The 288358-nt window shown below is 40.6% G+C and overlaps 3 protein-coding genes, 2 non-coding genes and 2 pseudogenes across 5 annotated transcripts in view; 2 read left to right on the forward strand and 5 right to left on the reverse strand.

Moving 5' to 3' along the window:
• Positions 1-40425: 40425 nt before the first annotated feature.
• DCHS2 (dachsous cadherin-related 2) lies at positions 40426-230388 on the reverse strand. Its single transcript, XM_070415351.1, is given in 20 exon segments — positions 40426-43043; positions 43981-44113; positions 45084-45370; positions 47567-47697; positions 55684-55835; positions 56413-56624; positions 62073-62186; positions 75297-76154; positions 81812-82021; positions 82235-82369; positions 92507-92746; positions 95397-96240; positions 97514-97671; positions 98252-98351; positions 99679-99866; positions 103535-104551; positions 105619-105855; positions 118229-118460; positions 131904-132095; positions 228312-230388. Coding segments are annotated over 20 exon segments (10071 nt in total). The 5' UTR covers positions 230325-230388.
• Positions 123733-124456, forward strand: LOC139010055 (kelch domain-containing protein 4 pseudogene; annotated as a pseudogene).
• On the reverse strand, positions 158682-159237 carry LOC139011741 (dual specificity protein phosphatase 18-like; annotated as a pseudogene).
• Positions 230389-260300: 29912 nt separating the features above from the next.
• Positions 260301-277910, reverse strand: PLRG1 (pleiotropic regulator 1). The gene is made up of 15 exons (XM_070415352.1): positions 277806-277910; positions 275751-275857; positions 274189-274331; positions 273439-273492; positions 272391-272481; positions 271795-271861; positions 268904-269005; positions 267859-267951; positions 265079-265228; positions 264501-264602; positions 263871-263973; positions 262831-262939; positions 261754-261893; positions 261071-261264; positions 260301-260513 (listed from the first exon to the last, which is right to left on the reverse strand). Exons 1-15 carry the CDS (start codon positions 277812-277814, stop codon positions 260454-260456), a joined length of 1524 nt encoding a protein of 507 aa, XP_070271453.1. The 5' UTR covers positions 277815-277910; the 3' UTR covers positions 260301-260453.
• Positions 264699-264768, reverse strand: LOC139011927 (small nucleolar RNA U2-30). The gene has a single exon (XR_011471737.1). It is a non-coding gene; the product is annotated as a small nucleolar RNA U2-30 (small nucleolar RNA).
• LOC139011928 (small nucleolar RNA U2-19) lies at positions 264939-265018 on the reverse strand. Its single transcript, XR_011471738.1, has one exon. It is a non-coding gene; the product is annotated as a small nucleolar RNA U2-19 (small nucleolar RNA).
• A 9650-nt stretch (positions 277911-287560) lies between the features above and the next one.
• The window catches only part of FGB (fibrinogen beta chain), a 7758-nt gene continuing 6960 nt past the window's right edge, over positions 287561-288358 (forward strand). Inside the window, exons 1-2 of the mRNA XM_070415353.1 lie at positions 287561-287656; positions 287886-287909. Coding sequence (XP_070271454.1) covers positions 287594-287656; positions 287886-287909 — 87 coding nt within the window. The 5' untranslated portion in view covers positions 287561-287593. The remainder of the gene's footprint in view (positions 287657-287885; positions 287910-288358) is intronic.

Consider the following 288358-nt stretch of genomic DNA (forward strand, 5'->3'; position numbering starts at 1 on the left):
GCAGCCAACATACTGATGATGGTATTATGCATGGGTAAACCACATATTTCAGACACTCATGAAGCCAATGTTTCCAGGATAAATCCTAATGACTTTCCCAGGAATTGGGTTATTCAGGGTGGAATTTGTCATTGTTAATTCACTGAAATGTTTGTAAGAAGAAAACAGATCAGAGCTAATTCATTCATTCATTTCCATAAATATTTATGGACCACATGTTAAGTGACAGGTGGTAGGAAGCAGCTGCCCTGCCTCCCACCATTCGTGCATCAGCTTCTCAGCTTCATTCTAGCCCAGTCTTCTCTTTAGCAAAATCTCTCTCCCTCTCTCTCTCTCCCTTCCTCTCTCCTTAGTCCTTCTCTTGGTGAAGATAAACTAAGAAATGAAGGTTAGGTGAATGGTAAAATGCAGAAAGTGACCCAGCATCACTTGATGATAAAAATTTGGGGTAAAAAGCAATAAATAAACCCAAAAGAGCATCCTGACAATGAAAGACAATGATATAAAGGCAAAGGAGATACAGCTACTAAGCAAAACATTGAAAGTCGTCTTTAATTTTCCTTGTCTCCTATATCAATGCCAAATCCAAGGTGAGTCCATAGGAATACGACTGATCATGGAGAAGCTACTCTGGACCAGGCACTGTACCAGGCACTTCATATTCATTACTTCGCTTGGTCTTGACAACAATCCCAGGGCGTAGCTAGGTATCATTATCCCACTTTGTAAATTAGCACACTGACTCCCTGAGAGGATAAGTTGCTTACGTAATCACACAGCCAGTAAATAGCAGAGCTAGGAGTCAAACCCAGCTTTACTGGACTCAGCTGAGCTCTCAACCACTGCTCCACACAGTGTTCACTTAGAAAGTGAAAAGGAATGTTTACTGGACCTACAAGTCTGGGAGATCTTTCTTGGACTTGAAAAAGACATCCCTGCAAGAGGCCCTCAATTCTGGTGTGGTAGGGGGTGAGGGCTGGGCATTTCATGGTGAAGCAGGTGAAAATTAAGTGTTTTATCGTGTTAAGCCCTGACAGCTATCTTAGACATCCTAATGCAACTCCCTGAGCTTGTGAAGACACAGCCTGGAGATGTTGGTGACTGCCTGCTGCTGGCTACAGAATGGACAAGGGGAACTGTAAGCAAGCAGGCCCTTGAATCTTTCTTTTAAGACTGCTTTTGCTATAGGTGCACAAGTACCAGTCTTTTGTCATAGAAATATTACTGTTTTATGTGCACAAATCTTCTAAAAATGAAAGAAAGGCCGAGTCTTGAACTTGACGTTATAGAACACTGCACATGCCAAAGCCATTCCAAGTCTTACCTCATTGCAACATGCCTTTGTGGCTACCTTCATTTTTCATTTCTTTCCATTATTTTAGGTCATTACAACACATTTTATAGGTGAGTGTCAAGCAGCAAGACTAGACCAGTGTGGGGACTATTGCTGGAAGTCATGCCAGAACGCACAACTGGAATCCACTAAGTTCATGGAAATGCAACATTATGGCTGGGGTTTCACGTATGTGGCAATTATGAAAACTCACAACCTCAAATCCCTCCTGCAACCCACAGAGAAAAGACAACTGCCCTCTCTGCTCTAAGCGGACGGCCCACACACTGTTAACGACTACATTTGTGGGGTAGGAGACCCCTGCTAGTTCCCATTTCAATAAACCATAAACTTTTACATGCACACTAAACACCAGAGGGCTTGCAATCATTTCACTATTATCTAAATCCATTGAATATGCATTCATGCCATCGGAGACCAAAGTGCAAGACAAAATGCTGCTCCTTTAAAAGCCTTACATTTTGATCCAATCAAGGCCCGCTATGTCCCCCAGGAGTGTAGCAACGTGGAAAATAAAGTTTTCTAGTCCCATTTGGGCTCACTGCATATTCTATTTTACAGCTACACTTTTCACTTGCATACAATCCTCACCTCTTTTTCGCTAAATACAGCCAGCAGGGGCAAAACTGTAAAACAGTGGTTTTCAACTTTGGCTGCACGTTAGAATCATCTGGAAAGTTTTTAAGAATCCTGATGCTTAAAAACTGATTACATCAGAATCTCTGGAGGTGGGACACAAGCATTCATATTTTTTAGGTCTTCCCAGGTGGCTGTGCAGATGGGTTGTGGACCCTGCTGACATGTCTGCGCTTGGTCTTTCTCTCCCCCTTTCTGTGCTTCTCCTCTTTGCTTTTCATCAACCAGCCCATCACCACCTTCCTAAATTCCCCAAACTCCAAATGATTTTTTTTCCCTATCCATAAACTATTTAAAGATAACATGAAAACTTAATGTTTTCCCTAAAGGAAAATGGCCTCCTAGGGGGAAAAAAAGTTTCAAACGGTATATCTGATATCCTGCACCATGGCAGTCTCCTATCACAAAGGTTGTGGGATGAATTTTATATTCCTACTTCCCACTTCATGAAAGAAATAGCCTAACAATGTCAAGAAAACTGATTTGCTATGGATATCCAGGGGCTGTGGACAAGGACAGCATCTGTTTACATGAGGGTGTTGGGCTATTCGCCCGAGTCACCTGGACCCCTGCTCCAGACCACCTGGATGGCTGCAGCAGGGCCTGGTAACCTGCCTTCTCTCAAACTCCACCATGATTTGCATTTGGGAAAACACTGAAGTAACATGTTGATGCTGTGATGGGTGATGGTAGTGCCTTTCTCTGTACATCAGCTTATTTAAAAGACTTGAACATTGAATTTGAAGAAATGTCAAGTCCTTTGCCAATAAAATGAATAAATGAGTTTCTATAAAGAGTTAAAGTGCAATAGAAATACCAAGTTGTTCCTGAAGCTCTTGGGTCTTATGGACTTTAAATGTATTTGACTGTGTCCTTTTCAAATGGATAAACAAAGGGCTCTCAGAGGCAATTTTCTTTATCAAGTTCCAAGCCCTAAAATTTCCTGCTTGTGTATCACACATTCTGTGTTTCTGATACAGCCTTGGACACTTTCTAACTATGTGACCTTGGACCAATTATTTGATTCCTCTGATTATCATCATCTATCAGGTGTGGACCTGGAGCCCTCAGAAACTAAGTAAAAATTGAATGACATGGTAACTGTGAAAAGCACTTTGGAATCCGTGATGTGTGACACAAGTGCTGGCTACCATTAGCGTTCCTGACAGTTAGGCCAACATCTTCATGCTGCTCAAAGATCACAAAAGCTCTAGGTTTGCCAGGTACACATCAATCTGTTTCCTGGCTGGGCTGGTATATAGAGCAGACTTCTTGGACACTCTTGGACAATCCATATGGAGTTGACGTCAATCATGACAGTTATGTCAAGTGGCATGATACCCAGAACTGAGGTCATGAGGTGTAATGGGAATGCCATTGGGATGGGCCCGGAAGACCTAAAACCCCAAGTCTGGGCACTTGGATAAGGACTCCATCTGGAAACCCATATGAGTGGGACTACCACCCATTGAGGACTCTAAGAACTCAACTTCGACCATTTGACACTTGATGCTGGCCTTTCTTTTGGCCTTGCTGAAGATACATTTGGACATTTTCCTTGGCGGAAAATGGGACATTGGAAATTCAGGGGCAGCTTTCCCTAATAAATCTTACCACCCCACAATCTCTTGTATGTGGGTCCTTAGAATGCTTTTTTTGTGATTCCCTGGAAGAGCCTGATTTCTACGGGCAACATTACCAATTTCTCAAACGTGATTCCTGTTAAGAGCAAGGGAGCGTCCCTGAAAGGAGTCATTCACACACATTTGCATCTTTCCACAATGCCAGGGTTATCGGGGGAGGCCTCCCCAGTAAGCCAATAGAGTCACATGCAGATTACACACAGAGAGGGGGAGCTTATTTGATAAAATGGAGCAGAGCAAGCATCTGCCCTGAAGTCTGGGCCACTGGCAGCATGTGCAGAGGCAGGCGTGGGTCTCACCAGGTGGCTGCAGTGGTGGGCGTGCATCTGATGGAGTGGAAGTCCTGTTGGGCTCAGAACCTGACCCAGTATAGCCACCATTGGGTGGTTGGAGCTCTGAGTTCTTATAGTCCGCAGTGGACGGCAGTCCCACGCATATCAGTGTCCAGATTGAGTCCTTATCCAAGTGTCCAGACTTCTGGTTTTGGGCGTTCAGGGCCCTTCCTGAGGCATTTCCAGTCTTGATGTAGCACTTGGCGTAACTGTTATGTGCCGGGAGCCGGTCCATCCTTGCTGCTTGACACAGTCGCTGCAGGAAAGAAACATTTGCACAGCATATGTTTCAAGGGACCTGGCATATATAGCATATTGTTCTTAATATGTTTGCTCTCTTTAGCGCCATGTCTTTTAACCAAGGTCACCTCTCCGAGAAAGGTTGTTTCCCCAGATGGGGATCTTTCCCTGAGGTTAGGGAGGGGATACAACCCCTTAATTAAGTGCCAGGCGGGTAGTTAAGCTACATAATCTTTACTCCCTGGAATGGAGATAAGAAACGCCCTAACCTTTGTAATAGAAATTGACAGGATTAAAATCGGCTGGTATAAATATGGATGTAACAAGACAATAAACATCAGAACCTCATCAGTTCCTAACCAGAGCTCCGACCAGAACTTTGGCTGGAAATCCTGGCTATAGGTCCTGACTAGGCTGCTGATCAACTGAAGGCTGTCTTCGTGTCATTCCTTCTTCGCCGACTCCGTCCACACCTTTGGGGACCCCTGGACCCGCTGGGATTGGACCCCAGCAGTTATGGCCCAACAGTGACTCCATATTGGATTGTCAAAGGTGTCCCAAAACTCTGCTCTGGTCTTGCTCTACGTAATTCTTCACTCTCATCCCAAGGACTGGCGTCTGGATCTCCTCCTTGTCTATGATTCCCCTCTGTCCCGTGGACTCCCTTGCTCTCAGCCATCTCAGGAAATAACTCCCTCCATTCGGCCTCTCCCGTAAGACCAAGACCCAGAGACTAGGTAACAGACTCTGTTAAGCTCATCCCTGAAAGCACCCTGGAGAAGACCAACGTCCCTTTGAAAACAAGGCCATTGAATTCCCTATCCCTTCTTTACAAGCCTGAGGACCTGGCTTGGATTTTGAATGTAGGCATCTACACACAGGAGGGCCATGCCATTATCTGCTGTAAATGGGTCCATTAACACAGGGACCCTCTCCACAGAATGCCTGTGTGTGTTCCTGCCAGTGCACGAATGTATCTAGACCTCTACATTTGGTGTTTATTAATTTTTTAGTCTTTAATTAGGAAACAACACGTGTTCTATGTTCTTTCCATTTGTTAATAAATTCTTTTCTTAACCAATTCTATTCAAGTTTAGCAAAGAAAACCGAGGATGCATTTCCTATTTTTAAACCCCATCTGTTTTCTCGTCAATTTAAATGCTGAGAGAGAAAAAGAGAGAGAGAAGAAAACCCACTTGTACTATGCTATACTGTTTTGCCCAGGAGGTTATATCATTTCACCTTTATTTCCAAATTGCCTTCTGAGGGCACAGACATCACATGAATTAGCCCCAAAGCAAATTGGAGCAAAACTATTTAGGGTCTGAATAAAATATTTTTATAGGCTTAAATAGCATAAAATCAGCAGTAAACAGCTGCATTTTTGTGAGAAGTAAGAAGTGAGTCCACAAAACCCTATCACTGATGCTCTTTACTACCTTTTAAAGTCAGCACATTTTCACCCTGGGAGTTGCTAAGTTCTTTCCCCGGACACCCTGCCCCACCTTTCAGCTCTGCTCCTGCGCTGGGAACCCAAGGGGGAGGGATGCAAAAGGAAGATAATTGCAAAAACGTGGGGCTTTACCAGCTGCCAGCTTTCCCACTCCAAATAATACACTGGAATCTCAAGTTATGTATAATGCTTTGTGAATAAAGCATAGGCTCATTTTGGAGGAAAATGCACAGAGAAAAAATCATTTGTTTGAAGGGGGGGCGGAGCTACTTTTCCTCTCTTGTCAGAATTATTATCAACCTTTTTTGTTGTTGTTGTTTTTCAACATTTGTTACCCCCAGTATGAAATAAAAAGAATTTGAAGTGAATTCATTTAACTTATGTGAGGGTTTTTTTTGGTGTTTTTTTTGGTGTGTGGGGGGGGGGGGGGTGTTAACATTTCATTTTGGGGTCTCCCATCGTTAACCCCAGCAGACTGTGGCTAGGCAGGACTGTCATCTGTCACATGAAAACCCATTCCATCTGTTCTCTAAACAACCTTGGCACGGGCTAAGCTTTCTAGAGTTCATTTATAGAAATTATAAATATATGCAAACAAATGATCACCAGCCAGTGAATGAAAGAAGAGAAATAATTTAGAAACAGAGTTGCAGAGGACAAACGCCATGAGGACCAGCCTGGATCCTTATAGAGATTTGAAGTGTGCTTCCAAAAGTTGGCTTCTGGAAGGGGAATGAGTTATGTTCATAGCAGTTCCAAACCAGGTGGAGAGGTCATCTGTGTTGAGGGAGGGGCAGGTCAATGTGTTTTGTGACAGGTTGTTACCTCTGCTTGTAACAGAAGTCTAATATGTTTGTGTTTTAAAAAATGATGTGCCTTTGGGGACAATGGCAGCAGACAGGCAGACAGAATGGAGAAATGGAGAAAGGCTTAGACTCAGGGCAAAGGAGAGAGTATCAGAGTGGTGTGATGGAAACAGCTGGAGTGGGGAATCCTTTGAGTCTAAGCTCTACCCAATAGTGACTTTGGGCAATTTGCTTCCAGTGTGTGGTCTTGACTTAGTCATATATAAAATGGTTCTATTAGCCTAGTGAGTCTCCAACTTTTTGATCTAAGGATCCTGCCACCCTCTTAGAAACTGAAGACTCTCAACGGGCTTTTGTTTACATAAGTTATGTCAGCAATGACCATACTAGAAATTAAATGAGCAAATATTTTAAATATGTACTAATTCATTTAAAAATAACGGTAACAAGCCCACTTCATGCTAACATACTATATGTTTATGAAAGTTAACTATATTTTCCAAAACAAAGATAAATTTAGTGAGAAGAGTAACATTGTTTCACCTTTTTGAAAATCTCTTCAATGTTCGATTTAATAGAAGACAGCTAGATTCTCAGATGTGCTTTTGCAGATTGAATCTGTTGCAATGTCACATAGCATGTAATTTACATAAGAATGCATGTAAGAAGAGAGGGGGGACTGTGATGACAGAGAGAGCACCAGGTGAAGATAAAGGCAGAGCTCAGGGGGATGCTTCTATATGCCAAAGACTGCAAGATTGCCAGGAAATTGCCAAAAGGTAGGTGCAAGGTATGGAACAGATGATTTCTTAGGGCCCTCAGAATAGGACTCCTGTAGGTACAGATAAAAAAGTCTGGCTTAATAATGTTAAAGCTATCTATTTGTTCAATATAGTTTAGGTGAAGCCCAAATTGAGCTTGATATTATTCTTCCAAATTAAACATTTACCCACAGATCATAAGCTTTTTGCAGGCAACCATCTCCCCCCAAAGAAAACACAAGGCCAATTATGTCTCCCAAACTATCTAATGATCATAAATGGTAAGGAGAACTCAGGTGTGTTACTCCAAATGCAGTGTGAAGTGTGTTCCAGGACGCGTACCTACAGGAGTCCTATTCTGTTTTTCAGCTAGGTCAGAACTCCAATTGGAATCAGATGTGTTATTTTCCTCCTAAATCCACACGAAGAGCTTGTGTAACTGAGTGAATATATGTAGCCCTAAACAGAAGGATAAAGAAGACCAAAGTGGCAGTAACTAAGGGGCGTGGAAAAAAACGGCTCAGAATGTTCAGGTCCACCAGAGAAATCTTTGGATTCTTTCTCTGAGGCTCATTCTAGACCAAAGCATGGCCTCTTCTTTCTCTGTGTGATATCTATAATGTTAGATGCACTTAGGTTCAAAAGCATGAATAACAAAGTAAATGACTATCATATGTGTCCAGTTATAAATCTTCTCTTTCTCCCATGACAAAAGCTCAGCTGCTCATTTTTACACTGAAGCTCCAATTCATCTTCCTCTCAAACTAAATTCTGGGGTAAGATTGTGAAGCCATTTCAATATGGCAACTCAGCCATTTGGCTCCTTCCAAACTCAGGAGACAGCCACTACCCACAGAGTAATCACAGCAGATTCCAAACTCCTGCGTTGTGACTGAATTTTCCAAGCACCTTTAGAACTAAGCTTGCACAATCTGTTTCTGTTTTACTATAATTCCTCTTTAATTGGTACTCCACTAATCCAGAATTTTACATAATTTAAGCACCACTCCTATGATTCCTACTTAATAGAAAATTGCAAATTATTTCCTTATTGAAAATGTTTTGGGCTCTTAAGAAAATATTTGATTTTCAAAGCAGCTTTTTATTCTTCAAAATAAGCTGAAAGATGAAAGCTCCTTTTACTAGTAGTTTTTCTTCCACTTCCAGGTCTAGCAATTCCCTTTCCTATAAAGGTTCCTGGGATTTTCCATGTAAGCATATTGAGAGCCATAATTTCTCCACTTCAGTCCATTTGTAAGTATTCAATACTTCTCTATATGTATCTTGTAAAAAAAATGTTGATATCTTCAACAAATATTCTGTAAATTAAATTCTTTATAATCTAGTCTTGTGGTTTGATGATCTTTTCCTACAAAAGAAAAATACATGTAAATGCTGTTCACAATTACAGGCATACCTTGTTTTATTGTGCTTCACTATATTGTGTTTTGAACATATTGCACTTTTTACAAATTGAGCAACCCTGTGTTGAGCAAGTCTATTGGTGCAATCTTTCCAGCAGGGTCAGATTAAGGTTAGCATCTTTAGCCATAAGTATTTTTTAATTAAGGTATGTACATTTCTCAAACCTAATGCTATTGTACACTTAACAGGCATGTCAAACTCGTGGCTGGCAGACCCCATGCCTCATTTAAATAATTTTACATTCACTAGGAAACAGTATAGCATAAACATAATTTTACTTTCACTAGGAAACCCCAAATTTTGTGTGATTCACTTTACTGGGATATTCACTTTATTATGGTAGTCTGAAACCAACCCAGCCATATCTCTGAGATATCCTGTACTTATTTATAAGTAATTAGAAATGAATAATAGTACTGACGTGTACAATGCAAAGAGCACTTATATACAACATATCTGTATATGCCTGAGGTATAGGGTTTCTTATATAGTCACCCATTTTGAGGTAGTTTGAACACTTTTTTTGTTTTATTAATCCTCACCTGAGGATATCTTTTCCATTGATTTTTAGAGAGAGTGGAAGGGAGAGAGGGAGGAGAGAGTGAGGGGGAATTTAAATTTAAATTAAAGAGAGAGAAAGATAAACATCAATGTGAGAGAGACATATCGACTGGTTGCTTCCCACACTCACCCCAACTGGGGCTGGGGATCGAACCTGCAACCCAGGTGCATCCCTTAACTGGGAATTGAACCCTCGACCCTTCAGTGTGTGGGCCAATGCTGTAACCACTGAGAACACTGCCTAGGGCAAGAACATTGTTTCATTTTGTGCCAGTTGCAAAAGCTGACATGTTCACATAAGCCATCAGTTTAATTTGAAGAGTTTTATGTAAACAAATATGACTAAGGTTTTATCTCCAAAATGAAGATGCTTTCACATGCTTTTTCACACATCTCAAATTTGGGAGGTCTCAGAATGAGTTTAGAAATGATTAGTATCAGGTTGCAAAACCACTTGGATTCTTTGTTAATCAGTCATCTTCTTCCTTTTTAATTGTCAAGCTGATTCTGAAAATCATGGAATGTGTATGCACACCATACTTTAAATGATGGCATATGCCGGCTTCTGTTTGGTTAGGATTTTTTCTATTTGAGTTGTTTTGGGACCAGCAAACACAAACACTCTCTCCTCCTTACCCAGGCCCTGAGCCGGCACTGTTTCACTCTCAAGGAGAACACCACCTTCGGAGTCTCTGGATACTCAGTGAGGACAAAGGACTTCCCTAAAGGGTACGGCTGGCCACATGTTAAATGATGGCACTTTAATGCATTTGTTTAACTTTTGGTCAAAAATAGACTCAAAGTTAAACAACTTGGGCAAATAATAGGCAAATGAAGTTGACCATTTCAAAATAGGGACAATGAGCATGAAAAATCAAGATGAATACATTGCTTCAATTTCATGAACAATGTGAATTAAAAGCAGACCATTGCCATTCTGCTTTAATTTAAAGGACTAAAATGTTTTCATTGTCTCAAAAACCAGTTTATTTTTAATAGCATTTACGATATGTTTTTCTTGGTTTCTGTGGCTCTTTGGAAAAGTATCGGCAAGAGTCATTGGCTATGGAAAAATCAATTCCCTTAGCCACTTACTGGGCTACAGAGGGTGGTGGAAAACAGATTTCTTCAGATAAATTTCTATTGTCCATTACCTATATACAGTGCTTCTCCTTAGACAGACTAAATGTATCTGGCATGTTTGTATTCCAGGATAAATTCTGAAAAGTCACTGATGGCAGGGAAACAGGGTAAGACCTATTTCACACCAGATTTGTGATTTGGGTTAACGTTAGAACAGAATACTTCCAAGAGAAGTTTTCATCAACTTAGATTGGACCAAGGACTGTGAGCACAGACCATAGTCGGTGCCATTCGGCTGGCTTTTCCTATCAGTCAGTGCAATGGGGCTATGAAATTGTAGCACAATTAGGTGGCCAGAGAGTGTCTTCTGCTCAGTTGTGCCTCTGTTCCTACCCTCTCTCCTCATGGCCTCCCCCCACCCCCACCAAAAGCAGATAAAGCAGGTGTCTGCACACAGCGTTATTAGCGAGGAAGCCTAACACATGGAGAGAGATTTATGGGAAGCTAAGTAAAGGCATCCTCTGCTTCACCTGGGGCAGTGGTCGGCAAACTTCGGCCCCTTGAGTGTGGCTCTTCCACAAAATACCATGTGCAGGTGCGATTGAAACTTAATGGTCACACTCAAGGGGCCAAAGAGACACATGTGGCTCGCGAGCTGCAGTTTGCCGACCACTGACTGGGGCAAGCGGGAGCTGCCTTATTCCTCCTCAGCAGGGTTTCCAGCCCACGGGAGTGCAGGAAGCTAAACGTGGGCAGTGAAATCGGTGACACTGAGCACAAGCTTGATCGTGGTAGGAAAAAAATGGACTGGAACTATTTTCCTGAAAACACAGGGTTTGAGTCATCCGAGGCTTGGTAGAAAGTCAACAGGCAGCTGAGAAAAGACAGGATGTCTGGAGTGCACACTGAAAGACTTTTGGGATGCCTGTGATAAGGGAAAAAAGCCCCACTGGGAGTATCCAGTTGCTGTTTGCTCAACACGGAAGCAATGGAAGACCTGGTTTGGACTCTTGGGTATTCCAGAGGTTGAGGAGGGTCACAGCTGCCATGGGCCTGCAAGAAGGCCACTGAGGTAAACACGATAAAGGCGGCAAAATAAAACAAATGTCTGCCCTCTCTTCCTGAGCCTCCGATCCGTGTGGCACTCTTAGACTTCCTTCCTACTGAACTGGGCCAAACCTCCGCTATCATTTCCTCCCTTAAGTCACGTGTCTTACACCCCCCACCCCCCAACTTTTTAATGAATACCTTAGGGATAGTAACTAACTTCGGACTAGAGTAATTATTAGATGAGGTTGAGCTATACAGAGTATATATATGGTCATCTTCTTGAGCACATAAAAATGATGACTACTTTCTTCTTCCTCAGTTAGTTCAAATCATCCTTGGGGGACATGTTAGGTAGGGTGGGGAGAGTGGCAGGGAAATAAAAGTTGAGAAAGCACATAGCTCAACAGACATAGATTAAATCCCCATTTGTTATTAGTTCTATTATGTCAGAGAAATGAAATTGCAGACCTCCGTGAGCCCACCTGTAAAGTGGGTATCATTGCCCTGCAGTCCTTTCCCCTCAGGGTAGTAACTGAGATGATATGAAAACACTTTGGAAATAAGAACCAAACAAATGTGGAACAGCAGCCAACACTATGTCCAAAGGAAGTTTCTAAGACTCCAAAAAACATTTTCAAACCTTATTTTTCAATATGGCTTTTGTTTTCAATGATTTACAACGTCAGGAAACCCCAAACAAAAACAACTTGAGCTCATCTGTCATGTCATTGATTGAGAGAGCCACCTTCTGCCCCCTCTCAACACATAGACACGGTGCTTTCATCAACTGGTACTCCCATCCTTCCATTCAGATGGGCTTTTATCCAGGTACTCTATATGGAGCTAACGCAGGCAACTTTGGACTAGAACTTCAACTACACTTGTCACATTTCTCTCCAAGCTGAAAGCAGGAGTCTAGTCTACAAACAGAGTGGGCCATGCCAAGGTGTTTTGAAAAGCAGGGAGTGGAAGCAAGGGAAAGGTCACGCGGTTCTTCTCTTTCGATGGGGTGCTTTACAAAACCAAGTGCTGAAGAGGAGTTTCAGGAAAGAAGAAAGGAAAAGGACCCCGGGAGAGATCATAAATACTGGGCCAATTCAATAAGCCAGTTCATTGTAGAAATAAAAAATAAGTTGTGAAGAGATAAAGGACAATGCTAGAGGGACCAGAGGAAAAGCACCATGGGGAAAGCTTGTAATTGAAAACACAGAGAATGAAAATGAATCACAACTGGCTAGGCAGATGAAAAGAGAAAAATGGAAAAATAAAATAGTTTTTTTTTTTAAAAAAAGGACAATGATAGAGGAAAAGACTCTTCCAACAAAAAGCAAGGTTTACAATAATGAAAAGCTATCTCAAGGGCAGAATGAGGCCCAAGGGAATGCCTGAAGCTGAATGACAGATAAGAAAACCTATAACCCAAACTAGGGAAGAGACAAAACATATGGGGCAGATAAATGGAGCCAGAAACACATGAAAAAGGCATAAAACATGCCTGTTTTGTTCAAACATTAATACTAGTAAAAGAGTGAGGCTCTGAGAGTAATAACGTGTGATTTATTATCCACAACATGCTGTCTGTCCCTGCTGGCAAATTCAGCATAGAAACTTTTTTTGAGTGACAACCTCCTATCATTGCTATTTCTCCTACTTTTTCAAAATCCCTCCTCCCCAGAGAAAACTGATATTATCCTTGTAAAACCAGTTTAAACAACAGGCCAAGCAACCTTGTGTTTTGAGGATTTACTGGGAAAGATGTGCAGTTCTGAAATTTCTTCCAAGTAGAAAAAAAATTAGAAGCAATAGATCAACTGATGGTCAATACCTATGATGTGCTCCAACAGATTTATATCTGTAAATGGGAATAAAGGCAATTTATAGGGTTATTAGTGGACAAAATGAGATCATACACTTCTTAGAACATTGTCTGGCACCTAAGACATGCACAATAAATAGTTGTTATAATTAGCAAAATAAATTTAGTTTACATCACCAAAATCAGATGGCACTCTTGGAGCAACTGAGGTATGAAACCAGGAATGTGTGCCCAAAATGTAAAGTTTGACTTGTTCTGACTCTCATGCCAGAAGACTAGAAGATTGCAAATGTAATCTCAGTTTAAAAAGAAAAAAGGAAGAAGAAGAAATCCAGGGAGAATCCAAGGACCTTACATCATTACACTACAGTTCTATTCCAGACAAGCTGATACGAGGTTATAATTAGTAAAGGATTGGTCTATCAATCCTTAAAGTAACCCTTGGGACAATGTGGGTTCTCCAAAGGAACATTTTAAAATATGTTATTAATAAATTACTGATTTCCTTAAAGAGCTAAAAAGGCATGAGCATAAACAATTAGTTGCTATAGTCTATGGTGAATTTTAAAAGGCCTTTGACAAAGTTCCACATAAGTTATTTAAAAAATCTGGTCATGGTGTAGTGAAGAGGCTATTTTATCTTGGAAAGAGTTTAGAGATAGGAAACAAAGAGTGTAGGTAAATGAACTCTGAATAGCAATGGTCCTAAGACAGTTCTGTAAGGACATCAGGAATTAATAAATTATTTGGAGGAGAAGCTACACAGCACAATATTCATACTTGGAGATGATACTGTCATTTTGTGTAGTTGAGATGAAATAGACTCCTGAAAGATCTGATTTCTCTGTGAACATGAACAGAAAAATTGTTGATGTTGGACAAACACGAGGCATTGTATTTGTACATTAAAAGAATCCATGTCAGTGCAATGGGATTCTAATTTCTGGTCATGGATGAATAGCTCTATTGGACCAAATATCCTTCAAATAGCAACCATGAACTCTGGAGAAAATATAACAACTACCTAAAGACACTGGAGAGCAAACAAAAACGGGCAGAACCTCGCTAGCAGTTTATACTTGGGAGGAAGTAATGCTAAAGGATGAGTTTCTCATTTTTTCTCAAAGTTTTCCCTGAAAGCAGACCCCACTCCATGCCAGATGCGGTGTCTGAAACTTGGCCAGAAAGTTCACAGTCCTACTGGATTGAAGAGAACAAGCAGAGCAAAACTGTGACCTCTGAGAAAGAGATGACACAGTCAGGTGAGTCCTATGACTGTTCTTAAGTTAACAGATTATATTACTAAATATAATTTGGTAGTTATTTGTTAACAGTGGGAAAAATAGCTATTAGGGGAAACTGGGATATACCGTGAAGGCTGATTTCAGAGAGGATATCAACTTTTACTTTGGGGTGGTGTTAGTTAAACAAAACAACACAATGAACAAGCCACCTCTATCACAAATAATAAAAACAACACTGTGAGCTGGAGGGCCCCTGGTGTGACCCAGCATCAGAAAAGGAAGTATAGTGAAGTGATCAAGGGGCTACTTGGGCTCTAGAACTGCACTTGCATGGGTTCATTCCTGACTTAGCTACTTACTAGCAGTATGACCTTGGGTAATGTCACTTAACCACTCTGCCTCAGTTTCATCATCTGTAAAATGAAAAGTTACAGTTTATACTTCATAGGATTAAAAGAAGTAAAATATTCAACATGTGTGATGCATTTAGAACACTACCTGAAACAGAACACACACACAATAAATATTACTTATTCATTTTCCTCTATAACTGTGGCTGCTTTCATGTTTCTATTTTTTTTCTGAAATAAGTAGGCAGAGTAGAATTAGCTGAGCTTTCATTTAAACATGTGAGGGAGAGGGTACCATGCTCCTCTGATGGGGTGGGGTAAACTGGATAGGCGTGAGGTTATTTTTTGTTGTCATAGAGATGGGAATACACAGGCATGTAACATATAGAGACCAAAGATGCCAAATATCCTGCAATTATGGAACAATCCAGTGCAACAAAGGATTGTCTCAGTCAAAATGCTCAAGTGGTCTGGCCCCTGCCACCATAGAAAATCACTGAGAAAGAGAGGATAAGGTTGCTTTTCCTTCAAATAAAACTATGAGAGGTCTTACCACTCAAATTGTATCTGCCCATAATCTGGGTTTGAGCAATGATACCTTCTCACATGTGCTTTGTGGATTAAATATAATCTTTGCATCTTGCTCAGTACTCTGCCTGGCACACAGTTGTTGCTCCATATATGGAGGGAGTCCTTGTTACTCTTAACTGGTACATATATTTCCTTTGTGTAAATCTCCCTTAACTCTCAGTCTCCTTCACAGTTTTTCCAGGCCTTCAGAATTGCCTTCTCAGTAAGTTAGATTGGTGGCCTTGACTCTTGCCTGGGCAAAAGGCCTTGGTTGTGGAGTCCCATTCCATTTGGACTTTTCTGCGCCAGCTGTGTTCCACTTTCTGATGTTCATGGCCTACTTTCTGGACCCATTTCTCTCATCTTATGTGTCTGTCTGGGCTCACTTGCTGTTTCTGGGTCTAGTCTCCTGGTATTCCTGCTGCCAGAACCAAGCTTCCTGGGTCCTCACCCAGCCCAATCTCCTAGACAGCAAGCACCTTTAAATAGAACAAAGTCATAGAAAATCAAGTATAAAGGTTACTCAAGTGACTTCTGCTATATAGAGAAAATAGCTTCAGATCTACTTTTATTTTAAAATTTAGTGAAGAGCAGATGAGCTCTTTTCAAAACATCATTTTGGACACCCATATCTTCCCCAGTGATGACCCTGAGACCGAGGCCCTATTTCTACCTACCATCTCCATCAGAACAAAAGCCAAAGAGGAGGAAAGTGACTTATCTATATATATAAAAGCCTAAGCGACCAAATGACCAGTCGACCAGTTGCTATGATGTGCACTGACAATCAAGGGGCAGACGCTCAACACAGGAGCTGCACCCTGGTGGTCAGTGTGCTCCCACAGCGGGAGCATCACTCAGTTGATTGACCCACCTGGCACTCAGTTGATTGACCCACCTGGCAGCCTACCAGCCCAGCGGCAGCCACTCATTCCCTCAGTAGTCCTGCAGGTCCAATCTCCAGAGAATGGGCCATGCACCGATGGACTGGCACCACTGGCACAATCCCAACAGCATTGCACCAGCCTCCTGGAAGTCGGCCTTGGCACCATGGCCACTTCCCCTCCCTAAACGTTCCACAAGGAAGAAATGATATAAAAGCAGCTGCCAGGTGGCTCCCGACAACCCACACAAATGTCAGCAGGACGGATCTGGATCCTGGGCCAACATGGGCGTCCCACTGCCTGCCCAGAGGTCCAATCACGTCCCACCACCCCCCCCCCCCGCCCCGCCCTGGACAGGTGCCAGACACAGAGCTCATAGCTGGCGAGCGAGCGCTGTTGAGGCTGCACGAGCCTCTCCCAATTGGAATTGACTGGTGGGAGCCCGTGGCAGGTGCAGAGGGGCTGGGATGAGCGGAAGTGGCAGGCAGGAGTGGCAGGCAGCATTAGACTGATGGGTTTTGGCCTGATCCCTGCAGGCCACCCCGACGGACCCTACCCACGCACAAATTCCTGCACTGGGCCTCTAGTATTAATAGACATGTGTATCCATCTCCACTGTAAAGTACAATCACTGTGGTTCCAGGATGATGAGCTCTTCTTGCTTCCTGTCCAGCTTCCAAACTGAACTGGACAGAGCCTTCTGATTCTCCCACTTTGGTCTTAAACAATTTATGATTTGCCTGAGATGGTCTCATTTTTACATACTTGCATGTTTTTGAAATTTTTTATTGTGGGGCAAATATCCATAACATAACATTTACCACTTTAACCATTTTTAAGAGTACAATTCAATTCAGTGACATTCAATACATTCACATTGTTGTCCAACCATCACCACTATGTTTGTTTGTTTTGTTTTTTCAAAGAATGGCTTAGAGCAGAGAGAGAGAGAGCCCTTTAAGATCCACTACTGTTGTAGGATCCTTTGCCATTTAGTTCTTCTCCACTCTTTTTTTTTTTTTAAATCTTCACCTAAGGATATTTTTCCATTGATTTTCAGAGAGAGTGGAAGAGAGAGGGAAAGACAGAGAGAAACATGGATGTGAGAGAAACACATCAGTTGGTTGCCTCCTGCAGGTGCCCCAACCAGGGCCCAGGTCAGGGAGGAGCCTGCAACAAAGGTACATGCCCTTCACCGGAATCGAACCTGGGACCCTTCGGTCCACAGGCTGATGCTCTGAGCCAAATTGGCCAGGGCTTCTTCTCCACTCTTATTAAGCTACTATTATAAGGAAATAAATGCAAGGCCCACACAACTCACCAGGCAGCAACTAGCTAAGAAACATTATCCTTAGCAGTACTCTCACCCAGTGGTAGGTTTGTTTCCAGTTCCTTTGGGCTTTCTTATCAGGTAGTCTTTCAATTAAGTACCTATTTCAACCCCAGAAGAGCCTTGACCTTTTTGTTAGTCTCCACTCCTAGGAAGAGCTGCAGAGAATCCCAGCTCTTCTCTGCGATGCTGACCCGGCCTGAAGGCTTTGCGGGCACTGGTCTACACAGTGTTGCAGTGCCGTGACTGTCTCGCACCTTCTGTCTTTGCAAAGCTAATTCTCTCTGTGGCCATCTGCCTTGAAATTTGAGTTTATGTGGCCTCTCCACTGAGGTGCCTTTATAATCTCCTTGGCTACCATTACTTGGAAAGGTTGGTGTGAGTGTGAAGATTCTCATAGTATATGATCCCTTAAAGTACTTCCCAGACACAGTAGGCTGTGCACCCATCAGTGATAGATACAGTGGGGCCTTGACTTACGAGTGTCACGACTAACGAGTTTTTTGAGATACCAGCTGTCTCTCGGCCGATTTTTTGCATTGAGTTGACAGAGTAATTTGAGTTAACGAGCTCCTTAAAGAACTCTTTAATGAGCTCAGTCTCGGAACAAATTAAACTCTTAAGTCAAGGCCCCACTGTACTTAGAAGGGAGTTAAGAAAAAAACAGACCCAGGCTCACACACAACCAGCCAGATCCCGAACACCTGCGCCTCACTGAAACAAGCAACACTTGTTCCTCGGGAGACCAGCCCATTGTTAAGCAACTCCTTAGTTAGTAATGTTTGGAAGTTGCATCCTAAAGGGCCCACGGGGTTAAAAGGATGAAGTCGCTAGTCAGCTTTGAAGTTGTCCTTGTTATGCTGTTTAAAATATTTATACTCTTTTTATTTTATTTTTTAATATTTTTATTGATTTCAGAGAGGAAGGGAGAGGAAGAGAGAGATAGAAACATCAATGATGAGAGAGAATCATTGATCAGCTGCCTCCTGTATGCCTTCCCTTGGGGACCAAGCCCACCACCCAGGCATGTGCCATGACCAGGAATCAAACTGCAAGCTTCTGGTTCACAGGTCGATGCTCAATCACTGAGCCACACTGGCTGGACAAATTTATATTCTCTTTAAAAAGAGTCGTGGACATGTGTATGGTTGATAAAAATGCTTTGGCCAATCCCCCAGAATGTGGCAAATCACATGTCCCCCCTTCCCCCCTGTCCTCCCCCGCCCCGCACGCACACACACTTCAGAGATCAGCCCAAATGAAATCATTTGGTTTTCATGCACTTGGTTCCCTAATGGAACTGGGAACTATTCTAAGAATCTCTTTCATTGAGTGCAAATCTCCTGCAGTTGATTTGCAGTTTATTTTCCTACACAGGGTGGCAGGACTCTTCCAGCTGGCTTCCACATGGGATCTGTCCCTGTCCCAGCCCTGGGGGTGGGGGTGGGGGGGTGGGAGACAGGCAAAGGAAATATAGGGTGACCTATATTAGCAATGGGTCTAGACAGCCGTGGGCAAACTACGGCCCGCGGGCCGGATCTGGCCCGTTTGAAATGAATAAAACTAAAAAAAAAAAAAAAAAAGACCGTACCCTTTTATGTAATGATGTTTACTTTGAATTTATATTAGTTCACACAAACACTCCATCCATGCTTTTGTTCCGGCCCTCCGGTCCAGTTTAAGAACCCATTGTGGCCCTCGAGTCAAAAAGTTTGCCCACCCCTAGGAGCTCAAGGATGCCAGTATAGACTATGGATAGTCTTCTTGCTCACCCACTCCTTTTAATTGTCCTGAATCCTGTGCCCTACTTCCATCCTTACGATAACAAAAGGCAAAAATACATGAAGAAAATGATTTATGTTATCAGAAAAAAGTATGCATCTCCAATTTAAAAGTATAAGCATTGTGAGCAAGAACACCCACCTTCATCAGATGGTGGGTGGGACCCTGTCAGATTATGACATATTTATCATTTATTCCTGAGTCCCTGACCCAAGTGAGCAATGAGCAAAGAATCCACTTTGAGATTCTCTGATCTTTTTTGGACCATAATTAGATCAATTAATCTTTTTGCTTTGTTACTTTTCACAAACAGTCCAAGTTATTTTCCTTTCTGGAAGCTGTGCCCTGTGATCAGGATCAGACCTTTTTTATGCTTATTCTCTACGCTTACACCACCCCTGTCACCACCAGGGACAGAGGGGCAATAGCTACCAATGTGCATAAGGGGAGTGCCCGGTAAGCTCAAAGGGTGGTATCAATGGCAGGCCCCAGGGCGCTGTCCATCCGCTCCCTGAAGGTGAGAATTCTGTCTGGCCTTGATGGAGATGTGCTTTCCTGGATGTATCTGCTCACAGAGTCCAAGTTCCATGAACTCTCCCTCACCTCTGGTCCCTGAAAATACTGTCAGGGACAGCGTTCAGAGCATCACAGGAGCTCTCCTTGGAGTCTGACCACTTTCTCATTGAGTGGGGAAGGCCTACCAATCCAGGTGCCCTAGGAGCTGTATACAGAAGTGGGCAGAATGTAACCAAATAATAAATAAAAATGAATGAGAGCTTTATTAGACCAGAAAATAAAGGACCGTCCAGACCACCAAGCCCAGGGATGGAAAGAGGAACTTTAAAACACCCTGAGATTCTGACACCCACTTCCCCTGTGGGTGGGTTTTTTACACCACTCAGCAATGCTCCGGACATCAGCTGGGTTGTCTGACAATTCAACTGAATTCTGACGCCATCTACCCAGAGATAGCATTAGATCCCACAGGTTAAGGGTTCAGTCTACAGGACGCTGCCCCACCCTGCCCCGACTTCAGATGCCAATCCCAGGTCCGGGTGGTCACCAGGACTTCTGACTGACAGGCTATATTGGAGGTTCCATGAATCCCTCCTTGGGTTCAGTGAATTTGCTTGAGCAGCTCAGAGAAATGTTTTACTTACTATATTACTAGTTTATTCTAGAAGAATCATCCCAGGAACAGCTTGACCGAAGCAATTCGCGTGGGGCAGGGTATGTGGGCAGGGGCGCAGGGCTTCCATGACCTTGCCAGGTGGCCACTTTCTTAGCACCTCCGTGCATCCACCACCCCAGAAGCTCTACAAACCCTGTCCTTTGGGGGCTTTAGGAAGGCCTCATTACATAGGCATGATTGATTAAAGCATGGGCCAATAGACAACCGATTCGACCTCCAGCCCCGTCTTCCTCCCCAGAAATCAGGGTTGAGACTGAAAGTTCCAACCCTCTAATCACATGCTTGGCTCCCATCCTTAGGTGTGGTCCAAAAGTCCTCTCGTTAGCAAAACAAAAGACATCTCTATTGCTCTCATCACATAGGACATTGCAAGAATTTTTAGAGCTCTGTGCCAGGAACTTGGACGAAAACCAAATATATAATTCTTATTATATACCACAATATCACACACCCATAGGCACTTCTCCCACCCACGCCAGAGTGCCAGGCCCTGGGCTCAGCATCACAGTGGCCTTTCTGGGAGCCACTCTGACTCAGCTATCCTCATCTTCTTCGTGTGTAAAGTGGTAATTTTATAACTTATTTCTCAATCTCTTCCTGGGGTAATATTTTAACAAACGAGATACAGCAATACTTTGCAAGCAGATAAACTAAAACACATCCAGAGAACTGGCAAACTCTGCCGCTCCCTCCTACCCACTTGTTTGCTAAGCTTTGGCAGAGCACTTGTGGGCAAACATCCTATTTTGCATCTCCCATCTGGGGACAGCATATTAAATGACTTACAACATGTTAATTGTGTAACACGAGTCTACTGTTACAAGTACTCCCTTTAAACGGTGACAGATGAAAAAGAAATGAAAATGACAATGCTCTCATTTACCAGTTACATCTTCTCCAAAGAAGTCAGAAAAAGCTCCAATCTCAATTATGATCACGGAACCATGTTAGGTCAGTGTGTGTGCTATGTTTTCAAGAAAGATGCTGAACAGACAGGCAAAAAACAAGCAAGCAAATAAAACCCTTCAAGCCCCAGAACTGACCCCACAGTTCTAAATGCCCAGAGTATCTGTGGCGTTTCAGGAGCCTCTGATGACCCGAGGCCACAGACCAGGAATCCTGGTCCTGGACTGTTAGCAATTCCAGACAGGACCAATCCCTTATTTGTTGTTGTACCCCCAGTCCTAGAGCAGTGCCAGACATCCGCAGGACTTGCGGGGTGAGACAGATGGTTAGTTTTGCTCTTTTAGCAGTGAAGTATAGATAAAGTCTAACGAAAGGACCAGACAGATGTGGACGAGGGCCTCGGAGAGAGGATTACAGTAGCTGAAGAGTTTGAGAGGCAAGGCCAAGGCAGTTAGTTACCCAAACTGCCAGGAAATGACATCACTTTTCAGGAAGCTAGAAAAGTGTGGTGGACAGGGACAGACCCAACAGCCAGCTAGAATTCAGGAGAGCACCCAAGGAAAAAGCCTTGATATTGTCATGGGAGCCTGGTACAAGATGAGATATGACCCCGGAGAAGCCAGACAAGAGGCCAATTACGAAAATGGGTACAAATCACAGAGCATCCGTGTCCCTGGCCCCAAGGCTGAGAACAAGGAAATCATTGCTGTAGGCCAGCGGTTCTCAACCTGTGGGTCATGACCCCTTTGGGGGTCGAACGACCCTTTCACAGGGGTCGCCTAAGACCATCGGAAAAAACATATATAATTACATATTGTTTTTGTGATTAATCACTATGCTTTAATTATGTTCAATTTGTAACAATGAAAATACATCCTGCATATCAGATATTTACATTACGATTCATAACAGTAGCAAAATTACAGTTATGAAGTAGCAACGAAAATAATTTTATGGTTGGGGGTCACCACAACATGAGGAACTGTATTAAAGGGCCGCGGCATTAGGAAGGTTGAGAACCACTGCTGTAGGCTCTCCACTTAATGTGCCTGGAACTTAAGCAGGTCAGTCAACTTCTCTGATGTTGTCTCAGGGAGTGTGAGAGTTTCCAATGCATCCTTAAGCCCATTTTAGAGGTTCATAAATATAAGACAGCTTTTTTGTTTCAGTTGTGTCTACCTTATACTAAGATATTGTACTGAAAAATTTAAACAGAGTAGATAAAAGTAATCAATTATAAAAAATGAATTGTTGATATTAAAATTTCTTATCATTTTATATCCTTCTGTGTGATAAATTCTAACAAAAGTCATTGAACCCTAACATTGAACCCTAACAGTTAATTATCCCCTCCTCAAACGCTGTTGCTCTCCTGGGCATTATGCGTGTTTTTTTTTGTTGTTTGTTTGTTTTTTTTGAGGCTGGGGAGTATTTGGAGAGAAAGAGCCAGAAGAGTGGCCTTATAATTGGATAGGCTGGGCAACATTTCAAACAGATTCTGTTACAAGAACAAAAACACATTTCAAAGGCAAATATAAATGATTCCCGTATTAGCTGATTTGGAGCAGCTAATTAAGACATCTAAAAATAGTAAGTTTATAGAATGCTAGCATTGGAAGATATCTTGGAGATAACCACTTCCCAACCCCTAATTGTAAGTTGAGGACCAGGTTTAGAAGTTGAGTGACTTGCCTAAGGCCACGAGGTTAGAGGAAGGGACAAGGACAGTCAATTCCTAAATCTCATCCCCATCTGGATCTCCCTGGCTTCAGTGAAGGGACTGGGCGGTGGGGAGATGTGTAGACTCCTTCTTTTGAAGGTCTACCTAATAGAAGAAGTAATTTTATGAAATAGGGAAATTGTAGGAAAACATGTATTTTGAAATTCCCTAACAAAAATTGGCGTTACAAATCAGGTTCCTTCTCTAGAATTTCTAGCTGTTTCTATGACAACTTTATTTATTTACTCCCATAGCATTCTTTGCTTTTTTTTCCCCCAGAAAAAGGAAGGTTTTGTTTTTTTAAATATACTTTTTATTGGTGGTAGTATTACAGATATCTCCCATTTCTCCCCCTTTACCCTACTGCCCATGTCCATGGGCTACACACATCTATAATAATAAAAGCGTAATATGCTAATTAGACCAGACAGCTGAATGACTTTCTGGATGTCCTTCTGGATGAAGCCGTGGTGGTGGGGGCCAAGGCAGAGGTGGTTAGGGGCTATCAGGCAGGCAGGCGAGCAGTTAGGGGCATCAGGCAGGCAGGCAGAGTGGTTAGGGGCAGCAAGCAGGCAGGCAGAGTGGTTAGGGGTGATCAGGCAAGCAGGCAGGCAAGTGGTTAGGGCAGTGGTTCTCAACCTTCTGGCCCTTTAAATACAGTTCCTCATGTTGTGACCCAACCATAAAATTATTTTTGTTGCTACTTCATAACTGTAATGTTGCTACTGTTATGAATCGTAATGTAACTATCTGATATGCAGGATGGTCTTAGGCGACCCCTGTGAAAGGGTCGTTAGACTGCCAAAGGGGTCGCGACCCACAGGTTGAGAACCACTGGGTTAGGGGCTATCAGGCAGGCAGGCGAGCAGTTAGGGGCATCAGGCAGGCAGGCAGAGTGGTTAGGGGCGATCAGGCAGGCAGGCAGGGAAGCAGTTAGGAGCCAGCGATCTGGATTGCAAGAGGGTGCAGGCCTGGCTGAGGGATCCGCCTCCCCTGCCCCCTCCTGTGCACAAATTTTGTGCACTGGACCTCTAGTAAGTATATAAGTTCTTTGGTTTATCTCTTCTCATCCCCCTATACCCCGCATTGAAATATGTCAGTGTTTTTGAGATGGAAAAAGCTGGGAGATCAGAAACAAACAAAAAAATGTGAACAAAATTATTTAAAAATTTTAAATTGACTCAGAGGGAGCCTTTCCTGTGTTCTTTTAGGTACTAGCACACCAGGAGGACCAAATTTCTGAGTCGTGATGCATTTATTTCTGTATCAATTAAGGAAAAATGACATCATTTCAGAGAAGCGGTACTCTCAAGGAGTTAGTAAAATAAACGAACTTACATGATTAAATTGGCTTGTCAAATGGATAACGGGACACTTTCCAGCATTTAGAGGTGGACACGGTTTCCTCTTGGACTCCTCCTTTTTTCCTCCACCCCAGGCAACTTAAAGCTTACGCAGGTATCACCAACTTTCCTCCAGGCGCACTAGTGTTCTAGGCTGCAAAATGTTCTGCTGTTTATCATTTGTGTTTCTTCCTTTCAGTTCAAAACAATCTGCTAATTCTTTTTAATTTTTTATTTTTATTTTTTTCTTTATTGATTATGCTATTACATGTGTGTCCTTATCGTCCCATTGCCCGCCCCCCGACTCATGCCCTCACCCCCCTGTTGTCCATGTCCATTGGTTAGACTTATATGCATGCATACAAGTCCTTTGGTTGATCTCTCCCCCTTACCTTCACCCTCCCCTACCTTCCCTCTGAGGTTGGATGGTCTGATCAATGCTTCTCTGTCTCTGGATCTGTTTTTGTTCATCAGTTTATGTTATTCATTATATTCCACAAATGAGTGAGATCATGTGATATTTATCTTTCTCCGACTGGCTTATTTCGCTTAGCATAATGCTCTCCAGTTCCATCCATGCTGTTGCAAATGGTAAGAATTCCTTCTTTTTTATGCTAATCTGCTAATTCTTAGGAAAGAGGTCTCCAGCAGACATGGAGGTGGCGGTGAGGTGGGATGGGGAAGAAATCAGTCAGCAGAGCTGCTTGTGAAGGCGACACAGAGTGCGTATAAAGATTTTTGGCTCAAGCTTTTGTATATCCTTTACATCCTTTGGTGCACTCTCGGTTTCAGCTTTACAGAAATAAGTTTGAAAAGCAAAAAGGAAAAGGAGGGGAGCTAAGACCTTTCCATTTCCATGTGTAGGGCCCTCTCTCAGTCCACGCTGGGACTGTTCTCTGCCTTCTCCCAAAGCCACACTGATACTATGAATCCCTGTCAGCCCATGGGTTCACCAAGAACACTGCTATTGTGAATAGTTAATATCTGATTTCAGGCAGACATGTCCACAGAGACATTCCAGTGTTAGACATGATCGACATGAACTTCACAAGCCCAGTGGTGCTGCAGGCCTTTGTCTGCAGGGGAGCCCCGTTGTCTCTGCTCGCAGACAGGCGTGCTGAACTGCCCGTGCCAACATGCTCCTTAGTGCACGGCCATGTGTCTGGAATCACCACGGGTGCACTGGGAACCTGCTGCTTGCCAGACACTGATTGTGGGCTCATGAGCAAATTGGGGCTTGCTTGGTCATGGCGAGTGCCATGTCCTTTCTTTCCATCCACCCCTCCTTGAAGGAAACCTCAGGCATGAAGAGCCAGGAGCCACTAAGCTTCTCTTTTCCTTTAAAGGAAAGGGCCACGGAGCTACAATAAATGGGACTCTTCCCTGCATCCAGGGTTGTCTTGTTACCCTCGGAAGACAGTTTTTAGCACACAGAGCACTGCCACATGCATTTTCATATTTTTCAACTCTCACATATTGTTCCAGAGGGAAGATGTGAGATTGTGCTGGGATAAAACATCTGTGTATACAGAAAGCGAGGTCAAGGAGGTAGACATTTAAACCAGCCCATTTATTAATTGAAGCAAGTCAGTTTAGGAAGAAGTATCAGATTAGCAGCGTTTAGCTGAAAGGACAAATTCTTGGTTATAGCTAAAATCCCCAGACGACACAAAGACTCGGGTTTTTCCTGAGAAAACTATGGCGGCTACATAATGGAATAAACATTCTACTGCTATTCGTACCAAACAAATCTCCCAAGTTTTTATTGCTTTGGAGACATACCTCCTCTTATTCACTTTTACATTGGGCAAGTAAAAATGCAGACATGATTGGGACATCAAGGACTCGGCTTCCAACAAATGCAATTAAGGTCACAAACAAAACTCCACTTAATGACGAAGTTGGACTGTGACACGATCATTCCCGGGCTGTTTTCTGTGGGTCACTTGCCAATCAGAAAATGCCACATCACATTCATCACAGAAACAAGGGGCTCTTTTGCTCAGAATTAAAATGTGTATTTCGAAAACCTTGGCAGTTCTCAGGTTCTGTGGCTCCCCCCTAGTCATGTTGTGCAGTTACATGATTGCGCTCACCCTACTGGCGTTCTTTGCAATGAGAAAGCAAAGAAAAATCATTGGCAGAAGATGCTGAGGAAAGCATCCTGCCTAAAACACCTTCCGCAGCACTTGAGCACACAGACTCATGGCCACGGTTTGCATGGGGAGCGCACTCTCCTTCAGAGGACGAATCAGCTAAGTTGGAAGTAGCAATGGGAACTTAGAGGAAGCCAGGTCTTTAAAGTCTTCTTATGTGATGCTGGTACTTGTCCTCAGTACTACATATTTTTTAATTTAAAAGTATTCCTAGCAATGCAGTTTAACGAAGCTTTAATATTTTGCCTGATTTGTTTCAGAGTTTTAAAAGGAACAAAATATTACAAACAACAGGTGAGAATCAGAAAAAAATTATACTTGCTCTATGTCTGTAGAATAATCTACACTAATAAAAGAGAAACATGGTAATTGGCGTACGACCACTACCCTTCCCATTGGCTAATCAGCATATCCTTATGCAAATTAACTGTCAACCAAGATGGCGGCCGGCAGCCAGGCAGCTGGAAGCGAACATGAGGCTTGCTTGCTCCAGGGACTGCAGACTCCAACGTTCCCCTCCTGCCTTGCCGGCCTCTGAGCTGGCAGTTTGAAACATTCTAACAAATATAGCCGGCTGGGATCTCAGAGCTGAAGTTATACATTGTTTTGATTATAGAACGGCAAACAAACCAGCAGCGGAAGCCTCAGAGCTAGAGCCAGAGCTAAAGCTGGCCCAGAAGAAAAAAAAAAAAAGAAAAAAAGGAGTGGTTGGGAGCTTCAATCAAAACCCCTAGCCTGAAAGCAGCCCTCTGCCCCTCACCCAGACTGGCCAGGCACCCCAGTGGGGACCCCCACCCTGAAGGGTGTGTGACCAGCCTGAAAACAGCCCTCAGCCCCTCACCCAGACTGGCCAGGCACCCCAGTGGGGACCCCCACCCTGATCCAGGACAACCTTCAGGGAAAACCAGCCGGCCCCCAGGCCTCTATCCTATATAGTAAAAGGGTAATATGCCTCCCAGCACCGGGATCAGTGGAGCCGCGAGGCCTCCTGGCACTGGATCAGCATGACAGGGGCCAGCGCCCAAACCCCCTGATCGCCCTGTGGCTTTGTGTGTGACAGGGTGCGGTGCCCCAACCCCCCCCCACACACACACACACAGGCCCTGCTCTGTGTGTGACAGGGTAGAGCCATAACCTCCCCATCGGCCCTGCCCTGAGTGTGACAGTGGCTGCGCCCCAAGCCCCTGATTGGCCCTGCTCTGTGAGTGATAGAGGGTGGAGCCCCAACCCCCCTCACCCCCCCACCACAGGCCCTGCTCTGTGTGTGACAGGGTGCGGCGCCCCAACTCCCCCTCCCCCACGGGCCCTGCTCTGTGTGTGATGGGGTAGAGCCATAACCTCCCCATTGGCCCTGCCCTGAGTGTGACAGTGGCGGCGCCCCAACCCCCTGATCGGCCCTGCTCTGTGGGTGATAGAGGGCAGTGCCCTAACTCCCCTATCGGCCCTACTCTGTGCGTGACAGGGGGGAGCTCCCCAACCCCCTGATTGGCCCTGTTCTGTGCGTGACAGGGGGGAGCTCCTCAACCCCCTGATTGGCCCTGCTCTGTGCATGACAGGGGGGAGCTCCCCAACCCACTGATGGGCCCTGCTCTTTGCATGACAGAGGGCAGCGCCCAACCCCCTGATTGGCCCTGCTCTGTGCGTGACAGGATACGGAGCCCCAACCCCCCTGATGGTCCCTGCTCCGTACATGACAGGGGGCAGCGCCCCAACCCCCTGATTGGCCCTGCTCTGTGCATGACAGGGGGTGGCGCCGCAACCTCCCCATCGACCCTGCCTTGAGTGTGACAGGGGGCAGTGCCCCAACTCCCCAATCAGCCCTGCTCTGAGCCCGACCAGGGGCTGCACCTAGGGATTGGGCCTGCCCTCTGCCACCCAGGAGCAGGCCTAAGCCAGCAGGTCATTATCTCCTGAGGGGTCCCAGACTGCGAGAGGGCACAGGCTGGGCTGAGGGCCCCCCCCCTTCCCCACCCCGAGTGCACAAATTTTTGTGCACTGGGCCTCTAGTTTCTAAAATATGTATTGCCTGTGATTACAGATCTCTACACAAGGAAACTGTTCATCCAGTTGCCACATGGCTTATTTGCCATTTGTTGAACATGATCCGCATATATTAAAGGATGGTTTAAATGGAGCCAATAGAAGTTTATGATAAAAACAACAGATATTCTTAAGGAAATTTCAAGTGCGAGGCAAATGTAAGGAAGGGGTTAAGAGAAGAGCTTTGAGTAACACCACTGAGTTGGATTCTAGGCTTCACCAATTAATTAGTTCTTTAAGCCATGGTTTCCTTATAGGTAAAAAGGGACCATATCTACTCTAAAGGGTCATTTTGAAGATTAAACAAAATAAAGTACACATAAAACATTTAGTATAATATTTGGCACATAATAAACACTCAATAAAATTTAGCTGTTATTTATTTTAGTTCACAAAGGTTAATATATTTCCCTTTTATATGACATATAATTTGACAATAATCTGAAGTCTTTTATTTTCATTAGTTTCAATTTGTCCATATCACACACTTAAGCATATATGCTTTCAGTAATTAGCGTGTTGTATAGGATTTCCCAGAGTTTTTAGATAAGAAATAGAAATTATACTTTTAAATAAATTAAAATAGTTAAAATAAAACTTTATAAAATAATTTAAGTCCAATCAGTTTGATTTTATTGTTGAAAACTACTTTAAGCATTCAGTAAATTATTTGCTTTACATTAGCAGAAGAGAACAATGAACGATAGATTAAAAATGACAGAAAAGAAAATAAGGTACATAAAAATGAAATATAAAAATTCAAGTTTAAAGAACAAATAAAGATTCACTTACTAAGGTTATAGGATTTTAACCTTCTGCTTAGTATACAAGTACACTCTAATCTGTGAAATAGCACTTAAACTGGTAAACTCATGGTTTAGCCAATATGGTATATTTACAAATTGGTTTTATAAGTAAGCATGCAATGTGAACAAGAGCACTTGATTCATGTTGTTATGGTGATAGACATCTGTTCATTTCAGGAACTGGCCTTACTCTATCAGGTGCTTACCAATCACAAGGTCTACTTGTCTTACCACAAAGTTGAGCATGGAGCCAGAGAACCATCTTCCTGAACCCTGTGATTGGCTTAGAGACTTTTTGCTATGCAAAATGTTTTTTAGTCAAACTTTTCATTTTCCTTATTGCTTCTGGATTTTGACTCTTATAGAAACATTTTCCATTTCTAGTTTGTAAAAGTATATACTCAGATTTTCTTATAGTATTTAATTGTATTTAGTGGTATGGCTTATCCTGGTGTCTAGTATTTTCAATATAATCTTTTTCCCATATGGCTGTCCACTTATCCTAGCCCCACTTATTAAACATTCTTTCTTTCTTCACTAATTTGATGTGCTGCCTCTATCGTATTTTCATGTTCATCAGTTTGAAGATAATGTGTCATTTCTCTTCGAATATCTTAAATATTTTCCTTTTGTTTTATAGCAGCTTTATTGTGATGTGTTTGTGTGCGTTTTTAAAATTATGTTTGGGGTTTGTAGCACATTTTGAATTGCGATTTAATGTCAGTTTTGTAAGATTCTCAGCCACCATCTTTTTAAATATTCCTCTGGTCTATTCTCTCCATTCTCCTTTTTGGGATTCATTACACATATTGGATCTTTTAAATCAAGTTCCACACATCTCTTATTCTCTTCTCAGTATTTTCCAGACATCTCTCTGTTATAGTTCTTATACTTTAAAAATTTACCTTCTAATTTACTGATTCTCTCTTCATCTGTGTCTAATCTGATAGTAAACATTTTGAGTTCTTTATTTCAATTATTGTATTTTAACAATTATTGAGATATAATTTACATACTACTTCCAGTATCTCTTTTTAGCTTCTCAACCTTGCAGTGGACATTTTCTGCATAGCCTCAAGGGGTTCAGGCACAGTGTATCAGGTATACTTCTCTGTGTTTCTGCTCTCTCAAGGGTCATGGTTTCTCAAGTCTTGGTAGTCCTCTGATGTCTCTCAACAAACATATACAAAACTGTTTCTTTTTGTCCTTATTCTTAATCAGGTTTTTACTTATTCTCAGCAGGAGAGTTGGTATACGACAAGCTGATCCATCATTACAGGATGCCTTTGTAAGCACTTGGACTCAGCTCTGGATTTTCTATTCCATTCCATTAGTCTCTTGTCACATGCCAAAACCACCTTATTCTAATTATAGACAACTTCATGATATATTTTTATATCATGGTAGAATTTTTTATCTGGTAGAATTAATGCACATGTGCATACTTGAACACACACACACACACACACACACACACACACACCCCTCATATGTTTCAGTGTCTTCTAGCTATTCTTTCTTGTTTATTCTTCTAAATAAACTGTATAATAAAGTTATTTAACTCCAGAAAACAAATGTGATATTTGTATTGGGATCAGGTCAAATTTGTAAATTTACTTCGGAACAATGTACATCATTCTAGCATTGAGTGTAGTACTGCCTATTAAAAAAATCTATTTCAGTTTCTTCTGTGCCTTCTTCATATGGGTGTTAGACTTTTTTTTCTTTTCAGAATTTTACTTTGTTTTATTTCTGTTACATATAATAGAGTCTTCTCCATTCATCCTCTAACTGGTTATTGTTCACATATGTGAAGGGTATTGATTTGATGTTATATCTTGCAACCTTACTGAATTCTTTCATTGTTTATATTTTTCCATCAATTATTTTGGGTTTTCCAGGAATATGTTAATATAGTGTACAAATAGAAATAGTTTTACCTACAAATAGAAATAGGTATTTTCAAATTCTTGTTTCTAATTGCTTTCTTAATTGTATTAGATTTTGGTGGGGATATTAGACATTTTCTTATTCCTGGTTCTTATAACAAAGGGTCTAGAACAGAGGTTCTCAACCTGTGGGTCGCGACCCCTTTGGAGGTCAAACGACCCTTTCACAGGGGTCGCCTAAGACCATCAGAAAACATATAATTACATATTGTTTTTGTGATTAATCACTATGCTTTAATTATGTTCAATTTGTAACAATGAAATTGGGGGTCACCACAACATGAGGAACTGTTGAGGCATTAGGAAGGTTGAGAACCACTGGTCTAGAATATCCTCATTGATGAGGAAACTGGCTTTTCAGTGAGCCATCAGTCATTTTATTATTTAGAGGAAGTATTCACTAATGAAAACTGAGTGTTTTACATAAATGGATGGTTTATGTTGTTCAGTGACCTTTTCCCATTCAAGAAAATGTTCATATTTGTTTTTCATAGCTCTATTAATATGAATTATATTAATGTATCTTTTAATACTTAGTTATCTTTGTATTTCTGAAATCTCCCACATTATGATGTATTATTATTTAATGCACTATTAACCATTTTTGCTAATATTTTATTTAAGAATTTTATATACCTATTTATAAGTGGAAATAGGTTGTAGTTTTGTTTTATACAATTTTTTTAGGTTTTGATATTAATTTTATATTCATTATTTTTCTTACTTTTCCATGCTTTGAAGTAGTTCAAATAATATTTGGATAATGTAATATTTAAAAGTTTGGTAAAATTTCACTATAGAACTATCGTGGGAGAGTCTTTACATTTTTATTTAATTTTTAAAATTCATTTTATTTAGACTCTATGTTTACTGGGATCAATTTTAGTAAATTATATTTCCCCAGAAAGTTGTCTATTTTTTTTAGATTTTCAAATATATTTGTATAGCGTTGTTATAAAAGTTTCTTGATTAAACTTCCTTTCTTTTGACAGCTATCATTGTTCTCCCTTTGCTATTTTCTTATTTTGCATTTTCTCACATTTAATTGATTTAATTGATTTTTAAAGAACCAGATTTATTTATTCATAAGCTCTGTGGATATTTCTTGGTTTATTTTCTAACTTGTTAATTTCTGTGTTACTTTTATTTCTTTTCTTTCTAATTTCTTCTTTCTAATTTTAATACTTTTCTACTCCCAGTTAGTATATATAAGGCAAGCAGCAAACATTTTATTTCCATACACTCTTCTTTTATTCACCCACTTTTGTAGTTGAAATTTATTTACATTGTTAGGGCATATATTAAGTAATACTATTCTATCACCTTAACATCTACCATCAGCTCTACAGTTAAGTATATTCACTGTCCATATGGTGAGCCTTCCCCAGTATTTCTCAGTTGTCTGAATTCATTCCCTAGTGATTCTTTAGGAATATTCCTTGAGGTCATGCATGTTTGTAGCTTCACTTATAACATATATATACTAAAAGGTAAGCTTAGCTAGATTTAAAATTTGGCTTACATTATCTTTGAGTATCTTAAATATACTACTCTATAGTCTTCTGGTTTAAAATACCATTGTTGAAAAGTATGGCTTTTTCTTTAAATCAGGAAGCCCAAAGGATATATTTTTTTCTTAATCTCAATAGATTTTTAAAATATATCTTGATATATATATATATACACACACACACACACATATATATATATGATTTTACTAAAAAAACCACAAATGAACAAACAAAACAGAAACAAACTTAGATACAGAGAACAAATCTATAGTAGCTACAGAGTAGGGGGTTTGCGGGAATGAGTGAAAAAGGTGAAAGTAATTAAGGACAAATTGCCAGTTATAAAAATAGTTATGTCAATGTAAAGTACAGCATAAAAAATATATTTTAATAACTATCTATGGAATTGGGGGAGATCATTGAGGAGTAAGTGTAAATAGAGAAAAGATCCCAGGACTGACCCCTGGAAAACTGACCAAGAGGTCAAAAAGAGAAAGAATATCCAGCAAATAATTCTCAGAAAAACAACTCTTCAGATAGGATAGGAAAACAGAGTAGTGTGGTGTCCCAAAAGCCAAGTAGAGAAAGTGTTTAGGTTCTAGTTGAAGAAAGTGGGCATCATCAGTGTATTGTTGAATATTCCCAAATCACCTTACAAAACATTCTGAGCATCTAGAACAGTGAAAGTAAAATCTCATGGACAATATCTTTAACAAAAAGTTATCCCTACACATTCTAGAATAAGAGCAGGCAAACAAAAGCTCCAACTATTGGCAGTAGCAGAGGGAAGAAAAAAAAGGAATTTCCAATTTTCTTTCAGCCAGAGAATAAGGAACGACTAACAAGTCCTCACTTACTCAAGGAAAGGTCTATCCTTGGAGAGGACACCTAGCAGGCAGGCCTGAAAATAACTGTGAAAACTGGGGGAGGGTTAGAGAGCATGCAGTTTTCAGACGAGTGTAGAAAGATTAAAATAAAATTAGATTATCCTGGTGTGGTCAAGTTCCAAGAGCTTCCAGAAATACACATACTTTCTGTAATCTCATTAAATCCAAAATTTCTCTCTAAAGCCCCAAATTCTCTTAAGCCATAGACCAATGTATAACTTTCTCCATACCTCACATCCAGTTCATTATCAAGAACAAGCCACAGTACCTCCAGTAAATATCTTGACTGTTTACCTCTACCTATAACACTCCAGCTGAGCTACAATCATCGCCATCAGAAATTACTGCAATAGTCAATTAACTGGGCTACTATTACTACCCTAACCTTCTCCCCTTCATCCGTTTTCCTCAAAGTACCCCGTTACTCTTTAAGAATATAAATCAGATAATATCGTATCTCCAAGCAAAAACTACCAAAGGCATCACATAACACTTGGAACAAAAGCTAAGTGTTTCACCATAGCCTACATGGCCCTACATAATCTGAACCCTAGTTACCTTGATGATCTTATTTTCTACTATTCTTCCTCTCACACTAGTTCTAGGCCACATTGGCTTTATAGTTTCCCAAACACTCCATGTGGCTCCTGAACATGCTCATATACATACCTTAAATGCTTCCCCCTCAAATCTTTGCACAGCTCACTCCCTTTGTTCAGTTCAAATAGCATCCTATCAGAGACATCCCCTAAACATTCCATCCAAATAGGACTGCTATATTGCCCCACCCTTTATCAATTTCTTTTTTTTTCTTTATATACTTTAGTTTTCTTCCTATCACAACACTTATCATTATTTGAGAGCATATTCTTATTGTTATCTCCCACCATAAAATATAAGCACTGTAAATACACTGGATTTATATACTCTATTCACTTATATTTCCAGAGCCAGATCCATGCCTTGTCCACAATAGGTACTAAGTAAATATTTGTTGATTAGCTGTATGAAGCATTTCCTAATTATAATTTCTTACAACTTGTTATAGCACTTATTATTGTCACAAGTTCAACTTTATCCCTCTACCTTTGCTTTTATATTTTAAAGAGGTGTTTTATACCTTTATTCTATGCTTCCAGTTCTTATGATTTTGCTTTAACTTTTACCCATTAATCCAAGTAGAATACATTTTTGTTTATAATATGAGAAATAACTTCATATTTACCTCCTTCCCCAATCTCCCAGTATGCATTTATTAAATAGTCTGAATTTATTTAGAATATCATTTTAACACATACTAGTATGTGAACATATATAATATCCTTAATAAATTCCTCATTATTTTTTAAAGATTTTAATGCATTTTGATGTAAATATTCTAGACATATATGCTAAACTACATACTCTTCTTTTATTGATAGAAGTTCATTCTGCTATGGGGCAGTCAAAATTTATTACAGAATCTGAAATTAAATTAAACCAGTGTGCTTGGTCATATAGTATGGCTTTCTCAAACAATGTACTTTTGAATGTCACCCATAACTTGTTTCTATTGTGTCTAAAACTCATAAGGAATGTATGTATAAAGAAAGGATAAAGAGAAGACAAACCAGATTACAGAAAGAATTTCTAGTCATTTGATTTTGTCTAAGATATTCTAAAGTATTTTGATAGGATCTTTGCACTTTCCCTTTGCCCTGTGATTGGCTACAATCACAGAACTATGTTAGAATTCACACTTAATGGGTTCAAGGCCTGTGTATCACACTCTCACTTTATAGCAAGCACCCTCTGTGCCCATTCACATATGTGCTCATTCATTCTAAGAAACATCTGTATTTCATAATGCAAGTTGAGACCAGGATTTTGCCCTGAGGGTTTACTATCTAACAGCAAAATCCATGTATTTAGTTTCGTAACCAAAATGATGCTTTCTCATTCAAGAGATGCACTTGTGCATCTGCTATTTATTTGGCATGCTTTCTGGCTCTCTGTTACTCACTTCACAGTTTTGGTTTAGCAAATATATTGAGTGAAATGAGGAAAATTATGTAGACTCAAACAGTAGGAAGTGCTAAATTGTCATCAAATAACCAAGTGCCGAGTTTATAAGAGAAAGGTATAGTTTGATACTCCAGCCACTTTTTGCTGGATTTTTGTAAGATTGCCATAATTTTAAAAAAAAGATGTTTTTATTGATTTCAGAGAGAGGAAGAGAGAAGAGAGGGAGAGAGATAGAAACATCAATGATGAAAGAGAATCATTGATTGACTGTCTCCTGCTTGCTCTCTACTTTGGATTGAGCCTGCAACCCAGGCATGTACCCTGACGGGAATTGAACCGTGATCTCTTGGTTCATGGGTTGATGCTCAACTACTGAGCTACACTGGCTGGGCAATTTTGTTTCTAATGGACAAATTTCTTTGAACTATGTGGAATCAAAATAATTTATGACACCAGAATTCAGATAAAATTGACAATATTTGAGAACAAACTATCAACTATGTTGGTGTGTGAAATACTGTGGTTATATAAAATGTAATATTTTAATATAAAATCATGACTATCGAGCAAGCACTCATTTTTAAAAAGGAGCCACCAGCCTGGCTGACTGGCTCAGTTGGTTGAGAGCCATCCCATGACTGGAAAGGTCACTGGTTTGATTCCTGGTCAGGACATATGCCCAAGTTGCAGGCTCCATCCCCAGCAGGGGTTGTGGAGGAGGCAGCCAAGATTCATGTTATGCTCTCACATTGATGTTTTACTCTTTCTCTCTGCCTCTCCCTTCCTTTCTCTCTCTAAAATCAATTTTTTAAAACATATTTAAAAAAAGAAAAGAAAAAACATGAGCTGCCAGAAAAAAAGGACCAGGTACTAAAATTCCATATTCTGTCCCAACTGCCTTCTGAACTTTCATTTCTTGGTATCTGTGTAAATTCACCTACTTAATATTGTGGCACGCTCAATGCCAAAGTTATGTAGAGTGGGAAGTAAGGCAGGGTAATCATTCCAAATTTTTTATCCTATAATTCGCCAAAAAGAAATTTAAGTTTCACAGTCAAGTTTACTTTAGTGCATGTTGCCTAGCTTTAGGCCCACAACTTGATAAACCTAAATTTTCAGACAATGGAGCAATGGAGATAGAGTTTTGAAAGAAACAGAAAGGAAGGAGGAGGGGAAAATATTCCTAAAAAAAAAAAAAAAAAAGAAAAAGAAAAAGATTCCTTGACAGGATGAACCTATAATAGGGAAATGACTCAGCAAAATCTTTACATTTAAAAATCATTTTTTCTCTTCTTGCTCTCTACCAGTGCCCTAAACTATTCCTTTTCAGATTTAATCCTCTATTTTCTCTTCCCTGCTTCTCTACCTCCATCTCTCTAATGGGGGAAAGCTACCTTCATTCAGTGACTCACATGGGAATGCTGGTTTTGGTCATAAGCAAGGCTTCTGCAACTTCACTGATGGAGGTGTTCCCCGTGAACAGAATGATTTTCCATATTATCTCTCCTCAGCTACAGCCAAACAGATGGCTCTATACTTTTAGGCTCAACTAAAGCATGCTGTGAGCGTAAACCCAAGGAGCTTATCCGTAATAATCCTGTGCAAATCCACTAACCATATTCACTCCATATACTTCATTGCTTTGAAGTGAGTGATTGTTTTAGATCCTTTTAGTTATGTCTTGCTTTTTTTTTTTTAGTTAAAGTTTAAAAATGTGTCAAGTGGCAAAACAAAACAAATGTAACAAAAGATATGTTTGGATGTAAATAAGTTTAAAATTAGTAATTAACTTTCATCATGATAAATTCTAGAAAACACAGCAAAGGGGTCACTGAAACTGCTGGTAAACATGCTGAGAAATTCAACTCCTGTCTCAATTGGACATTTATTCTAGACTAAGTATGTATACATGTAGGCAGCCAGTAGTTTATAGCACATTTTAATATTTTCAGAGAACAGTTAAGTGATCCAATCCTTAAAGATACAGCATTCCCCCCTATACCCCCCCCTTTTTTTTTTGCCCAGGAATCTGTTTTGGAAGCCAATTCAATGATTACTACTGGGACATGGAATTTTGATATCCATTTGGTATTGATTTACACCAGTATTTTTAAGGTTGCCAACAAGAAAGTCCAGAATTTCAGGCAGCCAAAATTCCACAAGAGACAACTGTCTTTTATTTTATAGCTTATGAGTTTGGGGCTTAATATGATTTTCCACTAACAAGTTCTGTACCCCCTCCAGAGTGCTAAAGCCAGTGGGTAGATCAGCAAAGTAACACAGAACATATGAGGCAAGTTAATATTAAACTTGAAGGAAAACTATACAAATTATATTGTTTATTTAGGAAAAAAAGCACTCTAGTTGAAAAGGGCTGACATATGATTTATTGCGAACACTTAACCAGCATGTTTACATTTTTGCTCTTAACCCCACTTGCAGCATTTGTTTGGTGGTGGGGTGGCGTTGGTTACAGTATTAATAAAGCCATGAATTAAAAATTCACTAGATATTGGTAAGGAACGGCTCTAAATACTTTTTGTCTTCTGTTTTTATTAAATGTCTAAAAAATGCAGAATCTTGTCCAGAAGGAGTAATAAGTCACAGGCAAATAACTTAAGGAAGAGTTAGACGAATATCTCTTTTTAAGCATAAGTAAAGAAAGAACCTGTTTAATTAAAAACAACAATATGTTCTTCGTTCCTAGAAATAATTCTGTTGCAAAATACAACTTCCATTTATATTTTTTAAAAAGTCAGTATAAATTTCTTTGTTAGGCTCAAAGTAATCTTTTGAAGGAGGTCAAAGAGAGAATAAATACTGGAACACTGGAAAAATTAATTTTTTAAGAAAAATCATGAAGACTTCTTTCTTGGGAAAGAAGGAAGGAAGGAAGGAAGGAAGGAAGGAAGGAAGGAAGGAAGGAAGGAAGGAAAAAAGGGAGGGAGGAAGGAAGGGAGGGAGGGAGGGAGGGAGAGAGGAAGGAAGGAATTGTCCTTTAAAATTTAAATATCTCATGCCTAAATGACATTCTCTAGGATTCTAGGCTTGACCAAAAACCTTCATGTTTCATACAATTTCTAATGTGGTTTTACATACTTGTTCTCAATGTAAGAGTCAGCAGAGATATATAATTGATCGAATCAGCATAGAAAGCCTTAGAATTATTTACTTACACAATTGGATATCAAACACAGCATCTTGCAATGTTTTCCAGTAAAGAGAAATGAGTTATCTCACATTTTACAGATGAGGTCTATCAAAAAATAAAAGAGGAAGTATTTCTATAGCAGACATTCACACTGACCACCAAGAAAACCACACCAGATGCCCATGAGAATCTAAACTCATTCCAAAGATTGCCCAGGTCGCCTACCATGGATGACTGCAGGACCCTCACATCAGGAAGTGCTCCGCTTTCCTGGACCAGAGAAGAACTTTGGATAGATCCTCAGGCTCACCAGAGAGGAGGGATAGCATATATGTGAGGCCCCACACACCACTGTATTTCTGAAACAGCCGTACAAACCAGAATTATTTTAACTGTGTTGTCCAACTGCTCCATCTAATGTCAGGTAAAGCTAAACATGAACTAATAGAAGAAAGACTTCTGATATCTATCCTTAACTTTTATAGTAGAAATATTTATGTAAAAAACTTCATTGAAAAATATATTGCTAAATTACTCCATAAAATTATTATTTGCTAATGACATAACTTTATCTACACAAACTTTTAAAACTGACATTGAGTGGATAAATTATTTCTTACCAAAAGTTACTATATCTAGAATAAAATAAAAGTTTAAAATATCTATGAATTAATCTTCAAATGTTAATGTCTGTATCCCTACAATGTTACGAGACAGACGCTAAAAAAAATCATCATTCTATTTGTAAAGGTCAAGGAAATGTGTCTCAGGGACAGCCAAACACACACTTATTGCTTTTATCAACCCTGGCCCTCCGTCAAGAACAAACATTCCTGGTTCATTTAAAAAAGAATAATTTTCTTATTTGGCACAGAGTTATGACAAATTTCATACTTAATTAAATTTCCAAAAGACACCACATTAAAATTCAAATTATGGCTAACTCCACCAGTGTGGCTGATGGTGAAAGTGGAGAAATGCAACTCTAAACATGTCAAGTACACAGAAAATGGCTTCACTTTAAAACTTAAGTTTATCCTTCCAAATTACTAGGTAATCAGCAGCAATGTGACTGAGTGACTATACCTGTACTTTATTTCCATTTGTTTTTATATAAACGCGTTGGTAGTCAGTCAAGTTCACTGTGTCCTCTGGAAATCTAATCATACAGAAAACCAGGTATGGCAGAATATATACTACCTAATATATACAAAGGAGTCCTGAGAGCAAAACATTAAAGGTTAAAGGAGGAGGTAACTTCTCTTTAAGGCTGGAAGAAGAAATTTGAGAAACTTAAATGTGGAGGTTCTAAAAACCCTGACAAAATGATATCACTCCCGTGTGGATAGAATGAACCTGGTCTGGAGAATCTTGCTTAAGAATGTTCTGTTCAACCATTCTTGACCGATGGTGAGCAGTGCAATTGGCATCACACTTGGTTTATATCTGAACTTAGTCTTCTGCTTTAAGTTCATGGCACGTATCGCTTAGATGTGCTCCTAAGAAATCTCCACGCGACAACAGTGGAGTCATGGCAGGGGTCTGTGCTGTCAACAGGGAAAGAGATGGAGAAAAACTGGGAGTCATGGCTTCAGGCAGGGAACTGAGATGGTAGAGAAGGGGGGAGTGTGGGTATTGGTGAAGGCCCTGCCCTGGGGTCACGGCTGGCATTCTCGGTGGAACTGCTTTAATCCCGGGCTGGGCTACTGCTGTGATCAAAGGGGGCGGGAAAACAAAAGACTTCTTCTCTTTGGGAGTCCCAGGTTCATGTGAATGTTCGTCCTTCAGTTTTGCAATATCATTAAATACCGAGGCCAGAGGTTGGAACTTGGGTTCCCAACTGAGGAGATAATTCCAGTGATAGCTGCCTCTCCCATCATGATCAGAGGTTCTGTGTGTGGCGCATCTTGCTTCCGCATCACCTGAAATAAAGACAGGCTCTTTCCTGACCTCGGCCGGGATGTCCGCTTGGACCCCTCTCTTCCTTAGTGTCTGGGGCAGCATATCATCTTGAATGTAGGCTGTGCCACAGCCTGCTCTTCCATCTCCTTCCTCGAGTGCATGGCTGGTTTCTGCTGTTACCACAGAGACCACCACGTCAGTTTCCCCAGACAAGCAGGAGAGCTGGTCTGAGTCCCTTGGGATTCCGGAGTCCGGCACCCTGGACTCCCGGTCACTCAGAGCTGAGCCAGAGTCCTTCCTGTAAGGGTGCTCATTGATCCTCTGGATCTCCTTATCTTCTGCCGTTTCTCCGTCCACAGAGCAGCGGCCGCTGGAGTGTGAGTGCCGGTACAGATGTCCCTCGTCCTTTCCCATGATGCTTATTAAACTCAGCCATTCCGGAGTGGAGTCCGCAGGCACCGCCTCCTCACTGCAGTCATCCGCTGCCTGGAAGGGTTTGGGCATGCTGGCATCCCTGGTCAGTCTCAAACTGATATCTAAGGATGATGGCGTTTTCTTGTCTTCGTAACTGTTGCCGGCATCTTTTTGTTTATGTCTTAAAATCAGGATAGTCAGAAGGATGATGAGCAACAGAAACACTAAAAAGGAGACGGCGAGGCTGATTGAGAAGCGGCTAGCTGACACCGCCGAGCGTTTGCCTTCCGAGGCAAAAGACACGTTCACGAAAACAGTACAAGATGCGACCTTGGAGTCCTGTTTAGGGCTATGAGCGATTATTTTCATTTCAATCGTGTCTTCTTTGCTGACTTGACTTCTTATGAGGGGAAGGGCTCTAGTCAAATAAATATTTCCATTCGTTTTATTTACTGAAAAGAAAGGAGATGGAGTTTCAAGGGAGTAAAGAATCACGCCATCAGTACCAGCGTCTGCATCTGATGCTTCCACTCTGCCAATCAATTGTCTTATGTTATAGTTTTCTGGGAGGTTGAAAAAATATTGATCTTGAGTGAAAATGGGTTCAAACTCATCTATCCCCTCAATCTCGACCCAAACCATTAAGGAGGCTGTGGAGTCACCTTTGTCTTTTGCCTGAACCGTGAGGCAGTATCTATTGTCATTTTCATAGTCAAGGACTTGCTTAGCATGAATATCCCCCGTCAGAGGGTCAATGAGGAAGGGATCCTGGTCAGGAGGTGCTCCATGAGGGGCAGGACAGGGGGATAAAATAGAATAGGTCAATTCTCCATACGGACCTGCGTCAAAATCCAAAGCATTTACAGAACATATAGTAGAGAACACAGGCAGATTTTCAGGAACAACACAGTTCAATCTTGGGAACAGAAACAGCGGTTCATGATCATTATCATCTAGGATACTGACAAACACAACTGCAAAAGAAAAATGTTTCTTTTCTTCATCTGAAGCTTGGATGGTTAAAGTGAATTTTATCGTTTCTTCATAATCCAAAGGCTTAGTCAAATAAAGGACTCCAGTTCTCTCTTCTAAGTAAAAATGCCCCTTCTCGTTCCCAGAGATGATATGGTAGATGATTTCTGCATGTAAACCCACATCTCGGTCACTGGCTGACACCACGGTGATGTGACTCCCCGGAGGGGTACTTTCCTTGACATGCGCGTGATACGTCAGACTGTGGAATGTAGGTGGATTATCATTGACATCAAGCACTTCTATGGACACCATGGCGGTGGAAGTCAGTGGAGGGCAGCCGTGGTCAGATGCCAGAATGACAAGCTTGTGACTGGCAGATGCTTCTCTGTCCAGATTGTGAAGCAACACCAAATAACCAACCTGCTTAAGAGGATATTCTGAATGAAGGAAACCAGTTTCCACGTCAAAATTGTTCTGCGAATTACCACTGATGATGGAATACTCAACATGTGTGTTTTCAGGGGCCCAGTCATGGTCAGTGGTTGAGAAAGTGACAAGCGTGCCTCCAATTTGAGCATCTTCACTCAAGCTAAGATTGTAATATTCTACCTCAAACGCAGGGGGATGATTGTTCATATCTTGTATTTCTATCTCCACTAAGGTAAGAGCCTTCAGGTCAGGAATTCCACCATCACTGGCTTCAACAAGAAATTGAACTGTTGATTTTTCATCCAGAAGTACTATGGGGTTGGTCGTAAATATCGTGCCTGAAAAATAAGATGTAGCATTTTAATGCTGTGAAATTAAATTTTCATGATCCATTTAGTTAGCAAATGTGTATCAAATATTTACTAATGCGTTTGCTTATTTGATACTTAATTTACAACCAAGAGTAACTCCAAATAGAAAATTAAAATTATTATATTTATACTTTTGTAACACTTAAGGGTCAGAAATAATATTCGTGACATTCACTCTACTTAATATGTGTGCTGCTTGCAGATAACTTTGCCATAAACTTGTCCTAGTTTTCTTTTTGTATAGTAAGTTGTTCCATTGCTATTTATTCATCTTTATCAAGTTTAGCTATAATGTCTACTCACTGTTAAACTTTCTCTGTGCAATGCTTAACTGCTCTAATCTGAAATCACTTGCTTAAATGCATTTCACAGCCACAAATGTCTTGCTCTATAAAAACACAGACAGCCTTGGAAGGCATCAAATAAACCAGAACACCACAATGTTTTTACTCAGTAGAGATGCTCAAATAATTTTTTCCCCGTTTTCTTTGGTCCTTATTGAGTGCTATTACTGAACGTTCTGTACCTGGGCTTCAATGAAAGCTTTCAAACTCTAGTAACACAAAGTCCTCAGTACTCTTTCGAAGCCTGGGATAACTACCTGAACTGTGCTTGGTTGGCCTGACGGACTGGGTGTTTACTATACGGGGGTCCCTGAACCTCTGAGCCATCGCCAGAATTTAATCAATTCCTTTTGCTTGCCAGCCACTGAGATGCTGGGGAAGAGAAATAACACTGGGATTTGCTATCACAGCATTTGACATGAAGAGAAATAAGATGGTGGTGTTTATGATACTAGGGGGTGGGGATGGGGAGCTATTTTAGGAGCATTTGGAAAGGATTATTTCAGGTTTCCAGCCTGTAACTCAGACTCTGAACACTAAAGCCACTATAAATAACTCACCATTCCTAGGATCAATGGAGAATTCTGTGGAAGAGGAAATAATTCTGTAAGAAATGTATGCGTTGCTCTCTGAGTCTGTGGCTGCCACAGTCAGCACAGAGTACCCCACAGGCACCGATTCTGGAATGGTGACCTGAGGAACAAAAACAGAGAAATGGATGTTGTGCTACAAGACTACAGATATTCTCATGCACAGGGCCAAAATGTGAGATCATTTTATTTATTTTGCTTGTGAAAAATTCACAGTGAACCTGACTTTATTAGCTATGTTTATTTACAGAGTTGACATATTATTAAGACAATTATGTTGTGGTCCCAGAATTCAGAAAAAAATATTTTAAAAAGATTAATTCAGTTTCTATTTTCATTATGAAAAAATTTCCTTCTAAATTATTTCTGTGTGGTAGAGGGTAGTTAATACATTCAGTAATATATTATTACTTATATACATTATCTGATTTAACTAGCCTTTATAGGAGATCATTACTTAGGTTAATTTCTCTCCTGGGTTTACACAGAAACCTAGCATGTGTTACATTCAAGAGTCCTAAAGCCCATTTCCAAGTACTTAGTTGAATGCTATCATTGTTCTCATTTCTATAAACATACACTATGCCCTAAAGACTAAAATTTCCACTTTACAGTTTTGTTCATAATTTTTTTCTGCAAAATGTTAATCAATACCCCAAAATATTCTAAAACTATGCCTAGGAAAGAAAAAGGTTTTCCAAATTAACTGCAGATAATCTACCTTAGGCTACAATAGGTCACATTATTGTCTTATTTGTGGCCTTGAAAACATTTGGCAAGTTCCAATTGTTATGAACAACAGGACCCCGATCCCTAAAAACTAGAAAAATGATAACATAGTTTCATATGATGACATATTATACATACTTAAGAAACTGGGTGGAATGATATATTCAATTTCATATATACTTCTATCCTCCATGATATTAAATAAAAAACCCTCAGCATCAACTTAAGCTCTAAAAATAGGAACTGCTGTCTGTCTAAATTAGTCAGTCCACAATGGTAGGCTTACATTGTTTCCTATTATTTCCAGCTTGGGCTGTGTTTCAGCATCTCTGCAAGCTATTTACCTGGTAAGAATCTTGAGAAAACACTGGTGGGTTATCATTGACGTCCAACACATGGACAGTGAGTGCTCTCTCTGTGTAGTGCACCGAATCAGAAATTTGGATAAGCAGCTCATATTCAGTAGCTTCTTCAAAATCCAATGTTTTCACTAGCACCACCACCCCAGTGTGCTGATCAATAGCAAACTTTGTTCCAGGATTACTCTGTTTGGCGAAACTGAAGATGAAAGCTGGATTCAAATCCACATCATGAACTGATATTCGAGTCACAATTACACCAGGCAAAGAATCTGAAATAGTCATGACCAATGTCAGTCTCCATTAAAATTCATCCTTTGAAATATCTCTTGAATAGTTCAATCCAAGCTTTTTTATATTTATTTCAAGTCCAACATGATTTGCTTTTTCTTGGCATGATTTCTCATACAAAGCTCATTATAAACTAAACAAAAACTTTGAAGAATTTATAAGCCCAATAAAAGTGAAATTTTACCACTGAATTGAGAATTGAGGAGGTAGGGTAGAGTCAATTTTTATATTACATTTTTCCTTGTATGCTTACAACATACTCCCAGGACCAAGAAACATTCCAAGCCACTTATTTGTACTATATAGATTCTGTATCAAAATCATATATTCATTGGGGGTATGGGTGGAAAGAAGATTATTATTAAAAACACTAATAAAAAACAACATTTTGAAAAGTAGACAAGATTGAAATAAAAATGTTTGGATACCAAAGTTAGGAATAGATACTTAGTTCTGTGGCACTTACCTTGCAAACATTTCTTTTGGAGTGACACATACATTGCTTGCTTCCCTTAAAATATGACTCTCAAACCTCAGAGGGAAGGTAGGGGAGGGTGGGGTAAGGGGGAGAGATCAACCAAAGGACTTATATGCAAGCATTAGGCCTAACCAATGGACACAGACAACAGGGGGTTGAGGGCATGAGTGGGGGGGATGGGAGGTAATGTGGGGATAAGGACACATATGTAATAACTTAATCAATAAAAATTTTTTAAAAATAAATAAATAAAAAGAGAGGGAAAAAGATCAATACCATAGAAAGCCAAAGTATACATAGTACTAGTTATGAAAACAAATCTTTAGTATTATTTACACACAAAAATAATCACAAAAGAGATGACATGCTCAGTGCCTCACACTGTATGAATCCTCTAGCCTAAACCGCTGTAGAAGGGATTTTGTTTTTTAGCTTCCCTGTATGGTACAGGTAGAAAGAAGATGCCAAGGTATCCAGAATAATTCCACTGCATATAAGACTCCTGGTTTTCATATTTAAGAATGAACATTCTTGATGTTCACCAACCACATCTTAACCCGTCAGTATGTTTTGGTTTATGTTGTTTGTTCTTGTGATATACAGGATGTCCCCCCAAAATATACACACACACTTTGAATAATTAGAAAGCCAGTGCTTATTAAAATGCATTTCATTTTCAAAACTGAGCTATCAGCTGTTAGAGTGTGTATACATTTTTTGAGATACCCTGTGTTTATATTGGGCACCCTGTTGCATTTTTATGCTAATGCATGTACTTTAGAATAGTACCTTCAGTAAAAGCACATGAAAATCTATCAAATAAGCAGGAAACAAAACTGAAGAATTTTTTTATTGATAGAATATTTTAGAATACTTAGAATATCTGGAGATATCCCTATATATAGAAATTTCTGGAATATTATCATCTGTGAGCGGTGATGGTTATAATTTGTTTGGAAAGGGGACATAAAATGTTAGGAACACTGTAGGACTAAATTTAGTATTAATAGTACAAGGAGAGAGAGGCAAGTGAGGGGCCACACTATTTGGGACTTCAATTATAAAGAGTTGGGTTGCATTTTATCACTAGAGCCTTTGATCACAGGCAACTTTGGGATCATAATCTATTGAATCATCGTATATCCCAGAGGCCCAAACAATTAAGACTAATCAGCATATCACATAAAATTTTGTATTTGCAGCCTCTACCATTAATGGTGTAAAATTTTTCTGCAGATGTTTACACGAGAGGAAAATGATGACTTTGTATGATGAACACCAATCCCCTTCACTTATTACTTATTAATATACTGCAAAGACTGACAAAGTTATCAGTCTGAGATTGCTTCTTCTCAGAGGAGTTTTAGGGTGATTATTAGTCAACAAAATGTGCTTCTTCACAGAGCAAATTTCATTCTTAAATATGTGCACACAAAAAGAACCCAAATGCAATGGCGGTCTGAGCATGGGGACTAACCTCATGCTTATCTGAATGTAAATCCCAGCTTCAACATTTAACTTCTTTGACATTGGATAAACTTCTGACCATCCGTATTCTATTCTTTAAAATAAAGATGAAAACTACGTTGCATGGTTGTTTAGAATTAGTATTCATACTTAATACAGGACCTGGCTGAAAATATGGTAGATGAGATGATACAAGTTAATCAAAACCACTATTCCACATCGCCACACTCACTTTCTGCAATTCCCACTGCTTCAAGGGGGAGGAAAGCCGGGGCATTGTCGTTTACATCAGTCACCTGTATCTTGACCACACTGGTACCCGAAAGCCTGGGCATCCCTTTATCTGTGGCTTGCACAATCAAGCTGGTTTGGAAAAGAATCAAGAAAAACAACATAAATATCAAATTTCCAGTTGAAAATTTAAAAATGAGCTGACTAGCTACATTTCTTTCTCTTCCTGGCTTTTTCTAAATGATATCATTTCAAATTTATTTCATAAGAATAGTCGTCTGAAATTTATTTATTTATTTTTGACATGTTTAGAGAAGCAAATCCAGCAAACCACCAGGGCTCTTGAGGCATCTGGATCAAAACAATGCACCATTTCTGGGAAATAGACCGTCAAATTCAGTCCTTTTTACTAAGAACAACCTAAAACATACAAAAACCAGTACCTGCTACATATTTTTATTTTATTGTATCAACAAAAGATACAGCCACCAAATGATTTTTTTATATTGGTATTTTTTCAGACCCAAATTGCAAAAAAAAAAAAATATCAAAATTGTAGAATTGAAAGAGGAAATCACTGTGATTAGTACACATACAAAAAAAATGCATAGTTGGACAGGACTATAAAGTAGACGTGAAAGTACATGATCTGAAAGAATTCACACGTCGTGATTCAACCTCTCTTGGATGATGATACAACTAGCTTATCCAGCAACCAAGTTAGAAAATTTATTAGTGTCTTCAACTTCTCCCTTTCTGTCACCACCCTTCCAACACCCAACTAATTATGAGTCTTATAGATTTTACCTCCTAAGTATCACTTGAATTAGTGATCTCATCCATTTCACCCCTTCCTTCAGAGTTTCAGAAAGGCTGATCAACCATCCTACTTTTCCAGGGACTAAAGGGTTTCCTAGGACATGAGACTTTCAGATTTTTTTAAAACCAGACAGCTCTGGGCAAACCAGGATAAGTTGGTTCTGGAGCCTCATTATCTTTACCGGAATGGTGTGTATTCATTATATTCTTTCTCATCTGGAATACTTATTTACTCACCAATCTCCCCACTGCAAGTCTCATCTGCTTTTATCCAACCCCCACATTGCAACTCAATTGTTCTATCTAAAAACCTGACTCCCTATTTAAAACCTTTCCTTGTCTCTCCATGTCTCCAAGAGGAAGTCCAATCCTTGAGCATGTACAATGCCCTTCTATGATCTGTCTTCTACCTGGAATCCTGTCCCTACACCCTTTGGTCTGTAGTTTTCACTGACCTCTCATTTGATTTGGATGTCTCTCTCTGTCCCATAGCACCCTGTACATTCTCCTGCCATACAATCATTAGCCTTTGTTCTTAATGATTTATTTGTCAGCCTCTCCCATAACTGCTTAGAGGACCAGTTGGCTACCTTCTCTGGTTTTCTTTAATATATGTTGAGTACTGGTTTCTCAAGATTTTTTCAAGATTATAAGTGTACTATATCACAGAGCCAGGATTTAAGCCCAGGTCTTGCTTGACTGGACAGCTTGTGTTCCATTATATAGACTAGTATGATCCTCCTTCAACTTCCCTCTCTTGCTGTGTATATATAACTCCTTAATGTGTAACCATTAGCTCATTTTTCACTCTCCTCTAAACACTGGGAGGTCCACGGGGGTAGCTGAGTAATAAAGTGAGTTGTCAATCAGAAGATGATCTTTATTTCAGAGGCGGTATTAGTCTTAGCCAGCTGTTGATGCTGCCTTTTGAGAAACTGAGTCTTGGAAGTTGACACACTTCTACTCTCTTTTCCATTGTTAGCTTACCTAATAAGTCTTCTTTCTTTTCAACCTTATATTCAAAAATGATGTAAGATAAGCATCAACTCTTTCTTGGTTTAAATTCCACTTAATAGCAAACGATTATTGTTTATCTACCATTCATGAAGCACACAGGCTGCCTTTAACAATATCAAAGTTGGAACATCTATATATATAAAAGCCTAAGCAACCTGCCAACCAGCCAACCAGCTGGCAGCTATGACACGCAATGACCAGCAGGGAAAAGACCCTCAACACAGGAGCTGCTGAGCAACAGCAACTTTTCAGAGTGCTCTCTCACATTCCAGGACCCCTCGGGGGATGTCAGACTGCCAGTTTTGGCCCGATCTCCATAGGCCAGGCCGAGGGACCCTACCTGCCAGAGGGATCCCACTCACTCCAGACACCCTTTAAGCCCCAGCACCACCCCAGGTGCGGCCGGCCAGGGCGGGATCACGGGAGGTTGGCTCCAGGGCATGTCACCCATCTCACCCAGTCCCGCCCTGCCGACCACCTTCTAATTAATTTCTTTTCAATGTGCAGGAATCCATGCACCGGGCCTCTAGTCAGTATACAATGACTTGAGTTTCACACTTCTGGAGCCTAGGAATAATTCCATGTGGAAAGTTTGTTTTGTTAGTATGAACATAAGTCAGATACATATGGAAATGTTTTACTGAAAATAATGAACTCATAATGTTCTCTGGCCCTGCTGCCTGCCCTTCCCCAATGTCATACTAAAGTCTCGGCCAAGACATCAAAGTTATGTCTCCTTCTTCCACCAAAGCCATAACCGCCCTTCACAACATTACAACTTCAGGGGTTCTATGTAATTCTGATGTCAGGTTAAAAAAAAACTGGGATTCTTTGATATAGAGAAAAATATATGATTCAGTTTCAAAATGAAAGGACAACTAAAAGGTTTCTCAATGGCTTAAAAAAATTAAAAATTATAAAGGCAGATCCACTGAGATTCTACACACAACCTATGTGAGACCTCAAGTTTCTTATGATAGCTCCTTGGCAGTCTTTGTGGAATATTGGTTGTAGCCAGTCCAATTGGCTCCATGTTTTAGGGCTGCTACCCTAATGAGTATTACCAGTAGAGACTATCAATGAGACTGGCCCCTCTCAAAGAAAAAAGAACTCTCTACATGTATTGTCATTTGTATGTCATCCTAAAAAGTAGTCTAGTTCCTCTCTGCTTCATCTGAAAGTAAAGTGTGTTGGTCAGTAAGCCCCTCCAGCCCACTCAGAAGTTTCAGTGACTTTGCTATTGCCTCACTCAGAACCAAGGATCATCAGTTACTTACAGAAAGTCTCCAACATGAAAATGCAAGTGCGAAATAGACAAAGAGAAGAAATGAGCCCAAAGGAAACAGAGATCCCGAAAGAACAAAAGAAAATGTAAAAAACAATTCTAATTAATGTCCTTTAAGAGGCATCAGAAGATAATGCATATATACGTTAAGAATGAGATGCTATGGAAAGTTCAAAGGTCAAGAATGAACGTTTGGAAATAAAAATATGAACAATGTCCAAAAATGTTTAACTAGATCAAAAAGAAAGTTTAGAAGGTTAAAATTAAGGTATTCCCCCTGGAAAAAAAATAGCAAAAATAAACCAACACACAAAACAAAAAATAGAAAATAAGAAATAAAATATTATTGACAAAGAATTGATCCAGCAGTCCAAGTATTGATTGAAAAAGGTCTAGGACAAAGGAACAGGGCAAAGTAAGCACACAAAACAAAACAGAAAAAAAGAAGAGAGAATTATTAATGAAATAAGAGAAAAATAGAAAGATTTCTTCTTATTCAAAGAGCAGACCAAGTACTCAGCACAAGGAAAGACCCACATTACAGTATATAATCACAACATTTCTAAACATTAGAGATAAAAAAATAACCTGAGAATTACCACAGAGAAGGAAAAACAAATCATGTACAAAACACATCAACAGGATGGCACCAAACTTCTCAACAGCAACACTGGGTTTTAAAAGATAAGAGAATACCTTCAAAATTCTAAAAAAAAATAAAATAAAAATCAACTTCTATACTATCCATTGTATAAATCACATGTGAGAGTAGAATATAGGTGCTTTTAGATACTCAAGAACTCACAGAATTTACTTCCCTGGCCAAAGCTACTGGAAGAAAAAACTAAAAAAGACAAAGACCTGGGGTCTGGAACATGAGCTTAATTTAGGAGAGCAATAAAGCAAAGCCATGAAATATCCAGCTTTGCTGAAGGCTTAGAAAGCTACTGCAGATTGTTAATGCTAGACCAGGAGGGCAGAAAGCAGCAGGAACAGGTCTGGAAGCAACAAAGAGGACTTGATAGAATATTCGATATGGGAGGCATTTGAAGGGGAAAAGATGGGTGGGCATGACGGAGCTACTGGAGCATTGACAAGGAATACATAGATGTAGGGAATTGAGTGAGCAAAAAAGAAAGATAATTCATTAACTTTGGAGCAGGGGGAGGGTAGGAAAGGAAACATGAGTATGACATGGCTCTGAAGTGAACATTTATAGAATCATATAATGTAAACACTGATTACTAAGTAAATGAAAACCAGTGAATGAATACAAAGACAGAATTGGATAAGAGAAAGTAAAAATATTAAAGACACATCTGTTATGACAAGAAGTTGATAGATAATGCTTAAAATGACAAATTAAGACATATTGGTATTTATGATAATGGAGAAAACCAATTTAAAATGTCAGTCTCTGAGGTGGCGTTAGTGCTGGGATGCGTGAGGCAATGGTGGCTGACTTTCTTCGTAGTCTGTTGATATACTCGATGCTACTACTGGGTTTTTTAAAAGTATATTGCTTGATAATAAAAACATTGGCCCTACAGCGTTACAAGGCTCCTAGGAATATCCAATTATCAACTTAAAAAGGGATAAGTCTCTCCTTGTCAGTTATAAGTCAAGCAGTGGAAATGCTTTCAAATGATTCAAAGCGCATTTTTGCATGCTCATTCCTACACATGTGTTATTTCACAACTGCAAGCTGAAACTTATTTTATTATTATTTTAAGTTCCTAAAATATTTTTTTCTGTTTTTTGTTCTATAAATATACAGGTATGTACTTTTTAAATGGATTTTTAATTTTTTTAAAAAAGAGAGAGGAAAGGAAGGAGAGGGAGAGAGAGAGAGAAACATGGATGTGAGAAATAATGAATCATCTGCCTCCTGCACGCCTCCTACTGGGAATGGAACCCGCAACCTGGGCATTTGCCCTGACCAGGAATCCACTGGCAACCTTTTGGTACATGGGACAATGCTCATTCAGCTGAGCCACACTGGCTAGGGCAGGTGTGTACTTTTAAGATTCATTCACGTAATACAATAGGAATCCCTACTTCGACCATTTGAGTGGATAAGAATCTCATTCTATCATTTACTGGCTACATAGTCTTGGCAGCCCTTACCCCTGTGAACTTCAGTTTCCTTACTCTGTAAATCTAGAGTTTATTAGGAGAATTCAACATGTAATGCAGGTGCACCATAAATTATTGTGATTGTTACTGTTTCCTGCCATGGATTATAAGGGCACTCAATGTTTTGAGCTCCTTGGAAACAAGAACTGTTTCATTTGGCTTTATTTCTCAAGCTCAGTAAACAGTTTTTAAAATAAGGAAATATCGGTCAGACAGAACTTACGGTCTGTTTTATAATTTGTCATTTTTTCTACTGAGTTTTCTTATATGAGGCTTAATATGAGGGCACAAATTATTTAATTTTAAATTAATGCATTTATATTGAATAGAATCATAACTGACAATATCGTTTTTTCCCCTTGTTTTATATTGTAAAACAGAGGATGGGAATTGAGAATATTTTCCGCATCAGACAAAATAACAATATTTCAAAAGTAAAGTTAAAAGCTAAATGACACTTTTCCCAAGGCATTCACTGGCCATATAAGTAGACTAGGGAGACATCATCCTATATTTCTGACTGCCTTAAATATCAGAAAGAGCACTAAAGAGGAAAAAAAAGCTACACGAGAGAAGGGGAGGCCCTGACCTAGATAAGCAGAAGCTGTAAACTATTTCCTTGCTGTGGTGCTACTGGAGACTGTGTGTATGTGTATGTGCATGTGTGTGTGTCTCTGTGGCTGCATGTGTAGAATTCACCTTCTCTCAGTTCTTCCAGCCTTGAGTTAAATTCTTTATAGAGAACTGGGGAGAGGCACTTTTAAATATTGGGACCAATTTAAATATTGGGAACACTGAAACTATGACATACATAGGAAAAACTGGAAGGAGTTAGATTTATTGGCTAATTAGACTCCATTGAGTAACAGAAAGTCTACAATCAAAATGCTTAGTTCCTGGCACACAGCTGCCCTTCGACAGTCTCTGAATTTGTAATCACCCAGATAGCAACTAGGCTGAGATTTACCTGCCATCATCTACGGAAAGAAAAGGCTTAATGCTTAAAATTACTATAGCAATAATCATAGCAGAGATAGGTTTAACATAGTTATACAATCAGTGTTAATATATTTATGCAGTAAGTATCATAACAATTGATGATAGTAAGATATTACCAAAAATCTGACTAGTTAATACAGGGTAAAGTCTTAAACTTTTAAAATACTTTTGAAGTAATGTTTTGAAATATTAAACATAAAGAACTGAAGATGAACTTTTAAAGTTTGGGAGTTTTTCAGAGGTTAATTAATGCAATCCTCCCAGTAACAGATCTCAGTAATCAGCTCTCACTGCTCCACCACAGGAATATCCTGCACACTCCTCGTAAAGTATGAATGGAGCCAAGCCTAGGAGAATATTGACACTTAGGTCTTTTGTAAACCTGTACCCCCCAGCCCCCAACAGAAAGTCAGCTTGTACAGTGGAAACTGACTCAGAATCAGAATCCCTGGCTGCGAGTCCATGTTGGAACATTAAATGGTTCTGTGACCCTAAGCAATCCACTCTATGTCTGTTGACTTTTCAGTGAATAAGAAAACACTTAACTTAACCTCCCGGGAGATAACTGGGAGGATTAATGGAAGCACTATATGTGCAAGGACTTTTGGAAGAACATACAGGAAATATGACAAAAATATGAAGCATATTAAAATAAGTAATAAGAAAGTCAAGCATCTCTTTGACCCCCAGACTTCCCACATGAGCACTTCTCCAGAGACAAAGTTAACAGTTTTTATATTTTCTTCCTGACATGGTCCAGTCATGTGTGTGCGCTTCTGCTCAAATAGCACTAAGGTGCACCTTGTTATTTCAGTCACACAGACACATATCTTAGAGCTCTATCCTCATTAGCAGTAGAAATGTACCTCTCTCTCTCTCTCTCTCTCGAATAGTTAATTGACTTTTAGAGAGAGCAAGGAGGAGAGAGAGAGAGAGAGAGAGAGAGAGAGAGAGAGAGAAAATGAGAGGGTAACATCGATCAGCTGCTCCTGCATGCCCCTTACTGGGGATTGAGCCCAAAACCCAGGCATGTGCCCTGACAGGAATGGAACCAGCAACCTTTCCATGCACAGGGTGACGCCCAAGCAACTAAGCCACACAGGTCAGGGCTTTCTCTTTTAAAATCAGTTTCATTGTATTTCACAGAAGACTTGGCTGTCATTCTTAAAGCAGTCCCCAGTCACAGCCATTTTAGGTTTCCCTAGTCTTTTTCTTTTCCAGACTGAGGTGCCATAAATATCCCTGTATGTTTGGCTAGACTTTTGTAGCACTGACATTTTAAATACCTAGGAGACTTGTAACACTATGATTCTCTCTTTTATAGCATTCTGTATAAGTCTGGCATATCTTGGACTCTAGGCAAAAAAGTATTTAATGTTCCATGGGTGCTTTCAATAATATCATGTCTATTAAAACACAGTTCAAGGGTCCTGATGACAGGATTATAATTTCATACACAAAAAGAATAAAGAATTAAAAAGAATAAAGAATTAAAAAGAGCAATGCCATTCAGTCTTCACCATTCTAAAAAATAGTAAGAACATATATTAGCAGAGTGCTCAATGGCTCATTAGACATTTGACGAATACTGATTTTTTAAAAGTCTCTGATTTAGTACTTAGCAGCATCATAAATCCAAGAAATCTTAAAATGAAAAGGAACCTTAAAATTCTAATTGAATCACCTTTCCAAAGCTGTAAATACTTCCTAAGACTCTCCCAGTGATCATAAGTTGGATCAGAGGGAAAACACATTTTATAACTAAGCTTGTACAATAAATAGGCAGTCAAGCTCAAAGCAACACCAGTGTGGTCAGAAAGGAAGCAGATAGCGTATCAAATGGACTGGAACCTGGGACAAACCTGTAGGAGCTGGTGAACTCGTAATCCAGAATCCCATTTGCTGTTATCACGCCGCTCCGCGCGTCAATCTGGAACACCTGTGCTTGCTTGCCAGCGAGAATGGAATACTCAATGAGGCCGTGCAACCCGCTGTCCAGGTCGGCAGCGAAAACCTGTGAGGAAGCAACTCTTGCATTAGATAAGGATTTCATCTGCAACAGGGGTTAAGTCTGTTTTTCAGAGAAATGCATTATGACAGAATTATAGACTGTCAAATACATTTAAAAAACAACCATTAAAGCAACACTAACGAACTGCTGAAGCTTACATTTCACTTTACAATAAAGTAAATAATGGGTTAGGAAGCAAGTCCGTGTTCTCATTCAAAGGATTTCCAGGTAACTTTCAGTAGAGTCTCATATGTCTAAAGCTACAATTTTAGGCAAGAGGAAAATATAGTTGAAAAAAATCTAATTTGCTTAAAGTGTTGCCTGAAAAGGAATCCATATGTGGATTTGTTTTATATTACTTTGAGAGCCTCTATTTTAAAGGATCTTTAAATAGATGAAACAAAGTCTAGATTTAGTGCTAAAAAAATTCCCCCTGATCATTTAGGTGACAAATTATCATAGTAGTGCTGAGGATGAAAGTTTTGCATCAGCCTCCATGAAGAGATATTGTTTAGGCCTATTTTGATGTACATTGATTCATGATAATCCACACACACATGCGCAAACATCTTTCTGTTACCTGTATGATAGGAGCATTGTGAAACTGGCCTTCAGGCACTGATACTTGGTAAATGCTTTGCCCGAAGCGTGGGAAATTATCATTCACATCTTGTATCAAGATGACTATTTTGCTGTAGGCTCTATGCCCACTGCTTTCAGCTGAAACGATGAGTTGTACTTCATTTCTGACTTCAAAATCAAGGAACCTGGGTTCTTTCACAGTGAGTTCTCCTATTTTTATTCCCAGGGAGAAAACAAAATAAAAGAAGTTGATATTGTAGTTATTATTTTAAAAGTTCCAAATCATCTTTGCCTTATGTGCTCCTATGCTCACCTGTCCCTTTTCAAAGCCCCATGTTGGCTGGCCTCCCTCCTCTATTGACTGGAGTCATTGGGGAAAAGGTTGAGAGCATGCAGATGTTCAAGGTTCAAACATGTAGGAGGGAAAGAAACTGCAAAATATCTGAACTTTTGAAGCTGTCTCTTAAATCCTCTTTCTCTTTCCATAATTGGTCCATCACTGTGCCTGGGAAATCTACCTTCCAGATATTTCTTGAATCTACCTTTCTTCATCTCCACTGCTGCTGCCCTCCTCCATCCACTGGCATTTCCCATTTTGTCCCCTGAATTAATCACTTAACTGGTCTCCCCATCAACCCAGTTCCCATTCTGAATCCTATATAATAAAACCCTAATATGCAAATCAACTGGTTGCTATGTTGCGCACTGACCACCAGGGGGCAGATGCTCAACGCAGGAGCTGCCCCCCAGGTGGTCATTGTGCTCCCACTGGGGGAGTGCCGCTCAGCCAGAAGCTGGGCTCACGGCTGGCGGGCACAGCGGCGATGGCGGGAGCCTCTCCTGCCTGGGCTGCAGGTGGGCAGTAAGGAGTGAGGGGTCCCAGACTGCAGGCAGACATCCCCCAAGAAGTCCCAGACTGTGAGAGGGCACAGGCTGGGCTGAGAGAGGACACCCCCCCCCCCCCCGCACAAATTTCATGCACCAGGCCTCCAGTTAAATAATGAAAAAAAACATTGTCATTGCCCTGTGTAAAACCCTGCAATGGCTTTCTAAAATGATTATGATCAATTTCAGTATTTTTAACCTCCAAAGGACTTCTCCCACCTCAGAAATCTCATCATGTCCTTCTCCACCTGTCTCTGCTCTGGTCATAACACTCATAAGTATTCCGTTCCTCAAATGCTCATTTCAGAGTTGCCATGTATGCTTTTCCATCTGCCTCGAACAGTCCCCACTCCTGTGCTTCTTCAGAGATCTTTCCAGACCACCCATCCCCGTGCCATCACTGTCAGCCCCCAATGGACTCTCACAAACATGTGCTGTACTTTGTTCACCTGCTTCAGTCTAGTTACTCCTCAGGATTTAGGGTTCTGCAAGGTGAGGAGGGCTACCTGCCTCTTACCCCATCATATCCCCAATACCCAGCTCAAGGTCTGGCTTACAGAAAGCCCTTGTATGAAAAGCATAATCAGGCTAGGCAAAGTGGCCCTGGGGGGTTATGCCATGTTCAAGTTCCTCCATCAAATTAAGAAATTCCTATCCTGATATAATTTCTTTCTTTGGTTTCTACTCTATCTCCCCCCGCCCCCACTTCAACTAAATTGCTTATTGAATTTAATGTTATTATTATTATTTTTATTATGATGATTTACTTGGTTCTCATTGTCAGAGATTCCATCGAATGGGGATTTGCTGAATGAGCATTGATTTGGAGTTCGAGGAACCTGAAACCAAGCATAGATCATAGACCTGGATACTTAATTTAGGCAAGTTACCTGGTTCCACCACCACTAACTCTGTGGCCTGGAGTCAGTTACTCAGGTTCTCCAGAGCCGAGTCTCCCCTTCTGTAAAATGGGGATATGAATAATGACTTCACAGGGTACCTGTGAGAAGTCACACAGTGCATGCTTAGAATGTTTCTTTGTAGTTGGATGGTGTAGATCCCAGTGTTGTACCCACATCTCTCTTCCCCTTCATCACTAGATATAGATTTAATATCTTTACAAGGTCTGAATTTAGAAAGAGAAAATTAAGTAGCCTCAGACTGTTAGAAAAGTTCTATCTCTGGTGAAACAGCCTGCTTCTGGAAGCCACAGTTCTCAGTACTCTAGCTGAACCCGTTTCCTAGGTAACCATCCTAACCCAAGAAATATGCTAACTTTGGTACTGGGTATTTTGGAGGGGGTTTAATAGCTTCTATTCTGTAATTAAGAGAAATTAAATATTTATATCCTATATGAAGAACTCACTATATTATCAAATTTAAAATTTCATAAAATCACTTTCATTTATTATCATCAGATTTAGTTACCAATTCAGATCGAAAGGCAAATTACTTTTACCAACCACAGTCTGATGTTACCAACACCCCTGACAAAATTTAGAACAGCTTTAACCATTGGCAGCTGGAGAACCATTAAGGTGCATTTGATGCGCAGGGAATGAAGGAAGCTGGTCTTTAGAAACCTTCATGAAACAAGGGAGGAGCCCCCACCCCCAAATGGCAGAGGAGCCCCAGTCCGAGGTGGGTGCAAAGGTCTCATCTGGAGCTCTGTCTCCACCGAGCAGGGCACTCAGCTTGCTATCATGTGCTGTTCCCACTGGTAAAGGAGAAACACAATGGAAATGCAACACTAAATTGCCAGTGTCACTGAGTAGAAAGTGTGCCAATTATAGTGCAGATCAAAGTGGGGTTTTTAATAAAAGGCTTGTGTTTGGGCTTTGATAATTGGAATTCTGAACTTGGAATGGTTCTGCAGCTCTAATGCTTTCCTTGCTTGATTTTTATTTTTGGCATAATAACTGGCATATGCTGTGAAAGTTATGCAAGTGGAAAAGACAATAACCAGTCTGTGAGATAATTCACGGCTGGCGCACCTACCAGATCCACATTTTGCCTTGGATGATATATGCATATTTTTCTCAGAGACAGCAAGGGTTTTCTGTCACTGGTGAGATGAAAGTCCTCCTGGGCTCTGTCTAATAGGATGGGCTGGAGTCCATGTTTTCCTTAGAGGAAGGGCCTCACAACACCAACTTCATGTTCATTCTCATATGTTAGAGCGCCAGTTACACAACAACTTGAGAATGAAACTGTAGGAATATTTTCCTTCTGATATATCTACATATATAGCTTTTGTCCAAGTTATAAAATTCACATAAAAATGAGATTATGAGTCTTCAAATGCTAAGTGTTTGATAGCACACTCAGGTTACTTCAGTCAGTTACAAATGGCGCACATGCATAGCGTATATACAACCAGAGTGTGATAAATATTTATGTTATCCCCAAGCTTTTAAACTCTCTCCCATTAAAGCTACACCCGTGAAACACTGAAAGTTTGATCATTTTTGTTTTATGTCAATCTACCAAGTAATGAAATGAATACTACCATCTGTTATTGACATACACATTAGTCAAACTCCCAAATTCCTGCTGGTTTGGACAGTGAGTAGTAGATGTTTTTAAGCTAAAGTGACAAGAAGTTTGGATACAAAAGTAAACCATTGGTTTGTGACTATGAACACAGGGAAAACTCTGGCAAGGATGGACAGAAAACACAGTGCCCACCAGAGATCCATCTAATCATGACTTATTTAGCCAATAACTAATAAAATGGTTTTCTCCCATTTTTACCATTAAGTGACCACAACTTAAATGCCATTGATTTATCATAAATACCAGTTTTCTCTTTTAACTGGTATGCAATTTAACATACATACATTCATATAATATTTAGATATAAGTTTAATGATTATGCAAACAAAAGTAGCATAAAAGATAAATTTAAGCCGAAACCAGTTTGGCTCAGTGGATAGAGTGTCGGCCTGCGGACTGAAGGGTCCCGGGTTCGATTCCGGTCAAGGGCATGTACCTGGGTTGAGGGCACATCCCCAGTAGGAGATGTGCAGGAGGCAGCTGATCGATGTTTCTCTCTCATCAATGTTTCTGACTATCTCTCTCCCTTCCTCTCTGTAAAAAATCAATAAAATATATTTTTAAAAAAAGATAAATTTAATATCATACTTAATGATTTTAAAAAATGTTTCTTGGCAGCAATATGATAAAATATATATTGAAATGTCTTCATGATAAAAAAACTAAAATGCTTGATAAATTTGTGTGTGTGTGTGTGTGTGTGTGTGTATTGAAATGCATTACTGAGTTGCTACAGTAGTAGGGAATCCTCAGAGGACAAAACAGCCACAACCCACAAACTCATAGACACAGACAACAGTCCAACAGTCTGGTGGTGGCCAGAGGGGACGGAGGTGGTAGAAGAGGGTAAAGGAGGGATAAATAGTGATAGAAAGAGACTTAACTTGGGCTAGCGAACATGCAATACAATATACAGATGATTTATTTATAGAATTGTATACCTGAAACCTATATAATTTTATTAACCAATGTCACCCCAATAAATTTAATAAAAAGTAAAATACAAACCATAAATAAATAAGTGAAAACAGTAACCCAGGAAGGTAAGCAATCACTAAAATCCCATTTGTGTTAAAAGGATTTCTAACACAACTTCCTTCTTTGAGATTAATCTCTGGTAGCTGCACAGACTCTAGAAAAGCAAGGGAAGAAGCCTGAACTCATAAAAGGTGAAAAGTCTAATAGGAAAATTAGAATAAAGCTATAAACCCAAAGGCTCCAAATGAGTGATCAATGTTATCAATGTTATATATATATTAAAAGTGGATGCACAGAAACTTGCTTTTCTTGACTGTGTATTGACTGGAAGGGTGGGGGGAAAAGTGTCTGCCAATACTTCATTGATGGTGCTTGCAATGGCTCTTTGCCTGTGTCACCCTTTAACCAAATGATGGGGTGAGGAGATGAAGATTCCTAGCAGACGACCTCAGAAAGCTCCTGACTAAAGGCTGTTGGATCAAAAAGTCAAACCATTACCCTGGACAAGAAAGCATTTACTTAAGAAATTACCCTCTCTCAATTCTTCCCATGTGCATGTATTACAGATTAAATAAGGCAGTTGTATGGTAATATAGAAATTATTAAAAACATACTTCTTGAGGGTTGACAATGAAGTTGTAGATACGTATCTACTACATAGTTGTTAGTAAAAAACAGTATGTTTTAAATAATCAATTGGTATTCATTTAAAACACAATAATGGTCTTGTTAAAGCTAAATTTAATACATGCTGTATTTGGAAGTAATTTCTTTACCACGATATAAAAACCTTTCCAGCTGTCCTCTCTTGTTGCATCATTGACATTCAGTGGCAAATTGGAAGAATCTGATGATGATTCCCTCAGGCTAGACATGTGTGCTTATTTTCAATTCAATGTAAATATCAATGATCTTTCTACTATAGCTCCAATTCTCCCACACAGATGAGTTAATTATGAGTAGAAACTAATTTATCTAAAAAATTCAGAGTAGGATAGGAACCATCTAATTTGGAAATGTAAAGAATAGAATTCTTAGCAAGAACATGTGAACGAGTAAATAGTTCTTGATTTCCCACAAATTCTCATCTGCTACCATAAAAAACTTTGTTTACCTTTTAAATTATTTACCTATAACAATTTCTACATTTTCAATTTTGTTTCCTTTGGAGAAGTATTTATTACTCGTAACATTACATGATGCAGGAAGTAAAGTTGTTTTTGGGGAGAGAAGACCTACCTGAGTTGGAGCACAGGGAAAAAACTTCATCTTCATTTCCACTAAAAATTGAATATTTAATGCTGTCTTGAATTGACTCCGAAGCAAAAGCTTTTACAGTCATGACAGAACTACCTGTAAAATTGAGGTAAAAAAAAGAATTTTAGGAAAAGAAAATTTCAGGGAAAAACAAAAACAAACACTGGGTACTTATTATTTGCCTACTACATTTTCACGTGTTCATTCATTCAATGATTACTTACCGAGTGTCTTCAATGAGCCAATCTGATGCTAGCTGCTGGGGAGCTAGTGACAAGCAAAATGGAAAAGATCTCTATCTTATGGTGGTTATTAACTGATGAGGACACAGGCAACAAGCCAGTAAACAAATACATAATCAAGGTAGATTTCATATGTGCTAAGTTCCTTGGAAAGAAATAAACAAGATTATATGATAGGAAACACTTCTGTTGAGAGGGAGGCAGATACTCTTTTGGAGAGGCCTCAGAGGTGTGACCTTGTAGTTGACCCTTGAAGCATGAGAAGCCATAGAAAGAACTGGAAGAAAAGGATTCCAGGAGAAGAATAGCAATTACAAAAACCCTGGGCTGGGAAAGGGCTCAGTTTAATGAAGCACAGTGAGTAGGGGAGAAGGAAGAAGGTAAAGATAGCATCTAGATAGGCAGGGATCATATTTTAATCTAAGTACAGTGGGAAGTAATGGAAGCATTGTAAGGAATGAAGTAAAATAATCTGATTTTCTTTTAAAATATGTCATTCTGAATGCTGTGTGAAGAACAAAGAGGAGTAAGAATAGAGCAGAGAGACCAATTAAGGTAATACTGCAATAGTCCAAGCAAGAGACAATAACCTAGGATTGTGGGAGAAGAGATGGAAAGAACTGCAGAGATTAAAGACATATTTTGATGCACTTCCTTGAACATTAAGTGGAATGTGGGAAAGTAGGTAACAGGAGTATAAATATTAGAAATCTTCCCTTAACCAGTTTCCACTACAGTTTTAGGTAAAAGCAACCCATTTAGAGGGTAACCAAGTTCTTAATTGCATAATATCAATTCATTGGAGAATTGCTTAAGTACTGCAGTAGTCAAGAGAGAACTCACAGGGGGGAAAAAAACTCCACAGAAATGGAGTTAGATGTAGGAATTAGAGAGGAAAGAAGAAAGCCATTTCGGGTTATAGGAAACAGACTGATTACCAGCATGGAAGAAGAAATATCAAGGACTGATAATGGCAATATGATACTTGGTGTGATTAGAACTTGGACTTCACTGGAAGGGTTCTCAAGAATCCATTTGGGCCCTAAGTTAGCTTTGTTGCTGCTCGCCTCTTTGCTTCCTGTCCTACTTGTCCATCTGTCACCCTCATATGACTATCTATATAACCAATATAGATATATATATATAATATATATATAATCCTCACTGGACGATATGTTTGGGGAGATATAATATATATATAATCCTCACTGGACGATATGTTTGATTGTTTGTTTATTTTTTCATTTGTTTTTGAGAGACTGAGGGAGGGAGAGAGAGAGAGAGAGGTGGATGTGAGAGAGAAGCATCAATTGGTTGCCTCTTGTACATGCTCCAACTGGGGACTGAACTTGCAACCTGGGTATTTGCCCTGACTGTAATTTAAAACCATGACCTTTTGGTGTACGGGACAATGTTCTGACCAACTGAGCCACAATGGCCAGGGCTAAAAATATTTTTTATTTAATAAACTTTAAGTTAAAATTTACATATAACATACACATATTTCAAGTATACAGTTCTAAGAGATTTGATAGCTATATACACCTGTATAACTACCATCATGATCAAGATATAGAATATTTTTATCACTCCAAAAAGTTCCCTCATGCTCTCTTATAGTCAGTTTATCTCACTTCTGGCTCCAGGTAATTACTGATCTGCATTCTATAACTCTAGATTAGTGTTGCCTTTAAAATTTCATATAATAGCATCTGCAAATAAAAAGTAGCTATCACCTTTTGTTTAGCATTCTTGAGAACCAAGCATGCTGTTCTGTGTACCAAAAGTTTGTGTCTTTCACTGAAAAAAGAGATAGAGGAAGACATAAACAAATGGAAGAATATACTGTGTTCATTGATTGGTAGAATCAATATCATTAAAATGTCCACACTACCCAAAGCAATCTATAAATTCAATGCATTAAAATACCAATGGAATATTTCACAGACCTAGAACAAACTCTCCAAAAATTCATATGGAACAAAAAAAGACCCCAAATAGTCACAGCAATCTTGAGAAAGAAGAACAAGGTTGAAGGGATCACAATAGCAGATATCAAGCTATATGACAAAGCCACTGATCTCAAAACTGGTACTGACACAAGAAGACAGACATATAGACCAATGGAACAGAACAGAGAACCCAGAAATCGACCCAAGCCATTATGCTCAATTAATATTTGACAACGGAGGCAAGAGCATACAGTGGAGTCAAGACAGTCTCTTCAATAAATGGTGTTGAGAAAATTGGACAGATACATGCAAAAAAATGAAACTAGACCACCAACTTACACCATACACAAAAATAAACTCAAAGTGGACAAATGAATTAAACGCAAGACGGGAAACCATAAAAATCTTAGAAGAATTCATAGGTAGCAAAATATCAGACATGTCATATCGTTTCTGATACAGCTCCTAGGACAATGGAAACTAAGGAGAAAATAAACAAATTGGACTACATAAAAATAAAAAGCTTCTGCACAGCAAAAGAAACCATCAACAAAACAACAAGAAAGACCACTGCATGAGAGAACATACTTGCCAATGTTATATCCGATAAGGGCCTAATCTCCAAAATTTATAGGGAACACATACATCTTAATTAAAGAAAGATAAGCAATCCAATCAAAAAATGGGCAAAGGACTTAAATAGACACTTTTCAAAAGTAGACATACAGAAGGCCAAGTGACATTTAAAAACATGCTCAGTCACTAATCATCCAAGAGATGCAAGTCAAAATGACAATGAGGTACCATCTCACACCTGTCAGAATGGCTATCATCAACAAATCAACAAAGACAAGTTCTGGTGAGGATGTGGAGAAAAAGGAACCCTCATACACGGCTGGTGGAAATGCAGACTGGTGCAGACACTGTGGAAAACAGTATGGAGTTTCCTCAAAAAAATTAAAAATGAAACTTCCATTTGACCCAGTATCCCCCTTCTAGGAATATATCCCAAGAAATCAGAAAAACCAATCAGAAAAAACATGCACTCCTATGTTCATAGCAGCATGATTTACAATAGCTAAGATTTATAAACAGCCTAAGTGCCCATCAGCATAGAAGTGGATTAGAAAACTGTGGTACATCTACACAATGGAATACTATGCTGCTGTAAAAAAAAAAGAACTCTTACCATTCGCAACAGCATAGATGGACACAGAGAGCATAATGCTAAGCGAAATAAGCCAGTCAGAAAAAGATAAATATCACATGATCTCACTCATATGTAGAATATAATGAACAACATAAACTGATGAACAAAAACAGATCCAGAGACAGAGAAGCATCAAACAGACTGTCAAACTTCATATGGAAGGCAGGGGAGGGGTAAGAGATCAACCAAAGGATTTGTATGCATGCATATAAGCATAACGAATGGACACAGACACTAGGGGGGTGAGGGCATGTGCTGGGGCATGGTGACGGCTGGGGAGAGGTCAATGGGGGAAAAAGGAGACATATAGAGTGCTATATTTAATACTTTAAATAATAAAGAATTTTAAAAAACCACAGAGATATATTTTAAAAAGCTTGTGTCTTTATACACAGTAAATGCTTAGTAAGTATGGGGGAAATGGAGTTATTAGAGAAGAAAGAGAAAGGAACTAAAGGAGGGAGGTGGTCATTAAAGTGTTCTAGCCTGAAACGTTAGGAAAATGCTTCTCTGCCTACAGGACCCTTCTAAACAACAGCAATTATTATTTTTAAATCACCCAATGCTGTAATACCACATCTGGTAATGGGAATTGCAGTAGTTAAAAAAAATAGCACCTATTCAAGATCTCTGCTGGGCATCTTCATTCAGTCTTACACTGCAGGCCCAGGCAACAGGCTTGAAACCCCTCCTGTTAGAGGTCATGGTAAAAATAATCCTTAAACTAAGCCAAATGGGTATATTCTAGATACTTAAAGTGTTTCATTAAAAAGAAAAGAAGGAAGAAAAGGAGCCTTTTCAACACTTAATATAAAAAAAATGCAACGAGTGCTATAAATATTAAAAGAAACAGTATGTGATATTGTCTGCAAAACTGAAAATTCAGTGAAAAAGGCATAAACAGAATTTTTAACGGAGAAAGAATGGCAACACCAAACTAGATCCATTATTCTCTTTAAAAACATTATGCTTAACATAAATTGTGACAGAGTTTAAAAATCATGTATCAGATTTCCAAATCGTTGGTCTTTTCAAAGCAGGTATGAAATCATTTAGTGACAAAGTAAAGGATTTTAATCAATCATGGTAGAATCAAGTTACCACACATGTTGAGAACTTTTTCAAATTTCATTATAATCCGATGCTTATTTTGATACAATTCAGAGGACTGTATTATAAATATAAAAATGTCTTACAGTTTTGGTAGTCAAACTTCACAGTTGGGCAGTATGTTTTATCTTCAGTGCTCACTCACAGTTCTGTGCTTCCTGATACAATTTGTTTTTTAAACACAGGAAATTTTATTCAAGTGGCTTGTCATCTATTCTTAAGAATGGCAGTCAGAAGAAAAACAGCTATGCAGGCAAGATGTACAATCTTGCTGACGGCCTTTTCTTCATGGGCTAGGATGCTTATTATATGCCCAATTACAAAAGAAAACAGAGATCACTTACATGTAAAAGAGCAAAGATGAGAACGGAATTGCAAATAAGAATCACACATGGCTTCTCCCACAAAGGGAACTGATCCTGGTATTATTGCAAATAAAATGTTCATAATATCAATGAAATGGTATTTCTTTCAACAAAATACCTCAAACTAGATGTTAAGTCAGCAAAGAGCTGCAAATATTTATATACTTTCTCCCTCTGACAAAATTTACATCTGAGAGAGCCTGAAAAATAAAAAAAAAAAGGAAATAACTAAAGAGCCATGAATCCTTCTTGGTCTTGGCTTACTATGCACATTTTTTAAATTCTTTTTTTAAACTTTTAAAAAATATATTTTTATTGATTTCAGAGAGGAAGGGAGAGGGAGAGATAGAAACATCAATGATGAGAGAGAATCATTGATCGACTGCCTCCTGCATGCCCCCTACTGGGGATGGAGCCTGCAACCCAGGCATATGCCCTTGACTGGAATCAAACCTGGGACCCTTCAGTCCACAGGACGCTCTATCCACTAAGCCAAACCAGCTAGGGCTAAACTTTATTTTTATTGTTGACACTATTACAGATGCCCTCATTCCCATCCCCTTAGACTGCCACCAACGATGCACGTCTTATTGTTAAATTTTTAAAATGTTTTTATTGATTTCAGTGAGAGAGAGAGAGATGGAAACATCAATGATGAGAGATCATTGATCAACTGGCTCCTCTATGTCCCTCACCGGGGATCGAGCCTGCAAGCTGGCATGTGCCCTGACTGGGAATCGAACCGTGACCTCCTGGTTCATGAGTCAACACTCAACCACTGAGCCAAACCAGCTAGGCACTATTCACGTTTTAAATAAAAGCCTGTCTGTCTTCAAACACCAAGAGGAAATTCACAACTAGTTCTCATTTCACATCAAGATAGAAATGGTAAAATAGAAAAACCAACACGGTATCTTCAGTTTCTATGAGGTAAGTAAAACATATAGAAGAATTTATTTTTTTATATTTTCAGGCTTTTATGATTTTCACTTCCTGTCTAACATTGCATCGAAAAGTATGATACATTTAATATTCTTGGCTTTTTTCTTCTATTAATGCTAGATGACTATAAAAATCATAATCATAGAAACACTTAGTTAAAATAATTACAAAAACATTTTATTATGAATTGTCCATGAGTGAATAATTCCAGAGTTTTATTTTTGATATTTCTAAGCAATGCAAGCTTATTTTTAAATTGATGGTTAACTTGAGAGAAATGTATTTTTCAAACATTTGGATGATTTTGAATTATCTATTATCTTTTAAATGTCCAGCCACTGAAATGTTAAACATATTTCAATCACTTAAGAAGGAAAGTTGGGAGTGACATTTATCAAGATGTCAGAATAGACAGACCTAGTACTCATCCCCCATAGAGACACTGACTTAACAATAATAATATACGATCCCACTTGTCTTCGCCCAGCGCCATGGCTTTATTCGGGCCCTGGTCATGTGCATTGCCACAGTCCCTTCCTAACTTAACTCTCTCCCCTTCCACCACCCTTCACAAGGCCTTCAAAGTCATCTTCTACAATATAAAATTTTTTTTGTCACTCTTCTGCTATGTAAAGGCCATCAATGACTCTCCATTCCAACTCATTACTAAAAAGCTCATGAGAGCCTCTGTCCAGATGGTTTGCTGCTTCTAATGGTAAACCCACCTTGCTCCTAAGTCCCCACACTTCTGTGTGAGCCATTTCCCCTGCTTGGAACTAAGTATCTGCCTTACCTTCTCTGTGCCTGGTTTTATTCTCATTTGGGCACATGGCCTTTGCTACTTCAAAGTATAATGATTAAATGGTGAAATTATCTCAACAAACATTTGGTGAACACCTCATAGTAGCAAGATTTTTCTGGCTCTGACATCCACAGTGGGGAACTTCTCCCAGCTCCTTCTGGCTGCACATTCATCTCCATGTCTTCCATTTACACGGTTGGTAATCATGATGGCAAAATGCCTTAAGCACTTATTTAATCATCAAAACTGTCTTGTTATAGAATAGTGGAAGAGATGCTCAAGGCCCTTTATAGGACAGACCCCTTGTTTCCTATATTGTTAAAAAATGAATATTGAGTGGACACTATTGAGTATACAGTCAACATTAATAGGAAGTATAATGGGGAAGGATATAAAAATGAGGGGCATCTCAAGAACAGAGTATCCTTTAAGAGTTAAAAATGAATGAAGCAGAGTTACAGCTCTGCACACAATTTAAGATATGCAAAGAAAAGGTTGTTTTTAAAATGTTTAGGATTGATCTAATATTCCTTATCAACCCCACCCTGACAGACAAGAGTAAAAAACACAAGCCCTATTTAGGGTATTCTTGATCTCTTTCCCTTCAGCAGCACTTTTGGGTAACAATGTATTTTGAGAACATGTTCATCTTTGAGAGTCCCTCCCTCTTGTCAACATGCTCAGGCTCAGCACTGCACACTGCTGACCTGGCCCTACCACAGCTGGTTTTGATACTGCAGACCCTCTGGAGGGTCATCCAACCCCACAGACCTGAGTATAGGCTCATCTCATCCTTCGCAACAGTGGCCCCTGGCAGGTATCCTGGCCTATACTCTGTGTTAATCTGAGTTCTCAAGTAAAATTCTGGGACCATGAGATAGATGTCTTCTAGGCCTTGCCAGAGCCAAACGGGGAAGGGGAGCTCACTTGTGCCTTCTCTTTACCTAAACATGTTGCCCATTTTACTCTGCTGCCACTTGTCCTGTCTTAGCATAGGAAGCAGTGTCCCCCCAGAGTCGCACAGTATTTTCTGCCGTTTGCTTTTCCTTGTCTATCTCAATGGCCACCTTCAGGATTATAGCTGCAGGAAAGTGAGGGGCCAGGATGATCCTGCTGCTTGTTTCCTATACCTTTCCGCCCTTGCCCTACCCACACTCGCCAGCGACTAGAAGACATGGGCTTTCCTTTCGTTCCCTGTGGCAGACTTCCCTGTGGCAGAACTACCTCTGTTTGTCAAAGGCAGAATATTTTTTCTTTGCATTTTGCTGCAATTATCCTAAAGCTATACAAAACATGTGGACACCTTTGCAAAGTAGGTGGAAGGTCTTATGCACAGACAACAACAGAGAAAAGGGTGGAAATGTAGTTCAAAAATACTAACCGTAAAAGAACAAAGTTGGAGAAAAACAAAGGACAAAAATATGAACCCACAGATAACACAACTTTAAGACTTACTATAAAGCTATGGTCATTAAGACAGTGTGGTATTAGGAAAAGAATAAACAAATAGATCAATGGAGCAGACAGGGAGCCCAGAAACAGACCCATATAAAGAGTCAACTGATCTTTGACAAAGGAGCAAAGGCAGTACAATGAGGTAAAGATAGTCCTTTCAACAAATGGTGCTGGAACAACTGAGCATTTACATGCAAATATAAAAATGAATCTAAACACCAATTTTATACCCTTCACAAAAATTAACTCAAAATGTATCATAGGTCTAAATGTAAGACAAAAAACTATGAAACCCCTACAAGATAAAATACGAGAAAACCTAGATAACCTTGGGTTCAGTGACCTTTTTTTTAGATAAATACTAAAGGCACAATCCATTAAAGAGATAATTTATAAGCTCGATTTCATTAAAATTTAAAACTTCTGCTTTGAGAAAGACACTGTCAAGAGAATGAGAGAAGTCAAGCCACAGATTGGGAGAAAACATTTACAAAAGATAAAGGACTGGTATCTAAGATATACAAAGAACTCTTAGAATTCAACATGAAAACAAACTAAAAAAAGGGCAAAGGCCTAAAAAGATACCTCATCAAAGAAGATAAACGGAAGGAAAATAAGAACATGAATAGATCCCCCCACATCAATATGTCACCAGGGACATGCAAATTAAAACAACAATTCGATATTACTACACGCTTATTGGAATGGCCAAAATCCAGAATGCTGCCAACATCAAACTCTGACAAGGATGTGGAACAAGAAGAATTGTCCTTCACTGTGGCAGGAATGCATAATGGTACAGCCACTTTGGAAGACAGTTTGGCAGTTTCTTTAAAATACTAAACATACTCTTACCATAAAAGCCAGCAATCACACTCTTTGGAATTTACCCAAAGGAGTTGAAAACTTATGTCTATACAAAAACCTGTACGTGGATATTTTTATAGTTGCTATTTTTATAGCAGCTTTATTCATAATTGCCCAAACTTGGAAGTAGCCAAGCTGTCCTTCAGTAGATGAATGGATAAATAAACTGTGCTACACCCAGACAATGATATATTATTCAGTGCTATCAAGCCATGAAAAGACATAGAGGAACCCTAAATGCATATTACTAAGTGAAGGAAAATCTGAAAAGACTACATACTGGATGAATTCAACTATATGACATGCCGAAAAAGACAAAACTATGAAGACAGAATAAAAAGATCAGTGATTGCCAGGGTTTGGGGCAGAAGTGGGGGAGGGATGAATAGACAGAGCATGGAGGATTTTTAGGGCAGTGAAACTACTCTATGATACCATAATGATGGATCCATGTCATGATACATTTGTCCAAACCACAGAATGCACAACACAAAGGGTGAACCCTAATGTAAACTATGGAATTCTGATGATTATGATGTGTCCATGTAGGTTCATCGGCCGTAGCAAAAGTGACCCCTCAGGTGCAGGATGTCGGTAACTGCGGAGGCTATGCGTGTGTGGTGGCAGAGGATGTATGGCAAATCTCTGCAGCTTTCTCTCAATTTTGCCGTGAACCTAAATTTCTCTGGAAAAAAATAGTCTTCAAAAATACATTAACCCTGTTACATATAAAGAAAACAAAGAAACAGAATCACTCCCAGGGCAGAAGCCTTGACTAAGTGTTAAGACACTTAAAGGGAAAAATGTGTAAGTCCAAAGGAAGTTGATGAGCTATGAAAGTCATGACATCACAAAATCCCACGAGGTATTGCTGTGTGAGTTCTTTGTGAGGAAAGAGTAACATCGGCTGATGACATTCAATATGTGAATCACATCCTGCTCAAACTGTTAGGATTAGCGATCAACTCTCTAATTACAATTTGGCTTCTTTTTTCTTAGAGAGAGATAGTCATCCTGACATGACCACTCTAATTCACATGGTTCTTAATATGAATAAAAGAACGTGAGCTCTGATTTATATATGTCTCTTTCATATATGACTCTCAGCCTGGGGAAAGAACTCCCTGATTTAATAAAATGAGGTCTTGAGCCTATACACCTGAGGCCCAGAGGTGGTACTGGGGTTAATTCACAAAGATGAGAACTGTCTTGTGAGGTGTTTGTCTTCTGAGAAAACTTGACCTTGCCTAAGGCCTTTCTCCTTCAGTCTCCTCCTGAGCTATCTTAGAGTTAGAGGTAAGATAATGAAATCCAATATCATTGTAAATTGCTAAGGCAGTTAGATGCTACTCATTCTATTGAATTCCATTCCAAATACGAGACTGGCCTTAAATAATGAAGTAGAAATGACAGATAAGGTTTTTTTTCCCCCCTTTTTTCATTTTCATAAAAATTTCTATTTGGGGCCTTAGGTATATTTAGAAATTTCATTCACTAATGTAAAAAGTTGTAATAATAATGATGACTTCCATGACAATTCTTTTGAGGAATAACATACTTAATGCCTATTGCTCTGCCAAATTTATACTGGGTGTGAACGTTCTCTAGCAGTGGTTGGAGACTCTCTTATGTGAAGGGTACGTGAACAAACTGGAAAAGGGAAAATTATCGCAAGTAAAACCCAAAGTCCTCCCAATGCCTAGTGCTGTGACCTCATCTCCTATGATTCTCCCCCTTGCTTACTGCTGCAATCACGCAGTCCTCTTCGCTGTTCTTTGAACAAAGCTTTTCCTTTTTTCTGAAACACTTTTTCCCCAGATATAGGAATGCCTACCTCCTCTCTTTAAGTCTTTGCCCAAATGTCACTTGCTCAATGATGCCTGATCTTACCTGCTATTTAAAATCACAATTTGTCTCTCTTCTCCAGCACTCCCTACTTCCTCCAACCCTGCCCTGCTTTTTCTTTATTCAATAGCTCTTACCACCACCTAAGGTATACTATACTTTTTCAGGGGTGGGCAAACTTTTTGACTCGAGGGCCACAATGGGTTCTTAAACTGGACCAGAGGGCCGGAACAAAAGCATGGATGGAGTGTTTGTGTGAACTAATATAAATTCAAAGTAAACATCATTACATAAAAGGGTATGGTCTTTTTTTTTTTTTTTTTTTTTTTTTTTTTTAGTTTTATTCATTTCAAACGGGCTGGATCCGGCCCGCAGGCCGTAGTTTGCCCACGGCTGCTTTAGATATTTATTATGTTGTTGATACTGTCTCTCTACCTCTGCTAGAATGTAAGCTTCATCAGGACAAGCAGCTTTGTCTTTCAGTTCACTGACATATCCCAATGGAAAAGAACCCGGCACATAGTATTCCCCCCAAAAATGTGTTGAAGGAACAAATAAAATATCTGAAGAGTAATGTGTACAGCAGTGGAGTGCTCCAGGGGGCAGGACTGGGATTTATGGATAGACACAAAGGAGGCAGATCTGGGTCCAATATATGAAGGACTTTCCAAATGAAGGGGTTTTCCAACTCTGTCATGCAACACATCACCTGCAGAGCTAGTTAAAAGCAACAAGGTATAAATGAACTGAGGTCACAGTTCAATTCCAGGTCAGGGCACATGCCTGGGGTTGTGGACTTGATGCCTAGTGGAGGGCGTGTATGAGGCAGCTGATCGATGATTCTCTCTCATCATTGATGTTTCTATTTCTCTCTCTCTCTCCCTTCCCCTCTGAAATCAATATATATATATAACAACAGGGTCTGGACCCCAGCCTTAAGCAGGACCTGGAAGAGCTGGGAAGCAGAACCTGCAGCAGAGGGAAGGAGTTTCATAGATCACTGGTTTTATACGCAAGTTCAAGAACCACTGTCCTAAACTCTCAATCACTGAAATACTCAAGTAAAGACAAAGACCACCATGTGTCAAAGATGTTTAGGAAGAAATGTTTATATCTGCGCTCCAGACAAAGGCTGGGCTTGATTGTACGATTTTTCAGATTAGTTTCAAGATTGATTAAGATATTGTATTTTGTGCTATATTATTTAGAACATGTTAGTTTTACTTTCCATAAGACTCTGCTATGAGGTTGGTATTTATGAATTTTAAGAGGAATAGGAATATAGCTCTAAGAAGAATTAATACTTGACACCTTTGTGGAAGTCTCATTATACATATATAGGTTGGAAATTTCTGATTTACTTTGGAAGGAAGCCATTGTTATTTCATGTAATGAAGATAATTGGCAATTTACTCTTAATTGTGTTAAGAATCAATAACAGGACTTCTGAATAAGCAACCCATAATTCAAAAGAGGGTGGAAGTCAGGTTAATAATCTAATTTGATATTCAATATTAAACTGAATATTCTCTTTTCATACGTGAAGCAGTATATAATGTGTAAAATATATTTTCACTATGAAATGAATAAATCAATTTCAGAAAAATGGCAGGCTGCCTTTTAAATAGTGACTTAGCAGGTGTAAAGTGAAATTAAATCATAATAAAATGACAAACAAAAACATGACATTAGCAACCATACAACATTCATCAGACCTTTAGCAACCACACTCCTCTCCCAAACCCGTGAGGCCCTTAGCTTTGCCCTCTGGTAGATAAAAGGATCAGAAAATTCATTTCTCTCTTCTCCAGTTGGATATGATTACCTAGACTTAATTTAATTCACAATTCTCTACAGAGAAGTTTTTTTTCTTTTGTTTAGAAAGCTATTTTAAATTAATCTGTTTGGTAGGGTTTTTTTTTTGTATTTTCCATAATGGCATAAATTTGTGTGAAAATTATTGTAAAACAATTAGCTTTATGAGAAAAATAGTCACATGTGTGTCTTACCATATTTGAGTATATCTCCCTGATATACTTTGGATGAAAATGAGCATACCAAGTATTTTGCTTGCCCAGCCGGTGTTGCTCAGTGGTTGAGCATCTGCCCATGAACTCTGAGGTCATAGTTTGATTCCTGATCAGGACACATGCCCAGGCTGTGGGCTCAATCCCCAGTGTGGGGCATACAGGAGGCAGCCAATCAGTGATTCTCTCTTATCATTGATATTTCTATTTCTCTCTCCCTCTCCCTTCCTCTCTCTGAGGTCAATAAAAATATTTTTAAAAAGAATTGGTTAGATTAAAACTTTATAAATCTACAATAGCACTTTTATTGTGTGATCCTTAGTTTTAAGCCCTTTGCCAAAATAAGTACAAAATAAAATAAAATAAAAAAACCTCAAAGGGACACTTACCTGCCTCACAATTTTCAGTCACAATTCCTTTATACAGACGGTGGCTGAAGGACATCTTAGGATCCTCTCCTTCCATGTGAACAATCAAGAGACCAATGGCTGTCCTCGCTGGAACACCTTGGTCCATAACTTTAAGCTGCAGCCAGATCGGAAAATATTCTGAAGATGGAGTTTGCTGAAGTTGAATCTCTCCTGTATATTTATTAATAGAAAAGACTGACTGGGTCTCTGCAAAACTAAAAATGACAGTTCCATTGGGCCCCAAGTCTGGATCATTGGCTCTCAGAATGGCAGTCGTCTGGTTGATAGGTGACTGAGGGGAAAGAAAAATATCTAAGGGGTTCTGTTCCCAAACTGGATCGTTGTCATTAACATCAGTGACATGCACTTTTATCATTACTGTGGTGCTTCTTGAGCCCTGGACGCTACAGTCTCTGGCCACAGCCCGAAATATATATTGAGATCTGGCTTCTCGGTCGAGGGCGTGGCCAGTTCTCAAAATGCCTGCCACGGGATCGATGGTGAAGGCACCAGCAGCCTCATCTGTCAGGAAATACTCAGTTTGCCCATTCAGGCCTTCATCCTTGTCCACAGCGGACAGCACAAGAACCACTGTTCCCACGTCAGCATCTTCTCTCACGAAGGACTGGTACTGAAGCATGGGGAAGGAAGGGCTGTGGTCATTGTCATCCAAGACTCTAACTTGCAACTGCACTAGAGAGCTTCTTGGGGGGTCCCCCAGATCAGAGCACAGGATGACAAGGGCAAAATTGTTGACTTGTTCTCGGTCCAAAGCACGAGTGGTTGAGAGTTCTCCTGATGTTTCATTAATAGAAAAGTACTCATCGGTATTGCCATCTATTAAAGAAAACAAATTCAAAGTTCACTCGAGTTAAAAATGTAGCAGCCCTTGGCTAGCAATATATATATATATTCACTGATTTGTTCACTCAAGAAATATTTATTTCCTGATTACTACATTGTAGTGCTTTTGTAAGTACTGAGGCTAAACAGTGAACATGAATGATAAAGTCCCTGCCCTCATGAAGCTTCTATTATTGGAGATAAACAAATTATATAATTCAATATGTATCTTAATTCAATCAATAATTAGAACACTTGCTTTAACTGATTTGTATGATTTTTGTATATGTGCATGTACAACTTCTATATTCATATATTTTTCCTCTTGAGAGGATTAAAATGTATGTTTTATTTGAAATAAAACAACAGTTGGCAGGGATAAGAAACAGGATATAATGTTCATTTTTATATACCAATCAAAGATTAACAGATTGACAAGCCCTGGCCAGGTAGCTCTGTTGGTTAGAGCATTGTCCCAATATGCTAAGAGGTTGTGGGTTTGATCCCCCATCAGGACACACACAAGAATTAACCAAATAATGTATAAATAAGTGGAACAACAAACCTCTCTCTTTCTCTCTCTCTCTGATAATTAAAAAAATAAATGCAAAAAATTTTACAAATTGATAACAGTTATTTTCACAAACATTACTCACTACAGATTGTATGCCATTTATACAACAGCAATAGTTCTTCTACTTTTCCATGGCACCTTGTGCATGAATCATAACACTTCTGTCAGTGGAACACTTGTCTATTTCTTCCATAACATAAGCAAGGAGGATGTTTCATTCATCTCTACATCCTTCAAAAAAATATTTCCTTTACTACTGTCCCTGGTACTAAGTGGAATGTAGTTAAAGCTGAACACAGGACAAAAAGCTTTCAAAGATATTTGAAAGTTACCCTGAGCATTAGTCAGAAAAAATGTGGTTCAATGACTTGCTGGACATATTCTTGAATGGTCGGCCAATTTTTGGTTGAGGGGCATATTCCTGGATGAGGCACACTATTCCCAATAATGTGGGAAGTTATTGGAATCCACCAGAGGCATATGGGGAAGAAGTGGATGGGCATTCAGAGAACACAACAGCCAGAGGTAGTGCTGGAGGCTAAGGAGAAGGGACTTGCATTTGTATTTATTCACAAGACATGGTTAATTTGTACCAAATATAGGGCCAGAAAAACTACATTTCTGTGGGGTTTGTGGTTAATAAAGCAATTAATTCACTCAGCATCAATTTAAGGAACACCTGTCGTGTACCAAGTATGTGCTGGATGCTGGAATAGGAGGAGATTAGGACACGATCCCAGCCTCCAAGAGTTCATAGTTCAGAGGAAAGGTGGGTCAGAACTTGGACATTAAAGTGTGGTGTGAAAATCATACACACAGGACACTAGGGAGCACAGGGGAAGGGTACACAGTCCTGCATTAGGATGTTCAAGATATGCTTATTAGAAAGAGTGACATTAAAACTAACTCCTAACGGGGAGGAAGACAGGCTGCAAATTTCAAAGACAGGGAAGAGGAGGGGGAAGAGGGAAGAGCGTGTGTGAAGTCCTAGGAGTAGGAGAAATTAATAGTTGCAAATGTTTTAATGAACACGTGGTCCCCTAGGTATTTAAATGTCAAGGGTATGGAGAGGGTTGGCCAAGGATTTCAGAGGTAAGCAAGGGGTCTAATCATGAAGTGCTCTGTGTACACTGATGAAGGGTCTATACTTTAGGGTCCATGGGGAGTCCTTGAAGGACTGCAGGCAGGAAAGTGTTAGGAATCACATTTCTGTTTTAGAATGAGTATTGGACATCAGTGTCAAAGCTTAAATAGAATACAGGAGGTTCGGCAATTACTATGGTAATCGACTTGAGCAATGAGGAGGTTCTGAAATCATATGTGTATAGAGGAAGTGGACATATTGCAAAAATATTAAGGAAGAAAAACTAAGGAGTAAGGAAGACTTCATGATGGGCTTAGGTGAAAGACAAGAGTGTTTAGACCAGTGCTCTTCACAGTGAGGTCTGAGTGCTCCCAGGCTTATATGAAGCTTTCCAAGGAGTACCTTGGAATGGGTAGTTTTCAGGTGATTTCTAGAAGCTCAGTTTATATATCCTCATTCCTAAAATTGTTCTGCCTAATCACCTAGGATCACGTGGGCTTGCCTTTCCCACATTTATTTTCGCAATCACCCTTCTTTCGGATTATAAAAGAAAGGCTCACTTCTCACCCATCCTAACCTGACCAAGGTGTGCCACCCTAAAATGTAAAACCTCCTGCCAAGCACAGGGGCATTCCCAATGTTGGCGTTCGGTGCTGAAACAGAGACTGACTTTCATGCCTGGGGAATGCATCTTTCATAGTTGGGCGGGATCTTTGCGAGTAACTAAATTGTAGGATCTATTCAAGTTTCTAAGTCATAAAATAAAAATAAAGATCAATTATTGATATAGTATTATATAACTCAGAAACGTTACTGTTCTACCAATAATCCTTCTCCCATGTAAAAAATGTGAACAAGCATTTTCAGTGCTTACATGTGCAACAAGATTCTTTTAAGGGCAAGTTGAGCAAAAACAGCTGATGACCACCAGCAGAGACTGTAGGAGAAGCCAGACCATAATGGGGGGACGAGAAGGAGGTGCTGCTAACTTTGTTTTTGGACACTTTGATAATCCGATGCTGTTGTATATAACGATTTGGGTCCTTGAGGCTGCCAGGAAAAACTGAAACAATTTGAATTGGGAGGAAGATGGGTAAGTGGATACCCTGGGGTTAAAAAAAAGATTACTGGGTGTCCAATGTGGCTTTGACATCAGAGTTACCTTCCACCTTCACCATCTTTCAGCTACTTTAACACTCTAAATTTTTTACGTGGTTCTTGGTGTGTGTGTGTGTGTGTGTGTGTGTGTGTGTGTTTCTTAGAATTTCCCTTGAACTAATATAACATCTTTTTAGTTTGTTCATTAATTAATGAGTTAAATACATTTCTTTGGCAGTCATTAATTTTATATTTATATGACAGTCATTACTTGACTTAAAAAAATCCATTAGTGGCCTGACATCTAGGGTGCATAAAGATTGGGAGATATTGGGGTACCAGTGGTAGCTGAAGATAGGGACTAGATGAAATGATACAATAAGAGTGCATCTATGAGACAAGAAAAAGGATACCCCGGTAAGCACAAAAGACCCCAGGAACTCCAACAAGTCAGAGGACCACCAGGAGAACAGAGACATTGGGAAGTCTTGTCTAAAGATTAGGGAGAAAGTGGCTTTCTGAAGTCAAGGTCAGATCAAGTGTCCAGGGCCTGATGCATGAAGGCATAAAGCAGTACAATGAAATTAAGAACTGAAAAGGATCCACTGGGTTTAGCAACAAGATCCTTAGTGTCTTTTGCTAAGACAGTTTCAACTGAGTGACTTCCGTGCAACATGTTGCAATGAACTAAGGAATGAAAATGAGGTAAAGACACAGAAACCAGAGTGCAGAGGATTTTAAGAAGCTTAATTGTTAAGACAAATAGATCCTGAGCAAAGGGATACATCTGAGGGGGAATGTTTTCCAAGATGGAAAAGACTGGTAAAAAGTGGTGGGAAAGCCAATAGAAGGAGAAAAGTTGGCAATTCAGGAAAAAGAAGTGAATGGACACAAGGAACGTCCATGATGCCATAGATGGGAACAGGTGGCAGTCTGGAAAGTGTTTGTAATTGGTCCTCACCAAGATAAATACAGAAATTGAAAGTAAGCATTTAGAAAATTTTATAGCAGCTCAAGAGAATAATTTTATGCCTGCGGATTACAATAATAGTTCTTAAAAATTGTGGTTTGCATTTTGCATGTCTCTGATTTTTCCTCCCAGTAACTTATTCTTATTGTATTTTATAAAAGTATCAGTCACAAAAGATTGAAATTAAAAAAATATAAACCTTGGCCCTTAACCACAGATAGTTTGAGACGTTTTAGAAAAGTGAAGTTTACAGAGGAGGAAAGTATCTATCCCACTGCACCAGGAGGGGAAGAGGAAAGGATTGGGTTTGCTGATATGTTACTTGCAGGGAGTATTATTCTGTGGATGGCAGTATATTACCTTATCCTGAGGAAATAATATAAATATTGTTCAGCACAGCACTTTTATAACAGTAGGACTTTTCAATATCTAAGTGACCATAAAAAGGAATGAGTGAAATAAATGTTATGCATATGTATATGAAACATCATTAGAAATGTGTACTCGCCCTAACCGGTTTGGCTCAGTGGATAGAGCATTGGCCTGCGGACTGAAAGGGCCCAGGTTCGATTCCGGTCAAGGGCATATACCTTGGTTGCGGGCACATCCCCAGTAGGAGGTGTGCGGGAGGCAGCTGATCAATGTTTCTAACTCTCTATCTCTCTCCCTTCCTCTCTGTAAAAAGTCAATAAAACATATTTTAAAAAAAAAATGTGTACTCATTGACATGAAAGATTTACAGAGTATGTTAGCTTAAAAAATGAAGAAACAAACTAGCACATATAAATTATTCAATACGTTTAAAATTGGTGTCTGTACTCCCTAGACTCATGGAAAAGTGTTTGCCACAATACCAAATGAGTTATCTCTGCATGACATAAGACTTTTTGTGTTATTACTTTTGTTTTGTTCTTTTTAAATAAATTGTATATATATTCTACAACAATTACATATCATTTTATAATCAGGGGTAAAGGCAATAAAACTGTTTTCATTTTGGAGTACAATGGGTGGTACAAAGAAAATGTAGACTGGTTATAGAATTTTTACCACATAGAGAGTAATCGCTTCCAGAAGCCAGTCTTAAAACTATGTTCACAAAACCTTAGCACAGCTTCTCTACATCAGAAGCATTATTCTCTCCTCAACTCCTACCACTCCATGTCCTCTCTGATGCCTGCTAAAAAGCTGACTCTTCAATCACTCTTTTTTTAGGCGAGTAAGATATGGCTCTCTCAAGCTGACTGTGCTGATGCAGAAGTTATTCTGTCAGAAATCCTTATGCCTCCGATCCAAAGGGGCCATATCACAAAATTATCTGCTAGAGAAGAAGTTCCTAAAGACTGCGATCCACAGGGTATGTTGTAGATCTGAGGTGTTACATTGATATTCAGATCTTGGAATGGTTTGCCCACTTATGTGTTCTAGGTCCTTCTAGAGAGACCTGAAAAAAGTCTGAATTGCTCAAAATATTAAAAATAAGTGATTATAAGAGAGAAACAAAAGTAGGGAGGAAAAATCTATCTGTTAATCTGTAAATCCACTGATGTTAAATAATTTAGGGCACTAAAATGCATTGCCCTATATAAAAATTTATAAGAGTACTTGGCAGCAGATTTATTTTTATTTTTTTTTAAATATATTTTTATTGATTTTTTACAGAGAGGAAGGAAAAGAGATATAGAGTTAGAAACATTGAGAGAGAGAGAAACATCGATCAGCTTTGGCAGCAGATTTTTAAAGAATTTGGAGGGTAGTGGTTCCAAATGGCTGTAGGAAGGAGTGGAGAGAAAGCCCAGGGCGCCAAACTGTTCTTACTGGGTGTGTAGGCATTCCAGTAGATACCAAATACAAAATAATCACCATGCGGTGTGTGTCAACTGGGTTAGTACCCTGGGGGGAATTTTAATAATGAAAACACTTACCAATTATATGATACTTGACAGCTCCATTATTGCCAGTATCCATATCAAAGGCCAAAACAGTGTAGACAACCCCTGGCTCTTGGTTTTCCAGAACCTCAATGTCATGGGCGGGGACAATGATCTTCGGAGCATGGTCATTTTCATCTTCCACAGTACAGAGAACGGTGGTGGTGCCGGACAAGGAAGGGACTCCTCCGTCTCGAACAAGGACTGACAAGGAATGAAAAATGGCACAGTGTGTGCCCACGGATTCATACCTAAAATGCACTGCCCTAACTAGACAGCATCAGACCAAACTGACAGGTAGCCCTGGCTCAATTATGTTTTCTTTAAAGACACCCTACTGACATGTACAATTTCAGCACTGAACTTTCTCCTGCCCATTTTTGTTTGTTTGTTTAGCAGAGTCAAGGGATCCCTTACCTCGGAGGGTGAGGACTTCCTGAACTTCTCTGTCAAGTGTGGTGGCTGTCACCACCTCTCCAGTGTCAGCATTTATCTCGAACAGCCCAGATGATGCACCCGGCATGATTTCAAACTGAAGCTTGGAATTGATTCCTTAAGGGGAAAAAAAAAAAATAGCGATTATCCCTTTGGAATCCATTCTTCTGTTTTCCCATTCTTTTTCCTATGAACGTGTTAGGTGATGGATGAAAAGGGCAAAATGCTTAAACAATCTTCAAATTAAGGTTAACACACACACACACACACACACACACACACCCCAAAACAACTCTTTTGCATATCCTTGCTAAATAAAAGCCTCGTGACCTGAAATGCTTGATTTTCAAGTCATGAGACTTCCTCAGAGTGAATGCTTACTATCTTTTCCCTCCCATAAAAATTCCTGTGAGTATGCAACTCTACAACATATTTCTAATTATTCCTTCTAATACCCCTTGTGACTTAATGACATAATTGTAGGCTTGCAGGGCAAGGGACAGTTTCGGTAGATTGATGTAGGGAAGCATGGGATTTGGTTGGAAAGTCTGTAAGGAGGAATCTCCAAAAGGTTGGGGGCCTCCAAGGGGGACCTTGCTGAAGGCAGCAGCCCCTACCTTGACTTTCCAAACAAGTCCGATCCCCCAGGGTGTTTTATTAGAATCTCTATGTTTAGTCTTTAAGACCCGACCTTGTAGAAGCATGTGTTTTCTCAACGATGCTTACCTCGCTGATTGTATCTAGAGGTTAATTTTAGTTCAAGCTATTGTGACAGTAAAAGCCTAAGGAGGCAGGCGAACAGGGCTATTTGCTCCTAAAGCAAAGCAGCCCCTTAGCCTCTCTTTCACAGAAACATGTGTCAGAGTAATCTGTTCATCCATGCCGGTTAGCCCTGGCAGATTGACCCTATTTCAAAGTTTGCACTCAGTTATGCCAACCTTCATTCTCCAGCGCCGAAGGCAAGCTCAAAGAGTTGCTTCTCTGCATTTATTTTGTTTTGTTTTCTAGTTAGTATTCCGTCTCCTCTCTGGAGTGAGAAATGCAGTGCTGCATTATTCAATATTATGAAAAGAATTCTTCCCATATTTTTGTGGTTTCATTTCTCCCCTGAGAAAAACATCAGGCCATTTCCATCACTGGTTGTGAAGAGCATTCATACCATTAATGTGAATGGGTTAATCCCTTGACATTGTAGCTTAGTCGCACTTTACACAAGCTCCTTTCAATCATTTTTCTATGTTCTTTTCTTAACTCACAAGATTCTATGCATAGATATAGTACTTAGACTATCTGATATATACTTTAATAAAAGATGAAATACTGTTCTTTGACCTTAATGGAAAAACTTCAATTACAAATTTCCATATTGTCAGTCTTAAAATGTAAGTTTCACTCTGATCTAGTGACTGTGAAATAGGACTGGGTGCTGCAAGGAGTGGAATAGAATGCTAGTTTTATAAAAGAATAAATATATGTATGTCTTCTTACCATGTCCCTTAAAGAGGAAAGATATTTGAGATAATCTATAGGCATTTAAAAGACTTTTTTAAAGTTTAATAAAATAGGTTTAATATATTTAATATGCTATAGCCAGAGTCACCAAAATATTTCACTCTGTCATTAGGCACTAAGCATTAGGCATAACATTACATTAATAATTATTTAATATCATAGTGATTACTTTGATTTCATAATGATCACATAATCGCCCCTCTAGCTAAGAAAGAATTTCTAAAAATTCCAGGTTGTTGAAAGTTTGTTATTCCTGTTTATCACTTCCGATATTATGAAAATGGGAACAATACCATCTTACATTTATTTTGCTTGCTCCTCAAATATTTAGTGAGCAAAATTAGGTGACAATATGGTGCTAACTGGCCAAGGAGACAGTGGTATGTCAAACAGGTATGGCATCTGCCTTCATGGAGCTGACATGGTTTCAGAAAGGCACCTTTTAATTTTTGGACTTTTTATTTTTGAATAAATTTACTCACTTGCTATATGATTTTACTATACATTACCCATAATATTATATATTACATATTAGAGATTTTAAATTTCCAACACTTGTCAAACCTATAAGTATCTTTAAAGGTTTAAACATAACTCTTTATATTTTCCCTTTCTTCCATTGTTCCCATTGTTCTTTAATGTGCTTTGTTTGCCACTATAACCAATATTTTCCTGACTTTTCAGAAACTTTCTGATTTTATTATTTCTATTATTTTATATGGCTTTAACCCATTCACCTGAAATCCACCTGGTGCATTACTAAAGGTAAATAAGATCTTTATTTATAACTATAGTTTGCATACATACATTTTCACTCCAAACTTCACACCCTCACAACTTAAATAGTGTGAGATAAATTTAAAGTATTCTATTTTGGCTCTTTTAGAGCTCAGTTCCTTGCTTCTTCCTATGCACACCCTTATAACCCACCAGAACAAAGAGACCATCACCAAACTTGAAAATTAAGAAAAGAAAAGAAAACAGATTATTCCGTCAAAACCATTACCTTACTAAGCAATCTGATCTGGGTCTGAACCTATTCTGTGATATAAAAACGTGGCACACGCCGAGTAAAGGATGTGTGTGTGCCACCCATGTCTGTGCACACATAAACACATCTGCTCTTAGACCTCAAGATCTACAGCCTTATGAACTCTTAATTTCTCCCACTCTAGGATAACTTTCCTCCTCAATTCATTCCTTTTCCTATCCAGGCCAGCCCCACGAATTCTTACTTTAGCTATATCGCACATTTCCTCAGGACTTTGGCTTTTTACCAAAGATGAGCAGCAAAACTCCAACCCAGGATCCTTCCAGCCATCTCTCTGCCCTCCTTGAGTACCTAGCAGATACCCAGAGCTGGTGAAAATTTCACAACAGCATAGACTGAGGGGACAGAAATGTCCTTGTTATCTGGTGATCTTTCCAAATCTCCTTGGTCATCTCTCTCCCATTCGTGTCTGCCACCCAAGCACCTCCTGGCTCACTCTCACAGATTCTCCCTTTCCTACTCCCGGATAAAGTGGGGACATTAGTAAAAAGCTCCCTCAACATTCTGCATCTGTACTCCGCTCCACCTCCTGCTTTCTGTCTCCATGGCAAAAGAATTCTTCAAATGTCCTTCTTGGAATTTTTCTGTTGGTTCTAGACTTTCTCATTCATTTTTCCCCCAAAATTATATTCTTCTTTAGCTATAAGAATCAAGAATTTTTTTTCCTTTTCTTTTTAGCCAAGTGTCTCTAAAAAAAATACTACCTATTCTCTTCAACTAGCTTGAAAAGAGACTACTGCCATACCTAGCTACTCTTTCTACAGTCACCCATGACCATCTGGTTATATTATAAACTCTACTGGTCATTTTTAGTTCTTATCTTCAGATATTGCTCATTAATCTTAAAAAAAAAAAGACAGAAAGGAACAAAGGGAGAGAGGAAGAGAAGGAGAGTGGGAAGAAGGGAAGGAGGAAAAAGGAATTCAGTTTACACTCATAAACAGATGACACCATGTGTTTGCATTGGGGTTCAGTTATTTGGTTGTTTCATTCATTTATGCATGCATGGATGCATTCATTCATGTGTTCCTTTATGCAATGCACATCTACTGAGTGCCAGGCACTGGAAAGGTAACACTGAATAATAAGCAATTATCCTGACCCTCAGAGTTACCCTCTGGTGGGGAAGACAATAAAATCAATGTTATAGACAACACAGTAAAATATATTAAGTCATTGAAGAAGTGGGTCAGGGAAGACTTATCATGGGTAGATAGTTCATTAATGATATCATTCAATAAACATGTAGAGAGAGTGGTAGTAGTTGCCAGGTGCTAAGAAATAACTGATAGTAAGAAGACAATTTGTCTGCCCTCACAGTGTTTACAGTATAGCACTAGATACAGATAAGTTAGCAAGCAATTATGATTGCACATGATGAGATATGACTGAGTAAGTATAAGTTGCCTTTTGTATAAGCCAAGATCCTGCAGATGAATAGCATTTAATTGGTAAAAGGGAAGAAAGAGTATTGGCCCCAAAGGGACATCCTAGGGAGATGGAGAGTCAGAAGGAGAAGAGACAGGACTTCCTTCCTCCCATTTGCTTACTGTCTCTCTCAGCAATGCCACTCCACCTCTGCAACAACTGCCCACAGCTTTCAGTCTCCTGGGGACTCCAGGATCAGGCTCTGCAAGGCTCCTCTCATTTTCTTCCTAGGTTCCGATCATCTCAACCTCTTCTTGTTTTCCAGGATTTTGCCTGGGTTACTTCAAGATTCCCTTTTTTGCTCATCCAGCCTTCCAGCCTCTCGTTTTCCTGCCTGCACCTGACTAATGCAGTACTTGGCACCAGCAGCGGGTCCCAGGTAACAGGAACTCTGAAACTGGTTTGATTATGTCTCTGGCCTTGAATGCACTGCTTAGTTCCTGGCCCATGGAAAACCACTTGCCGTGATATCAAAATCAATTAAATTATCACCTGTGTCCCACTGTAATGAAGTCACTATTAAAGGACTCAAATTCCTTAGAGGACCAAATGGTGCTGGCTTCGGCCATATAATAGTAAAAAGGACTATGATGTGAGACGGCTGTTCCTGAGTGTAGTAGGAACTTACAGAAAGAAAATTACACCGATACAACTCCTAGGGCAATGGAAACTAAGGAGAAAATAAATAAATGGGACTACATCAAAATAAAAAGCTCTGTACAGCAAAAGAAACCATCAACAAAACAACAAGAAAGCCCACCTCATGGGAGAACATATTTGCCAATGTTATCACCAATAAGGGTTTAATCTCCAACATTTACAGGGAACTCATACAACTTAACAAAAGGAAAATAAACAATCCAATCAGAAAATGGGCAAAGAACCTAAACAGACATTTTTCAAAAGAGGACATTCAGAAAGCCAAGAGACATATGAAAACATGCTCAAAGTCACTAATCACCTGAGAGATGCAAATCAAAACAACAATGAAGTATCATCTCACACCTGCCAGAATGGCTATCATCAACAAACGACAAGTGCTGGAGGGGATGCAGAGAAAAAGGAACCCTCTTTCACTGCTGGTGGGAATGCAGACTGGTGCAGCTACTGTGAAAAACAGTATGGTGTTTCCTCAAAAATTTAAAAATGGAACTGCCATTTGACCCAGTAATCCCACTTCTAGGAAGTGGTATCCCAAGAAAACAGAAACACCAATCAGAAAGGATATATGCACCCCTATGTTCATAGCAGCACAATTTACCATAGCTAAGATTTGGAAACAGCCTAAATTCCCATCAGCAGATGAGTGGATTAGAAAACTGTAGTACATCTACACAATGGAATACTATGCTGCTGTAAAAAAGAAGGAATTCTTACCACTTACAACAGCATGGATGGACCTGGAGAGCATTATGCTAAGCGAAATAAGCCAGTCAGTAAAAGATAAATACCACATGATCTCACTCATTTGTGGAATATAAAGAACATTATAAACTAATGAACAAAAATAGATACAGAGGCAAAGCAGCATCGAACAGACTGTCAAACTACGGCAGGAAGGTAGGGGGAGGTTGTGGGGGGAGGTAAGAGATCAACCAAAGGACTTGTATGCATTCATATAAGTATAACCAATGGATGCAAGACACTGGGGGAGGGGAGTGAGGGCATGTGCCGGGGGTTAGGGGAGGCCAGGGGGAGGTCAATGGGGGGCAAAAAGGAGACATATGTACTACTATTTGTATTACTTTAAACAATAAAATTAAATTTTAATAAAAGAAAATTACAAGCTGCGGCTTTGTACACGCAGCTCAGGCATAGTTGAACATCAGAAGGCTTCTATGGGAGCCCTAAAATTAATTTTCCTAAAGATCAGACCAAGTTGAGTGGTCTGATTTATAAGGACTAGCAGAAGTGATTTGCTTTCAACCAGCAGAGTACATCTATAGGGTAAACTCATCCACTACCATCCATCACCTATTTAGCAAAGATTCTGATCATCTTGGCATCCAGTAGAATACCACATTGAGTCACCACTATGATGTCATCAAAATCAGAACTGATGAGCAGCAAGTAGCAAGTGACTTAGATGTGTTAACCAGATACATGTATTAGATCAGCAGTTGGCAAACTACAACCTACTGACCAAATCCAGCCTGCCCCTGCTTTTGAAAAGTTTTATTGAAACACAGCCACACTCACCTCCTTATGTATTATCTATTGCTGTTGTCTTGCTGCAGTGAAAGAATTGAGTAACAGAGACCGCATGGCCTGCAAAGCCTAAAACCTGTACTATCTCCCCCTTTACAGAGAAAAGTTGGCAGAACCCACCCTAGCTGGTTTGGCTCAGTAGATAGAGTGTCGGCCTGCAGACTGAAGGATCCCGGGTTCATTTCTGGTCAAGGGCACATGCCTGGGTTGCAGGCGCAATCCCCAGTAGGGGGTGTGTAGGGGCAGCCAATCAATGATTCTCTCTTACCATTGATGTTTCTAGCTCTCTCTCCCTTCCTTTCTGAAATCAACAAAAAATATATAAAAATAATAATAAAGTAAAATTGTTTTTTAAAAAAAAGTTGGCAGAACCCTATCCTAGAGTAAAGGGTGGGAGCGTGGTAGGAGTTGAGGACAGAGGAAAGCTGAAATCATGTCATAAAATGCCTGGTTGTTAAGCTAAAAAAACAATAGAACTTTACCATCAGAACTGTGGGGAATTAATAAATAATTCTGACCAGGGGCGTGCTCTTTTCAGAAATGCTTTTTCAGGAAGATAATTTTTCATAGAATCCCTCCACTGTGCAATGCCATGCAGCTCAGACATTTCTGAAGCAAAAACAGGATCACACCTGGTTGACTGAATGAAGAGATAAATAAATGAACGGATTCTGAAGAGTGAAGGCAACTAGAAGCAGCTTATTTCACAGATGCTCCAGTTTCTCAGATCACACAACCAAACATATTTACTGAGCTCCCAAGTCATAGCCTGTACTATGTAAGGGTCCTGGGATAAAAGTGACTAAACTGTGTCCTCAGTCCATGAGAAGTTCACAGCCTAATCGGCAGGCACACAGTAACCAATTACCAGTATACAATCACACTACCATGGATTCAATAAAACACAACTCTATAGCACCTTCACCAGCGATTCTCTCTGGGTGAGTGAGGTTAGCAGTGCTCCTTACTCTCTCTCTCTTTTTTTTCCCTTCTGTTTACTATTTCATTAATTCTAAGACACATTTTTTTCACATTTTAGCATTTCTAAATTGAGATACAATTTACAAGTAAGGGTGCCTTAGACCCCATGAAATAGATAAAATACTGTCACCGCCACATTGCCCCTCGCTCTGAGTGTAGGATGTTGGGAGTTGTTCATCTAGCATGAGATGTTTTCTAGGAAACCAGATGTGGAGTTCATTCAAGGTAAACCCGGATAGAGAATACATTTTTATGGAATAGACAATAAGAACTCATTGTAGAATTCAACACTTCTGCATGGCAATGCACTGTTAAATTATTTGATATTTGGTATCAGCCAGGAGCGAGTCATCTTCCCTGGAGGGGCACCCTTTCCACTCAGCAGTGGAGAGGGGCCCAGGGGGGGAAGGTCTTTTCTCACTAACAATGGAGCTCTTGTTGGTGGCTCCAAATACTGTAGCAGTTTTAATATCTTAGTTAAAACCTGGTAGTTGTTTTTCCCTTTTAATATAAGAAAAAAACTCCTGTTAGAACTAGTGTGAGTCATACATCATAAACATTCAGTGCTGGAATTCCCATGGGTTTTGAAGGCCAACACTTTAAGCTGACATTTTTTAAAACTACATTGTAGAATGCTAGAAAACATATGTTAAGCTTTCTGGTATTAAGTCATGCTGTAGTATTTTTAAAAATACATACTATAAAGTAAACCATTCATAAATTCCAACGTGATGCCAGTATGTTAAAATCTTGATTACGTCATTTAATTCTCCTGCATAATCCTTTTTCATTGCTTTAACACAACAAGCCAAAAAAAAAATACTGAGAGAAAATATGTTCAAAATCACAAACATATACACAAATTCACATGCATTTACATAACCACTTGCTTAACAGATCTGGCCTCATTAAAAACACTGAAATTTCCAATAAACCAAAATTGTCTCTAAAACATGTGAAGGTACATGAGACTCATGAAGATGCTAAGTGTGTACTTAAAGTATCCATAAATGCAGAGCCAGAAAAACAATAATTTCATATCTGAATTCTCCATCCGGCAAACCATAATCTCCAGAATAATGAACAACCAGCTCAAGTAACAGGTTGCAGACTATTGATTCTAAAAGAAAATAACACGAATACTGAGCAACTTGACAATAAAAATTGGAAAGCATATTTATGGTCATCATCTTTAGTTGATATATGCAAATTTGAGAGAACTTCTGTCCTCCCTCTTCAAACATTTAAAGCAAAAGAGATCCGTTCAGTAGAATCCATTACAGAAAAATAAAATTAAGAAGCTAAAGTCAAGTCAAGGGGAGGAAGCATTTTACAGACTTTAATGATGGCTCAATCGCACATCAGTGACAGGTTTGCATATGTCTGTGTACTTTGGGAAGTGCCTTATGGTGTCCTAAGCCCTGTGTTGCTCCATTTATACCAGAGCACACACTGAAAGAATTTCACTGAAGTGGAATTATGGTAAAACACAAAGTTTATGTATATTCTCTCTTGTTTCTATCACCCTAAAAGCCATACTGTGGGAAATGTGCTAAATCAATTTTTGGAGCACGGGTTGGAACAAGCAATTGTTAGTATGCTCCTCCTGCGGCTCCGAGCACAGTAAGAAAAATTGTTTGATCACACTGCCCCACTCTGGTCAAAAGAGAGATTAGGTAGCCCTTAAAATGAAAGTTTTTGTAGCATGACATCCAAATTCATGTAAAATACATTTCATTAAAAAACGATGTTTTCCTAAAGAGCAAAGCATCTGAATGGTATATAATTTAGATTAAAAGCTGAAGGAAATATATCTTCTAGCCCTTTGAAACAAGAGGAACAAGCTATTAAAACTACTAGTATTTCTCCATAGAAACATCTATTGTTAGTCCTATAAGGAAAGAAAAAAAATATTATGCTTATTATGTAACGCCACTTGCTATATAAAAATGTGAATCGTGGAAGGCTGGTTTATTAAACTATTCATATTTATTCAGGTGGGAAATTTTGCATATGCTGTTAATGGCAAATACTTCACTGTAATTTTTGTAATTATTTTTTTTAAAAATAAAAACAGGATATTATTAAAGTTACTGAAATTTAAATGCCAAAAAGTCAGTGATATCAAAAAGTAATTCCAGCCCAATGGATAGAGTCGGCCTGCGGACCAAATGGTCCTGGGTTCGATTCCGGTCGAGGGCACATACCTTGGTTGCAGGCTCCTCCCGGGCCAGGACCCTGATTAGGATGCATGCGGGAGACAACCAATCGATGTGTTTTTTTCACATCGATGTTTCTCTCTGTCTTTCCCTCTCTCTTCCACTCTCCCTAAAATCAATGGAAAGATATCCTCGGGTGAGGATTAACAACAACAACAAAAGAAAAGTAATTCCAAGAAATTCTAGGAATTTACAAATTCTTAGCCATAGTAACGGTTTACTTCAAAGTCATTTCCTCAACACAGTGGTTGACATTAATAATAGTAATAATAATAATAATAATAATAGAAGTTAACATCTCTTAACTATGTACTGTGCCAGACACTGGTCTTTGTTCTTTACATGTAATAATCATTCATACTTAGAACTGTAAATCAGGCCTTATTTTTACAGATAAGCAAACAGAGGAACAGAGAGGATCAGTAACCTGTTAAAGGTTACAGAGCTAAGCAAATGGCAGTTCTAGGATTCAAACCCAGGCAGTCTGACAGCATCCTATCTCTCCCATTATGTTATATAGAGAGGAAATAACCACTTGCCTTCCTGTATTCAATGTATCCATTATACTCTGAAAAAGTGGTGATACCTAGTCATAGTTCTGCTTATTATCAAGATCAAATCAATAACTTCTATGTTAATTAGGTGTGCATCACTCTATTATAAAGATCAATTGATAAAGATCAATATAAGAAAATGCTATATAAAAACACACATTATCTTTACACATGGATGGGTTTTTCTATGAGAAGTCTGAGACGATTCACAAGTGTCTCATTTTTCTGGGACACAACTAGCTGAAATTACGTCTATTTGTGTTTTTAGCATTAATTACTTAGTTTCCATATTTTAAATTACCTGAATCTCTGTCCATAGCTTCAACTCTTGTGAGGAACTCCCCTGGATTTCGGTTTTCTTTAACTGAAGCTTCATACAGGTGCTGCTTAAATACTGGTGCCTCATCATTTATGTCAAGAACAGAAATTGTCAAAGTCTGGGACGAAGAAAGTGCCGGGACGCCATCGTCCAGGGCCAGCAGGGTCAGAACGTGCTGAGTTTTCATTTCATAATCCAAAGAACATGTTGTAGTTAGTAAGCCTGTTTTGAAAGTGGAGAAAAATAATATGTAATAAATATTATTCTGAAAAGTCCAGCTCACTCTAACTTATCTAACTTGCTAAAACTTCAGAACCTTTCTTTATTATATAATCAATCTGATTAGACTGACTTTAAATTTATATATTGTCTAAAATAAAATGAGAGCATTTTTCATCAGAAAAGTCACCCTAATTTAAACTATAAGGATGAATGAAAATTCAGAAATAATCTATCATATACCATTCTTTCCCTTGAAGATGATATCAAAATGATTTTTCTACCCAACATCAACCTTCATTTTTTTAAAATATATTTTTATTGATTTCAGAGAGGAAGGGAGAGGGAGAGAGAGTTAGAAACATCAATGATAAGAATCATTGATCAGCTGATGCCCCCTACTGGGGATCGAGTCCGCAACCTGGGCTGTACCCTTGACGGGAATCGAACCCAGGACCCTTCAGTCCACAGGCCGATGCTGTATCCACTGAGCCAAACCGGCTAGGACTGACCTTCATTATTTAAGACATCTAGGTTTTTACAGTGTACCATCATCTTCAGGTCAAATGACAATTCATGTTTAAAGTGACCAAGTAACAAAAAAAAAATGAGTACAGCTGCATTGCTTAATATATTTAGCCGTATTAAATAACTTATTAAAGACTTATAATCTCCTTATACTTGCTCTGTTAACTATCTTTTTTATTAACTAAAAATAGTACAGACTTTATAACTCAGACAACAAATTTCATGAATAAAACGTGTCTCCATCCACTTGCCATTGGAGCATATAACTCATGGAAGCAAAATGTTAAAAAGCCTTGCACACATATAGCTCCCATGAGTCCAACTGTCACACTTTTTCTTTTAGGATTGCTGTTTGCTTCTCTAAAAACATGCTCATCCTATAAGAACTTTTCTTCAAATAATTAAAGAGGTTTACTGCTTCATTTTTATATAACAGTTTTCCAGTAATTACTTACAGCCAAAAGCCATTGAAAAAAAATCATTATAAGAAATATGAGCCTCGTGAGAGAAACAATAGCCCATCTCACATGAAAGCACTCAGAAATTATCATTTTATGTCATTGAAAAATGTGTCAACTGAAACAGCCACTGCAATTGTTCAAGATTCATGAGGCCTATATATGAGACACAGTTCTAATTTTATCCATCCTCATTAAAAATCTGAAATAGACCTTCCTTAGCCATTGTGGAAAACATTTTAAGCATCACTGAAACAGGTCCTTGGAGACCCCAGCTCTAACAGGAATCAGTAACCAGGTCTGGACTATCTCTCTGTCAGCTGGGCTTTTAGGTGATGTTCACGCATGCCTCAGAAAGAAACCATATGTACAGTATTCAATAAATATTTTGATAAAAATTTTTCAGCAGTATATAGCCAGACTATAATCATGACTTCCAAATCCTACACATTCAGTCCCATTCCAAATTATGGTCTTATTAATGGTGGGGCCAATTGGCATACATCTGAGATTTTTTTTCTAAGGCTCATGTAGAAATGACTATTTTTAGAGGTTGAGATGGTAATCCATCTCCTCAGTATCTCCTGAAAATCAGATCATGAGAAGTTCATTTCCAATTTTATAAGAATGACACTTCATACATCACACAACATCAGAAATTTTAGTAGATGTTAATTGGCAATGTCATAATAACAAGACAAGTAAAGTAGCAGTTAGTGACATTTCTACAGAGAACTTGACAGTGAATAAATGCTTCTGGAAAAAAAATGGTACACTTGACATGAGAAGTAAGGGTCTTATACCCAAATCAATGCAACCATTTAAAAGTACATTATTTCTATCCTGATCAGATACTCAGTTGGTTAGAGCATCGTCCTAATATGCCAAGGTTGCAGGTTTGATCTCCAGTCAGGGCACATACAAAAATCAACCTATGAATGCATAAATAAGTGAAACAACAAATCAATGTTGCTCTCTTTAAAATCTATATATATAAAAGGCTAATATGCAAAGTGTCCCCTCGGGAGACTGGGAGAATGGGAGTTCAATCTCTCGCTATGACATGCGCTGACCACCGGGGGGGTGGCATGGAACATGGTGGGCGACCAGCAGGGGCACTGAGAGAGTGAGGGAAGGAGGAGGCAGGAAGGCGGGGAAGTGGGGAACCTGATTGGCCCTGATCGCCTGCCAGGCCTAGGGACCCTACCCGTGCACAAATTACGTGCACTGGGCCTCTACTAAATAAATAAATAAATTTCAACTATTTACAAAAACATGCTTGTATGATGTATGATCTTAAAGATAAATTTCCATACGAAAGTCTTTGAATAATGCTGTTGGTTAGTCATATTCTACCTTTTTGTACTTTTGGCACCATCTCCAACTCTGTGACTACCCACAATGGTAGCAAAGAAGTTTGCTGCTACTGTAGATTCATCTCATGAAATGTAAGCTAGTTATAAATCATAGCCAATATCAACAAAGGGGCCAATTACAGTTGGTTCTCTGAATACAACCTCTGTACCTATCACATATAGAAGTTAAACACAAAATTAAGTAACATTTCTTTAAAGCCCATTCATTTGGAACCATCATCTTAACAGAGGAAACTGAAAAGGATCAACGTAAGCAAGTGGTCAGAGGCTTTAATTGACAGTGACAAATACCTGATGACTCATCTAGCATAAAGGCCATGTTTTCATTTCCTGAAAGAATGCTGTATGTTACTCTTCCGTTCCTTCCTTCATCTGGATCGTGAGCAGTTACGTGGTGCACCAAGGAGCCCACTGTGGCATCCTCTTTGACATGAGCGATGGGGAAAGACATAAAAGTGGGGCTGTGGTCATTTACATCCAAAATCACTACCTTGGCCATCAGCGATCTCAGTCGCCGGTCTGTCACATTCACAGCCTGATCGGATGCCGTCACTGTCAGGAAAACAGTAGGAACTCTCTCTCTGTCGAGGGGGGACGCAGTGACCAATGTGCCAAATGAGGGGTGGATGAGAAATGGATTGATTCCAGGGTGGTGGGATTCAATGAAGTATTGTATTCTACTGTTCAAAAAACTGCCATCTCCATCTTTGGCATTGAAGACGTGTACCAGAGTTCCTACAGGGACATTCTCTTCTACGCTTATCACAATGGACTCTTCTTGGAAAGATGGGGAATGGTCATTCTGGTCTTCCACATCAATGCTAAGGAAGACTGTGCTATGCAAGGGAGGAGTTTTGCTGTGATCTTTAGTAACCACCCTGAAAAGATAATGTGATGTCATTTCATAATCAAGTTCCTTAGAAAGGAACAAGTCCCCCGTTGAGCTGTTGATTTCAAAGGGGCCGTCCTTATCATCTGCAGCGATACTAAAATGTAGCTTTCCATTATGGTGTTGTTGAAAGTGATCAGGTGACTTTATCAAGCTCATTATTTTTGCAGGCTTCAAGTTTTCTGGTATAACTAAATGTCTAATATTCTGAGAAATGGCAGCTCTCCCTTTGGATAGTGGTATCACCTGAAATAAGAATTAAAAGGAGCTATTAATCTGGAGTATTTTTTTAAACAGTTGAATCAGTATATGTGATGATGTTACTTTGGAAACTAATTCCTTCTCTCTGTGTGAAATACATATGGTAATTGGTGGCATTATTTTTTATTACATAGCTAGAGGCCTGATGCAAGAAAATCGTGCAAGAGTAGGCCTTCCTTCCCCTGGCACCAGCTTTCCTCTGGCACCCGGGACCCGGGCTTCGCTCTGGCTGCTGGCAGGCACCCGGGACCCGGGCTTTACTCTGGCCCTGGCTTCATCCGGAAGGATGTTGGAATGACATCCGGAATGACGTCCAGTCTAATTATTATAGATTCCAGTATGCCTCTGATGATTGAAAATTGCATAATATCTAGGAGATGAGAAAGTACATTTCCACTTCCCATTTGTTCTAATGTGGGAAATGATATATTGGTTCTAATGTGAGGCCATGCTATATTTTGGTAAGCTGAACTATAGTCTTGTGATTCTTCAATGAGAATGTGGAATATGTAGTTCTCCAAATTACTTTAAATCCTAGAGAACAATATATCCATAATGACAACATCTGTGTACATTTATGTATCATGTGTCTTTGTTTATCTAAAACCAGAGACTTGAGGAATTTTGACATAGAATTTTCTCCTAAATATATATCTGCAATTAATAAAGAATTCTTTGGGGTATATGTTCTTATTTTTTATACATACCAGTATCAATATTACAGATTATCATGTGCATGAGCAAAGAAAAATAGCCATGCACAGTTATCTTATCTTTGACTCGGTGGTGTAATTTTTTCCTACTAAGAAGACTTCCCACAACTTGTTTTCACATTCTGACTAAAGTAAAGCCTTAGAATATGGATCCCAAGTGACTTTTCTAAATTTAAAAATTACAAAAAGCAATGTGATTGATTATTTGGCCATTTGTTTACATATAAGTTACTTCTGCAAATTTACCAAGTCTTTGCAATTAGAAAAAAGTAAAGACATCTTTTGTTTATTAAAATAAAGCAACATCAATGCCTATACAGGATGAAGGTACGTATCTTGTCAGGAATTGTGCAAAGTTCAAATAAAAAATTATTTGAGGCTGATAATTTCTCTAGTGATAATAAAAAAAGGCACACATACATGTGCAATGCTCTCTAAAAGTAGTATTCATATATTGAATGTATCTTCATCCTATAAAGTTGTATAAAAATCAAACAGTCCCTTAAAACACCCTTCTACATGCCATGGCGATGACAGAACATTACCTGGATGTTAATAACTGCCTGTCCTTGAAGAGGAGGCACTCCCTGGTCACTGGCAGTTACAGTCATCCTGTAGGAAGGTCTATAGTCATACAAAAGCACTGTGGTTGTTCTCATCTCACCACTGTTGGCATCGATCTTGAAGTGATCAGATCTATCTTCTATACATACACAAAAATTAGGAAATCAATGTTAACTGAAAATGCAGAAATCAGAATTAACTAATCCAAATACATCTGTGATTGAGCATTTGGAAGATGTATTTGCCTTAAGCTCTGAGAGAAAATGACCATAAAAAAATAGCAGTAAAAATATACAGAGGAAACAGGACATTTTCTAGGGGTGATTTACTTTAACCGTAAGACTATTTAGTCTTCATAGAGATTCATGAATCTTATTCAAATCATATTTCTTTATATTAATACCACTTGTTATCTACTAATTGCTACTTTCCTTTCAATAAAAATTGATTTGCACATCACATTATTGAAAATTATTCACGTAAGGTGGATGATTGGTGGCTTGGTTTCTATTTAGAGCACAAAAAACTACTATAACTTGTCACTAAACTTTTCTATTATTTTTTAATATAAAGGTGATTCTAGACCATAACAAATGTATTTTGTTTGTAATTTGGTGTTATTTTCAATGTTAACTATGTTCACAGAAGGAAGTAGGTAGTTGATAAATGAAAGAGGAAATTCTAAACGCTCATAATCCTTTACGTGTAGTGACATTTACCTGAAGATACTGAATATATAACTTCTGCATTGTTTCCTTCATCAAAATCCTTTGCAAACACAGTTGTCACCAACATATTTACTGGCTGACCTTCCAAAACCTGTCAATAAAACAAATGGCTTACAAATTTCTCAGTAAAATTTTTTAAATAAAAAGCAATGAACTTTAAGTGAAAGCACACACTACTACTAAGCATTTAAAAAACTATTTTAAAATCCACATATAATTTTAGTGTCTACCATATAAAAATTATATGGGTGTAAACCCATGAAAAGAATCCACATTACAATTTAAATATTTTACTCAATTTAAACAAGTTATCTACAGCCTTTCAACTAATTCTGAGGAGGGTGGAAAAGGAAATCAAAATAACTAAACAATCTTGGATATTAAGTGTATTTTAAAGATTCTAACATCTTTTCAATCATCACCTTCTCAGGATGTTTTTTAAAAGGTTGTTGTTAAGGTCGAAAACATGCTAAAGATAAACATAAATCTTTATTTCAGGAAACATACCTCACACAGGAGAGATAATTAACAGAAACTTTCCTAGACTATTGAAATCAACATGTGGAGTTGAACTCCATATTTAAAAGTCTTACTGTGCAAGGAAACCACAGGATATTCTAATGACAAGACTAAAATCATAATGACAAAACATTTAGCTTTGGTAAAATTTTCTTTAAATAAGGACTTGGAAGATGAGTTTAAAGTTATTAGCTTCCTAAATACCCTATGCATATCTGAGCACAATTTGAATGTCCAATTTAATTATTTGGGAGTTACTGCTTTCAAACTTTTTATTCATACAACCTATTCATTTCTTTAAAAAATCTGAGTACCTCCAAGATATACTTATTAATTAATTGTGTGTGTAAACTGATATGCTAATTTATTATGTACATTGTAAAATATACAAAAACATAGGAATAAAAAAGATGAGATAATATAACTATAATTAAGTTTTTGCATGTGCCCCCAATAGATCAGCTTTTATAATCTCTGGATATGTGTCTCTCCACTTTAGAGCTACCGATTATTCCCCTAGCTCTAATGAACCATCTTAGAGATGTGTATCAGTCACTCATAAGGAGCTCTGCACAAAGAGATGCTTGCAAATTACTAGAAAAACAATCCTTGTCTGAGCATTGCTGATAACGGGGAATCATTATGTTTGTATACAAAGGGCAGAACTACATTAATCCTAAAACAACTGGATATGAGATCTCAAATTGCATATATAACCATTTTATTTTTTGATGAGATTTTTTTTTTTTGGAGATAGGCACAATTTCTAGGTCTTCTAGAAAAGAATGCATTGCCACACCATGACTGATTTGATAAATTCTTGCTTTTTGCCACAAGATGGTGCTCAAATAACTAAGAATACTACAAGTCCATTGCAAGGCTCTTTCAACCCCACAAACCTTGATGTGTAATTCCTTTCCAGGGAGACACTGTGGGAAATACGGCCTGTTATCATTGATGTCAGTAACTGTGACATAAACCACCATGCTGGCGTTTCGTGGCGGGGAGCCATGGTCGGTCGCTAGGACAGTCACCTGATGGTGCACCTGATGCTCGTGATCCAACGCCACCCAACTGATCAGTTCGCCTGAAAGGCACAGAGGACAAAAGAGGGTGACACTGCACTAGAATGCTGGCATTGTGAACCACTTCCAAAATAATCTGTGGAAAGGAAAAAGCAAAGATGATAAAGCTCTGGGTAAAAGCACAACTTCCAAAAGCATGTATGTGAGTAGGTTGATTCTACTGTTGAAAGGATTTTCTGAAGTTTCTCCCCAAAATGCCACTTTAAGTTTGCCATTTTTTTGTATTTCTATGAATTAATTTGAACTAAAAATTGAATTCATAGAAGCCAATGGTAAAATACTCTGTGGCACCTTAGTAATAGCGCAGAAGACTTTAAACGACAGCGTGTCCCTCTCCGCCTTGCCATGCAGAATAAAGGAGAGAAGCACTTCAGCTCAGCTTAGGCATCACGAGCTCTGAGCTTGGGTTTCAGTTTCTCCATCTCAGACACGGAAGGACCTCTCTGAGCCTACTTCCTTAGGGCTATCAGAAACAAATGCAATCACAAAGTTAACATTATTGTGGAGGCTGTAAATCATTGTACACATGGCAGTTGTTTATCATCACTTTAAAATAATGGGAACTATCTCCATGAGAATCAAATAGATTCCTCAGGCTATGGTTTTTCTTTTACATATGCAGTTAGTTATTTATCGTTATCTCACAAAACATATGTGCAGCGATGGATAGTGACTTCCCAAATAACTCAGTGTTTACAAGCCTTATTTCACATATTCTTGTTTAGAACCTACTCACTCCTAGTCAATGTCCCTCACATTTCAGCCTTGGAGACTCAGGCATAAAGTTGAAACTGCCTCTACCTCTTGTCAAGGGCCATTGGAGGCCAAGTGCGCTCTCTGGTAGTCTGTCCTCTGCTGCAGAGTTCTGCCAGGCAGTGGCTAACTCACTATTTGTGAAAATACCTATTTGTGAGAAAGTAAACGTGAAGCAACTACTGCCTAACATTGCTACTTCTAAGATTTTTTAATTTGCCCTCTTTGTCCAAATGAAATGACGTGTAAAACAAAACAAGAAGTTGAAGTGAGAAACAAAGAAAGAAAATTCATATTTGGGTATGTTGAACTGGTGAACTTAATTGCAGCGCTTACTATATAAATTATATAAGGTGTCCCAAAAAATGTATACACACTTTAATAGCTGATAGCTCAATTTTGAAAATGAAATGTATTTTAATAAACACTGCCTTTATAATTATTCAAAGTGTGCGTATACATTTTTAGGGACACCTATATTTATATAGTATTTACAATAAGTATGATTTTTAACAAAAATTACACACACATAAAACTGTTTTTTTAAATCGTCACCCGAAGATTTGTTTATTGATTTTGAAAGAGAGAGAGTCATTGATCAGTTGCCTCTGGTATGTGCCCCAACTGGGGATTGAACCTCCAACCTCGGTATGTGCCCTGCAGAGGAGAACCAGGTTGGGAGTGAACGGGAGCTTGCAGGCTTCTTGGCGAGCGCTGTGCCCTGGTGAGCGCTCCACCTGCTAGAGGAAAGGGAATCTTTTCCTAATTCACACAACAGGGATCTTTGGAATAAAGTTAATCAGAACTGAATTCAAATTCCATACACTACAGGGCATGGGGCCTCATTTACATGGGCTACTTTATACATGGTGTCTCCGGGAATTGTACCAAGTGGTGACCTCCTCTCATCTCTTTCTGGCTCTGTGACCTTGGGCAAGTTACTTGAGCTATCCGAAGTCTAAGTTCCCCAGCTATAGAGTTGTAGCATAAACATATTTTGTGTGTAGATGGTTTCAGAGATTAAATAAAGTCCCTGTAAATTTATACAATATAAATTTTATTTCTAATGATTCATACTTTAAAATTTTAAATTGTATAAATTGTAAAAATTTAATTAATTTCATAATTAAAACTTAAAAATATCACTGTAAATATCTTTCTTTCCCTATGGTTCCCTTATCAAAATGAGAATGGGAAAATATATCAATACAGTGGTATTGAAATCTTGGATTGATTTCTAGTTTTCATCAATGACATTCATATTTTATAAAATGTTATTTAACTTTTTAGGAATATACAAATGAAAAAAGAAGATTGGTGAAAAATTAGACTTTATAAAAGGCTTTATTCAACCCAGTTCTGACTGTATCTCTAATTTAGAATAAGAGCCATATATTAGTAATTCTAGAGGTCCGGTGCACAAAATTCATGTGCGGGTACAGTCTCTAGGACCGGCCTGTGATCAGGGCCATCTTCCCCAGCTGCCCGCAGCTGACCTCGCCCCCTGCCGCCACCCACCCCCAGTCCCCCGTTCGCCATCGGGTTATCGGTGTCTGATGGCAGAGAGGGGAAGGGACCAAGAGGTGGTCAGTGTGCCTCATAGTGACTGGTCCAGCAGTCGTTCTGATCATTCTGCCATTAGGGTCAATTTGCATATTACCCTTTTATTATATAGGATGTGGGTGAGAGGCATGAGAAGTATGGATCATCCTAATAAAAGACAAATAGGGTAATTAACCGTACCTCCGATATGCTTCCCATTGGCTAATCAGTGCGATATGCAAATTAACTGCCAACCAAGATGGCGGCCGGCAGCCACGCAACTGAAGCGAACATGAGGCTTGGTTGCTCCGGCGATGGAGGAAGCCAAGGTTCCCCGCCTGCCGTGGCCCGGCTCTGAGCTTGAAAGCAACAGCTCCAAAAGCAACTATGTTTCAATTATAGAAGCTAAACAAACCCCAGATACCTGCTTTCAGCAGCCAAGGCCTGAAGCTGGAGCCGGCTCTCAGCTCTAGTGACAGACATAGAAGGTAAATAAATCCCAGAATAAAAAAAAACAAGAAAGAAAGGAGAGGTTGGGAGCTTCAGCTGCCCACCAGCCTGAAAACGGCCCTCAGCCCCTCATCCAGACTGGCCAGGCACCCCAGTGGGGACCCCCACCCTGAAGGGGGTGCGATCAGATGCAAACAGCCATCAGCCCCTCATCCAGGCTGGCCAGGCATCCAAGCGGGACCCCCACCCTGATCCGGGACACCCTTCAGGGCAAACCAGCCGGCCCCCACCCGTGCACCAGGCTTCTATCCTATATAGTAAAAGGGTAATATGCAAACTGACCCTAACAGCAGAACGACTGGGAATGACTGGTCACTATGACACACACTGACCACCAGGGGGCAGATGCTCAATGCAGGAGCTGCCCTCTGGTGGTCAGTGTGCTCTCACATGGGGAGCTCTGCTCAGCCACAAGCCAGGCTGACAGCTGCCAGTACAGCGGTGGTGGTGGGAGCCTCTCCTGCCTCTTCAGCAGCGCTAAGGATGTCCGACTGCAGTTTAGGCCTGCTCCCCGCTGGCAAGTGGAACATCCCCCGAGGGCTGCTGGGCTGCCAGAGGGATGTCTGATTGCCATCTTAGGCCCAATCCCCCGGGGAGCAGGCCTAAGCCAGCAAGTGGTCATCCCCCGAGGGGTCCCAGACTGTGAGAGGGCACAGGCCGGGCTGAGGGACCCCCCCACACCCGAGTGCACAAATTTTTGTGCACTGGGCCTCTAGTTAGAAATAAAACCACAGTACTATAATAAATAAGGTATACACTAAAGACTATAATTTTAATTATATGTTTGCACTAATGTGATAACTAAAAGATTAGGGTTTTGTCACTTCCAATTTTAAAGGAATAAGGGGAAGCTACAAAATGCTACCTGTATGAGGATTCATCTTGAAGAATTTTCCATCAGACAGAAGGAAATATGACAGCTGTCCGTTCTTTCCCGAGTCTCTGTCAATTGCTGTAATTTTGCCTATTACCCCTTGGGGCAGGGGGCTCTCCTCCACTTTCAAAAACAACACATCATGCAAGAAGGTAGGGGAATTGTCATTCTCATCCAGGACATGAACAATTACTGAAGTGCTCACATTTTGTGACAATCTGTCCTCCGGGATCCAGGCAAACACTCTTAAATGATATGTTTGGGTGGATTCATAGTCAAGCTGTCGCCGCAGATAAATCCAACCTGTGTAAGGGTGAACAGCGAACACAGCAGAGTCTGCGCCGGGTTCCAGCGAGTAAAGAAGCTGGGAGGTTTTGTGCTGTGGGCCAAGCGGGTAGGCCTGTACTTGCAGTATTTGGGTCATCAGTGAGAGAGACTCACTAACTTCGACTTGATAGACCAAATTTCCAAAAATCAAGGATGGGCTTGATTCTTGTTTTTCGATAACTATTGTCAGCAGGAACAAGGATGCTAGAGGAGGAACACCGAGGTCCTGGGCCATGAGAGTTAGTGTGTGCTTCTGGGCCACAGCAGCGCCCAGGCTGGCATTGAGGTACACCACGCCCTGCCCTGAGTCAATGGAAAAGATGCCTGGATTCTGGCTTGCAATGGAGTATCGGACGAATCCATTCCAACCACTGTCCTTGTCTTCTGCACGTGCGCGGTACAGGGCTGTGCCGGGCAGTGTGATCTGTGACACTGTGACCTCGTCCGAGGCTTTGGGAAACACTGGATGGTTGTCGTTGACATCAATTACAGTTATGTTGACCTCCGTGCTGCCGCAGGCGGGGGAGCTGCCAAGCTGCGCCTGGACCGTGAGCACCACCATGGGCTGCGTTTCATGATCCAGAGGCTTCAGGGTTCGAATGGTGCCCAGCCACGGGTGGATAGAGAACGTTCCATGCAGATCGCCAGAGGAGATCCTGTAAAATATTGGCTCTGAGGAATCTGAATAAAAAAGGGAAAGAAAGAATAAAAAATAAAGCAATCCCTGTATGTCAAAAGAATGTACCTGTGGAAACACTGAAATCTGAACATATTAATGTATACTACATCTACAGAGAATAATATGCAACATCTTACATCTTCCTCAGCTCTCCAAAGTCTGTTGAAAAGGGAACATATGGTTTAAGATGCTTTAGTGGATAATGCTAGCGTCCAATGGACACAAAGCAAGGCACAGGCTCACTATCAGTCATCATTCCTCTTGCATTAGTTAAAAGGAGAAGACATTCAGAAAATTATTTGAATGCCTTTTAAATATATTTGAGGGAGCCAAGTTAAGTTTATGTTGATATTTTTCTATAATATCTACCTATGAACGGCAAATATCCTCCACAAAAGTTGAGGGAAGGGACAGAGGAAGGGAAAGGAGGGAGCTAGGAGCAGGGGAGGGCAAGGCCTGTGAACAAATAATTCTTTTCTAGGAATTTCTCCTGCAGAGAAACTTCTACAAGTCTCACAAGGACATTGCTTGAGTACTATGCAGACTAGCAAAATACTGTAAATCATTCAAATTGAGAGCGACAGAGAAATGTTTCATAAAGCCATTCAAACTTTATATCATGAGACAAAATGATATACAGTTACCTCTAAAGTTGTGCAGTAAAGAGTAGAAAAATATATACAGTAGAAAAAATACATAGAAATTATACAGTAGAAAAAAAGATAGTTGTAAGACAACAAAGATATTAGGATACATTTTTGTAAAAAATGTTGGAAGCGTGTGTGTGTGTTTGTGTGTGTGTTGGGCAGTGGGATATGGAGATGTATATTGTTTACAATGAGGTTTTTTTTGTTTAAAACTTTCTTTTAAAAGTACCTATTGCTTTTCTGATTAGAAAAAAATTGTAGGATAGAAATAATGTTGAAGAACAATGAGCAAGACACAGATCGTGTGGTCTCCATGCTTCTTGCATGGAGAGAAGAAAAGATTTAATATAAGACTGTACAGCCTAAGAAAACACAGGAAATGTGCCAACAATCCATTTCAATGCAGGATAAGAAGTACTTACTCAAGGACTCTTTTGCTTTCACTATTCCGACAGGACTGTCTTCGGGTACATCTTCATAAACTGAGAAAGTGTACTTAGGCCTTTCAAATTCAGCAGGTGCCAGAGTTGTCTGAAGAATGTGTATAGTGACATCGGCATTAACGACAGATGTGAGCCCGCCACCATCTCGAGCACAAACCATCAACAGAAGTGTAGTAGATTCCAAATGACCGAGGGTTGATGCTAAGTAAATAATTCCTGGGGAAGGGAAAGAAAGAATTAAGACACAGATAACGTGCAATAAATACTGATGAGCAATCAAACATCTGATCTGTTGATTCTTCTGTGATGGTTCATTTTATACCAACTTGATTGGGCCATGGAGTGCCCAGGTATTTGGTCAAACATTATTCTGTGTGTCTGTGTAAGAGTGTTTCTAGGTAGATATAGATATAAATGTAGATATAGATACAGATATAGAGCTCCTATTGGTTTCATTTCTCTGGAGAACCCTAATATATCCACTTTCCAAACAAAGACTTAAGTATATTTGCAAAATGATGCTCCAAAATCTAACAAGTAAGTAAATAATATTTTCCTAGAGCTTAAACACTGGGCATCTTGAAACTAAGTCAATTCAACAGAAAAACATGAATGGTGTTGCATTTGTTAGGCCCGACTACCATATCACTCACCCAAATGTAATGTCAACAAAGTCGATTAGTAAAAAATGATAGAGATGAGCCTGAGACAACACACTTCAATGTTACATGTCAATGTTGAAGCACTACACCAATGTTAACTACTATAAAGAGTGCTTAGCTTAAAACCTTGCATATATAGTAGTCATTCAGAGAATGAATTTATTGGAGGGAGGGTCAGGAGTCCCATTTCCCATAGAGAAGTGCTTTGTTAAGAAAAAAGAAGTTTTCCAGTCCTGCCCCAGTGTCACAGTTGGTTGGAGTATCATCCCATATACTGACTGGGCTCAATTCCCAGTCAGGGTGCATGTGGTAGTCAACCAACCAATGTTTCTCTCTCTCTCCCTCTCCCTCCCTCCCATACTACCTCTCTCTAAGATCAATAAAATAAAATTTAAAACTTAAAAAACTGTTTTCCAAGACTTTTAAAACAGTGCCTGACCATGCAAGGTAAATTCTTCCAATCTCAGTTTTTCACTAGGTTTTGAAAAGAAAATGCTCATTATCTTATTTCTCCATGTCTCATTTCATAACACTCTTAGAGGTAAGGCCTTCACACTAGGTGCCTGCATTAATGTATTTCAAACACACACACATATACACATGTATTTGTATATATGTATACATGCACATATCTTTACACATGTGTGTGCTGTGTGTGTGTGTATATGTGTATATATATATATATATGTGTGTGTGTATATATATATATATATATATATATATATTTCCTATCTAATAATAGACAAACATGGTAATTAACCATACCTCCGACACACTTTCCATTGGTTAATCAGGGCGATATGCAAATTAACTGCCAACCAAGATGGTGGCCGGCAGCCAGGCAGCTGAAGCAAACAGAAGACTTGCTTGCTCCAGTGATGGAGGAAGCCAAGGTTCCCCGCCTGCCTCTGCCAGCCTCTGAGGTCCAGTCTAAGAAACAATGTTGCAATTATAGAAGCTAAACAAACCCCAGAAACCTGCTTTCAGCCAGCCGGGCCTCAGAGCTGGAGCTGCAACAGTGTTTCAATTATAGAAGCCAAACAAACCCAGATACCTGCTTTCAGCAGCCGAGGTCTCAGAGCTGGAGCCGAGCCTCAGAGCTAAAGCCGGCTCTCAGTTCCAGTGACAGCCATAGAAGGTAAATAAATCCCCGAATAAAAAAAAAAAAGAAAAAAAAGGAGAGGTTGGGAGCTTCAGTCACTTGCCAGCCTGAAGGCGGCCCTCAGCCCCTCACCCAGACTGGCCAGGCACCCCAGTGGGGACCCCCACCCTGAAGGGGGTGCGACCAGATGCAAACATCCATCAGCCCCTCACCCAGGCTGGCCAGGCACCCAAGCGGGACCCCCACCCTGATCCGGGACACCCTTCAGGGCAAACCAGCTGGCCCCCACCCGTGCACCAGGCCTCTATCTTATATAGTAAAAGGGTAATATGCAAACTGACCCTAACAGCAGAACGACTGGGAATGACTGGTCACTATGACACACACTGACCACCAGGGGGCAGACGCTCAATGCTGGAGCTGCCCTCTGGTGGTCAGGGCCCTCTCACATGGGAGGAGCTCTGCGCAGCCACAAGCCAGGCTGCCAGCTGCCAGTACAGCGGTGGTGGTGGGAGCCTCTCCTGCCTCCTCAGCAGTGCTAAGGATGTCCGACTGCAGCTTAGGCCTGCGCCCCGCTGGCAAGTGGACATCCCCCGAGGGCTACCGGGCTGCCAGAGGGATGTCTGATTGCCATCTTAGGCCCAATCTCCCCGGGAGCGGGCCTAAGCCAGCAGGTGGTCATCCCCTGAGCGGTCCCAGACTGAGAGAGGGCACAGGCCGGGCTGAGGGACCCCCCCCCCCCGAGTGCACAAATTTTTGTGCACTGGGCCTCTAGTATGTATAAATGTACAAACATATATACAATTGCTGATCTACCCCAAATTCTTCTGTAATAAGGGGATAGTCAATACTGTATGAACAAGAAACCAATTCATCAATTGCCAAGCCAAAAATTTAATTTAACATGGTATAGACTGGGAAGACACTTGGGCAAGAGAAGTACAAACATTTTCCAGAGGAACCCCCCTTCATCCCCAGGGTTCAAAGAATTCTCTCAGATAAAGGTGCAAGCCCACAGTTAATAAAAATCACAGAACACCTGAGGAAATATGTTAACATGAATGAGACCGAATATCAATAGCAGACTATGATTGGGAAAGAATTCAGAAAACATAAATGGACAAAGTGCTCTACATAAAAGACAAAATTTATTGGAATGAATTTCAAGATAAATCCAAACATATATTTATGAGAAACATACCTGCAAGAAGAGGATACAGACAGATGCAAGTGAAAGATAAGCAATTAGATGTTACCACCAACCTCATGCTCCTTAACTTCTACAATCTATCTGACACATGATGTCCTCTTGCTTTTGGACTTTTTCTTTGGTTATATGACAGTTTTTTGTTTTGTTTTTTTTTTGTTTTTGCTTTTCTAAAAATTCCTGGGATTTCTATCTCCTCCTCAAACTTCCTCCTCCTTACACTTCCAAGCATTTCTCTATTCTAAGCATTTCTCTTTGTTCTATTCACTGGAGGGTCTCAAAGGGTGTTTCCTGACCACCTGCATCCACTCACCATGGATACTTGTAAACTCAAAATTTTCAGGTTCTTTTTTTTTTTTTTTAAATATATTTTATTGATTTTTTACAGAGAGGAAGGGAGAGAGATAGATAGTTAGAAACATTGATGGGAGAGAAACATCAACCAGCTGCCTCCTGCACATCTCCCACGGGGGATGTGCCTGCAACCCAGGTACATGCCCTTGACCGGAATCGAACCCGGGACCTTTCAGTCCGCAGGCCGACGCTCCATCCACTGAGCCAAACAGGTTTTGGCAATTTTCAGGTTCTTATGCAGGTTCTTTCTAGGTGTGGGAAGGATCCAGGGATTATTTTTGAAAGGCTTCACCAGTAATTTTTATTTACTCTAAAGTTTAAAAACCACTTCTGTATACTCTCGCCTTCAAAATATTTATATGTTCTTCAATAGCTACTTTATCCTAGTATCTCCCATGTCTTCCCACCTGAATTATAGTTCTATGCCTCTTTCTAGGTGGCAATTCTTCTGGCGTATTTATCAGTTTGACATCAGTTGGACCATCAATCATCTTAGTTAAAATTAAGAAACTGTGTGTGACTCATCGTCTTTCATTATAAACCAGTCACCATTCTTGTATTATTTCCTCTTTAAATATCCTCAATTAGTTCCTTCCTCTCTGTTTTTATTACTATCTCCTTAGTATAAACTTCATAACTTTATCCCTAGATTATAATAATATATTAATATATAGTCTCTGTTAATTAATTTATATTTCCTGCTCAACTTTTCTAGTCCTATAATTCACCTAGTACAGTGCTGCCAGGGTAATTTTCCTTAAATGTCATGTTCACCACAATGTGCTAGTGTTCAAAACCCTATGTCACTCCTCATTTCCTGTAATAATTAAGTTTAAGCTTCTCTGTCATGCTTTTAAGTTCCTTCATAAGCCACCCCACTTACTGTAGCTTCATCATTATGTAGCCCATTTCTCCACTTCAGACATGATCATCTCTGGCTGTCATAAATATGGATAACAAGTATGATACAAAGCAAAGCTCATGGAATGCAACCATAGAGAGACTATTTTTTTTCTTTTATTGAAATTTATATTTTTTGTGCAAATGGTTGTTCCCCTCCCCCTAAGTCAAAATTCAGGATGCTCCTACAATTTCCACAATCACTATCAACCAATTAAAATTCTTTTTGGTACTTTAAGTCACAAAACAGTCTCAATTTAGTAATTTGGATATAAAGGTACTGGTTTTCCAGTACCTCCTTTGGCAATCCTTCATAAAGTGAGACCTGAAGGATGACTTAGGTCATTAACTAGGCGAAGATGTAAAGATGGGAAGAGGAGAGGAGAGGGAACAATCAGCTGATCTCAGCAGAAGAAAAATAATGTAATGTGCTTGCAGAAGGAAGATGGCATAAAAAAGGAGGAAGAGGAGGAAGAAGAGGGAGAAAGAGGAGGAGGAGAAGAAGTTGGTATAAGGAAGGGGCACAGAGATTAAAGGAAGGAGTTGTTGGAGATAAGGACACACAGGAAAGCAGGCAGATCCTGAAGGGCCTGGTTTGACCATAACAAGGATTTGGTCTTCAGTCAAATAACCATAGGAAGTCATTAAAGATTTAGACAGGGGAGAGAAATGGCCAAATCTGTCTTTTTATACTTAAACATGGTTCATTTAATGCCTATATATACATTTTACTAGGCTTCTTCCGAGCCAATGGTTACTTTAGTTGGCCTTTAAAGTCAATGTTGTATAGTAAAACAATTGCTACTAGAGACCAGGAAGGAACCAGTGAGTTTCTTTGAACACTCACCACTTAGAAGAGGGAAGTATTAAAATTAAGCTTGTCCTTACATATGCTGAATATTTCAAAACATTCATTTTTTCTTACATTTGAATATAAAGAGTAAGCTAGAAAACTTATTTACTTGAATCCAACATTCTTAAACTGAGCTGTCTATTAAAGTTGAGGAGCCAGAAAATGAAGCTCTATAATATATATTACATATAAATATGCATAATATATATAATAATGAAGTAGTAAATAAAAGAAATAGTTCTCTGCCTATATATTTTGTCAGCTTTAAGTTTATGACACTATATTTTAATACTTCAAAGTACAGTGATTAATTGGCTCTCATTTTTTTCATTAGTCATCCATTCAGGGAACCAACTTTAACTTTAAAACAGACACAGATTCATATACAGATCACTGATTATTTTATGTTTTAATTACTGGGTGTGTGGGTTTATGCATACTAATTTTAATGTGCAATAATGTTTGGCTATTATCTTTAGTTTGTCACTTTTTACTTAAGAGAGGAAACTGCTGGAATAAATTTATTTTAATTGATTGACTAATAAAAGCACTTAAATACAAAGGTCCTCTTAATTAAATTTAATATACAGTATATATAAAATCATGTTCTACTAATTAAGCAATACTTACTTTCATAATCAGACCTCCCGCAAATTTGAGATATTCTTAGCCAACATGGTAATTCCTACTTAGAAAATAATCTGTAGGTCATTACTAAAATTGTAAGCTATGGACTAGTTAAAAACAAAAACAAGCACAAAGTCATAACCTTCACCAAACATGAAGTCCATAAGTGTGGTTTTCTCAAAAAATAGGACAAAAACGATGGGGTATCAATACTACTTTCTTATTGGTTATTGATATTTATGATAATTTTCCTATATTCAGTTTGTGAGAATATAAAAACTTATTTACCAAATAGATGACATTATGCTATTTATTTTGCACACGAATCAGGGTTAACTAAGTTGTAGCGGCTGACAGGAATAGAATGGATTCAAATTTCTATCTGATATTGACAGAGAAAACCATTATCCAAATTTATAACAAACTTATAAATGGTTCAAGTTCAGGTCTGCCATATTATCAACCATGCACTTTAGGCAAGACACTGAATCCCTTTCTGCCTCAATTTCTTTCTCCACTAAATGAGGGAGCTAAATTGTAAGGTCCCTTTCATCTCCAAGAGTCAGTGATGTTATATTGAAAAAAATGAATGAGAAAACTCACCAACATGCTTTTGTTTTCTATAAAAGTGACATACACTGGTTAGGTGCCTGTGATTAATTTTAGACTCTGTCTTGCAAATAAAAGAAAGAATGTTTTGGCGTGAGCAGGCTCACATCCCTTGTGAAATGAGATGTGGTATTAATTTATTAACTACATATCAGAATGTTCTATATGTAGAAAAGTGGCAATCATGAAGAATTATGAGAATCATTACATGGCATCAAATCTGAGCATAAAACTAACATTAGAAAAGAATCTGCCCTTGAAATAAAGAAAAACAGAGTCTGTGCTACATTACTTAAAGTCCGTGTTAAAAATCCATACACCCGAGCAACACGGAAGCTAAACATGGAGGCACAGCTGCCCTTGGCTGGCAGTTTAATTCACTCCATTACCCTTTTAATTATTTGTTCTGTAGTGCTAAACTTGGGATTTTGTATATGTCATAACTAAACGTAGATCAGATGATGGGCAAGGCAGCATAATTTATTGTTGCTCAACTACTCTTTGCAAACACAAATGCTTGTAATCTCTGTCACCTTAAAATAATCTGAATTAGAAGTTATGTTTGTTTCAGCGGAAAATGACTAAATAAATACCACAAACAGAAAGGCTAAAGAACTGCTTTTTTTAATGCTACTAAAGGGATACTTCAAACAATGTAGAAAAAAAATCTACATATAGTTCATTAAATAGGATTAAAAATACATGAAAAAGAGCTATTAATAAATGTGTCTCTGTATTTCCTTCTTTTAAAACTCAAAACACTGTGGTCTACCTCGTGGCCACATCAAAGAAGCACGACTAACTGAGAATAAGAGAAATGAAGGCTCAATTCAATCTCTCTCTCCTGTGCCTAAACACATTTTACAAAAATATTCTTTGAATTAACAACACACTTAGAAAACCAGAAACAGACCAGAAAGATAAACCCACAAGAGAAAACAACCATGACATCGCCACACCCACTCCCCTTCAGTTTTCTTCAAAACATTGCTCTTACCAGATGAACACATAATCACAGAGCTCTATTTTTAATGCATGAGTCTTGGTTGTGGCACAAATAGGTCAATGGAAAAATCTCTTGTCTTCAGGAAAACACGAGCCTAATAACACACTATGTAAGCTTATAGAATAGCATGTCTGATATAGGAAGCATCAAATGAAAGGGCGAATGGACCAGTGGGCAAATTAATGAATGTCTCAAAGAGAGAATTTTAGAGCAACTCAGGAAGAAGTGACAATGCAGAAATGTGCTAATCAATTCTCAATATTGTCCTCATGCAATATAACTATATATAACTATAAAACTGTACAATTATATAATCAACTATATAAAAACTATAATTATATATATACATACAAGGTGGGTGCAAAATTGGCTATAGTTGTTCACATGGAAAATAATCTACACTAATAAAAGAGAAACATGGTAATTGGCGTACGACCGCTACCCTTCCCATTGGCTAATCAGCGTATCCTTATGCAAATTAACTGTCAGCCAAGATGGCGGCCGGCAGCCATGCACTGAAGCGAGCAGGGAGGCTTGCTTCCTCCAGGAACTGCAGACTCCAACGTTCCCCTCCTCACTTTCCGGCCTCTCAAACTTTCTTAAATAATTGCTTTCCGGCCTAAGCAACTATTACTATGTTGCAAATAAGAAGCTAAACAAAAGCGGCTTTCAGTTAGCCCCGGACCGCAACATTGTATCCATGTTTTCAGCAGCGAGGCCTCAGAGCTAAAGCTGGCCCAGAATAAAAAAAAAAAAAGAAAACAAGGAGCAGTTGGGAGCTTTTAGTCAACTGCCAGCAGGAAAACAGCCCTCAGCCCCTCAGCCAGCCTGGCCAGGCACCCCAGTGGGGACCCCCACCCTGATCCAGGACACCCTTCAGGGCAAACCACCCGGCCCCCACCCATGCACCAGGCCTCTATTCTATATAGTAAAAGGGTAATATGCCTCCCGGCACCGGGATCAGCGTGACGGGGCAGCGCCCAAACCTCCTGATCAGCCCTGCTCTGTGCCTGATAGGGGGGGAGCTCCCCAATCCCCTGATTGCCCGGCGGCTCTGTGTGTGACAGGGTGCAGCGCACCAACCCCCTGATCGGCCCTGCTCTGTGTGTGACAGGGTGAGGCGCCCCAACCCCCCCGCCCCCACGGGCCCTGCTCTGTGTGTGACAGGGTAGAGCCATAACCTCTCCATCGGCCCTGCCCTGAGTGTGACAGTGGCGGTGCCCCAACCCCCTGATCGGCCCTGTTCTGTGGGTAATAGAGGGTGGCGCCCCAATCCCCCTCCACGGGCCTTGCTCTGTGTGTGACAGGGTAGAGCCATAACCTCCCCATTGGCCCTGCCCTGAGTGTGACAGGGTGCAGCGCCCCAACCCCCTGATCTTCCCTGCTCTGTGAGTGACAGGGGACAGCGCCCCAACCCCCTGATCCGCCCTGCTCTGTGTGTGACAGGGGGCGGTGCCCCAACTCCCCTATCGGCCCTGCTCTGTGAGTGACAGCGGGGAGCTCCTCAACCCCCTGATGGGCCCTGCTCTGTGAGTGACAGGGGGCAGCGCCCCAACCCCCTGATTGGCCCTGCTCTGTGCGTGACAGGGGGTGGCGCCGCAACCTCCCCATTGACCCTGCTTTGAGTGTAACAGGGGGCGGTGCCCCAACCCCCCAATCAGTCTACCCTGAGCGTGAGTGAGGGTGGCATCGCAACCTCCCGATCTGCCCTGCTCTGTGCATGACGGGGCGGCGCCCCAACTCCCCAATCGGCCCTGCTCTGAGCCTGACCAGGCGCTGCACCTAGGGATTGGGCCTGCCCTCTGCCACCCGGGAGCAGGCCTAAGCCAGCACGTCGTTATCTCCTGAGGGGTCCCAAACTGTGAGAGGGAACAGGCCAGGCTGGGGACCCCCCCCCCCCCCCGAGTGCACAAATTTTTGTGCACCGGGCCTCTAGTACAATCTATAATAATAAAAGTGTAATATGCAAATTGACTGAAAGGCTGTCCGGACGTCCTTCCGGATGACCTTCTGGAAGAAGCCGGGCTGCAGCCATGGGATCGAGGCAGTCGCCCTGGCTGCGAGGGAGAGATCGAGGCAGCTGCCCCGGCTGTGAAGGCCTACCCTCACACGAATTTCATGCATCAGGCCTCTAGTAATTAACACACTGTATGCGGGTAGCTTTCATCAGGCGCTAACAGGTGGCGCGTGGCGCGGGCCATTTTTGCTAATTTTTTTGCGCAAATGGCAACGTTCAGTAAAATTATGATAACTTTAGTTTACGTATTTATACGTTACCCGCATTCTACTGCTAGTCTATAAAAAAAAAAAAGTATTTTAAGATGGCTCCCGCGGAGTACGCGCAATTCACGCGAGCTGACTTAACTCGTTTCCCGCAACCCAAGTGTTAATAAATAATAATACAAGAATAAACTCTGTTTCACATACTTCAACTATAAACCTACTTTTGCCATACCCTGTATATACATTCTATATATTTATTTAGTATATAAATCTGGAAAAGTGCCAGCTAGCACAGATAAGCTAGAGAGGAAACGAGAAAGTTTGGGTTAGTTTTGAAGAAAAGTGAGGTAGACCACAAATCCCCTACCAACCTGTGATGAGGGAAGAGGGTTTAAATGAAGTTTTGCTCTGTATTATCAATGACACTCCCTTGCAATTTCTTATGAGAATGTAATAAGGATTTAAATAAATTTTCAATTATTTCTAAATGTCACTTGTTTTTTCATTCCAAAAATGTATGGCTAAAGGCAATTCCTTGAGACTGTGTTTGCACTGGCAGCTTCTGTAGAGATAGGCCTTAAAGGGGAAGCAAGAAGGAGCAGCTTCCTATAGGTTACAACAAAAGCACAGATGAAGAAGAAAAAAACCATATTCCAAACTGCTTCTTGTTCAATTCTTTGATAACATCAATAGTTAGATGACCTTTAATGGCATGGCCTGGAAGTCTATTATGTGCAATTTAGAAAATGTATGTGAGGTGGCAGTCAACCAACAGATGAACTTGAACGCAACTGTTCAAATTGAAGACTTCCGGTACACTGGGCAACCTTTTCCCCAGAGTTAGTCATGATGCTTTTCAATTCTCTTCTAAAGGTTAAAGCAAAGCATTACCAGCTTTCATGAATTTCTCATGAGTTGTGATTAAGTGCAACTAAATTCCAAGTACTGCTACACTGATAAATGTCTTCAACTTAAATGCACCGACACGAAAATAATACAGGCACCGGCCAACAATAACCCAAAGCCACTTCCATTACAAAATTGGTTTTCCTTTTAAAAAAAAAACAAAGCAAAACCATGATACCTTCCTAGATAATGACTCATATAAAGTGTTCTCCGTGATTAACAATGGCATTTGTCTTGTACCCAGTGCCAGGAATGGGAGCCTGTGGCTAACTGAAGCCAGCACAACAATAGAGTTCTCTTCTAAAAATGGGATACTGCACAGCTCCTTCTTCAAGATCTTCCAGGGGAAACTAGATGATGAGTGTGCTGATGTCTTCTAAAAACAATCTGCTGAATGCTTCTGGATGCTGTGCCCTGATTACTGGCTGACCTATATAATTTTGGCAATGCTATTGTCCTAGAGGGCCTGGCATTTTGACAAGCAGTTAAGGTCCTCAGTTTAGAGGAATTTTGAGAAAGCCAAGATAAGCAGACCAATATCCTAAAACAGTATGTTCTTCTGATCTTTTAAATGTCAAAGGGGCCACATCAGTGAGTTATTTTGAGCAAGGAAAGTTCTGCCTTACAAAGACTGTCATTGTAAATAGCGAATCCCCCAGCAGTCACACACTCCAGATAAAGTACACTTTCCTGGCAAGAAGCGGTGGCTCTCTACCTGGGGCTGGGTGAGAAGGCAAACTAACTTGGCAGATTAGATGCCCCGTGTATATTATTATTTGTTGCTAATGAATATGGTTGTTGCAAAGAGTGTTGTAAAGATCCAATAGGACAATGTACAGAGCATGCCTACCAGGGCATCTGACATTATCATCACCATCACAATAGATACTCATTCTGCCCATGCTCAGATCAGGGGCTTTAAGAAGAAACATAATCGCAAAGAGTTAGCTGCACTCCCGTGTTCACTGAAGCCTGTTCACAATTGTCAAGCTGTGGAAGCGACCTGAATGTCAATCAGCGGATGAATAAACAAAACATGATATGTACACACAATGGAATATTACTTAGCTTTTAAAAAGAAGGAAGTGCCGTCATGGATGAACTTGGAGGACATTATCTGAAGTGAAATAAGCTAGTAACGGGACAAATGCCTATACCACTTATATGAGGTATCTGAAATAGTCAAACTCCTAGAATCAAAGAGTAGAACTGTAGTTGCCAGGAGATGACAGGGAGGGAGGAATGGGAAATTGCTAAAAAGTGGGAACGAAGTTTCAATTAAGTTTCGGAATAAATTCTAGAGATCTGCTGTCCAACACTGGATCTTCAGTCGACAATAAAGGATTATGCACCTAAAAATTTGTTAAGAGGGCAGATCTCATTTTACGTGTTCTTACTACAAAATAAAATAATGTAAAAAAATTTTTAAGAAAAAAGGTAAAAGAAAAAAATTTTAGACCAGAATATCTCTAATATCTCAAAAGTATTATAATGTAATATACTTGTAATTTTATGTTTTCTAGTAATAATTATTTCAAACATTATTTTGTTAATAAGAATCCAATAGGAAGGGAAGGGTACCAACTTAAATAATGACTGTTTTTAAAAAACTCAGTTTGCTCATTGGACTTCTTTGGCAGACGCACAATTGTCACATTAGAGAACTAAAAGGAGCTTTAGGTATTTAAAAAAACAAGGAAACTAAGCAAAGAGATTAAGGGAATGTGAGACCTAGTGTTAGAAAAAGATGTCTGTATAAGGCTCTTAGCACTAATATGATTAGCACCCTGAAATCATGCAAGTCACCCTTAGAGGGCATACGAGGAAGAAACATATTGGCTAGCTGTTTCTCCTAAACTATTGCCTTTAATCCTCACAAAAACTTGGCAACATAGGGATCATTAGCACTACTTTTTTTAAGTAAGGAGAGTAGGGCCAGTGAAAATCATAAGCTGGGACTGAGATCCAAGTATAACCAAACTACAAAGCCCTTGCTCTTTTCAATACACCTCGCTGCCATTTGGCAGGTGGCATAAGTCTTGCAACATCCCTGCTAATAAAAGAAATCACTCTTGTTCATTTTCTGGCTGTTTCACAGAAGACGTTGATTTCAGAGGCAAACTGTTCCAGGATCACATACCTGTGGTAGAGTCGATGGTAAAAAGGGAGGACAGGTCACTGGGGATGAGCTCGTAAGCCACTGTTCCATATACCCCAGAATCCCTGTCAGTGGCAAGGACATTGATGATCTCGGTTCCCGGCTGGGTCTGGCCACTAATGCTCAGCACATAGGTGGGCGGGTTAAACACAGGTTCATTATCATTCACATCCTCCACATCCACACGAACAAAAGCTTGAGCGCTTAGTCCACCCTGTTGAGGAACGAGAAGCCATTACAAACAGATCACTGGTGGAGGGCAAGATTTTAGAAAAAATCATAGGTGAAAGCTTCACTTAGAAGGTGCCATTTGAATCACAGACTGACCTATATGAGGGAGCGAGACTTCAGTCATTGGGAGGAAAAGCATAACAGAAACAGGAAAGAGCGAGTGCACAGGCCCTGAGGCAGGAGTGTCATGTTCATCCCAGGCCTGTTCAGGGAGCAGTGAGGCGGGGACAGAGCATGGAGGACTCTCTGAGCCCCTGAAGGAACCATGGCTCTGAGCCACTGGAGGGTTTTGAACAGAGAAGTTGCTTGATTTGACTTGGATTTTCACTGGGACTCTGCTGCAGTATTAAGAACAGACTGAAGATCAGCAAGGAAGGAAGGAGGGAAACCACTTGGGAGGCTATTTAGAATCAAGTCTGAAGGCAATGGTAGCAATCCTAAATATTTGGGCCAGATCTGTTTCAGAATTCTGAATTTTTCAAATTTTAGGAAAGTAATATACTAGATAAAATAGTGAGAAGTGGATCTGATGCTGTTTATTTTGTGTCCCCTTCATCTCAAAACAAGGAGAAGGGGAGAGACTATAATAGAAGAAAATAATCCTCTGTGGTTTTTCACTCTTCTGAAGTGAAACATATGTTCCTACTTTAAAGCACCATTTGTATCTGGCACATTTTGATACTTTCATCTTTGACAAAAATCCTTGGTAAGTCACAGCCTGGGTTTTCTCACTCACTCAGCCTCCAGCTTCTCTTGCTGTCTTTCTCTTAATTTTTTTTTTCTTTTTCTATGGCAGAGAAGCACTGAGGAGGAAAGGCAGTGGAAAAGAAGTTTTGGCAGGAGAGAAAAGGAGGACTGCTACAGTGCAGGTCTGCAGGAAGCTCATGTGAGGGCCAGGAGGGCCAGAAAGAGTATTGTTTGGATGACATTAAGGATGGATCTGAAAGTGACCCTCGGGCTCTGAGGTCCCATATATCTCAGACTTTGGGGACTAAAACTAAGTTAAGAAATACATCTTTAGCCCTAGCCAGTTAGCTCAGTTTGTTATAGCATCATCTTGATACACTAAGGTTGGGGGTTCGATCCCCAGTCAGGTCACATACAAGAATCAACTAGTAAATGCATAAATAAGTGGAACAACAAATGTTTCTCTCTCTCCTCTCTTCTCTCTTACCCCCTCCTTTCTTCTCTAAGATCAATAAATTAAATAAATAAGTACATCCTCAGAAAAATGTGATTTTCCCTGTTCTAAGTTGAATTACAGGGCCATGCCAGCAACAAATTAATACAAACAATGGGAGTTCCATCTAGCCTGTATGCTCAAAATGCAGGTTGGCTGTCTATCTTCAGCAAACCTAAATGGCCAGTAGGTTCCCAGGTAGAGTGAAATAAGAGGGCACCGCAAACTGGCTTGGGTTGTTCAATCAGTGGACATTAAAGTGTCTGAGAGGGAACAATGGCGGAGAGGAAGACTGTAAGGTATAAAGGTCCAGAGTGACAAGGATGCTGAGAATATGATGGCAACAACAGTGTCCATGGTATAGTCTGAAATAGGAATTTCAAATGTGGATTGTTTTTTACAAAATAAAATTTTTATTGATTTCAGAGAGGTAGGAAGAGGGATAGAGAGAGATAGAAATATCAATGATGAGGGAGAATCATTGATCAGCTGCTTCCTGCACTCCCCCTTCTGGGAATCAAGCCCTCAACCTGAGTATGTGCCCTGACTGGGAATCCTATATAATAAAGAGATAATATGAAAATTAACCCTCACGCCCTCACAAGATGGCTGCCTATAACCAGGCCAGCAGGGGGGTTAGTGAGGGATGACCAAACGACTGAACAGCAAGCTGCATGGGGCAACCAGGCTGGCGGGGGGCGGGGGAGCATGAGGGGCGTCCAGGCCAGCAAGGGGGGCAGTTGGGAGCAACCAGGCCAGCAGGGGGACCAGTTAGGGGTGACCAAGCTGGCAGGGGGGGGCAGTAAGAGGCGACCAGGCCGGTGGGGGATGGGGGGCAGTTAGGGACAACCAGGCCAGCGGGGGGAGGGGTGCAGTTTGGGGTGACCAGGCCAGCAGGGGGGCAGTTGGGGGCGATCAGGCCAGCACACAGAGGCAGTGAGGGGTGGTCAGGCCAGGATGGGGGGGCAGTTAGGGGCAACCAGGCAGGCAGTCAGGTGAGCGATTAGGAGCCAGCGGTCCAGGGTTGTGAGAGGGATGTCTAACTGCTGGTTTAGTCGGACATCCCCCAAGGAGTCCTAGATTGGAGAGGGTGCAGGATAGGCTAAGGGGACCCCTCCCTCATGCACGTTTTTTGTGCACCAGGCCTCTAGTCAACCATAACCAGGGAGTCACAATGGCTAGGCGTGAATTGGTTTTTGATGGAGAAAGGAGTCGAAGTGATCTGGATGCTGCAATGGGCAACAGGGAGGGCATCCACCTGGACACTTCCCTCCCGGCTTCTGATTTAGCAGCATGTCAGTTTCTCTGTAAAAGAGTCAGAGAGGGGTTGGTATCCTGAGGGAAGAACTGTTTTAATCAGGGCAAGAAGATAAGGAGTAGTCATAGACCAGGCTGAGTTTATAGGGAGTTGGCTAAATGATGGGCTATGAGTTCCAGAGGCCATGGTAGGAGAGCTTGGGAGGGTACAGAAGGTAAGTAGGAGATTAATTCAATTTAAAGGATGAAAAAAAGAAGGATGAGGATAAGAATATGGAGGATAATGGATGGATGGCAGGCTTAAACTTTAGAGATAAGAATGAGGTAAAGTGATATTGAAGACATTGTGGATTGGTTCTGATAGTATGTTAGAGAATTGTAAACAATCAATTTGAGACATAGTTATGACAATTTAGCTAAAAAATAATCGAGCAACTGGGCAAAGGCTTATTCCTTAACCTGGGGTGGGGGTGAGGGTCAATGAAATGTAAGATAGCAATAAGCACTTGAATATGTTTTGGAAAGTGAGATAACATAATCTGTTAAAATTAAAATAATTGTGACCTAAATTTCAGTTAGGCAGAATGAATAAGTTCTGGAAGCCTGATGGACAGCGTAGTGATTATAGTTAATAATACTAAACTCAAATTTGCTGAGGTCTTAAGGATTTTCACCACTCAGTATGTGAGCTGATGTATATGTTAATTTCTTGATTGTGGTAATCATTTCACAATGCATATGTATAATCAAAACATCAGGCTGAATACCTTAAATACATATAATATTATGTATTAATTAGAGGCCCAGTGCATGAATTTGGCTGGCCCGCCCCAATCGGGGCCAATCAGACCAGACAGGCCAGGGGAGGGGCCGCAGGTGGTTAGCCGGCTGGCACTGCCCCCTGGTCGAACTCCGGGTTGAGGGCACAATTTGCATATTAGCCTTTTATTATAAAGGTTTATACCTCAATAAAGCTGCAGTAAAAAGGAAAAAATGAACATGCCTTCTTATTTAGAAAGTTTGCTTTTATTTTAGAGATCTATCTGCTTTACACACAAACCATGTAGCACAAATAATAGCCAACTTTTATCATGAATGCATGTAATGGTGACGGGCTAAATCAATTTACTTTCTATATTGCTAGTTTGCCCCATCCCTGCCCTGAGCCTGGAATAGTGAGATAGAGACGAAATAGCTTTATCTCAGACACATATTTCAGCTACAGAATTCAGGATGTCACAGAAAATAGGAATAGAATGTTAATAGACATACATACCAAAAAGGAGACATTTCCTTAATGAAAATAAATGGGAAGCGGAAACAGGAATTAGGTAAAGCATGGAATAATTAAATTATGGGGTTTTATTTTGAAACCCCCATGATTCCAATGTAATCCAATTATTTGTTTCCATTGTATGATTTTATAACATCCTCATGGCTTCTACGAGTGAGATAAATAGCAGCAACAGTAGCAGCAAAAAATAGGTTATTTCAGAAGTGATACCAGTAAAATAGGAGGAGTGATTGAATTTTTTAAAATATTGACAGTTATCACAAGAATAAATAGAAAAGCCCACAATATCTAGATATTTTATAAGAAAAAATTCTTCTTTTGACAGATAAATATCTTAGTAACCACCAGCAAATGGGTTCTTAGCAATTTTCTTCCAAAGACATGCGTTAGGAAGAGAGAGGATCAGAGGAAAAACCACAAACTATCAAGGCAATTCTATAAAGTTAAAAGTCTTTTGTCAAAGTGTAGCTCATTGTTTTAAATAAATTCACTATGGCCTAGAATCCAATATCTTGAACCTAAAATATCTTGTCTGAGTTCATTTAATCTTCTGAGTCAGTCTAGATTGTATTTAAAGGACAGCTTATCCAGTCATTGTCAACATTGTTATCTTCATCTTTGCTAACCTTTCTGATTAGGGACATATGCTGCTGGTAGATATTGCACACAACAATCATGACAGATGCAGACTTCACCTTGTATAAATGCACGGTGTATCACCAAAGAAATTTATAAATATGCAGACAACAGAATAAACACTGCACACTGGAACACACACACATACACACACACACACACACAACATAGAGTCTTACGTTGCTTGCTCTCATACATTCTAAGACAAACATTGAAGGCAGTTTTAGGTCTAAACAAGGTGAAGGTTAGGAAGTTGTTAAAAACCTTATTATTTGAGGGGATAGGGATGACTCTTCTAAAATTTATCTTTACAAATGCATGGCCAGCCCAGCCGTGTGGCTCAGTGGTTGAGCATTGACCTATGAACCAGGAGGTCTCTGTTCAACTCCCAGCTAGGGCACATGCCTAGGTTGCAGACTTGATCCCCAGTAGGGGGCGTGTAGAGGGTAGCTGCTCAATCATTCTCTTTCATCATTGATGTTTCTATCTCCCTTCCTTTATGAAATGCATGGCCAGGCGTGCCCTCAGGAGAACCTGTTTTCAGGTGGGCTGCATGTGAAGTTCTCTCCTTGAGCTCCCTGCACCTCCTTGGAGCCATGGGATGGGCAAGAAGAAGAAGAAGGCCACCAAAATGGATAAGAAGGTGTCCAAACACTGCAGAAGGAGGAGACCCTGAAGCTCTGATAGCCCATTTCCAGACACTAGATGCTAACAAGACAGACTGTAGAAACACCATGTCCCCATCTTCATCCACATTGAATGTGTCATTCTCTGCTCATCCAGAGACAGATGAATTGATCCTCTTTATTACACAGATCTTTAAAGTGTTCTGCATTTGATGACCAAAACCTAAGAGTAAGTCAAATCAATAAGGGACTCTTTAAGTCAATGTGGGTATTGGTGGTAGCCTGGAAGACATAGCTAATTATTTTTAGCAGTTCCATGAGTGTAGAAGGGATTACATCACTACAATGACATGTATGCCATTAACCTGGACACATTCATGTGGAGCAAGCTGTCCCCATGAGGGACTGGGACGACACCCAGACTGGGCTGCCAAATGTCCACCACTCCCCAGGAGAGCATAATCATCTATGGAGGCTACTGGAAACAGTCAACTAAGGTGGACAAACTCACCTTGCATTCAGATATGTTCTGACTCAAGACCGAGGAAGAAAGGAAAGGCAAATGGGTGTGGACTTAGATTGCATCGTGGAGCATAGAGTGTACTCAACCTCTGGCATTTCAGTGGCTATGACCTGGAACCATCAGACACTGTTCCTCAGGGGTGTCTGTGGTGAAGAAGAGGAAGAAAGCCTGGAGGACAACTTCTTTAATGACCTGTATTCTATGACACCTCAAAGAACTGCTGGTTTGTGGAACAGCTAAGGGGACCCAGGTCACAGAAGAGAAAATATAGGTGAGGCCAAAAGAAGTGCAGCCTGAAGGTGATGACAAGCAGGAATGTAGGGAAACTGGCACCTGGGAGCCCTTGGAGGTGGTCAAAGTGGTGGCCACAGAGAATGCAATTCTGATCACCGTTGAACATGTACCCTCTGCCCCAGACACCAGGAAAGAGGACGGTGATTCTGACAAGCCAGTGGCCCTCTAATAGAGCCTAGTTCTCACTCCAGTTTTGTACTGGCCATGAAGGACAAGCTGCTTTATGTTTGCGGGATTATGATTGAAGAAGTTCACCTGGATGACTTGATAAAAGAGTGGAAGACGGGGGTGGAGATGGATCCAAACACTCAAGAGCATCTGGAGGAGGTAAACTTGAAAAAGAATGGAGATGAGATAGAAGATGCAAAATGCGGAAGTGAATATGAGAAATATGATGACACCAGAGAGGGAAGTGGGGAAGAGGAAGAGTGCACGTTGGTGGTGCCTGAGGAGGAGTATGAGGACTATCTTCCCAGGGCTGCGCAAAATTGAATGAAGCTTGTATGGGACCACATGGGGCTTGACCCAAAAAAGAACTTGCTGAAAGATGGAGGTGTAAGGTATAAACCTGTGCGTGCTGCCTCCCACAACAACACTGAAATTACAACTATAAGACAAAACAGCTATCATCCAGAACCACGGGAAAGCTGGCTGAGTGGAAGTTCTACAACTAGAAGGAAAGAAAGAAGTGCATTGAGACTGAGTAGGAGGTGCAGAGGCGCCAAGAACAGAGGTACGAAGGCGCCCGCAAGGCAGGCTGCAACTGGATGCGCGGTTTTTTTCAATCGGAAGGGGATGCAAGCTCTCGAATGCACTGAGCTCGTTTAAGGCGAGATTCTGAGGTCCCAGACTCCTAGGGGGAGAAACTGGACTGTCTTGCAGCGGGTCAGAAAGCGAGGGTGGTTTTCTCACAGAGCTGCTCGCAGGGATCATTGTTGCTGTGGGGGCGCAGGACCCGGGGATGCAGAGATGCGGAGTCGGAGTTGCGGAGACACTAGGAGTCGTGAAGATGCTGACGACAACCATTGCTGTTTGCTCCGCCCTGGTGATTCTCTGAGACCCCGCCCCACTCAATTTACATCCCCACCCAAGCTGTGCCAGTGGCGCAAGGAACCACCTGCGTTTTTGCAGCCTATCCCAACTAACTGCAGCTGGGTCAGAGAGCTCCAAAACTTCTAAATTCCAAACAAAGAGGAGAAATCTGTTGATATCACTATAGCTCCTGCTGGGTGGACCCACACAGTGGTTGACTTGGAGATCCAGGAGCCAGGATACCCCTGGTCAGATACCAGATTTCAACTCCTCACATCCATAAGGGACACAATCAAGAAGCAGACTCAGTGAGTACCAAAGCCCCACTGAAGCAACTCCTGCTCCATAAGGGTGTCTCCAGCACAGCAGTTCTTCCACTATAGACACAACGGGTCCTCGCAGTCAGCCAAAAATGTAGAGACAAAGAAACATGTCACAAATGAAAGAAATGGAGGAAAGCAAACTAATGGAGGACATAGAGTTTAGAACCACAGTTATAAGGTTACTCAAGAATCTTCTACAAACCTCCGAGGAACTTAGTGAGACCTCCGAGGAGCTTAGTGAGTCCTTCAAGGATCTTAATGAGAATGCCAAAAAAATGGAAAAGGACCAGTCAGAAATTAATCATACACTGACTGAAATTAAAAATAAAATACAGAGATCCAACAGCAGACTAGAGGATCCTAAGAATCAAGTCAAAAATTTGAAATATGAAGAAGCAAAAAACACCCATCCGGAAAAGCAAAACGAAAAAAAAATCCAAAAATATAAAGATAGTGTAAGGAGCCTCTGGGACAACTTCAAATGTACCAACATTTGAATTATCGGGGTGCCAGAAGAAGAGAGAGAGCAAGATACTGAAAGCATATTAAAAGAAATCATGACAGAAAACTTCCCCTACCTGATGAAAGAAATAGACTTACAAGTCCAGGAAGCGAAGAGAAACCCAAACAAGAGGAATCCAAAGAGAACCACACCAAGACACATCATAATTAAAATGCCAAGGGCTAAAGACAAAGAGAGAATTTTAAAAGCAGCAAGAGAAAAACAGTTAGTTACCTACAAGAAAGTACCCATTCGACTGTCAGCTGATTTCTCAACAGAAACCATGCAGGCCAGAAGGGAGTGGCAAGAAATATTCAAAGTGATGAATAGCAAGAACCTACAACCAAGATTACTCTACCCAGCAAAGCTATCATGTAGAATTGAAGGTCAGATAAAGAGCTTCACAGACAAGAAAAAGCTTAAGGAGTTCATCACCACCAAACCAGGAATATATGAAATGCTAAAGGATATTCTTTAAGAAGAGGAAGAAGAAGAAAAAGGTAAAGATAAAAATTATGAACAACAAAGTGACAACAAATAAATATCTATCAACAAGTGAACCTAAAAATTAAGTCAGAATAAACTGGTGAATATAATAGAAGCAGGGGCATAGAAAGGGAGTGGACTGACAATTCTTGGGGGGAAGGGGATGTGGGCGGGGCGGGAAGAGATTGGACAAAAATCTTACACCTATGGATGAGGACAATGGCAGGGGGTAAGGGCATGGGGTGGGATGGGAACCAGGTGGAGGGGAGATATGGGGGGAAAAAGAGGAGCATCTGTAATAATCTGAACAATAAAGATTTATTAATTTAAAAAATAATAATAATAAAAATAAATAAATAAATAAATAAATAAATAAGAAGTTGCTGAAAGTGACCAATGTTGTGCCCAAAGCTTTCTTTGGTGATTTATGATGCTACCCTGGGCCAACAGTTAAATTGAGTAGTGAATTCCCTCAGTATTACTGGGTGTTATTTCCAATAAATTGGAGTGAAACAAGGCAGCTGCTTCCTCTGCATAGTCTTACCTATACCAGGAGTTCTGGTGAGCCCTTTGCCTTCCTCTTCAAGGGGACTCTGCACCAGAGCAGTGTATTGGCCCATGTATTCTATTTCCTGTGTTTTGATACTTTGACATCTGGGACCTTCTGATCCTGGAGGGACTGACCAGGATCAGGTGAGCATGCTTTTCAAATGCAAACCAACCACTCCAGAGCCCACACCCCAACCACAGCCTTTATGGGGATTTCACACTCCAGGACACAATGCACCTACCCTAATCACTCCACAGTCAGGTACCAGATAACTAGAGGCAGCGTCTATGCCCAAGATTCCACTGAACCTATTCAAACTGGCCAATCATAAGCCTGCTTGTTCTGCCTCTCGCCTTTCTTCCCTTGGAAACCCCTGCCTGAAGTGTTTCCTCTCTCCCTCTGCCTCCTGACCCCAGGGTTTCCCTTGTGTACACACACTCCCTCCCTTGGTGCCTCCTCTGGGGATCTGTAAATATAAAAAACTGTTTTAAAAATAGCAATTGTCTCCTTACTCATGCCTAAATAATAATAAAACCTATGTTAAACCTTGCAGGGTGCAGACCAGTTCCCATCTGCTCCAGGGCTGGGCTTATGATGAATCACCTTGAATATGAAATATCTGCAGGGAGGATTTCTCTGTTCTAACAATCTAGACTGTATTGTGCTTTGTTGGAGGATTTTCTTTCTACAAAACAAGCAGTTTTTACACAAGAATATTCTGATTCATATACAGCATTGTTCGTTCAGACTGCTTTAACAAAATACCATAAACTGGGAGATTAATACACAACAGAAATTTATTTCTCACAGTTCTGAAAGCTAGAAGTCTAAGGTCAAGGTGCCAGCATGGCCCAGACACTGCCAACTTCTGGCTTGCCCTTAGATGAGGGAAGAGGCTAAGGAGTTCTGTGGGGTCTCTTATTAGAGCACTAATGCCATTCGTGAGGGCTCCACCCTGGTGACCTTCCAAAGGCCCCATCTTCTAAGACCATCAACATATGAATTTGAAGCATCGCAAACATTCAGACCATAGCAATCACCACCCTGAAGAATGTTTCCTCTTTGACTTCTAAAAGCTATCAAAAGCTGCTACACAGCTTGTAAACCCTTTCTTAGTTATCTATAAAAGAAAATACCTTTTGGCTGGGGTGAAAATGCATCCCCTTTGTTCAAGCTGGGAAAGCTTTGTGGTTAAAGATGTACTTGAATGTTGCCATAGAGACTGGTAAACTGAGGAAAGGCAGGCCTTTCCATAGAGTAAGTCTGCAGAGTAGGTTCAATATAAAAACAGAAAGAAGTAAGAAAGGAGGTTTAAATTAAATATCTGGGTTGATTTTTTTTATTCCTCTGCCAATAATCCTAATTAGTACACTGCTTTTTTTATCAGTAAAAAAATTTCTGGCATCAAATGATCTTATTTCTATTAAGATAATTTCTAGGTACATTTTTACAAAGTCATCTGAAACCAACTAATTAGAAACAGATGTTTGACTACTATAGTATTAGAATTAAACTGGCTATTCAATCCTAGGATGGCCTTTTATAATTGTCTTAAAATCTATTGAAAATATATTTCTGAAGCTTTGGGTAAATATTTGTGTGTGCATATGTTGAGTTTTAAACCATCACAGAGACTTAAATTAACCTAAACTCCTCTGTTTACTCCTATTTTTGTTTACTACATGATGTCTTACATAAACTCAAGGCCTCCTGCAATCACATAGTCAGGGGTTGATAAAATCTAACCAAATAGATTATAGTAATTTTAATGAATATAGTAATAGCTCACAGTAATTTTACTGAATACTTTCATGTTAGTTTATACATGTTTACTTGTAATAAATATATTCAGACTCATTTTTCCTCATTGACTTATATCTTAAGTAGGCGGGTTCTCTCACTAATTTCAAAAGAGAAGGATTAGACCAGAAAGGTGTTAGCAGTACCCATCTACATAAAGGAGTAGTCGGTAACAAAGAAAGTCTCCAAAATGGACTTAGTGAAAAGAAAAGTGCAAAACTGTGTGTATAGTGGCTATCTTTGCTGCAATGTCATGGAAATTAGACAAGCTGTTTCTAAAATGTACGTGGAAATGTAAACGGTCAGGAATAGCCCAGGCAATCTTGAAAATGAAGAACAAAGCTAAAAGAATACATGAATCATGACCTATTATAAAGATAAAAAAATTAAAAGAGTATGGCACTAGTACAAAGTTAGACAAGTAAAAAATAGGATGTCCAGAAATAGACACACACATGCACAGTCAAATGATTCATGACAAAAGTGATACTTCAGTGCAGTGAGGAAAGAATGATCATTTTAGCAAAGGACGCTGGGTCAACTGAATACCCATACTGGAAAAGATAAACCTTCCTCCCACTATATTGAAAAAAATAAATGTAAAAGGTAAAACAATAACATTTCTGGAAGAAAACATAAGAGAATACTCTTCTGTACCTAGGATAAGCAAATATTTCTTTAAAGGACAGTTGTAAAGGGAAAGAGTACTAATTGTAAAGGGAAACATATAGATAAGCTGAGCTTTATTAAAATTAAAAGCTTCTGTTCCTCAAAAGACACCAATAAGGGAGTGAAAGGCAAGCCACAGAATGGGAGAAGATATATGCAACAAATATATCCAAGAAAGAACTTGAATGCCAAAAATATAAAGAATTAATAAAAACAATAAGAAAAGAAGCCAACAGTACAATAGAAAAATGGGTAAAGAATTTAATAGACACTTCACAAAACAAGTTAAACAAATAGCCAGTAACATTTGAAAATGTACTCAATTTATCATTCTTCAAGGTAATGCAAAGTCCCCAATGTGCTATACCACTACATAGGTACCTGCATTGCTATAATTAAAAAGAGATTAAATAACAAATGGCCCTAGCTGATTTGGTTCAGTGGCTAGAGCCTCAGCCTGCTGACTAAGAATCCCAGGTTTAATTCCGGTCAAGGGCACATGCCCGGGTTGCAGGCTCGATCCCCAGAAGGGGTGTGCGGGAGGCAGCCGATCAATGATTCTCTCTCATCATTGATGTTTCTCTTTCTCAATCTCCCTTCCTCTCTGAAATCAATAAAAATATTCCAAACACACACACACACACACACACACACACACAAACATCTAAATGCACAGCATTTGAAAAAACACAAATGTTTTGGACAACGGGGAGCAAATGAAATTCTCATACTTTACTGGTGGGAGTATAAATGGTACAAATCATTTTGAAAAGTTGTTTGGCTTTCTTATGGTCTAACAATTCCATGCCTAAATATAAACTTACTATAAATTCTTATGTTTGTTCACCAAATTACATGTATGAGAGAGTTCATGAAGCACTATTTGTAATAAAAAATGGTTATGTTCAATTATAGAATAGATAAATATTATTGTGAATTCACAGAAAAGAATACTATAATCCAATGAGGATGGATGAACTATTGCTGCACATAATAGCATGAATGATTCTTACAAATGATGTTGTGCAAAATCAACAAAAATACATACTGTATGAATCCATTCAGTGAAAAGTTTAAAAATAGGCAAATAATGTTTGGTATTAGAAGTCAATAATGATTATTCTTAAAGGGTACGAGGATGGAAGGGATAGTTACAGCAAGAAGTCAAGAGCGGGGCTTCCAGGGCACTGGTAATGTTTCTTCGTCTGCTTCCATGCATGTTGTCATTTTGCAAAAATCCTATAAGATGTACTTATAATTTATACACTCTTCTGCATTTTAAAAAAATGTCCATTTAAAAGTTTAAAAAAAGACAATATGAGCCAATTTGAAGGTTCCTTCACTGATGGGTCAATATGGACATCAGAAAGGATAAGGTTGGTAATGTATGAAACAGATCAAATATATTAAAATCCAAGACTTCATAATAAAACTAGAAAAAACATCATTAGTATTCTTTAGAGATGGCAAATGCACCAACTCAACATTCTAAAAGCTGATAAAGAGAAATAACCAAGTATAATTTGCCTTTACTGTATGAATTATATTGCAGGGTAATCAACTAGTTAATGAGAGTACTTTATTTTTAGTTGAAGATTCCAGAAAATAAATGCAAATGAGTAAGAGAATTCAAAAATCACCATGTCATTACCCGTAATGAAATAATGATGTGTGTTGCTGATGCAATAAAAAGCTCACAGCATCACCTCTGGCTCTAAATGACAGTTATAGGAAATATCATAAAAGAACATTGTAAATGAATCTCAGGGATGGAATCAGCCACGTTCAGAATGTAGAAAATTTGAAGGGCAAATGACCTGATTTCTTCCAAAAAATAAATATCCTAAGAGAAAAGGTAAGAGGGCAGGGAGCTAACATAGATTGAAACTTAAGGAAGATAGTGATGAAATCAATTTGTGAATTTATTTAAATCTTGATCCAAGTAAGCAAACTATTAAAATACATTTTTGGATACCCCCCAAAAATTTCAATGGAATACATATTAGATATTAATTAATTAATGTTAATTTGTTATAGTTATGTTTTTAAAAATCCTTACCTGTTAGAGAGATTATTAAACTATTTATGGATGAAATAATAAAATGTCTGGTGTTTGATTCGAAATTCTCCAGCAAAGGGAAAGAAGTAGTGATTTATGAAACAGTATTGGCCAGTGACAATCCTTGGTACTCTGTAATGTATACATAGTGGTTCACTTTTGAGTCTGTTTAAAATTTCATTCACAAAGACTTACCCCATCTCTTGCTTTCACCAAGAGATCATAGGTGGCTGGGTCCCTTTCCCTGTCAATATCTTGAGAAACACAGATCTGCCCATCATGTGGGTCAATCTGGAAGGCTCGAGGTGCTTCGTAGCTTTGGAATCCATCATAAAGAGAATATTCGACCAAGCCATAGAGTCCTGCATCCGCATCAGACGCTTTTACCTATGAGACAGGAGTTGACCAGTGAGGAGATAGAAATGCGAGCATCACTTTTCAGTTGGTCATGAATTACTATCATGATTTGCACAACCGAGTAACCCCCACAGCTATTCACCGAGTGTAGGCTTTAGTTTTACGTTCTCTTCTCTTACCTTCTGCGACAACTCTCCCCACTCTCCTCCTCCCTTTATGATTTCTGCTTTTCAGTCTCCTCTGCCCATTCCTATACTTTCATGGGATCTCTGAAAGTTTGAGTTCCTTGGGGCTCGTTCTTGGTCTTTTTGCCTCCTTATTCCTCTCACTACATCTAACTGATCTTACCCAATCTCGAGATTTTAAAAACATCTACATACTAACAACTTGATTTCAGGGCTATTGTGTAGTCTAGCCGAGTGGCTCTCAATCAGGGACAAGTTTGCTTCATGAGGACATCTGGCAATGTTGGAGACATTTTTGATTGTCACATCTGGAGAGAGGATGTTGCTGGCATCCAGTGGTTGAAGCTAGACATATTGCTAAACATCTTACAATGCACAAGACAGACCCCACAACACACAATTCTCTGGCCCAAATATAAATAATTCCTAGGTTGAGAACCCCTGCACCTGATGAAACTCTTAACAATTGCCAATATTACTTTTCTCTTTAATTGTCTTTCATTTTTTTCAACTAATGACACAGTCTTTTAAATTTATCTTCACTCTCATCTATCATATTTTTTGGCAAAATTGCATCCTGTACAACTAGCTAACATGTTTGTGAGTTATTCTTCTCATCAGATGGGCTGAACCAGGAAACCCACAAACTTCTCCACTACAAAGGACTAAATTCCAAGTACATTTGGTCTGTTCCATTCTGGCAGCTGTTAATGATTTAGTAGCCTCCAGTTCCCAAAGACACCAAATATATCTTTTAAAACCATATGGTATTCTCAATAACTTTGGCTTGATTGGAAGATAATAAGTACAATGAACTTTCAAATTCTAAAACTCATTCTCAGCCTTTAATAGCACATATTAACAAGTAATTTAGCTCACATAAAACCAGTTTCCTTATTTCCACTTTTTTCTCATCTGGACTTTTGGCAAAGCAAAATATAAGGAGTCAAAAATGGGACAAGAGCACTGATGTCAATTTATGTTAGTAGTTCAGATTCTGAGTTTCTGAAATAAGAATCATTAAATAAGAATGTATTCCTCCCTGTTTTTACTCAACTTCCTCAAAATACTGATCTAATATTTCAGAACAACATAGTCCACCTACTAATATTTGGTCTTAAACACCTATAATTAACTTGGCATCATTAAGGTCTATATTTCCCAATAGCCATTGATAGACACATAAAATGTAGGCAATTTAAGTAAAATAGAAATGGCTTTGCCAAATCTTCAAGAGGAAATCTTGTTTAGTAGATAAGCTCAGTGTGTCCTTTCTTCTGAGATAGTTGCTTAAATCAAAAGAATCAGAGAAGCTTCTGATCAGCACCCATTATTATAATCTTATGGTGCTAAAAGAGGTATCTAGAACTCTGGAGGTTTTACCCCTGAATCTACTGAAAGAGCCACATTCCAGCACTCTCAGGGCCATCCCGTGTTCCTTATTTCAATCTCAGTCTACCTTGATGATTTAATTTTAAAATTATTCTGACTCAGAAGTGTTCTCCCTTAGCCTGATCTTTCACAAATTTAATGGAGATGTTATAAAAATGCAAAATATCTCCCTGATTCCATCATTTAAAGGATCTTTATAATTTCCTTGAGTGTTAAATAAAAGATATTCCTTTTACATCTGGGTAAGGATTCCTCCATATGAATGTCTCAGGGAGACAGGAGACAGATTGAGAACACTGGCTCTTGAAAGCATGTTTGCATGTTCCACCAGTGAAATAATTATATTTGCATTTCCCTCATCAGAATACCCCTATCCCCATTTAGGAAGGTCTTCTCTGAAACAACTGGGCAGCTCTGTTGGAGGTCACTTGCCCAGCAATTACATCAGCACCCAACCCCAAAAGCCAACCCGAAGTCATAGGGTGATATAGTGTCAATCACATCATTTAAGTCAGTGATGTTTATAGAAAAGCCTCAGTGCCCGCCCCCCCCCCAAAAAAGTCCTAGAGAAAAGTGGCTGCACTTTAGATTAAATTTCAAATTAAGTAGCTCACTTTAATTTTTTTCTTATTATATTTCCAAAATTATATGCTATATCCATGAGCATATAACAGTTTGTTTGAAGAAACAGTTATTGGCACAACACACCCACACATAGGACTTCAAACAAAAGGAAGAAAAAAAGAAAAAGAAATCACAAAATAACTTTTACATTTGAAGCACTTAGCCAAGCACTGATCTTACAGTTAAAGCAGGATTAAAATATTCCAGTGAAAAGTTGGAGTCAGCATTGGGACCACGACGAATGGTCCACACATGCAAGTATGCCACTCTCTGAACACAATTTTGGCAGCTTCACCAACGACGTATGTCTTACCAAGACTAATCATCAAGGCTGAGTTCTTATTTTTTATACAATTCAGCAGCTCCTAACACAGTTAATCATCTCCTTCTTATTGAAAAACTTATTCATCAGACACAACACTCTAACTCTCTTTCTCTTCCTATACCTACATTTCCTTTATTGTCTGAGTTCTCTTCCTGGCCTCTGAACACAATAGCCCCCTAGAGCTCAGTCTTTGGAGCACTTCTTTTCTCAATCCACACACATGTAGTGGGCATTGCCCACTGTGGACAACTCTAACAAATTGACTTGCATCTTATCTTAACCATCAGAGCATTCCTTCTGTAGCTCAGGAGAGCACCCTTCATCCTTGTCTGCTTGCAATATCCTATAAGCCTTGTGCTCTTGCTGCATTTGTGTGGGCTCCATGTTTTCCTTATCCTCTTCCAAGTCTTGCTGGATTGTAGAGTCAAGTTTATGATTCAGAAATGAAAACTAAACAAGAACAATAACAAAAGAACAATATATGTCATAATACCCATCAAATACTCATTGAGGAATAACTTTTTATTCCTGAAACGTAATCCTATTAACCAAGCTATACCATCGTAAGATAAAATACAAAATGCTAAAACCAGCAAAAGAAAAAAAAATTACATTAAGGCATGTGAAACTATTCAGTGGTTGGAAACAAAACTGTGTTTCATTTCCACCTCTTAAAATGTATTTTCAGAGAAACTGATAGAGCTGTTAAATGAATAAACTAATTATATATTCTCAAATTATAGTAAAAAGTTACTGTTCTAATAACATATTTGTATAGCCTTAACTAAAGAATGGGATTAAGAAACAACTAATCCTACTACTTATTGCTCCACCCTCCTCCCAAAAAGCAACCAAAGGAAATTTTGTGAAAGGGGACCAATGGGTGGGAGTAAGGGATAACTTGTCCTGTGTAGTATTACAAAGTAAACAATTAAAAAAGTCTGATCTAAAGATAGAATTGGCAGGCAGATCAATAGAACACGAAAACAAGACCTGAAACAGATGCTGGTAAATCTAATTTTTTTTATATTACAAAGGAAACATCATAAACCACTGAGAAGTGGGGGTTTATCCACATAAGTTGCTAGGGAAAGATGGCAAAGAACATGGGAGGAAAATCAAGTTTGATATTAACCTCACACCAAAATAAGATCTACACAGATATGTTAAATGTAACTAATGAAATCATGTAACACACAAAGAATATATATAGCAATATTTGGCCGATTCTTACATTGGGAAGGAATTACAAAACTAAAACAGATGGACAAAAATCACACAAAAATATCAATACAATGAGTATATCATAATGTAAAACTCCACTAAGTACACAAAAATACTTAAAGGAAAATTAGGTATGTTATCTAAAACAATATATTTAAAAGTCAATGTCCTTAATATAAAAGTAGTCCTTTAAAAATAAAAATATTGATTTCCTAATAAAAAATGGGTAAATGACCAAATGACATGAACAAATAATTCATAGAAGAATAAATATATTTAACCATTTAATTAACAGTGATTTGGGAACTATTAAAGTAATAGCAAATTGGAAACCATAAAAATAATATATTAAGTGATGGCAAGGATAAAATAAATATGTACTCATATTTTTTCTTTTTTTTTCATTGTTAACAGTATTGCAGATGTCTCCCATTTTCCCCCTCTCCATCCAGGCCTTATCCACACTGCCCCCCAGGTCTTCACCACCCTATTGTTCATGTCCATTGGCTATGCATGTAAGTATATCATTTTTAAAAGCCTATCTGGAAAGTAACTTTGCTTTTAGCATATACATATGGTAAACATTCTCCCAAACCTAAAAATATTCCATCTCTTTTACCTAATTAATATATTTCTTGGAGTGTCTGTAGACAGATATTTGTATGCAATATATACATAGTGTAGAATTATTTATTCAAGAACTCAAATGTCCAACAATAAAAGTTGTTAAATGAATTATAATTCATCCATAAGATAGAGTTATGTAGCCATGATGCAATAACTCTTTTATGAAGATCCTTTTACCTTGTATTTAAACACACAAAAACACACACTCAAACAGAACTAGAATCCAAAACCCTCCAATGTACCTAACAAAGAAGTTGAAGTTGGAGGAACAGAGTCAACCACTCCCACAGCCCATGAAGTGTTCATCCAGAGCTCTTCACCCATGACACTGTGTTAGGTCAAATCTTCCTTCAAAGGTAAGATACTGATCTTAAAGAATAATTAACTAATATTTATGGTATATAAATTAGCTTGTCAGCCTTTGATCCACTGAACTTAAAAATCATGTTTCACTGATTTATTAACTAATTTCAGTGATCTGAATTAGGCTGTTGATACTCATAATAATCTTATGTCAAGAGAATAGACAAAAATTCTGGGAGCAATTTTAAGTAAACTAGTTGACTCAACACTTACATTCAGAAATCAACTCACCTTAATATGGTAAGTAATAATTCCTACACATACATGTACACACACACACACACACCCACACACACACACTAGCCTAAAATATAGCCACATTATCTTTTACTTCCAGATACAACTGAAAAACAATTATGACTTCATTTCACAAATTCTAACTGCATGAGTTGCAAGGCCTCTTTTTAATTGTTTCTTATTTACATTAACAGATATATAAATTACAACAGGGGAATATAGTCAATAATCTACACTACTAAAAGAGAAACATGCAAATTGGTGTCACTCCACTACGCCCACCAGCCAATCAGTATGAGCATGCAAATTAACCCAACAAAGATGGCAGTTAATTTGCATATGCAGGCGCGGAGCAAAGACTGAAGGCTCCACCAAGCAAAGACTGAAGACTACTGAAGACTGAAGAGGCTTGGCTTCTCCTCTGTGGCCAGAGCGGAGAAGCCTCTAGGCTTGGCTTCTCCACTGCGGCTGGAGCGAAGCCTGGGTCCCGGGTGCAGGAGGAAAACCGGTGCCAGCAGCCAGGGGAAGGAAGGCCTATTGCACGAATTTCTTCATGCAACGGGCCTCTAGTATTGTAATAACCATGTGTGGGATCAGGTGGGTATTTGAAGCAGTGGGGGAACCATCCTGTAAAGTACATGACTGTCTAACCACTATGCTGTACATCTGAAACTAATAGAGAATAATGTTGAATGTAAACTGTAATTGAAAAATAAAAAAATAAACTTTTTTAAAAGGTGACTTTACATGTTTTGTGGCTCTACCTGTGTATGTGACAGCAGAAGAAAATCAGATACAATTATTCTTGCCAGCACCTGTACACCTGTAGTCCTTCAACATGAAAGACAGGAGATGAAGGTGATGGGCCACATGTTACCCTTGGGACCGCTGAAAGGTAAGTTTTATTTCCTTTCAACCAGTTTCCTAACTCAAGAGAATATTATTGTGTAGAGTTACATAAATATTATTATTTGCAGAGAAAATAAAAATCTGCAGAATATACCCCGAACTCCTAACAGGTGTTATCTCTCAGGATGCAGTCATGGAAAACTTGCATTTTAAATATGTTATTGGAAACAGTGTTTTCTATTGAGCCTGATTATCTATCTATCTATCTACCTATCTATCTATCTCTTCTATATTATGTGATCTTAAGACAGAGGTCCTCAAACTTTTTAAACAGGGGGCCAGTTCACTGTCCCTCAGACATTCCACACATGCGCACTGCGGGCCCGGGACAAGTCGGCTGCTAAGCAGGACAGGCAGCGGCGGCAAAAACACCCGGTGGGCTGGATAAATGTTTTTGGCGGGCCGCATGTAGCCCACGAGCCATAGTTTGAGGACCTCTGTCTTAAGAGCAACCTTCTCTCTATTCCAACCACAAAGGACACCTTGAAAGTCCACAGATTCAAGAAAGGGGAGCTTATTGTTGAATTTTTTTTTAAAGGATTAATTTTAAGTGTCACAGTCTCCTTTGTGAATGAATACTGTAAATTAGAACCATGTGACTTTTATTTTGTAGTTGTACTTCTCTAGTACATGTTTTGTAAAACAAAGAGCTACCTTAAATTTATGCCTAGACATCTTCCCAGTGGAATGGTGTGCTCTCAGATATAAACACAAACAGTTGCACTCTAAAGTCACGTGGGGGAAGGGGGTTGAAAAATTCTAATGAGAAAACAAATAGTGGGTAGGCCAACTGAGGTTACATCCACAATATAACTTAAAGCTGTAAGTTCCAATACTGACTCTGACTTACGAAAACATAGTTTACTGCTGTTTTCACACCTGCAAAGTCATCATAATCATAGCAGGCAAATGTTAAGGTTTGGAAACTGAGACTCCATTTAGCAGCTTTGCTTTCCTGAGGGAAAAGAGAACAGTGCATGTAGATCTAGTGGAAGTGTGGGCTGCACTGTTTTGCCTCCCTACCCCCAGTCCAAATACTTTTACAGAACTGTGTATTTATGTGAGCACACCCTTTAGGGGAAATACTATCATATTTCAGTGTTCCCTTTTAGAAAGACCTATTGGAAAACAATTCCCCCAGGCTTTAGTTCCAGGAAAGTCAACCTTCTCCTGAGCAGCAGGAACGTCTTAATGCAGACATTAAGGAATCTTGTCCCTCTGGGGAATTGGACCAGCTTGAATGCAAGTGCGTGATCTTGCAGACTCCACTTCCATGGACTAAATTCTTCCCGCTCCCTCTTACTCTACCATGTCACTTTCATCTGCCCCATTTTCCTGAATTTTATTTTCATCTTTCTGAATTTCATGTCATTTTGTTAGCAGCTTTGTTAGTCTTTTAATTAAGTAGAGTACAAAATACATTTACTTAACACCTAACATCCTACAGAAATGGAGTTATCCTATATAATAAAAGGCTAATATGCAAATCTACTGAACTTCGAAACTACTGGTCCCCATGATGCGCACTGACCACCAGGGGGCAGATGCTCAATGCAGGCGCTGCCCCTTGTGGTTAGTGCGCTCCCACAGGGGGAGCTCTGCTCAGCCAGAAGCCTTGAGCCAGGCTCACGGCTGGCAAGAGCAGTGGTGGTGGGAGCCTCTCCTGCCTCTATGGCAGTCGGACATCCCACAGGGCTCCTGGACTGTGAGAGGGCACAGGCCAGGCTGAGGGACCCCCCCAGTGCATGAATCTTGTGCACCAGGCCTCTAGTAAAGTATAACAGCTGTATGAATAATAAATGACCAGAGAATGCAAACTTAAGAGGTATTTTTGGGCCAGGAGAGGCCAAAGATCACTCAAAACATGCAACTAAAATGAATTAAAAGCAAAGCCTACTTCTTGTGAGTTAGATTCTCTGCAGGTTGACTCAAGGCCCACTCACATGGTGTTCAACTCATCACACAATGTTCCAAGTCAACATTTGGGCTTGAAAGCTTTTGTTTGGGGGAAAACAAATTGACCTCACAGTTTAATACTTATACAGGTGAGACAAAGACAGGATGAGGATAGTAAGTGATTAATTAAAAAACAAACAGAGCATTATGCTAAGTGAAATAAGTCAGAGAAAGATAAATATCACATGCTCTCACTCATTTGTGGATTATAATGAACAACATAAACCGATGAACAAAAACAGATGTAGAGACAGAGAAGCATCGATCATATGCTCAAAACTCAGAGGGAAGATAGGGAAGGTTGGGGGTGAGGGGGAGAGATCCACAATTTACCATAGCTAAGATTTGGAAACAGCCTAAGTGCCCATCAGCAGATGAGTGGATTAAAAAACTGTGGTACATCTACACAATGGAATATTATGCTGCAGTAAAAAAGAAGGAATTCTTACCATTTTCAACAGCATGGATGGAATTGGAGAGCATTATGCTAAGTGAAATAAGCCAGTCAGTGAAAGATAAATATCACATGATCTCACTCATTTGTGGAATATAATGAACAACATAAACTGATGAACAAAAATAGTTCCAGAGACAGAGAAGCATCGATCAGACCATCAACCTCAGAGGGAAGGTAGGGGAGTGTGGGGGTAAGGGGGAGAGATCAACCAAAGGACTTGTATGTATGCATATAAGCATAACCAATGGACACAGACACCAGGGGTGAGAGCATGAGTGGGGGAGTTGGAGAGAGGGCAATGGGGAGATAAGGAGACATATGTAATATCTTAATCAATAAAGAAAAAATTTTTTTAAAAGTTTAAGGAGTTATTCAAGTGATGAATTCTTACTACCATTTTATAGGTTAGAAAATGGGGTGAGGTAAACATTTGTCATTTTGTGGTTATAGAGGATCCTGAGTTTAAGAGAAGATATTGAGCATAATCAGCTGAGGCCTCAAATAAATGAATGAATTATGAGTAGGATTTGATTATATTGAAGTGGAATGGGGGAGGAATTCCATGCAGAAAGAACATCGTGAAACAAATCCTGGAGCAAGAAGTGTGTGAAACATTTGATTGTCTTTTTGACAAGAACACATGCATTAAGAGCAAAATAGGTTATAAAGCTGGCTTAGGGACACCATGGAAACTGTGAATGCAGCATGTTGGCATTGGAGTTTCAAAAAATTCTATTCTCTTCCTGAGTTCAGAGCCAATTAAAAGATCTCAGGAGTCAGCAAATTGGGATTATAATGCCATCATTATTACCATTAACGCTGATTCGAGACTGCTTTTTCATACCGGTGGCCAAGTGGGTTTGCTAATTAGAATAACCAAACAGGCATGGGAAGTATTGGGCAATGGAAGGTTTCTCTTGCAGGGATAGGCCTCTTGCCATGCAGCAGACAGCAGGGACTATTCAATTAATCCGTCCCTTCCTCCCTTCCTGCCTTCTTTCCTTCCTATTATGTGCCAGGTACTCTTCTACATAAAAGTTGGAATAGCAAAGGGACATAAATGGTTATCTGAGTGAACATTAATTAGGCAAAAGTATCTTATATATCTGTCCAATCCTATTTCACCACACACATAATTTGGGCTAGGACATAATGACTAGTTGTTTTCTCTATTTCTGTCCTCAACTTTTTTCATAAATTAAGCCAAATGTTTGAAATTAGGGATGTCTAGGTCTAGGATATCTAGTATACATTCAAGAAGGAGCCCATTTGTATTCCTGAAAATGGCCCAAATTAAAATATGAGCACCATTTAAACAAAATAATGCATCATATAAAATAAAAATAGTTCACTTATACTTCTTAAGCTTCTTATAAAATAAAACTTGCTTTTTCACAAAACTGCCATAAACCTTTAACTACATGATACTGTGTCCTCTGGTTTTTCTAGACAACTGCCTCTCATTAATGGGTACTCTTTCTCTTACTCTTCAAGCCCAAGGGTCCAAGTTTTACTCATTCCAAAGTTAACTCTCTCAAGGACAGACAAAACATTTACTTTTTACAAGAGCTTTTCTTTTAAAAATAGCATCTCCTGGGACCCATAGCTCACCTTTGCCAACAAATTCCATACACTGCTTTTACACAAACAGCCTCTCACGATGAGGTGAGGGAAGCGCTGAGAAGCAATTTTCCCTTCTCCGCCATTCTCAAAAAAATGAGTAATGAAAACCTGGCACATCTTCTCAGAATATCTGCTCATCTCTTGGCTGGGCAGAGAAATACAATGTAGAAGGGCTGCAACTAGTAAGAGGAAAGTGTGAAGATATAAAAGGAAGTGTTGATGAGTAGACCAAGGACTGAGACTGGAAAAGGTGGTATGAATAGGAACAGAAGTAGATATGCTTTGGTTTTGGTTTTTGCTTTGGGGAGGGTGAGAAGTCACATCTGATGTGTTTACCTTTCTATCTTCTTTTTAAATTTAATTTAATTTTTTTAAATAACAAATGTATATATTTAAGATGTGCAGCATATTGTGATATATAATAGTGAAATGATTACTACAGTCAAGCTAATTAACATACCCATCCCAGTTACCATTGTGTGTGTGTGTGTGTGTGTGTGTGTGAAAGAGAGAGAGCATCTGATACCCACTCTCATAGCAAATTTCTAGTATACATTATTATTAACTAACTAGAGGCCCAGTGCACGAAATTCATGCACTCAGGGTGGGGGGGGGATCCCTCAGACCGGCCTGCGCCCTCTCGCAGTCTTGGAGCCCTCGGAGGATGTCCCGACTACCACGGAGGTGGGAGAGGCTCCTGCCACCACCGCTGCACTCACCAGCCATGAGCCCAGCTTCTGGCTGAGCAGTGCTCCCCCTGTGGGAGTTTATTGGCCACCAGGGGGTAGCTCCTGTGTTAAGCATCTGCCCCCTGGTGGTTAGTGCGCATCACGGTGAACAGTCGTTCTGCCATTGGGCCAAAACCAGCTCTCTGACATCATCCAAGAGGTCCCAGATTGCCAGAGGGTACAGGCCAGGCCAAGGATCCCTACCAGTGCACGATCGGGGCTAGGGAGGGATGTGGGAGGTTGGCCAGCCAAGAGGGACTGAGGAAGGCTCCAGGGCATGTCCGGCCCGGCTTGCTCAGTCCCAATCAGCTTGACCCCAGCAGCAAGCTAACCTACCAGTCGGAGCACGTCTGTCCCTGGTGGTCAGTACACATCATAGTGACTGGTCGACTGGTCCACTGTCTGCCCCCTGGTGTTCAGTGCACATCATAGCGAGCGGTTGAGTGGCCTTAGCAAATCATTAGCATATTACGCTGTGATTGGTTGAATGGCTGACCGGCCAACCGGACACTTAGCATATTAGGCTTTTATTATATAGGATGTCACCATGCTGTACATTAGATCTCTAGAATGTATTAATCCTAATAACTGAAACTTTGTGCCCTTTGACCAGCACCCCCCCAACACACACACAAAACCTCCTTGTCCTTAATAACCACCATTCTACTCTCTTCTTCTATGTGTCTTTTTTAAATTCCACATATAAATGAGATTATGTAACATTTTTCTTTCTGTGTCTGGCATATCTCATTTACCACAATGTCCCCCAGGTTCATTCATTTGTCACAAATGGCAGATTCTCCTTGTTTTAAAGTTGAATAATCTAAAATCTATGTCCTCACAAGACCTTATACTATGACCAGTGGCTATTTGTTGGTTTGTTTTTAATTTCATTCAAACAAGAATTATATATGGTAAATATTCTCTATGCTCTATAAAACATACAAACACTAAATAGGAATTTAAATCTGGGTGCACCATTTACTAATTGTGTCAAGTGGGAATAATAGCCCCTTCCCAGGGTGAAGATTCAATAAAATAATGTACAGAAAGTGCCCAATGCCTGACATGTGATAAACACTCAATAAAACTTAGTTATTATTATTCCCAGTTCTCATTTTCCTGCCCACTGTCCTGTCTTTACCATCACAACTCCAGTCCTTGTTGTCACTCTGAGGTCGGGAGTTCTCAACCACCACAGGCCAATACATCACTCAAGACTCAGCAATGAAGCATGTTTCAAATAATGTGCTTAAGATATAGAGTAACTTCCAAAGTGCTTGAATGACTTTTAGAACCCAAATGTTATTCGATGCCAATCCCTACATGGCTATCCCCATGAGAGTGTCACTCAGACATTCTCATTCTAGGAAGTTCCCAAGTAGGACCTTTTCTCCCATATGACTCCCAGCCTCAACAACTAAAGTCATATTAATTTACTAGAAGAAGTTTAATTCTACATTCCTACTCAAAATCAAAATTAAAGCCTGAGTCTAGATTTGCATATTCAAAAATTCATTAAGGTATTTTACTTAATAGAGGCCATTCAGGTCTCTGCATCTGGGAGCACAAAACTGACAGAGCCTTTAGAAGGACAGTTTTTCCTTTAAATGTGATCAAACTCTTAGTCAAGACTCTACTGCCCACTCCTGCCTCCTTCTCAGTCAGCCCAAGGAGAATAGAAAACAGACTTACTTCCCCTTTCCCTCCACAAGCCCTCGGTGTTTGTGGGCTTTTTCCATGCCTCCAAAAACATCATCTTAAGAGGAGATTTGGAGTTTCATGAAAGATTTCATGATATCTGTTTTCTGGGAGAACTGGAAACAGAAATTGAGCTGTAAATGCTAGACTGTCATGCCTGGAAGCAACTTCCATTTTCCATTCTGGATTGATTTTAAAATATGGTATCATTCCCAGAACTGTTCAGAAAAATTCAACTTCTATCTACCCACCCTTCCCCCTTTGCTCTTAATCTTTCCCCCCAATCAGATGGCATGCAATATTTTAACATTAAACTCTGCCCTCCAAAATGAAAAACTAGTAAGCACAAATCTGTTCACAGTAAGAAATATTTTATGGAAATATTTCAAGTACTTTGCATTTAGGAGAAAATGCATTATTCAAGGCACGGCTCATTGCTGTACAGTGATATACTGGGGTGTGATGCCGAGGGCTAGAGTGTCACAGTGTGACCACAGAAGGACTAGAGTTGTGATGGGTAAAGACAGGAATGTGAGCAGGATAATGAGAACTGGGAATAATAATAAGTTTTCCAGAGCTTACTCATAAGTAAACATTTTGTTTTGTTTGGGATTGCTATCTTTATATTCCGAGAAGATTTTTAAAAATCAGACCAAAGGGGAGGGGGGGAGGGTCGAGTAATAAGATTGCAAATCCCAGGCCAGCAGAGGGAGATGGTGACAAAGGAATTCATGCACCCAAGCTGCATCCCTAACTAATGTGGGTCTTTAGGGGCTAAACAGTAAACAAAGTCAATTCCAACTGTGCCCAGAATATTCTGCTAAGGTTTCACAGCTCTAGGCTCCTTCACAACAAGGAAACGTCCCCTTGGGAACAAAGAAATAGAGAGGCAATTCCAAACTGCCTTGAACAAGTTGCAAGAGAACATAAATCCACAGGGTGGTGTGTACTGTGCAAGCAACCAGTGAAGAAATCAAGTGGGGGGGCGGGGGGAGTCATTTATAAAACACTGTCAGATTTCCCTTTAAAGTGACTAGGCTCTCAGGACCAGTGCTTATTGTTTGATGATATAAGAACCCTTGCAGAACTTACTTCAAAGGCCCTTCTCACTTAGGAAACCAGAAGTTTACAAATTTACACTACACTCCTCAGTACTTCTCTGCACCGCCCCCAATACTGTCAGAGTATTGAGAGTTAAACACTCTTGGGCATGCTACCTGAAATCCTCAGGAATTGAGTCCTTTTATACCTAGCTTCAGTATGGTGACACTTTCAAAAGCAACAGGAATCGACTTTGAAAGCCAAGAAGAAGAATGGAGTGCTTCAGGTTTTCTTGAAGGGAAGACATGAGCCTTCACACTGTTCCAAACAAACAGATTTCCCTAAATCCGTGGTCGGCTAACCGTGACTCGAGAGCCACATGCGGCTCTTTGGCCCCTTGAGTGTGGCTCTTCCACAAAATACCACGTGCGGGCGCACACGTACAGTGCAATTGAAACTTCGTGGCCCATGCGCAGAAGTCGGTATTTTGTGGAAGAGCCGGTATTTTGTGGAAGAGCCACACTCAAGGGGCCAAAGAGCCGAATGTGGCTCGCAAGCCTCGGTTTGCCGAGTCGCAGTTTGCCAACCACTGCAACATCCTTCTTAAACATTCTTTCCTTTCCCCCAGGTTTCATACTCATGCTGGCTAGGAAATCTGCCCCCTCCCCCGCTGCATCTCCAATGCTCTGCTGTGCTTACTATTCCTTTACCCTACCAGTGGTCGGCAAACTCATTAATCAACCGAGCCAAATATCAACAGTACAATGATTAAAATTTCTTTTGAGAGGCAAATTTTTTAAACTTAAACTATATAGGTAGGTACATTGTTATTAACTTAATTAGAGTACTCCTAAGGCTTAGGAAGAGCCACAATCAAGGGGCCAAAGAGCCGCATGTGGCTCGCGAGCCTCAGTTTGCCGACCACTCCCATCCATCACTCTCTGCCCACCTCTCCATGCTCCTAACCTGCCAGCTTCCGACTGTGTGCAGCTCAAAAAATGAAATGGAGTCCATTCTCTTACTCATTTTCCTATTAGAGTAAAATTTGCATTCAGTATATGCGTTGATCTTAAGGCATAATTAGATGAGTTTTGAGGTAGATATAGACAGATGATAGAGATAGGCAGAGATAGAGATAGAGATAGAGATAGAGATAGAGATAGAGATAGAGATAGAGATAGAGATAGATAGAGATCTATGTAACCAACATACAAATCAAAATATACAGCATTTCAATCACTCCAATCCTCATCCAATCACTCTTACCCCCTAAGCAACTGCTATTTTAATTTCTGTTGCCATAGATTAATTTTGCTAATTTATTAACTTCACATAAATTAAATAATGTATGTGCTTTTTTGTATCTGGTTTCACTCAACATTCGGTTTTTAAAATGCATCCATACATAGTATTTTATGTTTCAGATCATTCATTTATACTGCTGGGTAGTATTACATTAAATCTATCTGGCACAATTTATTTTTCCATTCACCATGAGCATTTGTGTTGTTTCCAGGTGGGGGCTATTATAAATGAAGCTGCGATGAACATTTTGGTACATGTTTTCCTTTTGTAAACATATGTTGTCATTTTCCTTGGGTAAACATGTAGTCATGGAACTACAGGGTTATGGGGTAAGTGTATATTTAACTTCATAAGAAACTACCAAACACTTTCCCCAAAGTATTTTACCAACAACATGTGAGGGTTCCAGATACCCCATATCCTAATTTGGATTGATGTTATCAGACTTTAATTTTATCCATTCTAGTGGATGTGAAGTAGTATACATTATGACTTTAATTTTCATTTCCCTAATGTTTAAGGATGTTGAATACTTTTCATACATTTATTGGATATTCCTACATATCATTTTTTGTGAAGTATCATTTCAAGTATTTTGTTTTATATAGGCTTGTTTGATATTTTATTATTTATTACTAGAGGCCCAGTGCACGAAAATCTGCATGGGGAAGGGGGGAGGAGGAGGGGTGTTCCTCAGCCTGGCCTGTACCCTCTCGCAATCTGGGACCCCTCAGGGAATGTCCCACTGCTGGTTTAGGCCCAATCCCACAGGGAGTTGGACATCCCTCTCACAATCCAGGACTGCTGGCTCCTAACTGCTTGCCTGCCTGATCACCCCTAACCACTCTGCTTGCCTGCCTGATCGCCCCTAACTGCTCGCTTGCCTGCCTGATCACCCCTAACCACCTCTGCCTCGGCCCCCACCCTGATGCTTCATCCAGAAGGATATCCAGAATGACGTTTGGAAGGTTGTTCGGCTATCCGGTCTAATTAGCATATTATGCTTTTATTATTATAGATGACAAGATAGCAAATATACTCTCCCAATATGCATTTTACCTTTTCATTTTTTTAATGGTGTTTTTGATGAACAAAACTTTTTAATTTTTGTTAAGTTCAATTTGACCAGTTTTGTGTGTTTTTTCTTCTATGGTTTGGGCTTTTTTGTGTCCTCTGAGAAATCTTACCTACCTCAGGAGTACAAAGATATTTTCCTGTGTTTTCTTCTAGAAGTTTGGAAATTTTCACTTCAGTCTATAGGTAATTTCAAATTAATATTTGTGTATGGTGTGAGATTGTGGCCAATTTTTCCCCCTTACAGATATACAATTATTCCATAATGATTTACTGAAAAGACTTTCTTTTCACCATTGAATTGCCCTGACACCTTTGTCAAAAATCAATTATGAGGATCTCTTTCTGGACTCAAATTCTGTTCCACCAATTTATTTCTTTGCCTTTATGCCAATACTGCACTTTCTTGATTACTATAGCTTTATACAAAGTCATGAATCAGTTAGAGCAAGTCTCTCAATTGTTTTTATCTAAAAACTACAGGGACCAGTGGGGTCCCTTGGCCTGGCCTGTGCCCACTCACAATCCGGGACCCCTCGGGGGATGTTGGAGAGCTGATTTTGGCCCAATCTCCGCAGGCCAGACTGAGGAACCCCACTGGTGCAGAATACATGCACTCTAATATGCATATAAGATCTTTGGTTAATCTCTTCCTGCCCTTCCCATTCCCCTCTTCCCTCTGAGATTCATCAGTCTGTTCCAAGTTTCCATGCCTGTGCATTAAGCGTCTTCCTCCTAGTGGTCATTGCATGTCATAGCTACCGGACAGCCTGCCAATCACTTAAGCTTTTATATCCTATCTAATAATAGACGAACATGGTAATTGACCGTACCTTCACTATGCTTCCCATTGGCTAATCAGCATGATATGCAAATTAACCGCCAACAAATATGGCGGTTAATTTGCATGCGTAGGCTCCAAGCAACGGAGCAAAGCCTGACGGCCCAGGGCCGGTGGAGCAGCGAGGCCTGACATTTCCTGGGCTGGCGGAGCAGTGAGGCTTCACTGCTCTGGGGCTGGCGGAGCAGCGAGGCTTCACGGCTCCGGGGCCAGCAGAGAAGCGAGGCCTCACGGCCCCAGGGCTGGTGGAGCAGCAAGGCCTGACGTTTCCTGGGCCAGCGGATCAGCGAGGCTTCACGGCTCTGGGGCCGGCGGAGCAGCGAAGCCTGACGTTTCCGGGGCTGGCTCCAGCCAGAACTCGGCCAGAGCAAAGGCCTGGGCCCCAGGTGCCGGAGGCAAACCGGTACCAGCAGCCAGGGGAAAGGAAGGCCTATTGCACGAATCTCTTCATGCAACAGGCCTATAGTATATATATAGATGTTTGGCTGTTCCAGATCCTATATATCACCATACAAAATCAACTTGCAGATTTTGTAAAATGAGTCTGTGAGAATCTTGATTAGGACTTTGATAAAACTGTAGATCAATTTGGGAAGAAAGGACATTTTAAAAGTATCTATATATATAAAAGCCAAGCAACCATAATGACAGAACAACCGGAATGACTGGTCGCTATGACGTGCACTGCAACGGCCAACCGGCCCAATCAGGGCCCCAATCACCCCCCCCACACACACACACAACCACCCGTGGCCCCTTTCCTCAGCTGGTCTGGCCCCCAATTGGCCCTCTCCACCTCGATCGGGGACAGGGCTGGCTGGCCAACCACCCGCAGCCCCTTCCCCCCACTGGCCCGGCCCCTAGTGGCCCTCATCAGGGCAGGTGGCAGGACCCTACCCATGCACGAATTCATACGCCGGGCCTCTAGTTAACTATACTAGTCTATAAACATTACATATCTATTAATTTAGATCTTTTTTTCCTCTCTGCAAAGTTCTGTTGTTTTTCAAGGTCCTACACATCATTTATCACAGTTCTTCCTAAGTATATTATTTTTTATAATATTTTCAAGTTGAATTTTAAAAATTGAATTTACTATTTTTATCGCAAATATATAGAAAAATAATTGCTCTTTGTATATAAACCTTGTATTCCGGGATCTTGCTAAATTCACATACTAATAAATAATTATATTTATTAGGGTTTTCTACATAATCATGTAACCTATGAATAAAAACTGTCTTACTTCATTATTCCCAATCTTTTGTGTGTTTTTTTCTTGCTTTACTGCTATGGTAAAGACCTTCATAGTACACTATTAAGTAGAAGTGGTGAAAATAAGCATTCTTGCCTTTTTCCTTATTTAGAAGAAAAGCATCCAGCCTCTCATTAGGTATAACTTTCTGAAGATGCCTTTTATAAAGCCCTGTTTCCATTTTGTTGCCAGCAGTTGTGCTTGTTTTATTAATCTGGAATATGTTTTGAATTTTTCAAATATGTTTTCTGCAATTATTGAAATTATTTTGTTAATGTGGATAATTTACATTGATTTTCAAATGCTGAGCAACCTATTATCAGATTTAATTTTCTGTTTTGCTGAAGATTTTAAAATCTATGTTTATAAAATATACTCATTGTAACTTTGTTTACTTATTAGGTTTTAATGTCGGAATTTTCCTGGATTTATAACATGAGTTGTAAAATATTCCCCCACCCTCTATTTTTTTAGCTTATTTGTAATTGGCATTAATTTCTTATATGTCCAATGGACTTCACTCATAACACTATCTGAGCTTTTTCATTTTGAGAGACAGGAGTAGGTAGTTATTACAAATTCTATTTCTTCAGTAGATCTAGAGCTACTAAGATTTTTCACTTCTCTTTGTCAGTTTTGTGAAGTTGGTTATTTGTCCTTTTCATACAAGCTATGAAATTGACATGAAATTTTGCAAAACAATCTTTTTACATATATAGAATTTGCCATAATATCTTCATTTTATTTCTTATTATTGATAATTCATTTTTTCTTTTTCTTTATTATTCTTGTTAGGGGCTAATCAATTTATTAATTTTTTCAAAGAAACTTTTATATGGTAATTTTCTCTAATATATATGTTCTACTTTATGGAATTCTCCTTCTATTTACTACTTTGCTCTATCTTATACTTTCTTCTTTTATGATAGAATTATGTAAAGCAATAAATTTTCCTCTAATACTGTTTTAACTGCACCCTACAAATTTTAATGCTATATATTTTTTATCACTTAGTTAAAAATATTTTCTAATTTCCTTTTCAAGTTTTTCATGGACCTACATATTATTTAGAAGAGTATTAATTAATGTTCAAATATTTGGGTTTCTTTCTTAGAAATTCTAGTGTTATTTATTTCTAACTTAATTTCACTGTTGTCAGAGAACATGGTCTCTATGATTTCAATCTCTTAAATATGTTGATGCTTTTTTATGGCCCAATGTATGATGTATGATATTGAACATTCCCTGTGTACTTGAAAACAATATGTGTTTTGCAACTGTTGGAAATAGGGTTCTATAACTGCTAAGTGGAGAAAAAAGTTGTTTAAATCTATATGCTTTACAAACTGAACTAACAAGCAAAATAGAGACAAACTAATAGACAGAGAGCAGGCAGACAGCTCTGGTGGAGAGGGTGTTGTGGAGGATGGAGAGATTGAATAAAAAGAAAAGAACGAAAGAACTCATGGACACAGACAATAGTGTGGTGATTGTGGGGAAGAAGGGTTAGGGGGGAGGTGGGAGAGGGTGTAGGGGGGTTAAATGGTGATGGCACAAATTAAATTTAAAAAAATTTTAAAGTATGTATGCTTTAAATCTACTTAATCTATCAATTACTCAGAAGGGCTGTTAAAATCTCCAACTTGTGTATTTTATTATTCCTCCCTTTAGTTCTGTCAGAGATTTTGCAATTCTATTAGATGGATTCACATTTAGGATCATTATATCTTTTTAGAGGCCTGATGCATGAAATTCATGCAAGGGGCTTGGCCCTCACAGCCCTGGCTTTGTCCAGGTCATCCGGAAGGACGTCTGGAAGGTTGTTCAACTGTCCAGTCTAATTAGCATATTACGCTTTATTATTATAGATGGTTAATTGTCCTTTTGTCATTATGAAATGTCCTCCTTGACCTGTGGTAATAGTTTTTGTCTACATCTGAAAAGACAAAGCCACACCAACTTTCTTATGCTTATTATCGATATAATTTAGCTCTTAAATGTTGTTCCTTGTTATATACGTTTTCTTCCCCTACTGCCTCTGGCCACTTTCATGATATTCTCCTTATCTTTAATTTTTGGCAGTTAAATGATGATATAAGTGTATTTCATTTTTCATTTATCCTGTTTGGGGTTTGTTTACTAATGTTCTTAGATATGTAAATTGATGTTTTTCTCTAAATCTCGAAAAATTTTAGACCTATTTCTTCAACTATATATATTTTGTATTGCCCATTTACATTCTTCTCCCCAGGGACTCCACTTATGTGAATAATAAATTACAGGGTGGGGCAAAAGTAGGCTTACAGTTGTGAGTACCCAAAACACAGTTTATTCTTACATTATTATTTATTAATTATTGTGTTACTTTCCATCCGAAGAACTGTACGCCTACTTTTGCCCCACCCTGTATATTGTCCCAGACATCACTAAGGCTCTGTTCAATTTTTAAAAATCATTTTTCTTTCCATTCTTCATATTGGAATTTTTATTTCAGATATTGTCCTTTCTATTTCTAGAGTTTCCATTGAGATCATTTTTATAGTTACTGTTTTTTTGCTGACATCCCCATATGTTCCTTCATTCGAACCATCCTTTTTTTTTAAGTCCTTGAACATATTTATAATAGCTATTTTAAAATCCTTGTCTACAAAATCTAACGTCTGGGTCATACTGAGGTCTACTTCTCTGAGTCACATTTTCCTGCCTCTTCACGTGTTTGGAAAATTTTATTGTACATGGGTATTGTGTGTGACACACTGTAAAGACCCTGGATTTTGCTGTCTTCCTTTAAGGAGTTGTTGTTTTAGTTTTTAGGGTGTGGCCCTTACTTGAGGGCATGGTTCTTATTCCTAAGGTGTGACCTTTCTGTGATTTCAAAAGAATATCCAAGTTGTTCAGCGAGGTCTCCCCACGTCTGCAATGAAATTCCAGTATCTCTTAGCACTGGATAAACTCGGGTTTTTCTGTGTCACTTCTCATCCCCACAACAACTACTTACTGCTACCCTTCACAGTCTTGGCCTGCATGTGCACAGCCCAGGCCCAGGCCACAGACCTAGGGTCAGCATCCACACAGATTTTTGGGTCCCCTCTGAGCAAATCCATCTCTTCTAGTGCTCTACGCACCAAGTTTTAGCAGCCCCCAAGACCCAATCACCGCCTCTCAGTTCAGCAATTCCACTGCTTCTCTCAGTCTCCTCCTCAGTTCTCCACAATGAGAGAAGTGCCCTGAACCCAAAGGGCAGGGCAAACAAGAGGTTCATCTCATGTGTTTCTCTTTGCTCAAGAATCTGTCCTACTCTGCCTATCATATAACACCTGAAAACAGTTGTCTCATATATTCTATCTGGTTTTATAGTTGTTTATGATGGGAGGATTACTCTGAGTGGCCAGAAGAGCAAATGATAGCCCTTAATGTTTTTCTTGTGAGAGTCAACACCACACAGGAATGTTAATGACTAAATGCCTTGATCTCATTAGATCTCACTGCAAGAAAACTTTCTGGAATCCTGACAAATCTATTACATAGTTTTCTCTCCGAGGGATCATGTGTTATATTTGCTTGTGGCAAGTGAATCTCTTCTGACTTGCAGCACAGATCCCACCTTCCTTTCTTCCTTGGCTATTGTGTTGGGTGACATTACCAATTTCCTGACTGCACATGACTGCGTACCCCAAAGTTTCTTCTGACAAATTTTGGAGCTAGGATCTGAGTGTCTGTCTTGGAAAGGAAGCAGTCAGCATCAGGTTACAATCTTCCCCTCTTCTGGGATCTGCATCTCTCACCAGAGAAAAAGATGCCAGCTCCCCTAATCCTTTTCCTCATGAGCGCAGCTGGATACCAAACACACCAGAAAAGTGGAGGTGTCCACGCACCCAAAGTCCTTGGCAGTCCTGACACTGCCCCGCACATATTGGGGTCTGCCATGAGTCAGGGAATATGTAATCCCAGATATCCCCTTTATGACAATGTGACAGAGGACAGGATACACACTCAAATGCCCAAATTCTGGGCCCACGTGGTCTTTTGCTTGGAGTTGACGGCTCTTTTTCTCCTTCCCCATCTCCATCAGGGGAGCTTGCTCATTTATTACAGATCTGACTTTAAGAGGCTGAGTCATATCTACTTAATTTCGTGTTCAACAACAGTTCATATCTGATCTCTGTTAGTTTGCTGCAAAAAGGCTACTATGTTTTCTTTCTCTCTTTTTTCTTTTTTTTTTTTTTTTGTCAACCCCAATCTACTTCACCAAGAGCAAACACTCAGAGGCTTTGCAGGTGTGCGGTGGAGCAGAAGTTATGTGGAAACTCAACTACAAATGACTCTAGCACAGACTCATCCAAGCAGGCACCCTAAACTGAATGTCCTTTGGAAATCTCTCTTTCTTGTTGACAAGTAGTCAGGACAGTGGTTCTCAACCTTCCTAATGCCACGACCCTTTAATACAGTTCCTCATGTTGTGGTGACCCCCAACCATAAAATTATTTTCGTTGCTACTTCATAACTGTAATTTTGCTACTGTTATGAATTGTAATGTAAATATCTGATATGCAGGATATATTTTCATTGTTACAAATTGAATATAATTAAAGCATAGTGACTAATCACAAAAACAATATGTAATTGTATATGTGTTTTCTGATGGTCTTAGGCAACCCCTGTGAAAGGGTCATTCGACCCCCAAAGGGGTCTCGACCCACAGGTTGAGAAACGCTGAGTTAGGAATTTAAAGAACCTAGGGATGCTCTGCCCTTCCACATGCTTTAGAGCACGTCATGAGATCCACCACAGGAAAAGTCCTGGTAGCTTGCCATCAGAGGCTAAGAACACACACTCTGAGAATCCCCGGCTAGGTCAATGAGATCCTCCACACAAACTTGAGTCTCTCTCCCCCTGGTCTTTTGTCCAGTGCTCCCTTTCTCCAGGATCTGGAAGAAGGCTGCAGTACCAGTGCTCGCAAAGCCTGCTTCATTGCAAGCTCCATAGTAGCAGTCCCAAGGGGAACCACTTTCCAGCGGTGGGACTGGGCAAAAACCTGTCTCTACGCATTCTCGTGACTACATCCTGCCTCTTCTCCTCGTGCCTGACCGCTTCCCTCCCCCTTCTCCTTCCAAAGCTAGAGTTTCTGAACCGGAGCCCTGCTGTTGCGCCTCCCACCCACTCCAGTCCATCTCTCTCCCTCAGCCCACCCGTGTCATGGACAGCCCTTCAGATTCAGCTCAACAGTATTTTTCATCTCCATATGTAATTGATATGGAATTAACTGTGGGAAGCAAGTTAACAAATGAGAAAGTTAAACTAGTATCACCTTAAGATGAACTTCTCCAAAACCTAGATTCCAAGTATTTGTGGTAAAAAATGCAAATTTAAAACACTTCTTTCATGTGTGAAATACATTCAACTAGATCATTTTGAAATCACAATAATCTCATTTGCTGCCCATTGATTACTTCAATTTCAGTATTATGATGGTGTCTAAGCTACATTTAATGAACAAATTTAATTAAGACTAGCACTAAAACTCTACCTAAGAATATTAATAGTTCTTGAGGAAAAACTTTCGTAGGAGACCAATCTATAATTCATATACATTGTACAGAGAAAATAAAATATATTGCCCTTTGCTAATAACATATTTCTTTTTTTCCCCTCTATTTTAAGATTTACTATAAAGTTACAGTAAATCAAGATAGTGTACTACTGGTGAAGAGAAAAACACATATATCAAACAATAAAGAGTCCCAAAATAGACCTACACAAAGGTGCAAAGGCAGCTCAGTGGAGAAAGGAGAGTCTTCAACAAATGAAATTGAACGATTAGACCCATATGAAAATGTATGAAACTCACACCTTATAAAACAGAATCATAGAAATAAGTGAAAATTTTAAACTCTCAAACTTTAAAACACTAAAGAAAAGCCCTGTGATCTGGGGGTAGGCTGACGTCTGACACCAAAATAACAATCCATAATAGAAAAAAATTGGTAAGTAGCACTTCATCAAATTTAAAAACTTTGGCTCTACAAAAGACACTTTTAAGAGAATGAAAAGACAAGCTAAATTGGGGGAAATATTTACAAATCTGTATCTGACAAAGGCATTGCATCCAGAATATAAAACAAATTGTCAACACTCAAAAGTGAGAAAATGATCCAATTTAAAAATGGGCAAAAGAATTGAATAGACATTTTTTAACAGAGGGTATGTGGAGGGCAATTGGGCACACAAAAATACGCTCAACATCATTCACCATTAAAGAAATGCTAATTAAAACCACACGCCTATCAGAATGGCTAAAATAAAAAATATCGACAGTACCAAATAACAGCAAGGAAACAGAGAAACTGAATATCTCATAGTGAAACATAGAAGATACAGCCACTCTGGAAGTTTGGTAGCTTTTTATGAAGTTAAATATAACCTTTACCATATGACTGAGCAAAAATCTCACTCCTAGGTAGATATCCTAGATGACAAGCTAAGTTCACATAAAACCCTACACACATAAATGTTTGTAGTTCCTTCAAAATTGCCTCAAACTGGAAATCCAAATATCCTTCAACAGGTGAATATAAAAAGCAGCACTGTGAAAAGAATGAATCTCAAAAGACATCACACTGGAAGAAGCCAGTCTCCAGATGTTATATCCTTTATGATTCTATGTATGTGACATTTTGGAAAAGGTAAATCTATAGGAAGAGATCAGTGCTTGCCAGAGGCTGGGGTGGGGTGAATGTTTGACTAAATAGGGGTTGCAAAGGGGGATTTTGGGGGTGATGGAACTGCTATGTTCTGACTGTGGAGGTGGTTAGGCAAATGTGCTAAAACACACAGAACTGTACATACAAAAAAGTTAATTTTTTGGTATGCTAATTTAAAATTTTTTAAAATGAAAACAAAATTCAAATAAATTTCTCCTTAAAAATGCTTCAGAAGAAATTTTCCAACGAGGTTTCTTCCAGAAAGGCTGCTTTGGGAGAGTTCTTCCACCCCAGCCCTGGTGTTTGTGGGTCTGTTTGTTCAACATAAAACGAGATTAGTCTAGCAAGAGCCATTTTCCTTCTCCCCCAAGCCTAAAATCGAACCCCTGGGCACCCCCTTTGTGGAAGCGAGGGTGGGCAGTTTTAGAGAGAAGGGGCATTTGGTTGGCACTGGGTTCTTGACCCACAGAGCAGTTGTGCTTTTGTCAGTCTCATATATTGTTTGCCTGGAAACTTCTGTATCAGAATAGCTGGTCTTGAGCCAGCTCCTCAGGCCCCTGGGGTATTTGAGCAATGCTGGATGTCAGGGCCTACTGGTGGGGCCCACTCATTGGTCCCTTTGGCATATGCCCCTGTGGGCCCCAGTGGGTGAGCCAGACCAGGGCACTGGCTCTAATGGCCAGTGATCTAAATGAGGCCTTTTGGGGGAAGCTGGCAGTGTGCTCCTTGCTTTGAGACCCCCAGGTGACACATGGATTAAACACCAGGGGGACTCTGAAAAGGTTTCTTTTGGAAGAACGCTTTGTAAACATTAAAGGAAATGCACGATGTGGAAATACCATTAGGAGGATGACCGTGCTGATTTGGACCAGCAGAGCCACAGCATCATTCATGGTGAGAACTGCCGGTTACTCGAAGCAGTTCTAGGCACCGTGCTAAGGAACTATTGAATCTTCATGACAACCCTGTGGTAAAGGGAGGTCATTGCTTGGACATATGAGGAAACAGGCTCCAAGAGGTCCAAAATCACATGGGGAGAAGGTGACAAGGCCAGGTTTGGGTCTGCAGCTTCAGCCTTCTGAGCCAAGGCCTGTGAGAGGAACCTCTGAGGCCTGATGTCAGGCCCTATCTCCACAGGTGCCCCAGAGAAAACTAATGCCACCTTTCAGCAAAGACTGGTGGGGGTTGCCAAGGGCACTTTCAGACCCTATTCTGTACAACAGCACTCAAAAAAAATGTTATATGATGGAATAGTTTTTTTGAAAATTATCTTATGCATAAATCCAACCCAGAAACCAGAGCTGGGCCCTGTGGTTGAAGGTGGGAGCGGCATTGGCCCAGAACCCCTAGGGTTCCCAGAGCACTTTGGACAGTCACTTATCCAGTAGGTGGGCACTTACTGTTAAGCAAGGAGGTGCCACGGTGCTTAAGGCTCTTGGGTTTGAAAGAACGAAGTGGAATTGTGGCACTCAGGCCTGGGTTAGTTGGTCTGGAGCAGTGGTCGGCAAACTGTAGCTCACGAGCCACATGCGGCTCTTTGGCCCCTTAAGTGTGGCTCTTCCACAAAATACCGACTTCTGCGCATGGGCCACCAAGTTTCAATCGCACTGTACATGCGCGCCTGCACATGGTATTTTGTGGAAGAGCCACACTCAAGGGGCCAAAGAGCCGCATGTGGCTCGCGAGCCGCAGTTTGCCAACCACTGGTCTGGGGGAGGGCTGCGGGATTCCAGTCTGGCTTTGGGCGGTGGTCTATTTGACTCAGGCACCACCTGCCTTACTCACTCTCCCCTCTGGCCAGTAGCCATGACCTGTCACTCACAGGGTAGGAAACTCATCTTCACCATTTTACACTTAGTGAGTTTAATCTTAAAAGAGAAGGATTACAAGTTAAAAACTACCGCACTCTTCCTTTTTTATTGCTCTGATAAAAGGCATCACCTGTTTTTTTCTGTAGCACAAAAGCAGAATGTTTAAGTCCAGATCTTAGTGTACGATCAGCGGCAGATCTGCACCACTGACCCCGATGCAGGGGCTGGTGGCATGGCTTACAGTGGAATCATTAAACGAACCTCCTTCCCATAAATGTCAGGGATCATTTTCACAGGGGAGTGGACCATGTGCACGGTGTTCTTGCCAAACAGCTGGAACTCTTAGTGAATGAGCTGCTCCCAAAATCTCGTTGGGCCGGATGACAGGCCGACATGACTTGGTCCACGTGTGAGTGGCCAGCAGGGACATGGTGTGGTACTTCATGAGGTAGGCGAGGCACAGGGCAGCCTAGCGGCTCACACTGGCTGGCAGCGGAGCAGCGTGCGGCCCTGCTTCATCCCGACATCCTGGATGATGTGGTCAGCAATCGGGTCAAAGAAGTCACAGAGCTGTGACCTGGGAGTGCCAGCCACAGGCACCTGCACATAGTGGATGTCTTCATACAAGATATTCACCACCTCCCCCGAGACATTGACGACCGAGGTGATGTGGCTGCTGGAGAGCATAAGGTTGTTGTTGGCGGCCACTCCACTGCTGATATACAGGCTCCTGGTGATCCCTGAGAGGCCGCCGACTGAACTGAACCGGGAAGGAACCTGGAGATGCTGTCATCAGGTGGGTGGGTCAGCGGCCAGGGAGACATACAGGCCGCATCTTTCTGCTAGGCTGTGTCCATGGAAAACCGGTTACCCATCCCACCATCACTCGGGGCCATAGCAGTCCTAGTCGAAAAATAGGGTCGGCTCAGGGCGCAGCCCACTCCACTGGCCTCGCTCGTCTCCAACTACGCTATGGCAGCCGCCAGCTGAGGGACAATCCTGCCGCGCCGCCGCCTTCTGGCACCGCGCGCTCATAATGTATGTCTTTAAACTAGTCTGAAGTTAAAAAGAAAAGACTTAAAAGTTATAAGGGAAATTCCTAAAGAGCTTATTAAACACACACAGAGCTAATTGTGAATCACGAAGCACTCTTTTGCCAAATGAATTCTGTCTTGTCAACATCGGAAATGAAGAGAAACCACAGCAAGCCTCTAAGGAAACATCTCTCTGAGGACAGCGTGCAAGTCAGATTTCACACCTCCTCTGGAGCAGAACCAGCCTCCGCCCCCAGACACGTGGGCCTCCCGGGAGCTGTGCCTCCAAGGTGGCTCCTCCTCAGTCTGGCGGCTTCTCTCAATGTCCTGCCATCCTGCCTGAGGCCTTCACCTGCCCGGTCTCCTGCTGCACTGAGGTTTGGAATCCCAGAAAGAAATCCCAAAAGTAGGAGACGCTCCCGTGGAGCAGAAGGAAATCACTTTGGACCCAGGTCTCTCACTAAGAAAATCTCCCTCTTCCATAATCTGTGCTAAGTTAAAGTCTCATGCACACTTGATAGGCAGTAGGTTATCCAGTCAACATACTACTTCAGCAAACGAGTGCTTCTTTTATTTTTTTAAATATATTTTATTGATTTTTTTTTTTTTTACAGAGAGGAAGGGAGAGGGATAGAGAGTTAAAAACACTGATGAGAGAGAAACATCGATCAACTGCCTCCTGCACACCCCCTACTAGGGGGGATGTGCCTGCAACCAAGGTACCTGCCCTTGACCAGAATCAAACGTGGGACCCTTCAGTCCACAGGCTGACACTCTATCCACTGAGCCAAACCGGTTAGGGCATGAGTGCTTCTTTTAAAACAGTCAAACACACCTTTGTAGGGCCCAAACATGAAAGGCCATTTCAGTAATCCTTTCTCCTGAGTCTTGAATGCATTTTTCATAAGACAAACCAAGTTTCTTTGAATAAGAACAGTGTCAGGTATATAAAAAGTCTTCAGTAAGTGTTAGCTATCAGTATTACAATCTTGTTAAATTACTGAGAGACTTTCTGGAATATGAGATTGAAACTGAACTCCCCAACTGACTGGGTACCCGGTCTTGTTCATTGCAGTGTCTTACTGGCTTGCTTATTGCAACTATGCAAATTGTGGGTGCTCAATAAATGCCTGTTGAAAGGCACCGAGGTAAGGAGGGAGGGGAAAGGGAAATGGGGAAGAAGAAAGGAAGCTATCTAGTACCTACAGATGTGATTTCACACTGCGTGGGAGTTCAGAAGAGAGAAGGTTTATTTTCGGTACAAGTCTATGATTCTAGGATTATAGAATCATCCAACCACTTCAGCCAAATGGTTCCTAAAATGTGTCCCATCTGTGCACTTTGGCCCAGGACACTTTACAATCCTGGAATGTTTCCTCCTTCTTTCCCAACTACTAACAGCCTATCCATTCCTTAAGTTCAGTTTCAATTACACTTGCTCCATGAAATGTCTCCTCATCTTCCAAAGGAGAAACAATCGCTTCCTGTTCTTAAATGTAAGAGTTTTGGTGTATAACAGTTGTATCACTTATAACCAGTTTTATTTTCCTAGTTATCTTTTCATAAACTTAATTTTGATCATTGCAAATAAACTGTAAGCACACTTATGGCAGAAACAATACAACACGTTATTTTTTTAAATATATTTTATTGATTTTTTTACAGAGAGGAAGTTAGAAACTTTCTACAGATAGAGAGTTTGAAACATCGATGAGAGAGAAACATCGATCAGCTGCCTCCTGCACATTCCCTACTGGGGATGTGCCCGGGATCAAGGTACATGCCCTTGACCAGAATCGAACCTGGGACCCTTGAGTCTGCAGGCTGACGCTCTATCCACTGAGCCAAACCAGTTAGGGCACAATACGACACTTTAGATCAGTGGTTCTCAGCCTTGGCTGCGCATTAGAATCACCTGGGAATCTTTTTAAAATCCTGATTTCTGGGCCTCATCCTCCAGAAATTCTGTTTCTTTGTTACTAATGTTGTGGCCTCACCCCATAACAAAGAAACAGAATTTCCGGAGGATGAGGCCCAGAAATCAGGATTTTAAAAAGATTCCCAGGTGATTCTAATGTGCAGCCAAGGTTGAGAACCACTGCTTTAGATCCTTACCCATTGTACACCCCGTGTAATGTTCCATTTCCCTCTGGTGGGGGATATCCCCCTGCCCCTTGAGACTGACAGAGCCCACCTTTCTCCCACCTGCTTTGTGCCCTAGAAAACTGACATGTACAGATTACATCATGCTGCTGCTTCACCATGTGACTTCTAATGCATCAGGCCAATGGGGAGCTGTGAGGCTGGCAACTTACTTCCCCGAGTTTCCTTCCTGCAGAGACAAGAGCTGGCCAAGACCTGGCTGAAGGTCAGAGCCCTTACACAGCAGCCCTCTCCACCGGTCCTGTCTGGCTTTTGAGTAACTGGTTCCTCCATTGCAGGGTTTGCCTCTGTTACTAACCTCGGTACTGCATTCATTTATAAGGTCTCCTTACCCTGGCCCTGCCCTTACCTTTGTAAGTAGAACTTCTATTAAACTGTTTTCAAATTACCATAATTTAAGTGCTCCCTCTGTTTCTTGCTGGGACCATAATGGATACATCTACTTTATTTTCCCTTTTGCCTTAATATTTGAAATAATTTTATTTATTTATTTATTTATTTATTTATTTATTTATTACTGTTTTATATTTTTCCCCTACCAAAAAATAGCAGTAAGCTCCATATGAAAAGCATTTTGTCTAGTTCAGCACTATTACCTTCAGCTTCTAGAACAGTGCCAGACAGAGAGGGGGCAGTCAATAAATGATCTGTTGAACACAACATATAGATAGATGATATAGATATAGATGTAGATAGCGATAAAGATAGAGATATATTCAAATTCAGAGTAACATATCTGTATGTTTAAAAGATGATTCCAAAATACTAAGTTGGTTATTAATTAACTTCTCAAGGTTTAGAACAAAGTACTAACTCAGAGCCTAAATTGGTATTTTTTTCAGCCCAATCAAAAGAAAAAATGCATAACTCTGTACATTATTTTCCTGAAGTTGAGTTTCTAACATTAAGAGAAGCAAAGCAGAAAAATCCCAGAGAATGTAATATAGAATGAAGGCGAAAAGACATCTCCAAACAACCCTTTTTGTTGTCTTTTTTGTTGTTTTTGGGGGGGGTAAGAGAAACATGATACCTGCGAAAAAAAATGAGGCCATAATTCAGGAAGCATCTCTGACATCACTATACATTTATTTCCCTACTCAAAACAAAAATTTATTACCACTGCCTCCCCATTTCCTGCCTAAAGCTATGCTTTTAAAGTATTAAGACATTAATCCTACCGAAATGGTGGATAAGCCTCTTCTTACACAAATACCTAAAATTAATGAAGTATGCAAGATAAAGAAGTGAAGGGAAGACTGGAAGGGAGACCCTGCCCAGCTCTTTCCTAAATGAGATACTGTGGATTATGGGGCAGCCAAGAATAGATGGACAACAGGGGACATTCAGAGAGGTCAGAATGTGCATGGCAGTCATGTCACTGGGGAATGCAGCAGCTCAACAGTGTAAGTGCTCCCCATCCCAACAGCTGCTAACAGGGTGAGGTTGGGTCCATACTGCCAAAATGAGCTCATATGGGTGTGGCAAAAGGCTTGTCCCCTATAAGATGTCCTCCAACAAACTTTAGCAGCTGTTCAACTGCTTAACAAATGGCTATTTTCTTTGGCTAAATACATTATCACTGAACTATCTAGGGAAACCATGAGGGACCTAATGAAGCTATTATTTGCAAATCAACAGATGAGGAAACTAAGCATAAAGATAAACAGTATTTTCAGAAATTTGGTGGTAATTTGAATGGTATTTCCCATCACTTAGAATTCATTTCTAATCTACACTCTCAAATACTGATGAAACCTTTCATAATTTGTTTTGACCTGTACATGAGTGTAATTGCATATACGTTAGACTGGAGCCCATGACTCATTTGCAATAGAACTTCCTGACCTCCTTCTCATTTTCAATATCCTCACGTATCTCAGAGGCCAGTTCCCAAGGATTTCCTGCCTCTAGGCGTGTCACTATATTATCACTGAGAGGCATACCGATTCCCAGATCTGCTCTTAAATGGGCTGGTATTTGACAGAATTCCTCTTTGATCAGAGAAGCAACCAGAAGTTATGAGGTTATTCAATACCTGACTTCTGGTACTGAGGGAAAGCCCAGAAAGCCAGTGCTTTTAGCTAAAGATTCTGAAGTAAGTTTGAGCCTGGGCACTGGGGAACTGGAGCATCAGTCTCTCCAGGCCCTGCATGTTAAGGTGGAGCCAGTCAGGAGGCGAGGGAAGCTGGTCAGGGCAATGACTAGCAGATGGGATTCAGGCCAAGTGCAGCTCCTGTCCAGCAGGGCTCTCCTACAGGCACAGGCACACACCGAGATCTGGCAAAGGGAACAGACCAGTGATGGCGAACCTTTTGAGCTCGGCGTGTCAGCATTTTGAAAAACCCTAACTTAACTCTGGTACTGTGTCACATATAGAAATTTTTTGATATTTGCAACCATAGTAAAACAAAGATTTATATTTTTGATATTTATTTTATATATTTAAATGCCATTTAACAAAGAAAAATCAACCAAAAAAATGAGTTTGCGTGTCACCTCTGACACGCATGTCACCTCTGACACGTGTCATAGGTTCGCCATCACTGGAATAGACAGAGTAGTGGGAAGAAAACAAATTTATTTTAATGATGTTTTCACTTTTATTATTTAATATTGTATTGCATTATTTTATATTTTACATATTTATAATATTTCATATATTTTATATTTACATTTATACATACATATATATTCTTGAATATGGCTTAGAAACACATATTGGAGATGATTATTCAATCAAGGGTGTTCGAAGGCTATGCTTAGAAATAAGATGGACACAGGAGAACGAGTAGGAAGAGAGTGCTAAGTAAAACTGTCAGGATCATTCAGTGGGGTTTAGGGAGCATCCACAGTACATAAGAGGAGAAGAGATTACAGAGAGAAGGAGCAGCATGGATCCAAAGAGTGGCCTGGAAGGAGGGCCCACAGCAGAAATATGGGAGGATTGTGTCTCTAGGAAGAGGAAGTGCCACTGCCCACTGCCCGCTTGTCTATTTCTGCTGGGGATAAGAGATCCAAAGAAGCTGAGGGACCTGGCTGAGCTCACAGTTACCCCGGCACCTGGGCATCAGCAGCTGACAGGGCCAGAGAGGCAGTGTTTGCCCAATAGCAGTTGTGATGCTCTTCCCCACCCAGTGAGGAATGGGTCTTCCTACTGTTTCTTCATTTCTTCCATCTGATCCTCAAAAGTCCTCCTGTCCCTGTCTCTAGAAAGGACTTCTCCGACATCTGAAGATTCCAGAAGCGATTTAATGCTCTTCCCCGGGCACATGCTCTCACATCACACAGTAGCTCCACCCACTTTCCTGGGCAACCAACTGCTTACACAGAAGGGGAACTGGGGAAATCAAACTTAATACATGTTTCTGAGGATGGCCAATTTTCCCACGTGCAGCAATATGATTTCTCTCTTGTTGTTTTTTTTAATCTCCAAGCTGGAGGATGAGAAGAGGGAAGTAAGCGTCTGCTCCAGTTCCTCACTGCACCTTTCTTACACAATCTTGGCAAAGGTTCACATTTCCAGTCAACTTCACTCATTTTATTTCCCAGATGTTTTTATGCTCCAAGGCCAAACAAGCATGAATCGCTCCTTCCCTGTCAGACCCCAACTCCATCTGTCCCTGTCACTTCTCCCCTCCCCATCACAGCCACCCCAGTTGCCTGGATCCTGGAGGCAAATTTTATTACAATATTTTCATTATACTATTTACACGAGCACACCCTTGAGAGGGTCAGCCTCTGTTAGAAGCCATACGAATGGGACTCACATGGCTAAAAAACACATGCAGAGCATATTTGACCTCTTGGGACAGTCCCAAGTGTGTGGCTTGTCAGAGGGATGGGAAGACTCAGAGTCATTCTTTCCCATTTACACTGTATTCTCCGAGGTGTATTGTGAACAAATAAAAAAAAGTGAGCTTGGCTCAAAGCTTCTGCAGTATGTCACTCCAATTTCCAAGGCTTAGAATCCAACTGAGCTTCTTTGCATCACTAAAATAACAAAACTCATGCTGTAATCTATACGTGTACATTTTAGCCACAATCTATATAATAAAAGCCTAAGCAACAGTATGGCGGAACGACCAGAACAACCAGTCGCTATGATGCACATTGACCACCAGGGGGCAGGTGCTCAATGCAGGAGCTGCCCCCCGGTAGTTAGTGCGCTCCCACAGGTGGAGCGCCGCGCAGCCAGAAGCCGGGCTCACGGCTGGCAAGCGCAGCAGCAGTAAGGAGCGAGGGCTCCCGGACTGCGAGAGCCCCAGACTGCGAAAGGGATGTCTGACTGCCAGCAGGTGGCCATCCCCTGAGGGCTCCTGGACTGCGAGAGGGCACAGGCTGGGCTGAAGGACCCTGCCCCTGCCCCAGTGCACGATTTCATGCACCAGGCCTCTAGTTATTAAATAATTAAATCTATACTTAAAATTTTGTTATAAAAAAACAAACCAAATGTACAAACAAAAAGTAAATAAAAGCAGACTCATAGAACACAGACCAAAGGTATGGTTGCCAGAGGGGAGGAGAGTGGGTGGATGGGTGGAAAAAGTGAAGGGAGATTTAGTCAGTAATATTATGGTAAGTTTGCACAGTGACAGATGATTGCCAGAATTAGTGGGGTAACCAACATTGTAAGGTATAAAAATGCCAAATCACTGAATAGATAAAGATGTGGTACATACAGGTGGGGCAAAAGTAGGCTTACAGTTGTGAGTATGCATGACAGTTTATTCTTATATTTGCCGGGAACCAATTCCAGCATGTCATAACTTCAAGAGTCTCATCAAAAGGTTGATGAGACTTGGGGACTCAACAGGGTTGAGTCACACATGTAGTCACCTGTTGAGAATGGCTAAAGGCATTTCCCCAAACCTGAAAAGGGATTATTGCTTGGCTGCCAGACAGCTAAAAGGCATCTTAACCTACATGTTATTGCCTCCTACTGGCCAAACACCTGAACAGCCGTAGGCTAATTCCCCCAAACTGACAATGCTTCTGTACCCTTTGAAACCTTACCCTTTGAAGTGTATTATCTCCACCTTGCCTTAGGACAAATTGTATTAATAAAAGCAAGGGTCCTAGACAAGGAGGGAGCCTTCAGTTCCTTTAGCTGAAGGTCCTCTGACCCCCAATGTCTTTCAAAATTATGTCTCGTCTCCGGACTATTTATTAGTCTCTGGATTTCTATGTCATCTGTGCACAGCCTTTTCCAGATTCCTGGACCCTTCTTGATGTTGGAATAAGAGCACTGACGATATGTATTATTATTTATTAATTATTGCCCATGTGAACAACTGTAAACCTACTTTTATCCCACTCTGCATACACAATGGAATATTACTTGGCCATAAAAAATGAAAGCTTACCATTTTTGACAACATGGATGGATCTAGACGGTATTATGCTAAGTGAAATAAGTCAGAGAGCAATAAATATCATATGATTTTACTTATATGTGGAATCTAAAGAACTAAATAAATGAATAAAAGAGAAACAGATTCATAGGTACAGAGAACTGAGGGTTGCCAGAGGGGGGGCTGCATGAAAAAGGTGAAGGAATTAAAAAGTACAAATTGGCAGTTACAAAGAAGTCATGGGGATGTAAAGTACAGCATAGGGAATATATTAATATTGTAATAACTATGTATGGTCCCGGGTGGGTACTAGAATTATCAGGGAAAACACTTCCTAAAATATATAAATGTCTAACCACTATGCTGTACACCTGAAACTAATATAAAATCATATTAAATGTCAACTGTAATTGAAAAAAATGATAAATCACTATAATATTGTATACCAAACTATAAATAAATAGATAAATACATAAATAAATGTTGTTATACGCCTCTGCACATTTTTCTTAAACTTTAAAATGCATGCAAATCACCTGGGATCTTAATAAAATTCAGACTCTTGTTCAGGAAATCTGGGTGGGCCTGGAGATGCGTGTTTCCAACAGGTTTGCGGGCATTTAAAAAGCATATTCAACTCATTTTTTATGAATTATTGTACTTAAGATGCACAGATTGGGAGCTTAACAAAAACTTGTTGAAATATGACTTAAAACATGTCCCTTACAGAGAATAGCAGATGTAGATCAAACAGCAGGTAAATGCAAGAAGCTTTGAGAAGCAACAAATTCAAGAAGACGAAAGAGTTAAATGGGATCCTAAACAACTAGAATTCCCGGGCAGAAGTAGAAGTCACTGAATTGAATGTAAACGATAGTAAAACTGAACCCAGAAAAGAACTTCTTAACATACCAAGTAAATGTATCTAGTATCTGAAAAAAAAGAAAAAAAAAGCTTCCCTTGTCTTTATGCAATAATTATAAGGAGCTTGAGAAAACATAGGCTGAAGAAAAATGGAAATTTACAGTGGACAGAAAGAAAAAACCATACATACACGAAACGGGAAAATGAAGATGAAAGCCAGCTGCAGATCTAAACAACCCAAACGAATTTTCTTTTGAGAAAATGAATCATGCGGACACTAAATTGAATTACTAAATCAAACTAGAATGTTTTGGATTTCAGGATAAACAGCACAAATGCACACTGTGAAGAAATATCTGAACACTGACTCTCGGGTTTTAAAAACTGCAACTTGTCTGAAACCTTCCCGGCTCTGTCAATTCATTAGGCCTCTGTATCTAAGCCTTTACCTCGCATCAGATGTCTGACTGAAAACGGGAAGGTAATCTTCATTCAAGGCCCAGCCTAGTTAAGATTCAGGACTGCGTTATCTGCAAATGCCGCCCACTCCTCTACAGAGTAATGAATGGTCGTTGGAGGACTCCGGCTGGGGGACCTCCTCCTCTCCCCATGATGCTGACATCTACAATAAGTCCAGAATCCAGAGATAACCACGGAACTCAATAATTCACTTTTGGCAGTTCTATTTATTTTTTAATTAACATCTTTTCCAAGCGAGAGACGAGAGCACACTGCAGAAAGCAGATCCCTGATAAGCATACCTCGACAGCTGCAGATGCATAGGGGGGCCAGACTGAGGGACCAAGGCCACGTAACAGGTGACGGCAATTATTCACTCTGGCTATGCAACAGGGCCTCGTGGGCTCTATCCCTTCCGTAAAGAGATTTACTGTCAAAGTCATCCCAAAGTCACAGCTGAATGAAAGAGCAAAGTACTTTAGCCCGGCCTGGATGGCTCAGTGTTTGAACGTCAACCTATGAACCAGGAGGTCACTGTTTGATTCCCAGTCAGGGCACATGCCCGGGTTGCAGGCTCAATCCCCAGTGTGGGGAACGCAGGAGGCAGCAGATCAGTGATTCTCTCTCATCATTGATGTGTCTGTCTCTCCCTCTCCCTTCCTCTCTGAAAACAATACAAAATAATTTTTTTAAAAAAAATAGCAATTACTTTACAAAAGCTCAGCACCATCAGAGGGAAAAGCAGTCGGTGCTACATCCATGTCATACAAACACTTGGAAATAGCAGGCCTGGCTTTCCCCAGTAACTCAGTCTAAGAGTCTTTCAGGGGATTGTTCTCTATTCAAAATCCCCAAACTGACTAAAAGCCATGTTTCTTTGAGATAGGATAATTGAATCGGCCAGGATCGCTTGCTTTTCCAAACGTTGCTGAAGACCATATAGAATCACTACGCTACTTAGAAGCCAAATACCAATTAGCAGGGCCCCTAAAGCATTAAAACTGGAGCTCTGAAACTGACATGCTATTTAGTTAATTTGGAGAATTTAGCATGTGAACCCTTAGCAGGAACTGAATTTCCATCCCACCAGGTCTCTGCATCGCATAATATAAAGTGCATTTCTGGTTCATCAGGCTCCACTTAACTAAGGCAAAACACATAGCTGTGAGGTAACTCCCAAAGCCACAGTGCTTAAATGGACCATGACCAATTTTTAAACAGGGCGTTTAAAAAGTAATACTGTCAGCAGCTTTGCAGTCCGGACACCACAGGCCCCTCGCGCCCCAGCCAAGTGTGTCTAATTGCTGCTCTGCTGGGCCCACCCGCACTCTGGGAGCCATTCTGGCCCTGGGCAAAAAACAAGGAAGAATTCAGTATCACACTCCAGTATCACACCCCAGTTTACCGCTGAAACATTCTGTAACTGTTACCTTCCTGCTCCCTAGGGTTGGGATACCGTGGGACCAGGCAGGGGCATCCCTGGCCCTTTCTTTGATCCCCTGCCCTGGTTTTCAGTTTCCTTCCTCAGTTGGCCTCTGGGGCTCTGTTTTTCCTAAGGATTAATGTACAGGTTGCCTAGACCAGAATTATACACCAGACCCTTCCTGGGGCCTCAGCCCTGTCCCTGCCTCAACCTCAGCCCCTACTTGGCTCTCCTGTTGTCACCTAAGCTCTCATATGACAAATGAGAGACAGAAAGTTCTATTATATCATATCTCATCTAAATAATCACTGATATATAATGAATGGCTAACGAAGAAAAGTTATCCTTAGTGACAGTGATATTAATGTGTTATGTCTGTTGAGTCAACTCCGACCCCTGGAGACCCTGTGAATGAGTGATGTCCACAATGCCCTGTCCTCACCAGCCCTGCTCAGTGCCTGCAGACTCGTGCCTATGGTTTCTTTCATGGAGTCAATCTATCTCCTATTTGGTCTTCTTTTCCTGCTGCCTTCTATTTTTCTCAGCATTATTGTCTTTTCTAAAGAGCCCTGACATCTCATTATACTAACTAGATCCTTTAAAAATCACCGTTTTCACATTTTTCATCCTTTAGATCAAGAAGCATTTCATTCATCGGTGCTAATACATGATAATGTAAGGAAATATCACATATGACTTCTCATAAGACCTGTGTAAGAAGAACCTAATACAAAGTGTTATCTCTAACACTTGCCTGTGTGACACTAAAGGGTTATTGTTTAATGTTCTGAGTCTGACTTATGCAGACAGCTCTCCTATTTGCCAGCATGTTGTTGGGCATGGCATGCAAGTACCTAGTAGGCCATTCTCGGTGAGCGGAATTGCCGCTGTGGGGTGAACACAAGATAGTAAACAGGAGAGCTGTAATGACTGTTCATTATATTTTGGCTGCTCAACATCAAACCCCCCTTACCCCCTGAAAAAGCCTTCAGTGTGTGGGTTTTGATGGGAAGTCAAGTCCTACTTCTCACTGCAAAAGCCAAAGCAGATCACATGCTCCCCGTCCTCACCCCTGGCAGATGGAGCATGCACGGTGTCTGAGGCTTGGCCAAAGGGAAGTCTCTACAAGACAACTTAAATTGTTGAGCAAGGGAGGCAATGACAAGGGGCAGCTGAGTACTCAGCCTTAGCAGTGGCACCCAGCAGCCTCAGAGTTATCGGACCAATTCTGCAACATGACCCAGCTCCCTGGGTTTCTGACCATACTCCAGTTTCCTAGATATTAGTTCAATTTTTAAAGCTGCCCAATATCCTCCCAAGAATTTTTTTTCTACATAAGTTAGCCAAGGACTGTTACTATAGAACAGGGATCCTCAAACTTTTTAAACAGAGGGCCAGTTCACTGTCCCTCAGACCGTTGGAGGGCCGGACTATAGTTTAAAAAAAAACTATGAACAAATTCCTATACACACTGCACATATCTTATTTTGAAGTAAAAAAACAAAACGGGCACAAATACAATATTTGTATTTGCATGTGGCCCGCAGGCCGAAGTTTGAGGACTCCTGCCATAGAACTTCAAAACTTCTTTTCTATAATCAATTTCTTGTGTGTATAATAAAAAGTATTTTGCAGTAGAGAGCAGCCAAGACTCCAGAATAGGACTTCCCTGGTTTTGTTCCTATGTTCGCTTCCTACTAGCTGTGTGATCTTCAGCAAATCACTTCACACCTTGTGCCTCAGTTTCTCCATCTGCAAAATAAGGATCGTAATAGTAGCCAACCTCATGGTGGTGTCTTGTCAATGGATTCGATAAAGTGTCTATCAGAATAAGCTAACATTCAGCTGTGATTATGATAATGAGATGATAATGATTATGATAATGAGATGATAATGAGATGGCAGTTACAGTGATCAAATAAGCCATGATCTTTAGCACTTTGGAATCTAACTGAAGAGGCAAGAGGCATACATATTCAATAATTCATATGTAGGAAAGGATGACAGAGAATGCACGTGTGGACACAAATGTGGATCTAAACCCTGTTATCACTGTCAGTTTATCAAATGTTCTTTCTTAAACTAGCCACATTTAGGCCACAGAAATATTAGGCCATACCAGAAGGTCATAAAAAAAGATTTCAAGGTTCACCTAAGAAATTATAATAGGTTAAGATTCAATGAGAAAATGAGCAAAGGACATTTGTTTCAAGCCTGAACAATGTCGGAAATCCAGAAGCACTCCCAGCAAATTCTGTTTCAGTATCCCCTAGGGGCTCCATTCAGATACATGGAATCCCACACAGAATAAACTTAAGATATGACCTCATAGGAATCTTTCTGATGAAACATAAGAACTAATCCTCAGGCTGAGGAGTTAACTATAGCCCCCCAAATGTCTCTTCTGTGGAGGAGGAGACGCTATAGAATTCTTGGACCTATTCTTACAGCCAACATCTGAATTATGTGTCCTTTAAAATCTAAACTGAGTTGTGTGATGTAGCATCTATCAATAGTCTACAAAAATTCATACATCCTTGCATCATCTAAAACAACTTTTAAGGATCCAATTTCAGCAGCATCTAGTATAACTGCTTTTGGAGGATTCAATTTCATTTTTTCCCTATAAATTTCCAATCGTCCCAGCACCATTTATTGGAAAAGACCATCTTGCCCTGTGGCTCTGTGGTGCCACTTTCTGAAATAAATCAAATGTCTATATGCACGAGTCTGTTCCTGAGCTCTCTTCTCTTTTCATTGATTGATTTGTCCATTCCTATGCCAGCAATACACTCTCTTAATTACTGCGCTTTAATTACAAGTCTTCTTTCCTAGGAGCTCAAGTCCCCTGACCTCCTTCTTCAAAAGTGTCTCAGTGATTCTTGGCCCTCTCCATGTACATAGACACTGTAGCATCAGCTTGTCAACTTCCACCCAAAAAACCCACTGGGATTTTTAGTAGAACTGCATTGAATCTACAGGTCAATGTAGAGGAACATTAACGTCTTCACAATATTAAGAAAGAAAAAGAGCAAACAGACCTCAGCTGGAAGAGATTTAACACTCAATTAAATTCTGATTTTTGGCTATGACAAGGGACTGAGAGTTCTATTTGCCAAAATACTGTAAGACTGTGTGTGCCATTTAAAGAGAACATAGGGCTTATTACCTGAGAGGAACCAGAAAAGACAGGGACTTCTCAAGTTGCAATCCCAGTGCTGGGAAGATCTCTTTGTCTGTATATATTGTAAAAGGAAGATAAGAGGCACAACTAAAGCTGCATTTGGATTATATCACAGGCAATGCTTGTGCAATGGTATCACTCAATACCAGCTTGTTTTCTCAGAAAATGTCTTGCACATCTTTTGTCAGATGTATTTTGTTAAAAGGTTAGTTGCCTTCTCTTATGTTTTCTCATTACTTATTATTATTGGTATGTAGGAATGCCTCTGAGTTTTTATGCTAATCTTGTACACTGCAAAGAAATCCTTTAATAGTTAGTTGGTGTATATTTTTGTTTATTTGTTTTTCTCTGCAGATAACATTGGTAGGTTGAATCTCTTTTAGGACTCGTTATGGGGACACTGGGATGTCCTAGTCCTAGCCTTGAAGTCTGGCTCGGAATGATCGCCTGGCTCTGTCACCTGGCTCTGAGTTTCCAAGCTGCCTGCAGAAGCTGAACTCCTACCCACACTTCCTGCTTCCAGGAAGGTGTTCTTTTTTTAGCCTGGATCTGTATATTAGGTTTCCTATTTTAATATTTCTCCAGCCATCAATTGTTTTGTAAGGAAGAGAATTAATTAAGCTATAAACCACCCCTGACCCCTTGTCAGAAGTTGATGGAACCATCATTATAATGTCTTGACTATAGGAAATGTTTTAAATAAAGCACACTATATATGACTTAAGTGTGAAATTATAAGAGATCATAAGACAAATCATAATAAAACCAGTACGCTTTTAGCTACTTTGTCTAAAGTGCAACATTATTAGTCAGTCTAATGTTTTCACAATTTCAACTGGATGTTATAATGTGGATTATATTTTACTTCATATCCTCAGAGCCAAGCATAGTGGAGTACTGCCTGATTTAGAAAAGGCCACATAACCTCCAGAGCCTCATTTTCCTCATCAGACAAATGTGTTACAATATCTATTTCAAACAAACCATAACAGCATCTAAGGTGGGAGAGAAGATGGGAGTTAACTTTCTTATAATGTTCAGTAGGAGGGTAAGGATCTACTTTACACTTCAAGTTAAATATCTGTGTTAAAATAGCCAGGTTGATGACAAAAAGAACAGATATGGAGAATAAAGTGTTCAGGATCAATAGAGGAAATGATATGAAAAAAGAAGAGAAAGGGAGAGAGAAAAATACTTCAGTCAACCCAACAGGCCCCTGATCCTGTCTCTACCCTTGTCCACCAGGCCTTGAATGGATCACTCCCTGATGCTCCTTTGCTCTCTGGACTGCCAGTGAGCTCAGCCAACAGGAGGCAGAGAGGAAGATCAGAGGAAGGGAAGAGAAGGAAATCAGGGCACCTCTTCTCTGGCTCCATCCTCCCAGGGCTACCAGGTTCTGCAGGGAGGTATCTACAGACTCACTGATATTCTTCCTTGCTCTCTCCTTCCCTCCCTCCTCCCTTATTTCAAAAACTCAATCCAAACCAAAGCATGTAAAATACCTCAATAGTTTTTACATCGATTATATGTTGAAAGATTAAGCATGTGATATATTGGTTTAAATCAACTTTATTATTAAAATTAATTTCTCCTGTCCTTTTTCCTTCTTTTGATGTAACTACTAAAAAAATTATTGATTTACATATTTGGTTCACATTTACGGTTCACAGTACATTTCTATTGGACAGTGCTGACTAGATTCTAATGTCAAATTAGGCCTCCTTGGTTCCTTTTGAGTTTAGGCCCTACTCAAAGTGTGGTCCCTAGACCAGCCTCATAGTGTTCACTGAGGAGCTCATTAAAAATGCACAATCTCTCAGGCCCTGCACCTGAACTATTGAGTCAGAATCTGTGAATGACACCCCCTAGGACACTACAATGCACAATGAGAACCACTGCTTTAGATAAACATCCAACATTTGGCCAACTAGATCTTGCCACTGACCACCCTAATGATGAAAAGTGCTAGGAAAGATAGATTCAATGACATGAAAGGAGGACGGCAATCTATTGAAAATCTAAAACAAAACAAGCCTGAGCCAGGCTTTCCTTCAGTGGAGGTGGAGGCAAACTTCCACATAAGTGGATCCTTGGAAACTCCCCAGAGCAGTGGTACAAAGTCAGGTAATTCAATGAAACAAAGACATGTGCCTATTAATCGGTTTTGAACTAAATGTTTGTGTCCTTCCCAAAATTTACATATTGAAATCCTATTCAATATGTAAATATTGTGGGGCCCTCAGAGATTACTGTCTTCATAAAAGAGACCCCAGGGAGCTCTCTCTCTCTCTCTCTCTGCTCTTTCAACCATGGGAGGATGCAAGGAAAAATTGACAGTTTCCAGCCCAAAGGAGGATCCTCATCAGAACTCTACAGTGTTGGCACCCTGATCTCAGGCATCCAGCCTCCAGAACTCTGAGAAATAAATGTCTATTGCTTATAAGACAGCCAGTTTATTGTACTCTCTTATAGCAGCTCAAATTGACTAAGACACAGTCTTTTGTTTGTAATCAGACAACGTAAATATCATTAACTTTTCTTATACCATGTACTAGAGGCCCGGTGCACAAAAATTTGTGCACTCGGGGGGAAAGGGGGTCCCTCAGCCCATCCTGTGCCCTCTCCCAGTCTGGGACCCCTCGGGAGATAACGACCTGCTGGCTTAGGCCTGCTCCTGGGTGGCAGAGGGCAGGCCCAATCCCTAGGTGCAGCCCCTGGTCAGGCTCAGAGCAGGGCCGATTGGGGAGTTGGGGCGCCGCCCCCTGTCATGCACAGAGCAGGGTGGATTGGGAGGTTGCAATGCCACCCTCAGTCACGCTCAGGGTAGGGCCGATTGGGGGGTTGGGGCACCGCCCTCTGTCACACTCAAGGCAGGGTCGATGGGGAGGTTGCGGCGCCACCCCCTGCCACGCACAGAGCAGGGCCCATCAGGGGGTTGGGGCGCTGCCCCCTGTCACACACAGAGCAGGGCCAATCAGGGGGTTGGGGCGCTGCCCCCTGTCACGCACAGAGCAGGGCCCATCAGGGGTTTGGGGAGCTCCCCCTTGTCATGCACAGAGCAGGGTCAATCAGGGGTTTTGGGAGCTCCCCCGTGTCATGCACAGAGCAGGGCCGATCAGGGGGTTGGGGCGCTGCCCCCTGTCACGCACAGAGCAGGGCCAATCAGGGGGTTGGGGCACTGCCCCCTGTCATACACAGAGCAGGGACCATCAGGGGTTTGGGGAGCTCCCCCTTGTCATGCACAGAGCAGGGTCAATCAGGGGTTTTGGGAGTTCCCCCGTGTCATGGACAGAGCAGGGCCGATCAGGGGGTTGGGGCGCTGCCCCCTGTCACACACAGAGCAGGGCCCATCAGGGGTTTGGGGAGCTCCCCCTTGTCATGCACAGAGCAGGGTCAATCAGGGGTTTTGGGAGCTCCCCCGTGTCATGCACAGAGCAGGGCCGATCAGGGGGTTGGGGCGCTGCCCCCTGTCACGCACAGAGCAGGGCCAATCAGGGGGTTGGGGCACTGCCCCCTGTCATACACAGAGCAGGGACCATCAGGGGTTTGGGGAGCTCCCCCTTGTCATGCACAGAGCAGGGTCAATCAGGGGTTTTGGGAGTTCCCCCGTGTCATGGACAGAGCAGGGCCGATCAGGGGGTTGGGGCGCTGCCCCCTGTCACGCACAGAGCAGGGCCAATCAGGGGGTTGGGGCGCTGCCCCCTGTCACACACAGAGCAGGGACCATCAGGGGTTTGGGGAGCTCCCCCTTGTCATGCACAGAGCAGGGTCAATCAGGGGTTTTGGGAACTCCCCCGTGTCATGCACAGAGCAGGGCCGATCAGGGGGTTGGGGAGCTGCCCCCTGTCACACACAAAGCAGGGCCAATCAGGGGGTTGAGGAGCTCCCCCCGTCACACACAGAGTAGGGCCAATAGGGGAGCTGGGGCACCGCCCCCTGTCACATACAGAGCAGGGCCCGTGGGGGGGGGGGGGGGGGGGGGCGGGTAGTTGAGGCGCCACACCCTGTCACACTCAGGGCAGGGCCGATGGGGAGGTATGGCTCTACCCCGTCTCACATAGAGCAGGGCCCGTGGGGGGGTTGGGGTGCCACCACTGTCACACACAGAGCCGCAGGGCAATCAGGGGGTTGGGGCGCCGCCCTCTATCACCCACAGAGCAGGGCCGATCAGGGGGTTGGGGCACTGCCCCCTGTCACACACAGAGCCGCAGGACAATCAGGGGGTTGGGGCGCTGCCCCCTGTCACGCTGATCCCGGTGCCGGGAGGCCTCGCGGCTCCGCTGATCCCGCCCGGCAGGGTCACAGATCCGGGTCTCAGACTGCAGACAGCCTTGCCTGCTGCCGCCTGCCTTCAGTATGCAAATTAGCCGCCATCTTGTTGCTTCAGGGTGGGGTCCCCACTGGGGTGCCTGGCCAGTCTGGCTGAGGGGCTGAGGGCCGTTTTCAGGCTGGCGGGCGACTGGAGCTCCAAACCTCTCCTTTTTTTCTTTTTTTTTATTCTGGCATTTATTTACCTTCTATGCCTGTCACTGGAGCTGAGAGCCGGCTTTCTCTCTGAGGCTCGGCTGAAAGCAGGTTTCTGGCCTTTGTTTTCTGTATTCGAAACAATGTTGCGACTCCAGCTCTGAGATCCCGGCTGACTGACAGGAGCTTTCTGGAGTTTTGTTTATCTTCTGTAAATGTTACTATGTTTCCAACTGAAGCTCAGAGGCCGGCGGGGACGTTAGAGTCCACAGCAAGCAAGCCTCCTGTTAGCTTCCAGCTGCCTGGCTGCCGGCCGCCATCTTGGCTGACAGTTAATTTGCATAAGGATACGCTGATTAGCCAATGGGAAGGGTAGCAGTCGTACGCCAATTACAATGTTTCTCTTTTATTAGTGTAGATAGGTTTCTTTAAAGGAGTAAAATTTCAGAATCTACAAAAGCAATGTGTGCTATAGCCTCTAACTTTATTGCTGTTCCTGGGAATAACCTTGGATTTTGAGTAGCACATTCTTTGAACCTGACTTAGTTTGTTTTTCCTTGATGACTTATAGTAAGCACCTCTCTCAACTCCTCTCTATGCATTTTTTTAGCCCTGCCCCATGTGGCTCAGTTGATTGAATGTCATGAGGGCGTGCAGGAGGCAGCCGATCGATGTTTCTCTCTCATCAATGTTTCTATCTCTTTCTCCCTCTCCCTTCCATTCTCTCTGAAATCTATAAAAAAATATATTTTTAAAATTAGCTAGAAGCACACTATTCCCCAAATCCTCTTTTCTTAGAGGTTCACACCCACATCACTCTCCCCAATCACCTTGCCAGGTAAACCCCATCAAATGGTCACCCTCTGCCTAACTAATAGAGTACCTAACTAATAGAGTATCAAACACTGAATTGCACAATGTGCCCTGGAAAATGTAAAGGAGTCAAAGCTGATTGTGGCCCCTGTGGAGTGACAATAAAGAGGTAGGAAGGCTGACTTTGAGTCTCCAATAGACAAATGCCAATCGGTGCCCTGGAGATCGGAGTGGACAGCCAACCAATTTCTGGCTTTCCAGTCTGTTAAATGGATCATTTCATCGAAGCATGGTCCAAGTGCTCGCTATTTCCATTATTTTAATTTTAGAACACTCTTCAAAATCTGGCCGCACAGGCACACTCCATTATTCTTTTTCAAGATTTTTTTTTTTTAGCTATTCTTGCCTGTTTTTTATTCTTGCCGAAGAACTTCAGGATCACTTTGTCAAGTTAATTTCCCATGGGTTTTGACTAGATTTGCACTCAGATATATAAACTTCCACTGAAACATCCAATTCAAGAACATGGTACGTCTCTGCATTTACTTGGGCTTTCTTTTTATATGCCTCAATAAAATTTAATAGTTCTCTTTCCACAAGTCCTGCACATTTCCTGATGGGCGCATTCCTAAGAAGTTTATCCTTTTGCTTTCATTGTAAATGCAATCATCTTCCAGAATTCTTTTCCTTTTTACTTAATTATGCAGTAATACATAGACAAAAAGTCCAAACATTATAGAGCAGTAAAAACAAACCTGTCATTCAAATAGTCAAACCCCTCCTCCCGCCAGCAGGTCTGTTTATTAAGAATTGGGCTCATATCCATCGAGACAAGTTTCCATGCTCTCTGGATTTTGTTGAGTTTTTGGCTTTGATATATTTTACATAAATAAGATCACACTACTTATTTTCCTTATGACTTTTCATATAACGGTATGTCTTAGAAGTGTTTCCTTGTCAGTAGATAAAGCTATATCTATCTATAGCTGTATATGGCACCATTATAAGAAGCTGACAATGTCTTCAATAAATTTACCACTAATGGACTAATTTAAGTCACTTCTGGCTTTTCACAATGAAGATACTATTTTGCCAAACATTCTTGATATATATGCCAATGTCATACATGCCAGTATTCTCATAGGAGAAATTTCTAAAGATGGAATTTCTGGGTCAACGGTTATGAGCATTTTTTTTAAAAACTGAAAGCTATTATAATATTGTCCTGGGGGGGAGGGGGGGAGGATTTACTACTTTGTACCAACATCATGAAAAGGTCTGTTTTCCCACACTCTTTATAATGAGCATTTTTACCTTTAGTTTTAGGCAATTTGCCAAAATTTTATTAAATTATTTTTAATTCATATTTCCTTGAGGATCTGAGAGATATTTTCATATTTGCATTGGCCATGTCAATATCTTCTTCTACAGCCTGTCTTGTCATAGCCCCTCTTTCATAAGCCATGAATTTTCTCCTTAATCCCATGACTCTGCTGATCTATTTTTTATCATGAATATGTATCTCTTCTCAGTTATATATGCCTCCCATATTGTCCTTTTCCTTTTAATGTTGTGGTGAAAGCAATATTTCAAGATAGCTGCAACAACTATCATGTGCTATGGAAATATCTATGTTTTCTTTTGGGGACAAAGTCCAAATATTGGTAATTCTCCTGTGGTTTGCCACATCATAATTGAAGGAAACAGTACATTTCAGATGGAGTTCATTGCAAATAAAGATGTAATTGTTTTACCACCCAACTTTGTAAACTCCTTGGTCTAAAGTCATCTCTTTGTCGAATCCCTTCCTAAACACCTTCCAGCAAAGTTAACTATTAATTCCTTTGTGATCTCACAGCCATCTACACCTGCACTTACTGAGTGTTCCTTCCAAGTGCTTCACTTTCCTAACCTCATTTCCCCCAAAAGACAGCTCCTGGAGGAAAGGACCAGGGAAGAAGAGCTGAGCCAGCCAATGTCCTGCCTCAGAAGCTTGGTGTATCAAGGGCCAGTGTGAGTTATACATGAATAGGCTGACATGCTGAAAACTCAGTGTAAGATCCATGGTTTGCAAACATATGAAATTGTACTTGGAGAGTATGAAATTGGAATTTACTTTCAAAATCTATCTACATTATTTCCTTGGTGATACACATTTTATGTCGATGCTGAATTTCCATCTTCAAAGACTAGATCAGTGTTTCTCAACCTTTATGAAAGTATTGTCCCTCTAATAGCCTTTTTAGAGACTTTTTTTCTCATCCCTCCTAATGAAATTTAAGTATTACAGATATACTGTATATCTATTTATGTATCCTGATGCTTTCAAAAGTCATTGCCATTATCTTTTTTTTTTCCCTCCTCCAAAAACCAGTTATTGCCCCCTGGGGGTGATACTGCCCCCATTAAAGATTCATAGACCAGATGAAATTCTATGAATAACTGAACATATTTGTATTTTACTTTTATGAGACATAAAAAATCATAAATCATCCTATTAGTTTCCCAGAAATAGTTATGTTTTTCCCTCCTTATCCCTACAGGCTAAGAAGTTATAAGACCAAAGAACACAGTATAAAGAAGATATAAAGAGAGGCATTTTTTAAAAATCACAATTGGACCTCATCCTTGCCACATAATTCAGACTTTCTCTGTTTCATCAAATAATGTCTTTCACATGTTTATTACCCCATATGTCATTAGGAAGAAAAGCATGGAATGCCTGGAGTTATAAAGTGCAAAGAGCACACACATATATATCACCAGTAAGTTGGGAGTTACTATGAAGTCTCTTTGAACTTTTCCAGCATTTTAGAAAAATGACACAAACTTTTGCTGGCAAAGACAAAAATAAAGAGGCGCCACAGCACTGAAGTCCTTTGATATTAGGGGGTGTTTAAAAGAAAGATGCTAAGTCTTTGTTGGAATCATGCACTGAAAGAGAATGGAAAACCTCATTGACTTAAAAGCTAAGTGGAAATTGGTTTGATCATATTTTAAAACATTCACCAAGATTTCTTCAATATGATAACATGATATGTTCAAAAGATTTCTGCAACAACTGTAGCAACTTGTTGATAGCTAAAAAGAAATAAATAAGACTCTGGATCAGCAGTTTTGGAAGCAGATATTATAATGGTTCATGAATTAATTAAATACCATGAATGATTATATTTTTCCCAGCTTACTGAATATATGTAAAGTCCATTTTTAAAACCACACCAAGTACCAAATCTATGTCATAAAATAAAAGTACACTGAAAAACAGTCAAGCCCTCAGTATCTGCAGTGAGGATCATTGGCACGCTGATGTGAGTAGTTTTTCAGAAAGATTCTTTCCTATTTTCATTTTTAAGAGCCATTATAGCAGAACCACCTTTCTCCAAATTAAAAAAACAAACAAACCTATAATTAAAGATCAGATAACGAGCTTCACAGACAAAAAAAAGCTAAAGGACTTCGTCACCAAACCAGTATTACATGAAATGTTGAAGGGTCTTTTTTAAGAAGAAGAAAAAATATGAACAATAAAATAGCAATAAATACATATCTATCAACAATTGAATCTAAAGATCAAAATAAACAAAAGGGAATCTAATGAACAAAATATACTGATAAATAAAATAGAACCAGAGGCATGGAAACACGGAACAGACTTACTTCAGAGGGAAAGGGGAAGGGGAGGGAGGAAGAGATTAACTAAAGATCTTATATTCATATATACATTGTCCATGGGCACAGACAATAGGGTGGTGAAGGCCTGGGGTGGGGCAGGAACTGGTAGAGGGGGGCAATAGGGAGAAAAAGAGGGGATATCTGTAATACTCTTAACAATAAGGATTTTTTTTTAAAAAACCTATAATACAACACTTCTCAGAGTTAGCACACCTCTATTTGTTTTAAATTTTTAATTTGGATTAAAAGGATTATGTCATTCTTTATTAGGCAGTTGTGTGTTTTTTTAAATATATATATTTTATTGAGTTCAGAGAGGAAGGGAGAGAGATAGAGAGATAGAAACAGCAATGAGAATCATTGATTGGCTGCCTCCTGCATGCCCCCTACTGGGGGGGATCGAGTCCACAACCAGAGTATGCACCCTTGGTCGGAATTGAACCTGGGACCCTTTAGTCCACAGGCCGATGCTCTATCCTCTGAGCCAAACCAGCTAGGGCGGCAGTTGTGTTTAGTTTACCATTTGAAAGAGTCTGATTATTTATTTAAAAAATTGTTTTATTTTCTAAAAAAAACAGTTCTTTATTCATTAATAAGCATAAACACCCATGCATAGACAAATAAGCTCTTGTGGTCTTGAAGGTTGGGGAGAAAATAAGACATGAATAAGGACCACAACAGGGTGATATTCTGATGAGTTACATTATTAGGAAAGAACAATTCTTGCTTTTCATTGTATTCTCTGCCCCTGGTAATCAATAACCACTGGGCAAATAAATAAGTAAATGTCATTTGTTGCTAATCAGACAAGTCAAGTCTCTATCTACATACCCATCAAATACACCATACTCACTTACTAATCCAAAGATTTTTATAGCCTCTTCATCTGGGTGACCTCTCAGCCTTATGACCTCCAGTAACAGAATTTGGGGGCATATACACAGAGCTCCACTTCTTCCAGCTCACACCATCATGTAACCCTCCTACCTCGTGGTGCCCAGTGACACAGCCTAAATGACAGGTCCTAAGAAGGAGGCTAGAAATATTTGAGCATCAGTTTCCCCTAAGTGACCTTCAGGATGAATCTTATATCATGCCTCCATCCTGTTGACCTCAGTCTGCATAAGTAGGTAGAAGCACACCCACTAGACTCCCTTACCCCACATGGCTCCATACATCCCCTAACATGCCCTTCCTGGATCCTCCAAACCCTTCCCCGCACCTTGGATAATCCAGATCTGCCATCAGCAAAGTCCCCTCGTGCTCTGACCCTCTTCTCTGAATGTTCCCTTCACCTTCCTGGTGTAATTAAAACAGTCTGCCCCCCCACACTAGCACGTGAGTTACCTCGACACCCTCTGGAGTGACAGGGGTTTGCTTCCCACACTCCTAGTTCCAGTGGGCTAAGATTGAAGTATGTATCCTCTGCTGCTCCCAAGCAATTTCTCCTCCCTCTATCTTAAACCCACAGCCCTTTTGTTACAGATGTCAACAGATACACAAGCTACCTCTCCTTACTACATTGTCTACTATATTCATCAATACTACCTCTTTTTCTTAGAACTTTTTTGCTATAGATCTTTCTCTTGGTGATCAGTGTGGTGGAGTTTAGGGATTTCACATGCATAAATTACTTGTCCAAAATAGGACCTTGAGATGCTCTTCTGGCTGGCAGACCCCTGGGTCAACCATTCAAACTTAGTCAAAGAAGGACCTGCATACTTCAAATCGTCCCCCTACTGTGAGCTGCAAGGATTACATTAACAGCAACAACACAGATAGTGAAGGAGACCAACAAATCCCTGTTTTTGGCAAACAGAATTTTATGGCTCCTTTTATATTTAATTCCTTATGCCAGCTGGAATAAATTTTGGCATGTGGTTTAATTTGAAACTCCAACTGATTTTATTCCAAGCACTTAACTGATTTTTTTTTACTCTAGGGATAGAAGATCCAAAAGTCACAAAGGAAAAGAAAGATCTAACTACAAAAAAAAAGCTTTAAAATTCTATGCATTAATAAAATATTGCAAATAAAATGAAAAGGCAAGAAGAGGGGGGAAAAGAACAAATACAAAAGGTTGATAGACATAATATAAAAAAGGTTTTTTCCTATAAATATCAACAATGTTGACATCCTACAAAAAAAGTAGGTAGAGTACACAGTAGACTAAGTAGAAAAACCCAGAAAAAAGATTTAACCTAACTGGTAAAAAACTTAATATTTTAAATAGATGCTCATGGAGTGGATTTAATGAGGTAGACAATCTCATACACCAGTAATGGGAGAGTAAACTTCAAAAATGTTCTTGAAAGCAAGTACATGATATGTACCAAAGATCTTAAAATAAGAATATCCTTCGATATGGCAATCTCATTGTAGAGATTTATTTTAAAGAAATCATCAAAGATATGATAAAAGATACAAGTGCAAACATGTTCATCACACTTTGAAATTTTAAAAAAACACAAAAATCAAATATGTATCAATAAGAAAATTAAAAACGTGAGAGCAAACATATATCATGAAATATCTTACATCTTTAAAATCATGTTTTCAAGGAAAATTTAATAATTTGGGCAAACACCTATTCACTCTAATGTTAAATGAAAAAAATAGAATTAAAATTTGTTTATGACTTCCATTAACTACACAATGTCTCCCTTTTTCTCCTTTTCTCTCTCACACACATACACACATATGCACACACACACACACACACACACACACACATCTCTTCATATCCATATATCTCAGGACACATGGGGTTAGACTAGTAATAGCCACAGCCCAACTTCACTGGCTGTGGCCCACCTACTCATGCAGGAGCTCTAACCCCTGCATTACTTCTGAGCATCATCAGCTGCTGTGTGTTTCCAAACACTCCTGCTCCATCTAAGCACTTCCAGGCATCTTCTGGGCATCTGCTGAACACCCCCTTGGCCTGCTGGGCTTCTCCAGAACCATCATGTCTCACTGGGCACTGTGATTGCTCTACCAACACTACCAGCACAAGTGCCAGCTTCAAGGTGATCTATGGTAGCACAAGAAAGCTTGCCCCTTTAGGCACACAGTATAATCCCAAAGCCACACTCTTTGAGCCATAACATTTTTGAAACAGGTCTTTGTGGCCCCCTGACATGAATTCCATGGCTCCAGGACTGTCAGACAGATATAAATGGCAGTCACCAAGGGAGTTCCAATCTTCTATGGTGGACTTGGACTTTCTTAATGGGACAAGTTCATCTTGGTTGGGTCTTATTCCCTGAGCTCGGCCCTGAGCCCAGGCTCTAGCAGACTTGTCAGGCCACTGCCACCAGCTCACAGCTCAGGTGCTATTGGGTGGGGCTGGAGTCTTCTCACAGAAACAACTCATCCCACTAATTCGGTGGCTATTTGCAGACCCTATTAACATCCCTGTTACATGTGCACATTTTTTTTTAATCGCAGGCGAAACACCACAAAAGTTAACTGTATATTCATTTTCAGTGTTGGAATTAAGAGTTATTTTTAAACATATGACTGTCTAACCAAATGCTACATATTTGAAACTGATACAAAATAATATTGAATGTAAACTAATTGAAAAAAAATAAAATAGAGTGATTTTCATATCCTTTTTTAAAGGTTTCTTGCCCAGCTGGTGTGGCTTAGCGGTTGAACATCCACCCAGAACCAAGAGATGGCTGGTTCGATCTCCAGTCAGGGCACATGCTCAGGTTCCAGGCTCCATCCCCAGTGGGGGCTGGGATCCTGCAGGAGGCAGCCATGACTCATCGATGTTTCTATCTCTCTCTCCTTCTCCATTCCTCTCAAAAAATCAATAAAAAATATATTTTAAAAATAAATAATAAAATAAAGGTTTCTTACATTTCCAGTTTGTCTAAAATGAGCATGTATTGTATTCAGAATTAGAGAAAGCAATTAACACAACTTTTAAAGAAAGCTAGAATTGCTCTCTAGATCCCAGATGTAGATGAAAATAAATACTAAAACGGTGGTTGTAAATCTTCAAATAAAATAAGATTAGCCCTTAGGTTTACAGAGAATATACAATTTCACCTTGGTTAGTCTGTGGTTTTGCATGATTCCAATGTGTTTCTAAAAATCCCCAATTGCCAGTAACAATATTCACATGAGTGAATATTTAGAATGTCAATTTTAAAGCTTGATAAGTTAGTTTATAACACTGCATAATTATGGTAGCCGTGGGACTGGACTGCTCAGATCTCACTTCAAGAGAGACCCTGATGGGAGGAGTAGAGGTAGCCAACAGCTTCCAGCTGCCACAACCTGGCCAAGGCCATACTCTCCCTGGCTGCTCCCAGCCAATGACCGAGCCTGATTGGGTAACTAAGGCTGGCCATTCTTGCCCAATGTGGACTCCTCCAATGGGCGGTCTTTGTTCTGGGAAACCCCATTGGTCTGGCCAAGCCTTTTTCAGAGCTGCATTCTGTTTGAGGCTCTTTCTACCCAATGCCCCTCCTTCGTTCTTTCCTTTCATAGGTGGCACCCTGCATCACAGTCGGGGTCTCCTCCTCCTCCATCGCCCTGTATCCTTTACATGTTTGGCTCCCAATGACTCTCTTGCATGTCTCATTCTTCCATGGAGTCTGGTTCTCATGGTACCTGAGTTGACATAATCATCAATGCTATTTTGCATTGGTTTTTATAAGCCTTTAGAAGAAGGGAATATTGTTCTTGTAGGTACATAACACATTAAATTTCATGAGTGCTAAGCAACTGCTTATTTTTAAAGTATTTATGTGACAAATACTGATGTAGTTCTTAGCTTTCATACATTAAAACTACCACTTAAATTATTTGACACATATATGATAAGCACGAAATATTAAGTAGAAACTGTAATTGTTTTCATATAATTCTGTACATTCTCCTGGTTCAAATAGCACCAATACACATACACACAGATACTTTTGAGGCCATTGCTGTACTCAAGTCTTCCAAAGGAAAAGATTTTAGTCAAATACATCAGCAATCTACCCACTGACTACAAATCAAGGCTTACAAATAATATTCTATGGATGAACTGGGTAATTATTACATTTGAAATTTGGATTGTGTTATCAAAAAAAACATTTATTTTGTTTCTACAGCATCCTGGACGTAACAACCAGGCAAACTGCAAAGCATGTAAAGTTGCCTATGACATCCTCCTATTCTTTTTTTTTCTCCTCACCTGAGGATATTTTTCCATTGATTTTTAGAGAGAGTGGGAGGGAGAAGGAGAGACAGAGAGAAACACTGATGTGAGAGAGACACATTGATTGGTTGGTTGCTTCCCGCATGTCCCGGACCAGGGCCAGGAACCTGCATCCAAGGTACATGCCCTTGACCGGACTCAAACCCAGGACCCTTCAGTCCGAAGCCGACACTCTATTCACTGAGCCAAACTGTCTAGGGCCCTCCTATTCATTTTTAGTCTCGAAGTTCTTCCCCACCTCTCTCTCCACCTCATTGCTCCTTTGGGGTGTGACCAGACTCTCCCCCAATCACTCACCTCTATGTTCCCTGCAGACCTCACCTCTTAAAAAAGCACTTTCCGGCCTCAAGCTTTTTCCTTTGACCAGTCTCCAAATCCAGGTATTCCATTCTCTTCTGAATATTTTTCTTTTTCATAAATGTGAGGACAACTGGTGTCCTCTGAGGTGTTAACGAGTGATAGCAGTTTATGGTACAGTTGCTTTTCAGGAAGAAAATAACCTGAGCTATAGTTAAATTGCCCTGCCAAGCTAAGCCTGTGACCTGGATCTAAATGGATTAAAGGCAAAGCCCCATTGATTTCATAAGAGACATGCAGCTGCCTCCCACTTTTATTCCTTGTCAAAATGTGTTCCTGCAGGTTTTGTCTCCACAGACATTAATATGAGGCAGCTGCTAAAGAATTGTGTGAAGGCAAAAATTCAAATGAGAGAGATCTATAGAAAAACATTCAATCTGTCTATAATTATGTTAGGAGCCTAATGTAGTAAATATCTTCCACAAGTCTTAAAAATCCCAGCCACTGTTAAACTCACCAGGTCTGGACCTACTTTCTGTTACTGATGCTCATTTAATGACATCTGATTTCCTCCTTAGAATTTATAATTTATTTACCAACCAATTAAGCTCAGTCACAAACCTACTTGAGAAAGGTCCAGGCCAACTCATGAGAACAACTGGACCTGGGCCATTTTATATAAACAAAGAACCATCTGACTTCATAATTGTCCTGGGAAATATCATAGGAAGGAAGAGATAGGAAGGGGAAAAAATTAAATTTTCGATAATTGCTTGGATCCTGTCTTTTAACATGTATTTTGTGATATAGGTTCCCACCGTTTCTGTAAGTGATCCTTGTTTTTTAAATGCTTTCCACACACATTATTTCATTTAATTGTCAAAACAGTTCTGTGCTGTAAGTTTGTATTGGCTCCACTCTACAGATAAGGAAACAGCTGCTGATGAAATTTTAGTGACTCGGATGAGACCCACATTTACTCTGTGGCAGACCAGGGCTGGACCCCAAACTCTGCCACAGCTCTGTCTTCTGCCAGGCAGTCTCTCCTTCCTCTCAGCGCAGTGTGTCCAAGAGGCATCAGTGGCTGCTAAAGAAAGGGTTTCTTAGCCACAAAAAAATTACCACATTATAGAATTAACAAGATTAAAAGTAACATAGATAGGGGATATATTCATACGTATCTCTCTAAAAACTAAGAGAGCGCAGTTTTTTTCCTGTAGCTGACCTATAAGGTATATTTTCTTCTGGAAGAGAATGCCATTAAACTAAAATTAAGAAAAATTAGAATACTACATATACCAATATAGGCATTGGCATTGCTTAAAGTCGTATTTGAAATCTGTAGTAAGTCAAACAATGTTCTCATTGGAAAATAAAAAGCGCCAAAGCTCTGGTTCTCTGGGTGCTCTGGAGGCTGGGAGCCGAGTGTCCTGAAGGGCTGATGGCTTTCATCTGCAGGCAGCCACGCCTGTCTTAAGCACGTTAGTCTTTTCTTCACATTTGGAAATCAATTCTCTGTGTTATAAAGTAATTGGTCTTCTTCCCCAGATTGCTGCACTGCCATGCTTATTTTTTAAAAAAAATAGACATTCTGTTTTGTCCTTTGTTGTGACATTGAAGGGTCCCTCCTCCCTGCCATCCTGTCTTCACCAGGAAACTGCCTTTTCACTCGCTATTTCAAAGTGGCTGGGGATTGGAAACCAGATGATCACATTAAATACATTAGTGAAGCAAGCAATTATGGAGCCCCTCGTATTTATCACCAACAGCCTGGTAGGTTCTGGTGATACAGGTTCCATGGGGTGTGACCCCCGTCCTCCAGGAACCCACAGTCCGAAGGAGAAGACGAACGCAGAGAAGATTGAAGTCAATCCTGGCTTAGTACATGGGCCTGGTGACATCTCTTTTGGGTTTGCATAGGTCTATTTTCTTACTTTGTGGGTAGATGTGTTTGAAACTACCATACAATTGAGGGCCAGCAGCTAATTCCAGCATGTCATAAATGCAAGAAGTTTCATCAAAAGGTATATGGAACTTGGGGATTCAGCAGGGCTGAATACATATTACCTGCTGCTGGAATAGCTAAGGGCATTTCCCAACACCTAAAGATCTGCATATATTATTACCTGCTACCAGACATCTGAGGGCATTTTAATCTACATGTTATTGCTTCCTGCTGGCTAAACACTTGAACAGCCAAGGCAGTTCCCCAACCTGACAATGCCTACTGTATACAAATTTACCTTTGATATGTATATCTACTTTGCTATAGGGCAAAATGTGGGAATAAAAAGAGCCCTGACTCCGGAGATAGGGAGAACTTGGTTCCTATAGCTAAACTTCCTCTGGCTCCCCCATGGATTACAAATTTATATTATATTTCTAGTCTCTTTATTAATTTACACGCAGCACCTTCTCCAGATTCCTGAACCCTTCTAGATGCTGGATATCACCCCGGCATTAACTGAGCAATCAGTAGGTAAACTATTAGTGCTCCCAGGCCCTAATTTGAAAATTTTTCTGCAAATTAACCTCAGTTTACTTGTAAGTATTCATTTATAGCTTCATATGTAACAAATACATAGTTAAATATAACTCAAGTCCCCAGAACATGAGTTCCACGAGGGCATGGGCTGGTGTTTTCTTCACTGCTTATTCCCTAGGACTAGAGTCCAAAAATGTTTGTTGACAGAACAAATGCATAAATTGCACTTATATAGTGCTTTGTAATGTGCAAATGATTTTCATATATATTATCTTCTTTTATTCTACTAATCACACAAATGAAATCAAGTACCACTTTAACCAACTCCCCAGTGCCCGGCTCCTCTCCTCTATGTCCCATCACTATGACATTAAGTGCTACAGTGGCAAAACTTACAAATGGTATCCATGTCCCTGCCTTCATAACGATCACTGCCTTATACCAAACAGTCACACCAATTTTTCTCCACAAGAAAAGAGTCTTACAAACCAAACAACCAGCAACAATAGTGTTAATGATTTTGGTTTTTTTACACTATTTATGTCATCTGTTACACCTGATTCATAATAGAGTAATCTCAATTTTTGGAAAGTAGTATCAAATTATGGTAATGATTCTGTGGTCCATAGAATCACCCAGAGGGTTTGTTAAAACACAGATTGCTCTCCTCCTACCTCCTTCTAAAGGTTTCCATTCCAGTAGGTCTGGGATGAGACCCAAGAATTCACATTTCTAACAGGTTCAATGATGCGGATGATGCTAGTCCAGGGACCACACCTTGAGAACAACTGATCTGGAAAATCAGTCTATTGATACCAGATGTAAAAATATAATAATACCAGTATAATTCCATTATTGCAATTACATCGGTATGCTTTGTGTTTTTATGTTTACCTTTTTTTGGGTATTTTTACTCCACATCAATCTTCAGTCAGATGTAGAAATAAATGTTTCTTCAGATGAATTATTTTATAAGAACTACAGTTTAATTCATCCTCTTGCAAATTGAAAGGTGCCAAAGAAACAAAAACACACAATACAAAAGGGGTGGGTAACTGTAGAAACTTAGAATAACACTAATTATTTAAAAATTAACTTTTTCAATTTAGAACAACTTTCTTTTGCCCCCCCCCAAATAATAATTTGCTAAATTTTTAAAGAAAATTTGCTAACTGTTTAAATAGAAAATCAGACCTATATTTCCAAAGGAATGGAATTTTCATTATAGAATCAGGTTACTTGGTTCACAAAGTTAGTCTGTAGAAGCTTCATGCTTCCAAAGGATGAACTGGAAAACAGCTGTTATGGTCCTTCTCCTTTAGGCCTTAATTTCACAGAGAGGAGCTCATTTTTATTACTTATAATTTAACACTTCACAGTATTTCCCAATTTGAAATTCACTTTGAGCAGGGGGCTAAAGTTCAAAAGGTGATGACTGGCTATTCAGGTCTGGGCTCATGAAGTTCTAAAAGTTGATGAGCTCAATTTTGAGATAAAATGCCATCTCCTGCATATACCATATTAAAATCTAGAAATTTGTATTTAGATAATTGTTAAATGATCCTTCATGTTACAATAAAAATATCTACCTATAATGTATGACTATGTATGTATATGTATATACTGAAAAATCTAAAGAAGATAAAACAAACTTCATCCTCTGATTTAAAGAGTTGATCAAGTACAATGCTCACTGATTCTCAAGTTCATTGGACTGGTTACATGACCAGTCCAAATACTATTCTCTAAGGTGGCAGTTTCTCAGGTGCACACACAAACATGCACGCACACATACTCCTCAGATGCATGCAAAGCTAATCCAATCCCTACAAAACAATAGAAAATTATTACAATACTTTGAGTTCTTAAAATCTTCCCCCTGCAAAAAAAAAATGTCAAGTGGATACTCAACAATAGTAAGTGCTGTAGTAATAACTGCTTCCCAAATTGCCAAAATGTTTATAGTATATGAGAGATTTCTAAGAGGAGATCATCTCTGCAGTTACCTAATGAAGGCTAGACTTGTGAAGAACTCCTATTCATCACATGTGGATAGAAGCTGGAACAGGAGCAGTAGTTCCCATCAACGATACACGACTTCACAACTGGATTTGTCAGGGGGATTGTGCTTCCTTTAATGCAGCGGTTCTCAACCTGTGGGTCGCGACCCCTTTGGTGGTCGAATGACCCTTTCACAGGGGTCACCTAAGACTATCCTGCATATCAGATATTTATATTACGATTCATAACAGTAGCAACATTACAGTTATGAAGTAGCAACGAAAATAATTTTATGGTTGGGTCACAACATGAGGAACTGTATTTAAAGGGCCAGAAGGTTGAGAACCACTGCTCTAATGCATTGTCTCATGGAAACATCCCTGAGGGTAGAGTCTATCTGGAAACCCTTGTTTAAAAATCCCGAGAGGGAAGGTTAGAATTGAAGCAGACACCCAAGTGATAGGGCTCCTGCTTTCAAAGGTCTCACCATTCCTAAGAAAGGAAACAAATGAGACTCTAAAGAACCATAAAAAATTCCCCACGCCAGGACAGGAGTCTATTCATTTCTCCTGTGACAGAAGGGAGAACACAGACCTCTGTCCCTACATAGGCTGTGCCTGTCATTTGCGCATGGGCACTCTCACACTTTACTTCCCCTTCCCTGGCTCTGCTCTGTGTCTCACAGGAGGAGCCTGCAAGCCACACTTCACAGGCTCCCTTGCCAGCTGCTCTCATTAGATCTGCATAATGGCAGGAGACTTTCCAAAGAAGGGGAAACCCCAAGGTCTTCCACCCCTTCTGTCTGCCTCCACTGATGTCTGTACCAATGGCTGTGTCTTTCCTATGGTCATATGAACACACACACACACGCACGCGCACACACACACACACACACACACGCACATGCTTATTGTTTCCAACTTACAAAACCCAAACAAGATGTAAAAGTAAAACCTACAGAACCTACATGAACCCAATCAACCCAATAGATACTAACTTGGTACTCAGTAGGCTCTTTGTAGTGTCTTCCCTGCCAGGTCACCAGCTTTACATCTGTTGAACTCATAGTTGACTGGGGATTGTCTTTGCATATAAAGCGATGTTGTCATGAATACTGGGCAAAACCAGGGCTGCGCAAAGAGCACTGGTACATTTTTGCTGTCACAAATAAATTCATCTTATCTATAAATCTCAGCTTCAGTTTCCCCATCTTATCTGAAATTTATCATACAGATTTAATTTACAAATGTCTCCACTGGTTTAATTAGAAATGCTTTTGTGGGGGAATAACCTCAAAGCCCTCACACTTCTTAGACATACATCTTGTTGAATTATCTACTCAATGTTGCTATAAAATTTTTCTGTGCATGTAAAGCACAAACTCCTTCCTAAGAGAGATCTGTCACCTGAGAGAGTTGTCAACCTCAGGAATGTCCCCAGCACAGGCATCTGACTCCATCATTTACAGTGTGTTTGACCTTAAGCACATTCATCTATTGCTATAGGCCTCAGTTTCCACATCTATACAATGGCTTAAAAACAGGACCTGCCTCGTGGGTTGTAGTGCACATTAAATCAGATATTCCTCTGTGCCTGGCATTGTCTAGCACAGAGTAAGAACTCAATAAGTGTTAGGTATCATTTTATTGCCAGCATACAACTTCATGCCAGTAACAAAAAAGAAATATAATGAGAAAAAGTTGCTGACTTATACATTATTTGATTAAAACAATAATGATAAAACTATCAACCTAAAATTTCCATATAATATTTATAAACCTATTTTTAGCCTCAGCTTTCAATTAAAGATATAATTGAATTACTGTATGTCAGTGTAACCTAATCGAGCTTTCAGACTAAGAAAAACTAAAATTACTTAAAAGGAAAACAGGAATAGCAATTCAGTGAGCAGAGGAATAATGTATAAAGCACGAGGCTCTGACAAACATCAGATCCTCAGGAGGCTATGTCCGCCAGCCCTGGCGAGCCCTGACGGGCTCAGTGGGAGCCTAGCCAACCCCAGCCCCAGACTTATACTGAGAACAGCATCACTAAAAGTTGCTATGGACTGAATGTGTGTGTTCCCCCCAAATTCCTAAGGCCCAGTATGATGGTATTTGGGGGTGGGACATTTGAAAGACAATGAGGTTAGATTAGGTTATTATGGAATTATGGGATTAAGGCCCTTATAAAAAGAGGAGAAACTAAGTGTCCCTCTCACCACCAGGTGACGCCATAGCAAGGCAGCTATCCGTAGACCAGGAGGAGGCCCTCACCAGACCGTGACCATGCGGGCACCCTGTTGTTGCACCTCCAACCTCCAGATCTATGAGAAATAAATTTCTACTGTTAAAGCCACCACCAAGCCACTGTGCTTGTTACAGCAGCTCAAGATGACCAAGTCAAAGATTCAATTAAAATTGTAGGCCTATTTTCTAAGAATCTAGAGTTTTTTATTTAAAACATATTTATCCTTTCTTCTACGAAATATCATTTTCTGTTCTTTTTCAGTATCATTTTCATACTGTATATCCAATAGATAGCTAGCTGCCTAGTTAAAAAAGTTGATGGAGATAGTTTTAAGAAAAAAACATTTGTTCTAGAACCATGAAAACAAATAATTCTACTTAACATCTCAGGACAGGTCAGTATTTCGTGTATTTCAACAGGAAATTTAGATGTATCCACCTTCTAAATGATGTATTTATTTCTCTGTCCTACTAGGTATACTTCCAAAGAGAGAGGAAAAGAAAGAGAAAGAATAAATAAAATGGAAAAGATTGTGATGTTGTCATGGTACATCCTAACTCAGGATAGATAGCCTACAGGTCATTAAATAGAAATTTATTTTTTAAATGTATAAATGAATCTACTATAAATATTCTGGTTTGAATCTGTGTATAGTAAGAAGAGCTAAAATGTTGCCTTTTTCCCCCTTGTGCTCTTAAGCTTGTTACCATCTGGTCGCATCAGATAGAAACTTAAGCAACTGTATTTATCATTTAGAGAAATGGAGACCAAGAACCTGGAAATTTGTAATGGATGGTCCAAGGGATCGGTGAGGAGGAGAAGTTTTCCAGAGGAAGACTATCCCATACTTGTTCACTTTCCACAGCCTCCCAGGAAGCCCTCCCTGAGGTCAGGAACTGATGCTATTCAATGCCCCGAGCATGATGTTAAACTAATCACAAGCACAAGAGAAGAGTAGGTCACGCTTCTGAAATTCAGAGGAAGGAAAGGGACAAAGCCACCTGCCAGGATCTCCCCCCTCTCCCACCCACCCCCTAAACGAGATGCCTCCAATTCCTTTCTCTTATGTACAACCAACCTATTTTCCTATTTTATTACGCACAATTTTCATCCCCTTACCATAGAGGATCTTTTGTTGTTCTTTTTTCTTATTACAAATGATATAGTCAATGTTTTTCCTTAAACCTTTGGCTTCATGGATACCATATGGAAAATTGGAGATCTAGCTCAGGGGGTCTCTGCTTCAAACTTGACAATGCAGCAGCAATGGACTTCGAATAATCACACCTTATGTTTGCACATTCTTATGCAGCGTATAAAAGCGTTCATGCATATTACTTTTTGTTCTTCATCACAAACCTGTGAGGTAGGTGAGAAAGATGTTATATCATTATTCATGTCCTCAGACAGAAAACTAAGTGTCTGGAAAATAGTTGTTAATACTGATTCTGTGAGCATGGACAGATGGAGGGAAATAGTTGGTTAAATTTTTTTGCACCAGGTCTTACAGCTATTAAGTGATAGAATTTAAACTCCTTCCAACATTCCTGCCTCTGGATTTTGTATATACAAATTGACAAGTGCTCGAGTCTGAAATGTGACTTTGGGAGATTTAACAACTCAAATATAAATAACCAAAAAGTATTAAATATTTGGATGAAGCAAAAAAAAAAAAGCCTAAGAGACTTAATAGGCATACCATCCATAGCTTAACACAAATAAATGTATAAACATAATATCTAGTAGAGACAATAGGAAAGAGAGATAACAAAACAGGATGATAATGGAAAATAACTGTATATCATTCTTTCCAGCTAATATAAAATTACACTACATATGTGTCCACTCAAGTGTTCAATGAACTAGTTTGTCAATTGGGAAAATGGCACATGAAATAATAAAAAGTCAAGTAATTTGGAGTGTACAAGGAAAAACTAAGAGTTCATCCCATATCAAATCCTCAATCCCCTTCCTCAGTTTCTTCTGTATTCTTTTTTAAACATTTTGTATACATTTACAAGTAGCATGCGCGTGCGCACTCACACACACACACACACACACACACACACGGAGGAGCTTTGGGTATACAGCTTTTTTTTCCCAATAAGACTATATCTTGACATATTTTTCTAAGTCAATATATACATACCTACTCTTTAAAATTACAAAGGCTTTCCCCACAACATAATGTCTCAAGATTCCCAACTATTAATTCTCTTCTCATAGCATTTTCTAAGGACATAGGCATTCCCTGTGATTTGGAGTTGGTACCTAACCCACACAAGCTTATTTACTAGAAATCATATGTAAAAATAAAAACCGTAAGCCATAAATTAACTTTTCAGATAATAACTCAGAGATAGAATATATTAGAAAATACGTTATATAATCCCTCCCACCATTCTTTACTCAAGTGACATCAAAATACAGCTCTGGCCTTACCAGAGTAAAACTCAGAAAATGAGTGAACAGCAGAGTCAACACCCATGCCCATCCACATTGACAGGAAAGCCAGCAATGTCACCATGTAAACTTTGCAAGCAGGCCACTGGATTAGTCACCAGAAAAGTACCTCAGAGTTTTAGATGGAAGGCACACAGAGAATTCCTATAAAATTCAGTCGTCTATCACACTGAAACCTACCACTGAACATGCTTTGTGACTTAAGAAGTATATAACTTCTCTGATAGAAAAATGAAGGTGAAGTTTGACTTCTACTGCCAATAATGATAGACTGAGTCCTCTTAGGACAAGTAGAAACTTAATTAAAATATTTAAAGAAATAACCAATTGAAGATATCAATGAGCTCATGATAAAGTAAAGATTTATGGGGAGGGTGGTAGGTTAACACATCCCAAGTTTGGAACTACTCCAATTCCAGAGGGGAGAGAGAGAGCCTGGGAGGCTGAGCAGAATTTGTAACAACTTCCTACTGCTAAGGTCACAGAGACTGGTCTCCTGGGCCTAAAACGGGATGGGGAGAGCCCCCTGACCTCCCTCACTTTGGGCTGGCATTGCTAAGGGCTGTCCTTTAGGAGTCAGGGTGAACCACAGGTAGGCCCTCAAAGGAACGGCAGCTCAGCTTTGAATCAGCTCAATTCCTGAGACTGAAAACAGCTAAAATTCTGGGCTATAAGTCTCCCCGGGTGTTCTAGAGTGCTAGCACCCCAGCCAACTGGAAGAAGCAAATAGAAATCCTAATTGTTAAAAGAGATCATGATTTGAATTTGGTTATCAAATGCTGCATAAAAAATTATTCCAAACTTAGTGGCTATAAATAATAACTATTTTTCATCTGATAGTTTCTGTAGATCAAGGAGCTAGGAGCAGCTTAGTGGTTCTAGCTCATGCTTTCCAACAGGCTTCATTCAAGGGGCCAGATGGTGCTGTAGTCATCTGAGCTTAGACTGGGTCTGGATGAGAGAAGCGACTTTCAAGGTCACTTACATGGCTGTTGGCAGGAAGTCCCAGTTCCTCACCATGTGGGCCTCTCCTACCATAGGGCTGCTCACAGTGTGGCTTCTCCCAGAGCAGAGGATCCAGGAGCAAGAGAAGGAGATGTATATGGGAGCCATAGCCTTTTATAACCTAATCTTGAGAGTAACATACCATTACTTCTGCCATTTTCTATTAGTCAGAATCAACTTGCTAAGTCCAAGCCAAACACAACCAAGGACAGATATTGGAGTTGAGTTATCAGACAAAAGATTTAAAAACTGTATACTTTTTTTGCTTATGGAGGACAAAAAGAAAAGATGACAACTTTTAACAGATAACTCTAATGAAAATTTTTTTTCTTGCTTAAAGTATTACAAAAAGTATTACATATGTGTCCTTTTTTTCCCCGCCCTTGACAATCCCCTGGCCTCCCCTACCCCCCAGTGTCCTATGTCCATTGGTTATGCTTATATGCATGCATACAAGTCCTTCAGTTGATCTCTTACTCCCCTCCCTCCTGCCCCCCAACCCTCCCCGGCCTTCCTGCTGTAGTTTGACAATCTGTTTGAGGCAGCTCTGCCTCTGTATCTATTATTGTTCATAAGTTTATAATGGTCTTTATTATCCATGAATGAGTGAGATCATGTGGTATTTTTCCTTCATTGACTGGCTTATTTCACTTAGCATAATGCTCTCCAGTTCCATCCATGCCGTTGCAAATGGTAAGAGTTCCTTCTTTTTTACAGCAGCATAGTATTCCATCGTGTAGATGTACCACAGTTTTCTAATCCATTCATCTACTGATGGGCACTTAGGCTGTTTCCAGATCTTAGCTATGGTGAATTGTGCTGCTATGAACATATGGGTGCACATATCCTTTCTGACTGGTGTTTCTGGTTTCTTGGGATATATTCCTAGAAGTGGGATCACAGGGTCAAATGGGAGTTCCACTTTTAGTTTTTTGAGGAAACTCCATACTGTCTTCCATAGTGGCTGCACCATCTAATGAAAAATTTTTTTAAAAATTAATTCAATAAAGCCCTAGATGTCTACTCCAAGGACTTTAAATAATCACACCTTATGTTTGCACATTCTTATGTAGCTTACAAAAGCTTTCATGCATATTACTTTTTATTCTTCATCACAAACGTGTGAGGTAGGTAAAAAAGATGTTATCATTATTCATGCTCTCAGACAGAAAACTAAGTGTCTATATCCATTGTAGTATAACCAGGACGGGACTCCCCATTTTGTCACAAACAACTAGAAAACTGGACAAAATCTAGGAAACAACTCTTCTCAGACATCAGACAACAGTGTAAAACTTTGATCCCTAATTTGAGAGGAACCACAAGGTGATTGTTATGATCACCCAGCCTAGAAGCTAAGAAAAGACATAAGACACAAGATTCCTAGACCAGAGATGAAAGTCCATTACTCATAGCAAAAGCAGTAATCCTAATGTCGGCATACTCATGTCAGTTCCTCAAGCCCAATTAGTAAGCGTGAGGTAGAAGGCCAGATGATGCCTGCACACTCAGTAGGTTGCTTTACAGGAGAGGAACCCTGACCTTAAAGAACCCATTGTTTTAGAGCAAGCAGTAAGCTGATCTTAGTCCTTTGTGGAGACATTATCTTATCCCTCAAGGTTGCTTAGGGCAAGCACAAGCCTGTTCAATAATCCCGGAAAGAGCAGTGAGGACCTTGCATTCTTGGCATATCCAAGACAGGTAGAACATGTGGGAAAACTGACCTAGTCTAAAAGCTAAGTGTGTTTCATCAAAATGAAAAATGTGGTGCCCAAGGGGAGGTGGTGGAGTTACTGGATAAAGAAGGTGAAAGAAATAGCTAAAGAACACATATACATCCCCATGGACATGAAGAAACTGAAGAAACCAATTTATACACAAAATAGTTATTAACCAAATAAGAGAATTCATGCTAGAGCTATAGTTTAAGCAATTTACGTTTTTAGCTCAAGAAATATAGGTAATGCCTTGACCAGTTTGGCTCAGTGGATAGAGCATCGGCCTGCGGACTGAGGGGTCCCGGGTTCGATTCCGGTCAAGGGCATGTACCTTGGTTGTGGGCACATCCCCAGTGGGGGGTGTGCAGGAGGCAGCTGATCAATGTTTCTCTCTCATCGATGTTTCTAATTCTCTGTCCCTCTTCCTTCCTCTCTGTAAAAAATCAATAAAATATATATATTTTTTAAAATAAATATAGGTAGTGCATGTTATACTTCTTATATAAAGAGGATTTCAGATTTAATTAGATTCTATTATAATGACTTTTTATTACAACATCCTTTACTGGTGCATAAGTAATAGTTAACGAAGTTCTTGACTTTGTTGCGAACTTAACTATCTCCCTTTTCTATATTCACAGGTATTAAATGTTGTACACAAAAATGATATCAGTGTCTGACACAAAAATATATATTTCTAAGTATTTATGTAACATCTATAAAGGTTACACAAGATTGCTGGTTTAAAAAGTTTTGAGGAAGCCCTATCTCATTTGGTTCAGTGGATAGAGTGGACCGAAGGGTTCCAGGTTCAATTCCGGTCAAGGGCATGTACCTCAGTTGCAGACTCCTCTCCAGCCAGGGCCCTTGTTGGGGCACGTGGAGGAGGCAACCAATCATATTTTTATGCAGTATATTAATACAGAATAAAAGTAAATGAAGTTTGATATACCATATATGTATTGGTTGTCTGATACTCTAGATAGAGCTCACACTGTTATGTTATATATTTAATGAGTTTTGTACAAACAAGTAAGGGAGTATTGCAAGGCATGAAATGACACTGTGTAATTGTACTTATTAACAAAATAAAGCATATCTCAATATTTTATTTTTATTAAAACTATATTTTAAATGGTTTTAATTCTAAATATATATACTCTGTATCCGTTGTAGTTATTTGAACAGGGAAGCTAATCTTTTAAATTGCTAAAATAATTAAAATATTCAAGAGAAGCATTAGCCAACTTTCCAAATACTCATAGGGAGTTTGCAGAATTGTCAAACGTTATTTTTAATATATTTTATTGATTTTTTACAGAGAGGAAGGGAGAGGGATAGAGAGTTAGAAACATCGATGAGAGAGAAACATTGATCAGCTGCCTCCTGCACACTCCCCACTGGGGATGTGCCCGCAACCAAGGTACATGCCCTTCACCAGAATCGAACCTGGGACCCTTGAGTCCGCAGGCTGACGCTCTATCCACTGAGCCAAAACGGTTAGGGAAAAAGTTTTTAAAATATTTGTAATTTATCAGAAGCAAAGAGGTATAATTATTTTCAAGAACAATACTTAAGATATGTACATGTTTCTAGAAAAAAAATGAATGAAAATATTTACAGGTTGAATTATAATTCAAATGCATGATGAACATGATACTTAAAGATAAATTTTTTTAAGAAATCATTTATAAAGCAAGTCCTCTTTTTATAAAAATAAGTGAATTTTTCTAAATCAGACTTGTTTAAAGCGAGGTTATGTCTTTCCATGCTTTCTGAATGTTTACAGAGTGATATTCAATACCAGAGTTTCCCGAAGTGTGATGAAAGTGTTGTCATATGTTCATGCCAAGATTATTGAATGAGCATGAAAAAAATCTGAGGATACATGCACGGTTGGTCATTGTGATGTGTAATACCTGGCAGGTACACATTTCAATTAGTCTGATTACATAGAATTCGTTTTAGTGCCTGATCATCATTACCCTAAAGGCAAAACCTCATCCCCCTGCTATCCTGTTTGGTGTCGGGTTAGTTGTTTCATATACAAAGAATTATTAAATGTGAACAGCACTCCAGCTGGACATTCTTACCCAATGACAGATTTTTATTGCACATACATGTTTCATGAGCAGTAATATTACATTTTAAATGTTTTAGAATGTTTCTTCAGCTCATCTAGATACAAATCATAAAGCAATCAAGACCAGAATGTGTCACAAGATTATTGAATGCATAAGGTAGAATCATATCTTATTACACATAGAAAAGTGTAAGCATTTCACTTTAGAAGTTTTCCAGGACATTTTAGAGCATTTCTGTCATCGAAAGCTCCCTAATGCAGACGAATCTCCCTCAGAATTATGCTTTTGCCTAGCCAACTCTCTCTGTTACGTTTCCAGTTTATCCGCTGGACAATTTTCCTTATGAATGTTTTCATTAAAATTCTCATCTGCCATATAGTACAAAATTTCATTTGCTCTAAAGTCGTGTACTGATGGTTTATCATTTTAATTTATGTTTCTAATAGCATACAGTTGAATAAAGCAAGATCAGCCCATTTCATAATAATATTTTTAACTGTTATTGATACAATGGGTTCTCTTAAAAGAAAAATCATATATTTATTAACTCATTTATTAAATTATTGACTGACTCTCTTTCAAGTATTACTTAGCTCTACTTGGCTTAGTAGTAATATTACTACTTCAAACTATTCATTAATATACCAAATATTCATTGCCTATTATCTGCCAGATATTGATGTTCTAAGAGCAATAAAACATGAACTGTGGTTTGTGAACCACCCAGAGTCCAGTGGGTGAAGGGATAGAAATGTGAAAGAATATTCATAACACAGTGTTAAATCCAATAATTAAAGCATAAAAAATTTATCTACTTGTTCAGTGCCTCCTTCAACTAATAATTGAAAGTGGCCCACACATGATTGTCCAAAAATATATACAACATAGAAGGATAGAAAGAAATAAATTAGGGAGAAAGCTCTCTGTGGGCTGAAGTAGAAAAATCTCTTAATTCAATTAGGTCAAGAAAGCAAGAGGTCGAAAAATACGCACACACGCCTTTTGAAGGAGGAGGAGTGGAAGGGAAATAGAATATTTTTTATTTTAGATAAACACTAGAAAGACTCTTAAGAAACTAATGTTAAGAGGCTGTGTATAGGGGGCAGGGGTGAATGGTGAGTTGGGCAGAGACAGGAATGGAAGTAAACCTTTTCAATATATGTTTCTTTTTTTTAACTTTTGTACATCATACATATATTACCTAGTTAAATAAAATTTTAAAAAGAAAAGCTTAGCCCTAGGTGGTTTGGCTGAGTGGCTAGAGCATCAGCCAGTGGATTGAAGGGTCCTGGGTTTGATTCCGGTCAAGGGCACATGCCCAAGTTGTGGGCTTGCTCCCCATAGGGGATGTACAGGAGGCAGTCCATCAATGATTCTCATCATTGATGTTTCTGATGTTTCTATCTCCCTCTTCCTTCCTCTCTTAAATCAATAAAAAATATATTTAAAAAAATAAATACATAATTTTTTTTAAAAAAGCTTATACTATACAATAGTGTAGAATTGCTAGAGAAAAACTGGAAATTAGCTTTGAAATTCCCACAAGTCTAATCAAATGGGGTGATTGTATTGTTACAAGAATCAGGGATACGTTTACATTTTTTAACTGTTGCTTGAATACTGAGACCTGAAAGAAACTTCTCTACTGTGTACTCCTTAATTGGACATTCTGTGACCCAGTGAATGCAATCTCAGCAACATCTTTTAAATACATACTCATGGGGTTTCAAATCATGCCTTGGCTTAAAATTCTCCAATGCCCTTCTGTTGAATAAGAATAAATCCAGACCTAGCCCGTTTGGCTTAGTGGATAGAGCATCAGCCTGCGGACTAAAGTGTCTTGGGTTCGATTCCAGTCAAGGACACGTGCCCGGGTTGTGGGCTCGATGCCCAGGAGGCAGCCAATCAATGATTCTCATCATTGATGTTTCTAACTCTCTCCCTCTCCCTTCCTCTCTGAAATCAATAAAAATATATATTTTTAAAAAAGAATAAATCCAAACATCTCACCACAGTCTGTGACACCCTACCAGACCTGGCCCCTACCTATCCTTCCTCCACTCGCCCCCTTGATCACGAAGCTCCAGCCACATTGGTCTTTCTTCTGTCCATTGAGCTTAACAAGTTCCTACCCATCTCAGTGCCTTTGCACTTACTGCTCCTTTCTGCCTTCAGTGCCGTTGGCCAGATAGTATCAAAGTAGATGCCTCCTTCTCATCTTCAGGTCTCAGCTAGACTCTCACCCTCCTCAGAAGCCTTCTCTCTCTATTCTCGCTAAAGCAACACCACCGCACCCCACCCACTCTTTAACCCAGCACTGTTTCATATTATATTCTTTTTAAAAATATTTTTATTGATTTCAGAGAGGAAGGGAAAGAGAGAAGAGAAAAACATCAATGATAAGAGAGAATTATTGATCGGCTGCCTCCTGCACGCCCCCCACTGAGGATTGAGCCTGCAACCGGGCATGTGCCCATGACAGGAATCAAACCTGGAACCTTTCAGTCCACAGGCCAACACTCTATCCACTGAGCCAAGTTAGGGCTCATATTATATTCTTTATAGCACTTTCTACAATCAGCTACTTTATTTTTTGTCATTTTTATTTTCTGTCTGTCTTCTCCCACAAGGAAACTACCCCCAAAAGTTGTCCCCTACTCTATCTTGTATCTCTAGTGCCTAAAACAGGACTTGGGACATAGTAGATAGCCAATAAATATTAGCTGATGAATGAGTGAATGACAATGAATGGGCAATTGACAAAGAGAATGAAAGAAGGAAGAAGGAAGGGAAGAATGAAGAGAGGGAAAGAAAGGAATTTTTAAATATTCAACAAGAGCCAAACTGCTGTGGCTAATATTAAGTAAGATCTGTCAGCTAACTGATATCACCTCACATAACATTTTTAGACACCAATGGCATATACACTATTTTCAAAAGATGCTATTTAGGGCTCAGAGCTTTGATGCCACTGTATATATACACAGTCACACATTACATAAGCTACATATCGCAAGAAAACTCATATTGGAAAAGTCCTGGAAGTTTCACTACAACTTGCATGTAGGTTAGATTTATAACAAATTTATGTTTTCAACGCATCCAACCCCTACCCCACCGCCCAAAATTAATAAAGCAGGGCTAAGGATTCCAAAAGGGGATTTTCATCACCACACTTTCCATTGTAAGACTTGGACACAGTTAACAACTGGCCTTTCCAGCAGAGATGGAGTGACGTATAGACTTGGGATTTGGACAAGCACACCTCGGAATCAAGAGAAGTAACCTGCAAAAGTTCCCACGGGACTGGGTGGCTCTTTGTACCTATGTTCTAAAAACCCAACATCAAAACTTTCGGCCACTTCACAGCGGCTGAAGAGAGGAAACTTACAAATGGTTTCTATTTATTGGCCCCAAATTTAACGGCATTTATTTATTTATTTGCTGGCTGGATGCTATAACCATTGCCGCGGGCTTCAGGACACACGGACTCACTTACAGTTCCACATTCAAAACCTCTCAGCTCCACGCTGTCCCTGACAGCCCAGTTTTGTATCAGAATGGTTCCACGATCTACACAATCTGTTAAATTACTCATACAAAGATTACTCCCTATTATTTGCATCTGTTAAAGCTCATGAGTTTTATTTATTCCAGCACACGTCTGAAATAAATTATGTTTTCTTAAAAAAAATGTGTTCCTGATCATGCTCCTTTCATATGGCAGCATGAGGGTGACTGGGTGAAAGCCTCCCCCCTTTTGATCAATCTATGCTTTCCTTGATTTTCAAGGTTGGCTGTACAAAGAGGTATGTTTCTAATTGAGTTCGAAATGATTTATCTCAGGACCTTGTGGCTGTCCTCAATCACAGATGATTTTTACTTTTCAGTTAATAAATCCTGGGTCAAACTGAAGGTTCCTGACCTTCCTGAGACCCAGCTGCACAATCCTAGCGGGGCGCTGTCTCAGGGAGCGCACATCTCCGCGGTGGGCACTGAAGCCTCAGTGCAGTCACGTGCCTCGCGTTTGTTCTGTGTCTTTTCCATTCTCTAAACTTGAGAGAATGCTTTAGATGCTGAGATTGGACTTTTCCCGGAAGAGGAGTGCTCCTTAATGCAAATCTATGCCAAATCTTCACAAAAAGGTGTAGATAAAAAATACAGGCAGAAACAGAGAACAGAAATGCTCTCAGTCCAGATTTCAAAGGCGATGCACATTCCGGTGGGTGCTTTGAACAGTGCTGGAGCGTTCAGACTGAACAATAGAATCATGTTCTTTTTTTAACAGGGTTACCATGAAGGATTCCACTGCAGCTCTTGTGTGTCTTATGTCCTGGGAGTCTCCAGCAAAGATGACTTGCTATTTAAAGTACAGCTTTGGGCACAGAAGGTGATTTGGATTGCACAGAGTTATTAATTAATGTGACAGCAAAGCTCTGAGATGTGAAACCGCAAAGCAGCCCTCTGGCCGCTGGTCAGCAGTGTCACACATGTGTAAATAATCCAGTTTTAAAAGGCCCTTTCTCTTCGATGTTTTATCCCCTTGACAATGATTGTAACTCTCTGTACTGAGGTCTCTTCCAAGTCTAACATTTGTGATTACAGGACAGTATGAAAGTAATCTTGGTTCCAATTACTTTTTCTAAATCTTACAATAATGAAAGCTTCCAAGAAATAAGCTCTGTCATGTGCTTAAAGACAAATGAGACTATTGTCAGCATGTCAACCCACCACAGATTTAACCAGTTTAACGACATGCAACTTACACTAGAATCATTGGTGAGCATACACATGTATTCTAATGTTGTAGGTATGGTTTTAAGCAACACTACCCTTTTTTTTATCAACATATTAGGAAGTCCCCATTTTCCCCCTAAAGTTTTGGCATACACAGCACTTAGAAGAAATTTTTTATTAAGACTTACTGCAAGAGAAAGATTTTATTCTCACTGAAATGTCCAAAATTTAATGCAGTTTATAGTGTTTGTTTTTTAATGAGCAGCTAACACTGATGGAAACATGAAGGCATTGCACAACTGCCTTGGATCTCAGCATTGATATTAAATACATATGTTTCAGAGATGATCCAATCCTGCTCAAAGCACACACACCCCACAGAATTAAGTTAACTGAAAAGATATTAATACAATAACTTTAGAAAACAAATTTGAAAATCTCTCAACAGAAAGTATATATAAAAATCAGCTCACTTGTTTTAACAAGTAGGCAAAATGAATCCATGTGAAGTAATGGCACCTGGCTAGAAAAGGTGTGCTTGAGTCCCAGCTTACCTGCTACTTTGTTGTGCCAGCCTGGATGAGCTATGGCACCTCCCTGAGCCTCTAAAACAAGGGAAGCAGACCAGTTGGGGGTCTATCAACGCTTCAGTAACTGCTCCAGAAATTATAAGTCTATAGTGACTTCATAGCAATCCTTCAATGCGGCTGGTCCTACTGACCAATCCACCTCCAAGTTAAAAAAAACAAAACTGACCACCAACACCATAACTCTGGGCTCTGTGTATCTAGAGATCCTAGTTCCCTGGGTGGCCGTGCACTTCCCCATGGGACACAGCAAGAATCCCATTCTTAGCTTAGGCTGATGTCCTATCACTTCAGTCTCCTTGTGTCAAGTGGCCAGCAGCACAGGAAGAAGTTACCAACCCAACAAGAGCACTTGACCCTGACCATGAAGAGGAGGCAGAGCCGATGTTACACAATGAGGTCAGGGAGGAATGCACTTGTCACCAGGCGATACACTGAAACATTTTTTGGTGTTGTCGTGCCCAATTTTGATAGAAAAATGGACAAATGCAGCAACTGTAGGCTGAGAAGGGTTGTGGTCATCAAAGGCTCAAGATTCCTCAGGAATGAGGTCTAAGTCACACCACCTTGATCAGAAGAGGTGCTAGCTGGGCGTGAGGGGATCCTAGAATGGGCAGGAGCAGAGGAAGATGGTGGTGTCAGCTGCAGTCTCCAAACCAGCCTCAGGGGCAGGGCTATGGCTCTTCCTACTGACCTTCCCTTTTTAAGTTCCCCAGGGAAAGAATCCTGGAGGAGCAGTTCCCAGGTGGGATAAACTCATTAAGGCAGTAAGTGGGCAGGAGAAGCACAAGGGCATTGCAATCGTTTCCTTGGGCTGCCATAATAAAGTACCTCCAACTGGGGGCTTCTGGAACTGTGCCAGAATCAAAACCAAGGCATCAGCAGGGCCCTGCCCCCTCTGGAGGCTCTAAGGAGCCATCCTTCCTTGCCTAGACCTCCTGGTGGCTCCTGGCATTTCTTGGTTGGTGGCAGCATAACTTGGGTCTCTGCCTCCGTCTTCTCGTGGCCTTCCCCTCTGTGTCTCAAACCTCCCTTTCTTCTCTCTTATACTAATTATTGCATTAAGGGTCCTCCCACCTAGGATGAACTCATCTTGAGAGCTTTAACTTAATTACATCTGCAAAGGCCCTCTTTCCAAATAAGGTCACAGTCACAGGTGGGCTGTGTGGATGCTGCACACCCAGAGTCCCCGTCGGCCCCAGGCACCCTTGTCTCCAGATGCTGGTGTCTCTCCCAGGAAGTGCCATCGCTAAAGTTTCTGCCCCTTTCTCAAAGGAGCCCTAAGTCTCAGCTCAAGGTGGACCTGAAGAGCCCCCCTAGCCCAGAGCTCCCTAGAGGACAGGCTGAGGTCAGTGCTGCATCTGCATGAGTCACCTCCTCCTTCAGCTCAATTCCACTGCCCTCACTCCCGGTATTATTCCCAAGTACGCTCCCAGGAAGCCCCTCCGTGCAAGTCTCCGCCTCAGCATCTATTTTCAGGGAACTTGACCTAGGACACTTACGAACTGGGGAACTTTGCACAAGATACTTAACCTCCCTGCTCCTAAGTTTTCTCACCCACAAAATAGAAATAAGAGTAGTGACTTCCATGCAGCATTGTGAGAATAAAACAAGTTCATTCATCCAAACGTCTTAGAACAGTGCCTGGCACGTAGTAAGTATTCAGTAAATGTTTATTACCAGCTGTTACTATGAGGATGTTTTCTTCTGCAGAAAAAAAACATTCATAAAGGAATAAATTCATTTTTATGTTAATATATTTTTCAGCTTTCCTTAAGTTATAAATCAGAATGAAGCTAAAAGTAGTAAGTTATAGCATACATTATTCTGATATTTCCATGGAAATAAAGTTAATATGTTAATACTTTTTAAGATCACTATTACATTATCATAATTTCCAGGTTAATTATTTCTCAGCAAGGGAATAAATTCATTTTTGTATCCCTTGTAAGTATCAAAGGAATGAATGTATCTAACTCCTCCTGTAAACTTATATATTTATTCTAAATGTAACCTACAAAAATCAAAACGGAGAAAAACTGAAATTTAAACAGAAGCCTTGATATTTCATAGTATTTCTGGATCTTATATATTAGTGATTTTCAACTGGTGTGCCACAAGAATTTTTAAAACATGTAATACCTGACTGTTTAGTCAGGAGCACTGACCTCTTTTCCCTTAGGTTGTCAAATAAAAAAATGACAACAGCCAACACAACAATAGTCATCCAGTGTGAATAAATCAAAATTATACCTAGAATTTTAGTAAATAGTTTATATGTTCAATTAGATGAAAAAGGTCGACAATCACTGTTATATAACAACTAGAGGCCCAGTGCACAGATTCGTGCACCAGAGGGGTCCCTCAGCCTGGCCTGCACCCTCTTGTCATCCAGGACCCCTCAGGGGATGTCTGACTGCCAGTTTAGGCCCGATCCCAGATTCTTGAGGGATAGGGCCTAAACTGGCCATGGGACATCCCTCTGGCAATCTGGGACTGCTGGCTCCTAACCACTCACCTGCCTGCCTGCCTGATCGCCCCTAAACCTTCTGTCTGCCTGCCTGATCACCTCTGATCTCCCCTTCCTGATCTCCCCTAACCACTTGTTTACCTGCCTGATCGCCCCTAACCATTCTGCCTGCCTGCCTGACCACCCCTAACTGCTCACATGCCTGCCTGAGTGCCCCTAACCACTCTGCCTGCCTGTCTCTTAGCTCCTAACCACCTCTGCCTCAGCCCTGTAGCTTCATCTGGGAGGTCGTCCAGAAGGACATCCGGAAGGTCATTTGACTGTCCAATCTAATTAGCATATTACGCTTTTATTATTATAGATATAGATGCCTGATGTTATACAGCACTCTGCCCATCAAAGCTATAAATTAATCCTTGGAGAACAATATGAAGTTAAGAGTAGATTCATATAATTGATAAGCTGAAATCTTGAAGGACTAGATTAGCAACACTTTTTGCATTTAACCAGCCATATCTTATATTAGTTTTTCTAGGATTACAATGTATCATTTATGGCCTGCCCTACTTCATTTATTAGGACAAGATGAGCAAATCATAGTTAGTAAATGAAATAAGGAAAAATAATCCTGCAGACAGAAGACTCACCTTATAGTAAATAAGGGGCGGCCCCCAAAAAATGTATGCACACTTTGATTAATTATTAATTCCAATGGGTTAAATCTGAAAAGAAAGAAACATCAATTGAGCTATCAGCTGTTAAAATGTGTATACATTTGTGGGGGCGCCCCGTATATCCTGCACTGCTTTGTGCCGAAATCTCACCCAGTCTAGTGAGGTCCAGTCCTAAGAATAATGTCTGGTTGGGCTTCCATTTCTCCACTTTTAAGAAATAGTTATGAACTTTTAAGTGCTTACTATGTGCTAGTGTTTGAAATACATTATCTTTGATTCTCAAAATAACCCTTCAAAGTACATATTATCATCCCATTTTCTAAATGAATGAAATGAGGTTCAAAGAACACAGCTTATACCAGGCAGAGCCAGACCCCACTCTCTCTGTGTTCTCTCCACTCATGTCTCCCTCCGAGCACATAACTATTAATAAGCCAGCTCACATTCTGCTTAAAAGGATTGGAAAAGTGCTTTACAATATTGGCATTCCTCCAAAAACAAAAGGGGAACTATATCTAGTATAATTGTTCTTTTCTTTTTTAAGTTTTGAGAACTGGTTTGTTTATTTTTCAAGTTAGAGAACAGACAGAATAAATTAAAAAGTTTAAATATTGCTATATTCTCAAATCAGCTAACCAACTTTCCTGGATAACAATGACAGAGATGCCTTTTAAAGGCAAGTCAAAGGACGAAACAGCAGATTGTTAACCTGAGACATTTAAGAAGCAAAAAGACTAGTGATATTTTGTGCAAAATTCATAATGTCATATTCTGACAGCCAAAAGCGGCACTAATAAAAATCATGTTTTTTACATGAAATGAGAATTGCCTGGTGCTAAATTACAACATTAAAAGAATATTAACTGTCTTACTGTATTATAATGTTTATGGCAGATGTTTTGATGACAATACTGCTTTTCAGAAAGCCGGAAGAACGCTGTAGGTTATGCCCAATTCCTAAAGCAGTCAACACTCATTTCTATGGGTCCCATGTCATCCATTCCATTTTATCATTGAATAAATCTTACTATGTAGTGGGTATTTTAGCAAGCACTTAGCAGTAAACAATATAGATAAGGTGTCTGCCATCATCTTATGAAGCTTACAATGGGCAGGGAAAGATACTACACAGGTTACCTGTGTGAGGTGTGCTACAAAAGAGGTTTACTGCATAATGGGTGCAACCTATGGGTGTTTATAAGATAGGACTTTAGTTAAAAGTGGTGAAGTGAGGAGATTAGCTGGTCAAAGAAGGCTTACTAAAGACATGATATTTTCAAATTAAGAGAAAATGGCAGGGATACAAGAATAGCACATTTCAAGCAAAGAGTAGAACCAGTGTCTTGGCCATAATAAAGTACCATGAAGAGGCTAGCTTAAAAACAAAAACAGGAATTTATTTCTTACAGTTCTAGCAGCTGGAAGTCCAAGATGAGGGCGCCAGCATGGCCAGGCTCTACTGAGAGCCCCCTTCCTGGCTTGCAGACAGCCTATTTTTCACTGTTTCCTCACAAGGTAGAGAAAGCAACTTCTCATCTCTTCTTCTTACAAGGACACTAATCCTATCATAGGGGCCCCACCCTCCTTACCCCACCTAAACCACATTAGCTCCAAAAGGGCCCACCTCCAAGTACTATCACAATGTGGGGTAGAGTTTCAACATAAGAATTTGGGGGACGATACCAACTTTTGGTCCATAACACAGAGCAAAGGGCAGCTGAAAGAACATGGTGCCTTCATGCAATGTGAAGGGGTTTGGGAGAGTTCCTTGGAACAAGAATAGAAAGGCAGGCAGCGTGGACTAGGCACAGAGCCTCAAGACATCAGATCAAAGGTCTAACATATGTAAATCTGTAATCTCTGAAACAGAGAAAAGAAAAAATGAGGCAAAAAAAGTATTTGAAAGTAAAGAAAAAGCCACCTCCTGCTCCCACCCGGCCCACCTCCAGCTCGCAGGCTCACTCAGCTCGCAGGCTATGGTTAAATACTCGTGGGTTGATTGATTACTCACAGGGTGTGATTAAGTAATTAAGCTGAGGAGCCATTCGGAGCCGCCAGGTGCCCACCCTTGAGGTTTTCGCAGAACCACCTGGGCCAGAGCCTCCACTCCTCCCCAGGGATGAAGCTGGCCGCCTGGGCTCCTCGCAGGCCCCCCAAGGCCAGGCCCACCCCTCTCCGTGCCGCCAAGCTGCTGTGGCTTCCATGACCGGGGCACAGCACCGGCCCTGCCTAGCCTGAGCTCAATCCCTGTTGGCTGTGACGCCGTTGCCCCATTTTGCTTCCATTAAAAATGTCTGTGTATTTCCAGAAAAAAAAAAAAAAACAACATAAAGGGGAGGGAATAAAAGGGAAGTTATTGTATAAAATAAAATAAAAAGTCAAGATGTACTTATTAAATTGATTTTGTGGTATTAGAAGTATGCTGCAATATATAAGAATCTATATTTTTAATTCAAGTAAGAAAATTACCTAGAATACATTAATTAACTTATAAACATCATTCATCTACACAGTAAATTGCCCTTCCTATCATTTCTCTCTCTCTCTCTCTCTCTCTCTCTCTCTCTCTCTCAATATATATTATTGATTTCAGAGAGGGAGGGAGAGAGAGAGAGAGAGCGAGACATCAATGATGAAAGAGAATCATTGATTGGCTGCTTCCTGCATGCCTCTTACTGAGAATCAAGCTTGCAACCTGGGCATGTGCCCTGACTGGGATGTCAAACCGTGACCTCCTGGTTCATAGATTGACACTCAACCACTGAGCCATGCTGGCCGGGCTCATCTCTCTTCTTTATGCTGGATGCTGACAGAGGCAATGGAAGTGGAATAGACATAAGCATGACAATTAGATTCTACACAAGGAAAAAAACACATAAAAATTCTTGTAAGATGAGTCCAGGCTAAAGCAACTGCCAGCACTGAAATATTATGTTCTTGTTTATGCATAATGTAACAGAACAGCCTTTGTATTATTTTTAACAGTTTGGTACTTTAAATAATCTGTACTTCAAAAGAAAGTAAACAGTGCATAAGCTTAGATTGCTTTCTACCTCACAACTTGGTCCTTTTGTAATAGGCATTCTTAAGAACTAGACAAGTCAATTTCTATGTAAACAATAACTTCCTCTGTGTTTCCAAATGTAGGAAGGAAGAGAAGTATACAACACGAGAAGTTTCTGATTAGACAACTGTTAAAAATCAAAAAGTATTTAAGTCTATTTAAGGCAGGGCTAGAAATAAGATTTAATCTCCTGAAACCATATCCATAACAATGGCTATTTCTACACAAGGAAAAACAAAAGAACTTTCTAAATAACCTGAACAGAAGAGGTTTAAAAGGTAAAGGATCATCTCCTGTATTGAAATATTTTTTGGATTAACAGTCAGTTATCAAACTGATGAGAAATTGTTTTGAGGGTTTTTTCTTTTCTTTTCTCTTTGCTATCCTTTGAACACAGCTACAAAGTCTTTCTTGATTTTTGCCACATTACATTCCCACCAAAGCATCAAGTTGACGCTATTTTCTTGTCTGAGGATTTTATATAAACTAAACCAACAAGATCATCAAAACCAATTCAGCAATTAAATATTACTACCATAATTTAGAATAGAAAACATTGGTTCTAATTTCTATAAAGTGAACATAAATGAATAATTTACTTGATTACATGAGGGATCTCAATTTATCAAGTGCACACACAACGTACAAAAAATACAACTGAAAAAAATTAATATTAATATTAAAATAATATGTTAACTATACAGTTCCTTTTTCATATGCAAAGAGCTTCTCAGTAATGTTTTGTTTTGTCAAAGGAGGTATCTAAATAAATTGTAATTGATGCCCTATTTCTGTTAATAAGGTACCTGCAAAATATTAAATTATTCAAATGACTCAATGACTTTATTTTATAATAAGTCCATGTTCAAAGTGGTGTGTATCGATAAACATATCTTAAAGGACACCATGAATGATAATGCTCCTCTTTAATTAAAGGAAAATTCAAAGCATCTCTTTCTTCTCTTTGCTTCACTTCTACTACTGAATGAGAATAAGGTCTCAGAATAATCAATAAAAAATAAATAAAAAAAATAAGGTACTGCCCTAACCAGTTTGGCCCAGTGGATAGAGTGTCAGCCTGCAGACTGAAAGGTCCCAGGTTTGATTCGAATCAAGGGCATGTACCTTGGCTGCAGTCACATCCCCAGTAGGGGGTATGCAGGAGGCAGCTGATCGATGTTTCTCTCTCATCTATGTTTCTAAGTCTCTAACCCTCTCCCTTCCTCTCTGTAAAAAAATCAATAAAATATTTTTTAAAAAAAAGAAGGTACAAGTCAGTAATGTCTTAGGACAGTGGTCGGCAAACTGCAGCTTTTGAGCTACATGCGGCTCTTTGGCCCCTTGAGTGTGGCTCTTCCACAAAATATTGGCTCTTCCACAAAATACCAACTTCTGCGCATGGGCCACGAAGTTTCAATCTCACTGTACATGCACGCCCGCACGTAGTATTTTGTGGAAGAGCCACACTCAAGGGGCCAAAGAGCCGCATGTGGCTCGCGAGCCGCAGTTTGCAAACCACTGTGAAGTCAATGTTTTTCTCCTTCTCTTGGGATATCTTACATGTTAGGAATCAAGGACAGTAAGACAAATGCGGGTAGTACCCTTGACCTTGGGAGGCCAGAGAAGCATCCAGGGTAATGGAAACTCTGGAACTGGCAAGTATGGCCACAGAAAAACCTTTGAGAAATATCAGAGCACAGACTACTCTAATCTTTACTTTAAATCCAGAGGGTCAATATGCAGCCTGTGATAAGGAGCAGACTAAATTTAGGACTGAAGTTCCACATCACAATGACGACAGTATGCTTTCCTAGAGTGTCATTTGAGGTTCTGGATCATTTTTCTACCCATTTAAAGTGACTAGTCATGGAGATCTTTAAAACAATAGATTGATATTTCTTTTCTCATCCTCACTTAGTTTCATTCTCGCTCAGTTTAATTAAATTCAGTTGAAGCTATACATAATAATAAACTTACCTGGACATTTACCCGTGTCAGGCACTGCTCTAGGCACTGGATATGCATCACCTCATTTATATCACAATAACCCTATAAGGTAAACCCTACTATCATCATCCCTATTTTGCAGATGAGAAAATTGAGGCTTACGAAGATTTGGGAGCTTGTTGAAGGTCAAGTTACTAAGTGACAGAGCTAAAATTTAAACCCAGTTATGTCTGGCTCCATAGTACAAGCTTTGAAGCAGTAGATCACTCTTCCTCTGTCCAAAACAAGGACAGCTGCAAATAATGAGCACCAGTAAACCTCTTCCATCCTCTCCACTAAAGAGCTTCCACACCCTTCATCAGTGGGCAATCTGAGATCTGCATTTTTCTGGGAAAAGGGTAAAGCCTGAAATGAAGTGAACAGCATGGGTTTTATAAAAGAAAATTCAAAACAGAATTGCTAAGAAAGAAAGACACAGTGTCCTGTTGCATACATAGGGCAGGGTTAGTGTGCCCAAAAGCCATAGAGTAAAAGGTAAAAGCAAGCAAGATTATTAAAACAATAATCAAGACAAAGGTATTTTTATCTGTTCAACAAAATATCCTATTTTACCCAATTCAACGCTTTCTTTTCATATGAAAGACATTAGTTAATGGCTTCCATCAAAAATAGGATATAATATTAAGAAATGGACAATAATACATCTCACATGTCACTTTTTATACTTTCGCAGCTACATTTTCTTCACAACTTCCTGACGCTAATAGATGCTGTAGAACAGTGGTCGGCAAACTGCGGCTCGCGAGCCACATGCGGTTCTTTGGCCCCTTGAGTGTGGCTCTTCCACAAAATACCGACTTCTGCGCATGGTCCACGAAGTTTCAATCGCACTGTACATGCACGCCCGCACGTAGTATTTTGTGGAAGAGCCACACTCAAGGGGCCAAAGAGCCGCATGTGGCTCGCGAGCCACAGTTTGCCGACCACTGCTGTAGAAGACCACATTAGCTCAAGAGGTCCTGAATCCATCAGCAAGAGATACTAGACACTGAACAGGACAATAGCAGATTCCCAGACCCTACTTTAAGTGGGAAAGGTCTGGGTAGAGATGGGCCAACAGGTAGCAAAGTCAATCATTACAGGGTACAGAGGAAGGAAATGGAGCAAACAGGGGTGAGATGCCCACAGACTTGACTTGTAATAACTGTCAACAATGGGAGAGGTAGTGTAGAGGTAGGGGTAAAAGATAAAGGAGAAAGGGGATCATTGAGAAGCACTGTCAGAGGAGATGGTAGAGGTATAATGTAGGGTATGAATGGATGACTGATTTGGTAAGAGGAGAATCAACTAGTCCTCAGAGGTTGGATGGCACAGAAAAGTCTGATGATTAGAGGCAAAACACAAGCAAGGTCTCACCTAATCTCTACTGAGTGGGAGGCATGATTGCCCATAAAAAGTAAAGGGACCAAGATATGATGCTTAAGGAGAGTGAAGTTACCGGAACGATGCTAAGGTGAATACAACAAAATCGCCCATCAGTATTGTGGGCCCAGCTGACCCTACACTTAAAATAGAACCTACTGTCACTTGGAATTACTTCAGCAATGTTCCACAGTCCAAGTGTTGGGGAGGAGGACACACATAACTGGATTAATCCAGTTTCAGTAATATGTGTACAGGTATGGAAGAACAGGGTCAATTTACTGCATCCTGGAGTCCTCATTGGACAAAGAAGGAACTAGAGTGAGGCCATTCTTTTTATTACACTTCACTTCCATTTCCCTAGTTCAGGCTCTCATCGCCAAATATAGATTATTACAACAGTATTATTAGGACTCTCCTACAGGGTTTCCCTACTTACTTCTTTCTATTAATTCAAGACAAATCCTCCTAAAACCTTATTTTACACAGGTCAACCTCTACTCAAAAACCTCCCATATCTCTCAAAGGCCAAACTCTTGTTTGTTTGTTTTTATTAAATTTATTGGATGATATTGGTTAATAAGATTCTATAAGTTTCAAGTGAACAGTTCTATAATGCATCATCTGTATATTAAGGTCAAACTCTTTAGTCAAACACTGCAAGTCCATCAAGGGCTGTCTCCTCCGGAGTCTTCAAAACTCCTCCCATTACTTCAGAACAGGAACAGAAATGCCATGATTATTTCAATTCATCCTATCCCCACTTGGACTATGTAATCCTAAACAGATTTTTAATTAAAATTTGGATTTGTTAAGATGTTCACCTGATCTACCTGCACCACAAAGCTATCCCTTTTAAATGAAGATGTTAAGTAGATTTTAAGCAATTAACCTGGTATTTGTAAAAATGATCTAGCGTAATTTCCCTAATGGGCCATGAAAGTATAAATTACTTCTACAGTTGCTCACTTTTAATTTATAATTTAGAAGGCGAGGGGCTCATTAGTAGAAGTCTGTTGTGTAGGTGTTAATAAAATTAATTTATCGTCAGATTACAATCCTCAGAGAAAGGAAATGTTACTGATCATAACTTTCAGAAATCCATCTGAGTAATTCTCTTTTAAAGGTGACTATGCCTAAAAATTTACACATTTTTATGGGGGGAAAAAGAAGTGCAGTGGAAGGCATCCATGACAAGATGTAAATATATACTTCCCTAGAAAGTTCATATCTAGGGAAACCTCCATCCTGATCCATTGCAAAAGGAATCTTTCCCATCTCTGGAGTCCCTTACCTCTTACTACACCAGCTACTTTCCACTACATAGTACAGGCTACCTCAAATCCTTATAATAATGTGTTGTTAATTGTATGTGTCAATGTCACTGGGCCATGGGATGCCAGGTAGCTGGCTAAACATTAGTACATCTGTGAGGTGTTTTTGGCTGAGATAACATTTGAATTGGCAGCATAAATAAAGCAGTTGCTACCTCCTTCTCCCCACCCTCCCCCCGACCACTCCCCACCCCACGCCAGCAATGTGTGTGAGCCTTATCCAATCCACTGAAGACCTGAAGAAAACAAAAAGGAGGAGGAAGGATAAATTCACTGCCATGAGCTGGGACATCAGTCTTCTCTTGCTCTCTGACTACTGGTTCTCAGGCCTTTAGACTTGGACTAAATTATGCCATCGACTTTCTTGGGTCTCCAGCTTGCACAGAGCAGATCCCTGAAATTTCTAAGTCTCCATAATTACATAAATCAATTCCTCTTAATAGATTATATATATTTAATATATAATATAATACATATGTAGTAAATAAAATAGTACATTATACATTATATTTATTATGATGTATTATATTTATTATATAGTACTAGAGGCCCGGTGCACAAAAATTTTTGCACTCAGCCCGTCCTGTGCCCTCTTGCAGTCTGGGACCCCTCAGGAGATAATGACCTGCGGGCTTAGGCCTGCTCCCGGGTGGCAGAGGGCAGGCCCAATCCCTAGGTGCAGCCCCTGGTCGGGCTCAGAGCAGGGCCGATGGGGAGTTGGGGCGCTGCCCCCTGTCATGCACAGAGCAGGGCAGATTGGGAGGTTGCGATGCCACCCCTAGTCACGCTTAGGGTACAGCCGATTGGGGGGTTGGGGCACCGCCCCCTGTCACACTCAAGGCAGGGTCGATGGGGAGGTTTCGGCACCACCCCCTGTCATGCACAGAGCAGGGCCGATCAGGGGGTTGGGGCGCTGCCCCCTGTCATGCACAGAGCAGGACCCATCAGGGGGGTTGGGGCTCCGTACCCTGTCACACACAGAGCAGGGCCGATCAGGGGGTTGAGGAGCTCCCCCCTGTCACGCACAGAGCAGGGCCCATCAGGGGGTTGAGGAGCTCCCCCCTGTCACTCACAGAGTAGGGCCGATAGGGGAGTTGGGGCACCGCCCCCTGTCACACACAGAGCAGGGCGGATCAGGGGGTTGGGGCACCTTACCCTGTCACGAACAGAGCACGGTGGATAGGGAGGTTGTGGCCCCGCCCCCTGTCACACACAGAACCGCAGGGCGATCAGGGGGTTTGGGCGCTGCTCCCTGTCACCCTGATCCCGGTGCCGGGAGGCATATTACCCTTTTACTATATAGAATAGAGGCCTGGTGCACGGGTGGGGGCCGGCTGGTTTGCCCTGAAGGGTGTCCTGGATCAGGGTGGGGGTCCCCACTGGGGTGCCTGGCCAGTCTGGCTGAGGGGCTGAGGGCCGTTTTCAGGCTGGCAGGTGACTGAAGCTCCCGACTGCTCCTTTTTTTCTTTTTTTTTTTTTATTCTGGGCCAGCTTTAGCTCTGAGGCCTCGCTGCTGAAAGCAGGGATCTGGCCTTTGTTTACCTTCTGTATTTGATACAATGCTGCGGTCCGGCTGGCTGAAGCCTGGCTGAGTAACGCAGGTTTCTGGGGTTTTGTTTAGCTTCTATATTTGCAACATAGTCGCTTAGAGTTGCAGCTGAGAAGCCGGCAAGTCAGGCAGGGAACATTGGAGTCCGCTGTCACTGGAGCAAGCAAGCCTCCCTGTTTGCTTCAGTGCATGGCTGCCGGCTGCCATCTTGGCTGGCAGTTAATTTGCATATCGCCCTGATTAACCAATGGGAAGGGTAGCGGATGTATGGCTAATTACCATGTTTCTCTTTTATTAGATAGGAAGGAGGAGGATAGGATAATTTATTCTAAATTTATTATAATACATAATAAATTTATGTAATATATTATACTATAATAAATTAATATAATATACATTTTATTTTAATAATTTATATATATCATTTATATGTCATAAACATAAATTTCATATATATATATACATATATATGTCAAATCACTCCAGTCAATTCCTCACCATAATATATATGTGTATATACACACATATATAAACAGATATTTTATTGGTTCTATTTCTCTGGAGAGCCCTTACTAACACACAGTCCATGGATGAGGAACCGTGACCAGAAAAGTTAATAGAGACAATAAATGGTGGAGTCAGAATTGGAACTAAGGTTTTCTGACTCCAGTGCTGTCTTTTTCCATGTTGTCTCAATTAAAGATTCTAAAGAGCAAGAACTGGCAAATAGAATAAAAGACACTAAGACACTCTATAGGCCAGAATCATACCCCGCGCACATGAGAGGGGTCAGGTGCCAAGTCTAAGTATGGTGGTTAGCGCCCTAAAGTGCACCCCAGAGGATTCATGACCACATTGCCTTCACAACAACTTGTATCACATTGCCCAGGCTCTCAAAGACCTTCACAGTACTTTTTTTGGGGGGGCGGGGGGGGGGGGGGTGAGGTAGCAGGGAGAGGATCACTACTGAGAAGTCATCTGAACTGTCCTAAGACAGCTGGGATTCTGTAAGTCCAAAGGAGATGTTATAAGCATCCAAAGTAAGTAAAACAGATTTCTGCTTTCATTGTTATAAACATATGCATCTGCAATTTAATATTTTCTGCTCCTTTTTCCATCTTTAAGTCCAAGATAATCTTTATTCAAAATGTCATTTTCAATTAGCTCTCAGTCTTTGCTATATCAGGCAAAATAGTTTTCCTCCTCATTTCTAGAAGTCTTATTTACTAACATTTAATAACATATAACATGAATTGTTATAAACATACATGTATTAATTCACTATCCACACAAAAACTTTATCAAGCTGACACTACTGTTATCCATATTTTCCACGTGAGGAAGTGAGGCACGGTGCCCAAGATCACACAGCTAGTAAGCAGTGGAGCTGAGATTCAAACCCAGGCACTCTAGCCCTGTAGTCTGTCTATATTTTTCACAACTGCATACAGCCTAGTTTTAATCTTTAAAGCTATGAACACTCTACCATGCAATATCAGGCATCTTTAGTTATAGAACCAAGAATTAGACAGATTACCAGTAAATTACATATTGACTGTCGCTAGAGATACATCCTACAGATTCTAGGTTATATCCTCCCTATTACATATCCAAATATATTATCTGATCACCTTGCCCAAGTGGGAAAAGGGGAAAGGAAGTAAATCCAGCTGAGGGGTCTTGGGTAGCGGTTGTGTGTTGGGGGGGGCGGGGGTGGGGGGAGGGAAGGGTGGGATGTCAAAATGAAATCTGAGTGATAAATCTACAGTGAACCCTGAGTGCCTAGCAGCTTATCAAAGCAAAGCGATGCTGGAACTAAGGTATAAAGCCAGGAAGAGTCAGATATTCAGGGAAAACAACAGTTGGCACTTGGTCTAGATACATCCTGGGGAGAGGCACAAATGACTACTGTGGAAACCTGACGTGCTCTCAGTGCATACATACAGAGGGGTCCGGTCCATTTAAGCAGTCAGAAGAAGACAATCATACACACGAAATATGATGATGTGACTGTCAAAGCTGGTGCACACTATGGAAGTCTGTTAGTATGTAAGTTAAACAGTAAGAGTATGTTGGTAGTAAGTTGATGGAGACAAAAATATGGGATACGCAATGCAATTCAGGCCATAAATTTCCAAAGGGCCAATGATAAAATATATTGAGTAAGTAACCTTTACAATAAAATTAATATATTATATATAATGTGTAAGCTGAAACAGTAAAAATCTTGACTAGTTGTAAATCCAGAAGATATTTGTGTTTGCTATGTAGCTCTTCAATATAATTCAACAAAGTAATGGATCTTCTAGTGCAATGAAACTAGAAATTACAAGTGACTCAAATATCATTAAATTGCAATCCCACAAGGCACTAAAACACCTCTGTTTTACTAAGACAAGTCAGTAACTGTAGCACCATAAAGAACCATTAAGAAAGGAGCCAGACTGACCAATAGAACATTGAGTGGAAGGAGACTGAGATAAGCCTACCATCGCTCCAGTTGGAACAACATGCAACAGTGATGGTGGACAAAGTCAGGGTGACCTCCATGGGTATAAAGGAAGTGACAGATGTCAGAAACACTGTAGACTTGGACTCTATCTACTGTAGTCAAATTTGAGGAGAAATCAAAGATGACACTAAGATTTTAGGAAACATCTTCTTCCTTAATAGTCTCTTACTTCTGAAGTTGGCACTAGGAGCACCTCTGTTCCTAACCTCAGCTCCTTTGCTATCATCACCACTCAGACTTCAGGAGAGCGGCTGCTGGCCCTGGACACTTTGACTAAAGCTAATTAATAACTCTTCCCTTAAGTCATACCATGGTTCTCCATTTTTACCTCTACAGTACAACTGAGACAAAGCGAACACACTTAGAAAGACTTTACTGAAGGCTTGGGAATCAATAAAAAGAAAATAACCCCCAAAGATATAATGAATCAGAAAAAAAGTTATAATTTAGTCCTTTTCAGCCTATAAAGCACAGTGGGAATCAAGCCTTCCAGTTTCTCCTGTCTTTCCAGATGGTAGATTCTATTTTTAAGGTCCATTGCCCAGACACCTCTCCTCAAAGTCAGCCCATGAGAGTGAACAAGCACAGCCAAGTGATCTCTCCCACAGCCATGGTTTGGAATCTCAAGACCTGCTTCTCATCCAGCTGATTGACATGAGACATGACCTCGCTCTTTACCCTTGTAATTCTCAACAATGCAAACACAACCACGCCAACAAACAGCAAATACATCACACAGAACCCACCAAGTGCATAAACACATCTGTAGAAAGGACACATTCACAAAGATAGGAAAAGTTCCAAAAGGAGCTGATTAATGAAGGTTGAAAATAAAAGAAAGAAAAAAATACTAGAAGGGAAATGGGTTTGTTTCACTGGGGAAATGTTAGATTTAAGATGCCAAAAAAGCATCCAAGTAGAGATACATACCAAGTAGAGAAATGTTTCATCTGGAGTTTGTAAGGAGGTTGACCCTGGAGATGTGAAAAATAAAAAAGTTGAAGTTGTGGAAATATATAAGAAGAAAGTACAGAAAGAAGTGAGAGGAAGACAGACCCCCTTGGCGATACCCCTACCACACCGAGTGAGAACAAGAGGAAAAGGGGGAATTGGCAGGACAGAGCCAGAAAGAGTGCAGTGTGATAAGGACAGTGAAGAAGACACATTCAAGAGAGAGGAAGTGAGCCACAGTCTCACATACTTTAGAGAGAATGGAGGAGGTTATGAGTAATAAAAGTTCATTGGGTTTGAAATAGAACATAGGTGCCTTTTAAGAGGCAGAATTTAGTATAGTAATGGGGGAAGGTCAGAAGAGGGGGTGAGAAGTGACAGGCAGGTGGAGGCAGGGCACATGCCATTCATCCACAAGAACTGACAGTGCAGGAAGGAGAGAAAGAACCAAGACTCTGTTAGCGCAGAGACCTTGCCCACTGTGCTCACTGCTGAGTCTCCAGCACCAAGACCAATTTCTGGCATGTAATAGGTACTCAATAAATATTGTCCATTGGATGCTGTTTATTCAAGAAATGCTGTTGTTTGATTAAATAAATGAATTAGTGCATGAATACAGTGGTGATATGTGAGGGACATGAGAGAATAATCTTGCTCTGGCATGTGGGTGATTCAGGTACCAACGCTCAAGGGTGTGTTTTATTAGATGACATAGTATTCACTTACAGGGAATCTAGAAAACAAATTTCTCATTCTATTGTTTCTCTCTCTTTTTTTATTCTGACAAAGGAGAATCTAGCTTATATAAGGTCAATAGGGGAAAACTGGCAGAGCGCAACAGAAAGAAGGTACAGTTATAAGAATTGATATAATATAATTATATAAAGCCCTGGAAGAAAGGCGAGGCTATGAGATCCAAAGAGTTCGTTTTTACAAAGTGATATAAAAAAATTGAGAGTAAAAAAGAAAGCCTATGTTCATTGCAGCCTTATTTACAACAGCCAAAATATGGAAGCAACCTAAGTGTCCTTCAGTAGATGAATGGATAAAGAAGATATGGTATATGTAAATAAAGGAGTGTCATGCAACAATAAAAAGGAATGAAATCTTGCCGTTCTTGAAGACATGGATAGACCTGGAGGTTATTATGATAAGTGAAATAAGTCAGAGAAAGATAAATGTCACCTGGTTCCACTTATATGTGGAATCTAAACAGAATAAAGAAAATAAATGAACAAACAGAACAAAACAAAAAAAAACAGACTTATATTAACAGACACCAAAAGGATGGTTGCCAGAGGGAGGGGAATGGGTTGCTAGAGAAATAGGGGATGGGTGAAAAAGGTAAAAGGAGATATAGTGAATAATACTGAGTTAAGTTTGCATGGTGACAGATGATCTACACTAATAAAAAAGAAAGATGCAAATTGACTATACCTTCGCAACACCCACCAGCCAATCAGGAGTGGGTATGCAAATTAACCCAACAAAGATGGCGGGTTAGTTTGCATATGCAGACTCCCAGTGGCCAGGGGTGGTGCAGGATGCAGGCCTTCCCCACCACCCCAGCTGCTCTGGGCCTCTGGGCCAGAGTGAAGGCAGTGCCGGCAGCCAGGGGAAGGAAGGCCATTCTTGCACAAATCTTCGTGCATCGGGCCTCTAGTTACTAAATATAATATTGAATCACTATATTGTATACCTCAAACTAATATAATTAATATAAACTTTTTTTAAAGAAAAAAAAAGTATGTGGAAGACACTCCATTGAGGCTTACCCAGAAGTTAGGGGACAAAGTCAGCGAGAGGGCTTATGGAACACAGAAAGTTCACACGGCTGCTGTGGAGGGGCCACCTGAGAGCCTCATAAACAGGAGGGTTTCTGCAATCTGGTGGGGCTGGATCACTGGCATGTCTCATCAGCACAATTTAATAGTACCCACAGCAATACCTGGACCTTGAAAAGGTTTTTTGCAGTTAGAGATGCAGTCCTACACTTGAGCCAAGTTCAGCTCACCATAATGGATCTGCTATGAACCGAGTCGTAACAATGGGATAAACTCACACCTCATGGCAGAATCACCTCACAGTTTTAGAAATAGCTCTAAAGACAAGTGCTAGTCAAATGAATCACAATTAACCCACCCTGCTTATTTTCCTTCAAATGGAGCCAAGTCGTGCTGTTTTATATCAAGGTCCTTAAGGCCTTCCAGATGGAAAAAATCTAGTCCAACCTCTCACCTATTATGACTTTACTTTTAGAAATCCGTGGCAGAAACCAACAGCATACCCTGGCATCCATGGGCTCCTCTCCATTTCTCAGCTTCCTTTGCAGTACAACTGAGGCCACGTGGCTAAACTCTGAACAATGGGACGTTGGTGAACCTGATTTAAGTCACTCCCGGGCCTGGCCCTATCTTGGATGGAGAAGGACCAGCATACCTGCACCATATTAGACCCTGCTTGAGTGATGAATAATGTTCCATTATGTCACTCACTGACACTTGTGGATTTGTCCATTTCAGCAGCAGCAAGCATTCATTGCTTTTCAAAGAGTTGCCAGTTGTGCCAGAGCAAAGGATGGAGGTTATTATCATCCAAAGGATTAAAAAAAAATTAGAAGCGGTCATGAAAGCTCATATTTACAATATAGTAGCATCTCGCTTATCTAAAAGTGATTGGAGACATCTATATGTATATAAAAAGCTAGCTACCTGAATGCTGAAAGGACCAGAACACCAGAGACCAGAACACCAGGCCCCTCGCCCAGGCTGGCCCCGACCCCCAAGGAGCCGATAGGGGTGTCCCTAGGCAATGGGAGAGAGTTTGATGGGGAAAAGTCAAAGAAATAGGAAGGTCTTAAGATTCTGCGGGGGTTGGTGTGGTCGGCCCAGAGCAGGTTTGGAGTGTGCTGGGGAAGGAAGAGGAAGATCTGATTGGAAAAGGGCTCCGCACAGTACCTTTCTCATTGCGAACCAGCCGTGGACTGAATGGATGGTTGTTTCATGAGTGCGCTTGGGACCAACATGTTCATGGCAGCGGCAGGACTCCCGAAACTTCACTGATTCCAAATAGTAAACAGCTATCAACCTCAAAGAACAGAAAAATTCTCTCCCACTAGAGGCCCTGGATGTTGCAAGGCGACTAAAGGAAACACCACTTAAGGAGGAGCTAGAAAAACCAGAAGTGTGCGACCAGAGGATTGTGGGATTGTGGAGGACGCCTGAGCGCCTGCAGCTAGAACGTGAGCCTGTTACTGCGCATGTACATAGTCAGCCCTATAGTCCTCAGTCTGGCAGTATCTGGATGTGACTTCTGGCGGGAAATTATTTGAATTGAGGTTTACTGTTCCCTTGAGGCGAGGAAGATCAGAATTAAAGGTTTCGTTTGTTACCTTGGTTTGAAGTGGAGGAAAATGGGATAGTGACGAATAAGAAACTTTGGAGACAGTGAAGGGCAGTTTGTCCAAACTGTTGAGAGCTCAGAATTAGAGTTTAATTGGTATAGAAATCCTGCTAATAGCACCTGATGCCTGAAATCTGAGCACTCTATTTAGAGGTTTTTCCAGTTCAAGTTTTTGGAGACTGCCTATTAAAACATTCCTGGTTGGAAGGTGTTTGTATAGAAGCCTATAAATATTAAGTATTTGCTGTGTTTACCATGCTTAGCTCTCTGTAAGGAATATGGAATAATGTTAAGTGCCTCATGTTCTCAAGAAGCTTGAATTTTAAAATAAAAAATAAAGAAGAAATATAAATATTAAAAATAAAGAAAGAAGAAGCTTGAGTTTTAGGGGCAAAATCAGGCAGGCAGGCAAGCAGTTAAGGGTGATCAGGCAGGCAGGCGAGCAGTTAGGAGCCAGGTTCCCAGATTGTGAGAGGGATGTCCACAGGACAGAAGTCAGACATCCCCCGAAAGGTCCCGGATTTCGAGAGAGTGCAGGCCAGGCTGAGGGACCCCCCCCCCCCCCCCCCCCGCATGAATTTCGTGCACTGAGCCTCTAGTAACTTATAAAAGCCAAAGGGCGGCTCCTTCTTCCCCTCAACCAGGAAATACGCCTTTGAGGTCTTAAAACAACCCAGCCTGAGAGTAAACTATAGCTTCAGAGCTTTGCTCACTAGTTAGCCTCTCCGGCTCTATTTATTTACTCAAGTTTTCTTGGAGTAAATAAACTAGTTTTGGCAATCTGGCTTGTTATTTCACATCAGACAAGAAATAGGAAATTGGAATCAATAAGTGGTGTGGTGCTAGAAGGGGACATATCACAACATCCTAAGAGTGAAGGAAGGATCAGAACTCCAAAAGGCAACACCCCCAAAAAGAAGGTTAGAGAGCCCCACCTTTTTGTTGTTAATCCTCACCCTAAAATATTTTTCCCATTGACTAGAAGGGAGGGGAGGAGGAAGGAAGAAAAGGAGAGAGAGAGATGTGAGAGAGACATCGATTGGTTGCCTCCTGCACTTGCTCTGATGAGAGGGCTGGGATCAAACCTGCAACCCAGATAAGTGCCCTTGACCAAGAATCAAACCCAGGACCCTATGGGGCACAGGCTGACATTCTAACCACTGAGCAACCATGGCCAAGACAAGAGCCCAGTCTTATAAAGGGTGATGTGAGCCTCACTACTCTTCACGGTCCTGAAAGGCATCACTGGAGGAGCTTGGCCCACAACAGCTAAAAATGGCTTGATTGCCGGGACTGACCCACAGACCCTGAGCGACGGATGAACAGATTGCTCCAGTACACGTTTCTATGAAAGAGAGGGCTAAGGAGCTACTTGGCTACCGAAACCAAGTAGCCTTGTTCGCCTGCCTCCTTTAGCTTTTATTGTCCTAACAGATTGAACTAAAATTAAGCTCTAGATACAATTAGCAGGTTAAGCTTCCTTGAGAAAGTATATGCTTCTATAAGGTCAGATCTTTAAAGACTAAACATGGAGGTTCTAGTAAAACACCCGGACTTGTTTGGAAAAGTCAAGGTAGGGGCTGCCGCCTTCGGCAAGGTGCCCTCAGAGGCCCCTGACCTTTCGGAGAATCCTCCTTACAGACCTTCCAACCAAGTCCCGTGCTCCCCACACTCGATGTCCTTTGGAAGGCTTTGCAGGCTTATAAAGAAGGTAGGTCAAAGTGTGGGAAGTCTCTGGAAAGGGTTACTCAAAAACAGTTTCAGCGTTTAAAGGCATGTATTTGTTTGAAAAACTAATTGTGCCCTGGCTGGCATTGATCTTTGGGTGAGGGTCAACCAAAAAATAAAATAAAATAAAACCTAATTTGTGAGGGCCACTTTACTTCCCTAGGATGCCCCATATGATGCTCAGAACTATGAGACATTGCCACACGCACCTACTGTTTGAGAATGGGTGGTTCCTGCCCAGTTGGGTAAACATATCTGGCATTCAGGAAGCGGGGGTTCCACAAGCAAAAGCAAGATCCAAGTATCATGTGAAACAGAAAGGACCCTAGAGATCAGTCACTCAGTCCAAGCCCCTGGCGGAACGGTTAAGTAGCCAGATAGCACCCATGCATCTCACTGTAGAGGAGGAACTAGAGCCCGTGTTCCCTGATATCAAGCTGGGGTAGGACCACCCCATCACAATTCTCCTTCCCTGGACAGCCTCACAGCCGCTCCATCCCTTCTCCTCTGACCCACAGGCCCGAGGCACTCACCTGCAGAAAGCAGTGTCCAACCTGGGCGTGCTCCACCAGGGTGGCGTTGTACACCTGCCTCCAGAAGATGGGCTCGTTGTCATTCACATCATTCACGGTGATGCTCACCAGGCAGGTGGCAGACAGCGGGGGCTCTCCCAGGTCCTGGGCCACCACTCGCAGCTCTACAGCCTCCTGGACTTCCCGGTCCAGACTCCGGATAGTGCTGATCAGGCCGCTTTCGGGGTCTATGGTGAAGGATGGTGCACACTCCGCCCTGGGCCGCTGAGCCTCTGAGCTGCAGCGCTCAGGAAGGTGAACCAGCTCATAAAGCAGTTTGGCGTGGCCGGTGCCAGCCTCGTCCGCGTCGGAGGCGCTCACCCACAGGACCGCGGTGCCAGGGGCCGCGGCCTCGGATACTGAGGCCTGGTAATGCTCCTGGCTGAAGAGGGGCGGCTGGTCGTTGAGGTCGGCGATCCGGAGCAGCAGCGTCTCCTCCGTGCTCAGCGGCGGAGACCCCGCATCTGTGGCCACCAGTCGCAGGTCATACAGGTCTCGGCTTTCCCTGTCCAGGGGTCCCTCGACGCAAAGGAAAAACACCCCTGGCGAGCCGCCAGGCCTCAGCGTGAAGGCCCCCTCGGCGCCCTCCAAGGTCAGAGAGATGGTCCTGTCCCCAAGGCTCAGATCGGGTCCCCCAGCCGCCTCCTCTTCCTTCTCCGGGTCACCGTCCGCGTCGGACACCGACACTCGAGCCACGTAGTCGCCAGGCCGGGCACCTTCAGAGACTCGCGCTGCGCCCCCCTCGGTGAGGAACAGCAGGTGGATGGCGGGCCGGTTGTCATTCACGTCCAGCACAGCTATGGACACCCGCACCGTGGCTACCTCGGGCTCCGCACCTCCATCGCGGGCCTCGACCACCAGCTGGTGCCAGGCCTGAGCCTCGCGATCCAGCGGCCTTTGCACTCGCACCACGCCGCTCAGCTGGTCCACCGCGAAGTAGGCGGCGTCCCCCGATGGCCCGCCGCCGCCACCCGCCCCGGGCGCCTGCCGGGAGCGGATGCGGTAGCGCACGTGGCCGTTGGGCCCCAGGTCCCGGTCCGTGGCACGCACGCGACAGACCTCGGCTCCCGGCCGAGCATCCTCGCGCACAGCGGCGCGGTACTCGTCCTGCTCAAAGACAGGGGGGTTGTCGTTCTCATCCAGCACGCGCAGCTCCACGCGCAGGCGGCCCGTGCGCCGAGGGCGGCCGCCATCCCACGCCTCGATCTGCAGCTCGTGTGCAGCCGCCGCCTCTCGGTCCAAGCGCCGCAGGAGCACCAGGTCTAGGGGCTCCAGGGGCGACGAGGACAGCGGCGAAGGTGATGACCCGGGGATCCCATAGCGCAACTGGAAGAAGGGTCCTGCGGGGTCCTCGGAGAGGTCGGGCGGTTGCACCAGAGTGTAGCCCTGGATGCTAAACCGCCCCGCGTCGGGGTCATGGGCACCTGGCAGGCGGAAAGCCGTGCCTGGAGGGCTGAGCTCGGAGACGTCAAGCCGCAGCGAGTCCCGGGGAAAGCGGGGCGAGTGGTCGTTGACATCGTTGACGTGGATCTCCACCTGCACCACGGCGCCCAGTAGGGTGGCGGCCACGAAGCTGTAGTGGTCCCGCCGCTCGCGGTCCAGGCTCCTGGCCGTACGGATGATGCCCGTGTCCGGATGCACGTGGAAGTCGTCCAGCAGCGGGGAGTCGTCCGAATCTTCCGACAGAAAGAAGCCGCCCACCTCCTGTTGCTGCGCAGCCGGCAGCCCGGCGCGAATGTCGCCGACTAGAGTGTCCGGAGGCAGTCCCTCGTCCACGGAAAGGCTGAGGTTGAACACCTGGGCAGACGAGCCCGAGGCCAACCACATCCACGCGTGCACGAAGAGCCCGAGCAGGAAGCGCTGCGCCCCGGCGCCCCCTCCGCCTCCTGGCCGCCGGCCGGGCGACCCTCTCCTCCGGGCAGGAGCCCCGCGCCGCTGACGCCCTTCGCCCATCCTCCGCGCAGACGGGCTCATCGCTCCGCCAGCTCCTGGGGAAGGCTCCCGGGGAACAGCCAGCTGGTGGGGAGATGACAGCAAAATCCAGGAGCCTCTTCAGGGTCTGAGCCAACGAAGAAAAGACTTTGTCAAGCAAACCGACAGACCCAGGAGTTGCCGAGATTACATCTGCAACTGGTGAGAAGGTCCTCCGCTCGCAGCTCACGCAGAGGGGGCGCGCTGGATGCCACTGGCGCTGCGGCCACCTCTTCGGCCCCGGGATTTCCTTAAAGGAATCTCACCTTTTCCCCCGCCTCTCCTGTTCCTTCTGCTTGGCCGCTCGTTTCCCCCTGGTAAAGTCAGGTGCATGTTTCTTTTGCCAAAAAGGATGAAATTATCTAATGCGCGCACACACAGAGAGAGGAGGGGTCGGGCAGGAGAAGGGGGTGGAGTAAGGGCAGGGAGGCCGAGTGGGGGCGCCAAGCCGGAGCGAGGAAGGGAGGAAATAAAGGAGGGAGCGGCGGCTCCGGCAGCAGCGCAGTGGGCTGCAGGGGAGCGGCTGCTCCCCACCGCGTCCTGGGGCGCGGAGGACCTCCAGGCGCCCTCCCCGATTCAGCCTCGGGCGCCTCCCCTCTGGTCTCCTCCCCCGCGTGTGACGCGGCGCACGCGAGGGCAAATTCCGACCTGCGAATCCCCGCTGCTGCAGGGCGCGTTAGCAGCTGGGCCAGGGACGGAGGAGAGGGGAGCAAAGGAGAAAGGACCCGGAGATTTGGGGCCCCAGACGGGCGGGGGCTGCGCAGGCGGGCATCTGCCCAGGCTCTACGTGCAAAGTGCCGATGGTGGGGGAGACAGCCTCTCCGTGCCCTCCCTCTCCATCCCCTGGACTGTCAGGCCCCTTCCGCAGGCCAGACGCTTGGCTCAGACTGAGCAGGGAGGGCGGGGGTTATAATCACTTTGGGGAGCCAAACTTGTGTTCTCCATTTGGCAGGGGAGACAGACTCGTCCCCAGCGGAAGGACAGATGGAGTCAAGAGCCGGTGCACAGCTGGGGCCAGGATAACTGTAAAGGAGGGAAGGTGGAACTTGAAAAAACCTTCGAGAGACCCTGAGAAATCTGTGGCACACGTGGTGTAAACCACGCTTTACTATGCCGCGTTACTGCTCGGGGACACGACAGCGTCTTGCCACTCCCCTCTGCCCCTAGGAATGACGACAATGGGTTGGGCTGGCGAACACATTTTGTATATTCAGCGCCATCATGACACTTCAGATGCTGATTTATGGGCTGAAAGACAGGATGGCTGAGGCCCGCCACCTCCCAGCGCTCCAGTCGCCTCTGAGCAAAAAAGTCGGGAAGCAGAGCCACTATCCATACCAGTTTCAAAGTCCTTTGTGGCTGAGCCCCAGAAAAAATGCCAATAAATGGCCATCGTCGCAAGTTTCTATAAATTGTCCATAATAATTGGTAGAAACGGGTCAATGGCCTCTAATAAAGAATGCAGGCAGAAGGGCTCCGTGCCCTCTGAGGAATGGCGGGCCACATTTTCACAAATGGCTTCTGCAGTTTTGCATCTAGACTGGAGGGGGAATTAATTTTCTAGATACTGTGGCTCTCCTTTGGGGAGGACTAAAAGCCCTGTGTAGAGGTTCCTTGAAGCAACAATAAGATGCCTTTTTAATACATCGTGGAGTTATATATTATTGCCAATCTACACCCACATCATTCATCTCCACCCCTCACCTCATCATATTAAACAATTTTATAGCAGATAATGTCACATGTAAATGGAGACGTTATTAAAATAAATTCAGTTTTCTTTCACCAGGAAAGTCTCCTTACCATGAAGGAGATTTATTAGGAATCTAGTCTTCTTTCACCTCAGCCTCTTCAGGCTCACCCCAACTAGTCCCCCTGCCTCCATTCTTGCCCCTTTGTAAGTAATTCTCAGCCAAGCATTTTGATTGATGTGTTTAAATTTGGTAATATATTGCCAGCCTGGTGTGGCCCAGTGGTTGAGCTTAGACCTATGATCCAGGAAGTCATGGTTGGATTCCCAATTGGGGCACATGTCCAGGTTTCTGGCTTGATCCCCAGTAAGGGGCATGCAGGGGGCAGCCAGCTGATCAATGATTCTCTTTCACCATTGATGTTTCTATCTCTCTCTCCCTCTCCCTTCCTCATTGAAATCAATAAAAATATTTTTAAAAATAAATAAATAAAAACGAACTTGCCAATATATTTCCATTATACTTAGATTATAATTCAGATTCCTTTTAATAGTACAAGACTCACGCTAGCATGGCTCTACCCACCTTTCTGACTTCATCCACTCCGGACCCAGCTACACTGCCTTCTCTCTGATCTTGGTACCTGTTATGGATTGAATATTTGTGTCTCCCAAGAATTCTTATGTTGAAATTTATCCCCTAATGTGATGGTATGTGAGGTGGGGCCTTTGGGAGGTGATTAGGATCAGAGGAGGTCCTGGGATTAGTGCCCTTATAAAAGCTATGAGAGAGCTTGCTGCTCCCTGCTCTCCACTCTGTGAGATGCAAAAGTTGCAGGCAGTGGCAACTAGGAAGAAGCCCTCACCAGAACTTGACCTTGCTGGCACCCTGATCTCCGGTTTCCAACCTCCAGAGCTATGAAAAATAAATGTTTGTTGTATATAAGCCACGCAGTCTGTGGTACTTTGTTACAGCAGCTTGAATGGACTAAGACAGCCTAAGTTTAATTGTTCTAAGCTTTCTGTGCCTGGGAGTTATGTCTTCTGTTTTGTGAATATTTGGCTCTTTCTTTTAGTTCTCAACTCAAATGCTTAGAGACCTTCGTTGACCACCTTAGCTCAAGTAGCTTCTGCACCATAAACTTTGTATCTTTATATACATTTCATTCTCAGCACCTATCAGTACCTTCAATTAGCTTATTTTATTCATTTGTTTATTTGATTATTTTGACCTTAACCTTCTTTACACACTCTAAGCCAGCAATTCTCAACCTGTGGGTCGCGACCCCTTTGGTGGTCGAACGACCCTTTCACAGGGTCGCCTAAGACCATCCTGCATATCAGATATTTACATTACGATTCATAACAGTAACAACATTACAGTTATGAAGTAGCAACGAAAATAATTTTATGGTTGGGTCACAACATGAGGAACTGTATTTAAAGGGCCAGAAGGTTGAGAACCACTGGCACTATTTTATCCTAGCACCTACAACAGCATGTAATACAAATGGGTTTCTATTCACTAAATATGTGTTGGATGACTGGATGAATGGTTGAGTGAACTGACGGGTAGATGAAGGATAAGTCTGCTAAAGGAGGAGTTTGAAGCCATAGCTCAGAATTAATTCGCCATGAGATCCTTTACTGTGATGAATTGTATCTTCACAATTTACTCATTTTAACCATTCTCTGAGGGCTTTATGGACTTGTTTTTGAACTTCCTCAGTGTATTTTGCAAATTGTACTATTATCGAATATTTACTTGAGTCTAAAAATAAAGGAAAAGTGGCTAATTGTTTCTGCATCTTTCAATGACACATTCTTTATAAACAGTGGTTTAGTTTAGAAACAAAAGAAAAATCAGGAACTTCCAGCATCAATTTTTCCATTAGTTTCTAAGCTCTGCTGCCCATTTCTCAATACTATACCCCTCAATGAGTGTCCTGAGCAGCATTCTAACGTAGAAAATTCAATTTAGTTGAGTAAAAGAAATAAGAGCATTCTCAAATATGCAAAAAGGATAGGTGCTGAGAATGCACAGGAGCCATCAGCCTGCAAGAAATAGGTGAAGGTCTGACCCTTGAGAAAAGTGTCAGAGAGAAACTGGCAAGAATTGAGCTTTGAAGTTAGCAATTCCGGTTCTGTTCTATAATTTTGAGCAGGTTATTTCAACCTTGTTAAGCCTCAGTTTCCTCTTCTGTAAAATGGGGGTTATAATATCTAATCTACGAGAATGTTACGAGCCTTAAATGAGACAGTGTATGTGAACTAGCACATAGAAGTCATTCAGTTAATATTATGTATTTTGCTCTCTGTGTGATGAAATATTTGGGGTGAAGTGTTTTGGGATTCTCAGTAATATCAAACTCTGACTTTTTAGCCCCCTATTAAGGTGTGGAGAGGGAAAATGTAAAATTCCCAGTGTCATGAACAGACCCTATCATGGGCAAAAAGGCCCAGAGCAGATCTGCACCCAGCATGACACAGTTGAAGTAGAACAGGAAGTCCATTGTCAAAACATTTTCTCCTAGATGGTAGACAATTCTTAGCTTTGTAATAATTAACGTAAATCATCTAAAAAGTTACTAAGCTCTCAAAGCAGTGTTCGAAGCATCTCGAATCAACCTTTGAGGAAAATAATTATTATCTCCATCTTACAGGTGAAACTGAGGTTCAAGAACATTGCAAGTAACGTGACCAAAGTCACAACACAGGTGTAAGTGTTAGAATCTAAGCCCAGGTAGCCCTGCTCCAGTGTCCGTGGCCTTTTGAGCTCTTCATTGGTCATTTATCGTCTCTGTGATTTTCTGCTTAAAGCAGATTGTTTGGCTTCTGAATTCTCACTGAAATCAAACAGTGAAAGAGTAACAGTTTTGGAAGGACCCAGGAGAACAACGGAAAAAAAGAAATTTGGACAGCATCTTTGTGTGAATGGTGAATGGCTCAGGAAAATGGCCACAGGAAATAGTTCCCCACAGATACCAAGGGACCACTGTAGCTAAGTTTTGGGGGAATCAAAAGTTATACAAGGATTTTCAACTGTGTGGGAGTTGGACCCCCTAACTCCCATGTGTTCAAGGATCAACTGTAATTATTTTCTCTGGTTCTCTGGGAAGATGGGGAAAAACTTTACGCTGACATTTTATCATATGGTTGGAGACAAGTATAATAGCTTATCATTAAGTAAATTTAGATATGCTGTATTGAATCATATTTTTCAAATCCTGTAAAAGCTAGAATGTAAGAGTTACAGATACTAAAGTTCCCCCACATTTGAAGATAATCCTTTAAATAGGTCTGAGACAGAAGCCCTAGCTAAAGTAATTTCTGCCTAAATTTCCCCCAAATCCCCTTCTCTCTCCTAAATTGCTTATTTCCTTACCAATAAGTGGTAAAGCAGACTAGCTTCTCCCAACTCCCTCCACAACTCCAGATGGCCGACAAAGGCCAATCAAACCTGCTCAAACACATAACCTTTAAGATTTGGCTTGTCTTTCTTTTGTGCACGCATGCACACACACCATCTTGTTTTTCCCCAAAAGCCTTTCTTTAGATGAAATAATCCCAGCTCCTTATTTCCCCAACCCTTTAATCATTTTGTTTCTCTTCTCTGAACTCTTTCCAATTTCCCTATTGATTGTTTAAGATGTGGAAACCAAAACCACACACCATTTTCTAGCAGCGTCTATACACTGCCAAACCCAGGGAGGCTTACTTCTTCAGTCAGAAACCAAAGCCAAGTCCAACAGGTTCCTAACAAGTGGATGTCAGAACAGGTGTGACACCCCCAATTCCAGTAAAGAAATGCCTGCGGAGTAGATAATTATTCAGTGTACAAAGATAAAACACTTGCTTTCACTCAGAGGGGTTTTTAGAATATTCACATATTTGTATAAGCCAGTGTGAAGGATATAGCTGGTGAAGAAAAAGATAAGTAGCACTTATTCTGCCCATATTTTTCTAGGTGTAATTGCTCTTTGTGTGAAGTAAAGGAAGCTGATCTGTTTCCTGGGACAAAGCAAAGTTCACTGAAATACATACAGATAATATATGTTATAATAATTCCAGGCAAGAGAAAGCAAAGGAAATGCCCAGGACCCTGCCAATCCCACAAATATTCAGTGAGAAAAACACCTGGATTCTCCCCAAGCCACAGCTGTTCAGTTGGAAAATGCCTGGATCCCATTGAATCAAGGCCGTCGGGGAAAAGAACCACATCCGGCCAGAAGTGTCTCCGCACTACGACAGGCACACATGAATCCTATTTGATCAAGACACAGCTCTTTTGGAAATAAATGGATCCTGCTGGATCCGAGCACAGTCCATGATTTGCACACACAGATGGTGATGTACTGGGTACAAATACGATCTGTGAGAAACTCCTTTAATACACAGACACTTGGGAAGAAAACTTCTGCCACAGATTCTTGGCCGTGTCAGTATCACAGTTGTTTTTCTCATGGAACACATATGGACATGGCAGGGCTGCTCCTTGATTAAGTTTCCTGGATCACATAGGATCTGAGTGTTTTGCCCTGATTCTTCAGAGTTAGCAGTGTATACATGTAAAGAGAAATGCAAGATTGAATGTCAACCTTGTTTTTCTTTAGTATGATCAATAACACAGCAGCATAATCATAATAGGAATGTTCCAGGTCTTTCTGAGCACACGTGAATTGGTGGGGGGGGGGGGGGGACACAACATTATTTCTATCTTAAAATTCATATTTTCCACATGTTTCTATTTTTTGACTTAAACTTCTTTTGCATCTAATACATTTTCCAAATATTTTATTCAGCAATTTATCATTCAAATACCATGACTGGCCCTGAAACTAATCTGAAAATCAGGCAGATACTAGTATTTGCACAAATTAAATAATGAGTGATTTACCCACTTGAAGGCATGCAGAGGTTTCTTATAGCTACTATCGTTTAGAAGGAGTGAATAAGTGCTTAATATTTTTAAAGATGTTTTGCGATTGCAGTCTGAGCTAATCCTGAGGAGAGAACCTGTGCTTTGAGAAATCACAAATTGGAGTTGGAGGGCTCTAGAATACTAAGGGTTTTTTTTGTTTTGTTTTGTTTTTAAATATATTTTATTGATTTTTTGCAGAGAGGAAGGGAGAGGGATAGAGAGTTAGAAACATTGATGAGAGAGAAACATCGATCAGCTGCCTCCTGCACACCCCCTACTGGGGATGTGCCCGAAACCAAGGTACATGCCTTTGACTGGAATCGAACCCGGGACCCTTCAGTCCGCAGGCTGACGCTCTATTCACTGAGCCAAACCGGCTAGGGCTAGAATACTAAGGTTTTAGCAGAGTCTCCTCGACCCCATGACTTCCCCAGAAAACGAGATTGCCATCCCTGGAGAGGCCGTGGTAGAAACTGCTTCCTGAACTCAGGTGCTCCTCAACTTTCCTCTGTTGATTGCCAATTCCTTATTTCCCATAACTATTTGTATAGTGTGAGCAGAGAGAGAAAAACAGATGACGAAATTCCAGAAGCTCTTGGCCTGGCAAGATGCATCCAATGAATAAACCATAGTCTTTCTGGAAAGCAAGCCTAAGTCCCATGGTCAATAATATCCGTTCTGATCACTGCACACAGTGTTTTCACCATTACACTGAACTCCAGAGTATTTACTACTTCCTGTGTCTGTAAATAAGGGTTTTTTTTGTGTTGTCACTGTTGTTTCTTTCCTCTGCTTTCATGGGCTTTTATTTCTGACACTTTATTTATAAATCCAGCTTCTGAGTTTTCGCTGTGTGCTTTATCTTCAACATCCCTTGGAAGGCCTGCAAGGGGATGTGTTTTGACCCCCAGCCCCCTGCTTCACCTGTGGGCTTTGTTCACTGTTCTTTTCTTTTTTTAAGCTTTGGTCTCCAATCCAGGCAAAACAGGCAAGCTTGAAAATGACAGCCATAGAAAAAGGACAGCACTATAGAGGAGATGCTTTAAAGACCCAAAGACACAGGGGGATGTTAAATGTTAGGAAGCAACCACCATCCATCAGCGAGGCAATTGTTCATTTTTGAGCAAGTGTGCAGCGTGGCCGAAGAGGAAAAATGCAGAGCCACACAAGGCCGCAGAGAGGCACACAGCTGCCAATCCTTGAACTTTGTAGGGGCCCACAGGATATGATTCCCGTCCCTCCTCTGTAAGCATGTCAGCAGCAGCAAAACAATGAATTTGTGAATTATTTGCTCCTAGACATGCATCCTCATAGTCCCCTGTGACAGATAAAATGATGCTCCTCCAAAGATCTCCACATCCTAAGCCCCCAAACCTGTGAATGTGCTACCATAAATGACAAAAAGGACTTGTCTGATTTGGTTAAGTTAAGGATCTTGAGACTGTCCAGGTGGGTGCAATGTCATCACAAAAGTCTTTGTAAATGAAAGAAGGGTCAGAGTCAGAGCAGGAGGTGGAAGCTGAGGTCATTGTGAAGGAACCATGAGAGGAAGAATTCAGGCAACCTTTAAAAGCTGGAATAGACGAGGAAATGGATTCTCCTTGGCACGCAGGTGGAACAGAGCCCTGACAGCACCTTGATTTTTGTGAATTTGTTACAGCAGCAATAAGAAACTAATACGCCCCTAACCGGTTTGGCTCAGTGGATAGAGCATCGGCCAGCGGACTGAAGGGTCCCAGGTTCGATTCCGGTCAAGGGCATGTACCTGGGTTGCGGGCACATCCCCAATAGGGGGTGTGCAGGAGGCAGCTGGTCCATGTTTCTCTCTCGTTGATGTTTCTAACTCTCTATCCCTCTCCCTTCCTCTCTGTGAAAAATCAATAAAACATATATTAAAAAAATTTAAAAAAAGAAAGAAACGAATACATCCCTCCATAGTGTCAAGGACAGTTTGCCCTCTTTCCTGCCTCCTCCATGATAAATAGCACTGTCTCCAGTGCCTGTTGTCTCTCAAACATCGAAATGCTCTTTACAAAGAAGGCGGACGTGATCACGGCACTGGTCTTGCTTCCAGCCAACAGTATCTCAAGGGATTAGTTCCAGCTGGCAATTTGAGCATATTCATTGCAGGGAATTTGTTTCTCACAATGTCACACTGGGTGTTTATTTTCCTTTGATTTAAACACTCTCCATAAGTTTTGTCCTTTTATAAAATGTTTTAGAAACATATCCTGCAAAGAAAACCCATTTAAAAGATTAAAACATACTGTGCACAGAAAACACAATCACAAGTGTTAAAATCTTAACTAGACGTGCATTTGGGGTACAACTGAGAGGTAGCCACAGTTTATCTAAGGACGACAGCTGATCTTTGAGAAAGGGATTAAGAACACGTTTACTTTTAAAGCAAAGTGCTTGGCCCAACAGCCAGAAAATGGGGTTCTGGTTATATTGTGGAGAGAAATAAACCCTGACTGTGCAAACAGTCTAAGTGTTATATAATGGGCCATGAAATCAACTCAACGGTGGGGTCACTGGCCCAAGAGATAGGAAACCTGCTAATGCACACAGAGAGAATCTGTTTCTTTTCGCCTCCTCATACCCATTCTAAATGCAGTGGTTTTCAGACTTTCCTGACCCACTCTAAGAAATACATTTTATATCATAAGCCACTACACACACACACACACACACACACACACACAATGTAACTAGAACAATAGTTTTATGATACCCTACTTATCCTTACAATGTGAAATGCACTCAAATGTTTCCTAATTTTTATTATTTCATTTTATTATTATTTTTCACTAAGTGGTCATGACATGCAGCTTAAAAGCACAGATTTTAGTGGTACTCTTTATCACTACAGAACTTTCTTCCAAATGACTATAAAGAGTTTTTTTCATTATCACCTAGTAATTTTAAATGAAATAATAGTTTGGAACTGGTTACTTTTAAGGTCTTTCCCAAGTTTATCATTTTGTAGTTTGTTTGTTTTTCTCAAGAGGAACATTATTTTATGCGAAGTTCCTTTTTCAATAGAATAAGCAAGGATGGACAACTTGGAAACTTCCCTCCAGTGAATTTATTTAAATAATAAATAAATGTTTTTTTCTAAGATAATGTTGACATATTTTGTTCTTTAATGATTTTGGTTATTCCTAACCAAAATCAGGAATTACTGAGAGTATTGTCACATTTGCAAGGGGGTAGGGAGAACGGGACACATTGGCATTTGTGAATTTTGAGTTCAGGAATTTGGGGAACCACAGTCACTCTGTGGGGACAAGGCATTGTGAGTCACTCCCCAGAGCATTTTGATTTATGATCTTAGCCCATATCACCTTGAAAATCACCTTCCCTCCTCATCGCTACACTGGCTCCACATAGGTGATGTTAGCATCCTAAACTCAGAGAAATCTGCTCGCCTTCACTTTGACTTCAACGATTATGCTTCACAACACACTTTTCAGATTCTTGCATATAAAATAAAAATGATACTAAACATTCAGGGCTGAGAAATAGTTAATAAACTGTACTAACCCGGCCGAGATGCAAAACAATAGCAATCACTCATCAGTTCGCAGAGCGGCGACAGATTCCAATTTCCCCTTTTCCAAAGATGCTCTCCTCGTTACCAAGCAAAACCAACCCCTTAACTTGCCCAAGATCTATAGCTTGCTGCGGTGATCTCATCCGTTTGCGTCCCTGAAGGGGACTCCAGCAGGTGGTGCGGAGAGCAGCGAGCTGACATATGGAGACTTATTGCCTCAATAGGCTGATTCACCAGGCCAGCTAATTTCCCTTCCACGGTAAGAAGAGCAATTAGTTTAAATTGCAGTATATCAAGATGACTTTGCTCTTGCCCCCAATGCAGCAAGTCAATAAACGATAATGTAAATGAGTGTCTCCAGCTACTTTGATTATAAAAAACTAAAGATGACAGAAAAGGAGAAGCATCACTTGGAACTGAGGCAGGTCATAGTTCCAGGCTTCACAATATGAAACATACTTTTTTGGAAGCTTTTGACTACAGAGCAAAAATACTTCGTGACTTTGTTTTTTAAGTCCCATCAAATTCTGCTGAAAAGTTGTGGGGGTTTTTTGCTTGGGCTGAAAAGATGTGGTCTCTTTTATAAAAAGGGATAAGAAAACAAAGAGAAGGATGCTGGAAAGCATATGTTGGGTATAAGAAAGCAGCTGAGAAGATACCAAGAAAGCTTTGCCTATGCAAATAGGTAATGGAAGGGAGCAATACAACAGGAAAATGTCAGTCTTGGACCCAGAAAAAAGTCAACTGTCCAATCTGTCCAGGACCAGAACTTAGTCTGGTTCAATCAAATACTACTCCATTTACTATGTGGCTTATTAGGAGAAGTGCATTCAGAATTTCAAATAAGGATTTTGAAGGGAAGTTCTAATATCTACAATGTGGATTGAGCAGCCCTGAAGGGAAACAGGGTGCTGATTTATGAGGCTGAGAGAAATTATGAGCAGTTGGACACGTTGTCAGAGGGGAACTTCCATCTCCAATTCAGACGGAAAGGATCTAGAACCTTCCAGAGCCATGATTTGGACTCATAAGATCTAGAAAGAGTTATACACTCAACCCTTGGACTGCTTAATTGATGGAAGTGAAAGACATCTCATTTAAAGACAAATACAAAAAGTAGCTAAATGGTATCTTTTTTACTCTAGAGACAGCTATTTTTTTATAATTTATGATGAATAATTTTTGAAATCTAAAGAGACTTAAAATGAATAATAGAATTTTTTAAAAGTCTGAAATCTGTATCAATTCCAGAAAGCTTAGCTATCAAACTACAAAGCTGCTCCCAAGATGTAGCATCTAAGTGAGCTTCCCATGGTGGGCTGAGCTTGCAGGCAGAGGCATGAAACAGTAACAATAGTGTCTCAGGGTGGAAAAATACATAACTGTCTTCGATGTTATTGTATGAATAAATGACTGTGTATTAAATGATCTAAACCTCTTTTTCTTCAAATGTGCATAAAACTTTTTTTTCCTCACTTCTTGCCAAAGACTTCTAAAAATACTAAATCCATTCCTGATTGCCTTTTGGTTTCTCCCAGCAATCTTACCAACATAACGGAGAGCAGTCTAAGTCACTGACTTCTGTTTTGTTATTTTTGAGGAATTTTCTACCAGTTGCTGGTCTTTTGGGGATCCCCACACAAGCAGGTTATAGGGCTATTATTGAACTACCACGAGGGGGCGTGAGAGCCAAATTCTTCCTGCCGGCATTCCACAAAGAAACTGTCCAGACCTATTAAGTATATTATGTGTCAGGAATTCAAGGAATAAACTTGTAAGATAAAATCCCTTCCACAGAAGAACTCACAATCTAGGGAAAGCAGATAACTGAAAAATGAATTACATTTCGAGATAGATAATGCTACAATAAAATATGCCGAAAAGCCTGTGAAACTTGGGACAGCTTCGCTGTCACTCAGACCCAACCTAGCTAAGGCAGTTCATTGCTTCAACCATCCCTCAGCAACAACCTGAACATCCCTGGGCCTTGATCCTTCTGAAGCCTCCACCCACTTCATGGCCTCCTGACTCCTCATATCTTTTTGGATTAATCCTAAGGCCTTTTTCCTTTTCTTTGGTCTTCTTGGAGATGCTGACTGCCTGGCCTCATAGGTCGCCTCCTAACTCCGTATCACATCACTGCTGTTTGTTTCTTTCTGTAGCACTTAGCCCTTTCTGAAATGAACACCTTTAATTATGGTCATTGTCTGCCTTTCCTCTGAAATGCAAGATCCTGGTGTATGTTATTTACTGCTCTGTCATCCGTGCCCACAACAGTAGAGAATGGACTTATGAATTAATGCAGGTTGACACCATTTCAAATCTGTAAATTTCTACCTCAGTTGGGTGCTCACAGGTGTTCAACAAAACTTTAAATCAATAAATCTTATTCCTTAAGTCATAAGAACGCCTCCCCCATTCCCTTCTGTTAATGACACGCGCCCCCCCCCCCCCCCCCATGGCAATGCTCCTACAAGGGCTTCAATGTGTTTCCAGCAGCCACATCTAAGGCACTGTCAAGTATGTATCTTATTTGACCTCTGCTGCTTTAGACAAGGCTCACCAGGCCCTCCTTTAAATGTGTCTCCTTTGGCTTACACAAAACTTTTCTTTCCTGGTTTTCTTTTCCCAGATCTGCTGCATGGAAATTGCCTTGGACAGGCCCCAAGCATGTGTATGTTTTTGTCTAAGAGCCACAGGTAATTTTGGTGCACAGGCAAGGTTAACAACCACTTCCCCCGGCTTTCTTCTCTTCTCATTTTCTTGTCCAGGAATGGTCTTTAATTTTTTTTTTTTTTTTTGCGGGGACGGGCGGGGGGGGGGGGTGCGGGGGGGGAGGTTACATAAAGGTGGGGTGGGACTAGACAACTTGCCTTATAACTGTCTCTTTATGGCGAACACATCTCTTTTGCTTGGATTACATGTTCCCAAATTGCTACCATAAGAAATTTCAAGATTCCCTTATACACAATTTATATGAAAGCAACTGTAAAATGCAAATATTCATAGCTTACATGAGATTCAGAAAATATGTTAGTTGCCATCAAGAGAATATTGTTATGACCAAGGAGATTATTATTAGGGGGCTAAACTGTCTCCCACTACTGATAGCACATGCCCACTCCCATAGCTTTGGCTTTCTAGACCCTAAGTGACCCTGAACTGTGACTTTTAAGATTACACAGTCTTTCCCGCTCAAATGCTAATTTCTAATTCTCAGCTGATGCCTAATCTTCTCCAAATGATATTTGATAGGCCTCTTGACTCCGATAAACGATTTTCTCCTCTAAACTTATTTTCTATCTCTCTGACAGAATCCACTCAGTTATAACAATGTGATTAGTCACCTCACTTAGAACTTCAAAACAATCACTGGGTCCTACTGACTATACTTTTAGTTACAGCTCAAATCTCTTCTGCATCTCTGACATTGCTTTAATCGAGACGATTAGGTCTTGTTGAAACCTTTGGGATGGCTTCTTAACTACCTAGCCTGCCTTAAGAATCTAAACATGCTCCCTCATTTCCACTGTCAACCTATAATATACTGCCATCCTTACCTTCCAGGACCCAGGCACACACTCACTCCTCCAGAAATGCAAACTCCTGAACAGTCCGTTGGTTTTTCTTTGCTGGCAACTTTTTTTTCACACGCTGAAGTTCTTCCACATCAGTTATTCTGACTTCCCTACAGCAGTTCTGCCCAGTGCCATTTTAAATCAAATTGCTGTCTCAGCAAAGCTCAGAAACACTGCCATCTTGTGATCACAGAAGAAGGTGGAAAGCAAAGTGATCCTCCCTTTATAAAATTTTTATAAACAAGAAGAGCTAAGGTCTAGAAAATTCTCTCACCATTTCCCTTTCCCAGGTCTTAAAATGAATAGCATTTGATCACTGCCAGAAACGCTAAATTATGTCTCTACTTTTAGTGACTCTCTTTTGTAGTTCTATTGATTTCCCTAAACCAGATAACCTAAGGAGATTGAAGGACACATTTATATAAGAGCCATTTGCAGGTTCATTTACTGGTTTGGAAAACTTTTTAAAGTCTTCTATTTTAAGAAAGTAACGTGAGCCGAAACCGGTTTTGCTCAGTGGATAGAGCGTTGGCCTGCGGACTGAAGGGTCCCAGGTTCGATTCTGGTCAAGGGCATGTACCTGGGTTGCGGGCACATCCCCAGTGGGAGATGTGCAGGAGGCAGCTGGTCGATGTTTCTCTCTCATCAATGTTTCTAACTTTCTATCTCTCTCCCTTCCTCTCTGTAAAAAATCAATAAAATATATTTAAAAAAAAAAAAAGAAACTAACGTGAGTTTCAGACCACAGCTGTCAGCTCTGTAAGGGCAGCAATGTATTGACTTTATCTGCAATATAAATGTGAAAAGTCCTAAAGAACTACGTATTGAAAGAATAAATGAATAACTGGACAGCAAATACGCTGACAACCTCAAAAGCAGTGGCAAATGTGTTCTAATATTTTTTATAACAGTCACCGTGTTTCGAAATTTCAAGTCCATCCTGAAATATTGGCATACCATATAACTTTGATTACCTAAGAACCCGTAATAACAGTATCACTTCACCCCTTTTTCTGTGGTCATACAAACATTTATATACATATATACACTTTGGTATTTTTGTTTTATTGTCTTTACAAAATTTGGGCTACTTATTTCTCACTTAATTACCTAATATATCAAGGACATCCCCTAGTAAATAGACATGGATTTAACTAATTTTATTATTTTTTTCAATCCTACCTTAATTAAGTGATAAATAGCCCAAATTTTGTAAAAATAAATAAATAAATAAAGCAAAAACACCAAAGTTTATATATGTCTATAAGTGTTCATAGGACCACAGTAAACAAGGTGGAGAGATATCGTTATTACTGTAGGAACAGTGGGAATTTGGGGAAGGAGGAAGTGGAGGCCCATAATTAACCACATTACTTTAATTATCTCACATTACTTTTGTAATTAAAAAAATATCAGTGTTATAAACTCAGAACCAGCCATATATAAGCTAAATGTTCAGAGTAAACACTGGCTGAGACTTCTATCACTCCAAATAGCAAAAAAAGAAAAAAAAAGTTAGAGCTAGAAAAACTTCCGTGATTTGGTTCCAATCCATTTATTTCTTTTCTTTACTTGTTATTATGGAACATTTTAAACCTATACAAAAGTAGAAAGAATAATACATGAAAATACCTGACCTAGCTCCAGCAATCATTAGAAATAAATGACAGTGATGGAGGGGCAGAGAGGGGAAGTGACCTGCCCAGTGACGCACCAAAAACAGGTTGAGAGGAACTGTTCAAAGACTAAGTCGGCATAAGTGGGCATAGAGCAGAAGGGAAACTCAGAAAGTCTCAAATTCTTTTTGGTGCTGCTTTGAAGCAAACACAAAACCCCACCTTTGTCAGACTCTTCTTTTTCCTTTCTTTGACTCTTTCTCAGTTAATATTCCACCCTCTATACTAACTTCTTTTTTAAGTCTGTTCTCCCAATGATTGCTTTCAAATGACTTACTAGTAGAACTGGATTTCTCATAAGCAGTGTGGTAGCCACTGGGGGATTTTTGGAACATAGAAATAAACTAAACTGTTTTGAAAAGTCATTGGTCATTCTGAGGCTCATTTGTATTATGGGCCATTATAGAATAAACGCTTCACAAATAATTTGTTTTTCACAGAGTCAATAACTAATTACCAGTTCACGCCCCATAAATAAATCAATATTGAAAAGTAAGTCTAAGTGAATTCGTCATGGAACCGATCGGCTGACCAAGCAGACAGCAAACCCCGGCATGACTACTTGGCTTAGTTGCTCTCTTTCCATTTCTTTGTTAAGCTGCCTCCCTCTCTGTCCACCGTGATTATGATAAAGTATGAAAATGGAGCAGGTAGGCCAGATTAGCCAAAGATGTGAATTTAAAAATTATTGATCTGAGATGTTTTCTGGCTTTTGAGTTGTTGAGAGATGAAGCAGGTTCCATGAGCAGAATTCACAATCAGCAATAAGCCAAAAAAGAGAAGGATTTGTAAAATGAAATCATGGCACTGATCCTGTCAGTAGCTCCATTAATTTAAGTGCTTGAAACAATTTAACATTGTCTCTGAAACTCGATTCTCCTTACTCTCCTTCAAGGAACTTTACCATTCTTTTATTTATTTTTTATTTTTTAAATTTACCTTTATTGTATTACAGATGTCCCCTTTGTTTTTTTTGTTGTTGTTGTTTTTATTTTCCCACTGATCCCCTCCTCCCAAGCCTTCACCACACTGTTGTCTGTGTCCATGGGCTATGCATATACACATTTAAGTTCCCCAGTTAATCTCTGCCCTCCCCTCCCCTCCTCCTCCCCCACCCTTCCTCTGAGGTTCCACAGTCTGTTAGATGCTTCTATATCTCTGGATCTATTTTGTTCATCAGTTTATTTTGTTAATTAGATTCCACATATGAGTGAGATCATGTGATACTTATCCTTCTCTGACTGGCTTATTTCACTTAGCATAATACTCTCCTATTAAAAAAAATAAAAATTTGCCCTGGCTGGTGTGGCTCAGTTGGTTGGGGTGTTGTTACATCCACCAAAAGTTGGTGGGTTTGATTCCCGGTCAGAGCACATACCCTGGTTGTGGGTCCAATCCCCAGTCAGGGTGCTTGCGGGAGGCAACCAAATGTTTCTCTCTCAAAAAAAAAAAAAGTTTTGAAGGCAAAGGGGCCAACTCCAGCCACAGTGAGGACTGTGCCCAGGACAGTGGCAGATGCCAGAAGGAGTCTAGGTCCTTCTTTCCTGCTCACCCCGCCCTGCCCCTCTCACATCAGTTCCATGCTTGTACACACAATGCAATGCTGGCTGGCCCAGGAATTCTGGGAAGTTCCTTTATTAATAAAACTCCCCCAATTTGGGTTCTATGAAATTGAGATTTTTATGACTGCTGAGCCCTGGCCAAAAACAAATATTTTTTTGCCTGGCAGAGTTGAAAGCCAAAATAAACGATCAGAGGAAATAAACAAGTAGGCCACTATAAAGCCAGAGGTGAAGGCGGCCTAGGTCTGGGGGGTCAGCGAGGCACCTAACAATCGAAGTATTTTCTTCATTCCCATTGATTCCTCAGAGCTTCTAGTTGCCCAGGGCTTTTTACCCAATGAATCAATGCCATTCATTGTTTCCAGGAGGAGGGTGGGTAAGTACAATTAATCATTTAACATTAATTAAAGTGCTAAATTAATTTTTGTAAACCTGTTACAGAAATAACAAACTGGAAAGCAAAGCATTTGTTTACCAGAGTCTGGCTTCATTAAGAGACACAAGGATCTGTATCTCCAAAAGCCCAGAGAGCGGAGGGCGTAGGTATTGGGTTCACGCTGTAAATGACAGTAAGAGGAGGAACACACCATGGTGCACAGAGTTTTCTTCTGCACAGAGAAGAGAGGACAACCCTCTGGGACTGGAGGAGAAGGATGGAGATGGGAGAGAACAAAGGTGTTTAGACACCAACACAATGGCCAGTCGGTGCCCCACCCCACCACGTTCCTTGTCATCATCATCTTACTACCAGAAAGAGGCGGTATTGAAACCCCAAACATTTAGGCCCAAAAGCACAGCAGGCCCCTGCCCCAATTCCTGTCTGTGGCCTAGAAGACAGCTTCTCGGAGGACCCTGTGATAACATGAGCCACAGGAGACAAGAATAGTTGTGTCCCAGAGCTCCAACATGGGAAGGAAGTGTGTACAAGCTTCTAGGTGTGTGTATAAAGGGGGCGGGCCCAGAAGAATTCTACTTGAATCTGTTTAAATCCTGACCTGACTATATTTCATACCAGAAGTGATTGAGTTGTGCTGAGCTGCAAGATTATTTTTTCCCCGGAGTAGGCGGAAATAGGGGCTTGAGGACGAAGTTGACTTGTGTAAAAATGTTAACCAAACTGAGTCTTAAAGACTATCTCCAATCCTCTCCTTTTGTTACTGTTAAGTAATTGATTTCCAGGAAGTGGTATGTGCTCCTTTCCTTTGCTCTGCATTGCTGGCTGCCAGCACTTGTTTTTATGGAAACAGGATCAGGAACCTACAGCTTTTAGTCTCTCAACCAGGTCTAGGCATCTGGTTTTTCTCTGCATGGTCTCCCCTCTGCACGTTGCAGCCATGTAGAAAGAGTGTCTTAAGCCTCCCCTAGTGTATGGATCAGTTCTTGCTTAGATTCTAATTTAAAATTGATTCCCTGTGGGCAGAAATGTGGGTGCTGTATTATTTGCTGAGCATGTCAGAAAATTCCCTCCTGCTGGCATTGCTGTCCAATCACTGATGCACAGTATCTCATGGGCACATCAGCTCACAAAGCCCTTGCATCTGTCCATCCTCAATACCCCACACTTTATAATACTAATTCAGTTTCCAGGAATTCTTACTTCTCCTTCTACTACTCCACCTCTCAGGCTGACTTAGACTTTCTCAAATTGAAAGTCTTCCAGAGAACTGTATGGGAGTGAAAAGATTTTTTGAAGAACCAATTTTCAATCCTGTATTAGAAAAGAAAATATCAACCTGGAAGTGTGTTTTGGTGACATAGGACACATTTTTATAAATGTGATCTTAATGATGAAAGCTCTGGAGTTAAAATGGAAAACTTTATCGTGAGAACTCTCTTTAACTTGTGACCTGTGGATTCAGTGGAGTTATCCATCACAGCATTCGGGGAAGCCCCTCCTTCCGAAAATGAAGAGTTGGTCAAGAAGGAGAGCGTCCATTTTGGACCGGCACGTACTGGATCTGCTGGGCCCTGATAGCCACGTAGGAGTCGAGGCTCCAGCTGGGGAATCCGTGCTGGCCGTGGTCTATGCAGACACTGCACTCACTAGTGCTGAGCTCCAGGGCCCTGGGGTGTCAGGGCAGATGGATTCAAAGTACAGTCACTGCACTCTCTTTCTGCTTCCTCTTCTCCTCCAAGGCTCTAAGTTGTTATATTAGATGGGGCACTGAAGGAGCTGATCAAGTCAGTGTAGGAGAAAGAAAGCGAAGAAGAAATCCAGGAGGAAATCCCGATCTGTCTGGAAATCCATGTTCATTCCCAAGCATGGTTCAGCATCACCTCACAGGCTAGCCAATAGCAGGACCCAAAAATAGGAACCGAAAATAACCACTCCTGAGGCTCTCAGACAACCCCCCCCCTCACCCCTGCTGAGTTATCTTGATGGAGAATTTTGTGATTTGTGACCTCCGTTTCCTTTTGCTGCTATAAACTTTTAAACCTGTAGAAAACATCAACTGCATGATTGCAAAGAAGTGCTTGTCCTCTCATGGATTTCTCCTCTGTGACCCTCAGTGACATTCATCACATAATGCGCCAGTTATGAAAATTACTGTTCCCATTGAAGAGGACAATAGGAAAAATGCATATCTAATGTGGAAATAGTGAGAAAAATCAAAAGTAGGAGGTAAAACCCAGGGAGGCAATAGCAAGGTTCTGCATCCAGCCATCACCTTTCTAACTGAAGTGTCTCCATCTGAATCTGCTCTGCAGACACTCAGAGTGGCGCAATGCAGCAGCACAGAACTCCTGCGATGGTGGCAGTGGTCCAAGTCTGCACTGGGCAATATGGTAGCCATCACCACACGAGGCTGGTGAGTACTTGAAATGGGACTTGTGTGAATGAGGAACTGACTTTTAACTTCATTTCATGTAAACTCATTCAAATTTAAAATTAAATTTTTAATGCAATCCATAAGGATTTCCAGACCTTGCTTATAAAAATGCTGCTCCTTCAGAAAGAGGGTACAAAAGGAAGAGGCCCTGGTACCAAGCACAGGCGGAAGGTAGGCCACTACATTTGACCTTGCTGGTGATCCTGTTCAGAGCCTCTGAGGATCCCAGAAACCGACACTCTGGGAGAATGGAAATGGGCTCAGATGCCCTTTCTGATTCTCTTCCAGGCCCATGAGAATTCTGCTCTATTCATTATGTGTAATTGTAGTTTCTCCCTTCCTCCAGACATTTTTCTCATTTGGAGAAGTGTTGGTTGCTAGGAGACTGAATTGCCTTTTCAAGTAGAGTATTTTAGAGGGAAACCATTCAAGATGATTTTCTTCTTTAGTAAAATGACAATTTGTAAAATGTTTGCAATGCATAGTGAAAAAGTCACGCTTTTACATTTCTTTGTGTATTTGTTTTAGCAATCATAGAACCTTTCATTTACTTTTCCCACAGCCTCGCACTGCAAGAAAAAACAAAAAACTGACTGCTCCTTCTGTGGTATTTCTTAAGGAAGAATAACATTCCCAGCCTTGTTCTCAGGATGCTGAGGGGATATTTATCCTTCTTACCTCACAGGGGAGCTGTGAGTGGGAATAAAAAATAACAACATTGATTGTGGAAAGTACAAGGCATCATCCATCAAAAACATTAGCAATGCACTCACAGTTCAGTTCTATCCACTATGTCTTCTTACCATGATTTTCATAAATTTATAGCAATCAAGCAGTCTGAAGATATAATTCAAGAAAGGAAGAAACCATACCTTGGAGAAGTGAATACGTTCTCACAGGTTTCTAACTTTCAGACAAGGATTCTGTTGCACCACAGTGATTTCTCAGGGAATGTGCACAAAACTCGTAAATGTTTAGGCTGACTTTTGTAATCACTGAAGACAACATTTGAACCTTGAAAAGTGAGTCCTGTGAATGACATGAGATTCCCTATATAATTCACCTAATCCCAGGTCTGACACATAATAGGTGCTCATTGAAAATAGCTATCCTAGATAATAAAAGGTTAATATGCAAATCGACTGAACAGCAGAATGACTGGTTGCTATGACACGCACTGACCACCAGGGGGCAGACACTCGATGCAGGAGCTGTCTCCTAGTGGTCAGTGCACTCCTGCAGGGGGAGCGCTGCTCAGTCAGAAGCCAGCTCACAGCTGGCAAGCGCAGTGGTGGTGGCAGGAGTCTCTCCCACCTCTGCTGCAGCGCTAAGGATGTCCCACTGCTGGCTTAAGCCCACTCCCTGCAGGGACATCCCCTGAGGGCTCCCAGACTGTGAGAGTGCACAGGCCAGGCTGAGGGACGCCCCCAAGTGCACAAATTTCATGTACCGGGCCTCTAGTTAAATACTAATGATGATAACTTAGTTGGTAAGAATCAAATTTCCCTCAAATTTCTTGTCTCCCCCACTCCTGCTTTAAAAAATCCAGTTTCTGTAATTTTTTTGTATTGACCAATTACAGAATTCTATATTGTTTCAGAACTTTGACAATGTTAATTAACAGTCAAAAGCTAGGAGCTTCCTTCCCTTTTTGTGTCTCTGAGCAGCAGAAGAGTTCTAATCATAAAAGCCCTAGAATTAAAAAGAGGGAATAAGAACATTTATAATGACATGTGATGTGGTTAAAAGAAGCTATTTGATCATTATATTTAATGCCATATTTTTCTATGGCTTCTGAAGAGTCCAACTCCTTAGAAGGTGATAGCACTGGAAACCACTCCCAGGGTCTCTTCCTCAAAGGAACTAGTACAAATCAAGTATTTAGATGCGGAAGTGTTCCTAAGGGTGACACCTAGGTTATGAACAGCATTCCGAATTCTGCAAACACAAGTAGTCGCTTGCATGCTGCCCCTATGTTTTCAGGCCTATCAGGAGGTTCTCAACCCTGGCTGTGCATTGGAACTACCAAGTGAGCTTTAAACCACCCCCCTCCCCCCAGGCCTGATCCCTTCACCTTAACAGTGTGGTTGCCAAAGGGAAAAGGGGAGTGGGAGGTAGGTGGAAGTAGGTGAAGGGGGGGGGGGGGGGTCAGGGGGGATGGGGACAGAAAGAAAAAAAGAGACTTTGCTTGGGGCAATGGGTGCATGATACAGTGTGAAGATAGTGTTTTGTTAAGTTGTACACTTGAAACCTGTATGGTTTGTGAAGCAATGTCTTCCCAATAAATTCAATTAAAAAGAGAAAAATAAATTAGAAAAATTTAAAAATACAATAAAATGCATTCTTATAAATTGCCAAACAAAAAAAGAAAACCACACAAAAAACATGCAGGCCCAGCTCATGTCTCTCTCCCCCCCAGCCCTTGCCTCCCCATTTTGCTTTTTCTCTTTCCTCCTTACTCTCTTCTCTCCCTTGCTCACATGTCTCCTCTCCCTCTGCCTCTCCCTTACTCTCAGTTCTGCTCTGAGAAATTTCCCCCATCAATAACTTTTTAAAAAATACTTTTTTATTTATTTCAGAGAGGAAGGGAGAGGGAGATGGAAACATGAGAATCACTGATTGGCTGCTGAAAGGGCAAGGGCTAGGCCCTCCACCTTCCCCCAGGGTAAGGGCCATCTTGCCCCAGGGTAAGGGCTATGCCCTCCATCTTGCCTGTATCCTCCATGTTGGGGCCACGTGCGGCCTTCTTCCCAGAAGTCCAGGCCTCTGCTGGCCACGCCCGGGATTTTAAACTAACCAATGACAATCAAGGGAAGTGCACGCCATAGATATGACCACATCCTGTGTAACAAGACCCGGCTTACGCCTAGCCAATCGGCAGAGCACAGTCCTTTCTCCTCTGCTTACTCCAACCCCCCCCCCCCCCCCCCCCCCCCCGATATAACCGGTCTCTAGGCGGGGTTCTCTCTCTCAGCCACTTGGTTTGCCGTTGTGGTGATGAGTCTGGTGGATGGAGAGCTCAAGCTAGCTTGAAATACAGATTCTTATGCTTTTGCATCAGATTGGCTGGCTCCCTGATGTGGTTTCTTGGGGATCTTGAAATCTGGGCATAACAGCTGCCTCCTACACTCCCCACACTGAGGACCAGGAATCCAATGGTGACCTCCTGGTTCATAGGTCAATGCTTAACCACTGAGCCACACCAGTCAGGCATCCCCCCTCAGTATCTTTTGATCCCCTTCTTTTTCTTCCTCTTTCCACTTTCTGCCAGTTTATTTCGGGAATCTTTCTTTTGTTACATTTATGAGCCAAACTCAAAGTCTTGGGCAGGGGAAAGGGACAAGGGTCCAGACTCATAGAAGCACTAAAAAGAAAAGGGTTCAAAAGGAATCTTTGCCACCAGCCTTTTAAGCTCTCAAAGTAGCCACAAGTCCCATTTGGAATCTCTTCATCCTCCTCTAATTAGAGTTGCCCTCCCTTAAGCACCAGCATTCAAGACAACACAGAATTATTTTTAATGTAGTTTAGTGCTCTTGTCATTGAATTGAGGGCTTTGCAACATCACTAGGCTATTTTTCATGGCTTTCAGTACTCAGTTTACCGTCCAGTGGCGGGGTGCCTACCGTCCCCTTGGCATTGGAGTTGGAGAAATTTAGGACATGAAGGAAAAACTGGTTGAGGTCATCAAGACTCAGAGTAAAACCCATTAGTAATATTAATCACTAATTAATTCTATTCATCATCCTGTGTTCTCTGGAATCTTTTGGTGATCTCCCACATAAGCCATTTTAGGAAGATGCTCATAAATTTAAAAATAAAATGCATACTAAAAGCATTGGTCTCTACATCTGTTCTCCCATCAGAGTGACCAACAGATTTCTGAAATTTTCCCTCAGCAAGTGCTTGTGTCCATCTTTGCCTCAGTCCCTCATGTGGGAATTCTGCCCCATCCTCCACCTGTCTGCCCCTAGAGGAGGCTTCTGAGGCAGATTTTGCACCTCTATGTCTCCCTGTAGTTATCTCAATTAAATCTGCAAAGAGTGGCTTAAAACAAACCTGTGTAAGAATTTGATTTCTTGAGAGTGTTGTGAATATATACAGAAATTCAGAGTGCCAGGAGCCAGGGCTTTTTTTTGTTTGTTTGTTTGTTTAAAAGAAGGGAGGAGAAGGGTTAAACAGTGGTTAAGTTGATCCAGGTTCCCTGGGCTTTTACTGACTGACCTAGGATACCAGATACAAAGATGGCAATGTTTGGGGGAAAGTGTTCCTGAGTTCTAAATAGCCATTTTACAGGAAATATATGGCACAAACTCAGCATACCATAGTTATTCAGTAAATAGTTGCAGTGCTGTGAGTTGTAAACTGGAGGTGGCCTAAGGCGATAGGAATTTGAATGGGCTTTTTGAACAATAAGATAGTTTTGCCTTGAAAAGCCTTCACAGCAGTGGTTCTCAACCTGTGGGTCACGACCCCCTTGGGGGTCAAACGACCCTTTCACAGGGGTCGCCTAAGACCATCGGAAAACACATATATACTTACATATTGTTTTTGTGATTAATCACTGTGCTTTAATTATGTTCAATTTGTAACAATGAAATTGGGGGTCACCACAACATGAGGAACTGTATTAAAGGGTTGTGGCATTAGGAAGGTTGAGAACCACTGCTCTACAGGATTCTTAAATCACCCTGGCTAGGAGAATTTGGAGAATGGACACTGAGGGAGTTGTGGATGAAAGAGAACAAAGAAGAAGGCCATACAGGGAAGTGGATGGGTTACCACATTTTCTACCTCCAAGTGTGGGATTTCCTGCCACCATGTGCCCAGGCTTCCTTTTTAAAATGATCAACAATATACTCAGTTTCCTCCAGAAAACAAAAGGTAACAGAAAACAAATAAAGCAGGATTCAATGAGCTAAACATCAAAAGTTTAGGAAATAATAATCTTTAAACCTATCAAGTTAAAAAATGGATGAAAAAATAAAAGCAAAAAGCTATGGTAATGCTAACATACCTCTAAAAATAACTCAAACAATAAAATGTTTAATAATTCAGACAATACAGAAATAAATTTCATAAAGTATACTTAGTATGGTGAAATCAACAATATTTCCATATTAGTGAATATGGGAATATTTTAAAAGAAAAAGCATTTGCAATAAATTCCAACTCTGTTAATGGGCATTTTGCCAGAAGACTCTCATCTACACTAAATAAAAGAGAAACATGGTAATTGGCGTACGACTGCTACCCTTCCCATTGGCTAATCAGCGTATCCTTATGCAAATTAACTGTCAGCCAAGATGGCGGCCGGCTTTAGGCTTGGGGCGGTGAGGAGCCAGCCAGCGATCTTCCGCGGCGGGAGCTGGGGGTGCCCCGGCCCAGGCCTAAAGCCTCGAGCAGAGGCTTTAGGCCTAAGCCTCGAGCAGAGGCTTTAGGCTTGGGCCGGGGAGGAGCCAGCCAGCAGCGATCTTCAGCGGCGGCGAGATGCCCAGGCCTAAAACCTCCGCCTGAGGCTTTAGGCCTGTGTCAGGGAGGAGCCAGCCAGGGATCGTTGATGGCTGCAGTGGCGGGGACCTGGGGGTGCCCCGGCCCAGGCCTAATGCCTGGGCCAGAGGCTTTAGGCCTGGGCCGGGGAGGAGCCAGCCAGTGATCCTTGATGGTGGTGGCGGCCCGAACCCGGGCGCAGCCAGCCAGCGATCCTTGATGGCCACGGTGGCTTGGAGCTGAGGGTGCCCTGGCCCAGGGCTAATGACTCGCCAGAGGCGTTAGGCCTGGGCAGGGGCCAAACCAGCAATTGGTGTGAACTACAGAGGAAACACCTTTTCTGACCTCTGATTGGTTAAGCTCTCTGTATGCCTCTGGTAATATTCTTAGTAACTTGGGTAATAAGAGTCCAAAAAGTGATCTAGGGTTTTTTTTACCACACTCCTGGAGAAAAAAATGAAGGTCTGCTGCTGGAGGGTTAAGAAATGTCATATCCTGTCCTAGCCAGTTTGGCTCAGTGGATAATCCTCGGCCTGCCCAACGCAGATTCTGGGTTCAATTCTGACCAAGGGCATGTACCTAGGTTGCACGTTCCTCCCTGGCTCCGGCCCAGGTCAGGGCTCATGCAGAAGGCAACCAATCAAAGTGTTCCTCTCACTTTGATGTTTCTCTCTGTCTTTCCCTTTCTTTTCCACATTCTCTAAAAATCAATGGAAACATATCCCCAGGTGAGGATAAAGAAAGAAAGAAATGTCATATCCTATGAAAGACACTTCTTGAAAATGCCTAAAGAAAGTTGTCATTTTTTCATGGTAAAGGGACTGGAGTCCGTGTTGATGAAAACACCTTGGTGGCTGCGGTGACTGGCAGTGGCTGCAGCAGCGGGGTGATGGGGCTGTTGCCTTCCCCTGATCAGCCCGGTCGCCTTCCACAAAGGGAGGCCAGACTGTGGCTTAGGCCCGCTTCCCAAGGGGAGCAGGGAGCAGGTAGTAGGACATCCCCTAGGGCTCCCAGTATGTGATAGGGGGCAAGCTGGGCTGAGGAAACCCCCTCCCCAGTGCACAAATTTTTGTGCACCGGGCCCCTAGTCTTATATAATAAAAGCCCAGTGACTGAACAGTGGAATGACCAGAACAACTAGTCAACCAGTTGCTATGACGCACACTGACCACCAGGGGGGAGACGCTCAATGCAGGAGCTGCCCCCTGGTGGTCAGTGCACTACAACAGTGGGAGCACTGCTCCCACTGCATACCCCCAGCACACCCCGGGCCAGGCTGATGGGCAGGAACCCGGGCTGAGATCGTTACCTCCTTGCCCCAGGCTCCTCCTCCTCTGGACACCGGTAGGCAGCGCAGCACCGCCCTGGGCTCACAGAGCTGACCCCAGAGGCTAGGAGGCGGATTTGTGGCCAACTCAGGACTGAGGCCTACTCTGCCGCCTCTCAGTGCTATTGTCCCTGGGCCCAGTCCTGACTGGGTCCCCTGGAGAGGCGAGTGCTCCGGCTCCATGGAAGATGCCAGACCAGGGAGCAGCCGCTCAGAGGGCAGGTCTGCCGCTTGGCTGACTGGGATGAGCCGGTGGTGGAGCGGGCTGATCCCCATAGGCCAAACCCTCCACTAGTGCGTGAATCCCGTGCACTGGGCCTCTAGTTGTATATACTGACTTCTAAATGCTTAATTCATCAGAACACATTAAGGGAGCATTATTAGTAAGCCTGCTAGATCATGGAAATTCTCTCCCTATAACTAAATTATCATAAAGCTAATTAAAGTAAGTCTCTGCTGGTATATATCTATGTTCTCATAGACACATCCACAGATACCTAGGCAACACCAAATGACTTCCAAGTAAAACAATACATGGATTCTAAATCCACATAGACCAATGCATATTATAATTTCATACTGCGTTTCAAGATAGCAAAAGGATGAGGGTAAGTCTCGCTCAGGCATATTATCTTTCTCTGCAGGCATTATTCCCTGGCTATTCACAGCTGCATTGTTAACGCTCTTTAATTTTAATAGCCTGTTCAATTCTGAATGCTGCTTGCAGAATGTGTGCTCAGTTCCTGCTCTTTTATGTTTGACTTGTCTACACACCTGGGAGAAATTTCTATTTTAATTTGCATTCAGAATCCTTTTAAAAAACATCATAAATTTGAAAACAACTGCTATCTGAAAACACAGCCAAATAAATCTTCTCCCATTTATAGCATCCAGGAAATCCAAGATTATCAAGTCTGAGTGTGCTTTCCAAGGTTCAGCTTTTGTCAATATATCCTTAAGATCAAGAAAGGTTTTGTCTTGTATTTTGCATATACAGAAATAAAACCAAGAAAACACAAACATATGTTCTATTTTTTCATTTTTAGGTTGCTTATACAATTTAAATTATCTCTATCATCCATCTATCTACCTATCTACCTATCATCTCGTAGAATCCAATGCCACTAAAGAAGCAAACCTCAGCAGGATAACATCAAATATGGTTTAAATGGTCATTAAAATAAATCTCAAGAGTGAAGATATCTAAGAAGATCCAATTCTTGGAACAATGGAGGGCAAAAAGAATGGTTCTAAGAAGCTAAAACTGAAATGTCCCTTTCATGGATTGAGTGCAAATTCTGAGAGAAATTGATAAATTTCACTATGGAGTGGTTGCTAGGATACCCCTCAAAATCTATCAAGGTAAGCTTTTTACTCGAAAGGGTTGGGCAGGGTTCCCATTATTTCAAAATGATTTTGAAAATCAGAATGGGTGTTCTCTTGGGTTTTATCTAAGTGACAAAACAGGTGAATGAATGACCTGTAAGGAAAAAAACATCAAGTTTTTAAAAAATAATTATACTCTCTTATATGACTTATTTTAAAAGTAAGCTTGTCAAAGTTCAGAATCTGAAAAGAAATAAAACTCAAAGGCAAATGGACAATTCAAAATTCCTTCCAGGTAGTGAAGGGCCTGTTACTGCGGGAAGCAAGGAAGAGAGTTCATATTTATAGTGGACCTATTATTTGCCAGGTGTCACCCTAAATGTCTTTTTTTTTTCTCTGAAAGTAGCACAGAAGCTTTAAGCATTTCACTTTTTGAGTTTCTGTTAACTAGTAAAAAAAAACACCAAAAAAACAAACACTGCCCTGGCCAGTGTGGCTCAGTTGGTTGGGTGTCACTCTATGCATCCAAAGGCTGCCAGTTGGGTTCCCAGTCAGAAAATGTGCCTGGGTTGCGGGCTCCATTCCCAGGAGGCGGTGTGCAGGAGGCAGCCAAATGATGCCTCTCTCTCTTGCTCGTCCTCTATTTAAAAAAAAAAAAAATCATCAATAAAAACATGCTAAAAAGAATAAGCTCTTCTACAGGAATATTTATATCCAGTTTCATTAGAAGGCAGGCAGGCTGGGAAAAAAGATGACACATTTTGGAAAAGAAAGTAGGAACATGACTCCTGGACTCAAGGGTACACAGTCATGAAAAGGCTGCAGCAAAGGACATGGAAAGAAGCAAACCTTTAAAGAAAAGAAGTCTCACCCTAGCCCAGGGGTGGGCAAACTTTTTGACTCGAGGGCCACAATGGGTTCTTAAACTGGACCGGAGGGCCGGAACAAAAGCATGGATGGAGTGTTTGTGTGAACTAATATAAATTCAAAGTAAACATCATTACATAAAAGGGTACGGTCTTTTTTTTTTTTTTAGTTTTATTCATTTCAAACGGGCCGGATGCGGCCCGCGGGCCATAGTTTGCCCACGGCTGCCCAACCGGTTGTTCAGTGCTTAGATCGTGGCCTGTGGACTGTAGGGTCATGGGTTCGATTCAGGTCAAGGGCGGGAAAACAAAAAAACCTGCTTTGCCAATGACCTTGGGAGAGATCAATGCCCTAGAGCAGTGATGGCAAACCTTTTGAGCTCGGCGTGTCAGCATTTTGAAAAACCCTAACTTTGGTGCTGTGTCACATATAGAAATTTTTTGATATTTGCAACCATAGTAAAACAAAGATTTATATTTTTGATATTTATTTTATATATTTAAATGCCATTTAACAAAGAAAAATCAACCAAAAAAATGAGTTCGCGTGTCAGAGGTGTCATAAGCTCGCCATCACTGCCCTAGAGCGTAGAAATAATTTACCAACTCCAGATAGAAGTGAGAGTGAAGTAACATAAGGATAGAAGTCAATGTATCCAGGGAAATAACAGTTAATACTTATAGAGTGCTTACTATTTGCCAGGTTCTGTTATGACCACTTTGCTCTTTAACAGGCACAACCACTCTGTGGGGTTGGTACTATTAGCCCACACTTACCAGTTTGGAAACAAATCAGAAAAGTTAAGTAACTTGCCAGCAGGCATGCTGCACCTGTCAATCAGTGTAGGACCAAAACTGCCTGTGGAATCAACATCCCTAATTTAAATTAAAACTTCAAATTCTTTAATCCCAAAATATCAGTGTTTAAAGAATTAAAAAAACACACACAAAAAAAACCCACCAACTGCTTCCCTCAAAACAAGTCCTATTATAGCAGGCAATTTGGTAAATTAAAAAAAAAAAGTCTTTTAATAAAATTGACAAAATATTCTATCTTTAGAATAGTTATATAATAGTTGTAGTCAACAAACCAGCATATGCTTGCTATCTGCATCTTCCTAGGACCTCAAATTGTTTATTTTAGAAATAAAAACACGGGGAGCGGAAGACAGTACATTTTATTGTAAAATATGAAGCAGCAATGATTTGAACATGTGAGTTTCTGCTAGCCAGAGCACAAAATGAGTGGATATCCACCAAGCAAATAAAAAACAAAAACCAAAAAACAAAACGCCATGAAGACAAGGTCACATTAAAATCTCTTTCTCTTGATAATTTCTGGTTTCCAGCTGACTGGATGAGTTTCTTCTGTCTAAAAATAGGAAAGTAATAAGAAAATAAAGTATTAGTTTTCTTCATATTTAGTAACTTCCTTCCTAACAAAAATAAGATACCTGTTCTACATTATATTACTTGGTATTACATATTTAAGTTATTTAACAATTTCAGGAACAGTTGCCAAACTTTTGGGATTATCTGAATCTAATAAAGAATGAGTAGATTCACTACAAATGCAGTTTATGTCTTTTCATCTCAAATAAAATTGCTATGTAGATATTCTAGTAACACCAAAGCTGATGATTCTAGAATTCATTTGCATAGCAATCTATTTGCTGTTGTTCTTATTGCAACATTTGCCCGGTAACTAATAAGAAAAGTTGGAATAAAATGAAGACAATGTATGGATTCATTGGCATCAATAAGACCAATATAGAAAGTTATGAGCTGACACTACTCAAGATGATAAATACTTTAACACTATAAAGATTCTTTTCCCTTCTGATAATTTCAGTAACTTTAAAATGAGCATATACTTGAAAATTGGTACAGGTGAATTACTTTAATATGTATGTGAAACTGAGAACTTACCGCTGTATCATCCTCTCTGTACACTTTAATGGTTTTATCAGCTTCAGCCGTTAGTAACCGACTTTCAGACTGATCAAAAGCACAAGCAAATATTCCTGATTCACTGTCCAAAGACCCAGGCTGCACAGCTGCATGAACTCTCTGGAAATTGTAGCCAGTTCTCCAATCCCAAAGATGCATGGTTCCATTGTCAGCTTAAAGGGAAATAGCTAAATTGGGTATCCCTTCAACAATTCAGCTTGGCAAGCATTAAGCACGAACCATTAGCCGAGCACATTGGCAATAACTATAATTATAAAGATATATACGACACAGGCACTCAAGCTTCTCTTAATATTGGTTTGTCCACTTTCATTTGTGCTTAACTCAGAATTTATTACAGACCTCAAAAAGCACCACAAAGTGACATCCAATTCCAGAATATGCAACCAAACTTTAGGTGATTCCCAGCATAAATCCCAAACTTAAGATTTATCATGTGGAAACTCAGAGAAGGCTGAACTATGAAATATGCTACATGTATTATGAATATGCATGAACACACATATAAACATTCAAATATACATTAGGCAAGATCTGCTATAATATTTAGGTGTGAGGGCTTAAAATTTTACAAATATTTCCTCATTCACTAAAACAAACAATGACAGACTAAAGCAAATTTATCATAAAAATCTTTTTACCTCCAGATACGAGCACTCCATCAGAATTTACTGTCAATGTGTTAATAATAGCATTATGACCAGAAAGATTTTGAATGAAACTTCCATCAGGGAATTTCCACTGTTTTATGTTATCTGGAGAACCAGATGCAAATGTGTAACTGAAATAAGATTAAAAACAGCAACAAAGTAAACCAAGTAAAAAAATGGTAGATTTAAAGATGCTTATTATGGTTGTATTTAACATGTATATTCAGTGATCTATGTAGTGTTAGCCAAATATTACTGTCATACCAAGAGGTAAAAATATCAAGACATTTACTCCAAGTTAAATCAGATTTTCAAAGTATTTTAAATGTGTTTTGAGACCTAGATTAATGTTTTATTCTCCTCTCATTTCCCCAATGACCTGTACTGAGCTAGAGCAATAAATGTGAAAACCCCTAAATTCACATAAAGGGCGAGGGGTTGTGCAACTATTCTGGAGGGGCAGGGGGATAAGAGGACAACTCAAGGAAAGAAACAGAGGGAAAGAGGAAGAGAGAGAGAGAGAGAAAGAAATGGAGTAAAGAAGACAGGAAAAGGAAAAAAGTAGAAGAGAGGGAAGGGGGGGGAGGACAAAAAGGGAGAAGAAAAAGAGAAAATACATGAAAATGGCCAGAAAAATGTCAGGGTGATGTGATATAACAAACAATAGCTTGGGATATTATGCTCCACCTCTTTGGATACCCTGACTATAATGTTCATAGTTCCTACCTTTTTTTCCTATGTATATTAACTTCCCCCTTAAGAACTCAACTATTCTATGTATATCTCAGTGTACAATAAACAACACTTATGTCCAAAACATTAAATCTAGCTACTCTTAGCTTCTATTTTGACATCCAGTTTTTAAATATGACTTATTCATATTGTTTCATTTGACATTATTTACCATGTAGAAAATCTCATCTCATATAGGGCATGAAGCAAAATACCACACAGGGAAAAGGCCTGTAAATGAGTGTCTAAATGACTACAAAGTAGTACTAAAGTTGGTATTCCTGTACTATACCAAAAACTGAAGGAAGGAGAAAATAATTAGGAAGACATACTTACTGTCTTGGATGTAACACCACAGCTCTCACTGATTTTTTGTGATTTGTTAATGTGACTCTTGTTTTTCCAGCCACCAAATCCCATAATCGTATTGTAGTGTCATGGCTTCCTATAACGAAAATGCATATCCCCAAAACACAGATCAGGAAAAAGAATGCAAAACTATAATAAAATATGAAGTGTTCTCTCATAGACACATATATACTAAATGAAAGTCATATAAACTCTTGGCTAGTTGCTTTGTACTTCCAAAATTTTAGGTTGGTTTTAAATTTAATTCTTAAAAAAATGTAGACCTGGCCCACAGGACTCAATGGATAGCGTACTGGCTGGTGCACAGAAGGATCACAGGTTAGATTCCCAGTCAAGGGCAGGTTCTACCCCAGCCCCTGTTAGGCACATGTGGGAGTCAACCAATCAATGTGTCTCTCTCACATCAATGTTTCTCTCTCTCTCTCCCTCTCTTTCTCTCTTCCTTCTTCCCGCCCTTCCACTCTCATAAAATCAATGGAAAATTATGCTTGGGTGAGGATTAACAACAAGAATGTAATACATGCTTGATGCACTGTCAACTGAACAGCTTGAACAAATGCCAATAATAGATAAAACAAATACATGATGTTATCCCCTAATGGAAGAGGAGGAAAAAATTCAAATGGTATTTTAGTTAATAAAACACATCACAGAATTATTTTCTAGTCTTAGAGTAAAGATCCATTGTTATTAACCTTCTTTTAATTAAAACAAGACTCAAACCTGTTCTAAAGATTACTGACGTCAGGGTATCTTATCTTCTAATTTTAATTTTCTATACCAGTAATTCTGATGCTATCAGACATTACATAAGACTGTGTATGACATAGTCTATGATATGTAAAAAGTCTGACATAACAGAATAAAATATTACTACAATAAATTTCAAATGCACACAGCAACATGGTATACACAATACAAAGCGAGAGTCATGGCAAGAATGAAAAATACATGTACAATAATGTATTGATATGAATACATGGTAAACTTGAAAGTATGAATTTTACCAGTAATAATTTGTGGTTCTGCAGCTTGACACCTCACTGTAGCAACTGCATTTGTATGTCCAGATAATGTATGTACACTGGCTTTAGTTCTCACATCCCAAATCTATAAAAAAAAAAAAAAAACCAACACATACACACAATAGACATACTGTCAAAGAGAATAGGTATTCATAGCTCAGGCAGGTAACTGAATGAACTCAAGGTTGGGAATTTAATACGCAACAGTGCCTGAATATAAAGAAAGCCTTAAATGAGAGAGAATAATTTCAAAGCTGGCTGGGGGTTACAGATAGGAGACAGCTGATGGGTTGGGGGGTGGAGGGGGGGCCTAAGAGTAGGAGACTGAAAGTGTAAGGATAGGTATAATGGAACTATTAAATGAAACCTGCGATGGCAGAACGGATTGTGAGAGTGTCACATTTCAGAGGCAGGGCATTTCCAATAAACTTGGTGAGGCCACAGACGGAAGATGAAAGTGTAAAAACAAGCCAGGAACAGAGGGACTTGGTTATTGGTGAGTCAAAGTAACAATATTTAATTCTTTACCAAACAATATATGACTCTAATACCAAATATGTATAAGATGCAATGTATATAATAAAGATAAACACCAAGCTCTATTCCATTTACCCGTGCAGTTGAATCACGACTACAGGTTACCAGCACATCAATTGTTGGGTGCAAATCCAAACCATACACTGCACTCAGATGTCCATGATAGTGCCTTATAACCTACAAATATAGCAGGAAAGTTAAAATTTCTATAATTAGAAAGAAAACCTGTGGTTCATAATGTGTGGAGTTTTATTTGTTTCTTCAATTCAAGTCTGAGCTCAGGTCAAGTGTAGAAACCTTCATAATTACAAAGGTCAGTAGTCAAACCTTTTCATCATTGCTCAGAACTGATCAGCCTTTCAAACACGTATGTCCCTACCTCCCCATCCCAATCTCATTCATCCAGCATCAAGTCCTCAGTTATCCACTGTCACCTTCACACACACACACACACACACACACACACACACACACACACACACACATTGTGTTGAATTACTTTATACTTTTGCTTCTCAGAACTAGAGAGATCATGCATCAGGTGGACTGGAAGGTCTTCTGATGCTCAGATTTGGCTATTTTCATCACTGATCCACTTCAATAGGAGCAGATCTCAGAGAATCATTGTTTTCAAAACTTATATCCAAGCTTACCTTATTATATTCAAGATCCCAGCATTTGACCTGTTTGTCTTCTCCACAGGAAAACAGGTATGGGCTCCTCGCGCTTACTATCACACCACGAACTGTACTAATGTGCCCAGTTAATGACAGTTTTAATTTGCCACTAGCCAAGTCCCAGATCTGCAATCAAAGAATATTTCATTTTTCTCCTTGTTGGTTATCCCAAAACAAAAATTTTATGATCCTGATATTAAAATTAAGTCTCCAAAATGTGAAAGTTATGAACATATAAAAATGTTTTTTTAATTTGCCAAAACCCCTCCCCCTCAAAAAAAAAAAAAGAAAAGCAGGGGGGAAATCAGAATTAAAAAGCAAGCTCAAACTGGGAAAATATTTGTAACAGATGACAAAAAGTTAAAATTCTTGCCCTAACCGGTTTTGCTCAGTGGATAGAGCATCTGCCTGTGATCTGAAAGGTCCCAGGTTCGATTCCGGTCAAGGGCATGTACCTTGGTTGCGGGCACATCCCCAGTTGGGGGTGTGCAGAAGGCAGCTGATTGATGTTTCTCTCTCATCAATGTTTCTAACTCTCTATCCCTCTCCCTTCCTCTCTGTAAAAAAATCAATAAAATATTTTTTAAGAAAAGTTAAAATTCTTAACAAAGAAAGGATATCATTATTAACAAAAGTATAAATGTTATAGTATTAAATTAGCCAAGGATGGCAACAACTTAAAAAAAACCCCTATGGAGTCTGGCTGCAGTAGCTCAGTTGGTTGAGCAATGTCCTGTGCACCGAAAAGTTCCAGGTTCCAGTCCTGATCAGGGCACAGACCTGGGTTTTGGGTTCAATCCCGGTTGGCAGGTTCACTAAGGGCAACCTATGGATGTGCCATTGATGTTTCTCTCTCTTCCCCTAAGCATGTCCCCAGGTAAGGATTAAAAATAAAACAAAAAACCGGTAAGGAAACTAAACTAAGTGTTCATTAACTGTACATGCATAAAGAGAATGTGGCATATATACATACAATGGAATATTATTGAGCCATTAAAAAACAAAATCTTGCCACCTGGGACAACATGAATTGTCCTTAAGGGCATTATGCTAAACAAACTAAGTTAAAGAAAGACAAATAGAACATGATCTCATTTATATGTGGAATTTAAAAAAGAAACAAAAACCTGAAAAACTAAGCTCATAGATACAGAGAACAGACTGGAGGTGCCAGAAGCCAGGGTGAAGGATGGATAAAATGGGTGAAGGGAGTCAAAGGGTACAAAGTTCCAGTTACAAATTAGTAAGTTATGGGGATGTCATTATGTATGCATGTTGACTGCAGCTAATAATACTAGACTGCATACTTGAAGGCTGCTGAGAGTACATCTTAAAAGTTCTCATCACAAGAAAAAAAAACTTGTAGTTATGTACCATGACAGATTTTTTTTTTTTAAATATATTTTATTGATTTTTTACAGAGAGGAAGGGAGAAGGATAGAGAGTTAGAAACATCGATGAGAGAGAAGCATCGATCAGCTGCCTCCTGCACATCCCCCACTAGGGATGTGCCCGCAACCAAGGTACATGCCCTTGGCCAGAATCGAACCCGGGACCCTCCAGTCCCCAGGCCGATGCTCTATCCAGTGAGCCAAACCAGCCAGGGCCCACGACAGATATTAACTGGACTTTTTGGTGATCATATCACAATAAAACAAATGGCAAATCATTATGTTGTACACCTAAAATTAACCTAATATTATATGTCAATTACAACTCAATAAAAAAATTTTAAAAACCCTAAAAGTAGTTTTATAAGGTATGAAAAAATTGTTCCTCACTAAAAATTCTATATGAACAATTTTTGAAAGATTGGATAACCATTTCTGCTTATCATATGAATAGAAATTTTAAACATAAACAATCAATAAGCTGAAAAGAATCCTCTCATACACTGTAAGTATCAATTAACCATTTTAGAAAATAATTTGTGCTTTGGGTGCCAACTTAAACAAATATTTGACCCATTAATTCCATTTCCGAGAACTGAAAATAAAGTAATTTAAAAATAGAAAAGGCTGGCCATGGCTGGGTAGCTCATCCGATATGCTAAGGTTGCGGGTTTGATCCCCAGTCAGGACACATAGAAAAATCAATCAGTGAATGCATAAATAAGTGAAACAACAGATCTCTTTTTTTCTCTCTCTTCCTGAAATCAATAAATATAAAAAATTGAAAGAAAATAGATTATAGGATATATAAGTGATGTACTTCCATGGAACCATTTAAAAAGATGTTAGCTTTTTCACAGAAAAATGCCTTTGATATAATGCTAAGTGCAAAAAGGTTGAAAATTACATTACCAAGCATGATTTTTAAAAGATACACATATATATACACGAAGGAAAAAACTCAGAAGAAAATGCATTGATACATATGCACAGAAATAAAAACTAAGGAGAAATTCATTCAAATACTTCACAGTGGTAGGATTATATATGGGTCTATGTTCTTTTATATTTCTCTCTACTTTCCACATTTTTTATAGATGACCATGCTTTAATTTTATAACCAGAGAGGAAAAACTTAAATATCAAGGAATTTGTGGTAGGTAGTCAGCATATTCTGTTTGGAAAAAACTGTTGTTTAAATACCACTTTTCAAACACATGGAACTTTTAACTGGTATACACAGTAAGTTTTACTTCATACTCAGGTCTAAGAAGTCAAAGGAACTACAAGAGCAATTTCCTCAGGAAATAACTTAAAACAGATTAAATGTACATGGAAAATACAAAGCAGTTCCCTCCTTATTACCTTTATAGTTCTGTCAGCAGATCCAGTAACAAACCACTGATTTCCAGGTTCCACAGCAATACATCGAACCCAGCCAAGATGCCCACTGATCACCTGTATTCAGAATGTAGAATGCATAGACACATAAGTTAAAGGTTATTCAATTTCGTATCATTACATGTAAGTTAAAGTTCATTCAAATTTAAATTGACCTCCAACATCTTCTAATGATAAGAATATAAGTTTATTTGACAATTAGATTTTTGAATGATACAAGTATTAAATTACCTTCAATCCATGAATGAATGCACAAACTGTGGTATATCTATACAATGGAATACTACTAAGCAATAGAAAGGAATGTATTAATACTTGCAACAACTTGGATGAATCTCAAAGGCAATAAGCTGAGTGAAGAAAGTCCCAAAAGGAACACACTGAATGATTCCATTTATGTGACGCAGTTGAAAAGACACAGTGATGGAAAACAAATGGTTGCAGGGTTAGGGAAGGGTATGGATATAAAAAATGGAACTTCTATATCCTGATTGTGGTAGTGGCTACCCAAATCTATACAGCTATTAAATTTATTAGATCTGTATACCAAAAGAAAATCTGTTTTACCGTATGATATCCTGAAAAGTAAAATATAACATATTTAAATTATAAGTAGCTGTGCAACTTCCCTACTATATACATTTTACTTTAGATCTGGTACATTTTAAATCATTTTAATTTACTATAATTTAAAAGATAATCAGTAGAGCCAAAGAAATGTACTTAAATACTGTTTTTTCCCCTTGAGCTCCATATTAAATACCTCAAGCACATTACTACATTTATTTCGCCTGCTCTCCACATTTAGTAGCTTTCTATCAATATTTTATACAAAATACAAGTCTGCTTTCCAAGATATTTTAGATAGTGCTTAAACCCCTTCCCCAACCCAACCTCTTTACCAGTTTCCATTTTCATTCCTTTTCCTCCTTATTCTATTCATAGCTCTTGTCAAGTGGAAAATAGTGATCACGTTTCATGTAGTGGAATAATATACAGATTCACTCACCCTGTAGAGTTTCCATGGCGGGTGCCACTGGGGTTTTGGCATTGTCGGGGCCTTCTTTGCCATGAGTGCAGAGTTCTTGGCATTGCCACCCTCCATAACAGCCTACGTGTGGAACAGATTACATTATTATTAAAGATATCACACTTGAGTTTTCATGTTATCAAAAATAGAAACGCAAAGAGGGGATTTATGAAGTTTTCTCAGAAATGGAAATTCAAAGAGGGAATTTTTGAAAGCAGCTCCCTCTACCCCATGAAGAGAAAGGGCAGCTAAACATGTTTGCATAACTAGAAAATGAGCCTAAGATTTCTAATAAAAACTGTATTTTATTATGTTAATTTAAAAAAGCAATTTAAAAATCGGAGAGGCAGAACATTGAAGAGCATATATCACTGTGCATAAGTTCAAAACCCAGCTCTACCAATTAACAGCTTATTTACCTTCGGTAAAAATTATGTAACCTATCTGACTCATTTTTAAAGTGACCATAGTGGATTAATGCCATTGCCCTTCATTGTCATATTTTAACATCATTGATTTAATATTGCAATGGAGTCATTGATAGGTCCTTCTATCTTCCCCCCAAATATTTCAATACTATTTTTTTTTAAAATATGTTTTATTGATTTTTTACAGAGAGGAAGGGAGAGAGATAGAGAGTTAGAAACATCGATGAGAGAGAAACATCGATCAGCTGCCTCTTGCACATCCCCTACTGGGGATGTGCCCGCAACCCAGGTACATGCCCTTGACCGGAATCGAACCTGGGAACCTTCAGTCCGCAGGCCGACGCTCTATCCACCGAGCCAAACCGGTTTTGGCTCAATACTATTTTTAAAAGGCATTCTAGCTAATATACTAATATACCATCTACTGTTACAGTATCCATTTATTGAAAAATACTTAAGCCCATAAAGTTCCTACCCTCAAGAAGCTAACATTACTTCCTCCAAAGGAGGCAGAAAGCCTGAGCAGAGACCTGCAAATGGAGACTAAAAACAGGATGTGGTGGGAGAACTATTCACTTCCTAAAGTCAAACCAAGTGCATAATATGCTGAAGAAGTAAAGCTGACACTTATTTCAAGTGACAGCATATTTTCAGGTATTCTTTCTCTAACCACTTCTACCAATAACAGTAGTTGCCATTTACTTATAAACTTTTAGTACTCAACTGTATAAATCAACTGAGAGTTTAATTTTAACACATTTTGTACCGCTCACGAGTTTTCTTGTGTTTCGGGAGCCATCTGTTAAGGACCGCCCACGAGTGTTCTCGTGTTTCACGGGCCATCTGTTATGGACCTTAGATGTCAACACACTGTCTTGTCCACTGTGGGGCGCGGTTACAGTGTTTGGCCAGGTTCAAGCCTCGGACTAATGAAAGGACAGGGTCCTCTCACTGCCACGTGCAAGTCCCAGCTAGAGGGCAGGGCCCTCCCAGCACAATCATAGCCAACGGCTATGATTGAACCTATGGTCCGAACACGTAGCCCCACGTGCCTTGTGACAGAGTTCGGGTGCATGTAGTTGAGTGAGGTTGAGACTCACGAGAATACTGTAAACAACGTGATCACACCCCTACTTTGCCTCGTGGCATCTGCTATAAAATAAAGACAAGGCTTGTGGGCGCTGGCATTGTCTGCTCTTCAGGGAGCAGAGTCCCACCGAGACCCAGCTATTATTCTCTTGTCTGTCTTTCCTTAATCCTTTAACCGTGCCCACCCCCCCCCCCCCCCCCCCCCCCCACCGCCCCAACTCACTCAGAGACACCCTTGGCCGTGCTGGCGCGGCACAGTCCACAGTGCTGTACCTTATAAACTGTGGACTTTTCAATTCATTTAGAGTGTACAACGTCCTCAATCCACAAGCAAAAATGAAGTATAAACAGTTTTTGCTATCGGTGGCGAGAGACTGGATAATGGATGACAATAATGAAGGCTCTCCGGAACCAGAGATAAATCTGTCCAGCCCCTCCCCTGGGGGTGCAAGGAGAGCACCTTGTAAAGACCCACCCAAAAGGTTGTCAGGTGATATGAAGCAGCATGAACCTACGTGTATTCCAGCGAGTGGAAAGAAAAAATTTCCTACGAGAGCCTGCAGAGTTTGTGCCGCCCATGGAAAAAGGAGCGAATCTAGATACTTATGTAAATTTTGTTTGGTCCCTCTTCATAGAGGAAAATGTTTTACGCAGTACCATACGTTACAAAAGTACTAGGAGCCGAAACCGGTTTGGCTCAGTGGATAGAGCGTCGGCCTGCGGACTGAAGGGTCCCAAGTTCGATTCCAGTTCAGGGCATGTACCTGGGTTGCGGGCACATCCCCAGTAGATGTGCAGGAGGCAGCTGATCGATGTTTCTCTCTCATCGATGTTTCTGACTCTCTCTCTCCCTTCCTCTCTGTAAAAAATCAATAAAATATATTAAAAAAAAAAAAAAAGTACTAGGAACTTTGTTTGTTTATGTAAATAAAAATGTTATAATTATTGAAAAACAACACCTAAAGTGCATTATGATCTGTAGTTATGATGATTTAAATAACGTGCAGTTTGCCCCAAAATGTGCGGTCCCTGGCGTATGTCTTAGAGATTTCTATGCGGTACGCAATGTGTTAAAAAGGCTTTTCATATCTAAAACATATTTATACAAGTCTCAGAATAAAATTTCTTATATTTTAAGCAGTGGATAATAAAGAGCAACGTCACATTATCTTCACCAAAATAAACATAAACAATGTGTCAATGGACACAGAGTTAACACAATTTTAAATTCTAAAAAATATGTCAATTCACTAGCAAATTAAATTTTGGGGAAATTTAAATAGAATAAAGGGAAACCAGGCAACATATTCCAAAAGGTAGACACCTGCAGTGTGATCGGACACAAAAACTTACCAAAGTCATCCCTGCAGGCTGTGAGCGGTCAGAGCCTCCAGCAGGTGCAGCACGATTTGCATCAGCCCTGAAGCAAAAAAACATCAGACTCTAAATACTTAATCCCTCCAATCACATGTTTTGCAGAATGAGTTTTATATATTAAACTAGAGGCCCAGTGCATGAATTCATGCATGGGTGGGGACCCTCGGCCTGGCTGACTATCAAGGCCTATCAGAGGGGCTGGCCAGCCAGAGGGAGGGACCCCTGGACGTTCGCCGGCTGGCCCCCCGATCAGGGCCTATGGGGGAGGGGGGCAGGGGGAAGGGGCCGTGGGAGGTTGGCTGTAGGAGCACACTGACCACCAGGGGGATGCTCCTGCATTGAGCGTATCTCCCCTGGTGGTCAGTGCGCATCATAGCGACTGGTCGACCAGTAGTTCCTTTCATTCAGTCATAATAGTCACTTGGGCTTTTATATATATAGATTTTTGTAAGCACTGATAAAGAAAAATGTCCTGTAATACACTTATAAAGAAACAAATTTAAAAATGAGGAAAAAATGTGAACAGTGAACTGTGCTTGCAAAATCCTTATAATGAGAAGCATATTTCTTACCTGGCCTGAGAAGGTAATGCTACAGCTAAGGACTGTGCAGCTGATTCACTTGGCATTCTTTGGATCTTAGTATCTGCTGTTAAAGCAACCCCTGTTAAAATTAAAAAAAAACACACAAAAAAAAACCTTTTAGTAGCTATCTTTGTTTTTATTCACATGCATTTAAAATAAAACACTGGAGGAAACCATACCAAAAAGGTAACGGTGATTATCTCCAGGTGATGACATTTCAAAAACTGATTACGTTTTGTATGCCTTTTGTCACTAGCATTTTACCACAAATATTGCCTAACAATATATAACTCAAATTTAATTTAATCTCCAGCAGCTTGGTATTAGCAAAGTCTAAGACAGTAAAGTTAAATTTTTATAATCTTGGGATATTACCATCAGATATAAAAATTAAGCAGTTCCCTAAATACTAACAGAATGTTTTAAAGAGTAAATGTATAACATACAACAAGAAGCAGTAATTCTCCTATATTTTCAATATCGTGAATTCTGTACTCTAAAATTACTAGAACCTATATATACTAAGATTTTTTATCTTCTACCTTGTTATACTGGCCACTCCATTTGTGTGCCAATTCCTCCATACGCACACACCAGGAAACATTTCTATCATAGCTGCTTCTATACTAATGCTTCTAGCATCATTTTTATCAGCTTAGTGATATTTATGTCTGCCTAAACCTCCAAATAATAAGCTTGTCTTAGTCTGGAGCAGTCTTATTGTCTTTGAATTCCTAGCACAGTGAATAAAAAAATATAGATGCTTAACCATGTGTACGCCATAAGTGTCTATAGACGCAAGCAGCGGACCTTTTTAAATTAAATTCAAAATATCGTGGCAGTTAACTGGCTAAGTATGTTTGCCAAATAAATGCTTGTGATACTAAGTATTAGTTCATTATCATCTAAAAAGCTATGCCTGGATGCCTGGCTATTGAGCTTACTTTCTACTTTATAGGCTATGGGAATCATATTATTAACTCATTCACAGAAATACATGTGGCAGTAAGACTTTTTCAATATGCAGATCACTTACCAGGTCCCGGTGGATAGGGATGTGTCCCAGTCACCAAATATTCAACTTCTTGTCCTGAGAGAGAGGAGAGAGAGAGAGACAGATAGGAAGAGGATAGGAAGAGAGATTTATCAATGGCAAAATTTATCTTATGTACTAGTATTATCTCTTTTAATAAATTAAATATTAAATTATCAACCAGATTTCTAAAAATTTCACAACTAAACCCAAGCCTCAGAAATAAGGTAAGTTGATCATTTTTGTTTTGACTTCTAAAGATCACATATATAGTGATTTCCTTAACCATTTGCTAACATGTCAAGAAAGTTGTGCAATTACCATAGGGCAATGGTGTGTAGCGATCATCCTATAAAGTAATAATCCACTGTTTTTTCTTCTAAGCAAATGGTTTCCCTGGAGGATCTTGGATTATCTTTAATTCATTACAATTTCAGTACTTAATGTCATCTTTCTGAAAAAAGTGATAGTCTACCCACATATTAAGAATTTTTTCTTTATCTCCATCATGACCTCCATATCCTAAGAATTTCTGCCATCATTATACTACCATTATCCCATTTCCTACAGAAAAAAATCTACCAACCAATAACCTCACTCACTATTCCAATGGGGAAATCAATACAGGTATAGGTGTTAAAGAGGTTTTGGCTCTAATTAGACCTCCCAGGAGGGGTACTAATAACAGATTTCATGTATCTATTTTTAAAATTCACATATAAGTCCTTACATTTCTGACAATGCCATACTCACCTTGATTTGCAGGATATTGTTTATGACCATATGAATCTGATGCATTCTGGGGACCCTTCTCTTTATAATTTTCTTTCAAAGTAGGCATGTGCAACACAGGACCATACTCATTCCGTAACTTGATTGCCATTTTTCGTTTGTGACTATTTTAAAAAGTTATAAGCATAAGAATGTATCTTTAAATATATTCCCCAATATAAACACATTCACAGGTAGCCAGGAAACAAGTACTTAAATAGCTTATTAGGTTTGCCTAATCATGTAGAAGAACTTTCTATAAAGATTTTAAAGTAAAACTGCACTTTAAAAAGCTCAAAATTTCCAAGTTCATTTCCCCCTTTTTAAAAAATGCTATTATTAATTTTTAGAGAGAAATGGAGAGAGAGAGAGAGAGACAGACACTGATGGGAGAGAAAAACATCGACGGGTTGTCTTCTGTATGCAGCACGACCTGGGATGGAACCCAAAACCTGGACATGTGCCCTGACCAGGAATCAAACCAGCAATCTTTTGGTGTATGGGACGATGCTCAACCAACTGAGCCACACCAGCCAGGGCTCATTTCCACACTTTTATTCACAATCCACCACACAGAATCTATCAAATCCAAATATTGTTATAGTTTGTAAATCAATGATTCATGAGTTATCAAGGATCTGATTTTAAAATATATAGAAACTAAAGCATCTTTAAAAAACCCTGGAAGTCAATATATTTTCCTTCAAATGCCTAAATATAAAAATATAGTAAAAGTTTTCTAGTAACCTTTACTGGATATATCAAAAAAGGTTAAAACTAATCAAAGTACTTAATTAGTTCAAACATTATCTTTAAATTGTACCTATATTACTTTTAAAAATAGTCCACTTTAGCCCTGGCATCGTCCAATGCATGAGGAGGCTGCCGGTTTAATTCCCAGGCAAGGGCACATGCCCAGGTTACGGGTGCTTGCATTTCTCTCCCCCCCCCCCCCCCCTTCCCTTCCTCTCTTTCTAGAGAAAAAAACCAATAAACTATTCTTTAAAAAACAAAACAGTACACTTTACAAATTAAATATAAATGCTTGTTTGAGTAAGCAGATTTTAAAAGAAGGGTAAATGGCAAGTGAGGAACATTGCACATAATGTAAATCCCAGACTGGAGCTGGACATGTAGAACTAAAAATATGCTACCAAAAATCTTCATCATACTAATAAGAAAAAGATGGGAGTAGAAGTACTGGCCAGGTACAGTTCAGCTCAGCAAGGCTCTGAGAGCAGTGGGAGAGAAGCTGAAGCACATTCAAAATGACTAATTATAAAATATTACACATAAAAGGGACTCACCTAATTACTGAGTATTTGTAAAATGCAATTAATTAATTAATGTACAAGATAAGGCAAAAAAAAAAAAAAAAAAGTCAAATCAGCTTAAATTATGCCCTAACACTACTGGTTATTGAATAGATCACTTGTGTCTGTTAGTGTCACTCACTAAACTTTAAAGGTTCCCCTCTCCTTGCTCTCGTCCCCCAATATTAGAAATTTAACTAGTCTAGCAATTAAGAAGGAAACTAAACCTACCTCTCTTCATCCAAAGGCACCGGTTTTCCATTATCGGCTACAAACATGTCATGGGTCCTCTTCAATGACCTGAACACAAGTGTATGCACAGAATGCTTCTGTACCTCCTAGAAAGAAAAAGTGGAATTACATGTCTAGCTACAAACTACACATATCAAACCTAAATTAAAATAAAAAATTAGTTATTACATGTTTAAAAATGTAAGAAACTTTGCACCACTCACCACAGCTACTTATAGCAAGCTATGGCAGTCAGGTTCGGATGAAAAGGTGAAGCTCCTTTTTGGCTAGGGCCCCAAGTTGACCAAGTGAGTGATGCTTAAGATTAGTCATCCTATCCTCCTATACAATAAAAGGCTAATATGCAAATCGACCGAAGGTGGGAGGGTGCAGGGGAACAACGGCCGCTATGATGTGCACTGACTACCAAGCAGCAGACGGTCAACACAGGCGCTGTCCCCTGGTGGTCAGTGCGCTCCCGGGTTCAGCCAGAAGCCGGGCTGACGGCTGGCAAGCGCAGCAGCAGTGGTGAGAGCCTCTCTTGCCTCTGTGTCAGTCGGACATCCCCCCAAGGGCTCGCAGACTGGGAAAGGGCTCAACGCAGGCCGGGCTGAGGGACAACCCACCCCCCAACCCCCCAGTGCAGGAATGTCGTGCACCAGGCATCTAGTTTATTCAATAAAAATGTACTGAGCTATTAATATGTCTGGTAGGTATCCTGCTAGGAGCTAACAATAGTATGATGAAAAGACAGTCTGGCCCCTATGCTCAAGACAAATAAAAATAAGCAAAATAACTCCACATTTTAATAAGTACTATGAAGGAAAGAAGCAAGGGACCGAGAAAACGGAGCAAGAACTTAGGATATGATGAAAGATCTCTCTGAAGTGGCATTTTTTTTTTAAATATATTTTATTGATTTTTTACAGAGAGGAAGGGAGAGAGATAGAGAGTTAGAAACATCGATGAGAGAGAAACATCAGTCAGCTGCCTCCTGCACATCTCCTACTGGGGATGTGCCCGCAACCCAGGTACATGCCCTTGACCGGAATCGAACCTGGGACCTTTCAGTCCGCAGGCCGACGCTCTATCCACCGAGCCAAACCAGTTTCGGCTGAAGTGGCATTTAAGCAGAAAGAGAGATAGCCTTGCACAGAAAAAAAGGTAAAAACAATCCGGGCAGAGAGAAAAATGCCATGAACAAAGGTGTTCAGTAAAGCAAATAATGCCAGGAGCTGCAGAACAGTTACATTTATTCGAGGAGAGGATGAGTTGGGATGCAAGATAAGGATGCAAGGATGGTGCAGGTCAGGGGATTTTTTTTTTTTTTAAAGATCATTGCAACCGTCTGTATTTTCGATCTAATAACGAAGGGCTAGTAAAGGGTTTTAAGCAAGAAAAGCAGGACCAACTTACATTTTAAAACATGCCGGTTGGGGAGAAGGGGAGTTGTAACAAAAATGGAAACAAGGAGACCCGCGGAGGGCTAATTCACCTGTCCCGGTGAAAGATGATGTCGGTGTGAATTGAGGTGACGGCCGTGGGTATATAGACAAAAGTCAAGAAATAGTTCTGAGAACACAGAGGCAAGGCTTGCTAATACCATGACTGCCCCAGCGAGGGGAAGATGCACACCTTCAAGAATGGCAGATTCTCCTGGAATCAGCTGGAGTAAGAGCCACAGCGAACAGCACCAGAGAAGACCACCGGTCTCATCGGACACAGAACCACTGGCACGACCCCGCGGGCGCCGAATACCAGCGGTCGGACGTGGACAGAAGGCCCGCCCCCGAACACAGTGCCCCCCGCCGGGGCCCCAGGGTCGACTCAGGGCGGCAGGCATGACCTCAGGCTTCCCGCTGGGACGCAACCTGCAAGCCGTGCTCTCATCCAGCCTCTCTCCCTCCAGAAAACCTTGGGACACCCGGCCTCGGCCAACAAGCCCCCCTCGCAGCCTCCACCCCCCTAGAGTCGCAACACACCCGATCCCCCGCGCCCGCCGCCAACGAAAAGCAGCCCCAGAGCCGACACTGCAGCCCCCAAGGGTCACTCTACCTCGACCATGATGCTGCCGTGTTTTCCGTGGCTCCGGCAGCAAAGACACCAAACATCAAGGCAGACACAGCCGCCACCACGGTGCAGCCTCTTCCGGAACCTGGGGCCCCGACGCCGGATGTGACGTAGCGCCGCACCGCGCGCGCTGGTCCACCGCCGGCGGCCCGGGCTCGGGGGGCGGGCCTCTCTCCTCCCGGCCTCCTCTGGGGCGGAGTCCCGCGTCTCCGCAGCCCGGGCTCCTGCAACACGTGCGTTTCCAGGAATGAAGAAAAACGGGGTGGGCTTGCGCGCCTGCAAACTTGCGTGGACAAACGTTTCACTGGCCTGGCCTTTTGCTCAACCTAATCGGCTCCACTGAACTTGTCCGCAGGGCGTACGGCGTCTACTTTGAGAGGGAGGAAAAAAATCTATCAAAAGTAGAGCGATGTGAACTGATGATCTCATTTAGAAATTCATTAGTTTTTAATTCATTAAACCCATTAAGGTCCTACTTAAAAAATGCAATCACTCTGAATGTGAGTGTGAGTTTTGCCGAGAACTCACTTTTTTCTGACAGTGGTCACTGATGGTAGGGCTTGCAAGGAAATGCCATAATTCTAAAATACATACTGTGCTAGATTTCATATAATTATAAAGGCAGTAATAACTATACAATAGAACATGATTTTAAATGGCAATAAAGTTATAGAAATGTAAGCCAGATTCTAATGTATCTGGAAATATAATAGTCTATTAGGTCTATTAGCTTGTTAACCCCCCTCCCGCGCTCAAAAAAAAATGTATGAATCCAGACTCATGAAAACATTGTAATGATTTTGGTAATTTGGATTTAGATTGTGCTCCAAATTTTAAAAAGCTCTTGAATTCAGAGAATTATACACTTGAAAGTTTTAGAGCTCAGTGACCCTGTTATCTAGCTCAGAGATCCATGAATTACCTCTATTGTATGCAAATTTTGTGTTAATAAGAACCTAAATTTGGTTCTGGTGGGGGGGATCTATAGGTTTCTTTGGATTCTTTAAAGGATCTGGGACCAGATTGAGAATCTCTGTCCTCGCCGACACCAGGATGTCTTATTTGAGCAGTAGGGGTCGCTGCTGCTCTTCCTAGGGGGAGGAGGATTTTTCCCTAAATCTGATAGGAATAGTAACTTAAATGTAAACATTTAAGACCGTTCCTGTGAAACCAATAATACAAATTTAAAGGAAGGCCTCCCTTCTTGGTTAAGCTACTTTTTAAAACTCACCAATACTGAGATCTCTTTATTCTCTTCCAAATATGTGTGGTCTTTGCCTTTGAATAATGATAGGAAATCATAAGAGTAGATTTCATTGTCAATTTTTATACGGATTTTACTGGGGTTTTTTTTATAAGAAGCTTTTTCTCATTTTTATACTCATAAAAATGATAAATATTATTTCTTCTTCCTTGATCACAAATCTTAACCACCCTGGTTGGTGTGGCTCAGGTGTCAAAAAGTTGGTTCTGCCCTGGCATTTACTGTGGGCTGGATTCTGAGGGAGGGGGCATGCCAGAGGCAGCCAATGGATGTTTTGCTCTCACATTGATGTCTCTCTCTCTCTAAAAATCAATGAAAAAATCTTTATCAAACACTACTCTAATTATGCACAATATTCATTGAGTTGTTTGGTTCAATGTCTTTCTTCACATTTTTTTAGATTTATAATTCCTCACTAATTCAAAAAGAAGGAATGGTGCAAGTTTTCATTTCTTTTGGAATTTCTCAGGTCATAAACTAAAAAAGAATACTTGGACAATCTGTCTTTCTAATCATAGTAAATTTTAAGGAATTTTTTTCCAGTTATAGATGAATATTAACATTCTCATTAGCCAGCCACAAAACTAGAATTTCCACTATCACCATTATTATCCACACTTACTTTTTTTCTGAAAGTACTAATCATGCAATTGGGTGAAAGATGAAATAAGTGGTATAAAACAGGAAATAATGAAGCAAAGCTATTTGTCTTTGCAAATGGTATAATTTTATGCCAGGAAAAAAAAAAAGGAATCAACTGGAGAAACTGTTGGAAACAATAAGAAAATTCACTAAGGTATCTGAGTACAAAAATAATATTCAGAAATCACAGGCTTTCATATATGTAGTTAAAAATATAATGGGGAAAACCATCTTATAACAGCATTAAATGAAAAATGTGCAAGGCAGATTTTAAACACTTAAGGGACATTAAAAAATAGTTGAATTAATGAAATTGCATACTTTATTATTGGATAGGAAGATTCAAAATAATAAATGTCTATTATGCCATTAATCTAATCCTGAGAGCATTTTACAGAAAATACTGTTAATTTAATTCAAGAAATAATTATTAGTGAAAAAATTTTTAATGAATTTCAATAAAACACTCTAAAATAAAATAAACATTTTTATTTTCTACAGTTTCACTGCTGGTACTGTATACTAAAGTATAAAAACTTTTAATGATTTATTGTTTGAAAAATACAGCTTATTTTCCTAATATGCAATTTATACTATAAAAAATAATCAATCTGATTCCTAAAAATTTGATCTTAATTTTCCCTTTGGATTAGATTAGCAAACCTTAGAAGCCATCTCAACCTAACTAACAGGGCATGGGTACTATTAGAAGGACATCAGGTGTCTCACAGAAGAATGAAATGATCAAGGTTAGAAGTTTGGATTATTTCTGCTGCTGGGGCTGGTAGACTTTCTCTCTAGAATGCTGCCGTGAATATGATTGGGTAAGAGGTCAGGGATCACAATATTAACAGGACCACTGGAGCCCCACGCCTGCATTTTAGGGGTCATTCCAAGAGAAGGGGGCAGAACTCCAACAGGTGCTCATTATACCTTTGAGGTCTTGAGTCCCAATGTGACAGAAGCAAGAGAGCACCTCTGCATTTTCTCTAGTTCTTGTGATTGGCATTGAGTTGAAGAAGAAAATATCCCATTTTTCCCATATTGCCATGCTCTGTAGCAATTGGTTCCCTTAAGAAAGACAAAGTGGCATCTTCCAAGGCAATAGAGGGAGATTCTCCACAAGAGCCAGAACTAGCTAACCCCATCTCGCCTTCCCGGCTTTCCCATTGTGGATGGCTAACCAATTACAATGGTCACCACCACACTGGCCTCAGGCTTGCCCATCAAAGCTCTGGTGCAAACAGGCCTCCGACTCTTTAGTATTAATTTCCCCTTGAATAGTGGTTTCCAAACTGTAGCTCAGGATACAACAAGAAAAATACACAGAGTCTAACAATGATTTAGTATAGTTACTCAAAAGCTATGCCTATTTAGAAAGAAACAGCATTTTATTTTATTCCCTCACTTATTCATACACTCAGATCTTGTTCAACAGTTATTTATCAAATATCTTCCATGTGTCAGGTGTATGATATAAACCATACAGTCATTCAAACCACATGTTTCAAGTCCAAAAGCCTTTTCCATTTATATCTCTTTTCCTTCTGAAGGAGGTTATGTCCCTAAGTTACTGTTCTCAAAGCCTCATCTGTCCCTGTCTGAGGCGCTGTGCATCTTATAAGTAGTTTTCATTTTCTGTCTTCCCCTTGTGGGGGGCTAAAAAAGAATACTTTTCCTCCCACCTTCTAAATGCTTTTAGCTGGGCTAATCAATTAACAGAGACAGATTACCAGGGAGAAATAAATTTTAATACATAAGCATGAAAATTCCTAAGGACAGTGAGGCAAAATTGGGTGTATATGTCATTTTGGACAAAGGAGAGAAAAAGGAAAATGGGATTTTAGGTTTCAAAAATGAAGATGGACAATGTACACATAACTGAGGAAGAGTAGGACACACGTGACAGGCAAGTTTTTGCTTCAGGGGGACAAGGGTGATCTAGCTACCAGTTCCTGCTTGGTGCCTTTCTATCTACCATATTTAATTCAACTTAGGCAAAGGTGAAAAAGCTAAGATTTCCTTCATGAATCAGGCCTTTCCATCTGAATCTGTTGGGAAGAAAAGGGGGAGGGTTAAAGGTATAGGTTTTTTTTTGGGGGGGGGGTTAGTCTCTTTTTCTTTAATAACCAGCTTAAAATCACTACCCCAAAATGCAGATGTAGGGTGCCAAAACTTTGGTGCCCTTCTCCATGTAGACATAAAACTTCATGAAAATAGGGCGCAAGTCTCTCCTGGTCATCAAAGTATCCTTGGCCCCTAGCACACTACCTGGCCACAAAGTTGGCGCTGTATATGATGAGCACAAATTGCCTTGTGCTCTGTACACTGGGCCTGACATGAATTGTAAAACTATCAAGAGCAAGTGCATTGACAATCAGGGCCCACAAATCTGCCCTTTGCGCCAGAGAGCTGCTGGGCAGGACGAAAGATGTTTTCTGTCACTGATTTACTGCCCTTGACTTATGTAATAGTATCAGCGAAGATGAAGAACACTGCACTCTTGACCTGAAATCATAACTGAACAAATAGTACTCCCTTGCTCCTCCACCAATGGCATCAACATGTGAAAGAAATGAAGTATTTTAGTTAAGCAAACTCTCTGCAAATATATTCCTTATCCTTGAAAACATGGTAATGTACTTTATAATATTAGGCAGTTTAGTCTGTTAGTGTAGCAGTCAATAACTCTACAGGAAAACAATATCTAACAAGGACTAGAATGAAAGAAACTCATAGTTATTATCACTGCATCAGGCACGCCTCTCATACAGACAGGAATATCCACACCCACACCCTTATAGGAAAAGTGAAAATGTAAGTGGAAATAAAGGCTAAGAATGTGTGTGCCAGTATGAGACACTGTAGTCCCAAGACAATGGGCTAGCTAGCCAAAGCAACAACAACCACCAAAGCAAAAAGATACCAGGAAATTCTTTACAATGTTTGTATTTGCTGGGCAATATGGTGTCATGGACACAGAGCATGGACTGGAGGGACAGACAGACCTGGGTCAAGTCCTGGTTCTAGTACTTACTACCTGTTTGCCTTGGGTAGTTTACTTAACTTCTCCTAACCTCAATTTCATCATCTGTATGAACCGTGGTGGTTCCAAGAATTAAATCAGATAAGTGATGATCAGCACTTGGTCTCTGAGGCATGTTTCAAGGAAGCCTAGCGCACTCATCCATTCTGCAATTTTTTTATTGAATGTCTGGCTCACCAATGTATCCCCTTCCTTCCCACCTTCCTACTGGTCATGGCAAGAAGACCAGGCAGAGTAGAAAAAAGTGGGAATGCAAAGGAGTTTACATTTTAATGTTGTACAAGATTTTGTAAGATGCTAGAAGAAACCTAAACTTCTGGAAATTAAATAATGGTTTTATTGATAGTTGATGAAATGAAAATACGTGAAAATAAAGGAATAACAGGATAATGTCACCTCAAAAGAAAAAGTAGGTTTTAGTCTTCTTTACAGAGTCTTTTTATTTTATTTATTTTTATTGAGGCACAATTGATATGTAATAGTCTTTTTTAAATCAGCAAGAATCTGCTGTTATTAAAATAAAACCCTGCCTAGATTATTAACATAAACTTTTTCTCAGTTACATTTTGAAAGAAAGTATTCTTGCATCTAATTTTAATTAATACACACATTTGCTTTTTTAGTCAGATTGGATATTCTTCTAAGAAAAGTTAAAACTAAACTAATGTTAAAGTACAAATAACAAATGGGACACAAATATAAAAAAATCCAATAAATTATTTTACTTAATTTAAACATAATACTTTCTTTCTATAAATCCAAGTCAAAGGAATTTGGGAAAGCAACCTATGCTACCAAGAGAAGAAAGAAATTTAGTGGGTCTCATACCATTATCAAGAGTCCACTTCAAAGCATTGTTTAAAACATACTCTCCTGGTCCAAACCTGCTACCTTTTTAATAAAATCACTTAAAGATTTTAGTAAGACTGTTTCACGTTCTGTACAAAAACATCCTACAGAAAATGCTACAAAGCAGTGTACTCACTGGGATATGTGTTATTGATTTTGGTTTCCCTATTGATTCTTGTAGGAGTTGTTAATCCTAATTGCAACAAGCAAATAAGATGAGAGAGATGGATTTGGTGGCTTATCTATAATAATAAAAGAGTAATATGCTAATTAGATCAGACATCTTTCCGAGGACCTTCCAGACGAAGCCGGGCCTGTGAGGGAAGCCCAGGTCCCAGGTGCCAGAGGGAAGCCAGTGCAGGCAGCAGGGGGAAGGAAGGCCTACTCTTGCAAGAATATCGTGCATTGGGCCTCTAGTCCTATATAATAAGAGAGGAATATGCTAATTATCTGTTACGCCGTAATGTCACGACCAATCTACAAGTGGTGGAGAGCTACAGGAGGGCGGGGCAGTGAGCTATGAGCAACGGAGAGCTACCAGCCAGCGGCGGTGAGCGGGTAAGAAATAATGAAAAGAAATGGGCCACAATTAGTGTTTCTGCATCTATTTCAAATAGATGCATGAAAGCTTCACTAGTGTTAAATTAACATTTTTGTAAACAACATAATATAATATAAAATTTAAAAAACATTATCTATATATATAATATCCTAATATGCAAATAGACAGAATGGCAGAATAACCGAACAACTGATCACTATGATGTGCGCTGACCAACAGGGGGTGTGCATGGAACATGGTGGGCATTGGCAGCAGGTGGCAGAGCGCGGAACATGGTGGGCATCTGCCACAGCGGGATGGTGGAGCAGATGAGTGGGGGTGCCAGATCAAGGCGGGGCACCAGTCCCTGTCATCAGGGCAAGCCTCTGGTGGTTACTGAAAATTCTTTGCTCCCGTGCATCTCGGTCCTACCCGGCACTCACACCTGCTGCCGGCGCCCAGCTCCTGCCCAGATCGCTTGGCGCCATCAGCAGGTGCAAGTGGTGGCTGCTGGCCCCAATTGCCCCTGAGGGCTTCTCCATCTCCCCCTGCTTCTGAGGGGCAATCAGGGCAGCAGTCACCACTCACGTCTGCTGCTGGCGCTGGCCCCAATGGCTTCACGCCATCAATGGATGCGAGCAGGGCCAGCACCATCATCATGTGGGAGTGGCAGTGGTGGGAGCAGGGCTGCTGGCAGGGAGGAGACCAGAGGTCGTGGCAGGACGAGCCAAGCAGGGGCATGGAGGATGGGCCGAGACCTGCCCCTGTGCTTAGCACAGACGCATAACCCACAGTTCCTTTCACAAGGTGGACGAATTCTTGCATTGGGCCCCTATTATAATCTATACATATAAAGAGGTAATAAGCTAATTGCCCTTACGGTGTCCCCGTAATGACCAATTTGCATACTGAATCGCACGCAGCACATGGCAAGCGGCTGGAGCCAAGTTCCAGGGGGTCTGAGGAGAGCTCCTGACAGGAGCCCGGACTGCAAAGAAGGAAGAGGAAGCAGTCACGGGGAGCTCTTCCAATCCCCCTGCACGGACACCTTACCCCAAACCCCGCACCCCCGGGGGGATGGACAGACACCCTACCCCAGCCCCTGCACCCCCAGGGGGACAAGGGGCTGACTGGATGGGGAGAAGAGTCAGCCTCGGGGGTAGCTGCAGCCTACACCTCTGACTCCCGATCTCTTCTGCTGCCATCCCTGCCAGGGGCGCCCACAACAATAGCACACCAGCAACCACCTGTCAGCACCCCTGAGGCACCCGGGGTTCGCGACCCACTGCTGCCGGCCACCCTCCGCTGGGGCTGGGCACGCCTCTCCTCCTTACAACTCCAGACCTGGGTGGAGCCAGGCCTGTGCAGCAGCGCTGTCTCCATAGCAGAAGTGTGCTGAACCTCGCAGGGGGCACTGCTAAACCTGCCCTCCTGGCCCGCCTGGCTCCACCCTGGCCTGGCTCCCACCCCACTCCCGGAGATTGGAGCCCCGCCCTGAGCAGGTACAGCTGGAAAACGCCCACATACAATTTAAAGAATGGTGCCAAGCGGGAAGGTTTGACAGTTACTCCCCCTTCAGCCTTGCTGCCCCCCTAGCACCCCTCCTAGCTCCCTGCCCCCCCACCAGCGCCTCCAGGGATGACCACCGCTACAGGGATGCTGGCCAGAGCCCACCCCTCCAAGGCCTGTGGAACCCTCTGCAAAACTTCCATAGCTACAGTCCTAGGAAACAATCATGCCCTCCTCCCCTAATCAGCACCTGCTACCTGCGAGGGTACCGTGGGCTTAAAAATAACAATCCCTTCCCATTTAGACATCACTTACTTGATGAAACATTTCTAGGTTTATTAGCTCAGAACCTCCTCATGACAACCCAGTGAGGTAGGCGGAGAAGAGATTACAATTCCCATGGTAGATGCGAATGTATTCAGAAATGAAGCTCAGAGAGGAAAAGTGTCAAGCCCAGTGGTTCCCAAGGTGCAGCACATACACCACGGTGGGGGGGGGGGGGGGGGGGGGGGGGGCGGCAATTTGATTTTAAGTGGGGGCAATTCGAGAATGAGTTAACAGTGAATTTTTGGCATTTCTATGGTTCTAGGGGGCCTCATCTACAGCATATCCTACATAATAAAAGGCTAATATGCAAATGACCGAATGGTGGAATGACCAGTCACTATGATGCGCGCTGACCACCAGGGGGCAGACACTCAATACAAGAGCTGCCCCCTGGTGGTCAGTGTGCTCCCACAAGGGGAGCACCACTCAGCCAGAAGCCGGGCTCATGCTGGCAAGCACAGCGGCAGTGGTGGGAGCCTCTCCCACCTCTGTGGCAATGCTAAGCCATCAGTTGGACATCCTTCCAGGGCTCCTGGACTGCTAGAGGGTGCAGACTAGGCTGAGGGACCACCCCCCCCCCCCCAACCCAGTGCATGAATTTCAGGCACCAGGCCTCTAATATAATATAATATAACTAAAATGTCAAATATATATCTAGTCACTGTGATAATGATTTTGACCTGGGTATCTGTAATCTACTAATTATTTTAATAATGTTTAGAATTTGTTGAGTATTTTAACTTAAGAAAGGACAAAATATGAAATTTGGTCAGAGCAAAATAGAAGACAAGACTTTTTTAAAATCTTAACCTAAGGACATGTTTTTATTGCTTTTTAGAGAGAGAGGAAATGAGAGAGAGAGCAGAACATAGATCAGTTACTTCACTTTTGCACACCAACCAGGGCTGAAATCTTGGTATGTGCCCTGACCGGAATCGAACCATGATCTCCTGGTTCATAAGTCGATGCTCAATGACTGAGCAATGCTGACCGGGTAAGACATTTCTTTTTGATGTTTATCTATCAGAGCATATGTATGAATTGTAATTTTGTTCTTCTGATTAATGTCTATTAATAAACACATGGTGATATAATATTATTATTGATTTTAATGGCTTTTTTAAAAACCGAATTACATGATTTCTTCAAAACATAAGCATTTATGCTATACCTTTAGTGAGCTCACAATGGTAGTGGATGCCTTGTGAGTAGGTCTAGTTGTTTGTGCTTGGATTAAAAATATTTTTCCTCACACATTAATTTACAGGAAATGTGATACACATCTCTTTTAGGAATGTCCTAATTTCCCATCATATTGTCCAATTAAATGAATTGAAGAAGAACTTTGGTATTTCTAAATTTGGTCAACAGAGAATAGTTGAATGATGAGTAAATAAGTCTTGCTGGGAAGATGTTGCTTAAGTGGTAAAATGGTTCAGCCAACAAGTGTACAAAAAAATTAAATATTAACTAAGGAAGGTAACCATTTCTAAAGTCATACCCAACAGAGGATTCAGGTATATATAAGTTGAAGAGCTCTCAGTTAAGTTCACAAGCAAAGGACGGTTTCTTGGAACTTCCAAAAATTTTAAATCATGAAACATCTATTACTGCTACTATTATGTGCTGTTGTAGTTCAGTCCTACTATAAATCTGAGGTGACTTTTTAAAATTTATTATTATATTATTACTAATATTATTAATGTAAAATAACAATCATAGTCATATGGAATATATATTTGAATGAGATTAATGTCTATTTTAGTTATGAAATGGAACTATCAATCTCAGGGACCTATTTTATTTAAAGAATGTTACATAGTATTTCTTATATAAAAACAAAATAATAATTTCTTGTTTTCTGGTTTACCACTTTCATTTTCTCAGGAAGAAGATGACACCACAACTAAGGTAAGATGTGTTTTTCTCACTTGTTGTTATCCCAAGTACTATGAATTTTGTTTAGTTCTAGCAACACATTACTAAACTATGAGAACAAAAATCTGAAGATTTTGCAGACTATAAAATAACAAAAGAGCAGTATTTTAAAAGTAAATAGCTGTGGTAGATAGGTTCTCTTTAGTGAAGAAGGGTCATATATAACTCCTGAAATTGCTGGCTATTTGTGAATGAAAATTACAAACCAAATCTAAAAGTGGAATAATACATCAAGTGCAGTAATAGAAAAATGAAATATTTTTCTTTTCAAATTAAAAATTTAAATAATAGGTAGCATTTATTGTTATTATTAATGATTATGAAACATATAGCCCAGATTTATTCATTTATACATTTGCATATGCTTCCTAGTTCGATTTATTCATTTGTAGAACAGTTTTCCTCAAGTACTATCTTCCCTG

The sequence above is a fragment of the Myotis yumanensis genome, unplaced genomic scaffold (assembly GCF_028538775.1).
Source record: "Myotis yumanensis isolate MYYU_CA2020_CCGP unplaced genomic scaffold, mMyoYum1.0.hap1 SCAF_5, whole genome shotgun sequence".
In the NCBI taxonomy this organism is placed as follows: domain Eukaryota; kingdom Metazoa; phylum Chordata; class Mammalia; order Chiroptera; family Vespertilionidae; genus Myotis; species Myotis yumanensis.

Excerpts from the sequence above, each read along its gene's own strand:
- PLRG1 (XM_070415352.1), bottom strand. Across the intron at positions 265,229-267,858 it reads CTGCTGACAGAACTATAAAG|ATCTGGGACTTGGCTAGTGG; the intron begins GTAATAAGGAGG and ends CTTTGATTGCAG. Across the intron at positions 260,514-261,070 it reads ACAGAGAGGATGATACAGCG|ACAGAAGAAACTCATCCAGT; the intron begins GTAAGTTCTCAG and ends TCCTATTTTTAG.